This window comes from Cydia amplana, chromosome 26 (assembly GCF_948474715.1).
Source record: "Cydia amplana chromosome 26, ilCydAmpl1.1, whole genome shotgun sequence".
Classification (NCBI taxonomy): Eukaryota; Metazoa; Arthropoda; class Insecta; order Lepidoptera; family Tortricidae; genus Cydia; species Cydia amplana.
In genome coordinates, this window is record NC_086094.1 from 4,366,211 (window position 1) to 4,654,568 (window position 288,358).

The 288,358-nt window shown below is 39.2% G+C and overlaps 8 protein-coding genes across 10 annotated transcripts; 5 read left to right on the forward strand and 3 right to left on the reverse strand.

Annotated features, from left to right (window-relative positions):
• Nucleotides 1–6,477: 6,477 nt before the first annotated feature.
• LOC134660230 (translational regulator orb2) lies at nt 6,478–116,127 on the reverse strand. 3 transcript variants are annotated; one of them, XM_063515970.1, is made up of 10 exons: nt 115,867–116,127; nt 78,214–78,298; nt 20,297–20,416; nt 19,238–19,366; nt 12,043–12,155; nt 10,413–10,623; nt 9,874–9,959; nt 9,187–9,288; nt 7,816–7,920; nt 6,478–6,647 (listed from the first exon to the last, which is right to left on the reverse strand). In XM_063515970.1, the coding sequence occupies exons 1-10, from the start codon at nt 116,074–116,076 to the stop codon at nt 6,531–6,533; spliced, it is 1,278 nt and encodes a 425-aa protein (XP_063372040.1). In that variant the 5' UTR covers nt 116,077–116,127; the 3' UTR covers nt 6,478–6,530. The 3 variants fall into 3 exon arrangements, with proteins under 3 accessions (XP_063372040.1, XP_063372042.1, XP_063372041.1); XM_063515972.1 differs by lacking the exons at nt 78,214–78,298; nt 115,867–116,127 and adding exons at nt 66,845–66,944; nt 74,610–74,744; XM_063515971.1 differs by lacking the exons at nt 78,214–78,298; nt 115,867–116,127 and adding an exon at nt 25,640–25,822.
• Nucleotides 116,128–120,696: 4,569 nt separating this feature from the next.
• LOC134660232 (probable galactose-1-phosphate uridylyltransferase) lies at nt 120,697–129,797 on the forward strand. Its single transcript, XM_063515975.1, has 9 exons — nt 120,697–120,816; nt 124,100–124,260; nt 125,834–125,961; nt 126,303–126,380; nt 126,873–127,025; nt 127,265–127,340; nt 128,281–128,409; nt 128,736–128,826; nt 129,571–129,797. Exons 1-9 carry the CDS (start codon nt 120,798–120,800, stop codon nt 129,783–129,785), a joined length of 1,050 nt encoding a protein of 349 aa, XP_063372045.1. The 5' UTR covers nt 120,697–120,797; the 3' UTR covers nt 129,786–129,797.
• Nucleotides 129,798–136,856: 7,059 nt separating this feature from the next.
• LOC134660245 (zinc finger protein 616-like) lies at nt 136,857–160,715 on the forward strand. The gene is made up of 15 exons (XM_063515991.1): nt 136,857–137,077; nt 137,792–137,911; nt 138,483–138,633; nt 139,410–139,600; nt 141,392–141,496; nt 142,895–143,017; nt 147,417–147,622; nt 150,224–150,334; nt 150,813–150,917; nt 152,831–152,923; nt 153,948–154,067; nt 155,481–155,592; nt 156,765–156,878; nt 158,607–158,756; nt 159,659–160,715. Exons 1-15 carry the CDS (start codon nt 136,946–136,948, stop codon nt 159,785–159,787), a joined length of 1,962 nt encoding a protein of 653 aa, XP_063372061.1. The 5' UTR covers nt 136,857–136,945; the 3' UTR covers nt 159,788–160,715.
• Nucleotides 160,716–183,465: 22,750 nt separating this feature from the next.
• On the forward strand, nt 183,466–187,396 carry LOC134660051 (cytochrome P450 4C1-like). Its single transcript, XM_063515752.1, has 5 exons — nt 183,466–183,549; nt 184,665–184,836; nt 186,232–186,321; nt 186,782–186,895; nt 187,170–187,396. Exons 1-5 carry the CDS (start codon nt 183,466–183,468, stop codon nt 187,394–187,396), a joined length of 687 nt encoding a protein of 228 aa, XP_063371822.1.
• Nucleotides 187,397–202,798: 15,402 nt separating this feature from the next.
• Nucleotides 202,799–208,408, forward strand: LOC134660052 (probable cytochrome P450 313a1). Its single transcript, XM_063515753.1, has 5 exons — nt 202,799–202,821; nt 203,303–203,454; nt 203,963–204,142; nt 204,404–204,526; nt 208,204–208,408. Exons 1-5 carry the CDS (start codon nt 202,799–202,801, stop codon nt 208,401–208,403), a joined length of 678 nt encoding a protein of 225 aa, XP_063371823.1. The 3' UTR covers nt 208,404–208,408.
• Nucleotides 208,409–211,716: 3,308 nt separating this feature from the next.
• Nucleotides 211,717–225,011, reverse strand: LOC134660053 (cytochrome P450 4C1-like). The gene is made up of 10 exons (XM_063515754.1): nt 224,846–225,011; nt 223,388–223,477; nt 222,722–222,835; nt 221,289–221,474; nt 219,326–219,525; nt 218,867–218,918; nt 218,256–218,457; nt 217,480–217,631; nt 216,341–216,520; nt 211,717–211,916 (listed from the first exon to the last, which is right to left on the reverse strand). The coding sequence occupies exons 1-10, from the start codon at nt 225,000–225,002 to the stop codon at nt 211,717–211,719; spliced, it is 1,533 nt and encodes a 510-aa protein (XP_063371824.1). The 5' UTR covers nt 225,003–225,011.
• Nucleotides 225,012–226,178: 1,167 nt separating this feature from the next.
• Nucleotides 226,179–230,145, forward strand: LOC134660224 (uncharacterized). The gene is made up of 2 exons (XM_063515949.1): nt 226,179–227,270; nt 229,085–230,145. Exon 2 carries the CDS (start codon nt 229,148–229,150, stop codon nt 230,081–230,083), a length of 936 nt encoding a protein of 311 aa, XP_063372019.1. The 5' UTR covers nt 226,179–227,270; nt 229,085–229,147; the 3' UTR covers nt 230,084–230,145.
• Nucleotides 230,146–248,389: 18,244 nt separating this feature from the next.
• On the reverse strand, nt 248,390–257,145 carry LOC134660054 (cytochrome P450 4C1-like). The gene is made up of 9 exons (XM_063515755.1): nt 257,073–257,145; nt 255,030–255,143; nt 254,713–254,898; nt 253,501–253,700; nt 250,947–250,998; nt 250,365–250,569; nt 249,636–249,787; nt 248,932–249,111; nt 248,390–248,643 (listed from the first exon to the last, which is right to left on the reverse strand). The coding sequence occupies exons 2-9, from the start codon at nt 255,139–255,141 to the stop codon at nt 248,390–248,392; spliced, it is 1,341 nt and encodes a 446-aa protein (XP_063371825.1). The 5' UTR covers nt 255,142–255,143; nt 257,073–257,145.
• Nucleotides 257,146–288,358: the final 31,213 nt, after the last annotated feature.

Here is a 288,358-nt window from a genome sequence, read left to right on the forward strand (position 1 = left end):
GTGACCTAACGAGAACCCCATAACAAAAATGGCGATATGGTAAATCCAAACACTTTATCAAAACTACCAAGAGCATGATTCCGTTGTTGATGATTGTGATTCACGTGTCTATTTCCCGTGTTTCAATAAAACTGCCAGAATTTACCCAAAACTACAAGACAAAACGAGTGAAAAAGTTTCAAATTCATTTTAATAGTTTTCACAATACTCTAGAACAGAAGCGTGAAGATCGTCGTCACAGTGGACCTGAACAATTGAACTGTACAGTGTAAACGAGTCAAAACCTGTCCACTTCCGTTTGGCTCAACGTCAAACATTGGCAAAAGGAATATGTTGCATCTACAAGATCCTATCACTGGCCTGCGTAAATCAATATAACAATATGTGCATTGGGGTAAATGCGAAGGCGGGGTAATTTTGACACTGGCAATTATCAACTAAACTAGAAACACTTTCTACTGTAGCAACGGTACGCAAGATGCTATGTTTAAGGGCCACCCCACATCTAGCGTCTTTCGAGCTTCGGCGTCTGGTCAGCGCTATGGGAAATGACGTCGCTGCGCAGTTGCGTCGACGTTGCGTCGAGCAACGGCCATAGAGTTGTAGACGCCGACGCTCGAAAAACGCTAGATGTGGGGTGGCCCTAAGCGTTGCAGTGGCGTAAGTGTTGCTAAAGTATGAAGTGTTTCTAGTTTAGTAGATATTTGCCAGTTTCAAAATTACCCCGCCTTCGCATTTATCCCAATGCACCCTCCTACCTACCTAAGTATTTTGACAAAAAAACGTCCTGAAGTCATAGTTTCAACAGCAGCAAAAAAGTGACCAAGGGATATTACTTTATATGACATACACCACGACCATGTCTGTATATCTATTGTTATAGGGGTCATCAAAATAAATAAACATTGACGGACGCAAAGGCCAAACTTAACGTGTCAATTAACATCTGACACTGACAATTTCATGTAGATTTCTGGGTCGGTAAGTAACGCAGGTACTTGTTGGACCAGTAATGGGTATCGTCTTGGGTCGTCCCATTAGTTTTTCGTCAAGTTCTTAAATTAGTCCTAATATCTGGGAGACCGAGCTTTGCTCGGAAAACATATAAAATCTCAAAAATTAGCGTTTTCCCAGAGATAAGACCTAGCTAGATCGATTTTTCGCCCTCGAAAACCCCCATATGCCAAATTTCATCGAAATCGTTAGAGCCGTTTCCGAGATCCCCGAAATATAGTTATATATATATAAATAAATAAATAAATATGCAAGAATTGCTCGTTTAAAGGTATTAGATTTTGCTTTCGTCACCCATTCTACATTCGTCACAATCGTCAGTGGCTTTCAATGTAGAATGAGTGACGAAAGCAGAATAGGACTAATTTAAGAACTTGACGAAAAACGAATGGGACGACCCAAGACGATACCCAGTAATGTAGGTACTTTAAATTGTCAATATCGTAAAACAGGACCAGATATTTTTTAATAGCAACGCACCTAATGCCAGTAAGTTAGCAAACAACGACCAATACTTATTACTAGAAGGAAATCTTAAAAATAACCTTAAATATTTCTCACTAGGTGTGTCTATTCACTACAACCGTTGAGCCAAACGAATATGGACAGACAATATTAATAGCAAATCAATCTAATCGAAACGAGACTTCAATTTTCAACAAAATTGATTCTATTTAACAACCGTCTATAAAAATATCAGTATATATAAATCTTATTTCAAATTAATTTAATACAGTGGGGGGCGGCCCCTTTTTGAACCTTAGTTTTGAAAACACCGATATTACCAATCCGATCCGAAACTTGATAGTTGTACAATTTCAAGATTATCTATCTAGTTTTAGATCTTTATAGAAATAATGAAATTATTCTAGATCGGTAATATGCCCGGTTGCGTCTTCAAGTGAATATGTTGACGATACTAAATTAAACACAGCGGGAGTGTTTTTGTTTTTTTGTCACGCACGCGAACTAATGACAGATCTATATTAGTCGTGTTAATGACTCTTGGATTCCGTTCTATCCGAGTTTTAATTTAATACAATCAACATTAAATAGCACATTAGCATTAGAGGGCCGTCCAATTTCAAAATTTGTTAAAAAAATAATTTCATCGCACCATCCGTGCAACCAGCTTGCTATACCGAAATCCAAAGTGGTTGAAACCAACACTTGACGGTGCAAGAAATTTCATACAAACTTAATATTGTCTAGCTTCCGGTGTGGGTAATACCGCACCGTATACGATATACTTCAACTAGGTAGGTATTTCATGAATTGCGCTACTTTCGCTATTATTTTAATTAATAATTTCGCTAAAACCTCGAGGTCTATGGTGCGCGGCGCGCCCACCCCGTTCCTGAGGCGTCGATAAAAAAATCTTTTTTTGCGCTTTTTTATTTTTTTCCTTAAGAATCCAACGTACTGATTCACTATATACATGCAGTGAAAAATAGTGCGAAGAAACTCACTCAGAGATAAACGACGAGGGCACGAAACACCGACTTCGAAACAACAACAACTCTTTACATTTTAAAGATAGCTACGATATTTTAAAAAAGTACAAATGTCAAATCGGTCGGAGCCTTGTCCCGACTTTAGGGTCACCGTCGACAATTATATTTGCGTTTCTGCGATTATTCTAAAGTCTGGACCGAGCCGTGACCATAACGACCTAAGCCGCTGCGCCCGAACTTTAGAAGTTCGAAGTTATTCAACAAAACTAGTGCTCATTTCACTATCAACTTCCATAATAGGTAACGAACTAAGCACTAAATTATGCTGCACTGAAATCAATCTCTGAAATCAGTAGCATTTAACTTCTGTAGTCTGCAGTACATCGCCGCGGCTCCCAAATCAAAAAAACTTCAATGAACACCCGTCAGCTAGTTATATTAATAGAAAAACAGACAACGTATAAACAACGAGAACAAGCCGTAGCGGCAATAAACGAGGAACCAAGCAAACAAACAACCTACAAACTAACTAACTAAAAACGTCACCTCGCAGCTACAAACTAAAGGGCACTCCAAATCAACTAAAAAACTATTTCGCACGTGAAAAGCGCTACAAATCCCTCAAAATCAGACCTTTTCATAGAAATTAAATAGATCTAAACTAAATGCTGCGAGGCGAAATCGAAGGATCGACAATCGATCGAAAATTCTTAACAAGATAAAGGAAACTCGACTACTAAATGAATGAGCATGAAGTGAGCATCGAAACGATTGCTACAGTGACATGCGATTGATCGAATGAGAAACGCTAACTTCACACTATTTCTTTTAGTTTGACGATTAAACTATAAAGAAGAAACGAGGCAAAAAATAGGAGAAATGTAAACCTCCCTAAACCAGAAACGATACAAATCCTCCGTGTAGAAGACCAACCGCACTAGCAGACACAGCCGCTCGCAACAGACCACATATCCCAAACTCACCTCGGTTGTATTAATCTAACACCAATTATATATTTTTATAAGTAAAGACGCCGCCGACTAAGGTCGGCTTTGCGTCGGCGCGGAGTCGGAACGCATCAAGTTATACAAAAATGGTTCCCGTCCAGCGTGTTGAAGTCTAACGTTGCGCGTAAATTAAAAGACCACGTCCGAATTCACAATTTCGTTTTTTATAAAAATATAAAAATACAAAAATGGGACAGTGCTACCACACGACACGTATCAAGCATCCAGTATCAAGTCACAGTCACGCGTCCCACCGCTAGGAGGGGAGGGCACTTCCAAACAATTACAAAAAACATTGAGCAATTTCATACAAAAGAACCACCAATAACGGGAAATGCACACATCACGAGTGAAATCATACAAAAAAACGGATAAAAAATCGAATTTCCTACGAATAAAAATGAAAAGTAAATAGAGACGTTTGAAAATGCAGTCGAAATTTGTCTGGTGAAGGATTCATGAAGTAACTTAGGTGCGGAGTGAAAAATGTATGGGGAGTCCGTTCCGTGAGGAACTCTATAGATTCGGTATTGCAATTATTTTATTTCCTACAAACACACGTAGTGTGCATCCGCCTCATACGACTTTTTATATCGCGAAATATATATCAATATATAGCTAAGTTTTCTAAAGACTAAGAAAATATATATTATTTCATATTTCAAATATTTTGTCCTAAATTTTACAGGGGCCACAGAGCGGCTCGCGATAATATAATATGAATATAAAAAGTCCCACAATGCGTCTTGTATTATGGCAAATAATTTTACTAAAATGCATCTACTAACAATACGAATTGTACCTACTTAACTTTTAGAGAATTGATTATTAACTATATATTTTTAAAGTAATGGGATGGCGGTGATCCCGGGCGCTGCCATCGAGCTTGACTGTTGACAGCTGTCAAAAGTGGTAGAATAATTCTACTACGCGCGTCAGTGTTACCAGCTGCCATAAACGGTAGTTTTAGAGAAACCCAGACGCGTGTCAAACAATAATATAAAGTGCAAACGTTCAAGACCAGACGAACCCAACGAACGCCCGTATGGGAGTTGAACACACCGGCGGGCACACACACCAAGGCACTTCATAGCCTCACCTTTTAAAATTTTGAAAAAACACGACACGAAAAAACAGCTTCCAAACGAAAAAAATTGTTCAAAAAATTCGCGCAAGTCTTTTTCTACAGTCTATATGCGTCCGTGGTCGTCGGGATACGATGTCAGCCGACCGTCAGTATCCGTCGCCTCGTTAAGTACACACTGAGCCCTCCGATTACAAAACTCATCAAATTCAACTCCAATATATAACCTCAAACAAACGCGAGTGACAAGCAAAGGGTAAAAACGTGAACCACCGCATATTTACACTAGTTTAATAATTGGTTAATATATTTTTATAGTATACTAAACTACGGTCTATTGCACTATCCCGGCGAATCCAAAAAATATTTTTATTATCATACTTTTTAACGCTAAAATATAAGAAAAGAGATATACTCGCGTCGAGCGACTACAGCCAAAATTGGTAACGTATTTTATTTTTCGTTTGTACTAAAACCAGTCCCTACCGCCTCCCAGTGAAACGAGACTAACAAAACCTCGAGGACAAACGCACAAACTCTTAGCAGCCGGTAGAGACTGATTCTCTATCTCTCTCCTAGCTTTAAGAGAAAGAGACATTCTTCAATCATAATCGCCCGAAATGTCAAATGTTGGCAACACTGGCTGCTATAGTCTGTGGCGCTGTCAAGTCAACGCCCTCTATAATCATCGGCCATATATTTAGTTCAGTAAAATTGTCTAACCGTAAGAACGGGACGCCGAAGTGAAAAAATAGCAACAATATCCAAGTCGAAAATCTATACGAGGAAACTCTTATGAAATTGTTTCTAGCTACACAGGTACAATTATCTTGAGAAATCAGACATTCCACTTATGTCTTACATTAATCTTAGGATAAGGCGCGAGTGATCGCGCCGAGTAGAGCTTACCCACAAAAGACGAACGGACAACTATCTACCATTATGGATACACATCTTTGCTTAAATCGAAAATCGTTCGTTAATTTTCTCAACGGCCACACTGAATGCAAATGGCGGCCGCTAGAGAAAATTTAGCAAGTGTTTTCTTATTTGATCCTATTTGCTTAATATTAAACGTTGGATAAAGTTGCTTTTTATTTTAGTTACATTGTCGTATCCATTGCCATCTTACGAGGCATTTCAATAACGTCTTCTCCGAATAATGTCAATGTTAAATAAACAAATGTCCTTAAAATTTTACTAATAAAACAATTTCGACTAAAAGAGAAGTTTATACAGAAATCATTCGGACGAAGCGTTATCCATCCTTTACCTCCGATGTGGTTTGGGTTAGGCTTAGTTGAAATACGTCTTAGTCGGCCATTGGCCTATTCGAGATGTAAACAGCCATATTTTTGGTCACTTCGAGTGTAAAGCGGGAGTAAGGAGAGCACGTAGCGTAACCACCAGTGTCAGCGTAACCACTAGTGTCAGTGTAACCACTATTATAATCGTAACCACAAGTGTAACATTTTTAGTAAAGTAGCACTAGTGGTTACCTTGCTTACACGACCTCCTGTTTATCTTATCTAACCGTCCGAAATCGTGACAAAATTCAGAACAGTCACAATTCTGTGGACATTGGTTACATAAGGTCAATTGATCACTATACTTCGTTTTTTTTAGCATTAGAAATAAGGTTTACAATCTTGATGTGTCTTTTAATTGAAAAACACATTTTAAAAATAAGTTACGGTAAATATGTAACAATTATGAATCTAATACGATCTTTTATAGTCTTCTGCTTTCATAAGTAATAGTTATTGATTTAAAAAAAAGTGTTTTTCAATTAAAAGACATGTCAAAATCGCTTACCTTCTTTCAAGTTCTTTCTAATGCTAAAAAAACGAACTATAGTGGTTACTCCACCACTAGTGGTTACCTCTCGTCAATAATGGTCGCGGCCTGGCGAGGTCGGGTGCGGGAGGGGTGTGGGAGCGGTGCGGGTGTGTGTGCGGGAGAGAGACGGCACTAACACCAGCGGAAGGGCACGGCGCGCGGGCGGTCGGCGCCCTCCTTCACGAGCGGCTTGTGGAACTCGCGCCCCGGCCGCGAGTGGATGGTCGCCCAGCAGTGCTCGCAGTAGTACTGGAATACAGAAAACACAACTGAAGAACAGTTCACTGTTGTCATTTAGTACTTAGTAGTATTACTGAAAAACTAGCTGGAAGAAATCCCTTAAAGGGATAAGTTCGCCTATCCTGTGCCATATATTTGTGATCTGTGTTTTGTACAATAAAGAGTTTATACATACATACCTACACATATACTAGTCCGCGTCAGTCATGTTTTTAAAATTCTTTTCAGACCACGGTCCAAGGAACTAGTGCGTATGCTAACAAGACAACACAGAGTATCATCTGCTTATTAAAGTCAGTATAAGTCAACTCTACATGAACTTGGCAAGCGACCGAATCCACAGTCCTATGAAAAAATGACGTTTATCACCCGTGTGAGCCTCTTCCACCGTTGGTTTCTTAGTTGGTACCACACGCCAAGGTCCCGGGCGCAAGAGAGCTAATGTAAACCTTATTTGAAAGTGTGAAGGTTACTTTTACTTTGTGGTGTGATTACCTGGTAATGTGGTGAGATAGGTGACATAGGCGCAGCCGAGTCCCAGACCTCCTACCTATGAGTATATATCTTCTCGGCGCTGTCTGTAGGTAACTGTAACTATCTGTCTGGTGTAGTGTGTGGTTACCTGGAGGCGGGTGACGTTGGCGCAGCTGAGCCCGGGTCTCCTACCTACATCTTCTCGGCGCTGTCTGTAGGTAACTGTAACTATCTGTCTAATGTTGTGTGTAGTTACCTGGAGACACGCGACATAGGCGCAGCTGAGTCCCAGACCTCCTACCTACGAGTATATCTTTTCGGCGCTGTCTGTATGTATCTGTCTAATGTAGTGTGTAGTTACCTGGAGACAGGTGACATAGGCGCAGCTGAGTCCCAGACCTCCTACCTACGAGTATATCTTTTCGGCGCTGTCTGTATGTATCTGTCTAATGTAGTGTGTAGTTACCTGGAGACAGGTGACATAGGCGCAGCTGAGTTCCGGACCCCCCACACACATCTCTGTGCTGTGCCTGTAACTATCATGACTATCTGTCTGTAAATGTAGTGTGTGGTTACCTGGAGGCGGGTGACGCTGGCGCAGCTGAGCCCGGGTCTCTTACCTACATCTTCTCGGCGCTGTGTCTACAGACACAGGTAACCTACAGGTAACTGTAACTATCTGTGTAATGTAGTGTGTGGTTACCTGGAGGCAGGTGACGTTGGCGCAGAAGAAGGGCGCGAACTTGGAGCCGCAGCGTGCGCCGGCGCACTCGTCGCACATCTGGTCGTCCAGCACGTACGGCTTCACCTGCACACAACGGCTAATTAATGGCTAGTTCACTACGAACAACTACTGAAACTTGACACCTGACAACGGCTAATTAATGGCTAGTTCACGACGAACAACTACTGAAACTTGACACCAGACAACGGCTAATTAATGGCTAGTTCACGACGAACAACTACTGAAACTAGACACCTGACAACGGCTAATTAATGGCTAGTTCGCGACGAACAACTACTGAAATTTAACACTTTCACTGGACAGTGAAGGTGTATGGGGAAGGTTGTATGGGGACCCATACAAAATGATATGTCAAAGTCACAAGTCCAAGTGTCAAAGTCATTTGAAGTTGTGAATGTGAATCCATAGTGGAAAACCGGACTTCTGAATAAATAGCTTCATGATCCCACATTGAGGGCACCTGGACAGGGAACGTGTTAACCCTCAGCTGCCCTCAGGTAAGAGTAGGAACTGAAGACTGTCCCCTTTATTACTAGTCTCAAAGTCCGAAGGTGACAGGAAATCTCCATAAACTAAATGCCATCAGCATTATTTTAGACACGGTGAGAGAACTACAGCACTGCTAGAATTTAAGTAGTAAGGTTATATGTGATTAGTATTGTAGTGAAGGTTTAGACTTCTACAGAAGTAGGTACCTTAAAGCTTGAGAAACGTTGTGCAACAGTCTCAATTGCTTCAAGCACAACAGTTGGAATACTAGTGACTTAGGTTTTAGTTAATAAAGGACGTTGCGTACAGCGTCACAGTCTATTATGAATATTGCTATCTTATCATACTTATCATTATCAACATCACTGGAGACTGGAACTGGAGAATGGTACTGGATACTAGAACTGGATACTGGAACTGGATACTGGAACTGGATACTTGAACTGGAGACTGAAACTGGAGACTGAAATTGGAGACTGAAACTGGAGACTCGAACTGGAACTGGAGACTGGAACTGGAAACTGGAACTGGAGACTGGAACTGGAGACTGGAACTGGAAACGGAAACTGGAAACGGAAACTGGAAACGGAAACTGGAAACGGAAACTGGAAACGGAAACTAGAAACGGAAACTGGAAACGGAAACTGGAAACGGACTCTGGAAACGGACTCTGGAAACGGACTCTGGAAACGGAAACGGAAACGTAATCGGAAACTGGAGACGGAAACTGGAAACGGAAACTGATAACGAAAACTGGAAACGGAAACTGGACACTGGAACTGGAGACTGGAACTAAAGACGGACTGGAGACTGGAACTGGGGACTGGAGTGGGTACATACCTCGACCCGCTTGTCGATGTCTCCGTGTTGCAGCTGCACGAAGCGCGCAGAGATGGCCGCGATGTACGACTGCTGGTTGGAGAACGCCACGCGGCCCGCACCCTATAACAACACAGTTTTATACATGTACCTACCTAAATCGTATAGACTATAGGTACTCGTGTATATAGATGGCAGCACCAACGCTATATCGTGTAATTCGTAAAGGAGATCAGCACCCCTAGCACAGCATGATTGGCGCGACAGTATCTCACGGCGAGTTAGACTATCCGTCTTTATCCATGTTAATAAAAAAGGGACGGGTAGTCTATCTCGCCGCGAGATACTGTCGCGTCAACCATGTGCAAGCACGTACTGCTCTCCCTTAGAGTTGGTCAAACACGCCTAGTCTTAACAATATGGCATATAGTCGCGAAATTGGGCTCCGTTCCGTCGTGGCGAAGTGGCCTAGGGGTTCATAGCGTTAAGGGGCCCACTGATTAACAGTCCGCCGGACGATATCGGCCTGTCAGTTAGAACAAAAGTTGACAGTTCCTAACAACTGACAGGCCGATATCGTCCGGCGGACTGGTAATCAGTGGGCACCTTTAGGCGCGACAGCTGAAGACGGCGCTCGAATCCAGCCTTCACCACCAGAGGAATATATCCTGTGTTTCTAATCTTCTACATTATCTACTGTAGACGTACCTTCGGGTATTTGAGTTCAGGGTCGGTGTCGATGCCGGCGTAGCAGACGCCGCCGTACAGCCGGTCCATAATCATGGCCAGTTCGGCTGCAATAAACAAGTCAGCGTTTATAAAATGGTCATTCATAACCAAAGGTAACATTTCCCCTAGACTACCTACCCAGAATTGCATTTCAAAGTTACAAGTTTTAAGGTCTTGGGAATGCAATTAATTGCACTGAGGCTAGCATGCACTGGTCTCAATACAGAACGGCTTGGAAAGCACTGGTGAAGTGTGTTCACATTCGTCACGTCCGTCAGCCATGAGGATACGACAAGCAAGAGAGGGAAAAGCAATTCCAGAAAAAATCCAGAAGACAGAAGGTGTAGAAAATCAAAATCGTGATTAAGGTAGGCAGTGCCATGGAGGCGCCCAGCAATAAGCCTGCGTCACGGGCGGATTAGGACCGGTTTGTCGCAGATGATGGACGATGACACGAAATAATACACTTTGTGATTCAAGGCTATAAGATCATCGAAGACAAAGACAGACAGACTTACCGGCTTTAAGCGGGCGAGGCACGCCTCCAACAAAGACTGTCTTCCTAGGATCCAGCGGCATAGAGGCATCCAGAACGAAGTCTGCGTCGGCGAGCCGCCACGGGCGGATTTGGACTGGCTTGTCGCGGATGGTGGGCGACGACACGCAGAGGTACAGCTTGTCGTCGTCTGTGATGCAAGCCTCCATCAGCGCTGCGACCGAGCTCTCGTCCTGGAAACGATAAATAGAATCATTGAAGGCGGAATATATGGTTAACACGTTCGCTACACGTTCGTGAAGGTATTAACAACTTTGATGAGGCACTGAGTGGGAATGAGAACTATGCATAGTACCTACTCCTACCTCTCACAGCTAAACTGTGGAATGAGCCGCGCCCGCGGTATTTCCGGACCGATACGACCTTAAATAAAAGTACGTACTGCCATAGTAGGCCGGCAATGCATTCCAAACCCCCATCTCCACTGAAACGTTTTTAGGGTTCCGTAGCCAAATGGCAAAAAACGGAACCCTTATAGATTCGTCATGTCTGTCTGTCTGTCCGTCTGTCTGTCCGTCCGTATGTCACAGCCACTTTTCTCCGAAACTATAAGAACTATACTGTTGAAACTTGGTAAGTAGATGTATTCTGTGAACCGCATTAAGATTTTCACACAAAAATAGAAAAAAAACAATAAATTTTCGGGGTTCCCCATACTTTGAACTGAAACTCAAAAATTTTTTTTTCATCATGTCCATACGTGTGGGGTATCTATGGATAGGTCTTCAAAAATGATATTGAGGTTTCTAATATCATTTTTTTCTAAACTGAATAGTTTGCGCGAGAGACACTTCCAAAGTGGTAAAATGTGTGTCCCCCCCCTGTAACTTCTAAAATAAGAGAATGATAAAACTAAAAAAAATATATGATGTACATTACTATGTAAACTTCCACCGAAAATTGGTTTGAACGAGATCTAGTAAGTAGTTTTTTTTAATACGTCATAAATCGCCTAAATACGGAACCCTTCATGGGCGAGTCCGACTCGCACTTGGCCGCTTTTTTTGCACTCTCAGAATCTACGATCTCTGGAATCTTATAAGACACACGGAGAACACCATCTATTTTTCAGGGTGTCCGCTAGCTGGCGCGGGTGCCATTGTAAAAGTACGTACTGCCATAGTAGGCCGCCAATGCATTGCAAACCCCCATCTGCACTGTCACGTTTTTTGCACTGTCATAATTTCGAGGATCTACGAACTCTGGAAGTTCTACTGAGGTCTTCGCTCACAGATAGAGCTTATGACCTTATAAAACATGGAGGACACATCTATTTTTCAGGATGTCCGCTAGCTGGCGCGGGAGCCATTGTAGGTAAAATCCGCCGCACACGTCCGCGTCGTCCGCGTCAGTTACGCTGCGTCTTACGCGGCGCGGCGCGGCGGGCCCAAGGCGTTCGCGTTCGCAACGAGATCGCCAACGTAGGGACACTTCTTTCATACCTATATGAAAGGATTGATTTACCCTGCGCCGCATCACTTCGCTTCGCGTTCGCGTGTTGTTCGCCTACGTAGTACGCTGCGTTAGCGTTGCTCCGTGCCCCCACGCCAGCTAGCAGACGCCCTCATAAGGGCTACATAGTAAAAACTAACCTGGAACAGTAGAAACGCGTAGCCCTTTGGTGGGAAGTAGCTCTTGCTCTCGGCCTTGTGCGGCCAGTCCACCACCAGCGGTCCGAACCGCCGGAATGAGGAGGTGATCTCATCTGGAACACGAAGATGGCAGGTCAGGTACGTGCAGTATAAAGTCGTTGACCGAGCGTTAGACAAGGTCTCCGTTGACCCCCTCTGTACAGAAACTTGTTTGCAGAGGGGCATCTTTACAAGCCATACGTTCCAAAAACATATTTATATGACCTTAGAATCAGTGTCTTAAGGGCGTGTAAATATATTTTTGGAACGTTGTTATTGTTAGGTATGCCTTATTGAACATATAGGCCCTCTTACTAAGTCATTTTTTTTTATTCTAAAATTTTATGAAGTAGAATTACATTCAGCGTCTACGCTAAGCATTTGATGATTACAAATATACGTTGATTGACGTTGATAATTTGACTTATAATATCGGTCAATTATCTAAAATCTAAATGTACCGGTTTAATCGTCGAGGCGTTTTATAATTGACGCGCTTAGTTTTATCGAATATTACAAACTCTATATGCCGGGTATCAGTGATTGTTATTTTGGGGACCAATCAATGGGCGTTCTACCCTATTACTACACCATTAGTAGGTACCCCAAGATTCGGCCGCGGTTGCAGTTCGGTTGCCTGGCAACGCTGGTGCAAACAAATCAAAACCTAGCAAGTACCTAGCAATCGGCTGTGAAACGCGCAAATACTTGTTTACAAATTTATAGGCTGACTAAGCATTAGCATGCATTTTCAAAGCAGCAGAGAAAAAAAGTTACCTTGGTTTATACGAGGGGCGTTCAAAATATTCTCGGTATTGATATCTTACAACCTCTTCTAAAATTTCTTTCGTTACTGGCCGCTAAGGTTTATTCATTGACATTAAAAAAAAGTATAATTCGAACCGAGATGTTCTTTTGTTTTTCTGCAATTGCTGAACAAACATGAACATCATGTGGGAATTGACAATGTTAACTAAATTAGAACATCGATGCGTGATAAAATTCTTGACAAAACAGGGTACAAATCAAAAAACCATAAAAGAGGAAATGGATTGTGTTTACCGTGAGTCTGCTCCTTCTTTATCTACCATTCAAAAGTGGTCAAGCGAGTTTAAACGTGGAAGGGAGAGTGTTGAAGACGACCCTAGACCTGGCCGGCCTGTAGTAGCTACTTCACAAGAAAATATTGATAAAGTGGAAAAACTTATATTGGAAGATGGTCGAGTGAAGGTAAAATCTATAGCACAAGTAACCAATCTCTCTATTGGTACCATACATGATATTATATTGACCTGTGCGGTGAAAATCCTGATGAGGTGCTGCAAAGAATAGTTACTGGAGATGAAACCTGGGTTCATCATTATGACCCAGAGAGTAAACAAGAGTCCATACAGTGGCACATTAAGGGTTCAGCTTATCCCAAGAAGTTCAAGGTCATCCCTTCAGCTGGCAAGGTCATGGCCACGATATTTTGGGATTGTGAAGGAGTATTACTGATCGATTATAAAGAAAAAGGTGTAAATATCACAGGACAGTACTACGCTAACATTCTACGTCAATTAAAGGATGCAATCAAAGAAAAGAGGCGAGGAAAGTTAACCAAAGGTGTTATGCTTCTGCATGACAACGCCCCCGTCCATACTGCTCATATTGCCAAGGCAGCTATTGTTGAATGTGGGTTTGAAACTGTTACTCACCCACCGTATAGTCCGGACTTAGCCCCCAGCGACTTCTTTTTGTTCCCCAATCTTAAAAAGGATCTGCGTGGAAATAAATTTTCCGATGATGAAGCATTGAAGGCGGCAGTGGAGGAGCATTTTTACACCAAAGATAAAAAATATTTTTATGCAGGATTAAAAAAAATAATTGATCGATCTTTTAAGTGTATGAACATAGGGGGGGAGTATATTGAAAAATAAAAATATCAAACTTTTCGTACTTGTTTGTTTTCATTCTCATACCGAGAATATTTTGAACACCCCTCGTAGTTCGTTTTTTTAGCATTAGAAACAAGGTATTGTGTGTGTAAGGTTGATTGTGTCTTAATTGAAAAACACATTTTAAAAATAAGTTACGGTAAATATGTAACAATTATGAATCTAATACGATCTTTTATAGTCTTCTGCTTTCAATTAAAAGACATGTCAAAATCGCTTACCTTCTTCCAAGTTCTTTCTAATGCTAAAAAAAACGAACTATTAAAAAATTAACAGGATTTTTGTCCAAAACATACAAATTAGGTACTATTATGTTTTAGTAGGTACAGCCAGAGTACAGCCACCTGCAATAATACGTTACTCTTTGAAGGCCGCAAAAATATGTGACACCAACTTCTAGAAATATGATCGTGGCAGATATTTTTGCGGCCTTCGTTGTGTGGCAGATATTTTTGCGGCCTTCGTTGTGTAACATATTATTGCAGGTGACTGTACCTGAGATCGTGTAGGTATCTGTCTCAGAATTTTAAGAATGTCGTAAGTACCTAACATAACAAAGATAATAAACAAGATAATCTAATTTTCTGCAGTTTGCGTGAAATAAAGGTATAATACCTAGGTACTCGCCCTATTTTACTCAGGTACCTTCTTATTTAGGACTCCTTAACCTACTTCGCTCTAACAAGTCAATAATGTCATTAACTCGGATCATGTTTTACTTAAGTAGGTAATCGTCTCAGGCTAAGTACCTACGGAGTAGAATGAGCTTTTTAAAGGGTGAATTGGGCTCCTAAGTGTAAGGCCTGAGCAGGCCTGAGTGGACGCTCGAATTGGGAGTGCAGCGAGGCGGGGCGTGCGGCGTGCATGTTAAACAAATGCAAGCGTATAGGAGCGGCCTTAGTGCACGCTTCTCAAATTACTTGTGAGCCCGACGCCACGCTACACGCCCCGCCGAATGCTCCGCTTCGAGCGTCCACTCAGGCCTTACACTAAAGGGGTATGTCACACAGATATAACTGCTACCCTACCGTTAATAAGTGGCACGGTGCTAACAATTGTGTTATCAGATAAATACAGCCTCACTTATCAGACTTGACCCTTGACCCACTTTCTATTGTCGATAAAAATTAACACTACTCATTGAAACAACCTCAAAATATCAGTTTTAACAAACGAAAATACGTACATTGAAGTGATTGAAGCATTTAAGGCCTGTGCACACTGGCTGAGTGTGCGTGACGTGCACTGTTGGATGTTGGAGCCGCACACGTCACGCAAGCGGTATGCCGTCTCTCATAAGGATCTGTATACTACAACGCCGCACGTGCACGTCACGCACACGCAGCCGGTGTGCACAGGCCTTTAATAGGTAATATTTTTTGAGGTCTTGAGAGTATTGGTAACATGACAAAATGAGGCAAAAGTACCATTTGTTAACCGACATAAGAAAAGAGGTTCCACCAATTCTCCGAGTCTTTTATTTATAATACACCCTCCATCCTGATGCTCATAAAACTACAAAGTATCCTTGAACAAGCTTGACCGAATCGAGCAAAAACATCAAGCTTCGTCGAGTAAAAAAACCGGCCAAGTGCGAGTCGGACTCGCGCACGGAGGGTTCCGCACCATCAACAAAAAAATAGAGCAAAACAAGCAAAAAACGGTCACCCATCCAAGTACTGACCCCGCCCGACGTTGCTTAACTTCGGTCAAAAATCACGTTTGTTGTATGGGAGCCCCACTTAAATCTTTATTTTATTCTGTTTTTAGTATTTGTTGTTATAGCGGCAACAGATATACATCATCTGTGAAAATTTCAACTGTCTATCACGGTTCGTGAGATACAGCCTGGTGACAGACGGACGGGCGGACGGACAGCGGAGTCTTAGTAATAGGGTCCCGTTTTTACCCTTTGGGTACGGAACCCTAAAAACATGGCATTACTTGCAGATGTAACATTACGCGCAGAAAGTTACAACTTGGAATAAGTGTTGGTCAAGACTCGAGTCGCCGAGTCCTCTGTTTTAAGACTTGACTCAGTTTTTTCTAACTCTAGTCGAAACTTGAGTTCATGCGTCAGAACAGTTAGAGATCCTGAGACTTTTGTAGAAACTTAAATCCTTTTTAGAGAGCTCTCAAATGTCTTCACATATAATTTTGGGCCTTGCAATAACGCCCCTATCTTTACTGCATGTTAATTTAGATAAAACCTTCAAAATCATTGACAGAGTTTTTAAATTCAAAGGCTCGAGTAAAGGACTCGACTCGGAAGTTTCTTCAGCGTTAAACGAGTAGTCTTCAAGTTTCGACTCAACTCAAAAGATTCCAGTTTACCAACACTACAATTTAAGTTTCCTGCTTTCCCCGCGATCGTCACAGTATCGATTACGCCCAGCGCTGGACTGACCCCATTCGGCACAATGGCACAATGCCGCGGCGGACAATGCTGTGACTCTACAAAGCGGGTGTCAAAATGTCTTCTGGGGTAAAGGGTAGGTATCGATTGACTGGAGGGCCCTGGGTTCGTGTGGGATGTTTTTGAACTATTTAAACCTTTGACGGATTTCAGGATTTAGATTCATTTCAGTTGTGGACGTGAAGATCTATGGGAACGCAGAATTTCTCTCCTCTAATACCAATTTTTAGTGTTCCGCAGGTACAAAACTTTGTTCACGGAACACTAATCGGATCACTTTGGTCTTGCAAATCGGTTAAATGTGTTTTTATTAACACGCTTTTATTAGGTCGACCTGTATGTAACCACTCAGTTGCTTTTGGATTTCAGAAATGGTAGCGTAAATTGCTTCCCCGTTTTATGCAAATGTCCGCGCGATGCAGTGTTTTATTGAAAAATTAATTACTTGGCGTCTAATGAACCATTTGCTATGATTTTTTTACACAGAATAGTTAATAAAACAATGAATCTGATTCCGTTGCTTAATGTATGGGTAATTATAATAAAAATAATTATAAAAAATGCGTAAACTTGACACACTAAAAAAGTCGAAACCTTCAAGCAGACATGTATTTTTAAAAAAAAAACTAAAGCGATAACACCTATTTTTTAGCATCGTAAAAAAAAGTAGATCCGTTCTTCTTTTATTTAGTACCAAATACCATATAAGTGTTTATTAAAAATCCTTAAATAAACATCATTTCATTTTTCGACACGTCACGCAAGAAATACGCAGGACGGATCGAAATGTTTCGTTGATTCGTGATGTATTTTTGAATGGTTAAAGAGACTCAAGTACGGAAATATAGTTCTAATAAGAACAAGTAACTAATAATCTTTAATTAGAATAGTCACATTTTGCAATTATCGCATTCATTACGATTTTACAAGTGTAAATAACAAGAAAGTATTACGTACCACCGTAGTTTCGGGTTCTTTTGCCGATAAAAACAACACAATACCACATTTTCACTATAAATTTTTCACATCATTAATCACAGAATGTTAGAACAAAACCATATTACACAAAAGAAAACTGCTAAATACGGAATTACACTAATTTAAACGTAAATAAACAAAGCCGGTATAAAAACACGTGATCGAGCGCCGGTAGGACTGGCCGCCATGTTGAAATAATGGCCGCCGCTGGTGACTAGGGTCGGGGCACACACAGCGCGTTCGGCACAGGTAGGTTCAGCATTCGAAAAAGTATGCAGACATTATTTTCACTCACCGTCATATTCTTATCTACGTTATTTAAGGTACTTTTCCTTCATGTGACATAGTCTGGGGACACCCTGTATATGACCATGCACTAATAAAAGATATACCAATAACCATGTGCAAATAATGTCAGGTTTCCCCAAAACACAATCTTAGTAGTTGAAACATTAGTAGGAACACATAACAAGAATGTACCACACGGGCACGCAAAGCGTCTAGTGTGCCTCATGCCTTACGACGTCCGAGCGAGACGTTCGCTAAATTGCTTTTGGTAGCTAGAGTTACCAGCCGCCCGGCACATACTTACAATTGTTTCTTTCGCTAATCCTGTATAACATATCACAGGTTTAAATGATTTTATGATTATAAATGAAACTTAATATTTAGACTATTTAAATAACAATATTTTATTTGAAAAATATGACTTATTCTTCAAAATCTTATCTTATTTCAATCGCAAGTAACCGAAAAAAATCACCGTTTAACTACTTTGAAGTGAGATAGTAATTCATAATTCTACATTAGAACTGAAATATACATTCTATCTGTTAGTTAGATAAATACATAATCGTTTGGTATAACATTTAGATAGTAAAAGAGTAATTAAAAATACTTACGGCATTTTTAAAACACTGACCACTTTTCCGCAACTTCACTTTCGCACAACTTTGAAACCGACAGCTGTTTTAAATATTTTTATTTTATCATGTTGGCCATATGTTGGCAATTTTTTTTTTCTGTATTGCGATGTTACTTGTCTATGCTCGGAACATAGTTTAAACCGCTTCCAAGCCGCCAGTTACAGATAAAAAATCAAAAATCGTACAATGGTCGTCTGGTAGCTCTGGCTACCAGAAGCAATTTGTAGGTGTTCAAAGTTGGTAGCTCTAGTTACCAGAAGCAACTGAGTGGGTAACTAACATGTAATGGAATCTTGCAAGTTAAATTTGATTCACTTCCCGGTTTCCGATTGAGCTGAAATTTTGCATACATATGTAAGTCGGGTGACAATGCAATATTATGGTACCATCGAGCTGATCTGATGATGGAGACAGGAGGTGGCCATAGGAACTCTGTGATGAAACAACGCAACCTAATTGTGTTAGGGGTTTTTAGAATTGTCTCGATGAGTATTAGTTGTCTGTCGTAAGAAAAGTACAGTCAGCGATAAAAGCGTGTACCAAAAATTCAATTTTTGCCAAAAACTTATTTTAAAACTTCTTCAACTTCTTCGCCAGGAAAGTTACGCGATCATGTTATCGACGAATGCAATAGTAAATAAATAAGCAATGTATAAATTTCCTGAAATTCCAATAGGAACAGCAAAAATATTTTGTTCTTCAATCTATCTTCGAGCGCCACGCCTATCGTGCGCGGCGCGTCATCCTGAACCTCGTCGGTATGCAGGAAGGTTGATATTGGGTTGTAGCCGCGCGCGTCAGTTGACGTCTTTGACGGCCTTAAAAGGCCCTGTATTTGCGAGCCCTGCGCCTGACACCGACAGTAAGGAAAGGACAGTACGACACTACTCTTCACTCACCCTCATCGATGTCGGGCGGCAGGCCGCCGACGAACACCTTGCGGCTGAAGCGCTCGCCGTGCTCGGAGCCCGCCGACACCGGCGACGAGCGCGCCGGAGACCCCAACGCCGACACGCACATCGAAAGACCTGGAACAAATGGTCAAGTCATTAGTAAAAAGTGAAACAAGGTTTATCGGCCTGCCATGTACAGTGAAAGTCATAAACGTTCATGCTAAAGGCTAAAGCAAACACGATCTTAATGTGACATTGATTGCCAGGCAAAAGAGCAGTATGGCGCTAGGCCGCACGGTCCGATTGCAGAAAACAGAGCACCACTTTCTCTAGCTGCAGTGGCTAGGGCTAGATTAGATATCACTGGCGGCGCTGAGTCGCGACACGACATCCTGTGCCTAGTCGGAGGGCATGGTGGGCCTCCTGAACTCGCTACGGGGGCTAATACACACTCACCGGCAGCGCTGAGTCGCGACACGACGTCCTGCGCCTGGTTGGAGGGAGCTTCGCACTCGCTGCGGGGGCTAGGGCTAGTACACTCACCGGCGGCGCTGAGTCGCGACACGACGTCCTGCGCCTGGTCGGAGGGAGCTTCGCACTCGCTGCGGGGGCCAGGGCTAGTACACTCACCGGCGGCGCTGAGTCGCGACACGACGTCCTGCGCCTGGTCGGAGGGAGCTTCGCACTCGCTGCGGGGGCCAGGGCTAGTACACTCACCGGCGGCGCTGAGTCGCGACACGACGTCCTGCGCCTGGTCGGAGGGAGCTTCGCACTCGCTGCGGGGGCCAGGGCTAGTACACTCACCGGCGGCGCTGAGTCGCGACACGACGTCCTGCGCCTGGTCGGAGGGAGCTTCGCACTCGCTGCGGGGGCCAGGGCTAGTACACTCACCGGCGGCGCTGAGTCGCGACACGACGTCCTGCGCCTGGTCGGAGGGAGCTTCGCACTCGCTGCGGGGGCTAGGGCTAGTACACTCACCGGCGGCGCTGAGTCGCGACACGACGTCCTGCGCCTGGTCGGAGGGAGCTTCGCACTCGCTGCGGGGGCCAGGGCTAGTACACTCACCGGCGGCGCTGAGTCGCGACACGACGTCCTGCGCCTGGTCGGAGGGCACCGAGGGCGAGCCAGCGGCCCCGCCGCTCGCTAGCGCCGCGTCCTCCACGCCGGGGAAAAACGGCGACTTGCCTGGAACAACAGAAAAGTTACGTTTCTACGTTTTCGACATCATGATTGTCTAAAAAAAGCTTTATGCTGTAAAAAATGGGAATACACAAGCCTTGATAGATTTTAACTTGGCCTCGAATGTATATCTATCGTCACCATGGCATCACAAAGACCGAGTGACGTGGAAAGATGGGGGCGTATCTATCTATTCCAGTCTAAAGACGGCTAAACAATGTTCACAGTTGTCAAGACTCAAGACGTACCTACTTGACACATACAAATTTACTGTTTCCTATGAGTACGGTAAGAAAATTATTTCTACATTTTCTCTCTGCCCATACAACAGAGCGATGTAATTTCGTTAAATTTTAAGCTGTAAACTTCTAGCATATTTAAGCAGTACCTATTCTCGTGGCGTGAGAATCGAAAACAACTTGGATCATTCTGGTTCTCAATAATAGATTTAAAGTGCCAATACGTAACACAAAAGTTACACGTTTTGCGTAGTAACGCAGTCATGTGAATGGGTGGGTGAGATTGGACTTAAAATACTACTTGCAGAGCCAGAGAGTCTGCCCCAAAACGTAATTTTAGCAACAATTGAAAGATTCCGACAAATCTTTCAAGCGATTTGTTTAAACAAAAATAAATCCAACGTAAATGGATGACATAAGACTCATCAGCGCGCGAGTCAATGACTTTGGACTGAAAAATAGTAAACTATTTGGCTCCAGGCCAAGACAGGAGCGTCTAGTTGACAGACTTCAAAGAAGCAAACACAATGAAGTTTGGAGTCGAGCGAGCTATTTTTCGTAAAGCGAAGAGTAGAATATCCATATTTTTCTTCCAATCAAATCAACAATAGGTACCACCTGCAATAATATGTTACACAACGATGGCCACAAAAATATCTGACATGATCTTATTTGTGGCTCTACTATATTAAGAGCGTGTCAAATATTTTTGCGGCCTTCGAAGAGTAACATTATTTATTGCAGGTGACCGTACTATATTAAAGTGATAATCGATAGGTAATTTGACGATTTCTAGGAGACTGACATTATTCGATTTCTAGGAGACTGACATTATTTGAGGAGTGTTTTTAAAAAGGGCTTTTTTTTGTATGGTGTTGCCCTTTTGAATAGACACTCCTCATTTCAAATAGGTACGTGCGTTCTGGAAGTATTTCTTAGGGATTACAATGATACTAGTAGAATAGGTTGATTTCCGAAAGGTTGGAAATCAGCTTCCGAAGCTTCCGAAGGTGCGTTTAATAGGAGATGAGAATTGTTTGACAGTTCAGTTAAAATCCCGCGCCATCTCTATACGTAAATTCATTACCGTTTAACACTTACATATATTTCGAAGTTTAGTGTCAAATGAGATTCCAATAGACTATTGCTACTAAATAAATAGCCAAGATAATTTGAATGGACTCAAATAAATACCTAGGCTTGTTTTGCTGAACAAATCATGTGAACGCGGCGGCCTCCGCGGCCGCTAACAGCGCTAATCAGTAGGTATGGACCAAGGTCGGCCATTGCAAACGTGGTGACACGGATTGCGCGCAGCGCAGGTGTGTGCGCAAACGTTTTGCAGTGCTGCTATATAGGTAAATTACGTTGCGCTACGGTATTTTGCGAAAATGCGTGTTCTGACTCAAAGAATTGCTCAAATGTTAACTGGAAGAGATCCTCGAAAGGGATAAGTTCGCCTTTGGACAAATGATGTGTGTGTTTTCATGTTTTATGTTTCTTTCTGTACAATAAAGTGTTTTACTACTACTACCTACTAGTACTACTGCTATGACTAGTGTAGTAGTTTTGAGGGTTATGAAGACTAAATATGTATTACGTTTCAGTTTTCAAAGACTGCTCTAAGAATTTAAAGTATAGATGGCGCTAGCATAGTTTTCTCCTGTGAATCCTACCAATAGTGTCAAATCTTTTTTTTTAATTTTAGGACATGGACGCAAATTTCATTGAAACCGGGGAACCAATGCAAGGCTAGCGCCATCTATAAAACCCCACTGTACTGTAAACAAACCTTGAAATAAAACAATAAAGAATACTTTAGTTTCTCTGACGTTTGACCAGGGAAAGTCTAGTACATGCAGTCAGCACCAAAAGTTGCTAAGCGGGCAAGGTGTTCAAGCGGCAAGATCATTTTGAACACCTGGTCCGCTTAGCAACTTCTGCTGCTGACTGTACCTAGTAACCAGTAACAAAATTTCACTATTATAGTATAAAACAAAGTCGCTTGCCGCTGTCTGTCTGTCCCTATGTACCTATAGAGAGCTTAGATCTTTAAAACTACGCAACGGATTTTGATGCGGTTTTTTATAATAGATAGAGTGATTCAAAAGAAAGGTTTATGTATAATTTGTTAACCCGTGCGAAGCCGGGGCGGGTCGCTATTAGTATTTGAATATATTTAAAAGTTTTGATCCCGGAAGCGCAGAGTTCACTCCGCCATTCGAACCCGTGACCCCGCGGTTATCGCCCCCCGAATCCAGAGGGCTCCGGTTTTATGGGTGCTTTCCTGTCAGCGGTGCCTAGACCCCAACTACATTCTAGACGATTATGTTCCGGATTGGCTGCATTCCTCACTGTCAATATATCTACGAAATAACAATGCATATGCCACCTATAAAATTAACCTAAGCTCTATAAAGTACCTACTCAATGTAGATACGCACGAGTAAAAATACTAATGCGGCCTTTCCACTGAGGCGGAGATGTGGGGTCATGAGAGGAAACGTGCGATGAGAGGAAAATTAATGATAATCTATTGTTTGTTCTCCACACGTCTCGGAGCATCTTCGCTCAAATCTTCCTCAGTGGAAAGGCAGCCTTATGCTAAAGGTGTATTCGGGGTAGCTACAAAATATCTGAATCATGGAATCAATCATTATTGTCAGATTAATTCCGAAATCACCCAAAATTTCATCTCTTCACGCTTAAACCGCTTGACAGATTAAATTAAATCTGATATAGAGATACCTAATTTGAGTCTCACCAAGGAAATAATCTTTTAAAGGGGAGGGGCGAAAGGGGGTTATAATTCACTATGAAAGTACTACCTAATTCTACGCAGACGCAGTCGCGGGCAGAAGATAGTAAGGAATAAGAATACCTATTTACAAAGTTTAACCCATAAAATCGCGACATTACGGTGTGCTATCGATCCCCGTGAGATCGGACACGTGCCGAGGCATTTCCATCCTTGAAATGGCACAATTCTAGTTATTTATGTAGACCAAAACACGTGCTCATTGTTTACTTAGTAATGTCATTGAGAGCGTATGTAGGTTTCCCGTATTTCAGTGGCTTTGTCATACTCACGCTTCGTTACTACATAGTATAAAACAAAGTCGCTTCCCGCTGTCTGTCCCTATGTATGCTTAGATCTTTAAAACTACACAACGGATTATGATGCGGTTTTTTTTAATAGATAGAGTGACTCAAGAGGAAGGTTTATGTATAATTTGTTAACATAAGTTTCGAATAACTCATTGGTGCGAGCCGGGGTTTGAACCCGCGACCTCCGGATTGCAAGTCGCACGCTCTTACCGCTAGGCCACCAGTAATTTTAGTATTTCAGATACTTATAAAGACAAGGTTTCGGCCACCGAATAGGCTAGGAGGCCGCTACTGGTTTAAACAATAAGATTCAACAGAATTAAGGCCCGTTTTTTGTCACTTGAACGCATGGCCGCCTAGACCGTCAAGGTTCGATGACTTAACCATGGATCACTGGGGCCGAGTTTCGCTTAACTGACATAGTTTGGGCCGTTTTTGTGGAACCTATAAAGGTAATTATGGTTATATTGAGATTTATACGGCCTAATTGGATAAAACTGGCTTAGATAGGCACTAAGGTTTGAAACTTACGGTCTGACTTGCGGAACGCAGCTGTTTACTAATAAATAAAGTAATATAATGATTACTATTTTGTACAGTCACCATCAGATATATCGGAGCGGTCAAGGCGCTCACAAATATCTGAACACGCCTCTATTGTCAGGGCGTTAGAGTGAGTGTTCAGATATTGTGAACACCTTGTCCGCTCTGATATATCTGATGGCGACTGTACTATGTACTTAGTTGACGACTAGTTCCTGCTCTTACTTATGTTAAAGGTAGTTAAAAGTATTTTAAATTGATACCAATATTAATTAGCATAGGTAATTATAGGTAGTTAGAGCTAGGCTCAAATAAGTCTGATTAGTGAAAAAGGTGAGATTTTTCGATGGCAAATGTATGAGAATTGTAAGGGGAAAATTCAAAGGGCTGATGGGGTAATCGATTAATAAATAAAAAAGCGTCTAAAATAAACTGCCAGATAAGAGCTGGCGCCGAAATATGTATGAAAAAATTTACAGACAGGAAACGTGGCGTAAACGAAAATTGCTACTAAGTACCTAGTACATGTGAAAATAAGCTATACCAGGCGGTCTAGCATGAGTTGCGTTCTGGCGCGCGACTCTATTTCAAGTCGCGCAAGATGTAAGTAAGGAGTCGCGCGCGAGAACGCAACTCATGCTAGTCCGCCAGAAAGTTATACAACACCGTGTTACTTTTAACTACAAAATATACCTATAAATATACCTACACAAAACGAACCAGATTGTGTGCCGTGGCTACTGATGTGCCTGTGTTCCAAAATTGCGGAACTTTCCACATGGGAAAGTTTCAGAAACTTCTGACATTTTTGTATGGAGATTGAAAGTTGCCGAAATATAAAATTGAAATTTCTCACGTTAGTGAAGGCTAGAAATTTCCGAGAACTTTTTTGAAACTTTCCGCAATTGACACACCCGTGCCAACGTCAAACACACTACCTACGGGAAAATAAATTACTTACAAAATTGACAATCAACCTAGACATTTAATTAAAACTGTCAAAATTTTATTGGAAAATTTTTAATTTTATAAGTAAGAAAAATAAGTTCATTCGCAAAGCGTTTTTGTACATGATCATGTTCCAAAAGGATCCCTCACAAATTTACCTACCTACCTACAGTAAATATCAACGTACCTAACTAATATGAGTAGTTTTAAAATATATTTGAAATAAACGGTTAAAAAACTATATATTTTACACCTTAACCTCTCGAATGCCGAAACGCGGATCCACGATAGTAGGTATTGAATTCTAATTATTAATTAATTAGAATTCAATACTTACTGCGCGGATCCACGTTCCGGCATTCAAGAGGTTAAGTAAACAAAAATTACTCACTTTTTCTGTATGGAAATCTCGGTCCTCTAATAAATGGTGTGACCAATGCTGGGATAGTATGCAGCGACATAATATTCCAATTACACACACAAACTGTTCCTCTAATTCAATTTATCGCCGAATTTCCCTTTGGTTTTATTTTTATTTGAAAGAAACGAGTGTCTTCCACCGCGACCCCGAACGAATGAAAAAAAACGACGATCGTTCCTTATTCGAAAAATAATAAGAAAAAATAAACTGCCAGAGATAATAAAAATGTAAATGTTTTTTAAAGTAAAAACTTTAAAGTCGATTTCAAAAGTTTAGGGTTGTATTTTTTATTCGGTATGGGTAGGGTTGTAAAAAAGTTTTTTATTAACAGTTATATAATACTTTTTAATTTTAACTATAGTCTGTCAAGTCATTTCCGTCAGTAGAAAAAAGCGGGAAATTTAAAAAATGTAGGCGCGAAGGGTTATCGACTTATCGCGCCTTTTTCTACTGACAAAGTTGTTTAACAACCTATAGGTAATTAAAAATGATTTCGAATGAAAGTACCTTTACCTGTTCTTATTAAATTGTAAGAAGGAAAGGGATGATAATTTGATAAAAATACCTTATTAGTTTTTTTCAGGTGAGAGAGATGAGAGATATATGTGGGGTATCTCGTTTTGTTTGAGAACAGTGTCTCTTTCAGCAAGTCAGAAATAGGTATGTCGCTAAGTCCCTATAGTCTGGCATACACAATTTGTCAGTAAATAAGAACAACCACTCACCCCTTTCTTTTGGGTGCTAGTACTATAGAGTAAGACAAAGACAGTATGATTCTCTTTGTCTAAGATGTTTGAATTTTGAAATGAGTCAGTCCCTGGCCAAACTAAGTATAAAAAAAATATCTGTATTGTTTACATTTTGAATAAAAAAATACGATTTATAAAATATATATTACGGAAAATACCTAATAGGTATAAGTTACCTACTTGGGGCTGTTCATAAATAGATGAGGGTCAGTACCCCCCCCGCCCCCTAAAATCATCCAAAAATCATGCTTCGAATGACCCCATTTCCTCCTACGTCATGCTACCATCATCCGATGTCCAGACCCTTACCCCCTTACCTACTTTCTGTCATTAACTTATATTTCGTTAAATAATTTAGGTATAGCTGCATGGTCAACCAAATCTTGTCAGTAAAAAAAGGCGCGAAATTCAAATTTTCTATGGGACGATATCCCTTCGCGCCTACATTTTTCAAATTTGCCGCCTTTTTCTACTGTCAAGATCTGGTTGACCAAGTATATCTAAATTGTAAAGTGTACGTAATTCATTCAGTTGACCAATGTATAATGTAGGTATTATAAAATCGCTAAGAACGCAAAACTCGTTCAATGATCGGCATGTTCAGATATTTGTGAGCGCCCAGTCCGCTCGGATATATCTGACGGCCAGCAGCGCCAGCGCAATGCAAGCAGGCCAATGCCGTAGCGATGCGCCAAAAGTGATGCAATGTAGGTTATTGAGGCAATGTTTACCTACAGAGCTTGTGTAGACAATATAGCTGGTCAACCAAATCTTGTCAGTAAAAAAAGGCGCGATATTCAAATTTTCTATGAGACGATATCCCTTCGCGCCTACATTTTTCAAATTTGCCGCCTTTCTCTACTGTCAACATCTGGTTGACCAAGTATACTTTATACTGTAGTGAATTTAAAAAGTTTGAGAAACTATAGCCGGTCAAACAAGTTTGTCAGTAGAAAAAGGCGCGAAATTAAAATTTTCTATGGGACAATAACCCTACGCTACTTTGTCAGTCAGTAAGAACCAGGAAAACTATACTCATCCTTTTCTTTTGGGTGCTATTTAGTACTAGTGTAAGACAAAGATAATGATTATCTCTGTTTATATTTGAAATGAGACAGTCCTTTGACAAACTATAGCTGGTCAAGCAGATCTTGTCAGTAGAAAAAGGCGGCAAATTTGAAAAATGTATGCGCGAAGGGATATCGTCCCATAGAAAATTTTAATTTCGCGCCTTTTTTTACTGATAAGATTTGCTTGACCAGCTATATATATATATATATGTGTGTATGTATGCAGTATATCTACTATAAATCTTATAATACATTAATGTAATGTTTGTTGTCGTGTCCCCGATAACGTCAAAACTACTGAGCCGATTTTGGTGAATGACGTTTCAATTGATTTATTTAATGACGCGATAAGACATAGGTAATAAAATCATAAAGCGTAGGTAATATTTTACCCCAAATGGTAAAAAGAACGGGCCAAAATGATGGTTATTGAGGTCACAGTTGTCAGCTGTGGCCATTGGGTCCAACGAGCCATTTCCGGTCATAGCTGACCTAGAGTTGCGAGTAGTCAGTAGGGGCTATTGGTAGTGGACTCTCTGGTCCTATCAATAACAAAATAATTTACCTACCTACCTAATAGCCGACCGAAGCAGGAGGTCCCGGGTTCAAATCCCGGTCAGGGCATTTATTTAAAAATAAAAAATAAAAATGTATGTTTATCATGAATAATTTGTTTCGGGTCAGCAACGTGCATGTCCTCTGGAGTTGCAGGCGTCCATAGGCTACGGTGACTGCTTAGCTGAGGCGGGACTTGGTATATAAAATGCATAGGAAAATCTTCATTTTATTTCCCTTCCTACTTGACAACTCAATTATACTTACGTATATCAAGTTTGTTTATGGTTTTCACCCCCAAGTCATGATACACCCCCACACATTAACCAAATCTCTGTAAACCTAGCTTTTAAATAATTGAAATAAAAACCGGCCAAGTGCGAGTCGGACTCGCGCACGGAGGGTTCCGCACCATCAACAAAAAATAGAGCAAAACAAGCAAAAAAACGGTCACCCATCCAAGTACTGACCCCTCCCGACGTTGCTTAACTTCGGTCAAAAATCACGTTTGTTGTATGGGAGCCACACTTAAATCTTTATTTTATTCTGTTTTTAGTATTTGTTGTTATAGCGGCAACAGAAATACATCATCTGTGAAAATTTCAACTGTCTAGCTATCACGGTTCGTGAGATACAGCCTGGTGACAGACGGACGGACGGACGGACGGACGGACAGCGGAGTCTTAGTAATAGGGTCCCGTTTTTATCCTTTGGGTACGGAACCCTAAAAAGCTTAGGTAAGTACGCCATTTTCTTAAAGTGGGGATCTAAGTCTTGTTCAAGTTTATTCAATGCTTTGTTTAAATACACTCGCCATCAGATATATCGGAGCGGCCAAGGTGCTCAAAAATATCTGAAAATGCACTTTAGCGTCTTCATAATAGAGGCTTAGTTCAGATATTTGTGAATAACTCGGCAGCTCCGATATATCTAATGGCGACTGTACAAAATTATATGACAAGTTTTATTTGGCTTTCGCCATGTTGCGGATTTTCAGTGGTACCATAGAGAAATATAATAAGACAAGAGTGTTCACTCCATACATCAGTTCAGACTATTAATATCAGTGTCTACATCTAGCATCGAGTAGCGGAACTATCAGTACTGCTACTTGACAATAGATGTAGCACCGACCGGAAAGTCTTATCTCAACAGCATAAGACTTTCCGGTCGGTGCTACATCTATTGTCAAGTAGCAGTACTGATAGTTCCGCTACTCGATGCCAGATGCTAATAGTCTTTTTGGTACTAAAACTGATGTATGGAGTGAGCACTCTATGTATTTTTTACTCTATGGTGGTACCTACTAATATTTAACTGTACCCGTAGTGTAAATTTCATTCGATAGCGTGACGTGACGTATGCGTTTGCGTTAAGTGTCATCTTGTATGGGATTTTGAGTTTCCAAAACGACCCGCTTGGCGCGTTGTTTTAAATCCAAAAAATAGACAAGGCAAAGGCGAATCGTCAATTCGTCACGCTATGGAATTTACACTAGGGGCCCGATTCGGATTTTGAAATAGACATCTGTTAGATATCTTTTAGACATCGCCAAGATACGATAACGATATGTTTAAGATCTAACCTGTCAAATTTGGCAATTGCGTGATTCTGGAGATACTCTTGAACGATTTCCACAAGATATGGCTTAGAGATCCAATTCACATCTAATAGATATCTAACTCTATCTAACGTAAAAGTAACATAGGTTGCCCGAATTGCGCTGCAAAAGAGAACTAGTTGAAATCTAAACTATAACGTATCTAGAATGGATCTAGTACGTGTCGTCTCTTGTGAATATCTTGAAGTTCGAATACGGCAGTAGGGGTTGGTCCAAAGTTTATGTTAGTTTTTGTCAGTAATTTTTCATAGGAACGGCATCGTATGTGGGTCAGCGAGGAAATCAATACATTGACGCCCGGGGAACGAGCCCTTGCCGAGAAAGGTTTGATTACAAAGGGCAACGCGCAGGTGACACCTAGAGAATATACGAACAGCTCTACTACACCTTTACAAAAAATCTTATACCTTTAAACGAGGAATTCTTGTATATTTATTTATTTATTTATTTATATGTTTATATATTTTGAGGATCTCGGAAACGGCTCTAACCATTCCGATGAAATTAGCTATTGGGGGGGTTTTCGGTGGCGAAAAATCGATCTAGCTAGTCTAGGTCTTATCTCTGAGAAAACGCGCTTTTTTGAGTTTTAATTTGGTTTCCAAGCAAAGCTCGGTCTCTCAGATATTGTCCATTAAACAAAAGCATAGTTATTTAAAAATCTGTTTTTATATTATGAGGTCAGGAGGTCATTCCTACTTCCCTACTACCTATTATAAATGTGAACTCTGTCCGTCTGACTGTCTGTCGCCTCTTCGCGCTTAAACCGCTGAAACGATAAAGATAAAATTTGTTATGGAGATAGTTTGAGCGGGGAAAGAAGTAGAACATAGGACAACTGTCAATGATGAACTGTCAACTGTGAAAGATGATGATGAATGATGTTGCTAAAAACTTTTAGCAATCATCATCATCATCATAGTACCACGTAGACGAAGGTGTATGTGTAGAAGCTAATATAGTTGGTCAAACCAATATGTCAGTCAGTAAGAACCAATAAAACTATACTTATCCTTTTCCTTTGGGTGCTAGTACTAGTGTAAGACTAAGATAGTATGATTCTCTCTGTCTATGTTTGAAATGAGACAGTCCTTTGACAAACTATATAAATAATAATATCAAAGAAAAAATCTATAGCTGTTGCTTCATCGAAGGGACATTTTCATGGCGTCAGTTTTCTTACGTAAAAAAGTACTGCGAAGTCTTATAAACTTAAGTTTCTTTCGTGTGTTTTTTTACGTCAGTGTAATCTATATTTAGGTACAGATTTGTGATAAAAATACACCGTTTCAAAATTATAAATTAAACGAAACAACGCTAAATACTTTTGTTTGTAAGTAGCTAACTCTTAGTTAAGTAATTCTTTCTCTAGATGTAACAATGTCACAGGATCAAAAATAATTTGCGTTTATATGTGTGACGGCACGTCTGTACACGCGTCATTGTGTATGTGTGGGTAAGTCGCTTTAAAAATAAAAAACCGGCCAAGTGCGAGTCGGACTCGCGCACGGAGGGTTCCGCACCATCAACAAAAAATAGAGCAATACAAGCAAAAAACACAAGCAAAAAAACGGTCACCCATCCAAGTACTGACCCCGCCCGACGTTGCTTAACTTCGGTCAAAAATCACGTTTGTTGTATGGGAGCCCCACTTAAATCTTTATTTTATTCTGTTTTTAGTATTTGTTGTTATAGCGGCAACAGAAATACATCATCTGTGAAAATTTCAACTGTCTAGCTATCACGGTTCGTGAGATACAGCCTGGTGACAGACGGACGGACGGACGGACGGACGGACGGACGGACGGACGGACGGACGGACGGACGGACGGACGAACGGACGGACAGCGGAGTCTTAGTAATAGGGTCCCGTTTTTACCCTTTGGGTACGGAACCCTAAAAAGTACCTACTGCGAATGCGAAGTCTTATAAGTTATAAACAAAGTTTCTTTCGTGTATTTTTTTACGTCAGTGTAATCTATATTTAGGTACAGATTTGTGATAAAAATACACCGTTTCAAAATTATAAATTAAACGAAACAACGCTAAATACTTTTGTTTGTAAGTAGCTAACTCTTAGTTAAGTAATTCTTTCTCTAGATGTAACAATGTCACAGGATCAAAAATAATTTGCGTTTATATGTGTGACGGCACGTCTGTACACGCGTCATTGTGTATGTGTGGGTAAGTCGCTTTAAAAATAAAAAACCGGCCAAGTGCGAGTCGGACTCGCGCACGGAGGGTTCCGCACCATCAACAAAAAATAGAGCAAAACAAGCAAAAAACACAAGCAAAAAAACGGTCACCCATCCAAGTACTGACCCCGCCCGACGTTGCTTAACTTCGGTCAAAAATCACGTTTGTTGTATGGGAGCCCCACTTAAATCTTTATTTTATTCTGTTTTTAGTATTTGTTGTTATAGCGGCAACAGAAATACATCATCTGTGAAAATTTCAACTGTCTAGCTATCACGGTTCGTGAGATACAGCCTGGTGACAGACGGACGGACGGACGGACGGACGGACGGACGGACGGACGGACGGACGGACGGACGGACGAACGGACGGACAGCGGAGTCTTAGTAATAGGGTCCCGTTTTTACCCTTTGGGTACGGAACCCTAAAAAGTACCTACTGCGAATGCGAAGTCTTATAAGTTATAAACAAAGTTTCTTTCGTGTATTTTTTTACGTCAGTGTAATCTATATTTAGGTACAGATTTGTGATAAAAATACACCGTTTCAAAATTATAAATTAAACGAAACAACGCTAAATACTTTTGTTTGTAAGTAGCTAACTCTTAGTTAAGTAATTCTTTCTCTAGATGTAACAATGTCACAGGATCAAAAATAATTTGCGTTTATATGTGTGACGGCACGTCTGTACACGCGTCATTGTGTATGTGTGGGTAAGTCGCTTTAAAAATAAAAAACCGGCCAAGTGCGAGTCGGACTCGCGCAAGGAGGGTTCCGCACCATCAACAAAAAATAGAGCAAAACAAGCAAAAAAACGGTCACCCATCCAAGTACTGACCCCGCCCGACGTTGCTTAACTTCGGTCAAAAATCACGTTTGTTGTATGGGAGCCCCACTTAAATCTTTATTTTATTCTGTTTTTATTTAGTATTTGTTGTTATAGCGGCAACAGAAATACATCATCTGTAAAAATTTCAACTGTCTAGCTATCACGGTTCGTGAGATACAGCCTGGTGACAGACGGACGGACGGACGGACGGACGGACGGACGGACGGACGGACGGACGGACGGACGAACGGACGGACAGCGGAGTCTTAGTAATAGGGTCCCGTTTTTACCCTTTGGGTACGGAACCCTAAAAAGTACCTACTGCGAATGCGAAGTCTTATAAGTTATAAACAAAGTTTCTTTCGTGTATTTTTTTACGTCAGTGTAATCTATATTTAGGTACAGATTTGTGATAAAAATACACCGTTTCAAAATTATAAATTAAACGAAACAACGCTAAATACTTTTGTTTGTAAGTAGCTAACTCTTAGTTAAGTAATTCTTTCTCTAGATGTAACAATGTCACAGGATCAAAAATAATTTGCGTTTATATGTGTGACGGCACGTCTGTACACGCGTCATTGTGTATGTGTGGGTAAGTCGCTTTAAAAATAAAAAACCGGCCAAGTGCGAGTCGGACTCGCGCACGGAGGGTTCCGCACCATCAACAAAAAATAGAGCAAAACAAGCAAAAAACACAAGCAAAAAAACGGTCACCCATCCAAGTACTGACCCCGCCCGACGTTGCTTAACTTCGGTCAAAAATCACGTTTGTTGTATGGGAGCCCCACTTAAATCTTTATTTTATTCTGTTTTTAGTATTTGTTGTTATAGCGGCAACAGAAATATGTACATCATCTGTGAAAATTTCAACTGTCTAGCTAGCTATCACGGTTCGTGAGATACAGCCTGGTGACAGACGGACGGACGGACGGACGGACGGACAGCGGAGTCTTAGTAATAGGGTCCCGTTTTTACCCTTTGGGTACGGAACCCTAAAAAGTACCTACTGCGAATGCGAAGTCTTATAAGTTATAAACAAAGTTTCTTTCGTGTATTTTTTAAGTCAGTGTAATCTATATTTAGGTACAGATTTGTGATATAAACACACCGTTTAAAAATTATAAATTAAACGAAACAACGCTAAATACTTTTGTTTGTAAAGTAGCTAACTCTTAGTTAAGTAATTCTTTCTCTAGATGTAACAATGTAAAGTAAATGTAACTTTGATGTCAAAATAAAAATTCAAAATACAGTGGAATGGATGTCGTTTTATAGGCCTTGTGTTTTAACTACAGTTAAGTAACTACTTTTAAATAGAATTGAACTATTGAAGTTATACGGTCGGGCCTAGTGGGTAGTGAACCTGCCTGTAAAGCCATTGGTCCTGGGTTCGAGTCCCGGTAAGGGCATTTGTGTGATGAGCACAGATATTTGTTCCTGAGTCATGGGTGTTTTCTATGTATATACGTATGTATTTATCTATATAAGTATGTATATCGTCGCCTATAGCATCCATAGTACAAGCTTTGCTTAGTTTGGGGCTAGGTTGATCTGTGTAAGATGTCCCCTGATATTTATTTATTTATTTATACCTACAGCCTAAAAAGATTCTACTTGGCCGTGAGATAGTGTCACTACAAACAGCTTATATGGCAATAAATAACGAACATACGACCAATATAATGTCAGGGTGCCTAGCCAAGATGCCAATGCATCGTAACGAACGAAACCCTAATGTCTCTCTGTCGCACTAATATGGAAGAGTGATAGAGATTACCGTTTCGTTCGCTACGGTGCAAACGATTGGCATCTTGGCTAGGCCCTGAATACTAATTATTTGTTTATTTAGAATACTACGCAATCCTACGTCGTTTATTTGACGTAAATATTTTATTGTATTTGGAATACATTTCTTGCGACTTTAGGAATATGTACTTTTTTATATAATCGTCTATCTATACTTAGTTGCGTCTTCTTCTTTATTTACATCGGTGATGATTTTCAATGCGTGTTAAAAAGTACCTCCTACTCCTTTTGAGTAAAATAAATTAGGTATCTAGTAGTAAGTAGTACCTACTTACCTACCTACAGCCATAGAGAAAAAAATACATAGATTGCTCACTCCATACATCAATTTTAGTACCAAAAAGACTATTAGCATCTAGCATCGAGTAGCGGAACTAATATCAGTACTGCTACTTGACAATAGATGTAGAACCGACCGGAAACTCTTATGCTGTTGAGATTAGACTTTCCGGTCGGTGCTACATCTATTGTCAAGTAGCAGTACTGATAGTTATGCTACTCGATGCTAGAGGTAGACACTGAAATTAATAGTCTAATTGATGTATGGAGTGAGCACTCTTGTCTTATTATATTTCTCTATGCTACTACAGCCTACCTACCACTGAAAAACCCGGAACATGGCGGTCAAATAGAATTTTCTCAGGCTTTAGAATGCTATTTGTGAGTTTTGTGACAGTACAGTCAAAGAATTTAATTTCCGACCCATTTCGTACCTTGTCACAGTGACAATCAATATGAAAGTCGCTAGAGACCTCATACTATATGTCAGTGTGACAAAGTACAAAAGTATAGTGTTTATGACTAAGGTGCGTTCCCAATGCAGGTAATCCATTTTGTGATGCTCCTATTCTTAGATAAGCCTGTTTGCACACGCCTAACCTTGTTACTGCATACACTCGCCAGATATATCTGAGCGGCAAAGGTGTTCATAAATATCTGAACATGCACTAACGAATGAAAAGTCAGAATTGCTCAATTTGCTATTTTACTAGATTTTGTTATAAAATTCAACATCTCTACCTGCTCAAGTGAAAGACCTATATGGGCAGCAATAGTGTTTAGACACGCTAGTTTACCTAGGAACCAGGCTAGAACCTAACGCGACACTGTAACGGGCATTTTCAATGATAACTTTATATAACGATTCATATTTGTCCGCTACTTTGTTACCTAATATAGGCGGGGGAAGAAAAAATTTTGCTTGCATTAATTCGTACAGTCTCGAAAGCTTTTCCTAATCAATATTTAGGGTTTACAGATGCCCACGATACGATTATCTCGAGTACCGTAATTGAGCTCTTCATGAAATTAATGACCCTAGGGTCAATATCTAGAACACTATACAGACTAAGTCATACAGTCGGGATAATGTATCAATTATATGTCTTAAGTTAGTTCATGATTAATAACAAAGAAATCCCGAGAGTTTCCTGTGAGCTGTGTACAGTAAGCTCAATCTATAGTTATTTTTTAAATAATCGATATAAATGTAACTTAAAAATTCCTACACAATTCGAAAATTTGATGATTAGGTCATAATATTAATCTCAATTGATATGGAAATTTGCACCACTCGGATACCGTGAGATCTATTTATTATGATTTTTTATTTTTTATTTTATGCTTAAAAAATATTCTTATTCATCCTACACTCGAAAATTTTATATTTCTACAATTATCTGTTTATTTAACACGTGTTATCAAAAAAATATTGGAATAATAACAAGTGCTTTGCGAGAAATCAAAATAAATAACAAATAACTTGAGACCAATACTTTTAAAATTGCTACGCTTAAAATAGCTACGTTCAAAAAGCCTAATGACAATACTTTGAAAGTCAATATCAAAAAAAAAAGTCACCTTTCTCACTTGTTTGACCCTGACATATCCCATCCATACAAGTGTCAAGAGTGACGTTCCTTCAAAAACGTCACTTTTGTCACTTGTTTGACACTGCCATAGCCCATCCATACATGTCAAAAGTGACGTTTCTTCAAAAACGTCACTTTTGTCACTTGTTTGACACTGACATAGCCCATCCATACAAGTGTCGAGAGTGACGTTTCTAAAAAACGTCACTTTTGTGACTTGTTTGACACTGCCATAGCCCATCCATACATGTCAAAAGTGACGTTTCTTCAAAAACGTCACTTTTGTCACTTGTTTGACACTGACATAGCCCATCCATACAAGTGTCAAGAGTAACGTTTCTAAAAAAAGAAGACATTCAAAGGTGTATGTGAAGTCCCCAATCCGCACTGGGCTAGCGTGGGAACTACCGTACGAAACTGATAATTTTATTTAATATCACGATTTTTGGTCGTTCATGAACTATCAAAAGTGACGTTTCTTCAAACAAAAACGTCACTTTTGACACTTGTACGGATGGGATATGTCAGTGTCAAATAAGTAACTAAAGTGACGTTTCTTCAAAAACGTTACTTTTGACATGTATGGATGGGCTATGTCAGTGTCAAACAAGTGACAAAAGTGACGTTTTTGAAGAAACGTCACTCTTGACACTTGTATGGATGGGATATGTCAGGGTCAAACAAGTGAAAATGTGACGTTTTTTTAAAAAACGTCACTTTTGTCACTTGTTTGACACCGACAATCCCATCCATACAAGTGTATTAGTGACGTTTCTTAAAAAACTTTCAGCTTTCTCACTTGTTTGACCCTGACATATCCCATCCATACAAGTGTCAAGAGTGACGTTTCTTAAAAAAACGTCACATTTTCACTTGTTTGACCCTGACATATCCCATCCATACAAGTGTCAAGAGTGACGTTTCTTCAAAAACGTCACTTTTGTCACTTGTTTGACACTGACATAGCCCATCCATACATGTCAAAAGTAACGTTTTTGAAGAAACGTCACTTTAGTTACTTATTTGACACTGACATATCCCATCCGTACAAGTGTCAAAAGTGACGTTTTTGTTTGAAGAAACGTCACTTTTGATAGTTCATGAACGACCAAAAATCGTGATATTAAATAAAATTATCAGTTTCGTACGGTAGTTCCCACGCTAGCCCAGTGCGGATTGGGGACTTCACATACACCTTTGAATGTCTTCGCGGTACACTAGACTTTTTAAACTTAGGTTAGCTAAACGTGGGACACATGTCGTTAGAAATTTCGCAATTTATACATTTTAAACTTAGGTCAGTTGAGATACGTCAAATGTTAGTTATAGAAACGATATGGATCGGATATATCAGTGTCAACAAGTGTCAAAAGTGACGATTCTTAAAAAAAACGTCACTTTTGCCACTTGTTTGACACTGACATAGCCCATCCATACATGTCAAAAGTGACGTTTCTTTAAATAGAAAAGTCACTTTTGTCACTTGTGTGACACTGACATATCCCATCCATACATGTCAAAAGTGACGTTTCTTTAAAAAAAAGTCACTTTTGTCACTTGTTTGACACCGACATATCCCATCCATACAAGTGTCAAAAGTGACGTTTCTTAAAAACAAACGTCACTTTTCTCACTTGTTTGACCCTGACATATCCCATCCATACAAGTGTCAAGAGTGACGTTTCTTCAAAAACGTCACTTTTGTCACTTGTTTGACACTGACATAGCCCATCCATACATGTCAAAAGTGACGTTTCTTTAAATAAAAAAGTCACTTTTGTCACTTGTTTGACACTGACATATCCCATCCATACATGTCAAAAGTGACGTTTCTTTAAAAAAAAGTCACTTTTGTCACTTGTTTGACACCGACATATCCCATCCATACAAGTGTCAAAAGTGACGTTTCTTAAAAACAAACGTCACTTTTCTCACTTGTTTGACACTGACATATCCCATCCATACAAGTGTCAAGAGTGACGTTTCTTCAAAAACGCCACTTTTGTCACTTGTTTGACACTGACATAGCCCATCCATACTTGTCAAAAGTGACGTTTCTTTAAAAAAAGTCACTTTTGTCACTTGTTTGACACTGACATATCCCATCCATACAAGTGTCAAGAGTGACGTTTCTTAAAAACACGTCACCTTTCTCACTTGTTTGACCCTGACATATCCCATCCATACAAGTGTCAAGTGACGTTTCTAAAAAAAACGTCACTTTAGTCACTTGTTTGACACTGACATATCCCATCCATACAAGTGTCAAAAGTGACGTTTTTATTTGAAGAAACGTCACTTTTGACAGTTCATGAACGACCAAAAATCGTGATGTTAAATACAATTATCAGTTTCGTACGGTAGTCCCCACGCTAGCCCAATGCGGTTGGGGACTTCACATACACCTTTGTATTTCTTCGCGGTACGGTAGACTTTTTAAACTTAGGTAAGCTAAACGTGGGACACATGTCGTTACAAGTTTCGCAATTTATACATTTTAAACTTAGGTCAACTGGACGTAGGAAAAAAGGTCGTTAGTATTTTCGTGTGACAAAAGTGACGTTTTTTATGAAACGCCACTATTGACACTTGTATGGATGGGATATATCAGTGTCAACAAGTGTCAAAAGTGACGATTCTTAAAAAAAAACGTCACTTTTGTCACTTGTTTGACACTGACATAGCCCATCCATACATGTCAAAAGTGACGTTTCTTTAAATAAAAAAGTCACTTTTGTCACTTGTTTGACACTGACATATCCCATCCTTACATGTCAAAAGTGACGTTTCTTTAAAAAAAGTCACTTTTGTCACTTGTTTGACACCGACATATCCCATCCATACAAGTGACGTTTCTTAAAAACAAACGTCACTTTTCTTACTTGTTTGACCCTGACATATCCCATCCATACAAGTGTCAAGAGTGACGTTTCTTCAAAAACGTCACTTTTGTCACTTGTTTGACACTGACATAGCCCATCCATACATGTCAAAAGTGACGTTTCTTTAAATAAAAAAGTCACTTTTGTCACTTGTTTGACACTGACATATCCCATCCATACAAGTGTCAAAAGTGACGTTTCTTAAAAACAAACGTCACTTTTCTCACTTGTTTGACCCTGACATATCCCATCCATACAAGTGTCAAGAGTGACGTTTCTTCAAAAACGTCACTTTTGTCACTTGTTTGACACTGACATAGCCCACCATACATGTCAAAAGTGACGTTTCTTTAAATAAAAAAGTCACTTTTGTCACTTGTTTGACACTGACATATCCCATCCATACATGTCAAAAGTGACGTTTCTTTAAAAAAAAGTCACTTTTGTCACTTGTTTGACACCGACATATCCCATCCATACAAGTGTCAAAAGTGACGTTTCTTAAAAACAAACGTCACTTTTCTCACTTGTTTGACACTGACATATCCCATCCATACAAGTGTCAAGAGTGACGTTTCTTCAAAAACGCCACTTTTGTCACTTGTTTGACACTGACATAGCCCATCCATACTTGTCAAAAGTGACGTTTCTTTAAAAAAAGTCACTTTTGTCACTTGTTTGACACTGACATATCCCATCCATACAAGTGTCAAGAGTGACGTTTCTTAAAAACACGTCACCTTTCTCACTTGTTTGACCCTGACATATCCCATCCATACAAGTGTCAAGTGACGTTTCTAAAAAAAAACGTCACTTTAGTCACTTGTTTGACACTGACATATCCCATCCATACAAGTGTCAAAAGTGACGTTTTTATTTGAAGAAACGTCACTTTTGACAGTTCATGAAGGACCAAAAATCGTGATGTTAAATAAAATTATCAGTTTCGTACGGCAGTCCCCACGCTAGCCCAATGCGGATTAGGGACTTCACATACACCTTTGAATTTCTTCGCGGTACGGTAGACTTTTTAAACTTAGGTCAGCTAAACGTGGGACACATGTCGTTACAAGTTTCGCAATTTATACATTTTAAACTTAGGTCAACTGGACGTAGGAAAAAAGGTCGTTAGTATTTTCGTGCACTAGCAGACATTTAATTGCTGGTGACTGTACGCGTACGCTCGTATAAAACGCTACTCTGTAACCGCCCTAAGATACCTTCATCCTATCCAATCCGTTGCTTTGCGGCCGTGCGGCCTTGAGGTATCGCCATCGCTTCCCCTCCCGCCCCGCGCCGATCATTTAAATAATTTAACAATAGCCATTTTTACAATTGTGACAAAAGCTCATTGTATTAATAGGAGATTCTTTGACGTTGTGATAACATTAATTACAGGCTGTATGGTGCATTAAAAAAATATACTGTAGAATTAATGCGCGTGGGGTAAAATACGTTATAATTGTTTAAAAAATAGTAAAAATAAAATCCCCTGGTTTTTGATTTTATTAGATTGAGTAGAATAATTGGCGTAACAATATAGTGGAAAATCACCAAGTGTTTAATTAATGTTGTATTGTAATTATTTATTTCAAACATTTTTATTGCTCGTGACGTATGCACCACTAAAAAAGTGGTGCATATTTTACTTACAGTGTAAAATATTTAGTTATGCCTTTTGAACAAAAAATCGCTACTGTAGAATTTTATGTTTACATCTTTTTAAAAACTAAATTTTTAAAATTTTTTTTTCCAAAAATCTCAATATATTTTTTAGAGATTACTTTACACATACATTCACAAAATAGTGTTCTATTATATTCCAAACACAAATATACTGTAGGATATAATGTGATGCTCTCGAACAATTTAAAGTTTAGTAACCGGCCTAATAGCACCTAATGCTTAACCTTTGGTATGCTTAGGAGTAGATCTGCTCCATATCTATTCAACTTAAACATGTATTTATTACTAGCTGTTGCCCGCGACTTCGTACGCGTGGATTTGTATATTGGTGGTTATAAATTCTACATTAGCTTGGAACATTATGCAGCAAAAGATAGCAGTAGGGATGGTTAATCATTTGTTAATTATTATAGGGTCGACTACAAAGAGATGTATCCACTTTTTCACCTTATTACAAGGCAGTAAGGTGAAAAAGTGGATATATCTCTTTGTAGTCGACTGTACAACGCATGAGATTAGTCTTTCACAACCTGGCTACGAAGTTTCAAGCCCCTAACTGAATAAAATAATGTTCTCGATATAATCTCTCTCAACCCCCAGAAGATTTTCAAGTCCACTATTTAATAAAACCTAAAACCTTTAGTTTAGTGTTTAAACCTTTAGTTAGGGGATGAATTTTTAAAAACGCTAAAATTACTTTTCTTGTATTCTAATAATATGCCTTTATACAACGATTCAAGTCACGCACTCAAATAAATATTTGGGTTCCATACAAATTTTCAACCCCCTTTTCACCGCCTTGGGGGATGAATTATCAAAGACTCTGAAATTAGTTTTCTTTTCTCTTAATAAAATACCTTTTTATGAAGCTTCAAGTTCCTAGCTTTAAATAATAAATTATAGGTAACCTAAACAAACTTTCAACCCCTTTTTAACCCTGTTATGCGATGATTTTTTAAAAACGCTGAAATTAGTTTTCTTGTGTTCTAATAATATGGCTTAATACAAAAATTTAAGTCCCGCATTCTCAAAAATATTTGATCTCCATACAAACTTTCAACCCCTTTTTCACCTCCTCGGGGGATGAATTTTTTAAAACGCTGAATAGGTTTTCTTGTTTTTTAATAAAATACCTTTTCACGAAGTTTCAAGTTCCTAGCTTTAAATAAAATTTGAACCCTATACAAACTTTCAACCCCTTTTGGACCCTTATAGGGAATGAATTTTTAAAAAATCTGAAATTACTTTTCTCGTATTCTAATAATATGTCATTATACAAAGATTCAAGTCCCGCACTTAAAAAAATTTTTGACCTCCATACAAATTTTCAACGCCTTTTTCACCACCTTAAATGTTGAATTTTGAAAAACGCTGACATGAGTTTTCTTTTCTTTGAATGAAATAACTTTTTACGAAGTTACAAATTCGTAGCTTAAAATAAAATTTAAACCCTATACATACTTCAACCCCTTTTAACCCTTTTAAGCGATGAATTTTTTTAAACGCTGAAATTACTTTTCTTCATATCTAATATTATGCCTTTATACAAAGATTCAAGTCCCGCACTCTCAAAAATATTTGATCTCCGTACAAACTTTCAACCCCTTTTTCACCACCTCGGGGGATGAATTTTTAAAAACGCTGAAATTAGTTTTGTTGTTTTTTAATTTAATACCTTTTTGCGAAGTTTCAAGGTCCTAGCTTAAAATAAAATTTGCACCCCAAGACAAAGTTTCATCCCCTTTTTTACCCCCTTAGGGGTTGAATTTCCTAAAACGTCGCAATTACTTTTTTTTGTAATCGGCTATTATGCCTTTCTAAGAAGTTTCAAAGCACTTGTAATGGATTCAAACTTTCAACCCCTTTTTAACCCTGTTAAGGGATGAATTTTTAAAAACGCTGATATTACTTTTCCTGTCTTATAATAATATACCCATATACAAAGTTTCAAGTCCCACACTCACAAAAATATTTGATCTCCATACAAACTTTCAACCCCTTTTTCACCACCTTGGGGGATGAATTTTCGAAAACGCTGAAATTACATTTCTTATTTTTTAATATAATACATTTTCACAAAGTTTCAAATTCCTAGCTTAAAATAAAACTTGAACCCCATACAAACTCTCATCCCCTTTTTAACCCTTTTAAGAGATGAATTTTTAAAAACGCTGAAATTACTTTTCTTCATTTCTAATACTATGCCTTTATACAAAGATTCAAGTCCCGCACTCTCAAAAATATTTGATCTCCGTACAAACTTTCAACCCCTTTTTCACCACCTCGGGGGATGAATGTTTAAAAACGCTGAAATTAGTTTTGTTGTTTTTTAATTTAATACCTTTTTGCGAAGTTTCAAGGTCCTAGCTTAAAATAAAATTTGCACCCCAAGACAAAGTTTCATCCCCTTTTTTACCTCCTTAGGGGTTGAATTTCCTAAAACGTCGCAATTACTTTTTTTTGTAATCGGCTATTATGCCTTTCTAAGAAGTTTCAAAGCATTTGTAATGGATTCAAACTTTCAACCCCTTTTTAACCCTGTTAAGGGATGAATTATTAAAAACGCTGAAATTACTTTTCCTGTCTTATAATAATATACCCATATACAATGTTTCAAGTCCCACACTCACAAAAATATTTGATCTCCATACAAACTTTCAACCCCTTTTTCACCACCTTGGGGGATGAATTTTCGAAAACGCTGAAATTACTTTTCTTGTTTTTTAATATAATACATTTTTACAAAGTTTCAAATTCCTAGCTTCAAATAAAACTTGAACCCCATACAACCTTTCATCCCCTTTTTAACCCCCTTAGGGGTTGAATTTTTCAAAATCGCTTCTTATCTCTTGTACACTTTATAAATGCAATCTAGTGTGCAAATTTCAACTTTCTAGCTTTTGTAGTTTCGGCTCTGCGTTGATGAATCAGTCAGTCAGTCAGTCAGTCAGTCAGTCAGGACACTTGCATTTATATATATAGATAGATGATACCACTGTATATATCTTGTTTGTAAATAAATGATTTCAAATTTATTATGATTGATATAAAAATGGCAATTTTTTGACAGGAGCATACGAAAGGTTAAACTGCCCTGCCCAAAATTCGCTAGGGGCTGTTCATAAATTACGTCATCTATTTTTGACGATTTCGAATGAACCCGTTTTCTCCTTCGTCATGCTACCATCATCCGATGTTCAGACACCGCCGCTCCCCCCCCCCATTTGAAATGACGTAATTTATGAATAGACCCCTATCAGCAAATTCTGCTGCTAACACTCTGCACAACTACCGTCTGAGTTAAGCGACAAGCGAGTTTAAAAAATAAAACTTATCTTGAATAAATTATAGAAAGGTAAAATAAACAGTAGCATCGGGTGGAAGGGAAAGTGACCATTTTCCGTCCGATTGAGCACTTAATCGGTTTCCTTTCCGAGTTTAGCTTGGTAACTTTTATTTTTAGACGCAACTTGGTTGCTTGGTTGGTTTTAACGGTTATTATACCTATAACACATCCCTAGCTAGACCAAGATAAGTCTGCAACGATTTTGATAGCACACGCAGTGCAAGTGTTATTTTAAACGTTAAACTTCTATTAAATTATGACGTATAAATAACAAAATTTGCACTGCGTATGCTATCGAAATCGTTGCAGACTTTCCTTGGTCTAGAGGTTAGAAGTTGAAATAAAATATGTATTTTTTGGCAATGTAACTAAAAGTATTTTTTTAATCAAGGCCGGACACACCGCACATCATTCGACAGATCTTTAATAAAAACTGTAAGGTTACTAAAAAAAGCTTCTTAAAAAATTACATTGCCCTACTTGATTCATATTTTCTTTTACCAAAAAAGCTGTATATATGGCAAGTGAATATTATGTATTTCAAAACCTAAAACTATAAATGCTGTTATAGTTGGTGAAACCAATTTGTCAGTAAATAGGAACAAAAAAAACTATAGGTACTCATCCTTTTTTTTTGAGTGCCAATGCTAGTGTAAGACAAAGATAGTATGATTCTCTCTGCTTATATTTGAAATGAGACAGTCCTTTGACAAACTATACCAGTTTGTACCGTACGAGTTGTACGAAGAGCATAATATAATAACCACCCTTTTCGCAATCGGCTAAATACGCCCAGCCGGATGATTGACAGCGATGGGGCGCGTGCGCGACCACGTGCTCGTTCAATGACCTTCACACCGCTCACGCTTGACTGTACAGTCAGCAGCAGCTACGTACAGATTTGACCACCAGATCTGTCTGATAGATCTGTCAATATATGTCGGGATTGGTGGGAATGAAGCACAGATGTGTCCGGTTGAGAGCTGGCCGCAGACACTTTTCCAGAAGATCTGTCAGGCACATCTGTACAGTTAGCATAACAAATTACTAAAATGTATTGCCAACCTGGAACACTTTTCATGCGTAGTCTGACCCGTTACTTTTGATGTTGATTGTACGTAAGCAGGTGTGTCTCACTCCGCGATTTCGTCGCTTTGCTACAGGTAGCTAAAAGTACACCCGTTCCACACCAATTTTGGGGAAAGCCATAAGCTACGCGTGGCGCTGTCGCCACCTAGCGGCCATATCTGTGCTGATCGTAACAGACGCGTTTTGTTAGAGAGTGAGTCTTCTGTACTTAGCATAGAATGTACCTATATGTATATGTGACGTTATCTATGAAAAGGGACCTTATTAACGATGCTCCGATATAAATACAATGCCGCGCGACGTTGTGTGGTCCCTTTTCATAGATAATGCCCCATATGTAAAAAACACCCTGGATTTGTTCTCTTTACAAGATAAATATTAACGGAGAAATTATATTATATGCAGGTGACACGACAATTATTATTGTAAATGATGAACGTGATGAAAAATTAACTAAGTACTAAAATAAGCATGACCCTACAGAAACTGGAGTGGTGGTGGCAAATATCAACACTTTCCGTCGCAAAGTTAAACAAGACAAAACTTGACAAAACAATTTATAGCGTCAAAGAATACCTACTTAAATAATAACTATTAATGTATCCATTTGTACCAATACTACTGTGAATTTATTAATTATTATTGAAATTTTATAATGTGTAATTGAAATTGAAGTATATTTTTAATGTTTTTATTTCTATTTTCTATATCTGTAAAATAATGTAAATTTTAGTTCAAAATGTGTACTTTTTTGTAAAATATCAGATATTTGACAAAAATCAATTCGCCTTCAGGAAACGACATTCAACAACCCTTGCGATCTACAATTACATCCAGGAAATACTTAACTACCTAAACTCAAAAAAATATGCTGTAGGGCTACTCCTAGACATGTCCAAAGCCTATGATCGTGTCTCCCATAACATTCTACTCCGGAAACTATACGACATGGGCATCCGCGGTATCGCCCATAATTGGCTTAAGTCATATTTACAAAACCGCAAACAATGCGTACAAATTGATTGGTTCTATAAAAACACGGGTGTAGTAAAGGCTATAACCTCACCAATGCGAACCACTACCTGCTCAATTCCTCAAGGAAGTGTGATCGGATGTGTCCTATTCTTGGCGTACATCAACGATTTGCCTAAAACTATGGAATGCAAATGTGTGATGTTTGCGGATGACGTCTCCTTGCTGTTAAATTGCGCGGATAGTACCGAGTGTAACGAGCGCCTCCCACAAATTACAGAAACCATAACGGAGTGGCTTTCAGATCACAATCTTGAAATTAATTTAAAGAAAACTAAAATCATCCAATTTAGGCCTTTTCAAAAAAAACCATTGCAAATGTCATTGTTTGCGCCACGTATTAAATACTTAACCTATGAATTCTGACCTCCTTGTCGGGTTTTCAATATAGACGGCAAGGCGATAATAAAAAGAAAAAAAAATGTCACATGTCACATCAATACATGTAAAATAAAACTCGATTCGATATATTGTGTGTTGAAGAAAATGAAACCAAAGGGATCCCTATAATTAAGTATACATACAACAAAATAAAGTGCCGCCGAATCAGTGGAGACTGGAGACTCTATAAGGAGGAAAACGCAGAACCAGTGCATGTAAGTTTTTCCGCATCCCCATTTTTTGGTCCTTCGAACCGGATTCCAAATTTACCTTTAAAAATATTACATAATAACCTTGTTGCTCACTGAATCGCGTAGGTACAAAATATAATTTCGGATTTCCTTTCGGTTTCTTAATTTTCAAAAAAATGTTCCCGTCATAATTCTATTTCAAAGTACGGTCAGTAAACTAATTTATTTTTATTGTCTGTTATTTTTATTTCATATTTCATTTACGCGTAGCGTGTGGGATTATTCATCACGCTACCTTATAAATGCGTTACAAATAATTTTCGTATTTTGTAACTGTCATATTGTGACATAATTTTCACGGAACATTTTTGCACACCATATTCGTTAAGTATATAATTTCAGTGTATTTTAAGTTACTAAATACACTCTACTAAACTGAAAGCTACGGGTAAATTATTTCTAAAAGCCTCAGTTTTTCATAAACTGTAATTAACCTATTGCGAAGGTTACACTTGTATTAAGGTATTATACAAGCGTAACGTTCGTATTTACTTCATTTTCCTTCGACTTGCATTAAGGTATTATACAAGTTGAATATAATTTATAATTATTTGTGCATCTTAGCACAAATTGTTCATATTTTTTCGTGCTGTCATAGTAATAACTAGGTAACCATGGCAACGCGACTTAAGCTCGCGGAAGCAAAACGTGCTCAATGTTTCATGCGTTTACAAAATATTTATGACATGATTCCAAAGTTAAGCAGTGACAAGAAGGCTTTCTCGCAGTTCATCGCGCAAGCTCGATTGGTCGATCAACTGAGAAAAGAATTTATAGAGTTGATGGATGAAGTCAATCTTCTGAACTTGGAGTTGGACCCGGAGTACATCGTCAACTACAACGCAATGAATGCGTTTGAAGATCTCTACTGCGTAATCAAATGTCAAATTTCAAAAATTGATGCACCTGCTCCGAGCCCTTCGACATCCAGGGATTCGAGCCATTCATGTAAGGACGACTCCATTAAAATCCCTCGGATTGAACTTCCTTCTTTCGATGGAGATATTCAAAACTTCCCATTCTTCTATGAAACATTTAAGCGTGTCATACATGAGAATAAAAAACTTACGGATTCTGAGCGTGTTCATTATTTGTTTAGTCATTTGACAGGAAAGGCAAAGTCGATCTGTGCGGGAGTTATACCTGCCGCAGAAAATTACAACACAGTTTGGGAAGCATTGATCGCGAAATATGATGATAAACGCGCATTAGCTACGTCATATTTAAACCAGCTGTTTTCGATGAAACCTGTCAACATCAACGGTCCTTCGGCATTTAATTTAGAAAAAATAATTGATTCGTTTGCTGCTACTATTTCAGCAATAAGACAACTCAAGCTCGAAAACTTAAGTGACTTTATTTTCATTCACCTGGGTCTTAAGTTATTAGATTCAGATACCACAAAGAATTTCGAGATGTCTATTCGGAATTCTTCTACAATGCCTACATATGGCGAATTCATTTGTTTCGTTAGGGAACAAGTGAAGATTTTATATCGGACATCGCAACGAACGCCAACTAAGGCTGAAACTGCCAACACTAGCAGCGTGCGAGCTCCCCTCCCTCGCACGCCCCAAGCGTATGTTAGCACGCAAGGGCATGACAACGGAAGTTCATGTGCTATGTGCAAGAGTAATGATCACTCGCAACTTTATAATTGCAATAATTTCATGAAACTCACGCCTAACGAAAAATTTAATTTCGTTAAGGAAACTCACGCGTGCACTAATTGTCTGAACACGCATCATACTGCATCGAAATGTTCCTCGAAGAAAACTTGTCGTAAATGTAAAGGCAAACATCATACAACGTTACACTTCGAAAACTCAAAACCTGCAATGAATAATAACGAGTCCAAGTCTTCATCTAAGGATGATAGTGAAGCTAGCACAAGTTCATCCGTAAAGGACAACGGTGCCTCGGTATGTACTCATTCGGCATCGGGACAGACTACTTCACCCTTGACGGAAATTCTCGCCACTGCTCAGGTACTCGCTAGTGGGCGTAACGGCAAGGACAAGGTTTTGAGATGTCTACTGGATCCAGGATCACAGAAACATTACGTTACATTGAAGTGCTGCAAGAATTTAGGTCTTCCTGTACACAGCAGCCCAGTGACGTCAATAAATGGATTAGGTGGAACAACGATAACACAACCCATCCGAGGAACTGTCAACTTGACATTTAGGTCAAGATATGATCCTAAACATCAATATACTATCGAAGCGCTTGTTTTAGATGAGATCACGCCTGATTTACCGACCTGTCATATTGATCAATCTGCAACTGATCTGTTTGATAATTTACATCTAGCAGATGACTCTTGGGCGATTCCAGGTGAAATTGATGTACTTCTTGGTGTTAAGTTATTCACCAAATTGTTAATGTCAGATAAAATTGAAAACGAGCCTGGTTTGCCTGACGCTTTAGAAACTACACTGGGGTACATCATACTAGGCGATGCTCCCGCAGTTAACGCTTCCTACTCAGCAGCTGGGTATTTTACTTCGGTTGATGTCGGAAATTTAATGCAAAAATTCTGGGAAATTGAAGATTTGGATGGAGGAGTGATTCATAGTCCAGACGAGAAAAAAGCTGAAGATATTTTCAAGAATACAATCAATCGTTTGGAAGACGGACGTTATGAAGTAGCACTTCCGTTTAAATTGGACCCAAGCAATTTAGGCGATTCTTACAAGACTGCTGAACGCAGATTTTTAGCGCTTGAAAGAAAATTCGTCAAGCAACCTGAATTAAAACCAACTTATGATGAAGTTATCCGTGAACATATTGATAAAAAATATTTATCTGAGGTTCCAAATGATAAGTCAAATGATGCTTATCACATACCCCACCACGCAATTGTCAAAATTGACAGAATAACCACAAAGGTTAGAATTGTGCTGGACGCTAGTGCACAGACCACAAGCGGTTTATCGTTAAATGACATACTTCACGCAGGACCAAGTCTTCAAGCTGACTTGTTCTGCATTCTCCTAAACTTACGATTGTTTGGTATTGCTATCACGTCTGATGTACGTCAAATGTATCTGTGTATTGACGTACGGGGGGAGGATCGTCCTTATCAGCGTATACTTTATAGGTTTAATCCTGAAGAAACTATAAAGGTATTTCAGTATAATAGGGTAGCCTTCGGTCTACGTAGCAGTCCTTTTCTGGCACTGCGAACTGTTAAACAGTTAGTAGCTGATGAAGGTGATAAATACCCACTCGCAAAGGAAATTGCATCTCGTGATATTTATATGGATGATGTAGCCAGTTCCGTTATTGATGAAGACCAAGCTATGCAAGCGACTAAACAACTGCTGGATTTGTTCTTGAAAGGTGGATTCCAACTGGCAAAGTGGTCGTCAAATTCTGCAGCTGTTCTGAAAGAAATACCGAAAGGACTACATTTATCCCAAAGTGTCACCTTCGACGATGATACAACGTTGAAGATTTTAGGTCTGCGTTGGTATCCTGGTGAAGATGTATTCAAGTTCCAGGTTAGTCCCGACGATCGACCGTGTAGTAAAAGAAACATTCTTTCATCGGTAGCTCGACTATTCGATGTTCTGGGCCTAGTTGCCCCTGTAATTGTGTTCGCTAAGCTTCTAATAAAGGAGTTATGGCTTTTGAAAATTGATTGGGACGAATTGCCGCCTGATCATATTGTACGCCAATGGCAACAGTTCCAAGGTGAACTACCGCTACTATCTAACATTAGCATTCCCAGACATATTGGTGTCATTGAAAACTGTTCATTAACTATAGTCGGCTTTTCAGATGCTAGTGAAAGAGCTTATGGTGGAGTGGTTTATGCCTACGTCACTTTTCCTAATGATGACCGAGGTGTCATTAATTTAATTTGCGCTAAATCTAAGATAGCGCCCGTGAAGGTTGTCAGCCTAGCAAGACTGGAATTATGCGCAGCATTGCTATTGTCACAACTTATAAAAAGGGTGGTTGATACCTACTCAACCAGATACCCAATCGACTCTGTGTTGGCCTTCTCCGATTCAACAGTGACACTTTGTTGGATTCATTCGTCGCCTCATCGATGGCAAACTTTTGTGGCCAATCGAATTACCAAGATCCAAGATAACTTATCAAGCGATCATTTTTATCATATTAAGGGAACAGAAAATCCAAGCGACTGCCTGTCTAGAGGCTTAACTCCAGCTCAACTGGTGATCCATCCTCTATGGCTATCAGGCCCTCCATGGATGAAACTCCCGAAAAACGAATGGCCGATTCAGGCGTTTATACCAGACGAAGTCAACGTTCCTGAAGAAAAAACGGTTTCTTTAGTGACTTGTGACAATTCGAACGACAACTTAATTTATGATTTGTCTAAACGGTTCTCGTCATGGGTTAAATATGTACGCACAGTTGCCTATATCTTAAAATTTATAAAACGATTACCTAAAGGCCCTATTAGTGCTGATGACTTAACAGCAGCCGAATTAGAAATCGTACGAGCTCTACAAAGAGTTTATTTCAGTCAACATATTTTAGATATGACCCTGAAAAAAGGGTTTACAAAAGCTTTAGCAAGCCTGAAGCCATTTATTCAAGATGGAATCCTTCGCATCGGAGGACGTCTCAGTAATTCTGATGAAGATTACGATTATAAACATCCTTTGTTATTGCCACGTCGTGATCACATCATTAACCTACTGATCGATTATTATCATCGACACCATTTACATGCAGGACCTGAAACTCTTATATCTATTATACGACATCGATTCTGGATCATAGCAGCTCGATGTATTATTCGTCATCGCATTCATTTATGCAATTACTGCTTCCGGACCAAGCCAAAGGCTAACTCCCCAATGATGGCAGATTTACCAGCGTGCAGGGTAAATCAAGTTGAGAAAGCCTTTATACATACTGGCTGTGATTACGCTGGTCCGTTGTATTGTACACCTGTTCGACGAAGAGGCGTGAAGAGTCAAAAGGTTTATTTGTGCTTATTCACATGTCTCACAACGCGAGCAATTCATTTAGAACTTGCAACTGACTTAAGTACAGCAAGCTTTATGTCAGCATTTAAGCGGTTTTTATCCAGACGTGGTCCTGTAAAATATATGTACAGCGATAACGGAACCAACTTCCAGGGAGCCAATACATATTTGCAAGAACTTCATAATTTCCTTGCGAATGAGTATCGAGACGCTTGGGAAACTGAACTATCAGCCAATAAAATAATTTGGCGATTTATTCCCCCCAGTGCTCCACATTTTGGAGGATGTTGGGAAAGTAACGTTAAATGCGTCAAATCACATTTGTTTCGTACGATAGGTAAACAAATCTTGTCATTTCAGGAATTAATGACAATTCTATGTGAAATTGAGGCTTTATTAAATTCTAGACCGCTATCCGTGTTAAGCTCTGATCCAGCTGAACCTTCCGCATTGACGCCAGCTCATTTTCTTAATGTTACTCCATTGAAATATCTTCCAGCTGCGTCTGTTGCGGAGGTAACATCTGATCATCTTTTGCAAAGATATCAATTATTAGATCGCTTAACGCAATCATTTTGGAAGAGGTGGCGCGATGAGTATTTGCACACGTTGCAAACCAGACAAAAATGGAATACTCCTTCTCAGCCTATTAAGGAAGGAACTGTTGTAGTCATCCTTCAAGATAATGTTATGCCTCTACATTGGCCGTTAGGTCTTATAACTCAACTCTTTCCAGGCAAGGACGGTATTGCCAGAGTTGCTTTGGTTAAAACAAAATCAGGCACACTTAAAAGACCTTTGGTCAAATTATGTCCTTTGCCTTCTCAATAATATAATTTCATATTTCTATTAGTATTTAGTTATCTCTCTCAAGTTATGGAGGCTTCATATGTTTATGTCAATTTAGTTTTCTCTGAGCAATAAGGATGCTATTATGTAGTAAATGATTTATTTTAAATAACTTTTTGAAAGCTATTCCTTTCAAGGCCGGGGGAATGTTTGCGCCACGTATTAAATACTTAACCTATGAATTCTGACCTCCTTGTCGGGTTTTCAATATAGACGGCAAGGCGATAATAAAAAGAAAAAAAAATGTCACATGTCACATCAATACATGTAAAATAAAACTCGATTCGATATATTGTGTGTTGAAGAAAATGAAACCAAAGGGATCCCTATAATTAAGTATACATACAACAAAATAAAGTGCCGCCGAATCAGTGGAGACTGGAGACTCTATAAGGAGGAAAACGCAGAACCAGTGCATGTAAGTTTTTCCGCATCCCCAGTCATTACAAACAAAAAACGAAAATATAGAGGAAGTAAATGAATTTAAATTACTAGGAATTAAAATAGATACAAATTTAAACTGGAAATCACATATTCAAAATATAAAATCAAAGTTATCGAGCTTTATATACGCGTTAAGTGTGCTAAAGGTCAACACTGACTTGGAAACCGCGATGTCAGCATATTTCGCTTTTGCGCACGCAAGGCTCCAGTACGGAGTGATTCTGTGGGGAGCCAGCACTGATGCCAATCAACTATTCCTGATGCAGAAGAAATGTATTCGCATACTTACCAACACGCAGGTACCAGACAGTTGTCGACCGCACTTCGCTGCATTAAACATTCTCACGCTGCCCTCTATATATATCATGGAAGCGGCACTCTTTGTTAGGAACAATCCGCATCTTTTCACTAAAAAAGTAGTTAACTCGCAAAGAAGGCAAAATTATAAAATTGAAATACAACTACCCCCAACAAAATTAGAAATGTTTAAAAAAGGCCCCTACTATCGATGCATACTCGTAGCAAACAAACTACCCGAAAAAATAATAACCGAAATTGAAGACAACGTGTTCAAAAGGGAACTGAAAAATTTATTGCTAAAAAAATGCTATTATTCCATAGACGAGTACCTGAATGATGAATCATTGCCTAAATAAAATAAAATAATAATAAATAAACAATTACATAATAATAACTTATAATGATAATTTAAATTAAATATACCTACCTATAATATTATATAATGAATGAATAATAAATCGATGAATTGAATATATTTAATGCTAATTTGTTAATGAATGATAAATTGAATAAATATTCTTAATGCTAATTTATTAATGAATGATGAATTGAATTAAACATTCTTAATGCTAATTTATTAATGATACTATGGAAGTGTATTTAGAAACAAATTAATAATAATAAATCAATGGTACCTATCAAAAATCATACCCAGATAAGTAATTAATGTAATAACATAAGTATAAAATAATAAATATTAGCTTTTAATCTTATGCCTTGAACATAAGTACCAAAATGCATTTATTTTAAATTATGTACCTACACATGTGCCTGCACTGCACCTCCTAGTTATAGTTTAGTTTTAAGAAACATTTGCTGTGCCCTAACAGGGTTCATGTGTGAACTTACCCTGATGTAATATCTGTCCTGTACTCGTACCACATGATTATTATGCAATAAATTATGAATTATGAATTATGAATTATGAATTACCTAGCGTACCTACCTTGACGATCTCACTGTGTGTGCATATTTTTGTTTGTATTAATGAAATTTTTGTATCGCTATTGAGAAATAAATAAATCTGAATGTGAATTTGACCTTCCTGCTTTAAGTATATATAATATTAAGTTAAAGCATAGAGAAATATAGTAAGACAAGAGTGCTCACTCCATTCATCAGTTCAGACTATTAATTTCAGTGTCTACATCTAGCATCGAGTAGCGGAACTATCAGTACTGCTACTTGACAATAGATGTAGCAGTACTGATAGTTCCGCTACTCGATGCTAGATGCTAATAGTCTTTTTGGTACTAAAACTGATGTATGGAGTGAGCACTCTATCTATTTTTTTCTCTATGGTTAAAGTAAGTAAAAGTACAAATCGATACCTTTCAGAATTAAAAAGAAAGCAACAGAAAGTGAAAGAGAAAACGCCATTGTCAAGGAAAGCATCCCCAGACGAAAATTACTAGTTTTACGATAGCCCAGTCGACGGGGCGGTTGACCTCTACGTTATTTCCCCCGTCGCGTCTGCATGGTTCATATCAGGGATGTTGCGAACATCCGCATCCGCATCCGCAACCGCGGAACTTCCGCATTATTTTCAACATCCGCATCCGCATAAAATCGATGCGGAGCTTATGCGGATGCGGATGTCGAACAAGTCGGTACAGGTACGTCTTAGCGGCGGCGTAAGTGCTAGGTAATTTCGTCATTACCTATAACGAAATCGTCTAGATCCAGAAAAGTCGGCCAAGTTACTGTTTATTTAGTATAACCATAGAGAAAAAAATACATAGAGTGCTCACTCCATACATCAGTTTTAGTACCAAAAAGACTATTAGCATCTAGCATCGAGTAGCGGAACTATCAGTACTGCTACTTGACAATAGATGTAGCAGTTGTAGCACCGACCGGAAAGTCTTATACTGTTGAGATAAGACTTTCCGGTCGGTGCTACATCTATTGTCAAGTAGCAGTACTGATAGTTCCGCTACTCGATGCTAGATGTAGACACTGAAATGAATAGTCTGAAGTGATGTATGGAGTGAGCACTCTTGTCTTACTATATTTCTCTATGGTATAACGCACCTATATTCTTGCTCAAATACTAAACGTTTCGTTTTTTTTTAAATAAAAAAATACTAAAAATTTAATATTTGACGTTTTCTAAGTACCTAATCTTGACATTCGCGTCCGCATCCGCGGATGTCAAAAAATCTGCATCCGCAACATCCCTGGTTCATATGTAGATTACATGTTACAGACGCCGCATTGTGAAGCTAAGAGGCACTTGCACCATTCACTAACCCGGGGTTAACCGGTTAAATCATGGTGGTACAATTTGACACTGGGTTAACGGTTTAACCGTGTTAGTGGGATGGTGCAAGTGGCGGTAAATGTTATAAGACTTATTACTCTTATTAGTTACTCTGTAAAGGGGCCCACTGATTAACAGTCCGCCGGACGATATCGGCCTGTCAGTTAGAACAAAAAGTTGACAGTTCCGAACAACTGACAGGCCGATATCGTCCGGCGGACTGTTAGTGGGCCCCTTAACCGTAGTTTCGGTTTCGATTTTAGTAGGTTTCGCCATAAAAGTCATGTTTTAACGACCGTTGTCAAAATTGACGACCCTTTCGGCCGCGCCGGAACTATAAAAAAAATAAAAAAAACTACTAAACTACTATATTTTCGTTAGGTTGTGTTTGACCGAAGTTTCGGTTTCGGTTAATTTAGGCATAAAAATCTTGTTTCGGCCGAAGGTTCGGCTTCGGCACCGAACCTATATATGGGCATTCTGACCGGTATGTGATCTGTGGGTTAATATAGGTAGTCCAATCGACAGGGAGGTGGATGTCTACAATATTGTTCCCGTCGCGTCAGATTCGCTAAATACTAGGGAACATAGTCCAGTCGAAAAGGCGGTTGCCCTCTGGAATATTTATCCCGTGGGTACTTATAGGTAGACGAGCACTGTTTGGACGTTTAGAAGTATATAATTACGTACTATCCGGGGTATACTGTCTCTATCCGTTTATATCTCCGAATGAGCTGTTATATGAATTTGAACCATATAAATAAGATGGTAAAATTGCTTTTTAAAGGGCTTGTTCCCGTTCAGATACTATTTGCATAAAAAAAACAATACCTTCAGGGGTTTAAGCAAAAAAAAAATAGAAAATTCCAAATACAAAAGGTTTTTGTTTCATCCACAATATACAAAAAAATAAATAGAAGGAAGAAACTTAGCACTATAGCACATATTAGTTATTCCATGACTTGTTTACAAACACTTTGTATCACTTGTATGAAAAGAGGTATGTCAGGAATGTCAGGATCGTAGCAAGTGGAAATCCGTGGTCTCTGCCTACCCCTCCGGGAAATAGGCGTGATTATGTGTATGTATGTATGTATGTATCACTTGTTTATTATGTACTGTGTGTATTTTCACTATTTTCACTGAAACATTGTTGTCCGAAGTTATTTTTAGATTTTTTATCGATTGTGATAATTTTTACCACATAGGCAATAATATAAAACTGTTCTACGTAGGTACCTATTGATAAATTATACTTACCTATACTCTCATATTCTGACTTGACTCTGACTTGGCCATCGCACGGCTGTATAATGACAAAAGGATCATCGTCACCTATTAAAAATAATTCTAATTGAACATAACGCTAGCGCTAATTGCAGTTTGACCATTACACATATTTACGACTACGGTACGAGCAGGGCCGGATTAAGCATGTCGGGGCCCCTAGGCAGTGCAATGCTCGGGGCCCCCGTACAGTTAATTCTGCATACATAAGTTCAGTTGTAAGCATGTTGCAAGTAAGTTTGCGGTTTTAATTTCAACCTTCACGTGTCGGTTGAGCCGATCCGAACATGCCGAATGTTTTTTTCGCTCTTGCGTGGACATAAAGGTTTTTTATGTTAGTTTTTGCCGATTCCTCCTTGCGTCTAGTGTGGGGAGAGCTCTTTTTTCTCAATAAGTAGTTAAATATTTTGCGAGGCTGAACAGCGATTGTCCGACCATATGAGCCACATGATTAAAATTAACCTAATACTATAAATTTTACATGTGTTTAAATGATTATTCATTAACCAGTCAAACTAGCATGTAAGTACAGGGTAAATCGGAAAAGCAATAAAAATCGCGAGCGTAGCGAGCGCGAAATTTTTTGTGAAAAAATTGTGAAAGCGTGTTAAAAATGCCTAAAAATCCGAAGTTACCCAGTGAGGTGAGCTTTCATGCGAGGTCAAAGGCGTGCTTCAGGATAAGCTCAGCTAGATCACAGACGACAACCAATGTCCATTGTATTTGTTGGCGACGCACCTTTTTATACGTTTATTTTTATACTTTTATTGTAATTTGAATTTCTTTGTTTTTATATATTTTGATGTTCCTTTTGATACCATTTTTTGGCAGTGTACTCTTAGGTTTCATGAAATAAACATACTATCAGAACCAGTGCGCCTTTACCATTAACATTTTGGTCCATTCCTGGATTTAAAAGTGATAGTATATAGTGAATTAAGTATGAGTCAAAATTAAGAAATAAAAAAGCAGTATTAATTGTGGTAAATATGGTCGTCACACGATCGGTGAAAGCGGGTAAGAATGGTAACGAAGGTAAGACCGTTGCGGAGAGTGAGGCTGGGCCGTCGAACGTGCCCTCAGCCCCTCTTGTCGACCCGACAACCGCACCACCGGCGCCTTCACGATCCCGTCCCGTAAGTACGTCATCTCGCTCTTCGTCTACGGTAGTGGCCAGGCGATTAGCGGCTGAAGCGCAGCACGCGCGTCGCCTCGCCGAGCTAGAAGCGAAACAACTACGCCGCCGCCGTGAGGCCGCTGAAGCTGCAGAGTTAGATGCACGCCGGCTGGCTGATCTTGAAAAACTGACCGCAGAGCTAGAATTAAAAGCAGAGATCGCCGCCATCGACGCGAGTCACCATAGCTCTAGGAGCAGCCAAATTAATATAGACCAATGGCTCAGTAAGTCTGAAGCTGCTTTTAACCATGAGGAAACATTTACGAACAATGTTTTTTTCAGGGATCTGGAAGCTAAAGCCCCTCGCGCGCATGTCGTGTCCCCTGTGCGGACAGTGACTGTGCGCCGCGACTGTGGTGCCGCGATAACGGCGGCTCCTCTCGAACGCCGCGACTGTGGTGTCGCGATGTCAGCGGTCATTCCTGAACGTCGCGACTATGGTGCTGCGATGACTGCGGCCCATCCCGAGCGGCCCGAGAGAGAAGAAGTTCCACAGTTGGTTAAAAGTCTGGGTGTTTTAGTTGACAGTGTAAATAAAGGCATTGGCCACGCCATTAATCGTGTTCCTTTACCCCGTTTCGATGGCAAGTCGCATTTAGATTGGCTTGGCTTGAAAAAAGCCTTTGAAAACACACAAGGTTCCTACACAGCTGCGAATAATCTGGCAAGACTGAATACTGCGCTGACGGGCGCGGCGCGCGAGGCAGTCGCCGCGCTGCTTGTGTCTGCGCGCGAGCCCAGCGTCGTGGTGCGCGCGCTCGACGCGCGCTTCGGCCGCCCCGAGATGGTGGTGGCGCACGAAGTAGCTGCGGTGCGCGCATTGCCGCGCGTGAGCGCTGAAGGTAAGGATTTAGCTGTGTTTGCCAGTCGAGTTCGCAACTGTGTCGAAATAATACGTTTATTGGGTCATACGGAATATCTGGCCTCGCCTGAACTATTTCAGGCTTTAATTACTAAAATATCTCCGCTGTTGCGAGCTAAATGGCTAGACTATGCCGTTCGTTATGAGGCTGCCGGTCTGTCAAAGTTAGAAAATCTAGCTGATTTCCTCGCTAACGAAGTCGACCTGCAGTCTCGGTTCGGCATAATCCCTGAGCCGACTACTGCGTCACAAGCGGTAGATAGTAGGCGGGCCAGGGATAATGTGCACGTTGCCGCTGAAAATAATTCTGTGAATTCAAATTCAACATCGCGAAATAACGCTAAATTGAATTCATCGGCGACTGCACCTAAAATTAAATCATGCGTCGTGTGTGAAAAACCGCATGATTTAATTCAATGTGACAAATTTAAGTCGATGTCAATCGATGACAGATGGAGTTTGATCAAAAAGAAAAGAGTCTGTCATCGATGTCTCAAAATAGGTTGGCATAGGTTTAATTTTTGTAAGGCGAAGAAAGTTTGTGACATTGACGGATGTACGTTCCGTCACCACGTTTTACTGCACAACCCGAATTACGAGCGTTCCGCAGCTGCGCACGTTGAAGTAGATGATGATGAGCCGGTAGCGGGAACTTCTGGCACTACACCGCGAGCTCCTGCTGACCACGCCGCACCACCTACTGTCGTGAGCGACTCCGCTTCATACGATGTCGAATCAAAGGAGATTCTGACCCATACATCGACATCGGTTGCCTCGGGATCTCCAGCTCAGACGTTGCCTGAGTTTTGTTACGGCAACATACAGCCATCGATTATAGTCGGTCTCGATAACTGGGACCTCACTATTCCTAGGGCTATACGCGAGGGCACTAGGGCAGAACCAGTCGCGATTAAAACCGCGTTAGGTTGGGTCCTATTCGCCTTTGGTTGCAGTAAAACCGCTCCCGCCGAAACTGTCAACCACGCTATAGTGAGCGAGCCCGCGGTCGCGGATGTCGGCGATCGCGCAGTTTTAGAGCAGTTGATTCGCGAGCAGTATAGTTTAGACTCAATCGGCATTTCGAAACACGAAGCGCGCAGCGCTGACGATGATCGCGCTATTCAAATTCTCGAACGTACTGCGTGTCGCCTGCCTAACGGGCATTTTGAAGTCGGTTTACTTTGGAAGTCGGACAATTTATCTGTGCCAGATAGTCGCAAGCTTGCCTTATCTAGGTTTCTTAGTCTCGAGAAAAAGATGGCCCGTGATTTTCAGTATGCAGAGCGTTACCGTGAAAACATACACGACATGTTTCGGAAAGGTTATATGCTGAACTGTGCACGGAAGAGCCTAGCGCCAAGGCGCCCGTTTGGTTTTTACCACATTTCGGCGTAACCAATCCAAACAAACCGAACAAATTAAGAATTGTTCACGATGCTGCTGCTAAAAATCACGGTGTTTCGCTAAATTCACTTCTATTAACCGGTCCAGATTTGTTGCAGCCCCTGCTCGGAATCTTATTGCGGTTTAGAGAGGGAAAAATTGCCCTAACTGGTGATATTCGCGAGATGTTTCCTCAAGTCAAGATCCGAGCAGAGGATCGCGACGCTCAGAGGTTTTTGTGGCGCGACTCGCCTAAAGACCCTATCATGACATACCGTATGTCATCTATGATTTTCGGTGCCGCTTCCAGCCCTTTCACTGCCATTTACATAAAGAACAAAAACGCAGTGGAATGGCAGGAGCGCTTTCCAGACGCGGCTCGAGCCATCATAGTTGACCACTATATGGATGACTGTATAGTGAGCTTAGATTGTGTTGACGAGGCCGCAAAACTTGCCGCCGAGATCACCAACATCCATAAACATGCTGGCTTCGAGATGCGTTCTTGGACCTCAAACAATCCCTCTGCGCTGCGTCTACTGCCCAAAGAGAGCTTGGCTGAAGTCCCTGTAGCTAGAAATAACGTAGATGTTGATCTTGGACGCCTCACTGCTCCTGTACGTACACTGGGACTTATTTGGCAACCAGTTTCCGATAAAATAGGTTTTAATATCGGAATTAAAAGAGAACGCGCGCTGCCAAATAAGTTCACAAAGCGTGAGGTATTGGCTCACGTTATGCGGGTTTTCGACCCACTCGGTATCCTGGCGCCAGTAGTGATAACGGGTCGCATCATGTTCCAAAATGCGTGGCGTAAGGGTATCGATTGGGACGAGGAGCTGTCGCCAAGTGACAGTGCAGCATGGAGACTCTGGTTTGAGGATTTATTTGCAATTTCTGGTTTACAGATTCCACGCTGCTACTTACTTGGCGAATTAAAGATTGATAAGTGCGAGCTTCACTTGTTTTGTGACGCGAGCGAGTCGGCTTTCGCTGCGGTTGCATATTGGCGATTCGTCTTAGAAAATGGTGAAGTGAAGCTGGCGCTTATATGCAGCAAAGTCCGCGTAGCTCCTTTAAAACAAATCTCCATCAATCGCTTAGAGCTCCAAGGAGCGTTAATCGCAGCCCGTCTCGCTTCAACAATTTGCGAAGCACACAGATTCAAGCCTATAAATCGTGTATTCTGGTGCGATTCTATGACCGTTTTGGGGTGGCTACGAAGCGAGGCGCGCTTATTTAAACCATTTGTTTCTCACAGAGTAGCCGAGATTATGGAAATAACCGACGTAAAAGAATGGCGATGGGTGCCAAGTCAACTCAACGTTGCTGATGATGCTACCCGCATCAAGCGAGTGACGTTATCTCCAGAATCGCGATGGATTTCGGGTCCTGAATTTTTGCTCTCTACGGAGTGGCCCAGTGAGCCCAGTTCACCAGAATATCCAGGCATGGAAGAAGAGAGCAAACGTGCAGCGCGTCCTGATTTAGTTCATCTCATTAGTGACGTTGAAAAGCTCGAGCCAGTCTCAGCCGATCCTAAACGGTTCAGTTCTTGGGTGAGGCTGGTGCGCGCAACAGCCATAGCTCACAAGTATTTGACGTTACTTAGAATCCGTTGCCTAGCTAAAAGGGGTCTATGTGTAGACAATTTAGTCCGCTTAGAGGGGGGCTTGTGCAGTTTTGTGTTTCAGCCATCCAACCAATGGCAACAGTTCGCCGCCCCGCGCTCTGTGCGCGAATCTGCCGCGGGCCTGACCGCCGCAGATCTACGTCTAGCCGAACTTCACGTTCTACGCCAGTCCCAGTTGAACACATTTCCTGTCGAGATGGCCAGTCTAGATAGCCATCCCGCCCAGCTTTTGCCACGCACCAGCCGTTTATCCAAGCTATCAGTGACCATCGGAGACGACGAACTTATGCGTTTGTCTGGCCGAATAAGGGCAGCGTCGCAGGTACGGGACGAGATGAAAAACCCCATTGTGCTTGATGGCAAAGATCCAGCTGTGCGCCTGATTGTCGAGCACCACCATCGCAGGGCTGCCCACGGCAACACAGAGACCGTTGTGAATGAGCTACGACAAGATTATCACCTTTTGTCACTGAGAAGTACCGTCCGCAATATCACCCACAACTGCTTATTTTGCCGAATACGCCGGGCCAAACAGTTTCAACCCGTGACGGGAGACTTACCAGAAGCACGCCTTGGACACCACAAACGACCGTTTACATTCACAGGGCTGGATTACTTTGGTCCAGTACAAGTTTCCGTTGGCCGAAGACGCGAAAAGAGATACGTCGCCCTTTACACCTGCCTCGTAGTACGTGCAGTCCACTTAGAAATTGTAGACAGTCTGTCAACCGATTCTGCGATTATGAGCCTGCGCCGATTCATCGCTCGAAGAGGTACCCCATCAGAGCTGTGGTCAGACAATGGAACTGCATTCGTGGGTGCCAGCCGAGAGCTTCGACGTTTATACGACGACGCTACGTCCCAGTTCGCTGCTGCGCAGAGAATCAACTGGCGTTTCATCCCACCGGCGGCGCCGTTTATGGGTGGCTGCTGGGAGAGGCTTGTGAAGAGCGTGAAAACTGCACTCAAGGTGACTCTCACTGAACGAGCTCCAACTGACGAGGTGCTACGTACACTTTTGGCTGAGGCGGAGGCCTTGGTAAATTCCCGGCCACTTACTCACGTTTCCGTGGACCCTCTGAGTGAGGAATCTCTAACGCCCATGCATTTTCTGTTGGGTTCGTCTTCAGGTCGCCCAATTCCAGTCACTTCAGCAGAAACGGACCTCCTATCACGAAGCGGCTGGCGTAAGGCTGTCCGATTATCAGAGCATTTTTGGCGCCGCTGGGTAAAAGAATATCTCCCAACGTTAACACCCAGATTTGGTCGAGGCGAGGTCCCCCAACTAGCAGTCGGAGACTTGGTGCTTATTGCGGACGGCAACTCTTCGAGAGGTTCCTGACCCCGTGGGCGAATTACTGCTGTCTTCCCGGGTCCTGATGGCGTCGTGCGAGTTGCGGATGTGCACACCCTTGGAGGCCTTTTGCGGCGGCCCCTGAGGAAGCTCATTAAGCTCCCCCTTTAATAAAAAAGGGGGGAATGTTGGCGACGCACCTTTTTATACGTTTATTTTTATACTTTTATTGTAATTTGAATTTCTTTGTTTTTATATATTTTGATGTTCCTTTTGATACCATTTTTTGGCAGTGTACTCTTAGGTTTCATGAAATAAACATACTATCAGAACCAGTGCGCCTTTACCATTAACAGTATTAATAAGCTAGACCGCAGGCCGAGCTTGGCGCAGCGAGGCCAAAGGCTAAGCTGAAGGAGAGATTTGGTAGGCGAACCAAAAATTGAGGTAAAAAGTGAGGCTGAAGGTCGAGCTCAGCAATCGCCCGAAGCGTACTTAACCAGCGAGGTGAGCTGTCATGCGAGGCAAAAGGCTAAGCTTCTGAAATCAATGAATCAAAGCAGCGCTCTGATACGAACCAATCGTCAAACGTTACTCAACAATAATATATGTGTCATTACAAGAGTTACTCGGAGGGCCGAAGTTTCATTAGGGAGGTTTTTGGCCCTCGGGAGCCTGAGATTCGAGCTCGATTTACAGACTTTAAAAGCTATAAAATAACATAATTTACATAATCATTTGATGATTGTGTGTCTGAGAAACTGATATTGGACATTAGGTATAAGTAGGTAACATAAAAAAATATTTATGAATTTTGGCCATATGCCAAACTTGGCAAACACATTTTTTTTGGCGCGCGCGGGGCCGCCGGGGCCCCCTAGCCGAGGCGGGGCCCCCTAGCTGAGGCGGGGCCCATAGGCAGTTGCCTACTCTGCCTTAGGGTTAATCCGGCCCTGGGTACGAGTAACGCATTATGTGCGATTGCTAAGTCATTATATGTATTACAAATTAATGATATCTTATTGATACGGTTTTAACACCCCCTGGCACTAATTAAAATAACCGACTTGGTTTCACATTACATCTCAAAACTTTTTTGTAGTAAAAGCGTTGCGAGACTTGCACCTTTTTACATGTAATGTTTTTGATGGGATCTCATCTCTTTTTGTAGGCAGTCCTTCTTTTCGGGTACTCATACCCATACTATGTATACACATATCATAACTAAACATATCTTCATTCATACTCATATCGTACATCGTAGTGTACCTTTACTTTACCTACTATTTGTAGGAACTGCAACAGTAACTTTGTAATATAATACATTTATATGGGATTACAAACTTACTTATGCAGTTCTTAGATCTTTAAAACGTGACTGATATTGCAATATTTTTAGGTTTACCCTTTATGTGGCCATTAAACAGAATACCTCCGCTAAACGTATGTATCGTGTTACCGGGCATCGGTAACATAGTGAGGTGAGTTTTCACTTCTATCGGCACTCCCGGACTGCAATCCGTTGTTTTGTTTTATAAATTTATACTTTTTAAAATTTAACTTATTATTTGCAATAGTTCCCTGCACTTTGTGTCAAAATATTTTCAAGAGAGGAAAATGAGGACTAAATTTGTATGGAAAGGCGATTTGGCACGGTCGTCCACTTTCATCATAAGCTATATTATAAAACTGGGGAACACAATAGGAAAGTTTCCCTAATTTATGTCCAAAGTTTCCAAAATGGCTAACTGGGTCAAACGCCGATTGAAAAACGTAAAATATCCCTCTTGGGACGCTGTTTAACCTCGTTTGACAGTTCTTCATGACATAACATGAGGGTCATACACCATACACATTTTTATCTTATCTTATTTATTAATTTATTATCTAATACCTTTAAACGAGCAATTCTTTTTATACCTTTACACGAGCAATTCTTGTATATAATATATTTATAATCTCTGAAACCGCTCTAACGATTTCGATGAAACTTACTATATGGGGGTTTTCGGGGGCGAAAAATCGATCTAGCTAGGTCTTATCTCTGGGAAAACGCGCATTTTTGAGTTTTTATACTTTTTATGTTTTCCGTGCAAAGCTCGGTCTCTCAGATATTAGCATACTATCAGGCGTGTCTCACTCCACGATTTCGTCGCTTTGCTACAGGTAGTTAATAGTACATCCGTTCGGCCCCAATTTTGGGGAAAGCCATAGGCCGCGCGTGGCGCTGTCGCCACCTAGCGGCCATATCTGTGCTGATCGTAACAGACGCGTTTTGTTAGAGAGTGAGTCTTCTGTACTTAGTAGGTACCTACTATTATTTATTCTGTGATACTATACTCGATCGCGTCTTTCCTGTAGACATCGCAAAGTTAAGGGATTCTAAACTACAGCAAATTTTTACGTTGCACTGCACCTCTCGATCCTGCCTACGAAGCTGTAGGTCCTGGGTTCGAATCTCGGTTTGGAAATTTGCATGTTTATTGCAAACTTTTATTGAGTCACTAACTAAAGGTTCCAAATTCATAAACAAGACATCTAGTTTTCAGGATAGGGATAGCTAGGTAATTAATTACAATTTTCAACATGACACGACGGGCCAGGCCTCTCAAAATAGGTCAGGATAGCCTACGCATTAACAATTCGAAGTTTTCAGGGCATATCCAGGGCGGTTAGGTCAGCCTGTCATATGTAGGTCGCCCAGGGCGCTCCAGATACCGCCGCCATATTGGTTACCATGGCTACGCGCATGCGTACCACGCACTGCGTCGCCCGGCTCGCGGTTTTCAAAATGGCGGAACTTGATTGTAGGTTATTGGAAATTAGACCTTGAAAGTGGGAGGTAAGGTTTGTTTTTAAGAAATGGGAAAAGGACTTGTGTTCTTTTTAAGCGCGAATGTAGTTGGAGTGTTCTGAATAAGAACTTAATTTTGTTAAAACATAGTTCGTTTTGGATTTAGGTTGTTAAAAAGCCTGAATGAACAGATTAGTTTTACAGTTTTTATTTTGGATTTTTAGAAAAAACGCAAGATTTAGGAAAAAAGTTAAAAATAATTGGGAAAAATAGGAAGTTCATTCATACATAGAGTCGGCAGTCTAGCCAATTTAACTCTGCATAGCGTTTGCAATTTAATGTCAAATTTCTAGGAAAATATGAGGTTTAAATTGACAATACCCCACTTTGTTCTATTCAAGTCGCTGCAACTGCAAAGTTAGCTTATACATTAGACGAACTTTACACATAGGTGATAGATACATGTTAAATAAGTTGTGTAACTCTTGTGTAAGTATGTAACTCAAAAACTAGCATTTAACTAAGTAAAATAAAAAAATACAAATCTTACCGTAATACGCCATGTTGCTCACCAAATGTTGGTTGATCATTTTACACAAAAACAAAACGCCACAATCTGATTCAGTATAACATGATTTTCACTTATCACACTGAAATATAACACTAATTGAGAAAAGTGGAAATATTTCTAACATTGAGACTTTTTTTAGCACTTTAGTTAGGATAATAAAAAAATCTTATTTACATAAAATGTAATTGCTTTGATATTTATAGCCGCAACATCATTATTCTGTATTTCTCTAAGATTGCCACGAAGTAGAATTTCTGTATTTCTTGAAATAAATATATTTAGAATTTTTTGAAGTTACTAATCTTGTAATTAGCCATTTCTACATATTTAAAGTTAATTCCCCAACTTTTGATAGATGTGAATTTTTATATTATTTCTACTCAGAATCAAGAGCTCTTTCCATCTTACCCACCACTTTCCCCACTTATTTTGGTAAATTTGGTTACGTTTTCAATACCTACACTTTATATTGCCGTAAAAAAAACACAAAACAAGTAGGTACTTATGAAATTTTGGGGACTCTTTTATTCTCGTATTGGGATTGAAAAAGCTCGTGATTTTGAGTGGAAATAATATGGAAATTCCAAAATATTAAACGCAAGTTACTGGTACATAAAATTAAATACCTACCTACTTGTAATTTTTTTTTAAATATTAAATGAACACGACAGATCCGTACTCTGCTATTAAGAAAACTGCATGGTCGATGGAAAAAGTATTCCGTAAAATTGGTTCCGAAATGATCACGTAACACAAAATTAATAAGAAAAACTTGTGAAAGGTTTACTATCTATTTTATCTTGAAATGCCAAATTTTGGTAGTTATTTACGTCCATACATGGTATGGTACAGTCACGGACTTTATTTGTTGAGCAATTTAGGGTTTACTTTAGGGTACATTGGACATTTCATACCGTCAGTATTGAAAACCAAATTAGATTGAACGGTCGGAAACAAAATATAATCCAATTCAATTATATCATATTCAATTCAATTATTTTCATACAATTTTCGTCGGGTAGTTGCACAAATCTCTGTTTTGACATTTTGCTGGGACATCGTTAGCCGTGACCACGACCAGTGAAACCTGTGTCGTTAATACGTCGGTAAATAAAGGTAATAATGGTTATTTACGAAGTGCCGAAAAGAGGTAATTCGAAACGAGTGGAGATAAATGAAAACACGACCGAAGGGAGTGTTTATAAATTGACACAAGTTGCGAATTACCTATTCGCACGTGTATCGTACAACGTTTTACAGTACATAGGCACTTAAAACTTTCCACATACGCACGGAAAGTGCTCTTTCCCGCACTAGTTCGGGGAAAGTAGCACCATATGTACTGTAAAATAAATTTTGCGATAGACCCGTCTAATATATAAATGTGAGTTAATAAATTATAATCCGACTCACTCTTGGCAGCGAATGATCACAATATGTCACACAATCACGTATAGATAACGCTTTATCTTATCTTACTTATCAAATCGGACACACTGTATTGCCGTAAGATAACCGATGTGGGAAATCAGCCGAGTCAGATGTGAAGTAATAATTTATAAGTTTTTGGTAATTCTCTTAACAGTCACACGAACCGACAAAAAGGCGCTCTCATGCAATCGAGTTGGAGTTGCAGGCGTCCATAGGCTACGGTGACTGCTTACCATCAGGCGGCCCGTATGCTTGTTTGCCACCGATGTGGTATTTAAAAAAATCGAAGTTACACTCTCATTTATTGTATGGTGGCGTCTCATATATGTATTAAAAACTAGCGACCCGCCCCGGCTTCGCACGGGTTAACAAATTATACATAAACCGTCCTCTTGAATCACTCTGTCTATTAAAAAAAACCGTATCAAAATCCGTTTCGTACTTTTAAAGATCTAAGCATATATACAGACAGACAGACAGCGGGAAGCGACTTTGTTTTATACTATGCAGTGATAGTGATGCCATCGATACCTACATTGTAATAAGATATAACAAAAACTTGTAATGCTGACTGTACAAAGTTTACCTTGAACTTGACCTGAATGCGGTACATTTGTAAACTGATCTTGCATTTATTTTGCGCGCAGTGCACTTGCGATCACTATAGGTAACACAATTTGCAGTTTAGGAGGATATGATGTACATATAAATAATATCTTAAATGTTAATTGTTTTGTTTCTGATAACATGCTAATTTAATTGTTAGAATTTATTAATATATACCATAGTAACCATAGTTCTTAAGTTTTATAACATTTGTACGCCAATAGGCAAAACACAGAGCTCTGTAATCACCTATTTTTACTTAAGACCTGTATCACCTGTGTTCTACAAATAAAATTTACTTTACTTTACTTTACTTTACTTCACGTTTAATATGATTTCCTCATAGAAAAAATGCTCTATCAGTCGATCTATATGTGAATCTTTTATTGACTCTACCTTCCACTATTTTCCTTACTTTATAAAGATCTAGGGGTATAGCCAAGATGGCAATCGTTAATGCAAAACTCCAATGGAAACTTAAATAATGTATGGAAATAGTCACGTGACTTTTCATGGCATCTGTCATCCCGAAACATTTTTTCCTTTCGTTTTGCGTTTGTCATCTTGGGTAGCCCCCCTGCCCTGGTATGTAGGCCTACATTCTATTCAGTTGGTATTTATGTCAATTCAATATGCAGATACCCATATTACAAGCAAAAACACTAGAAAAACACACTTCTCAATGCTAATACGTTATAGTATTCAAATACATACTAAACTATGAAAGAGCGTGGGACAAATTTACATAAGCTACTCCTCAAGCCATTATGCACTCTAGTGATATGATAATAAGGATGACGGCGGTCGCACGAAAACAGAGGTAATTGTGGTAATGGACAGGTTAGCCATTTTCTGGAAATTACAATAGGCTAGTGATGTGAGCGTGGTAATATCGATATCGATGTTTTGTACTTAATGTTCTGTAAGTAAAACCTAAAAAATGTGTCCAATAGTGTATTGTTTGACATTGACAAAGAATATAAGTACATACTCATTAAAATCAAAGTTAAGAATAATATACTTAAAAGGTTTGCTTGATTGGCCGAATTGTTGTGTTTTAGTTTCGATTTATTTTCCTGGTTTTAAATCCAGGTAATTTTCCTCATTTCTCTTAATTACATGTATTACCTACCTACTATATTACACGAGCTAATTGTTTTAGTTACATACACACTGTTAAGCCAGCTATATAAGCCAGCAATTAATACAAATCCCTATAAAGCATTTCACCAGAAAATGTCACAACTTCACACTAAATGTCTGTCATTTACGCCCTTCTTGTCTTTGGCTCTTTCATCCCTTAATCCAGCGAAGATTACGGACCAACTATAACGTAATTTTAACTTTAAACATAACGAGCTAAGGTTCAGAATGGCAGAAATTTCCATTGTGTAGACATTTCTATTGATATTGTCGTGAAAGTTTCTAGGTTACGTTGAATTTTGGACTTGGATTTGCAACGAAAATAGGTTAATTATACAATGAAATTTCGTAGGAGTTCGGAGTTTCGGCTCCAGCGTCTCATAGTAAGATATTATTTTACAGTTACTTAGTCAAAGCTGAATGAGCTTGTCGTTTGTAATTATTAATTAATCTAAGTACCCCGTGGATTCGTTATCGAATTTTGGATTCGGATCGTAGTCCGAATCCGTTTATCAATTTTGAGCCGTTTATCAATTTTGGGTTTAAATTATGGGTAAATTTGGGTATCGTAATAGGTACAGGGTGGCAGTGGCCAGGATTGAAATTTATAAGCTAACTCTGTTCAGGTTTTGCACTGTCAGATTGTGGAAGTGCCACAATAAAATATGATGTATATAATGACTGTTTTACATAAAAGGCTGTAGCTTTAGGTTATCACTTTAAAGGCTGTATCAACTGACCTCGGCTGGAAGGAGCTTGAGGAGGGGTAGAATCGTGACTAATGAAAATCTCTTCTTAATGAGAGCCTTATGTTCCTAATGAGGGATGTAATGACTTTATGACATCATCACCATGGATCTAAAATATAATAATATGAGAAGCTTGTGAAGTAAGCGGCGCTCTGATTTGTGCTTTCGTAAGTGAATATGTATTATATGTCTAACGAAATGTATGTATATGTATCGCTTCATATAAAAGGGAATCCCTTTTCGACGACAATCGTCGATGACATAGCGAAACGCCGGGTTTGTAAACGATGAACACCGTAATATAGTAATGATTGACGAGCGTTTAACACTTTAACCTCCAGCGACCCGCCTTACAAGGAAAAATAGCAATCGAATTTGAATCAATGGTATTAGAAAATAGAGTTGAATTTGTTTTGTTTTTAAAATCGAACGATACGAAACAAACGCAACTCTGTTCCATTTAAATAAGATTTAAATTTCATTGGAGGTGATTTGTACTAGTATTAGGACATGGAACCCCAAGTTAAGGTTAAGGTTACTTTTTATGACACTAAGTGTAAGGCCTGAGTGGACGCTCGAAGCGGAGCGTTCGGCGGGGCGTGCAGCGTGTCGAGCTCCCAAGAGATTTGAGCAGCGTTCACTAAGGCCGCTCCTATACGCTTGCATTTGTTTAACATGCACGCCGCACGCCCCGCCCCGCTGCACACGCCCAACTCTAGCGTCAACACTAACCGTTTCCTGTAAGGGATGTCATGAAACATACGTTCTAGTATGTATATTCTATTCCAGAATGTTAACAATATGGGATCTTGACATGTTATACAAATAAATAGAGATGCAGAGTCGTTAATATAATTTCTGTATAAACCTTCTCTAAACAATATTAATTATATAAACAATTTTGTTTACAGGATAAATGGTAGTGAGACTAGTGAGTGATTCTGACTCAGTGAAGACGTATACGAAAAGTATTATATGTACATTAGGTCCCTACTCATATTTAAATACCTAATTTAAAAACAGTTGTATTTGGATATACTCCGAAGCCCAAAATTGCTTTATCTCGGATATGAGCGCTTTTTCGGTTGCATTGTAAGTTATATATATATACCTAAGGAAATTTACAAGGAAATTAGGTAGGCACATAAAAACATTAAAAAAGACGCATCTGCATACATGTGATGTGTTAAGTATATTTACTTACAAATGTATTTGTGTAATGGCTAGAATTATGCGCAGATATGTCTGTCAGGAGTCTGGCTGCAGACACATCCGTACCTATCATACATCATACAATTGTGTGCCAGACAAATCTGCCAGACAGATCTGGACGAAACATATGTACACATCTCCCTAGCTATCATTGACACCCCTAGATAAGATGACCTATAAATCGATAGTTGCCCAACTGACGTGTCATAGGTGACTAATTATCGATGTCGAGCGACCTCGCGCATCTCTAGCGTGGCGCAACGCAAGGTCGCGCGCAATTGTCACCGGGGCCGCGCGCGCGCAGCCTAACTCAGAACTAGAATGGCGTACGTGTAAAGGGGATTGTGGGCGGATTAGACGTTATAGTTGCAACAGTTTTTGGCCATTTTAGTGCGTCAAGTGCGATTTGTGTGAAAAAAATATTTGAAAATTTAGATCTTTAGCTTAACTCAGGTTTAGGATGAATTGAGGATTAGATAATATATAAAAGTAACAGAATATACTATTTTGCGTATTTGTTTCATAGCCATAGGCAGCCACAGCCACCAGCTTTTATGAATAAATATGTAGGTACTAATAATTCAAAGTAAGATATTGTATATTCATCAAAATGGGTATAGCGGTTTTCGAGAAGCTATTCACAAATGTACCAATTGACATATGAATAGAAATATTGCCCCTTCATTAGTACAGGATACGTAAATATATGCTATTATGAAAACTAACATAGGTACCTACTCGTACCTACATAAATTATAACGTAAGTAGTGAAGCTTCCTGGCAGCTCTTAAATTAGATAAACTGTTTGCAGCTAACACATCAGTCTTTAAAACAATGACATAAGGTTGCGTTTCGCCTGGCCAGTTCAAATGTTTATCAGCCTATAATTTTAGTGTATGGTAGTTTTGTCACAGCAGTGACAAATACGTAGCACTTGCCCAACAGCATTTGGCCTATTTGTTCAGCCAACACTCATACAAGCCATACAAACGAAATACAAACACAAATATTCATATTGTATGAGGTAGCCGCAGTACCCGATTAGCAGGAGAACGTTTTCAAACATTTTTGTACAAAAATTGTTTTTGAAAGTGATTTTTAGATTGTTCTTATTCTTACTTTGAAATTGTATTATTGTCAATATCTTACAACTAACAATTTTTGAAGTGAAAACTTCTTTAGCGGCGCTGTGCACTTTTTGTGATGGGGAAAAAAATGTTAAACTCGTAACAGGTGTCACGTGACCGTAAGACGTAAGACGGACACGTGACCTGATAAAAAAACTGTTACTTCAATGTCATTGAGTTTTTCTTTATTGATTTAAATGCCATTTAGTGAGTTTCGCTCTAACTGGTATTAATATAACTCCAGTACTAACAGTGATGTGCTTAGGGGTTTCAAGTAATGCGACGAAATAACGCTAGATGGCGTTAACCTCAATTATACATAGTGCATTTTGCACTAGTCATTGAGTTTTCACTTCTGCCGGCACTCCCTGAGTGCAACCCGTTGTTTTTTTTATAATGACCGTTGCGGATCACCGCTTGATTTAGTGCATCTAATTCTTAATTTTTTGCTTGTTTACCTATGTGTGCGTGACGAATTAGTACCTAATTACGAACCGATGCAGTAAATTTTTCTGTTTTTTTTTCTCAAAACTTAATCAAAAATATTCGAGTTTCGGATTTTGAAACATCGGTAGACTTACACAAATATTACACTGAATAAATAATATCATTTTGTTTATAGTGTGTCAAAGGACTCTCATTTCAAACATAGACAGAGAGAATCATACCATCTTTGTCTTACTCTAGTACTAGCACCCAAAATAAAAAGATGAGTATCTGACAAATTGGTTTGACCAACTATAATTGTTTAATACAAAACATAGAGTGTAAGCTTAGTTTAAGTATTTTTTTTAAATATAGCAACATATTTTGCAGTAGCCTTATATTATGGTCATGAAAAAAAAAATAGCCTGACATTGGCATGTGGCAACTATCTCTCTTCTTTCTCGATCCGAACCAACGACACGTCCCGCAAACACATTTGTAATTTTATCACTACATAGTATAAAACAAAGTCGCTTCCCTGTCTGTCTGTCTGTATGTATCTTTAAAACTTCGCAACGGATTTTGATGCGGTTTGTTTTATAGATAGAGTGATTCAAGAGGAAGGTTTATGTATAATTTGATAACCCGTGCGAAGCCGGGGCGGGTCGCTAGTTTAATACATACTTCAATAAAAGTGCATTTAAACTTAAAAGCGGTCCTTCGAGCCGGATTGCAGAATAATTTAAATTTTATTGAACCTATTAGAAGTAATTTCGCAAAAGATATTTTTTTAAATATTTATATAAGGCATTGCTTGTTTGCTTAAGTATATGTATTATAGGTAATCGATAAAATACTTGCGCTTAATTTTATCGATAACAAAATGGGTACATAATCGACAACCCTATTTATTTAATTCCAACCTGGGCATCACTCCGAGGCCATAGGTAATGCAGCTATCAATCTTTTTATCTTTATCTCCCACGATATAAACAAATCTCTGAACTAATTAAAATCATAATTACATAAATTACCCGATATTTAAATTACCATAAAAACGCCTAAAAATATTTCCACTTTTCACAAAACGCACTGCACTCCAAATCACAAGAAAAACGCTTCTAATTTAGAAGAAAAATAAAAAAATTACGCATGCGCCGCGCACGCCCGCGATTTTCCAACTGACAGCGGCGCTCGGACAAACTTAGAGCACATTATTCGGATAAATTCAAAAGGACAAACTTCAAAACTAAACGTGTGACGCGTTCGACATTTGAATTTAGTAGTTTTATTTCGAAGATTTTATACTGGAAAATTAAATATGTCGCTGTCAGTTTTAGCGTTGTATTTATTTAGGTCATTTTAAAGTTAGCAAGGTTATATGAAAAGTTATAGAGTCACGAGTTAGATGTATTTTGGGGACTGTTTTAGACGAGGGTTATTTTCAGTTGGTCTAGCAGCCAAACTGAAAATGTCATGAGTTGTTTTGCATTGGTTAGAATGTTTGTTGTTGTTTTAACTGTTTTTATTTATCGTTGTGCTTTAGGCTGAATATACAGGATGATTTTTGAGTTGGGATCAAAACCATATTTTTAGATAAATCTTCCTAAGCTAACACGACGGAGCACTGGTTCCAACAATGAATCGTTTCTTAATAAATGCATAAAAGACTTATGATTATAATTTAAAACGCAGACGAAGTTGCGGGCAGGACATATGTACACTTTCTGTAAAATATGTACACTAATGAGGAGTGTCTTTTCAAAAGGGTTTATTTTTTCTGGGAATCTATTTCTAAATTGGACCTTAAGTTTTCTTGAGCAAGGTTCTCTCTAGAAGTACCGCTAAGAAAAAAATAAACCCTTTTGAAAAGACACTCCTCACTTTATTACACGTAAATCAAAATTTCGTTATACCTATGGCTCTCTATCGCTCGAATATGCAAGAGCGGTAGAGACGCAGATAACGAAATTTAGATTTTCGCTTTTTGCGATAGGACCTCTTAAATATCTAACAGTATTAGATTTATTAAATGTGTAGATATAATAGATAGATGGGCTCATTCAGGGGCTATTATTTTAGGGCTACACTCGGGCCGCATATTAAATAGTCTGTTATTAATGAGGTACCTACCTCATAGACTTTATATACCTATATAAAGACTAACAGCGCCTAGAGGCCTGGCTCCCAATTACAGTCGAGTTTATAAATATGTATACATTTCTTTGCCATCCATTGCAATACAGTGAAAAACGGGTTTTCAGGCAAAAGGAACTACCCATACCCAGGAAGGTTGTCTGTAAGGGTGATTTCTATTTTTTTATTATCTATAATTTTAATTTAACTCTTGTGATTCATATTATATTAATACCACTACCCTGAAATAGATTATTGTAATCATTGATAAAAGTAGGTGAAATTATTATAATATTTGTATAAGATGGCTGAATATAAATATAGTTTGTCAAAGGACTGTCTCATGTAATCATACTATCTTTGTCTATTACATTAGTACTAGCAGCCAAAAGAAAAGGATGAGTTTTTTTTGTTCTTATTTACTGACTGACTGAATTTGGTTTAACCAATTATATGTAATGTAATAGTAACTTTAACCCTTCTTGGCTTCGAAAGGGTTAGAAATTATTAAAATATATTTGCTAGATTTGTGTTTTAATATATATACTAAGTTAAATAAATAATACAGAGTATAAAAAACGATTAAGCGTCCTTCGTATATTTCATTTATTAAAAACATTTGGCGTGTTATCTAAACGAGCAATATAATTAACATTTGAAATAATCGCATGACCGATAACGCTACACATGGCCAAATCACGAATGTTATCTGTGTAAATAAACAACGTTTTTGTGATTTAATTATTGATAACATTATAAATTATTTGTTTACGACTTTATACCGAGATAGAAACTTTTAGAACGCTTAAAACCCAATATATACAGGTTGTTTTAGATGATGGAACCGAAATAATCGGACGTACTGTAAAATGTGCCTACTTTACTCCAAAATTCGAAAGTTATTTAAATTTTAAAATTATACATTGTGGTAGGTATGTTGATATATATATATATATATACCGATTTAAAATAAACCACTATCTACTATCATGAGTATCATATTGCAACACTTAAATGAGGTTGTGATACTTGTGACATAGTTGTCATTTATAAAAACTGTTGAAGCACAAGTTTCGGTTGTCACCCGACGAATCACCCTATTTTATTCTGTTGTCAATCGGTTGGAAAAATTGAGGCAGTCGAACTGTCATTAATTTAATTATCTAGGATACAAAAGTTTAGTTCCCACACACTTCGCGCAGCCAATAAGGCATCATCATTGAACTGCTCATAAAATCGTTGCGCACGAGTCATTTTTTAGTCGTAATTACAAAACAAAGCGCAAGGCCGCTTGCGCAAGCGACGCGAGCGCACGTATCACCGGCAGGCTCCTTTTTTGAAGTCGCTAAAACAGTAGCTGGATTTTTATATTTTTAACCCTTTATATGGCACACTTAGATAGGTATCATGCGGCAAGAATTACCACCCTATCAAACCCAAACTTCATCGTTCACAAGCATTCAAGAATACTAGCTGTTCATATACATTCCCACCAAATAATTTTATATTTTATCTCAACCTGCTACCTATTTCACAAAATATTTTGGTAACTAGTGTTACCTGACCTTGCGTCTTATACCAACTATGCTTTATCATAGCTCAAACTTATAATGGACTTCCTAATGCTCTAGGTATGCGTTGTGAAAAGCCCTGTCCTTAGATTCACCAACTTATTCATGCGGGTGGAGAAAATTGTAACTAATCAAATTATGTACAAACTTAACGCTAATGTTTGACAGTGGCGCCACTCTTAATAGCATTGGTAACTTTGTTGTAACTGCTAAAAAGGAAGTAGCGACCAATATATTAACAATTCTATGATAGTTTGGATCGTGAAATCTTGCTAGAAAAAATGGACCGTGTAAAGATGACGTAAGGTCAGTTTTTCAGTGTCAGATAAATAAAAAATGTGGACTTGTACCTATGTTTGTTGGGTAATGTTAAATTCAATTGTTATTATGTGTATTTTTCCAAATATTTCAAGTTAACCTGATAATCAATATGACAAACAGTGTGTCAGTACAGTGACCATGTAATTGTATATTTTTTTTTTCACTAATCGCGTTTTTGTCAAAATAATAACTCATGTTAAAATGTTCGCGTATAAAGCTTAATACAACTGTAGCTTTAAGAACAATTCACACTTTACTTATATTCACTAAGACAATTTTGACACAACTATTTTATAGTTTCGGAATTTTCTACATATTGTCCCAGTTACAAAAATACCCTGTATTGTGATTTTTTTAGTAGTAATTTACCAACATCGCGTCATAGACGAATTTAGCTAAATATTCAACAATATTTGATGTAGGTATCATCTCTCTTTCAATAAACGTATAAGAAGTGTAAACCATTTCAATGCTACTGACATCTACTCAGTTTATCAAGTCAAGTTTATTATGAAAAATAAATGATTTGATCTGATTACAGACGTGTGTATTCGTCCTCTTACTTTTCAGGAGATTTTGTCAAATATTAACCGGTACAATGCTACTGACGTGTATATCCGTCTTACCTTTCATGGGGTCTGACGTGTCTGCCCGCATGATGTCTGTCAGATAGTGCTCTAAGGTCCTCATGTTGTCTAGCCCTGTGCGTTCCTGAAACAATAAAAAAAAATTACAAAATTATTCTATTTTTAAAACTATAACACCTAAAATTTGCGTTTCTTGGAAGGGTTTCCACGGAAGACCAGCGTCGAGGTATTCATAAGATACCTTGACACCAACGAGCGCTTTTTCAACGCGCGTTAAAAAAGCACTTGAATCTGTCTGCACGCTAAATTCAGTTTAATGACCAAGGATTAAATATTATTTACCTAAATCATATATTATGATTTATGATATATCACTGCACCTTATAAAACTAAGTTCCCCGCCGCGTCTGTTTGTGTGTTTGTATGTCCACGATAAACTCAAAAACTACACGGATTTTCATGCGGTTTTCACCTATCGATAGTGATTCTTGAGGAAGGTTTCTGTACTTTGTGTTTATTTGTTAACCCGTGCGAAGCCGGGGCGGGTCGCTAGTATTATATAGGGTTAGGTCTTAGGTGTATAGTGCTAGCCCGCTTTGAACGCTATTGATTTATTAACTTACTACTAACGTACTACTTAAACCTTCCTCTTGAATCACTCTATCCATTAAAAACCGGCCAAGTGCGAGTCGGACTCGCGCATGGAGGGTTCCGCACCATCAACAAAAAATAGAGCAAAACAAGCAAAAAAACGGTCACCCATCCAAGTACTAACCCCGCCCGACGTTGCTTAACTTCGGTCAAAAATCACGTTTGTTGTATGGGAGCTCCACTTAAGGTGGTTCGATTTTCATACAAAATTCAATCGACTTTCATTAAGTAACTACACACTATTACTACATAAATATTTCCGCATTTATCTTCTTTCGAATATTCATTTTCGCTAAATGAATAGGAACACCATGTTTCATACAGAAATCATGCAAAAATCATAGTTAACTTTTCATCAATTTTACGTATGTGTGCGTCACAAATGTCGTGTACGGATACATTTGCGACGTTGCCATACCATTTCCGACGTTGCCGGGCTGACCACGGCGTGAATTTGAAGTGCCGTCAGGTTTAGTGCAATTTTGTTGACCTACCCGATTCTGTTGAATAAGTACCCGAAGTTCGTCAGCTTAGCTAAGAACTATCATGGTGTGTTTTGTAAACAGTCGCTTTTGTATGGGAGCCCCACTTAAATCTTTATTTTATTCTGTTGTTAGTATTTGTTGTTATAGCGGCAACAGAAATACATCATCTGTGAAAATTTCAACTGTCTAGCTATCATGGTTCGTGAGATACAGCCTGGTGACAGACGGACGGACGGACGGACGGACGGACGGACAGCGGAGTCTTAGTAATAGGGTCCCATTTTTACCCTTTGGGTACGGAACCCTAAAAAACTGCATCAAAATCCGTTGCGCAGTTTTAAAGATCTAAGCATACATAGGGGCAAATAGCGGAAAGCGACTTTGTTTTATACTATGTAGTGATAGGTGAGGGTTTTCGGTAGGTAGGTAGGTAGGTTGTATAACAACCATCAGGAAGGCATTTTCGCTAATGAAAACATAAAACAATTTAATATTTTTAAAAGCTTCCTGTACGGATATGATGGTCGTTCTTGTCTACGTGACAGCGTGATAAAACGGTGTCCGTCACTTTCTTTCCCACGGTGTTAAACAGTGACAGTTATTTTATCACGTGGATAAAGATGGATAAAGCTATCCATAATAGGCTGGCTGATGTCCAAATACTGCACTATCATCGAAATTAAGCCCACCTTACGCTGACTAGGCTGTATTAAAGTTTGGCATCCTCAAAAACACTTAGCCCCATTTAGACAATTCAAATAAAATAAAAAAATAAAAAAAAAATATATATAGAGTCTGTTCGGAAAGAGAAGAGTCGTGGAATGTATTGGGCCCCATACATTCCACGACTCTTCTTTTTCCGCACAGACTCTAGTAACTTCAAGAAATTAACTTTCCAAGAGAAGCAATACCCTTAGCGCCCAAGGTCCTACCTATAGTACTTATTCAGTTCGATGAAATCTAAACCATATTTAATTGTAACAGGGTTGCACTTCTTTTGTTCCGTTAAATTTTCAAACAAATAAAAATCAACTCTATTCTCTGCACTATAGGTTCAAATTTCAGTGGGTTTTTCATTTGTATGGAGGATAGACTATTAGGCACAGCCTGTATAACGTGGGAATCTGGATAGTTCAAAAACTTGCATGCGATTTTCATTACATTGCGGTATTGGTCGATCTGTCGGCGGCCGATCGTAAGATCAGGCATATCGTGAAATTCCTAGGCATATCGTGAAACGTGAAAATCTTTGACCTGTTCCCTGTCACGTTCTAACAAGTATGTAAGTGCGAAAGTGACGGGCATAGTGATAGTCGATAAAAATGGAACCGTGTTGAGCCCGCTGGTCTATATGCTGTATGTATGTTTAATAATAATTCAGGAGGGAAAAGGTAACAGACATGACTGACAGACATCGACAGATAAATAGACAGCTACTTTCGCATAAATTCTACCTTTTCGTATTTCGCAATATTTGACAGTAAGTAATTTCGTATTGTATGATGTCGATTAGGATTTGTTTTTTGTTTACCAAACACGCCTCTTTCCCACTAAACATCACGTTTTTGCGGAAACGGTTTTCTGCAGGGTCCCGTTTTAGTAGTATAGGTGTTAATTAGGGTTCCGTACCCAAAGGGTAAAAACGGGACCCTATTACTAAGACTCCGCTGTCCGTCCGTCCGTCCGTCCGTCTGTCACCAGGCTGTATCTCACAAACCGTGATAGCTAGACAGTTGAAATTTTCACAGATGATGTATTTCTGTTGCCGCTATAACAACAAATACTAAAAACAGAATAAAATAAAGATTTAAGTGGGGCTCCCATACAACAAACGTGATTTTTGACCGAAGTTTAGCAACGTCGGGCGGGGTCAGTACTTGGATGGGTGACCGTTTTTTTGCTTGTTTTGCTCTATTTTGTTGATGGTGCGGAACCCTCCGTGCGCGAGTCCGACTCGCACTTGGCCGGTTTTTTATAGTAACGTTCACACGAGCATTCTGTTTGCGGAAAAGAGCCCTTACGCAGCCAGCGAAGAGTACCTATGGAAATATTGTATACAGTTCGCGCGAGATCTTAATTCCCCTACTATTTTATCTAGAGACAAAACAGGCAAAATCTCCACCATAAAACACCTAAATAAATCAAAGCGGACATTATAAAAGAGCTAGCTAAGCGGTCGATTTCAGGAGCCCATTCTGTCACACATTATGTATTGACCTAAGTGCCCCCGCGCTTGGCCGCCTACCCAGTGACCCACTTACAGCTTACACTACGCAGTGACGTCACAACAGCATTGCGACTCGCCCGTAAACCGGGTTAACATATTTTCAACCTTATAAAATGTGTATAGAGTTGGTATTTGAATGGAGGTTTTTGTTGACAAAATACGCGTCCTAATGCCTTAAATTTAGGTAGTGAAGCGCAATTTTGAATGGGAAACTTTGTTGTAAGTTGTTTGAAAATGGAATTTATTTTAAGTTAGATAAGGTTTAATTTAAATTTAAAGTGAAGTGGGGTGTTAATTTATTTTAGATTTTAGGCTTTTGTGGTTTCAGATTAGTGGTTACATACATTTTTGGGGTAAAATATTAACTTTGGGACCTTTTGTTACCTTTGCTTATGTAAATAAGTAAGTATTTCTCCCTTGATGTTATTTTAGTATGTAATTTAAACAGAAATTTATATGATTACTTTATCATTTTTATCAGGTACTATTAGGCTTAAAATTTAAAGACATGATTTTATAATATCTCAGCTTAGCGTACTATTTTAAAGTAAAATTATTATTCCCTAATAATAATAAGTTTAAGTCCATAATAATAAGTTTCTTATGATCGTCATAAAAAGTCAAAATCTCACTCCATATAAAAATCCGTCTGACGTCTATAGACGTCGAAACCACCCGACGTGTATACCCGTCGGTTTACGAAGATGGCAATCTTATTGGATACAACAATGGTGAATCGCACAAAAGGGCTTGTATCAGACATAACAAAAGATAATATTGACCTAGTAAAAAGCTTGTAATAGTTTTATTTAATTTGTTATATTAATAAAAATAACTATTTTTGCCATATAATTTGTTGGAAAAATTAGAGTAGAGGCGTTATTCATATGTCTGTCATATTTACGAAACCGTCGATAATGAATTTTGTTTGTTAGTAAAAAAAAAACTATCGACGCAGAGCGGGTTAAAAAAGGTAGTCGTCTATATGTATGTGGCAGAGTAGGACTAAAATCTGCATGGCAAAGTGTGGCCATGTCATCATTAATGACAAAGTTCTATGTTAATATGACGTTTATAATGACATGAATGATGACATTATTACCAGAGCCCGTACCTACCATGAGTCACTGACAGTGTCAAAACTGACATTTACGCTATCGAGAACGTAATTTACTTTCTATACATCTCGTTTGCACTAATATGCGAGTACGAGCGAGATGTATAGAAAGTAAATTACGTTCTCGACGGCGTTTATGTCAATGCCAAACTAATGGTAGCCGTACAGAGCTCGGCGGGGGTGAGCTATTTACCTTATAATTTGACAAGTCTTACGTCATATTATAAGGAAACCAGCCGAGCTCTGATTATTACTTTAGAAACTAAGATAATTAAACTTTAGAAATTCTAAACCTACTTATAACCGAATACTTTTCTCATGAAATGTCAAGATTCTAAGTAGATGCTCGTCATGCTAAATATTTTTATACTGGTGCCATTAATATATCATTTATCATTTTATCGCAGACTTGACATGTAGTACGATATAATATTATACTTTTATAGGCAATCTATTTCATTGTGAAACACTGTGGTGAAACTCATATTTTACAAAACAATTTATATTCTAAATTGTTGAGTAAAATATGACTTTTTTAATTAATTTGCACTTAACATGCTTATTTTATTTAATAATAGAAAGCGCCTATTACAAAACCTTAACAAATGATATACATCTAAACCAAGAATCACTCAATTGATAGGTGAAAACCGCGTGAAAATCCGTTCAGAAGTTTTTGAGTTTATAGCGAACATACATACCTACAGACAGACGCGGCGGAGGACTTTGTTTTATAAGGTGTAATGATGATTTTAAAACTAACCCTTGTGTGTACAACCCTTTCAATGTGTTTTGTCCAAATGTTCTGACGCGAACCCTACGTCATACCGTGTGGGTTGGTGATTCTGATTAATTATTTATGCATATGAATTAGTGAGACGACACCCATAGGGAAAGCGTACCGTTTCTAGTTAAAATATCTAATAAACTACAAGATTAACTTGACTGCAGGTAAATTGTAGTTTATGATTGACAGAACGTTTTGGTCTGTTTTATTTTCTACCTTAATACGAATGAGATAAAGTCTTTTATGAAAAGATATCTGATGGCGACTGTAGGTACTTATAAATAAACTCGTTAACAAATGTAGTTTGTAGTGAGGATGTGTTGTTAACGGACATGTTCTTTAATTAACATTGTGATCTTTTGAGTATTCCTTTTGGTGCTACAAATAGTACATTTACCTATCTGAAGTCAGAGGGAAATACCCAATACAGTCGTATCTCACTACATAGTATAAAACAAAGTCGCTTCCCGCTGTCTGTCCCTATGTATGCTTAGATCTTTAATACTACGCAACGGATTATGTTGCGGTTTTTTAAATAGATAGAGTGATTCAAGGAGAAGGTTTATGTATAGGTAATTTGTTAACCCGTGCGAAGCCGGGGCGGGTCGCTAGTAGACAGTAAAATTTCGATTCCTATTTTGACGTACAGCCGCTGTAACACGTTTCCAGTTTGTGCGTCGCAAGAATCGTAAAGTTGATGCCCGGTGCTATTAAAAGATAGCCTCAATATTGGGCGCCATTCCCTTTTTAGATTTAACTATAAACTTACCGAAAAAAAAGAAGAAAAGAGTTCATAACAACAGAGAATGGGTAGAGGCCGTTCAGTTTACAAAACCACCATGTACTTAATAAAGTATTATCAATGGTCGTTTTGTGTACAGTCAGCAGCAATAGTTGCTAAGCGGGCGAGGTGTTGAAAATGATCTTGACGCGACTTTGTTGTTAAGAGAATAAGAGCGCGTAAAGGTAATTTTGAATACTTCGCCCGCTTAGCAACTAGGTACTGCTGCTGACTGTACACTACTTCCTCAATAATTCAAAACCCGAAAAAAAATCAATGAATAATTCTTGAAATATATTCATATTTCGTGCCATTATTTTAAACTGCGCCCGCGACTTATTCTGCGTATTAGTTCTTTTGATGAAGACGAAGATGATTAATAATAACTAGGTACCCTATGTCCTTCCCCGGACCTCAAACTATCTCCATACCAAATTTCACCTAATCGGTTCAGCGGTTTAAGCGTGAAAAGGTAACAGACAGGCAGAATTACTTTCGGAATTATGATACTATATTAAACTAGCGACCCGCCGCCGCTTCGCACGGGTTAACAAATTATACATAAACCTTCCCCTTGAATCACTCTATCTATTAAAAACAACCGCATCAAAATCCGTTGCATAGTTTTAAAGATCTAAGCATACATAGGGACAGACATACTGTGTAGTGATTAGTAGGGATGTAAAACGATATGGCTAAGCACAGACACCGACGATTCTATCTGGGTTATTGATAACATACGATCTGTCAAACACCTGTCACGGCTGATGATAAGATAGGTACGCTTGAAGAATCCTGTCAACACAGTTTAAAAGTATCACATGAAAATAGAGTTAGAGATGAGTTACTCTTTTTAAAAAGAATCAAGTCATGTTTAACATTAACAGCCATTTGCAACGTACGAGTTTCTCGCAAAGAAAATAGCAAGAACCAAAAAGAAAACATTATTTGACTATTGGAAACTATGAATTAACATGATAAGAATATAAGTTTCTGGAAAAATGCCGGGACAACGCGATCGATAAGTTAAATAAATAAATAAAAAATATCTAAATAAATAAATATCTGTAACAACATATGTACCATGGTTGGCAATAAACGATTATGATTATGATTATGAAGTTCCTGGCAAAAAAAATCTCATTTTCGGTCATTTTTTAGTCATAATTTTTTTTATCGATATAATCCCTCTCAACCCCCTAGAAGAAGAATTTTACAAATCGCTGTAATTGTTTTTCTTGTATTCGAATAAGTTTTCAAAAACTGTAATATGTATATTTTCTTGCTTTATTATATTACGATTTTCTAAAAAGTTTTTAAGTTTCACGCTCAAAAAAGTATTAGTATCCGATAGGGTCCTACACACTTTCAACTCCTTTTTTAACCCCTCTGCGGAATGTGTTATCAAAATTATCATAAACACTAAAATTGCTTTCCTTGTTTTTAAAGTGGCCCACTGAATAAGTTTGGCAAAAATTTAATTTTTGGTACAAGCTTTTATCGCTGACTGTACTTTCCTTACGACAGACAACTAATACTCATCGAGACAATTCTAAAAACCCCTAACACAATTAGGTCGCGTTGTTTCATCACAGAGTTCCTATGGCCATCTCCTGTCTCCATCGTTAGATCAGTTCGACAGTACCATATTATTGTATTGTCATCAGAACTACATACAGCTGCCAATTTTCATGACGCTACGATCCTTGGAAGATGGTTAAATTAGTTACCTTAGATTCCATTACATAGTTACATACAGGTCGACCTAATAAAAGTTTGTTAAAAAGTTGACAGTTCCGAACAACTGACAGGCTGATATCGACCGGCGGACTGATAATCAGGGGGCCCCTTAATACTACGTACACAGTAAAATAGTTTCAGAACCGGTTTAACCAGAAGTGTAGATTAGATGTAGGCGATCATCTGATACTGATAAGATCGTGATAACGCCTGATAACGTTGTTGGTGCGCACACGCACCTCTACTCTACGAGTACCGCAAGTTACAAATTACCTCTACTCTCTTATCGTAGCGTTTATCCCAGTTGCGTAGAGTTGACCAAGAAAAATCTGCAACGATTTTGATAGCATACGCAGTGCAAGTGTTATTTATTACGTTTGACGTATAAAATAACACTTGCACTGCGTGTGCTACCAAAATCGTTACAGACTTCTTTCTTTCCCATGAAATGTTCTCGGTATTTTTTTCTGCACGTTAATTTCCAAACCATCCTACAGCTAGTTTCGATGACTATGACATAATTATGTGTATGAAATATACACCAATGAGTGACATATATATTAAACAAGCGACCCGACCCGGCTTTGCACGGGTTAACAAATTATACATAACCCTTCCTCTTGAACTACTCTATCTACAAGTATTAAAAAAAACCGCATTTAAATCCGTTGCGTAGTTTTAAAGATCTAAGCATACATAGGGTTTGCACGACGGATCCGAAATGTATGGGAATATCCGCGGATTCGGATCCAGATCCGGATAATACCACACATTTTGGATCCGGATTGCAAACCCTAATAGGGACAGACAGCGGGAAGCGACTTTGTTTTATACCATGTAGTGATGATGCTGTCGTCAACAGTTAAGAACATTTAGTAATAAAATAAGCCCTAATCTGAACGGGAGCTTTCTGAACGGCCGACATTAGTAGGTAGGTATATTAATAGTTTTCCTTACTTCCGAAACATTTCAGTAATTTGCATGCTTATCGGTTTAATGAACGATAACCCGCTTTTCGACTCAAAAAACCTACGTACCTGGTTTACGTCTTTACTTTTTTCTGTAACCCAAAAGTTAGTATTTAATATTTTGTAGAAGTAAAACAAATGGCCACAATTTAGACTTAAGACTACGTCCTAGCCGAAGCTAGTCAAAACTAGAGAACTAAAAATGTATTTTCACCTCAGCAGCTCGAACAAGGGTACTTTGATTCTTAAAAACAGTGAGCAAAATGCGATTTTGCCACTGAGTGAGACAAAATGACATTCAAGTGACCTTTATAGTCAAATGTCATTTCAACATGCGGGGTCTAATAAAAGTTCGAAATACTTGGGTTCTATTATCTCTGTCCCTTTCACACTGTTAGCAAAAAGAAACGGACAAAAAAAGTTAAAACGACATTCAACGATATATTCACGGTTTATAATAGACCCCCGAAAAACTTCAGACCGCATCGTTCCAAACCACGTACGAGTATGAATTCTTAATAATTAATTAATAAAAATAAAGTTTAAGATTTGATAAAAACTGATAAAATACTATATTTTAGGTATTTTATTGTACAATTAAAATAATGAACTCAAAAAATACACAGATCATCACGCAAAATTAATTATTTTACTTTTAAGAATTTCTACCATAGTTGACAAATATGTAGTACGTATCCGCAATTCGGACCGTATCTTACAAATATTTTTTTTACAAAAAAAAGTTGTCGATTGAAGTGTCAGTTAATGTTTGTTATTTCTATATTATTTTACTGGAATTTATTATTACGTTTTGTTTTTCTGTTCCATTGCGGTAATTAAACTTAATTGTTTGTATATCTTAAGAAAACATGAGTGCAGGTATTAAGTGATGAAGAAGGATTACATTTTTCAAGTTGTCTAATCTAATAGGTATGTTCTCACTGCTCAGGTGAAAAATGTTGTGTACTACACGAGATCAAAGTTATTTACATCTCGTGCGCTTTTGAGTCCCTTACTACGCTCAAGATTCTAAATTAGATTCACTCGCTACGCTCGTGAATCTATTATAGAATCTTTCGCTTGCACGGGACTCAAAATAAGCACTCGAAGAAATATCAAACTTTGATCACTTGTTGTACAAATAACTATTGTCATGCTACTTCAGTCAACCTCAGTACTTTTCTGTACCGAGACTGACTGAAATAGCAAGACACGTTCGTACGTTTCCGTGGTTTCCGCGAAAATACGATGGGAAAAATAATTATGCACTGTTAGCGCTGTTGGCAGCACCGCCACCTTCGAGCCAACCAATGATGTGTTAGAACGCAGCCCTGCATCTCCAGGATGCCAACATGCACGGCGAGGTCAGCGGCCAACCAGAAAGCGCGATGCTGGCGCCAGAGTTTCGCCTATGCAACGCATCTCCAGGCAGCGCGCCGCAAGCACACTCTCTTGCATTCTAACCACCGTACCCATCGCGCGTGTCCTAGACAAAGAACCTTATATATTGTACTCATTGAATACCATTAAAAATGGTAATTTAATTTAACATTTGTTTTATTTAAATAGCGCCAAAAGGGCGCAAACATAAATTGGCGACCGTGACAGGACACGCGCGGAATATTTTGAGCCTTTTTACAGTGCCTGAGCAAAGGCCGCCATCTTGGGACGCTGTGGGCCTGGAGCCGGCGTCGACGCAAGCTACCAACCAACAACACCGCGTGCCATCGCCGCCAGCTCAAGATAAACCCGAAGACACAAGAGGGAAGGCAGCGGCGACTGGGTCCGGTTCAAAACTACGAGGAGCGTCGGCGCATAGCAACAAGGCGGCAGCGCGTGGCGGCTGGCGAATCGAGGAAAGTGCCGTGAGGGGTGCCCAACATAACCCGTTTTTTACCTTACCCCTTACCACCTAACCACTTACCTTACCTTTGCCATTCTTACCTTAAATACCTTTTGCCTTAACTTTAAACTTAAAATCCTTTTGGTAATTAAAACTCAACTTAAATTTCTTTGCGTAAATTGTAACGTAAATTCAACATTCCCAATAATAATTTAGTACCTACATTGACTTTGACCTTTACTTAACCTCACTTGACAACTTACTTTAAACTCAAATACCATTGAATTCCCTTACAACCTAACCTTAAAAGAGTGCTTATTGTGTAATTATTGCCTTCATTTGTGTTTTACTTTCAGAATAGTTCTTCAAAGTGTGATAATCGTGTGCGGGCTCGCTTTCTGCCACGTTGGCATATACCTACTGTTAACAGTGTTAAGCATCTGTTAAACTTTATTTCTGCTTAAATGCCTATCGGGGCTTTCTTAATTTCATTTAAACTATAGTGAAGTGCTATTATTCATTCCATTTAAAATTTAAAGACGTACTTTTCTAAAAACCAGTGAAATTGCATGAGCCTTTTTTTATTTCGTGACGAAACCTTTTTAATCACGCATTCACGCTTAATTCATTTGCACTTAAAGGCCCAAACGTGTGTTCTCTTAAAATTTGACTTTCTTAATTGTATTCCGAGTACCTACGCTGACCTAATCAGATTCTTTTTAACTTCACCGCTGCTTGCATCTTGGTTTGTGTTCGCATATGCACATATTCGTTTGCACAATTTCAGTGGGCAACCTGTCGAAGTGCGTGCCGCGTGCCACGAATACATCGTGCCACGCCCACATCTATCACCACGTGGCAAGTTGTCCAGTGTGAAGCCGCAAGCTGCTGCGACACACCAAGGGCACCTCTGCGTAGCTGTTGAAGTCACTAAGGGGCGTAAGCTGTTTTGCCAATTTTTATTTTCTTACGTGGATAACTTTAAACTCGCATTTAAATTAAAATTTTGTTGTTAAGACTTGCTAGCTCAGCTAAAAACATAATTCAACATGACTGAAGCAGCAAAAAGGGAAGCTCTTTTGGCAGAACTACGTGTTAAACGTGGCTCCATAAAGGGCCAGGTTTCTAAATTCCGTGGCTACTTAAAAACAATTACAGAGGATGAAGTGCTAACCGGTGTTAAATTCAACGAGCTGACCTTAAGATTAAATAAAGTTATAGAGTTATCCACGCGCCTTGACGAGCTGCAAACTTCGATAGAAGTAGCTAACTCTGACAATCTTGACAGTGAACTTTTAGAACGGGACACTAATGAGACTCATATTAACACTGCTATAGCTACAGCTCAGAGTATACTTGAACGCTCTCAGGCTCAAAAAATGTCACCGGAGACTTCTGTTAAAACCTGTTCTTCAGGAGGCTGTCACTCGGAGCATCTCGGCTTCAAGCTCCCTCAAATTAAAATCTCTAAATTTGACGGATCTTATTATAAATGGATGGAATTCAAAGACCTTTATGAATCTTTAATTCATAATAATGAACACATTAAGCCTATCCATAAGTTTCATTATCTGAGTTCCTATCTTGAGGGAGAGGCTTCGAGAGTCATAGCAAATTTAGAAGTTTCCGCTGCCAACTACACTGAAGCCTGGAAACTTTTATGTGACAGGTTCAGTAACAAAAGGCAACTGATTACTAACCACTTAAATGCTTTATTTAATTTAGAGCCCATACAGCGAGAATCTGATAAATCATTAAGATTTTTAAGCGACCATGTTACTAAAAACCTCCGTGCCCTTAAAACATTGGGGCAACCAACGGAGCACTGGGATACAATGTTAGTACATTTGTTAGCGGCTAAATTGGACACTAATACTAATTCAAAATGGGAAGAGCATAGAAACACTCTTAAGGAGTGGCCCACACTTGAAGATTTTAGGGAATTTTTAAAGAATCGTGCAGATATTTTAGAAAACCTATACCGCTCAAAGCGGGACAAACAAGCTAACCACAAGCCAGAGCCTGTGGCTAATAAAACTTCATTTAAACATGATAAAAACATAAAAACCTTCATGATTTCAGAGAAACAAAGTGACAACAAGGGTCGGCCGTGCGTCGTGTGCCATGGCGATCACAGGGTGTACGACTGCCCAGTCTTTAGAAAAATGTCAGTCGACGAGCGCTGGGCGCGGGCGTCCACCCTGAAGCTGTGCCATGTCTGCCTCCGACCGGACCACGAGACCCGCGCTTGCAAGTTAAACGGCTGTCGCGTATGTAAGAGACGACACAATACATACCTACACACCTCACCAACTAACACTTCTAATAGTGGAGCTAACATGGAACAGACAGTTCAGTCTACCGATAGTGCTAGGGTTAATGTAGCCTGCGCCTCCACTATGCTAACTTCTGACAGTGCAGAGGTGCATCACACCTTCACTGCTAATACTTTGCTTACCAATAGCGAAGCATTGCTCTCAACTGCTCTAATTGAAATAGTTAACCCTTTCAACAATAAAAAAGAAACTGTGAAGTGTCTGTTAGATAGCTGCTCACAGTCTAATTATCTTACTGAAGCATTAAGACAACGCTTGCAACTTGATCTTCAGCCTCTAACTGCCTCAAATGTTACAGGAATAGGAAATACGCCTCTGACCTATAAGCCTGTACGTTGTGCAGCTCATATTAAATCTAAATTAAGCGATTTCAATGCCAATCTTGACTTTCTAGTTTTAGACCAAATAACTGATCGCTTCCCACTAAAATATGTTGACGTTAGTCAACTTAATTTACCTGCTACTATGCAGCTTGCAGACCCAACCTTTAATGTGCCATCCCAAATTGATATGCTGTTGGGAGTGGAAATGTTTTGGTCAATTGTAACAGGTGCTGCAAAAACAATGCCAACGAGCAAGCGCACCTTCCTAATCCCATCTAAACTTGGGTGGCTAGTAGCTGGCCCGGTAGAGGGAGCCACTACACATGTAAATTCGGTAACCACACGTAGCCATCTTTGCTTAGCTGATCTGTCGGCCCAAATGACAAAGTTTTGGGAGACAGAGGAGCTGCCGTCAGAGGCGGACTCCATCAAAAATGGGAGTGAGTTCGACTCTCACCCCATAGAAAAACACTTTGTTGAAAATACCTATCGCCAATCTGACGGCAGGTTTGTAGTGCGTTTACCTTTAAAAGATACACCAGACTGCCTAGGCAACACATTCAACATAGCTAAAAAGCGCTTATTTAACTTAGAAAAGCGTTTTAGTAAACAGCCTGAGCTTAAATCAATGTATGTTGATTTCATAAATGAATATAGGGATTTAGGGCATCTGTCGGAGTCTAAGCAATGTTATACAGCCAACCACCTCCCTCATCACCCTGTGATGAAGGAGAGTGAATCTACTCGCTTAAGAACTGTGTTCAACGCTAGTTGCCCAACCTCCTCTGGTTATTCTATCAATGATATCCAGTTGGTAGGACCAAATATCCAAAACTCACTGTTTGAAATATTGCTTAGATTCCGTCAGTACAGGTATGTGCTCTCGGGTGACATAGAAAAACAATACAGGCAAATTTTAATGAATGAAATGGACAGAAACCTACAAGTGATTCTATGGCGCGAAGACGAGCACCTACCTATACGCTCTCTCACTTTAAATACAGTAACGTATGGCTTTGCGTCGGCGAGCTGGCTAGCGGCTCGCTGTTTGTGGCAGTTAGGGGCTGAGAGCAAGGATCCTTTGGTTAGGACCATTATACAAAATGATTTTTACTGTGATGACTTATTAACAGGCGCAGACTCTGAATCAGAGCTGCTTCATATACAGGCCGGCGTCTCACAGTCTTTAGCCTCTGGTTGTTTCAATTTGCGTAAATACCGTTCGAATTCAAACGCGTTACTAAAGTCAGATTTCATTAATCAAGATGATCATCTAGCTTTGAGTCAAGCTTGTCAAACACTTGGACTGGGGTGGCAACCCAGCCAAGATATATTAAACTTTTCAATTAAAAATGATCACTCTGATGAAACAATTACAAAACGAACAATTTTGTCTAAAACGTTCCAAGTATTTGATCCCTTAGGTCTTTTAAGCCTGTGCACAGTCAAACCTAAGATATTAATACAAACTTTGTGGAAAGAAGGCAAATCTTGGGACGAGCCAGTTTCGCCTGAAATACAGCGAATCTGGTCGCGATTTATAAAAAAATTGCATCACATTAAAGGACTCAGTATACCTAGATATGTATTGTGCGAGGCGCCCTCCACAATAGAACTACATTGCTTTTCTGACGCTGCAGAGACTGCATATGCAGCCTGCATTTATGTAAAAACTATTTCTGACTCGGGTGAACAACAAGTCCACCTGCTGTGTGCGAAAGACAGAATAGCTCCAATCCGGCGCACAACTATACCACGATTAGAATTAGCTGGGTGCTTGTTAGCAGCACAAACATATGCAGCCGTAGTAGGAGCCTGGAGACGTCCTGTCTCTCGCACAATATTCTGGACTGACTCTAGCTGCTGCCTGGCTTGGCTAAAGACAGACAGATCCAAACTTAAAACTTTTGTAGCAAACAGAGTAGCCGCTATAGCCAGTCTCACTCCCGGAGCCACCTGGAGACATGTACCTACAAAAGAAAATCCAAGTGATCTTGCAACGCGTGGTGTTGATCCACAGCATGTCTCTGGAAACGCTCTGTGGTGGAAGGGCCCCGAGTTTCTATTAAAGCCTGAAAATGAATGGCCAGAGCTAAATTCTGTCGAGCCGGAGGTCTTGCCAGAAATCAAAGTAATGTCTATGCTTACAAGCACAGACGATGGACCATCTGTCATTGATTTTAATAGATTTTCTAAATATAAAAGGCTACAACATACTATGGCTTATGTGCGCCGTTTCATAAATAACTGTAAGCCCAGCCTGCCTAAATTAACTGGCTCGCTATCGCCACAAGAGCTTACAGACTCTTTGCATACTTTAGTTAAAATTGCACAACAGCAGTCATTTGCTTCTGAACTTGAAACGATGCGCAAAGGTCATAGGTTGAGTCCTAGATCACACATTATAACTCTGAACCCATTTTTGGACTCACAAGGTCTCTTGAGAGTCGGGGGAAGGCTAGATGCTTCAGATTGTAGTTACGAACAGAAGCATCCCATGTTATTACGTGCTAAACACACACTAACCAAACTCATTTTTACACATGAACACATACGTCTCTTACATGCAGGACCACAGCTATTGCTATGCTCAGTACGGGACTTGATATGGCCAGTCGGGGGCAGAAACGTCGCAAGGAGCACGGCCCACAATTGTGTCACTTGTAAAAGAATCGCTGGCCAAACTTTAAAAAATATAATGGGCAATTTACCAGCGCAGCGCATAAATGCTGATTTTCCATTCACGTCAACAGCTGTTGACTTTGCAGGTCCTTATTTAATAACAGATCGCCGTGGACGTGGATGTAAAATCACTAAATGTTATCTGTGTCTATTTATATGCTTAAGATATAAATGTGTTCATTTAGAAGCTGTTAGCGACCTGTCTAAAGATGCATTTGTGCTGGCACTCCGCAGATTTATCGCCAGGCGCGGCAGACCTGCGGAGCTGTTTTGTGATAATGGTAGAAACTTTGTAGCTGCAGCCAAAGAGATAAATGATTTTTTTAAGTTATATGAAAACGATATATCTGATTTTGCAGCTGGTCAAGGTATAAAATTTAAATTTGCGCCAGCTTATGCTCCTAACTTTAATGGCTACGCGGAGGCCGGCATTAAAAGCGCCAAATTTCACCTCAAACGAGTTTTGGGCAATACACACCTTACCTTTGAGGAACTTTCGTCTCTTTTTAGCCAAGTGGAGGCAATTTTGAACAGTAGGCCTCTCTGCCCACTCTCCTCCTCCCCTAATGACTTTTACCCCCTTACTCCCGGGCACTTTCTCATTTTTAGGCCGCTCACGTCGCTGCCGGCTCCGCCACTGCAAGACCGGAACCCGAACCGCCTGGACCGCTTCCTGAGGCTAGAACAGCTGCGGCAACACTTCTGGAAACGCTGGTCGACCGAGTTCGTGTCCCTACTGCAACAACGCTACAAGTGGCGCGAGAGGCAACGCGATCTACAGCTCGGAGAGCTCGTACTCATTAAGGAGGAAGGCTTGCCGCCTTTGCTATGGCGCATGGGCAGAGTCGTCAAACTATATAACGGAAAGGATGGCGTGCCGCGCGTAGCTGACATCAATACCGCTAGAGGGATAGTCAAGCGAGCACTCAACCGAATATGTCCGCTGCCTGTACAACAGAGAGAGTCCTGAAAGACCCTCGGCTTTCAGCGTCCCGGAGTATGTTAGCGCTGTTGGCAGCACCGCCACCTTCGAGCCAACCAATGATGTGTTAGAACGCAGCCCTGCATCTCCAGGATGCCAACATGCACGGCGAGGTCAGCGGCCAACCAGAAAGCGCGATGCTGGCGCCAGAGTTTCGCCTATGCAACGCATCTCCAGGCAGCGCGCCGCAAGCACACTCTCTTGCATTCTAACCACCGTACCCATCGCGCGTGTCCTAGACAAAGAACCTTATATATTGTACTCATTGAATACCATTAAAAATGGTAATTTAATTTAACATTTGTTTTATTTAAATAGCGCCAAAAGGGCGCAAACATGCACTAAAGTCTATTTTTTTATTCGGTAGACTGAAATGACAGTTCATAATATGAACATAAAATGTCATTTCATACTATGAACTGTCATTTCAGTCTACCGAATAAAAAAATAGACTTTACATCTGTAGATCACATCGGTTGGCGACCGACGACCGACCGATCTTAAACCATCTAACTGACCGACCGACCATTGTGGAATATTTTAAAATACTAGCGACCCGCCCCGGCTTCGCACGGGTTAAAAAATTATACATAAACCTTCCTCTTAAATCACTCTATCTATTAAAAAAACCGAATCAAAATCCGTTGCGTAGTTTTAAAGGTCTAAGCATACATAGGGACAGACAGACCGCGGGAAGCGACTTTGTTTTATACTATGTAGTGATGACGTCTCACGAAAGTAAAACGAATAAAAGAGATTTAACGTAACTCCAGCTTCCCTACGTATATATTTGTGGTGTGTGTGTGTTTGTGTGTGTGTGTGTGTGTTTGAAGGGAGACATGTCCCAGTTAGCGTTATCAACCTGTCGAGTCAACAAGCTTATCAGTAGGTCTGTTTTGGTGCCGCTATCTCCGAAACTGGATACCAGCGATGTTGTTCAGACTTTTTTACTGAAATTGTGAGTAATGCTGGCTACAAAATAGGTATAACAAATTGGAAAACTCACAGGAATCTAGCCGCCGATACAATCTAAGGTTTAACCTCTAATTTTAAAATAACTTGCTGAAATTACATGAAACTTGGCATGGACATTCAAGTTGTTACATAGATCTATGTTTGGTACCTACTACGAGTAGATTTCGTTGCTCGGAATTGTAATACAAAGAAAATAGAGCGGGTAAACGGTTTACATTGTAGGTAACTAATATTTTGTGTTAAAAAAAATACCTTAAAGTGTATGTTTTGTCATTTGTCACTGCCAAGTCGGTGCAAATGCAATCTTAGCTTGGTCGGACTATAAAACGTTACCGGTATGATTAAAAATAACATCAACACGTATATTCCATACATTTATGAATAAAATAAACGTGCTCATGAAACAAACATAAAAAATAACGAGCCGCGGTGATAATTAAAAGTTATGTAGCGGCCATTTTGAATTTCCTCCATCAACATTAACAGTCATAACTAAACTTTTTTTATCCGACTCCCAAATGAGGAAAAATTAGGAGGTTTCAAGCGTGCATCTACATATTTCTAGGTATCGTATGTATAGTGTGTAGATATGTATAAACACTTTATTGTACACTAGCGACCCGCTCCGGCTTCTCACGGGTTAACAAATTATACACAAGCCTAGCTGCCTCTTGAATCACTCTATCTATTAAAAAAACCGCATCAAAATCCGTTGCGTACTTTTAAAGATCTAAGCATACATAGGGACAGACAGACACTTTGTTTTATACTAATAGTGATAAGACAGATTACCAACACAATAAACAACCAAATAAGAGTTATACCGACCGGGATATGGACCGTGATTACCTTTTGTATTGCTTTCGAGCTTCCGATATTTCGACACAGTTACATGCATCTTGTTGTATATTATTATACCATGGGGAGCTCGAAAACAAAACAAAAGGTAATCACGGCCCTTATCCCGGTCGATATAAGTCTAGTGGAAGTGGAACCAAATAAGAGATCTCTATAAGGGGGGGTCTCTATTATTTCCCAAAAAGGTTTAAGTCATATTGTATTGTTTGCTCGCATTTTCGTAAGTCATAATCCATTTGGTTCATAAACGCGTCACTTTTCAGGATTGCCATAAAACAAACCTAACCTAACCTATCTATAGGATAACCTTACGATAATCCTGAAAAGTTAACGGTTTCAGTGTTTCTAATGATAATATGACAAACGATACATTATGACTTAAAACTTTATGGGAACAACGGGACCCCCTATAAGGGATCTCTTCCAGCCAACCTTTGAACAATTTAGAGCAAAAATGAACACAACGTACAGAAAGCAAATTATGGTTCAATATAATACTATATGGTTGGTTACCTATTAATCGATATTCGCTGCATTTGCACATGTACCGTAAAATGGGGTGAGTAGGGTCAAAACTGAAATTCAAACCTCGATAACATTTTATTTTTACATATGAAAACTGAATGGTGTATATAATAAGTGTTCCGGACGTTTGTATTTTAGTTTTTATTTTATTTTGGGTAGTTCCATTTCATAACTTTGACGATAAAGAGGAAAACCCACCTCACCCCGTAGTGCCTCGTATTTGGGGTGAGAGGGATTTTCATACAAAGGTGATTTTGGAAGATTGTTGGATCGATTTTTTTTTTGCGTATTACTATAGCTCCATTTTAAATTGGAATACATTATTTTTGTAGCAGTAGCCTTAAAATCCCTTCTCACCCCCCTCTCACACCTTCTCTCCCCATTCATAACCCACCTCTGCCCGCGAAACCTACTCACCCCGTTTTACGGTAACTTAAATGCCCAAACGTAAACGCCTTCAAATCTAACAATACTCACGTGGTCGTAATCTGCAATGCACTGCATTTTGCAATGGAAAGAATACGCCGCATAATACAATAGCTTATACAATGACGTTATGTAAAAGTACTTACCTACTTACAAATCCTAATCTTGCAATTTTTCCTTCGTTATTTTGGATGTTGTGATTTTATAAACATACTTAACTGATATATAAGGGTAATGCTATTCGATCGAGTATACCTAAATAAAGCATTGTGAGGCAAAGTATACCTAAATAAAGGTTTTAAAATATTAAAACTAGATAGCGGCTGAGAATATGCCTATGCTTTTACATATTATGTTTTAATTATACTTTTGTGCCAGGAAAATCTAATTTTAAATTAATTTAATTACACAGATGTCAACCACAATGACGAAATTAACTGTGATCAACTCTGACCAACGTGGGTGTCGACATCTTTGGATTTTAAAACGTATTGATTTATTAATATTAAGTTATTAAGTCGTATTAATTAGTTATAAACGCCGTAGGTGACAGAGATTTTATACGTAGGTACCTATAAAGCTATATTTTTATGGAAAAATAGTACAAAGGCACGCGAAGTATGCGGTATTGTATGGAGGTTGTTCGTCTTGAATATTTACTAGTTTCTATGACATATCGTGTACAGTTAAGTAGTAGCCATCGCTATAAAAGACGGAATATACGAAGCATGCGTGTAATTTCCATATAGCCTTTTCATTCGAGTTATGTAAGTAGCCTTGAAATCGCTGATAACAACATGGTTTCAGTCGGATACAGCGCAGTTTTCACGGCGTATTCGTTTGTTTTCGCAGTTTGAATGTAGATGGCGTTTTAGCTATAGGATCGTTTATTAAAACGCGCTGGAGTAAATTAGATATTAGATTGTTTTACAATGTTAGCCAAGGGATGAAAGGGACCCATTTCTGACGAGATATTTTGGCACTTAAATGGACTCAAATAGTCGAAACCAGGGATGTTGCGAATATCCGCATCCGCAACCGCGGAACTTCCGCATTATTTTCAACATCCGCATCCGCATCCGCATAAAATCGATGCGGATTTAATGCGGATGCGGATGTGGAACAGTTCGGTACAGGAACGTCTTAGCATCGGCGTAAGTGCTAGACTGCTAGGTAATTTAGTCATTAGCCAAAAAACTATTATAAATTAGCAGTCAAGCGTGAGTAGGACTTAATGTACTCGTACGGAACTCTTGGAACGCGAGTCCGACTCGCACTTGGCCGGTTGTTTTAAATAAAAATTACTAAAATGTAATATTTGACGTTTTTTATGTACCTATCTTGACATCCGTATCCGCATCCGCATCCGCGGATGTCAAAAAATCGGCATCCGCAACATCCCTGGTCGAAACGTCACTTTTGCGGTCACATCGGATCAAAAAACCCGCATATATTGCTGCCTCGCCCAATGACACTGGCGGTCAATGCCACTGGGCAAGCGGGACAGCAATATAATTAAGCGCGTGCGATAGCGATAGGAACACGTGGATCAATGTACGAGATTCTTTGTGCTCACCGTCCTGACTTTAACCGTACGCATTGAAAGTGAATATTACAACACACGTGTATTTTTTCCTAGCCGGTTAACACGTGCATCTCTTATCAGCCAATTACGTCTTACGCATTGATTAGTTTTCAATAGCAATTGGTTCAAGTCGGCATCTGTTCGGCCATGACATGTTTTCACGTATATTTATTTATTTTTAAACTTTATTGCACAAAAAAAGTACAAATGGCGGACTTAATGCCTCATGGCGTTCTCTACCAGTCAACTATATAAACAGAAATATATCAAGGTGGGTGCAGACTGCAGTGAGAAGCGTTATATTAAACCGAACGAGCGCGAAGATCTCTGTCACAACTTAAGAAAAAAACCGGCCAAGTGCGAGTCGGACTCGCGCACGAAGGGTTCCGAACCATTACATTACATTATTATGTTTAGTTTTAAGTTTATAAAATACATATGTATGTTAGTCTGTAAGGTATTTGTAATATGGGCCTTGTTGCCTGAATTAAATTTCTAAATAAATAAAAAATAAATAAAAATAAATTACGCAGAAAACGGCAAAAAAATCACGTTTATTGTATGGGAGCCCCACTTAAATATTTATTTTATTTTGTTTTTAGTATTTGTTGTTATAGCGGCAACAGAAATACATCATCTGTGAAATTTTTAACTGCCTTGCTATCACGGTTCATGAGATACAGCCTGGTGACAGACAGACGGACAGACAGACGAACAGACAGACAGGCAGAGAGCGGAGTCTTAGTAATAGGGTCCCGTTTTTACCCTTTGGGTACGGAACCCTAAAAAAGCTTTCCAGTTCCTGGTAAAAGTGACATTGGTTGCCCGAATTGAGCTGCAAAAGATATCTAGTTGAAATCTAAACTATCTCTAGTACATATCGTATCGTTCTCTTCTCAAGAATGGATCTTGTTTTCCGAATACCGCGGTTTGAGTGAAGTGGCGTACCTACTATATTGACCTTACTTGGCTAAGTGCTACGTCGTAGCGGCTACGAGCTACGGCCTCGTAGAGGGCCTTGGGTCATCTGAACAATTATTATGATATATTATGGTTATAGAGATTATGGGCCCGATTCGGATTTTGTAATAGACATCTGTTAGATGTCTTTTAGACATCGCCAAGATACGATAACGATATGTTTAAGATCTAACCTGTCAAATTTGACATTTCCGCGATTCTGGAGATAGTCTTGAACGATTTCCACAAGATATTACTTGGAGATCTAATTCACATCTAATAGATATCTAACACGATCTATCGTAAAAGTGACATTGGTTGCCCGAATTGCGCTGTAAAAGAGAACTAGTTGAAATCTAAACTATAACGTATCTAGAATGGATCTAGTACGTGTCGTCTCTTGTGAATATCTTGAAGTTCGAATACGGCAGTATGGTGGCCGATTTTGCTTTAAATTTGACTAGCGACCCGTCCCGGCTGCGCACGGGTTAACAAATTATACATAAACCTTGCTCTTGAATCACTATCTATTTAAAAAAGCCGCATCAAAATCCGTTGCGTAGTTTTAAAGATCTAAGCATACATAGGGACAGACAGACAGCGGGAAGCGACTTTGTTTTATATTATGTAGTGATTTAGATATCATATTATTTTCTTACGACCTTGACCGTGAGTACAGTCAAGTGTAAAAATATGGGAGTTGGAGACAAATTACTCATATGGGCCATAGTTCTTATTTATTTATTTAAGAACTCTGCATGCCAAAAAACCGGCCAAGTGCGAGTCAGACTGGCGCACGGAGGGTTCCGCACCATCAACAAAAAAACGATCACCCATCCAAGTACTGACCCCGCCCGACGTTGCTTAACTTCGGTCAAAAATCCCGTTTGTTGTATGGGAGCCCCACTTAAATCTTTATTTTATTCTGTTTTTAGTATTTGTTGTTATAGCGATTAGCGGCAACAGAAATACATCATCTGTGAAAATTTCAACTGTCTAGCTATCACGGTTCGTGAGATACAGCCTGGTGACAGACGGACGGACGGACGGACGGACGGACAGCGGAGTCTTAGTAATAGGGTCCCGTTTTTACCCTTTGGGTACGGAACCCTAAAAATAATGTTAACCCAAAAAAGGCTGCCTTAATGCCACAGGGCCACTCTCTAACGTCTGTCTTTCATAAATTGATAAAATGCAACTTTGTCATCAGTTTTTGAAAAATAAAGAGAGCCATTTCAAACCTCTCCTAAACCTTTATTGTAAACTATGTGTGTGTGCAGTAAAGAGTATTCACTAGACTTATACCTATATTGGCCCAGGACCGGGATAAGTGGCGTCGAAGAGAGGCCTATGCTCACCAGTGGGCGATAAAAGGCTGATATGATGATGATGATGAGACTTCGACCGGTATATGAACCGTGATTACCTTTTGTATTGTTTTAGAGCTCCCGATTGAAGAGAAGAAGTATTTTGTAGTGTATTGTATTGTAAACCTACACAAAAAAGCCTTGACACCTCTTCTCTGAAGTCTGTTAATGCGGAAGCCTGCCAGCTGCATTGTGCAGTCGATGTCAAATATGTTTACATTTTTCGCCTTATTACAAAGGAGTAAGGTGCAAAATTGTAAACATATCTTTGACGTCGACCGTGCATACTTATTCATGCTCTAGTTCTCAAGCTGAGCGAGTCGGGTGCCAAATGGGGAGGCAGTAGGCACTGCAGTGACCTTGGGAAATCGATAAAAACATAACTAGACATAAATAGGTAGCTAAGCATACAACATATAGTGTCTCAAAGGTTTGTTTGATTTCAAACATAGAGAGAATCATACTATCTTTGTCTTACACTAGTACTAGCACCCAAAAGAAAAGGATGAGTATAGTTTTTTTGTTCCTATTTAGGTACTGACAAGATTTGGTTGGCCCAGTATACATATATCCATAGTTAATCCATACTAATATTATAAATGTGAAAGTGTGTCTGTCTGTCTGTATGTCTGTCTGTGACCTCTTCACGCTTAAACTGCTGAACCGATTTAGTTCATTGTTATTTGGTATGGAGATAGTTTGAATCCCGGGGATGGACATAGGGTAGTTTTTAATTTTTTATCCCAGAAATCACCATTTAAGGGGGTGAAAAGGGGGGGTGGAAATTTGTACGGGAAATCGATAAAAAGCAGATTTGGTAAAAATAAGCTGCCCAAATTACTAACTCCACGCAGACAAAGTCGCGGGCAAAGGATAGTAATATTATAAATTGGGGAGTGTGCCTGTCTATCTGTCTGTCTGTTACCTCTACACGCTTAAACCGCTGAACCGATTTAGTTGAAATTTGGTATAGAGATAGTTTGAGTCCCGGGGAAGGACATAGGGTAGTTTTTATCCCAAAAATCACCCTTTAAGGGGTTGAAAAGGGGGTTGGAAGTTTGTATGGGGAATCGTTAAAAAGCAGATTGGGTAAAAATAAGCTACCCAAGTAGGTATACATAATAAGGGTCAAAATTATTTTCGTTGTCTTGTTTTTTTTTCAAAAAATGTGTCGGAGTGGAGCCTTCTTTTTTAAATCTTTATTTAGGAAAAGAGCCCTTCGTCGCTGAGCGATGATGCCGGCCTCATAATATTTACACATAATTAATGACTACAATTTGTATTGGGTGAAATTTAATTTTAAATTTTTCTTAAGAGATTTATAATCTACAGATAGGAAAACATGCAATAGCACTTAACTTTATTTATTTATTTGATAGAAGACAAAAATAGAAGCGTGACGCGTGACAGAGTGGTCAGAATCAAGACAAGGAAAATAATTTTGACCAATAAAATAATTCTGTTACTTAAATTAGCACCAACCACTTACAGCCTAAACCATTTAAGAAGGAACTTCGAGAAACATTGTATAGGTAATTGAAATGGCCCCATACTATATAAAAATGACTGAGGAAAAGAAATGGCAGGATCAGGATCTTTAATTAAAATTCATGGGGTTAAAAAAATAACAACTTAAGAGCCCATCAACGTGCACACTAGCGCCACTGCTAAATAATCGTGATTATTTCAATTTAACGAAATATATTTAAAAAAGGGGCCGCTACGTACTGTATCTAGTATTAAAGTTCCTACCTTTTGAATACATCAAACTAGTTTCTATGTTGCTGGATTCGTCAATCTATGCGTCCAAAGAAAAAACGGCCGTTTTTATTATGAGTTTATAGATTGACGAATCCAGCAACATAGAAACTAGTTTGATATATTCAAAAGGTACTTTAATACTAGATACAGTACGTAGCGGCCCCCTTTTTTTAAATATCTTTCGTTAAAATGAAAAATTCACGATTATTTAGCAGTGGCGCTAGTGTGCACGTTGATGGGCTCTTAAGTTGTTATTTTTTTAACCCCACACTAGCGCGTGCACGTTGATGGGCTCTTAAACGAGAACTGTGTGTTAGTACTTGATAACCGCTGAATAAATTCCCACAACATATATCGAATACATCGTTTTAAACATTCATAAGCTTGAATTCACAATGAACGCAATTTAAATTATCATAATATTCAAGTGCGCGAAAGGTGTATTCGCGAAGTTTTATCTACAAAGGTATATAGAGTTAAGGGGTCCACTGATTAACAGTCCGCCGGACGATATCGGCCTGTCAGTTGTTCGGAACTATCAACTTTTTGTTCTAACTGACAGGACGATATCGTCCGGCGGACTGTTAATCAGTGGGCCCCTTTAGATCAAGAAAAGTCTGCAGCAAGGACCCAACGTGTCTGTTCTCTTTGACGGCGCAGGAACTAGTATCACTTCTCTCTCCTCCCTCTTGTGAAAATGCCACTTGTCAAAAAAGGACAACTATACTGTTGACAAGACGAACTTCAAATCCAGTTGTTGCCGTTTTGGTGGTTACAAAGCTGTGTATGTGTATATTTTTAGGGACGTGAAAAGTCGATTTTAATCATGTTATATATCGATAAACGCTACACAGCGGAACGGAAAGCGATTAATTAAAGCTTCAATTTGTTCGTTAAAAATAAACAAAATTGAAATGCTAATGGATTATAAATATATTATAATATAATAAAATGATTCAATTATTGCGGAACACATATTTTAGTACGTATTTATGTATTGTAATTAAAAATCTGAACTTTCCCTTCGTTCCCTGCTGTGGCGTGACGATAAAATCGTGATCTGATAACCACGATAAAGAGTAAAAGCGTTTTTTGTTCATTTTAGGTATCGGTAAACTTTTAAAGTAAAATTCAAATTGCAAGAAATGTCGATAGTTTATCGATATGACTTTATCGACATGGCCACAGCAAGGTGGTTACATATTGTTAATCGTACATAAAAACAAAGTGGCAACAGTGACAGCTCGCTTAGGGTCCATCTTTACAAGTATTATATCTATGGTCTGCAGAGATTTTGACAGCACACGCAGTGCCATTTAAAATCACACCTGCACTGCGTGTGCTGTCAAAATCTCTGCAGACTTTTCTTGGTCTAACTCTACAGTGACTCATTGTCACAAATCAATCCAAAACTTAACTAAAACACGGCACGGCACCACGCCTCTTACACTTCGCATTCAAAAATTATTTGAATTTTAATTAGAAATCTGCACTTTGCGTTCGAAAATAATTTGAATTTGAAATCAGATATCTCAACTTTGCGTTCGAAAATTATTTGAATCTGAAATCGGAAATCTGCCGCTTGACATCCTGTATTTGTTTACATACTAGTCCTTATTACGTTTAATGTAATATATAGACGGTCAACCAAATCTTGTCAGTAAAAAAAGGCGCGAAATTCAAATTTTCTATGGGATGATATCCCTTCGCGCTTACATTTTTCAAATTTGCCGCCTTTTTCTACTGACAAGATTTGGTTGACCGTCTATATATTCCAGTTAATCTGCGTTATGGCAACACTGGCGCAGCCAATCAGAGTGGCGCATTGCGGCCGGAACTGGGTCAGCGGCACACGTGGCCTTATGTAACAGCTGATTTACAGAATACGAGACTAGGCTGTAAAATAGTACATTACGATACAAGTGCGAAAAGCAGTAACACCCTAACGAGTGGCGATAAATTAAAAAACACGACCGGAGTGTTTTAAATCGACACGAATTGCGAATTACCTTTCCGCACGTGTATTGTATACTTTACAGTAGGTACATACTCGTATGGCCCTTTTAAATTTTCGACATACGCACTTATAGTACCAGTTACCGCACTAGGGCGGTAATTACCACAGTACTTGCGTATGTCGAAAATTTAGAGGCCACATGTACTGTAAAACGTTGTACAATACACGTGCGAATTTCCTACTTTTCGCACTTGTATCGTAATGTACTGTATTACATCATCTATTCGGAAAATCCTTTTTCTTCCCTGCTAAAGTGTGTAGAGTAAATTATGCCGTATATAAACACTTGCACTGCGTATGCTATCAAAATCGTTGCAGACTTTTCTTGGTCTAGTTCTAGGTATGACCCATATAAGTCTTTTGACTCAAATTGTACATCGAAAGTTATGTTGTTTGCCAGGTTATTCAATCCAACGGTGAAGGATACATCTAGAAACTCGACAGTACATAAGAATTGTTTTTATTTACGTATTTTGCGGAATGCATTGTCCGAAGCGGCGGCGGCGACGAAAACAAACCGTTTTTAAAACAACGCGGTTCGTGTTACTGGCAACATTTGCGGCTGTGTCTGCCGTCCGAGGCGGTTGGCAAAAAGTTGATAGAGTTAGACCAAGAAAAGTCTGCAACGACTTTGATAACATACGCATTGCACGTGTTATTTTTCTAAATATTTAAATTTGTATTATTATTATTTAAATCGATAATCTGTCCGTGATCTGGGTTCTAGCAGAATTATCAGTGCTTCACCCGAAAGAGTGGAGCGTATTACTGAGCCAGAACCCTTTTGTTTTGCTGCAACAACACACACAGCACATTTACTTACTCGTATTATTGATACCTACATCTTGTTCCTGATTTTAGTTTTAGTTTGAAATTGTTACTTATTGTTTATGTTTTGTCTGTCAATGTGTGTATTGTGGCAAGCTAATAAATGGTTTATCTATATATCAAACTTAAATGAAATTATGACGTATAAATAACACTTGCACCGCGTGTGCTATCAAAATCGTTGCAGACTTGTCTTGGTCTAACTCTAGTCAGCTACGGACTGGTTGAAGCCGTTGAAGGCTGTATGAAGCTGATTGACCGAGCGTTAGAAAAGGTCTCCGTTTCAGCGGGCAAAAATGCTTTCGTATGTCCGGATGTTTTCTACAGGTCGCGATTTCTCAACCGATTCTCGTGAAATTTTGTGAGCAGGTTCGATGATTATATATAATTTTTTTGGCGATTCAGCTTTCGGAAATTTTGATTGTGACGAAGAAGAAATGATGGAGCTAAAGCTGGTCAAGCAGATCTTGTCAGTAGAAAAAGGCGGCAAATTTGAAAAATGTAGGCGCGAAGGGATATCGTCCCATAGAAAATTTGAATTTCGCGCCTTTTCTACTGACAAGTTTTGCTTGACCATCTATATATCATAAGCGTGGAACTAAGACTAAAACTCTGAATATCTATAAAGGTAACATTCGGATTCATACTTCACCGACGTTACTGCCGAGCTAGAATAAGAATAAGAAACCATTTATTGCAACACAAAAAGCATACAGGTTACAAAACATAAGGATTGAAAAAATTAAGAATAATTGTGCGGCAAAAGAAACGGGCCCAGCATACGCTGCGTCAGTCATTTCATTACAAATTGCCTGCGCTGCGCTGATTTTCAGTCCGTCCCCTTCACTGAACCACATTGACATTTTGACGCGAGCTAGCACATGATTGACGCGACAATATCTCGCGGCGAGGTAGACTACCTACCCATCTCTCTAACCTCTCTATTATTAACATAGTTAGAAAAGACGTGTAGTCTATCTCTCCGCGAGATACTGTCGCGCCAACCACGTGCTAGGCGTGCTGCTGCATTGCCGCAACAAATGTCAAAAATCTATACCTATTTTACCCACTCCAAAACTCGCACCTGACACTTAATTTCCTATACATTTCTAGGTCAGTCAGTAACGACGGTACGTAAATATTATGTTTACCTGTCGGTCCAGCGGTGTACGGTGAATTGTCAATGTCAGACAATTGTCAGCGTGGCAACTGGGGCCGGGGAAGGGGTTAATTGTGACATTTCCTGCGGGAGTACTGTCGGCCGCGTATTGTTCCTTCTGCTAAATAATCGTACTGTATCTTATATTAAAGTACCTTTTGAATACATCAAACTAGTTCTATGTTGCTGGATTCGTTAATATATGCATCCAAAGTTAAAACGGCCGTTTTTATTCTGAGTTCATAGATTGACGAATCCAGCAACATAGAAACTAGTTTGATGTATTCAAAAGGTACTTTAATACAAGGTACCTATACCTACAGTACGTAGTGGCTTCCTGTTTTTAAGTATCTTTCGTTAAATATAAAAATAATCACGATTATTTAGCAGTGGCGCTAGTGTGCACGTTGATGGGCTCTTAAATTAAATTTGTAGAATTTGATAGAAGACATCTTATTTGCACGAGGTTTTACGTTAAAAATCAAAAAGATCCTAGCTCCATTCTGCGTATGTTGACGTACCTACTGAAATGTTTTTGGTACCTACCTAACATTTGCAAATTGCCGGGGTTGGGCCCATAGTAAAAGTTGCTCAGTATGACCTATATATTCAATCCGTAAATTACTGCAGGCACAGAATAAATAATAGTACTAAGTACAGAAGACTCACTCTCTAACAAAACGCGTCTGTTACGATCAGCACAGATATGGCCCCTAGGTGGCGATTATTATGAGATTATGGCTTTCCCCAAAATTGGGGCCGAACAGATGTACTTTTAGCTACCTGTAGCAAAGCGAAGCGTGAGACACGCCTGCTAACGGTCCAAATATAACCCTGTATATATACTATGTCTTGTAGGTACCTACTATTTTTCATTGCTTAAAATAGTTAGGTATACAAATGAAATACAGCGAGTAAAAGTTTTGTATGTATTAAAAGTTCTACTTGTTAAACATGTTTTTAATTGCGTCTCATTGCGTTTCTGTCCCTCACAGGCACGCGCATGTGGCGACTCTATTGTTGATGGCGCTTACGCCATTATTAATGATGCTCCGATATAAATACAATGCCGCGCGACGCTGTGCGGCGTTAGCGCCATCGACAATAAGGTCCCTTTTCATAGATAATGCCCCATATGATCATGGCTACGTAGATTTGACTGGTTACTACTACCCTACGATGACCTATAGGTAGCCGATAAGGGTCACAAGGCGCGTAGGGAGTCTCGCGCCGCGTGACCTAGTTTACGCGCTGGTCGATACTATTAGCCCAGTCAAGGAGGCGGCCGGGATCGACAGTGATCTCACCCGTCAGATTACAAAAAAGTTACATACAATACAATAACCAGTAAGGGTCAAGAAGCGCGTAGGTCCAGCTCCCTCACGTGCCTGATCGCTAGGTACGAGTACTTGCCCAGTCAACGAGGCAGCCGAGATCGACAGTAATCCGTCTGATTTGATAAGAGTTACACGCATATGGCTAATAGGGGTCACGATATCGGAAACAATAGTACTTAATCTCATCCATCATATATCAAAAGTATTACGCAGAAATGCAGGAAATAAAAGTCACATTATAGAGTTTTAGGTGTACCTAGTTTTCTTACGCTTCTGATGAATACGCGCCCCAGCCAACAAGTCTCGCCCGTCAGATTTTAAAAGTGCTACATGTAATAGATACAGCAAATAAGGGTCACGATATAGAGCTTGGGATGTCAGCGCGTGACCTAGTTTTCTTACGAGTTACGAGATATGCTACCCCAGCCAATGGGGCCGCCAAGATAAACTATAATCTCGGTCGTCATTTCTCAAAAAGTTCACTTACTAGATACAAACGGTCATGACATAGCTCTTGAGGTGTCTTTTTTAAGGAGCTGATTGATGTGCTAATCAATGAAGCTGTCGGGACTGAAAATAGTCTCAATAATCTCTGTGGTCAGAAAAGACTACCTAAAAGAAAAACGTTATCCTTTTTTTGCAGACGGTGAATCTAGTTTATTTTTACGGAGTGTGGAAATGTCGTACTCGCTCTATAAGAAGAGGCCACGCCTTGTGTTAGCTTTATAAACTTGAAACTGATGATATTGTCACCACAATTTTATAAACATAAAAGATTTATCTGTAAGGGCCACTTCTTGACAACCGGTCTGGCCTAGTGGGTAGTGACCCTGCCTGTAAAGCCGCGGTCCTGGGTTCGAATCCCAGTAAGGGCATTTATTTGTGTGATGAGCACATATATTTGTTCCTGAGTCATGGTTGTTTTCTATGTATTTAAGTATTTGTATATAATATACATCGTTGTCTGAGTACCCACAACACAAGCTTTCTTGAGCTTACCGTGGGGCTTAGTCAATTTGTGTAATAATGTCCTATAATATTTATTTATTTACTTTCTTGTTAACAGTATTAAACTGTACTCAGTAATGTATAAACTGTTAACTCCGAGTTAGTTAGCTCACCCGCACAAATTTATAACAATTATAACCGACATTAACAGATTTTATTAATTAATACGATAAAGAGTGACCCAAGAGACCGTAACCATGGCAACGAGTCAGAAGAAAAAGTTGTTTCACCCTATGTACCTTATGTCTTTTTCTTTGCCGCGCCCTACAGCTAGTCGTTTGTAAGATTTCAAAGTTTGAGATACCTGTTTTGGGAGTGATAGGTACTGGAAACGTGAAAAAAAAATCATTTAAAAATACGTAAAAAAGGTTTGACATTGCCGCAAAATGAATGTTTTAATTACGTTTTTCCCTAATCGCAATTAGGCATTCGTGTTTTGTCGCATATCTACTTGTACATACGTGTGACAATATTTTCCCATGAGTAATTTACGTAAATAGCATGGTTTCACTTGCCTTTGAATTTTTATACCACAATGGTTGCAAACAAACATACAGTCCGACCCGTCTAATGATAGATAGTGACCGAGTCAAAATTGGCTTTGGCGCGTATTTCAATAAATATAATCTCTACAGAGACAGATACACGGATTAATAAAACTTTTGTCTCTTAAATTTCAGAACGAAGTCTCATTAAGACTCATTTTGGGTGATGTCACTCCTGACTAGAAAATAGGCTTTTCTTAGGGATTAATAAAATTCCCGAATAAATCAATCGTTTTTTCCAGGTTTCATTGAAATGTTTGTTTTTGAAGTTAAAACTTCTTTAGCGGCGCTGTGCATTTTGAGGTGGGGGGAAAGTGTTAAACTCGCGACAGGTCACGTGACCCTAAGACGGACACGTGACCTGATCGAAAAACTGTTACAATGTCATTGAGTTTTCACTTCTGCCGGCACTCCCGGAGTGCAACCCGTTGCTTTTTTTTGAGAAACATTACGAATAAATCACATAAGTATCTTCGGGGCTTAGTCAATTTGTGTAACGAATGTAAGAATATACCTATGAAATCAAAACATCTCGAGGGATAAAATATTCCTTATGAGGACTGTTTCCCCTCTTTTAACTTTCAGGTACAATAGAGACATATTTTTCTCATATTTCACTGACTATTGTATGACTATTGTATGCGTAGACAACTGTTCAAATAATGGCCCGTTAATCAAAGTAAACTCTGTATTGGCGTCTTTCGTATACAAGTATAGATATTAGTACTTATATTTTGATGGTGGCAAACATACATACAGTCTGGTGATAGACTCTACGCAGCACATTTAAGTACCTAATATTAAGTGTTAGGTGGGTGAATCAACTTTTAGAACACTGATTTCGTGTCCCTAGACTTCCTAGCAAAAAAAAACGTTTTTTCAAAAACCATGTTGATTTTTTTACATTTTTGTTTACGCGGGCATTATTAGATACGTAAATATTTAATTAACACAATAAATTAACAACTTGATCAGATAAAAGTTACATTTTGTACGGTAACGCAGTAGAAACAGGCAATAATGGTGTGTCCCTGATTTTTGTATGGGAGATAACTTTTACCGTACAAAATGTAACTTTTTAATATCTTATCTTATCTTATCTTTATCTGATCAAGTACATTGTACATTGAGTTAGACCAAGATATGTCTGCAACGATTTTGATAGCACACACAGTGCAAGTGTTATTTTAAACGTCAAACTTGCATGAATTTATGACGTATAAATAACACGGGCACTGCGTACATGCTAATCCCTATCAAAAATGTTGCAGACTTATCTTGGTCTAACCCTAATACTTCTACTTATGTCTACGCTGCCTCTAATGTCCACTCTGTACAATCCTACACCAAACTGTCTCTGTATGTTTTTTTTAAGTGAAAACTTCTTTAGCGGCGCTGTACACTTTTTGTGATGGGGAAAAAATGTTAAACTCGCGAGAGCGTAAGACGTAAGACGTAAGATTTCATTGAGTTTTCACTTCTATCGGCACTCCCGGAGTGCAACCCGTTGTTTTTTTTATGATATAGGAGGCAACCGAGCATACTAACCGTCTGATGGTAAGCGATTACCGTCTCCCATGGATATTGGATACCCGCAACACCAAAGAGGTTGTAAATGCGGTGCCGGCTTCAAGAGTAGGCTCTTTTCTTAAAGGTTTGAAGATCGTATCGGTCCGGAAATACCGCAGGCGACAGTTCATTCCACAGATTCGGAAGTTTCTGAAGAAACGCACAGTTGAGGACTGCCAACCATCTAAGTGGTAGAGAATGCCTTAAAGCGTTAAGTCCACCATTTGAACACTTTGTTCGTATAATGCAATAAAGTCTAAATAAATAAATAATAGGTTAATATATGATAACGAGGGAGGCTAATCTCTTGGAGTGTATGAAGTATATTCGTGTTCTATTAAAATGTCTTGCAGCCCATGCGACTTTACTAATTTTAACATATGTGATATGATGTTTATAATATTAGATTTGCCAGTTTTAATAGTGAGTAGGTATAACTATGTTTGGCAGATACTCACAATCAGAAGACGGAATAACATTATATGATGTGTTTTAAGTATATTGAACTTGTTGTACACTAGAGTAAATAATTCTTAACCTTACGTTTGTAAACAAGGTATGTTTATTTATAGGTTATTCCATTTTTAAAACACACACACACATCATAGATAACACTCACGCAGTTTTTAATAAACAATGCATCTGCAGCAGCAGGGTGACCTAAGCCTCGAAAGGCTATAATGGTTAAAATCACCAGTAGGTACAGGTATTAGTTATTACCTATTTCTCAGGAATTCATTAATATTTATTAATATTAATACTTTTTAATGTGATTAAAAGGAAAAAAATATAAATTACTATAACTCGACCGGAGAGTTAGCGAAGGTCTCCGTTTCAGCGGCGGTACGGTGAATTGTTCCCAGTTCTACAGATTTCTTTTACAGAATTCCATGTCTACAGATTTCTATTTGTACACATTCCTAAGTGTACAGATTCCCAATTTTACAGATTTCTATGTGTACATAATTCCAACTCTACAGATTTCTATGTCTACATATTCCCAATTCTACAGATTTTCATGTCAACACATTCTAGATTTCCATGTCTACACATTTCTAAAACTACAGACTTTCATGTCTACAGATTCCTAATCATATTTCAACTAATTTCCAATTTTATTAAAAATTATTTTATATAATTATTTAGATCGTTGTCTACAGAATCCCAAATTTACAGACTCATTATCGTACTGCCTGGAATGCCCACTGTTTCTTTTCAAAAAACGTTTACTTCACAACTTAATTAGACGGAGCCCCGCTTCGCGGGCCTTATATTTCTACCTACCTTCGCTTTTTTCCCCAAAGTGTAATGTTTTCACGGATATCACACTAAATCAATAGGTAGGTTAGGTTCGTTAGGTAGATTCAGATGCCCGAAGGGCAAACCGCCCAGAAATAGGAGCCCCGCGAAGCGGGGCTCCGTCTAGTTGAGTTGTGAAGGAAATATTTTTTTAAAAGAAACAGTGGGCATTCCAGGCAGTACGATAAAGAGTCTGTAAAATTGGGATTCTGTTGAATTGGGAATCTGTAGTGTTGGGAAGCTATAGAATTGGGAATCTGTAGCATTGGGAAGCTATAGAATTGGGAATCTGTAGTGTTGGGAAGCTATAGAATTGGGAATCTGTAGTATTGGGAAGCTATAGAATTGGGAATCTGTAGTGTTGGGAAGCTATATAATTAGGAATCTGTAGATTTGGAATTCTGTAGTATTGGGAATCTGTTGACATGTTCATAATTCAGCACGGGTCGCACTTGTCACCATAAAGTCTGTGTGACGACGGACTCTAGGTCCTACTTCTCAGGGATACATTAATATTTATTAATATTAATACTTTTTAATGAAACATGTATAAGAATAAAATATAAATTACTCTGACTTGTTTGTAGTGGTATACTTAAATGATGTTATTTAATCGTATGGCATTATACAGTAGGTAACAGATACAGAGATATCATCTGGATATCATAAATCTAACTCAAGATATTTAATTAATTTGAGCGCTTCATCTCTATTAATTAAATTAAATAAATATCTGGGAGACAGAGATTTGCTCAGAAAACATATGAACACAAAAATGCGCGTTTTCCCACAGATCTAGCTAAATCGATTCGCCCCCGAAAGCCCCCATATACAAACAGACAGATTACTTTTGCATTTAAAATACTAGTAGGGATTACGAATTATAACTATGCTGGAATTTTTCTCATAGGCGTTTTAGGGCCCGATTCGGATTTTGCAATAGATATCTGTTAGATATCTTTTAGACATCGCCAAGATACGATAACGATATGTTTAAGATCTAACCTGTCAAATTTGACATTTGCGCGATTCTGGAGATACTATCTTGAACAATTTTCACAAGATATATGGCTTAGAGATCCAATTCACATCTAATAGATATCTAATTCTATCTAACGTAAAAGTGACATTGGTTGCCAATTCACATCTAATAGATGTAACATGTGTTGGTTGCCCGAATTGAGCTGCAAAAGAGAACTACATAGTAGAAATCTAAACTATAAGGTATTTAGAATATCTAGTACGTGTCGTCTCTTGTGAATATCTTGAAGTTCGAATACGGCAGTAAGTCTTATCCTCCGCGCTACATGTCATCAAGACTAATATTATGCTTTATAGATACTGAATTTAGGAATTAGGACGTAGTGCTAAAAGATATGATTGAGTGCAAAGTACCCGAAAGCGACGTCGAGGATAGGGCGAAGTGGAAGCGAGAGACACGGAAAGCTGACCCCATTACCATGTGGGGTATATAGCTTGGAAGAGAGAGAGAGAGAGAGAGAGAGACTGAATTTCAGACTGAATTTCAGGAGTAGCAGGCTACTTTTATGTTGAACAGCCTTCGCGTCTCGCATTTTACATTACCTACTTGCTAGAAAGGAATTGGGTGGGTCTAAGGAAGGCCCTACTTGGTCGATACTTGAACAGGTAACTATGACATGGCTGTATAAAAGGTCGAAAATAGTTTATTCACGGAATTATCTGACTCAAAAACCCTAATTTATTTTTGTAACAGGTGATTTTCATTTATGTTTATTGATAAGGGTCCGTCTAAAAGTCAACTTTGCATCGATTTGAAGAGAACTAAAGTGAGGTATATAGTGTTATAATAAACGTCGTATTTTCATAGAAATTTGACTTTATAATGACATGTCCACACTTTTTCATTGCAAATATCATGCAGACTTAACTAGGTCCAACTCTATCATTGCTTGATTTTTCATCAATATGTCAGGTAACATTAGGTACCTACAATCTCAAAAAAGAGAGTTCTAGTCATTGATATAGAATATTTATATTAAGTCAGTGGTTCTAGTAGAATCTTTAGGTACGTAGATAAGGTATCTCATAATTGTTTTAACGAATTTTCCCATTTTCACACTGACATTTCCAGATATGTATGTGTACTACGTAGTTTTACCAAGTCAATACTTTCATTTGGTTTTTCACGTTTTATAGCGAAAGCAATTTTATTTACTATCAATAAAAACAAAGTTAGACTGGTACCTTCAGAACCTAATCGATTTATCAATAGTTTTGACGTAGCAAAACAAGTCGTGACACAGCTGAAATTACTGAAATTCACGCTTAGAACAATACTACGTGTAAATCCTGTAATTCTTACAATGGAAGTGCGTTTTAAAGAATCAGTAAAGAATGGAAAGAGCCTTTTTTCTTTTACAAGAGCCGTGGTACAGATTATAAAACATTTGTCGTGTCAGTTGAAAACAATTTGACGTGTACCGAACGTGGCATTTCGATTTTCGAATCGTTTTAACGTTTTTTCCTACTGCTTTTGGGTGTGATAAGGTTAAAACTGTTAAAAGCCTACCTGGTAGGGTTCATCAGGTTTGCCTGGGTAGCTGGCACTGCGGCGGTAGTCCGGAGGCCGCGGCGGGGCCGGCGCCCGACGCCACGGCGCGAAGGCTGAGGGCTGCGGCGGTTGCGAAGGCCACCTGTACTGCGGGGTGCGCCTAAAGGGCGCCCTGTACTGTCTCTCGTCGTCCACACTAGGAGCCCCCGGATACTGTAGCTCCCCCATTGCACGTTGTATCGACGCGCAGGCCGCGCGTCAACTGACGTTCTTATCGTTGGTCGATATTGCGTGCGCATACTGCTGTAACGCCCCTTACACAGAACACCATAAGTGTTCCATTTATTCGCTTGGATAAGCCATTTTGATGCGGGCGGTAAGTTAGCTTCTCTCTAGTAAACATATGAGGTATCTCCATTGAAAATGACCTGTGCTTACGCCTTTTTGAATGTGTATAGGTGGGTCCAAGAATGATAAGGCGTATGTACGGGAAATGTGTTATGGGGGGGAGGTATTTTGGAGCTGGCGAGGGTAGAGCAAGTTGGTGCAGTCCGCACTGCGAAGATTATGTCAAACCCTGGGCTTTGGTGCTGTCAGTCGTTTTTTATCTGAAATAGGTCGCGTTTGGACCTTGAAGGCTAGCTTTAGCTAGTTGCCTGAAAGTCTGTTCTAAGTTGAGGAAACTGTTAAGCTTAACAGCGCCTGAATCGACTGATTTAATATTTTTGACTTATCAAGAATAATCAAGGCTAATTCGACTTCTGAGTACCAGGAGAAGCGTGCTCCGTAGAGCTAATTAGTAATTACCAATTATCAAAAATTACCTTTATGGTTCTTATTTCAATTACTATATTTTATACTAGCGACCCGCCCCGGCTTCGCACGGATTAACAAATTATACATAAACCTTCCTCTTGAATCACTCTATCTATTTAAAAACCGCATCAAAATCCGTTGCGTAGTTTTAAAGATCTAAGCATACATAGGGACAGACATACGGCGGGAAGCTACTTTGTTTTATACTATATGTATATAGTGACAAGCTTCTGAAATGCATGCATGAAATGATGATGATGATGATTGAATTGATTGATAATAAACTATAATATATCTGTCGTAGTCAGATCGTATAATCCGCCGTATTACATTACGGCTAGCCGTTTTACAAAACAGGGGCGTTTTGAAATGCGGCGGTTCGACGATTAGCCGGATTGTCATTGCGATACGTTCTTCAATAAGGCGGCCTACGTTTAGCCGCATCGTATCTACTATTTAGATTGTAGAGTGACCAGTTCTTTCGGTCGTCTACGTAACCGGAGTTTGACAATGTTTGCAATTTAATTTATTTTTACCATGGTCCCACCGCAGTGACATGTGTTTCTTTTCCAAAACATTTCCTTCACAACTTAAATAGACGGAGCCCCGCAAGCGGGGCTCCTATTTCTGGGCGGTTTGCCCTTCGGGCATCTGAAGCTACCTAACGAACCTAACCTACTTACCCACCTACGCTTTTTTCCCCAAAGTGTAATGTTTTCACGGACGTCTCACTAAATCAATAGGTAGGGAGGTTAGGTTCGTTAGGTAGCTTCAGATGCCCGAAGGGCAAACCGCGAAGCGGGGCTCCGTCTAGTTAAGTTGCGAAGGAAATGTTTTTTAAAAAGAAACAGTCCGACGAACTCCAGATTTGATGGACACCCCAGAGTTTGTTGTTGTTATGTCAGGCAGCGCCACGAGTGTTAAAAATGGGAACTAAAAACTGTCAAAGCGGCGGCTAATGACTCGCTGTATTACATTACGGCTAGCCGTGTTGAAGAACGTATGGCGCCGAATACATTCCGGCGGATTTTCATTCAGCCGCATTCAATCCGGCTAATCGTCGAACCGCCGCATTTCAAAACGCCCCTGTTTTGTAAAACGGCTAGCCGTAATGTAATACGGCGGATTATACAATCCGACTGCGACATATCCATCGCCAAGCCTCAAACTATCTTCGTAGAGTTAGACCAAGTTAAGTTGGTAGCGATTTTGATTGGTAGCCCAGATTGTGCAAGTGTTATTTAAACGTCATAATTTCATCGAATTTTGACATTCAACTCTACCACATTTCATCTGAAATCGGTTCTGCGGTTTAAGCGTGAAGAGCTAGAGACAAACAGACATAGGTACAGAGTTGTTACCTTCGCATTTATAATAATATCTGGGAGACATACTTATATTAAAAACTCAAAAATGCGCGTTTTCCCAGAGATAAAACCTAATAGCTACTCGTAGATCGATGTTTCGCCCCCGAAAACCCCCATAGCTAATTCCATCGAAATCGTTAGAGCCGTTTCAGAGATCCCCGAAATATATATAGGTACATATAAATAAATAAATAAATATACAAGAATTGCTCGTTTAAAGGTACCTATTAGATAGATAGATTAACTAGTACTAGTAGGAATTATGCGTAGGTTAACCGGTTAAACCGTTAACCCAGTTTCAATTTGTACTGGTAACCATGGTAACTGCAGGTTTAACCGGTTAACCCGGGTTAGTGCAAATGGCGCTTAGAAGTGTAAAAAAACGAATATTTTTCGTAATCGCCAAATATAGGTCAGTGCGCTAGCTAGCGCTAATACGAAACCAAATGCTGCCCTTTCGTGGCTTCGGCTAAACAGATTTTCGTAAAATTATTCACACGGATAAACGGGAGGGAGTTATCATATTTGCGCAATTTTATATCATGCTCATCCATAACTGTTACAAATATGCAAATAGTATAATAATTCTATACTTACCTACCTGTTCATTTATACAAATTTATAAATACCTTGATAATATACCTATGTCACCTATGTGTAAAGTAAAAGTCCAAATACATACCTATATTCCTTTAATTTTGAGTGCCTTGAAATTATTGCGTGTATTTTTTTTAATATACTTTTTTAGATAACCTAGGTATGTCAAATATGATATATTGGGGTTAAAAATGTATCTACATATTTGCATAACTGTCAAGATAGATATACCATCACAGACAATAAGACATCCTCTAGACTGAGCAGTGAGCATAGTAACGCTACCCCCTCTGCCACTTATACGGTAGTTTTACTCCATCTTCGAGTCAATCCCGTGCCGTGATTGGCCCGTGTCTTTGAACGGACCAATCACGGCACGGGATTCGCTCACCTCGTCCCCCCGCACCCCCGTATTTTTGGCAGCATCGGTTTCATGAAATAATTGCTCTAAACTCAGTCTAGAGGATTCCTAGTCTATGTATACCATAAACGCGATGGTCAAACTGGTCAAATATTTAGGTACCTACAGTCAAGTGTAAAAGTATGGGTGTAGACAACTTACTCAAAAATATGTCCCATAGCTCTTATGTCCGTGAATTAAGAACAATGGGACATATTTTTGAGTACGATGTGTGCACCCATATTATATACATAGGTACAGTCAGCAGCAGAAGTTGCTAAGCGGGCGAGGTGTTCAAAATTACCTTGACGCGGTCTTCGCGTCAAGATCATTTTGAACACCTCGCCCGCTTAGCAACTTCTGCTGCTGACTGTACCTATGTATGTAACTGTACGGGTCAAATCTTGCAAGTTAAATTTGACCTACTTCCCGGTTTCCGATGAAGCTGAAAATTTGCATACGTGTGTATTAAGTCGGGTGAGAATGCATTATTATGGTACCATGGAGCTGATCTGATGATGGAGACAGGAGCTGGCCATAGGAACTCTGTGATAAAACAACGCAACAGTTGTATTTGGGGTTTTTAGAGTTGTCTCGAGTACCAAAAATGAAATTTTTGCTAAAAACTTATTACACTTGACTACCTAATCATTTACCAACCATACATTATATTTCCATATTCAAAATTACAATAGGTTTATAGGTAGGTACGCACGTTATCAGCATTGCGCTAACATCACAACATACTACATTATAGAATTACTCCAAACGAGCGCCAATGTAAGTCAGTGTGTCAATGCTATGTCGCCCTAAAAAGGTAGTAACTGACAAAACAATAGGCTGAAATCGATAACTTTTCCCTGAAAAACTGCAGTTGTTAGTACTTGATGGTTCCGGAAAAATCCTTTAGACGGCGCTTACAATAAACATACTTTTAATTTTAGCGCCACCTAGTGTGTTATGAATGAACTAGTGAACGTGATAACCAGTTGCTAAGCTAACGTGGTTTAGCCGGTCGGTTATTTTAAAAGTTCCGGAAAATTCAAACAGGTGGCGCTTCTAATCAGATATAATTTTGTGTTTAACGCCATCTGCTGACTTGTAGCCAAACTACTGAAAACAGATAGCTAGCTAGTGAAGGTCATCAGGATATATTTTAAGGTAACCCCATGTCGCTGTAGTTGGCTATATTTATTATAGATGGCGCTAATTTCAGTGTTTGAAGTGGTGGAGTGCCAATAAGATGGTCTGCAAAAAACTGAATTAAAGCTCAATATAATAATTATTTTATTATATTATATTATATTACATAACGCTTTCTAAAGAGTCCTATTATTTAAAAATGTATTAGTACTTACAAATTTTACGTGAACAGAAGCCGATCACATGATAAAATCCCACCTTTTTTAGATAAGAGAGACAGGTAGGTACCCTTTTATTTTATTATATTAACGGATTTTTTTAAAACCCTCTTACTTTTTAATGCCACATATGCGTATTAAAACGGGTCCACCAACGCGAGCTTCCGATGATCCTCCTTGATACATAATTACATACTATTCACTCATATCATAATCATATCTGAAAATATAAAGACAGTGTTTTAAATCCCCCAGCGTTATTGTCTGACCATACTACCATTCATTGAACCAATCGCCTATAATATTATGTTTACCGACTCTTATCACTTCAATCCACATTTATTTATAACCGCCACTTGACAGTTCGCGTCTGCCGCTCGCGCCGCGTGGACGTGCCACAGATACAACATGGAGTTCGACCCGATAGGTATTTTATTCATAAATAAAGATATTGTCATTCTTTTTCTTTTACAGTGCGTGTATTGTTATCAATGAAAATGTGTGTTATTTTATTAGCTTCTGTTTCTCTTTAAAAACATGTCGTTCTAGGTAACTAAGGATGTTTATTCAAAGAAGATTAAGGCAGTGATAGTGATATATAGCAGAAAACAATTTATGTCATTGACATAGATATTTAGGGACTGGCTTTACGGGCAATAATAATGAGGCATGACAGGAGCCAGTAGAGCGGTGTGAAATCGCTACAACGCGATTGGTTGATGAGTTCGCATTACGCGCGCGATTGGTTGACGAGTTTGCATTACGCGCGCTATTGGTCGCAAGTGTCGCAACTAGTCGCGTTAGACTGCACGATTGGCTGGAATTCGTGGGTAGCACCGCTGAACTAGTACGATGTTTAGTGCCCCATTAGCCCGTCCTTAGATATTATACGTCAGTGGTTTATGTCATAGAGAAATAAAGACAAGAGTGCTCACTCCATACATCAGTTCAGACTATTAATTTCAGTGTCTACATCTAGCATCGAGTAGCGGAACTATCAGTACTGCTACTTGACAATAGATGTAGCACCGACCGGAAAGTCTTATCTCAACAGCATAAGACTTTCCTGTCGGTGCTACATCTATTGTCAAGTAGCAGTACTGATAGTTCCGCTACTCGATGCTAGATGCTAATAGTCTTTTTGGTACTAAAACTGATGTATGGAGTGAGCACTCTATGTATTTTTTCTCTATGTTTATGTTAACCAATGTAAACTGTTTCAATTGACTAATCCAAATGCAATTTTACAGTAAAACCAGATAGATTGAGTAGATTTGCAACCGAGCTCTCATTTTAACATCTAAGGGGCACTTAACCCCGAAGTTCGCAAACGAGCATCTTTCGCTTGTACTCCAATGAAGGCGTAATTAGAGTGACAGATATAGTTGCTCGTAATTTGGGAACTTCGATTTTTGCGCTTATAGCCCTAGTTCATATCATAACTTAGAATCTACCGCGAATAACTAAAACTCCCATTCGAATACCTAAGCAAGAGTGATAGAAATTAAGATTTTCGTGTTTAGGTATAGAAAAAACATGTCAAACCTTCAAGAAAAGAGCGTACTCCCATCTTAAAAGCCGGCAACGCACTTACAATACCCCTCTGGCGTTGCGGATGTCTATGGGCGACGGTAATTGCTTACCATCAGGCGATTAGTCTAGTAATAGTTTGCCTCCTAAAACAATATTATGTAACAACGCGCAATTTAGCCAAGATTTTTTCCTAATTATCTATACTTTATTAAAAGCGCTGGTGGCCTAGCGGTAAGAGCGTGCGACTTGCAATCCGGAGATCGCGGGTTCGAACCCCAGCTCGTACCAATGAGTTTTTCGGAACTTATGTACGAAATAACATTTAATATTTACCAGTCGCTTTTCGGTGAAGGAAAACATCGTGAGGAAACCGGACTAATCCCAATACGGGCCTAGTCTACCCTCTGGGTTGGAAGGTCAGATGGCAGTCGCTTTCGTAAAAACTAGCGCCCACGCCAATTACTGGGATTAGGTGCCAAGCGGACCCCAGTAGGCTCCCATGAGCCGTGGCAAAATGCCGGGACAACGCGAGAAAGATGACGATTACCTATAATTTATTATGATTACGATTTTTGCAATATGAGCCTGTTATATCTGATGATATTTGACCGTGATACTAATAAGAAATCACATGGTTGGTCTATATAAGTAGATAAAATAAAGCGTGCAAATACATTAGATATCAACAAATATCGTTAATTTTCATAAGTATAAATAAAGCATGAAAACACAAATTAGAAATTAACTGCTTTGTTAATTTTCTTAAGAACAATAGAATAGAGCATGCAAATTCTTTAGATACGAACAAGTGTGTCAAAATGTAAATCTGCTTTCACCTGATTAAATGCCTTTTTGCTGACTGTATTAACTTAAGATAGGGTTCCGTACCCAAAGGGTAAAAACGGGACCCTATTGCTAAGTATTTACTAATAAGACTCCTCTGTCTGTCTGTCATCAGGTTGTATCTCATGAACCGTGATAGCTAGACAGTTGAAATTTTCACAGATGATTTATTTCTGTTGCCGCTACTACCTACAACAAATACTAAAAACAAAATAAAATACATCTTATTCTTTTAAAGTAGGTACTCATATACCTATTTCGTTTACCTTACTAAGGGTCGGTTGCACCAAACTGTTTGTCATCGTCATTTGGGGCATTATCTATGAAAATGAACCTTATGGTCGATGGCGCTTACGCCGCACCGCGTCGCGCGCCATTTATTTATATCGGAGCATTGGTAATAATGACATAAGCGCCATCGACAATAAGGTCCCTTTTCATTGATAACGTCACATTTAATCTCGAATATCTTACAACTTTTGCATTATAATAAGCAGACTCAATGTCAAGTTTATCAACAGGTCAGCTTAGTTTAGATATCCCTTAGATATGCATTAATAACTGGCAGTCGACATGTAAGCGGATAATAATAAAATACTTACTGTACCTATATAAAGGGGCCCACTGATTAACAGTCCGCCGGACGATATCGGCCTGTCAGTTAGAACAAAAAGTTGACAGTTCCGAACAACTGACAGGGCGATATCGTCCGGCGGACTGGTAATCAGTGGGCCCCATAATGAATGCGATGTCGTAATTTCAATAAATCTATTAGGTAGTGGATTTTAATATTTTTAATTAATTAGTTTCACACGCATGCTTGTGACTGGGAGGTACTCGTCATCAACATCACATTCTCAGTGGCCAAGGTGTTCACAAATATCCGAACAAAACCCCTTTCAAGCCGTTTTTAATGTTCAGGGCGCGTAGCCAATGTGCCAAACGCGCCGTAGCGTATCGTAGTCATCTCTCTTTATCACTCTTCCACACTAGTGCGACAGTGACAGTTGGGAGCGTTAACGATTGCACCCAGGCCCCGTAGACAACATACCAATCGCTAACGCTAGGTACAGTAGGTTAGAAGCGCAACTGTCACTATCGCACTAATATGGATGAGTCATAGAGAGACACAAAGCGATTCGATGGCGAAGTGCAAGCGATCATCACCTTGGCTAGGCCGCCAGATATTTATGAGCACCTTGGACTACGATGATCCCATCTCATCTTAATTTTTACAATACAAATGGTACTACTTTAAGTACCTCACTACACACTCGTTGCAAATTTCCTACTTTTCGCACTTGTATCGTAATGTACTATTATTCCATCCCCAGAGCACCAGCACGTCCGCTACAACCCTCTCAAGGACGAATGGGTGCTGGTGTCCCCTCACCGCTGCAAGCGGCCCTGGAGCGGCCAGACCGAGGAAGCCCCTGACGAGATACCCGATCCTAATAATCCGTTGAAAGCTGGTGCCGTGAGGGCAAATGGACAGGTAAATCATGTCACTAAGGGCTGTTCAACGGCCAAGATCCTATTGAAGTGTTCGACAATGCTTTTGACCAAATACGAGGGGCCTTTTGACCAGGAGTTCCTACTTTATTTCTGTAAAATTATACCTAACTATACTTCGTTTCGCACAGCATCGCGCGGCATTGTATTTATATCGGAGCATCGTTAATAATGGCGTAAGCGCCATCGACAATAAGGTCCCTTTTCATAGATAACGTCACATTTATGTATAACGTCACATTTATGTATAATGTGTATTTATTCGAGAAAGTGTTTCTGGTATTTTTTCCAATGAACATAACTTCCAGCGTGTAATCATATACAAGGCGGAACCAAAATGGTGGGGATCCGTTTAAGGGCATATTCGGAGGAAAAAGTTGAAGAAATATTTTTTTGACAGGATTTTTTTTTCTAAGGGGCAGGCCGTCTAAGACCCAAGTCAGCCAACTCTCTATACAAAGGCCAAAAAATGTTCGCGTAAAATATTATATATTTTCGACTTTTTACTAATCAGTACACGATACATATTATGTCCTTAAATGGATCCCCACAATTTTTATTAAGTACACCTTGTATATGACTACAAACTGGAGGGTATGTTATGTCAAATGAAAAAATAAACTGTAACACTTACTCGTATAAATACCAATAGTTTCATTCATATTTATATTAACACCACCATTGCGTTCTGAAATCCAACACGAGGGGCGTCTCGGCTGGCCAATAGTTGTTTTTTACACATAGGTACATTAAGTACCTAATACTTAACTCATAATGCCGCCTGTTGTGTTACATAGTAAAAGTAGGTACTAAATGGGTATATTTACATTTATTTCACAGTGTTGCACCCTTGCTAAGCGGATGAATTTTGGATATGACGTAGATAAGACGTTAGTACATATTTAAAAAAAATATGGTTATTGTGCCAAGACTGGAAGTCATTATACAAGGTGTTACAATTTTTTTTTTATTTTTTTTTATAACGGAATGAGATAGAGAGCTGTAATTTTTTCCAACAATGGCCTTTAGTTCCAATAATATTTGAGAAAAATTGGGGATCCGTCCGTCTCATAGATTTGGAGGAAAAAAATAAAATAGTTTTGGGGTTTATCGGGTATTGTGGACCCCCAGGGGGTCGGAGGGGGTTGAAACTTTGTGCAGAGTATTATCTTCTTAAAGGCATCGTTTGGTTATAGTTTAGAACCAAAAGCGCTGGGGGCAATTTTTCAAAGGCTATCCTGCTACATCCTTTACTGCCATCTATCGACACACGATTAAAACTCAAAATGAAAATGTATAAAACTATCAAAAAATGTATATACTTATATGGATAAATGATTTCCCATGTTCTTTCACTGATGCCTATGTGTTAAAATTGTTAAATATGAAACTGTGTCAACGCCATCTCGCCGAGCATAGGCCAAGTGTGTGCGCCATCTATCGGAGAATGTCTTTTTCTTAATTTCCGATGCACGTTTTTTCCTTAAGACTTTTCATCTTATACGGTGTTACATTTATGTCTTTGATCTGGATGTTAAGTATTATCTGTGTTCCAGAAAAACCCATTATACACGTCAACGTACGTGTTCCCGAACGACTTCCCGGCGCTGCTGGAGCGCGTGCCGGAGCCCCCGCCACCGGAGCACCCGCTGTTCCAAGCCAAGCAGGCCAAAGGCACCTGCAGGTACCCTCCATTTATTTATTTAACCTTTTAAACGCCAAGAACATTATTTTTAAGCGACTTCATATAGTCGTCGTTACTAGTCGTGCCCACCGCGCCAAGGACAGCCATAAGTAAGTAGGTGTTTTTGCGGACGCTGTCAAAGTTTTTCTTCTTGTGATTGTGAATAAACGATTTCATTCATTCATTCATTCTCCACTTCTCATGTCTACGGCATCCTCCTTTTCTATTTTTTTTTTCTTTTCTTTTTTTAAATTTAATCAATATCCACATCACCCATTTATGCCTCAAAAACATTCTCCATCCATACGGTGATTAAAGATAATATTTTTACGATTTTTCAGAGTGATGTGTTTCCACCCGGACTCCACCACGACTATCCCGCTGATGAGCGTCGAAGAAATCATGGCAGTAATCCAAGAGTGAGCAATATCCACTCATAACACTATTTATACATAATAACAAACCTTTTTTCATCATAATTACCATTTACAATGGGGCCATGCGCGTTGGATGCTTTGCCATCTTGTGTGCTATATTGGAAGCTTAAACTATGCTTTGCTGCCCCCAACACTTCATGCAGGGAAATCATTCAAAATGCCTTCAAATATAAGTGACAGTTGAGTGACAGATTTCAGATTGAAATTAAGAACTGAATCTCTATGGTTACGTTACGAACTAAATTCTGTTCGCAAATTACAGGCATATTTCTCTTTTACTCCAATTAAGGCATAATTAGAGTGACAGAAAGATGCCCGCAAATTGCGAAACTTTTCGCGGTAACTTCACATGGGTCGAGGATCCACAAATCTCTTGCGCATTGTGTTGCTCTCAAAGTTCACGTCACTTCACGTATCACCATAAAGTAATTATTGTCTGTGTTATCACTAAGAATATATTCTACCGTATTGCAGATGGAAGAACCAGACAACAGAGCTCGGCCGCAAGTATACCTGGGTCCAGATCTTCGAGAATAAGGGCGCCATCATGGGGTGCTCCAACCCGCACCCCCACTGCCAGATATGGGCGTCCAGCTTCCTGCCCAACGAGGCTCGTGTCAAAGACAGGTAAGGAAAAAAGTTCTCGTTCAACCGTAATAGAACCGATTCTGAACCCAGCGACGAAAGAGCTTGTAGACGGTCTACATCTGGTCTACCCTTATAGACGGTCTTCGCCACATTGCAATGCCCTTACTGCTTACTGAATATTCACTTACTTAAATCTGACGCAACTGGCTCCTTATTTGATGCGAACAATTGTGATTGAAGGCCAATTCGTTAATTCATTCTTGACGATTTGTTTACAGGTGTCAAAAGGAATACTTTACCAAGTCCAACAGACCATTGCTGGTAGACTACCTGGAGCAGGAAGTGCAGAAACAGGTATAAATACAAATATATACAATATACAGGAAGATTCATCAAATCAAACCTCAGTACAGTAGTCAGTAAATTAAAAAAGCGGCCAAGTGCGAGTCGGACTCGCCCATGAAGGGTTCCGTATTTAGGCGATTTATGACGTATAAAAAAAAACTACTTACTAGATCTCGTTCAAACCAATTTTCGGTGGAAGTTTACATGGTAATGTACATCATATATTTTTTTAGTTTTATCATTCTCTTATTTTAGAAGTTACAGGGGGGGGGGGACACACATTTTACCACTTTGGAAGTGTCTCTCGCGCAAACTATATTCAGTTTAGAAAAAAATGATATTAGAAACCTCAATATCATTTTTGAAGACCTATCCATAGATACCCCACACGTATGGGTTTGATGAAAAAAAAATTTTTGAGTTTCAGTTCGAAGTATGGGGAACCCCAAAAATTTATTGTTTTTTTTTTTATTTTTGTGTGAAAATCTTAATGCGGTTCACAGAATACATCTACTTACCAAGTTTCAACAGTATAGTTCTTATAGTTTCGGAGAAAAGTGGCTGTGACATACGGACGGACAGACAGACGGACAGACAGACAGACAGACATGACGAATCTATAAGGGTTCCGTTTTTTGCCATTTGGCTACGGAACCCTAAAAACCGGCCAAGTGCGAGTCGGACTCGCGTTCCAAGGGTTCCGTACATTAAGTCCGACTCAGGCTTGACTGCACATTTCTAATAGGTTTTCCTGCCATCTATAGGTATTTAAAGAACTATTTTGTGTATTTTTTTTAATATTTAGACCCAGTAGTTTCGGAGATAAAGGGAGGGGAATGGGCGGACAGACAGACAGACGCACGAGTGATCCTATAAGGGTTCCATTTTTTCCTCTTGAGGTACGGAACCCTAAAAACAAGCACTTTCGAATCTTATCTGTGTTTTGCAGGAGCGTATAGTCGTCATGAACGAGGAATGGGTGGTGCTGGTCCCGTACTGGGCTGCCTGGCCGTATGAGACGATGGTGCTGCCGCGGCGCGGGCGCCCGCAACGACTTACCGACCTCAACGATATCCAGGTAACAAGAAAAATATGACAAACAAGATGAGAAGTGGTTAAAATTCTCAATTTATTTTAGCGCTATCAAAGACAAATCCTCCAAGTCAAAGATATAGTATGTCAAGCCATTATCGTCAGTAGAAAAAAGGGGCAAATTTAGAAAATTAGGATCTCGGGCCTTTTGCTACTGACATACTTGTTTGACCGACTATATTTGAATTAAGTCAATTAAGACTATTAAGAGCCGGATTGTCTATGGTCACGTAATTCCGTAAGTTAAAGCTTTTTAAGCTTTGGATTGGAGCCATTTTACTTTTTAGCTTTAACTTTTGCCTAATTCAACAGGTACGGGCGCTCGCAGAAATCATGAAGGCGCTCAACACCAAATACGACAACCTGTTCCAATGTAGCTTCCCCTACAGTATGGGCTGGCACGGTAAGATTTCTCGTAAGAAATAAGTGAAATCCGAACAGCATTAGTCAAAAGAAAAAGTAGGTTGGCGAAAGGTATTGCCATTAGTCAAACAAGGTTGAACGCGTCATAGTAGCAGACTTAAAGTTTTAAATGAGATAAAAACTAGGTATAATACAAATATTTGGCGGCTAAAGTGGTCGGCGTTGTACCGTAAAGTACCAGACGTTTAGCTGTGACTGAATATTTTGCCGCCAGAGTGCAGCACTAGCGCCTTTAGTAAACCATAGAGTAACTTATACATACTGTACCTTAAACTGTTTGTTGTCTGACAAGTTTCCACAGACAATCAAATATGACATTGATACATCAAGGCCGTTTGTTTACAAAGGGCCCACCGGGAAACGCGAAAACGAAACTCGGCTAACTGCCTCTTTATCACTCGAATATGCAAGAGTGATAGAGAGGATAGATAACAAAATTTCGACTCTCTCGTTTGCGGTAGACCCTTAGATTGTGACTTGTTGTGGGAGTGGCGCCCCCTACGCAGACTTTTGCGTAATATTCCCTATTGACATACATAACGTTCTACGATACACAACGCCATCTACTTCCATGCCTTCCATTGACATGTTTGCGGAAAAAATACTTTGCCCTACGTGAGTTACGTAACGCATATTTTTTGTTTAGACAAGTTAGCTTAGATGGACTCAAGGTATATAAAGCTATATCAAAAAGGCACATTGTCTAAAATCCTTTCTACTTCAGGCGCTCCAACCGGCCCATCGAAGACCCCAATGGACTCCCCCCATTGGCTGCTCCACGCCCTCTATCTGCCGCCATTGCTGCGCTCAGCTAGCATCAAAAAACACATGGTAGGATACGAGCTGCTGGCGCAAGTGCAAAGGGACCTTACGCCGGAACAAGCTGCCGCTAAACTGCGGGAGTGCGACCACGAAGTGCATTATAAAAATAAGAAATAAATCTTGATACGTTTTGTGCTTGTTGACTTAAAGAGTTTTATTACAAATCCGAACCTTGCCAAAAAATAATCAGAAACGAAAAATAATTTGTCTATGATTCAATAACTTTTTTTGCTACTCATTACTTTTTCAAAATGGGCGCTTTGGTTTTGTGGTTTTGGTAGCACTGTCCAATATGTTGCCATTGCTTAAAGAGAAAAATCCCGAAATACAAAAAATGCTTATACAAATTTACTAATTTTAACTGATATAAGTTATTGAACATTTTATTTAAAATAAAAATGGAGTCAAAAGTCATAACTTAAATGAACTTACCGTTTAGCGATGGTAACGGCCGTACGTAAAACGGGACTATAAAGCCGTACCTACCTGTCAAAAGAATTCAAACTTTTAGGGTATGCGCGCACGGGCAACTTAGTCGCCAGGCGACTTATTTGTCTCTGACGACAAATTAATCGCCTCCTCGCCGTGATGCGCGCACGAGAGCGACAGCAACACGACTTTTTTCTACGCAGTCATCAACATGGATTGCGAAGAGACGGCTGTGGTCGTTGCACTCGTATTAAAAAAAACCGATGAAAACGTCGAAAAAATCAATATTGGGTCACATTGGGTGCATCCAATTATGACTATGTTGTTTAAGTTAAATAAAGGATTCTACTTAATAAATAATTATTACAAAAGATATAGAGGTCTCCATTCCACTTCTTCAATTAGCCTACTATTATCGATAATCATCTTCTACGACCGGCATTTTACTTCGTATTGAATGCGGGCGCGTATCCGTACATGTACACATACAAGCTCTCGCCGCGGCGGTCGAGTGGCATCTGAGGGCCTACCGCGATCCACGTTCGAAGTATTGCCTCCCTGTCACACTTGCGTACGAATTTACAAGTGCGACAGAGAGGCAACAAGTCGAACGTGGTTCGCGGTAGGCCCTCTGGCCGGCCGGCGACTTATTTGTCGCCCGTGCGCGCACTAGCATTTAAACCAATAGGGAAGGAGACAGTTGCGTCGTGGCGTGGGCTTGTCTCCGAACCCGCGGACAAAAAAGTCTCCCGCGAGTCGCGTCGCTACGTGTGCGCACTTCCATACTATCCCATAGACTTGACGTGAGAGACAAAATAGTCCCAGTGACAAAAGTTGCCCGTGCGCGCATACCCTTAGCAGTCACTGTTTATACCGACAGCGCAAGTTTTATAAACATAACGATCTTTTTTACGACATTTTATTTTATTTTAAAACGTAAAACATTATTACCTAACATTAACAGATTTCCCGTGAACACATTCAATAGTTATTACAATTTTGGGATATAGTTTTATGATGGTCATACTTTCCCAGTAATGCCAACTGCAGACGCCGACTTGTCAAAAAAGGCAAAATGGCCGAAAGAAAGGAATAAAGACGATATTTAGAGAAAAGTGGGGTTGTCAGTTGAGTGTCGATCGCGGTTGATTTGAATTTTAAAATATTTTAAATCTCTGGCGTTATCTTTATACCCAGCTGGTGAAATAAGTGCTAAATTTAACTAATTATATGTTGCTATTCCAATTCTTGTGGTAAGACGTATTAGTTAGTGCATAAAAAGCGATATAATTTTCTTTTTTATCTTGTAGGGTGGTTGCCCATGGCAACCATAGTAACACCTCATGAACGAGGACGTTACTTTAAACCGTCCGAGAGATGGAGAACCCAATCGTTCTTTATCTTTTAGCTTAGCTCATCATGAGAATTTCGAGAATTCACATCTGTCTGAGTCTTCTACTCCCGTTTTGGAACGAATTCATAGGCGCGAAAGGGAGAAGCGTAAGGAGCTTCATGAAAGGGATCGTAACGACAAAATGTCAAATAAAGATAAAGGGGCCCGCTCCAGGTCCGGCAGCCCCCCTGATAGATGGTCGGATGTTTCGAGTATGGATTTTAATCAGCCCCACTGCAGCTCAGAGGAGAGTCAAATCCCGCCAGGACAACTATCGATGGCGCAGTCTTCAGTGTTTACTCCGCCGGCTCATTTAATAGACTCGCAAGAAAATAAAACTCCCTCTCAGTCCCCTTCCTCCCCTCTTACCCCAATTGGACGCACTAAATACACAACCAATGATCAAGGTCCTTTTTTGATATACGTTCAAAAAATAGAAGCGGCTTTAGATTCGGGAACTACTCTACACCCAGTGACCTTTGGGCGTTTCCTGCAAACGCGAAAAAGGGAATTTCCCAATATTGTTGAGGGGTCGGTTAAAAGAATTGGGCGAAATCGGGTATCAATCTGCTTCCACTCCGCTGAAGATGCCAATCACTTCCTAGAATCTTCCACTTTAACACACAGTCACTACAAGGCTTTTGTGCCATCTTTTAATGTCTCAAGACTGGGACTGGTGCGAGGAATTCCTGCTGACTGGTCCCCTGAGGAGGTGCTCGAAAATCTTAAGGTCCCCTTAAACTCGGGAGGCCCCGTCCCCATTAAAATTAGACGCCTCAATTTTAAAAAAACCAAACAAGACGGCACTTACTCGTGGCTTCCATCCGAAACTGTTATTGTCACTTTTGACGGCCAAACTCTCCCTAAGAGGGTATTTTTATGTCTGAACTCTCTAGTGGTCGAACAATATCAACTCCCTACTATCCAATGCTACAAATGCTGCCGGTATGGTCATTCGAAAGATAAATGTAGGTCTCTCCCTAGATGCTTCCGCTGCGGAGGTGCTCATCAGGGGGACAATTGTAACGGCGATGGTGAACCTCAACCATTCTGTTGTATCTGCCCTCAGGGGTTGGGGGCAGGTCACACAGCCAACAGCAAATCTTGCCCGGAATTTGTTAGACAAGCAAACATTAAAAAAACCATGGGGGAGGAGAATATCTCCTACATTGAAGCCTCAAATCGTCATGCTAAAGTCTCTCACAAATCTTACGCCAATGTTGCGGCCTCTTGCTCTTCTTCTCCCCAACCGCAGTCTTATAGAAAAACTATTTTCCGTCAACCCCGCACGCCTCCTCACCTCGAAAAAGGGTATGATAAAAGAGCTCATGATGCTTTGACAAGGGCCCCGGTTGTCGAATCCAGACCGGTCTTCCCTAATCAACCACCCCCTAAGGAACAATTCATAGTTTCAGAAATTATAAAGTTGATTTCTTCCTTCGTAAAAATTTTTTCTCCCGCCAGCCCTTTGGCTAACCCTTCTTTGATTTCCCACGTAGCGCCTTTTATTTCATCTCTGTTAAAGCATAATGGATCAAGTAATACTTCAGTGGAACAGTCGCAGTATCAACAATAAAAAACAAGAGTTACTTTACCTTATCAATAAATACAATCCAGCTATCTTGGCCATATCAGAAATATGGCTAAAGCAAAACTCCAATTTCAAAATCCCCAGTTACTGTTCTCTAATGGATTGCCGGGCTGATGGCTGTGCTGGAAGTGCCCTTTTCATTAGAGACCATATTTCCTACTTACCTATTTCACTGCCTAATAATAGTCCTAATTTCCACGCAGCTTGTGCTCGTGTGGAAGGCATTACATTTTTATCCCTTTATATTCCTGATCCTTCTTCTAACATCCTAAAGTCTCTTAGGAAGTTAATAGAACCCCTCCCCCAACCTATTATTGTTCTTGGGGATTTTAATATCCACCATGCTTTATGGGGTTGTGAGAAAAAAGATGACGCTCTAGGAGAACAGTTTCTACTAGATATATTGGACAAATGCAACTTATGCCTACTAAACTCGGGTTCACCCACCCGACGCTCTCTGCCTAATCAATCAGCTAGTGCAGTTGACTTATCCCTTTGCTCTCCTTCTCTTGCATCTCGAATTTCCTGGGAAGTCCTGGACAGCACTTATGGAAGCGATCATTTCCCTATTTTACTGTGTCTTCCTTTTGGTTCCTCTAAAAGACCCTCAATAACCTATCCCCTTCTAATATATAATATCAACAACGCCGACTGGGATAGTTACAAAAAACGTCTAGAGTATGAGACGTTACATCTTCCTCCCATCACTCCACACTCTATAGAGCTTTGTTCCGACGCCTTAATTGCAGCCATTAAGTCGTCTGCGGATGTCTTTCCCCTTAAAAACACAGTTGTTGGCAAACTGGCTTCTCCCCCGTGGTGGGACAGTGACTGCTCTAAGGCTATCAGGGCTAGAAAAAGAGCAGAGCGGGAGTATGCTGTAAATATGTCAAATGAGAATTTTGATTCACTGAAAAAAACCATGTCGGATACCAAAATCTTGCTTAAGAATAAGAAGTCTGAAGGGTGGAAATTATTCTGTTCCTCTTTAAGTCCCTCTACCCCGGATACAATTGTTTGGAATAATATCAGAAAATTTAGAAGATCATATAACCCTTGTAAATGCCCTTACCCAAATTCTTTACAATGGGCTGAATCTTTTCTAACCAAAATAGCTCCTCCATATGTTCCTGGGGTTCTTGACTCCACTATAGGTTTGCTGAATAACCATTCATCTGACCCCCTAGATCAGTTGTTCTCACTTGTGGAGCTCAGGAATGTGTTGGGAGCGGTAAAAGACTCTGCCCCAGGACATGATGGTATTCCCTATTCGTTTATTGCTAAAGCTGGTGACCGATTCCTTAATTACTTCCTTGGCCTAATTAACTCTATTTTGCTTTCGGGCCGGCCCCCTCGGTCCTGGAAATCTCAACTGATAATGCCCATGCTTAAACCAGGTAAGGACCCAAATGACCCACAATCATACCGACCTATAGCCTTATCGTCCGTTCTAACTAAGATTTTAGAGCATCTTATCAAGAACAGATTGGAATGGTTTCTTGAAAACCACGAATTGTTAGGAAAATCTCAATATGGCTTTAGAAAAGGTAATAGTACAATTGATAGCTTGGCTATTTTCACAACGGATATAAGACTAGCTTTTTCAAAACAAGCTTCGGTTCTTGCGGTATTCTTGGACGTCGAGGCTGCCTACGACAATGTTCAACTTTCCATTCTCCGAGAAAAGCTCCGTAATTTGAGAATACCTGCGAGACTGTCCTGTCTTGTGGGTAACCTACTTTCCGAAAGGCAAGTTACATTCCGGGGCAAAGACCCTCACATCAACCCTTCTAGACTGGTTTGGCGCGGATTACCACAGGGATCTGTCCTGAGCCCCCTACTGTACAATTTTTACACTCATGACCTGGAGCGGTCTATTTCTGACTGCCAAGTACTCCAATATGCAGATGATCTTTTAATTTACTCTTCAAATAAAAACCTAGTTTCTGCCAGTGACTCTATCAACATGTCACTTCAGTCTTTAAATAACTGGCTCTCTATTAATGGTCTGTCCCTGTCTCCTTCTAAATGCTGTGCAGTCGTTTTTTCTCGTAAAAGAGCCCTGCCTAATTTGAATGTTTCGATCAACGATTCTAATATTCCCTTCCGTCCCTCCTACAAATTTTTAGGAATTAATTTAGATTCTAAACTAACCGGGGACCTACACTTTGAATATTTAGTTAAAAAATGTGAACGTGGACTTAACACTCTCAGATGCCTAGCGGGAGTTTGGTGGGGTTCTCATCCTACTTCCCTGAAACTAATTTATAATGCTACTGTTCGAAGCATATTAGATTATGGCTCCCATCTCTTGGTACCAGGGAATAAAGCTGGATTGAAAAAACTTGATCTAATCCAATCGAAAGCCCTAAGAATTATTTTGGGTGCAATGAGGTCTAGCCCAATCAAGGCTATGCAGGTAGAGTGTGTTGAGCCTCCCCTCGCTTTGCGCCGTCAATTCTTAGCGGATAGTTATTTTTTCCGATTGCTACAATTCTCGTATCATCCTATCATTCACCGTTTATATGACCTTAAAGCAGTGTCTGCCCCTAATCGTCTTGACCTACCCTGTCTTGTGAATAGCCTAAGAAAGTTTCAAACTCTCAAAGATCCAGTTTACCATACCCGCCGTCTACCTTTGTATGAATTTAACTACGCGATTATCATTTACCAGCCCCGCGTTATTCTAAACTTCGACATTTGTCATAATGATCCTCATGCAGATGAGTACCTCCGCCAGATCCTTACGCGCGAATGGCATGACTGGAACACTATATTCTGTGATGCATCTAAATTATCACCAACTGGCTGTGTGGGAGTAGGAGTTTTCCACTCTCAATATAACATAGTACAAAAAATTAAATGCCCTCCTGAAACGTCTGTATATACTGGAGAATGTATTGGCATTTTGGAGAGTGTGAAGTTTATTATTCTTTTCAAACTTAAGAAAGCTATCATCTTTTCAGATTCCCGTAGTTGTCTGCAAGCACTACTATCTAACCCGTTTTCGTCCAAATTCCACAACCCAATTATCCTCCAAATTAAGGAGAATCTTCTAATTTGTAAAAAAAGGGGGTTTGAGGTTGCCTTGATCTGGGTTCCGGGCCACTCAGGGGTCTCAGGGAATGAACGAGCTGATCGGGTAGCTAAGGAAGCCGTGGTTTGCGGTGACAAAACGCCTTTCAGGAACTACTGTTATGATTTAGTCCCTCTGGCCTCTAGTTGGCTTTTCCAAGCCTGGTCGGCCAAGTGGACTGCCGCTAATCGATCCCGAACCAAATCTTATTACCTTGTACAACCTGATGTTCCAAGAAAACCTTGGTTCTCAAGGATTTTTATCCCAAAACAGTTCTGTTCCATAATTATTCGAATGAGACTGGGCCATTGCTGTTCTCCTGTCCATCTGAAAAAAATCCATAGTCGAGACTCCTCGCTGTGCGAATGTGGGCAGGAGGAAGGTGACTTAAATCACATTTTTCTTGCATGCCCTTTATATAATCATGATTATCTTTATGCGGATCTTTTTCACCTTAAAGTTTCCTTACCTACTTCTATTATACAATTGATTAAATCCAAAGACAAATTTATATTTTTAGCTCTAGCTTCTTTCTGTGAACTTAATAAATTGAAACTTTGATATATACCATTTTTGAAATCAGCAACTATTATTAATTATCTCATTATAATTCCTAAATTTTCGATTTATATACATATCGACATGACACTGGCTACTGTAATAAACGCCATTTAAAAAAAAAAAAAAAAAAAAAAAAAAAGGAATAAAGACTCCTTCGATTTATAAAGTTATTTTAATTATATTTTAATTTACATTGTGCGATAGAGTGAAATAAAGTAGCGTCCAAAATGAGGGAAATAAATATCAATATAGAAGGATACAATGTGAACGGCATATGTGTCGGTTGTTTGAACTATAATCGTAAAATGTTTTATTGTAATCAAATAAAGGAGTGCTTTAAATTACTGGGAGAAATCGATGTAAGTAGTGTTTATTACTTATTTTGGTGCTGAAATTAAAATATATATTTAAAAGCTACGTACTTACAAGTTTGTAGCAATGATTTGAGTTATGTTTTCATAGTTTGCAATGTAAACAAAGTGTAGAACAGAAATCCTAGGATCGGCCATCTTATAAATTTATTGTTGATTGTTGCGTAGCTAAAACTTTAATAATTCGCTTCATACGCACATTTACGTTATATCCATAGTGAATTCAGTTGTAGTATTATTACATTGTGATTATAAAGATATCAAACCTTACCTGATAAATATTACCTATTAACTACCTACTACTGTGTTACTACACAAGAATAAATTTATTCCATATGGGTTTTGACCTTTTGTCTTGCCAACTAAATAAGATTGTTGAAAAAAGGCCTAGTTTGTTTCTATCGGCAAAAGAAAACCGTTCTGAATAGTTCTTTGGTGTATTTTGTGACTACCTCAACTGTAGCTTCCTTGAAAATATCCAGTGGCGGAGTTCGCAGTGTTGGCCGCCCCAGGCCCCAGGCCCTGTAGTAACTACTTTCCCCTTTCCTCAACACCCATCATATAGACTGCTGCCCCTAATGTCTTTCCGCCCTACCTACTGGGCTTAGAGGAAAATCCGCGGAAAATTGTACTATATAAGAAGATATTCCATGAAATCAAGTCAAACATTGAGATATTTAACTATATTTCTAACATTTGTAGGTGCCTGATGGTCTCCAAGTCCAAGTTTGCTGGGAGTGCCTCGCCGCTGTCCAAGCGTCGCTTCGGTTTAGGAACCTCATTGTTGATTCCTACAATGTCCTCATTGATTACTCCCGAAAGGTAAAATTAATTTATATTGTCTCTTATTAATTTTTTGTTTTTTTTTTTAATGTCACTAACCTTAATTAATTTTAAGATTTGTTTGTTGTAAGTACTAACATTTATGGGTCTTATGGATTCGAAATAAATAATTAATTAAATCAAAAAATACAGAACTGAGATATACAATATTACTGGAATAGTTGCTTGCAATAATCTTACATAACGAAGGCCGCAAAAGTATTTGACACAATCTTATTAGAGTGACAAGAGTGTGTCACAGTATATTTTTGCGGCCTTCGAAGAGTAACATATTATTGCAGGTGACTACTCGCAATGAAACTGAGATATTATATGTGTTTAGGATAAAAAGCTGTTGTATGTTTGTGCAACCAACTGAATGTTACACCCTTCATATGATTTAGTTGTAGTTTACTATATATTCTTTCATAATTTACACCGGCCATGTTACTTTAAATAGTTTTTAGAGCTTACAAATTATTTTAATCCATGCCCTAAACCTATAAGTACTCATAACAGAAACTGATTCCTATGCTAGTACAGCAGTACCATTAAACGTCTTTTTCTACAGCACACATTCCTCAACGCTCCAACAGACCTGTCCGTCCACGCCCGGCAGAGGCTCAGTGTCACCCAGCTGGAGCTCTCCGAGCTACAGGACCTGGTGCAAATAGAGGTGGATGTCAGCGTAGTTAAAGAGGAAACTAAGGAAGAGCTAGTCGGTACGTTCATCTTACAGGAACCCGGGGCTACACCACATTCCTCAACCCTCCATCGGACTTTGGCTTAGAGGATATAACCAAACGGAGTAGCCATTAACAGGCGTTCCCCTCTGTCAGGCGTGTCTCACTCCGCGATTTCGTCGCTTTGCTACAGGTAGCTAAAAGTACATCCGTTCGGCCCCAATTTTGGGGAAAGCCATAAGCCGCGCGTGGCGCTGTCGCCACCTAGCGGCCATATCTGTGCTGATCGTAACAGACGCGTTTTGTTAGAGAGTGAGCCTTCTGTACTTAGTACTATTATTTATTCTGTGCCTCTGTCGAAAATAGGCGACCAATGGTCATACACAATGTATGGACTGACGTTTCTGACATGGCTATTTTTACGTATACTTTGACCTCCACCGCAAAAATCGGCAGACTGTTTTGTACAGAAAATTACAGAGAGGCGTCTCTGTTTGGTTATATCCTTCAAGAACTTGGTTGTCGTGTTTCGGAGGCAAACTGCCGAAACCGACACAAGACCAGACGATTCAATGGAGCCACGCCGTTTTGTCACCTAAATAGAGTTTAGTTATCACTACATAGTCTGTCCCTATGTATTCTTAGATCTTTAAAACTACGCAACGGATTTTGATGCGGTTTTTTTTAATACATAGAGAGATTCAAGAGGAAGGTTTATCTATAATTTGTTAACCCGTGCGAAGCCGGGGCGGGTCGCTAGTATTATCTATTCTATGATTAAGATACCAATACTAATATTTAATTATTCATTATAGAAGAGTCAGAACCGGTGAAATCCGAGACAGATTACTTCGACACGGACTTCCCAGACGCTCCCCACCCAGAATCCTCAGAGGATGACGTGCAACTGTCCAAGCTGAAGAGGAAAAAGGACAGAAAGACCAAGAAGGTGAAGAAGAAGAGAGAGGAACGACAGAGGGCGCAGAAGGTGAAGATTAAGACTGCTGTGAGTATTACCATAGAGAAATATAGTAAGACAAGAGTGCTCACTCCATACATCAGTTAGACTATTAATTTCAGTGTCTACATCTAGCATCGAGTAGCAGAACTATCAGTACTGCTACTTGACAGTAGATGTAGCACCGACCGGAAAGTCTTATCTCAACAACACAAGACTTTCCGGTCGGTGCTACATCTATTGTCAAGTAGCAGTACTGATAGTTCCGCTACTCGATGCTAGATGCTAATAGTCTTTTTGGTACTAAAACTGACGTATGGAGTGAGCAATCTATGTATTTTTTCTCTATGGTATTACAGTAGCTTTCAATAGGTGGTTGTCAACACTGTTGTCAACAATAACTATGTCACATGTTACGTTATCTATGAAAAGGGATGTCGATGGCGCTTACGTCATTATTAACGATGCTCCGATATAAATACAATGCCGCGCGACGCTGTGCGGCGTAAGCGCCATCGACAATAAGGTCCCATTTCATAGATAATGCCCCATATGTATTTTAATAAATTAATAAAATTAATGGTAACCTTTCATATGTGTGTGGTGGTTTAAAATCGTCGGTTCAAACCTCGGCTATGTTGTAAAAAAAAATGCTACATTTATGATTTTATATAACCAACCAAAGAGTATTAAATCACTACGTTTTAAGAGTCGGCACTCTCGAACAAGCCTTAAACTGAATTAAGAACGTACATTGTGCCAACACACCAAATACATGTCAATAGTGCCAACACAAAAAAAACAACGCTAGGGCTCGACACTTCCGGTACCTACTGTTTATCGAAATCGATAAATGTGCGATACGTGCTGTTGTACTGTACTACTGTAAAAGTAAATATTGAGAATCAGGTGGATTAATAAAATAAATGCAAAATATAAAAATAATTTTATTTTAATAAGATACAGATAGTTTTATATTTACGTAGGCATATTACAATACACTTATGAACGTAACTAAAGCTACAATCTACTTTTAGAGCACTCCTGCAAACACTGAGTCTTGCCTGTGAAGGCTGTGAACTCCAACTTCCCACAAAGAGAAAAAGCTGTCAGGCTTATTTACATTCACTTGTAGATATTCAGAGGTTGGAGTTTCATTCAGCCTTTGTATAGGTAAATATTCCAAATCCTCATTACCTGTTACCTTTACCCATAGTCGATATCTGAAATAAAGGGATTATCGATAAGTTGTTCGCACACTATTCGTGTCTTAGGTTACCTAGTTTTTTACAAGAAGAATCCATTCACAGAATGTTTTCGTTTTAATCAAGGATTGTAAACGATAAAAACTACTCCAAACTAATTAAATTAGTATCTGGTAACGAAAATATCGCACAAAAACATCAGTTTACCGACCTGTTCGAATCAAGGGGAAATCTTGCCAAAAATATATCTGAAGTAAGTTTCCTTACACGCCTGACCCCACAAGCTTCACATTTTCTTAAAGATTTGCCCCCCATTTAAATAAAAGCTAAAGTTATTTAGCCTAAACACAAAAATAAACACGTAACATAACCGCTTTCACGACAATTTAGAATGACGGTAGACGTTTTACCGATCATACCAACCTATAGAAAAGTAGGTATAATACGTCTATGTTTGAAAGCAAGTATGGTATGTGCTACCAAAATGCAACAGCAGTCATTTTAATTCGATAAGATTATTTACTATGCCTCAACGTTGGTAACAAGTACGTTCCTAAGTTATCATAGTATGGGGTGTCGATGGGCTGTAACCAACTTTGAAAGCATAGATGGTTATTATATCCTTTACCTGCAGGGAATAAAAAGTGAAAAGGACCAGCAACGCAGCCTCCGAAAGCTGAAGAATCTGCCGACAGATCTAGTGGAGTTGTACACCATGACTGAGGAAGAAATGTGGGAGGTAGGCACAACGTATGGGGTCAAGAGCGTATTATACTGCATTTAAAATAAATTATTTCACACCATCATAGAGAAAAAAAAATACATAGATTGCTCACTCCATACATCAGTTTTAGTACCAAAAAGACTATTAGCATCTAGCATCGAGTAGCGGAACTATCAGTACTGCTACTTGACAATAGATGTCGCACCGACCGGAAAGTCTTATGCTGTTGAGATAAGACTTTCCGGTCGGTGCTACATCTATTGACAAGTAGCAGTACTGATAGTTCCGCTACTCGTTGCTAGATGTAGACACTGAAATTAATAGTCTAACTGATGTATGGAGTGAGCACTCTTGTCTTACTATATTTCTCTATGACACCATGCATGAAATAAAGCACCAGATAATTATTAGGAAAACATAGATCGCAGTTATTTTTAAACACGAGTTATATTTAATAAATCGGATAGAAATATAAAAAGTAGGTGAGTTGACCGTGACGTCACGATGTAATGTTTCATATAAATTCCAATATCTGGGTGACCCGAGCGAAAATAACTCGGAAATGCGCGTTTTCCCAGAGATAAGCCCTAGCTAGATCGATTTTTCGCCCCCGAAAACCCCTATATACCAAATTTCATCGAAATCGTTAGAGGCGTTTGCGAGATCCCCGAAATATATAAATATATATAAATAAATAAATAAACAAGAATTGCTCGTTTAAAGGTATTAGATAGATTAGATAGATATAGATATTAGCAAATCGTTTTGACAGTTCTAAAAAAGAAACTGATTTGACTAGTAGAAAAATACCCGATTTGTCTGTAATCTTGTAATCTCGTAAATATGAACCTCGTTTTATACCTTCACACAGAATAAGTATTACTATTAAAGATAATTTGAAATAGGGCGTATTGTCAAAGTAAGTTTTGTAGTCACAGTAAATTTACTGCCATCTTTCGACACATGATTACATTTTTTAGAACGCCATTTGATTTTGATCCTTATTCTTTCACTGATATGTGTTACATTTGTTAAATATCAAAAAGTGGCGTCGCTTAGCGTCGTCAAGCGTTAAAGTTTAGTCGTCCAGTCACCAATAAACTTATGACGCAGTACAGCGATCTCATTCAGTTGTCTTTACAATGAGGATAACATTTTACACTATTTTACGCGACTACATGTCTTACACTAAGGCCTGAGTGGACGCTCGCTCGGCACGGCGTGCAGCGTGGCTGTGGGCTCACGCGTGATGTGAGCAGCGTGCACTAAGGCCGCTCCTATACGTGCGCATTTGTTTAACATGCACGCCGCACGCCCCGCCCCGCGGCACGCACAACAAGAGCGTCCACTCAGGCCTTACACTTATTGCGTTGTCTATGCAATCTATGGTATTAATTAAATTGATGTTTACAGGTGAGGGCGGAAGACGTGAGCAGCGCAGAGTTCTGCGCGCTCAAGTACAAGTGTGCGGACTGCGTGATCGGGTTCAACTCGGAGAGGCTCATGCAGGACCACATGCAGGGGAAACACGTACCGGTAATATACCATATTTAGCAGGGTATTTGAATATTTAAAAGAAATTATTTTATATCATGCAAGAAATAAAGTACCAGAAGATTAATAGCTAAACGTAGACAGCAGTTATTTTCAGACACGATGTACGGAACCCTTGGAACGCGAGTCCGACTCGCACTTGACCGGAATTTTTAGGGTTCCGTACCTCAACAGGAAAAAACGGAACCCTATAGTTCGTTTTTTTAGCATTAGAAAGAACTCACAGAAGCAAGCGTGCAGTTTTTATCAGGCTCTTTAATTGTTAATAATTATTGAATTATCTAATGTAGCATGGTCAATACATATAATTTATTTCAAATTATTACCGCTAAAAGTGCCGGATTTGGAACCACAAGCTTACTTCTGCGAAGTTCTTTCTAATGCTAAAAAAACGAACTATAATAGGATCACTCTTGTGTGTGTCCGTCCGTCTGTCACAGCCTATTTTCTCCGAAACTACTGGAAATTTGGCACACATATGTAAGTTTGTGACCCAAAGATGGACGTGTAACGTAAATAAATGAATTTTAAATATGGAGACCATTTTTGGGGGGTAAATGAGAAAATTAAAAAAAAAAGTTTTTCAAACTATATTGTGTTATATATCAAATGAAAGAGCTCATTGTAAGAATCTCAAATTTTTTTTTTATAATTTTGGGATAAATAGTTTAGCAGTTATTCAAATTTAAATCTAAAATTTTGAAAAAAATACTCAAAATAGTTCTTTACCTATAGATGACAGGAAAACCCATGGTCTAATAAAACATGGTCTTCTCTTCCCAGAGTGTCACTTGCCTACGTCATAATAACATTGCCACTTTATTTCAACATAACATGTTACATGGGTACATTATATCTATGGTTAATAAGTTAAAATATTTCTTTATAATTTTATAATTTTCATTTATATGTATTTTATCTTAAATTTTACAATAACACGTCCTTTTTAATTATTCGTTAGCAATATCTTCCGAAATTTCAGACGTTCGGGTAATTCTGTTTACACTACTGGCAACACAGGATAGCGCTGTCACATTTGACAATCCGCCATTTTGTCCCTGACCGTCATCCTTGTCGAACGCGTGTTAATTGTTATTTCCTTCTCGCTCAGTGTCAGCAGTCGCAGTGTTTTCCAAACTTTTCACGTCGTAAGCTTGGTAATTAATGTTTTGTTACGAAAATGGTTGGCTGCTCTATTCGGAACTGTAAGAGTAGGAGTGAAAAGTGCAGTATAGATTTGTTTTATTTTACTATGTTTCTACATGAATAACTTAAAATTAATGCCGTTAAATAATTTTCACCGTTGGTTCAAATTCTCCCACATTTTAAAGTTTGAGAACCTGTAAACAGCATGATGACGTAGGCAAGTGACAGTTAGGTCATTCGCGAATCTCGGAAGAGAGTACCAGGCGGAGTATATTATTATACCATGGGAAAACCTATAAGAAATGTGCAGTCAAGCGTGAGTCGGACTTAGTGTACGGAATCCGTGATATGTCAAAAGCGTTCGATTGTGTTGTACATGACATAATGCTACAACAGCTAGAACATATTGGCATTAGGGGAAATGCCCTAAAATTGCTCCGGAGTTACTTGTGTGGTAGAAAGCAGGCTCTACAATTGGATAGATACAACAAGCAAAATAAAACTATAGAACAATTGTTGTCATGCTATGAGGAAGTAGTTGTCGGCGTACCGCAAGGAAGCGTACTTGGGCCGCTTTTATTCCTTATATATTTAAATGACTTTCCCACTATAGCGAACCAAGAGTGTGTCCTGTTTGCCGACGACGCCACCATATTTTTCTCTTGTGATCGTTCGAATATTACTTTTCAAAGGGATATAAATGCAGCTCTTACGAAAATTATAAATTGGCTCAACCAATTAAATCTCAAATTAAATCTAAATAAGACCAAGCTTATTCAGTTTAGGAACTATGGGACCTCTCCTGCCTCTCTAAGTATATCGGAATCAGGAACCACTATAGAAGAAGTAGACAGTATAAAATTTCTAGGTGTACACGTTGATTCTCATTTAAATTGGAAGACTCACATCGAACAAATAAACAAAAAAAATATCTAAAAACTGTTACGCTATCCATACTATCAGAGAATTGCTCTGAAAACATAGTAATTAGTGCCTACTATGGAAACGTGTATCCTCTATTAACCTACGGAGTTATTTTCTGGGGTAATTCTGTGGATGTGAATAAAACATTCATACTGCAAAAAAGATGTCTAAAAATAATTTATCGCATGAATTTTAGAGACTCACTTCGAGAAGTTTTTCGAGAAAAACGCTTTCTTACACTGACCGGAATCTACATTCTAGAAGTAAGCTTATTTGTAAAAAAACAGCCTAATTATTTTACAGCTCGCTCTTCAACTAAGTGCAATGCTAGGACTCAATATAAATATAACATTGTACTACCAAAAACGAACACATCTATACAGGGTGGATTCTCTTTTTGGGTCAGTGAGGGCAGCTACCAGATCCCGTGCTGCTACGAGAAAACGGTCTAAGAAGACCTTCCCTCGATTTCAAATTAATGAAGATTGGCTTTTACAGATTTTGGAAAAAACATACAGGGTGCGAGAAAAAGGTCATTTTTGACAAACTTTTTTTTTTTGATGCCAATCGATCCCATTCCTATTAAGGATCAAAAGCTTGTATGGAACCAAAAAAAAATTCCGGCTAGAAAAGCCATAAATCGAGGAAAACTTTTATTTTTCACATGCTATTTTTGTATGCCAATCGATTCCATTCCTATCCAGTATCAATAGTTTCTTTGGGGTCAACTTACGGTAATGTACTAAAAAGCCACAAATTAAAGAAAACTTTTTCCATACATTTACTATGGAGAACATGTGAAATTTAATTCACATTTTTCTATCTGGCCAATCAGTCCTGTTACATTTAAGGACCATAATACTGTATGAAGACATTGCTGTAGGACTGATGGGCGAGATAGAAAATTGAGAATAACATTTCACATTTTCCCCATAGTAAATGTATGGAAAAAGTTTTTATTAATTTGTGGCTTTTTAGTACATTACCGTAAGTTGACCCCTAGGAAACTATTGATACTGGATAGGAATGGAATCGATTGGCATACAAAAACAGCATGTGAAAAATAAAAGTTTTCATTTTCATACAAATTGTATGGGAAAAGTTTTCCTCGATTAGTGGCTTTTCTAGCCGGAAATTTTTTTTTGGTTCCATACAAGCTTTTGATCCTTAATAGGAATGGGATCGATTGGCATCAAAAAAAAAGTTTGTCAAAAATGACCTTTTTCTCGCACCCTGTATGTTTTTTCCAAAATCTGTAAAAGCCAATCTTCATTAATTTGAAATCGAGGGAAGGTCTTCTTAGACCGTTTTCTCGTAGCAGCACGGGATCTGGTAGCTGCCCTCACTGACCCAAAAAGAAAATCCACCCTGTATACAAAAAGAGCACGTTTGTAACAGCTATTCGAGTATTTAATCACCTTCCAGCTGATATTAAGGCACTTGAAGGTAACCGATTCAGGGTAAGGTTGAAAAACTGGCTACTAGATAAAACATTTTATAGTCTGAAAGAATATTTTGAACATTAATTGGTACCTATGTAAATCTTTGCATGTTATTTGAGTCTAGTTCATAAGTATTGCATACCCGAAATGGGTAACTGTTGAAACAAATTGTATACCATGATTACCATCTACAAATGTACACAGTACCGCAATAAATCATTCTTATTCTTATTCTATTCTTATTCCTTGGAACGCGAGTCCGACTCGCACTTGGCCGGTTTTTTTACATTATAGGTTCCAATTTCACGGGCAAATTTTGGGCTTTTCACTTGCGTATGTGCCTTAGGAGGCTATATAATGTACTAGCGACCCGCCCCGGCTTCGCACGGGTTAACAAATTATACATAAACCTTCCCCTTGACGTCTCTCTAAACGTACATAGAGACAGACAGACAGCGGGAAGCGACTTTGTTTTATACTATGTAGTGATGAACGTTGTTTTTAGGGTAAAAACCCAAAGGGTAAAAACAGGACCCTATTACTAAGACTCCGCTGTCCGTCCGTCCGTCCGTCTGTCACCAGGCTGTATCTCACGAACCGTGATAGCTAGACAGTTGACATTTTCACAAATGATGTATCTCTGTTGCCGCTATAACAACAAATATTAAAAACAGAATAAAACAAAGATTTAAGTGGGGCTCCCATACAACAAACGTGATTTTTGACCGAAGTTAAGCAACGTCGGGCGGGGTCAGTACTTGGATGGGTGACCGTTTTTTTGCTTGTTTTGCTCTATTTTTTGTTGATGGTGCGGAACCTTCCGTGCGCGAGTCCGACTCTCACTTGGTCGGTTTTTTTATTTTTTACAGAAAAGCCCGTCCTGCCACCAGTGCGACGTGTGCCTCGCGTATTTCCTGACGCGCGACAACGTGGCGTCGCACCGCGCGCTGCACCTCACGGCGTACCGCTGCGGCGCGTGCGGCGCGCGCACCGCGCTCAAGCGGCGCGTGGCGGCGCACGCGCGCACGCACCGCGACCCGAACGTCACGTGCCACACGTGCGGGGAACAGTTCAGGTGGGCTAGACTAGTGTATACTGCACTAAGACGCGCGACAACGTGGCGTCGCACCGCGCGCTGCACCTCACGGCATACCGCTGCGGCGCGTGCGGCGCGCGCACCGCGCTCAAGCGGCGCGTGGCGGCGCACGCGCGCACGCACCGCGACCCGAACGTCACGTGCCACACGTGCGGGGAACAGTTCAGGTGGGCTAGACTAGTGTATACTGCACTAAGACGCGCGACAACGTGGCGTCGCACCGCGCGCTGCACCTCACGGCGTACCGCTGCGGCGCGTGCGGCGCGCGCACCGCGCTCAAGCGGCGCGTGGCGGCGCACGCGCGCACGCACCGCGACCCGAACGTCACGTGCCACACGTGCGGGGAACAGTTCAGGTGGGCTAGACTAGTGTATACTGCACTAAGACGCGCGACAACGTGGCGTCGCACCGCGCGCTGCACCTCACGGCGTACCGCTGCGGCGCGTGCGGCGCGCGCACCGCGCTCAAGCGGCGCGTGGCGGCGCACGCGCGCACGCACCGCGACCCGAACGTCACGTGCCACACGTGCGGGGAACAGTTCAGGTGGGCTAGACTAGTGTATACTGCACTAAGACGCGCGACAACGTGGCGTCGCACCGCGCGCTGCACCTCACGGCGTACCGCTGCGGCGCGTGCGGCGCGCGCACCGCGCTCAAGCGGCGCGTGGCGGCGCACGCGCGCACGCACCGCGACCCGAACGTCACGTGCCACACGTGCGGGGAACAGTTCAGGTGGGCTAGACTAGTGTATACTGCACTAAGACGCGCGACAACGTGGCGTCGCACCGCGCGCTGCACCTCACGGCGTACCGCTGCGGCGCGTGCGGCGCGCGCACCGCGCTCAAGCGGCGCGTGGCGGCGCACGCGCGCACGCACCGCGACCCGAACGTCACGTGCCACACGTGCGGGGAACAGTTCAGGTGGGCTAGACTAGTGTATACTGCACTAAGACGCGCGACAACGTGGCGTCGCACCGCGCGCTGCACCTCACGGCGTACCGCTGCGGCGCGTGCGGCGCGCGCACCGCGCTCAAGCGGCGCGTGGCGGCGCACGCGCGCACGCACCGCGACCCGAACGTCACGTGCCACACGTGCGGGGAACAGTTCAGGTGGGCTAGACTAGTGTATACTGCACTAAGACGCGCGACAACGTGGCGTCGCACCGCGCGCTGCACCTCACGGCGTACCGCTGCGGCGCGTGCGGCGCGCGCACCGCGCTCAAGCGGCGCGTGGCGGCGCACGCGCGCACGCACCGCGACCCGAACGTCACGTGCCACACGTGCGGGGAACAGTTCAGGTGGGCTAGACTAGTGTATACTGCACTAAGACGCGCGACAACGTGGCGTCGCACCGCGCGCTGCACCTCACGGCGTACCGCTGCGGCGCGTGCGGCGCGCGCACCGCGCTCAAGCGGCGCGTGGCGGCGCACGCGCGCACGCACCGCGACCCGAACGTCACGTGCCACACGTGCGGGGAACAGTTCAGGTGGGCTAGACTAGTGTATACTGCACTAAGACGCGCGACAACGTGGCGTCGCACCGCGCGCTGCACCTCACGGCGTACCGCTGCGGCGCGTGCGGCGCGCGCACCGCGCTCAAGCGGCGCGTGGCGGCGCACGCGCGCACGCACCGCGACCCGCAGGTGGGCTAGCGACTATACCTTCGAGAGGGGGAGCTTCGGCTCCAGGGCCTTGGGGTCCAAGGAGGGGACAGCTTCGGCTGTCGGCAGCAAGCGGTGTTCGCGGTGGAATGCTCCTCGATCCCGTGTTCACCGCCACCATTGCTGCGAGACGGGCATACCGTGGAGGGTTTAGTCGGTATTTGGCCTCTTGGCCACGAGTCCGACATATCCGTCCTAGTTCCCCGGCTAGGCGGAATGCCTAAATACATTTCCACGTAAAAAAAAGGCTATCGACTATAATTTTTTTTTGCATTAGTTGACAAATATGTTAGAATTATAAATATAGATGGTCAAGCAAATCTTGTCAGTAGAAAAAGGCGCGAAATTCAAATTTTCTATGGGACGATATCCCTTCGCGCCTACATTTTTCAAATTTGCCGCCTTTTTCTACTGACAAGATCTGCTTGACCATCTATAATATACAATCTTTTAGATTCTTTTGCTTTCATAAGTAATATAAACTAATTATTTAAAGCGTTTTTCAATATTTTTTTATTTGGCTTTCTATGGCATGGGACTTCTATGGGACAGCCAAATTTTTATTCGCAATTTCGGCCTTGGTCCCTTAATAAAAGTTGTTCAGTATGACCTATAAAGTCACTACGCACAACGTGCGCGCTGGTGGTTAAAATTTTACCCTGTGTTGTGTGTTTTTTTTATGTGTGTGTTTCCATTTATAGGCGTGGCATTCAACGGATTAAGTAACGCCCACAGGCCTCGTAGACAACATGCCAATCGCTAACGCTCCGTAGCGAACGAAACGCAACTGTCTCTGTCGCACTAATATGCAGGCTGATAGAGAGACACAAAGCTATTCGATGGCGAAGCGATAGCGATTGTCACCTTGGCTAGGCCGCCTGTACTCTTGTCAAACTTTTTGACTATGTAATTTGCCTTTACAGTACAAAATCGAAGTTATCCTACCACCGAGGGGTATGCAACCAGGCGAGACCGCAGTGCGACTGCTGCGGCAAAGTGTTCGCCAACAAGATGACCCTCAAGTACCATCTCAAGTGAGTGACACCATAGACTATCTTACCCTGCGTACAAATTTTTGTACATATTCCAAAAAATATTTCGAGATTTCATTGAGTAACTAAGGGGTCGTCCAGAAATCATGTGATCATATTTGGCAAATGTTTGACGCAAGCGCGAGCAGGCGTCTGCTCTGTAGCTAGACACCAAAATTGGTGTGGGCCGGATGTATTATCATGCCGCGATCAGAAAGGGATTAGAAATAACAGATTTCCATACACTTACGTCAAAATCAATATGGATTGACAGCTATCTCAATCCCTTTCTAATCGCGATTCAGTAATACTTGTAGCGACGCGACGAAATCGCGGAGTGAGCCACGCCTGACCCAGATCAGATTTATAATTTCACACCGTGTGGGATGTACCATGAATGAGTTTTAGTTGAATTTAAATTCACTGTTTTTTTTTTTTCATTATACTTTTGTGTATATAATTGTTTGTGAATATTTCCCAGGATCCTGCCTCAGAATAAAGAAGATAAACCCAAAGAGAAGCTATACATAACGTGCAAGGGCTGCGATAAGGTCTTCCACTCGAAGAAGAGTTACCGAGCGCATGTGTAAGTGCTTTTAGGTTTTTAGGGTTCCGTACCCAAAGGGTAAAAACGGGACCCTATTACTAAGACTCCGCTGTCCGTCCGTCCGTCTGTCACCAGGCTGTATCTCACGAACCGTGATAGCTAGACAGTTGAAATTTTCACAGATGATGTATTTCTGTTGCCGCTATAACAACAAATACTAAAAACAGAATAAAATAAAGATAGAAGGGGGGCTCCCATACAACAAACGTGATTTTTGACCGAAGTTAAGCAACGTCGGGCGGGGTCAGTACTTGGATGGGTGACCGTTTTTTTGCTTGTTTTGCTCTATTTTTTGTTGATGGTGCGGAACCCTCCGTGCGCGAGTCCGGTTCGCACTTGGCCGGTTTTTAAAACAGGTGTGTTATATTTATATGTTTGACGCTAATGTATATCAGTGGCATCGTAGCTCTCAAACGGATGAACCGAATTCGATGCGGTTTGTTACGTGAAAGCGAGTTTCCTTGCGGTGTGCTTAGCTATGTTTGGTAGAAACCGATCCAGCAATTTGAAGACTCAGCACTTTTCCAAAATAATTTTAAATAAATTGTTTTTTTTTTGTTATAAAGCAGTGATCGTTAATTTTCCAGCAATGTTGGTGCAGCATTGTTGGATAAAAGCATCTGTTGCCCTACAGTAATAGAATAGATAATTAGGGTTAATAACAGTAATATTAACCTTAACCAATCCTCTCCCTAGAAAAAAAATTAAGAATCCTTTATTTTTACTATGCTGCACCAAAATTGCTGGAAAATTAACGATCACTGGTTATAACTAAGGCATAGGTTTTTAAAAATCTTTAATTTAATAGTTAAAACACATCACAATAGTTGGACCCCATCCATCCAACATGTTGGATTCCGAAACTGTCATCATTTTCGAATTCTGCACTCCCTGAAACCTATAAAACGACACCCATGACGACATTTATGTCAAAGTGCACGGCAGACATGTTGTATTCCAAAATGGTCATCATTTTCGAATTCTGCACTCCCTGTAACCTATAAAACCACATCCATGACGACTTTTATGTCAAAGTGCACGGCAGACATGTCGGTTTCCAAAACTGTCATCATTTTCGAATTCTGCACTCCCTGAAACCTATAAAACGACACCCATGACGACTTTTATGTCAAAGTGCACGGCAGACATGTTGGATTCCAAAACTGTCATCATTGTCGAATTCTGTACTCCCTGAAACCTATAAAACGACACCCATGACGACTTTTATGTCAAAGTGCACGGCAGACATGTTGGATTCCGAAACTGTCATTTTCGAATTCTGCACTCCCTGAAACCTATAAAACGACACCCATGACGACTTTTATGTCAAAGTGCACGGCAGACATGTTGGATTCCGAAACTGTCATCATTTTCGAATTCTGCACTCCCTGAAACCTATAAAACGACACCCATGACGACTTTTATGTCAAAGTGCACGGCAGACATGTTGGATTCCAAAACTGTCATCATTTTCGAATTCTGCACTCCCTGAAACCTATAAAACCACACCCATGACGACTTTTATGTCAAAGTGCACGGCAGACATGTTGGATTCCAACACTGTCCTCATTCTCGAAACCGGCACTCCCTAAAACCGATAAATCTACACCCATCTCGACTTTTATGACAAAGTGTTTGGCTGCCGTCTGCACTGCACGCAAGGCTTTTTTTTTTACGTACAATAATGACCCACTGTTAACTTTCAATCGAGATTTAATCGAAAATGTATTCGATTAATATGCAGATTAATTCAATTTCAATCGTATGTTATGTCGACTAAATTAATCGCGATTAAATTAATCGCGATTAAAATTTGACGATTAACTTTTTTATTCGAATAAAAAGTTAATCGATTAATGCCCAACTCTGATAATATGTCTGTCTGTTTTTAGCGTGATACACGACGGCCTAACATACCCGTGTCCCATTTGCGGAAAGCTGTTCCAGTGGAAACGGAACCTGGCGCGACATACTAGAAATCACAGGTAATCAAATATTGTACACCGAGCGAAGCGAAGTTTTTCGGTCAACTTACAAGTTTACGTGTTTCACATAGTCTCCTTTTAGTATTTAGTGTATGAAAACACTGCTTACGTGTGCTCATATTGTTGTAGTGTTATAGTTATTTACGATACAAGTGCGGGAAATAGGAAATTCGAAACGAGTGGCGATAAATTAAAACACGACCGAAGGGAGTGTTTTAAATCGACACGAGTTGCGAATTACCTATTCGCACGTGTATCGAACAACGTTTTACAGTACATATGGCCCTTTAAACTTTTGACATCGCACGAAAAGTGCTATTTTACGCACTAGTGCGTGAAAATAGGGCCATATGTACTGTAATAGTACATTACGATACAAGTGGGAAAAGTAGGAAATTCGCAACGAGTGCGACCATTTACGTAATCTGCTAATTATCGCACTTGTGCGGTAAAGTAGCACCTTAATTATGTACTGTAATAGTAGATTGTTAACCAAGAGGAGGAGTTATTACTTTTAATTAACAATTTAGGTAAAAGAATCGTTATTTATGGAATGTGGAGTTAAAAGTCAGAATGGAAATTGTATAACAAATCCATTTATAACCAAATTAAAATAGTTAATCTTTAAAAAAAAAGAAAAAAAAAGTACTTTGAAAGTTAAATGCTTTAGTGCAGAAACGTATCACTTTCTGCACACCTTTTAGAACAACAATGACCCTCTTTCAGAGCATGAGAAATAAAAAAAATATTTGTATTGTATGGTCATAGAGAAATATAGTAAGACAAGAGTGCTCACTCCATACATCAGTTAGACTATTAATTTCAGTGTCTACATCTAGCATCGAGTAGCGGAACTATCAGTACTGCTACTTGACAATAGATGTAGCAGTACTGATAGTTCCGCTACTCGATGCTAGATGCTAATAGTCTGTTTGGTACTAAAACTGATGTATGGAGTGAGCAATCTGTTTTTTTTTCTCTGTGGTAATGGTATATTCGGTTGAATGAATGCACTATATTCCAGAGACCGCGACGCGGGCGCCACGCACGAGTGTCGCGACTGCGGCAAAACGTTCAGCTCCCGCGACTGCTATAATAACCACATGAAACTGAGCAAACGGCACGTCCAAGAGGACGCTTATGTGTGAGTGTATTATTTACTTTTTTAGGGTTCCGTACCCAAAGGGTAAAAACGGGTCCGTCCGTCCGTCCATCTGTCACCAGGCTGTATCTCACGAACCGTGATAGCTAGACAGTTGAAATTTATAGAATAAAAAATAGCCACAGAATAAATAATAGTACTAAGTACAGAAGACTCACTCTCTAACAAAACGCGTCTGTTACGATCAGCACAGATATGGCCGCTAGGTGGCGACAGCGCCACGCGCGGCTTATGGCTAGCGACCAAAATTGGGGCCGAACGGATGTACTTTTAGCTACCTGTAGCAAAGCGACGAAATCGCAGAGTGAGCCACGCCTGCCTTTGTCGAAAATAGGCGGCAAATGGTCATACACATTGTATGGACTGACGTTTATCTGACATGGCTATTTTTACGTTCCGTATACATTTGACGAGCCCCTCCCCCGCAAAAATTGGCGGACTGTTTTGTACTGAAAATTACAGACAAGGCGTCTCTGATTGGTTATATCCTCCAAGCCAGAGAGTATTAAGAAGACATAGAGTGCCCACTCCATACATCAGTTTGTTACCAAAACGACTATTATTTTCGTAGTCGGCATCTAGCGTCAAGTAGCGGAACTATTAGTACTGCTACTCGACACTAGATTTTGCGGCGAACGGAAAGTCTAATGCTCAACGATTTTCAGCTAATATTATAACCGGATTAACAGGAACTCTATTTTAAACTCCTTCTGCTTATTATTTTAAACTCCTTCTGCTTATAATATTAGTTATAAATTGTTGACACGCGACACATGTGACATCTAGTGTCGAGTAGCAGTACTGATAGTTCCGCTGCTTGACGCTAGATGCCGACTACGAAAATAATGGTCGTTTTGGTAACAAAACTGATGTATGGAGTGAGCACTCTATGTCTTGTTGAAATGCCCGTGCGAAATCGCCTTTTCATACTAACATAGTCCTCATCAAAAAACCGAAAAAAGACAAACGTAGGGCATAGCTTTGATTATTAATATTTTCATAGAGAAAAAAATACATAGATTGCTCACTCCATACATCAGTTTTGGTACCACAAAGACTATTAGCATCTAGCATCGAGTAGCGGAACTATCAGTACTGCTACTTGACAATAGATGTCGCCACCGACCGGAAAGTCGTATGCTGTTGAGATAAGACTTTCCGGTCGGTGCTACATCTATTGTCAAGTCAGTACTGATAGTTCCGCTACTCGATGCTCGATGTAGACACTGAAATTAATAGTCTTACTATATTTCTCTATGATATTATTATACAACAAATCATGTTAAAATATTTTCCATAATGTCAATATCCAGAGAGGAAAACGGGGACTGAGTTTGTATGCAGAACCGACCGTCCCCTTTCCTCTAAAGTCAGTCTCGTACGTATATTTTACAGACACGAGTGCTCCTATTGCGGCAAAAAATTCGCAACAAAGTGGTGCATGGTCGACCACATAGACTGGGACCATCTCAAGCGGATCAAGTACCAGTGTAGCGTCTGCTTCAAAGTAAGTTCTTATCACATTTTACGGTTATATCCAGAGATCGGACAAATTTGCGACATTGCTCGCAATAATGTGGACATGACTCCAAAATTGATTAAATAATTAATCATTTAATTAATTTCTTAGCTGAGGTTTAATTTTGATTCCTAATCAATAAAAAACACAAAGATTTCTTATAATGTAAATTTATTAAAGAAATTAATCAGTATGTTTTCCAAATTTTCTGTAGGTACTCATTTTTTTATATCAATAATATATTTAAGTGCTATTTATTGACGAGGGAACAAAATTAAATCTCAAGTAAAAAATTAATTAAAATAATTAAATGATTAATTATTTAATCAATTTCGGAGTCTTGTCCACATTATTGCGAGCAATGTCGCAAATTTGTCCGATCTCTGGTTATATCACATGTTTTAAGTCACTCGCGTCAAAGAGAATTAAGAAGACATAGAGTGCTCACTCCATACATCAGTTTTGTTACCAAAACGACTATTATTGAAGTGAAAACTTCTTTAGCGGCGCTGTGGACTTTTTGTGATGGGGAAAAAATGTTAAACTCGCGACAGGTCTCGTGACCGTAAGATTCGTAAGACGTAAGACGGACACGTGATCTGATCGAAAAACTGTTACAATGTCATTGAGTTTTCACTTCTGCCGGCACTCCCGGAGTGGAACCCGTTGTTTTTTTTTTGTAGTCGGCATCTAGCATCGAGTAGCGGAATTAGCAGTACTGCTACTCGACAATAGATTTTAATATTTCAATTATTTCGCTCCTATTGAGCATACAAATCGGTCAGCTACGCGCATGTGACACTAATAAAGTTGTACGCGTCAATAGGCCATTTATACAGCAGCCGTTTACCATCAGGCGGACCGTATCCTTGTTTGCCACCTATGTATAAAAACAAATAAATAAACCCTCCGGGAAATAGGCGTGATTACATATGTACATATATGTATATGTATAAAAACAACTCTTGTCTTATATTATTTTATTAACTCACGTTTATAGACCCGTCTATAAATGTGAGTTAATACGAGTATGTGTTCAAAACGCGAAAGTTTTAAATATTGCAAACCGCTACGGGCAGGATCGTGTATATTAGCAATTTACAGTTAAATGAGATATCAGCAATCTGTGTATGTTTCTAATAGTATCATGTATTTTACAGGCATTCAAAACGGCGAAGATAATGGTGGCACACATGAACAATATACACGAGGGAAAGAAAAACCGCGAGCCGGATGGCGAACATCTGTGCGAGATCTGTGGCAAGTCTTACAAGGTAGGAAACCTGATTTAAATAAACTATACACTATAGCTGGCTTGGAGGATGTAATCAAACGGAGACGCCATGTCTGTAATTTTCTGTACAAAACTGTCTGCCGATTTTTGCGGGGGAGGGGAACGTCAAATGTATGCGTAACGTAAAAATAGCCATGTCAGATAAACGTCAGTCCATACATTGTGTATGACCGTTGGCCGCCTATTTTCGACAGAGGGGAAAGCCTGTTAATCGCTACTCCGTTTAGTTGTATCCTCCAAGATAGCTGGTCAACCAAATCTTGCCAGTAAAAAAAGGCGCGAAATTCAAATTTTCTATGGGACGATATCCCACCGCGCCTACATTTTTCAAACTTGCCGCCTTTTTCTACTGTCAAGATCTGGTTGACCAAGTATATACAGATAGATACTAGCATACTAGCCCAAATTGACAGTAAATAAGAACAAAAAAAACTATACTCATCCTTTTCTTTTGGGTGCTAGTACTAGTGTAAGACAAAGATAGTTTAATTTGTTCTAGTATGTATTCATTGGCAGCGCCATCTCTCTCGCTAAATCGGTATCACCTGAGATGATCCAGTTAGAAGGTAGAACCATACTGTTCTACCTTAAGCTTTGGATTCCTCCGAAAACGGTGCCGTCATATGACGGCCGCTATATAACGTTGACTGACGTCACTAGAACGTTGTCTATGTGAACAAGATGGCGCGGTTTCCTAGACGGCGTTACGTTACGTTGATTGTCAACGTAACGTAAGATGACGGCCGTCATGACCTTGTCGATAGTTTCGTGAACGTTTTATTAGATAGCGGTGACGCCATTTTGAATAAATGACACGAGATATGAATAAATGATTCCGTACTACGATTATTTTCCTCTTCTGATAATATTTCATCCTCCAAGTAAATTATAGATGATCAAGCAAATCTTGTCAGTAGGAAAAGGCGCGAAATTCAAATTTTCTATGGGAAGTTATCCCATCGCGCCTACATTTTTCAAATTTGCCGCTTTGACCTTGGTGGATGACGGTGTGTTATGACGCCGTGGTACTTTCCACATGTCGCCACCGTAAAGACGGCCGTCTTTTGCTGCCGCTATATGACGGCCGTCATATGACGGCACCGTTTTCGGAGGAATCCAAAGCTTTAGAGGTGGCCAGGGGGCGCCATAAGCCTTCAGGATGAAGTGCATATACTTGGAAAAATTCGACCTATGCCGCTGTCCCCCGGTGGCCGAGAGGCATCAGGCACCTGCCGCGATAGCAGAGGACGCTGGTTCGATTCCAGCCTGGGGCACTAGAGGCTTGGGTCACTTTCTGAGTATATGACATTTATTTCAGTTGACAAAGATAGTATGATTAGAAGCGCTGGGGGCCTAGCAGTAAGAACGTGCGACTTGCAATCCGGAGGTCGCGGGTTCGTACCCCGGCTCGTACCAATGAGTTTTTCGGAACTTATGTACGAAATATCATTTGATATTTATTTATATTCGCTTTTCGGTGAAGGAAAACATCGTGAGGAAACCGGACTAATTACCCTCTGGGTTGGAAGGTCAGATGGCAATGGCAGTCGCTTTCGTAAAAACTAGTGCCCACGCCAATTACTGGGATTAGTTGCCAAGCGGACCCCAGGCTCCCATGAGCCGTGGCAAAATGCCGGGACAACGCGAGGAAGATGATGACAAAGATAGGAAATGAAGACAGTCCTTTGACAAACATTATATTTTCTAGACGGTGAAGCGACTGAAAGGCCACGTGTGGGCGATGCATACAAACCGCTCAACGACAAAAAGCTTCAAATGCAAGCTCTGCCCCGCGACCTTCACCTGGCAGACCTCCATCTACAAGCACGTCAAGATGATGCACGACAAACGACCCAAGGTATACAAACATAGATTAAATTTAAATGCGACGTCCCACGGCAAAAGGTACCTTATGGCGGTTGGCGCTTACGCTATTATTAACGCCGCTCCAATATTATTGCGGCGCTATGCGACGTAAGCGCCAGCCGCCATAAGGTACCTTTTGCCGTTGGACGTCACAAATTTAAATTCAATATAATTTATTGTCAGGTAACTAAGCGCCACTTGCACCATCTCACTAACCTGGGGTTAACGCGTTAAACCGTTAACCCAGTGTCAAATTGTACTGGTAACCATGGTAACTCTAGGTTTAACCGGTTAACCCCGGGTTAGTGAATGGTGCAACTGGTGCAAGTGGCCCTAAGACCCATAGATACTAACATACATACAATAATAAAAATCTTACAAGCTAAAAATGATTTCGGCTGATTTTTTGTGAACCGGCCAAGTGCGAGTCGGTCTCGCGCACGAAGGGTTCCGTACCATTGCGCAATAAACGTCAAAAAAATCACGTTTGTTGTATGGGTGCCCCACTTAAATATTTATTTTATTCTGTTTTTAGTATTTGTGGTTATAGCGGCAACAGAAATACATCATATGTGAAAATGTCAACTGTCAGCCTGTCAGACGAGACGGATAGCGGTGTTATAGGATCCCGTTTTTACCGGGTACGGAACCCTAATTAATGAATATCTATATATATATATATATATATATACATATACAATATTTTCTAACCCCCTTATTCTTATGAATAAGTGGGCAGACGTTTATACGTCTGCTAAGTTAATCAGCTGATGATCGTCGTTTCTCCCTCTCTATGGCATTACGACAGATAGGGACAAACGGCGATCATCAGCTGATTAAGTTAGCAGCCGTTTATGACTAACGCCATTAATTTACACCTTCGTTTTGTTACAGCAAATCCGTCCCCTGCCGGCCAAGAAACTAGAGTTTCCCGGCGCCGAGCTCATCGCCCGCGAGTACTTCCAGCAACCCAGCGGCCTCGCGCACATACCCCTACACAACATAGTCCAGAACATAGTATAGGACGTCCTATAGGCCACGCTACACTAGTCCTATAGCGAGTACTTCCAGCAACCCGCCAGCCTCGCGCACATACCCCTACACAACATAGTCCAGAACATAGTATAGGACGTCCTATAGGCCACGCTACACTAGTCCTATAGCGAGTACTTCCAGCAACCCGCCAGCCTCGCGCACATACCCCTACACAACATAGTCCAGAACATAGTATAGAACGTCCTATATGACACGCTACACTAGTCCTATAGCGAGTACTTCCAGCAACCCGCCCGCCTCGCGCACATGCCCCTACACAACATAGTCCAGAACATCGTGTAGAACGTCCTATAGGACACGCTACACTAGTCCTATAGCGAGTACTTTCAGCAACCCGCCGGCCTGGCGCACATACCCCTACACAACATAGTCCAGAACATCGTATAGCACGTCGTATAGGACACGCTACACTAGTCCTATAGCGAGTACTTCCAGCAACCCGCCAGCCTCGCACACATACCCCTACACAACATAGTCCAGAACATCGTATAGCACGTCGTATAGGACACGCTACACTAGTCCTATAGCGAGTACTTCCAGCAACCCGCCAGCCTCGCACACATACCCCTACACAACATAGTCCAGAACATCGTATAGAACGTCGTATAGGACACGCTACACTAGTCCTATAGCGAGTACTTCCAGCAACCCGCCAGCCTCGCACACATACCCCTACACAACATAGTCCAGAACATCGTATAGAACGTCGTATAGGACACGCTACACTAGTCCTATAGCGAGTACTTCCAGCAACCCGCCAGCCTCGCACACATACCCCTACACAACATAGTCCAGAACATCGTATAGAACGTCGTATAGGACACGCTACACTAGTCCTATAGCGAGTACTTCCAGCAACCCGGGCCTCGCACACATACCCCTACACAACATAGTCCAGAACAGGGATGTTGCGGATGCCGATTTTTTGACATCCGCGGATGCGGATGCGGATTTTTAAAGGCTCACATCCGTGGATGCGGATGCGGATGCGGATGTCAAGATAGGTACATAAAAAACGTTAAATATTACATTTTAGTAATTTAATTTCAAAAAACCGGCCAAGTGCGAGTCGGACTCGCGTTCCAAGGGTTCCGTACATTAAGTCCCACTCACGCTTGACTGCTAATTTCTAATAGGTTTTTTAAGCTAATGACTAAATTACCTAGCAGTCTAGCACTTACGCCGATGCTAAGACGTTCCTGTACCGACCTGTTCCGCATCCGCATTAAATCCGCATCGATTTTATGCGGATGCGGATGCAGATGCGGATGTTGAAAATAATGCGGAAGTTCTGCGGTTGCAGATGCGGATGGGGATATTCGCAACATCCCTGGTCCAGAACATCGTATAACACGACCCATAGACTAGTGGCCTTTCACTTTCCCCACGATCAGTTACTAAGCTTTCATCACCTCTACGCGGAAGGCGAAATGTTGAATAGACAATAGTTATTTGTACAACAAGAGATCAAAGTTTGATATTTCTTGGAGTGCTTATTTTGAGTCCCGTGCAAGCGAAAGATTCTGAAGATGAATCTTGAGCGTAGTAACTAGTAAGGGTTCTCAAAAGCGCACGAGATGTAAATAACTATGATCTCGTGTAGTTCACAAAACTTTTCACCTCAGCAGTGAGAACATATTAGAGAACCCGAAAAATGTATTCCTTCTTCATCACTTACCTCTGTTCACTCATGTTTTCTTAAGATATACCAACAATTAAGTTTTCACCTCAGCAGCTCCAACAAGGGTACTTTGCTACTTAAAAACAGTGAGCAAAATATCATCATCTTCCTCGCGTTGTCCCGGCATTTTGCCACGGCTCATGGGAGCCTGGGGTCCGCTTGGCAACTAATCCCAGTAATTGGCGTGGGCACTAGTTTTTACGAAAGCGACTGCCATCTGACCTTCCAACCCAGAGGGTAAACTAGGCCCGTATTGGGATTAGTCCGGTTTCCTCACGATGTTTTCCTTCACCGAAAAGCAAAAAATATATATGTATTTATTACGAAATTTCACGAGAATCGGTTGGGAAATGTAGCCTATAGCCTCGTCTTGCGCAGTGTGATTTTTAAAGGACTTAATCCACCATTAGTAAGTTATGAATAAAAAGCCTGGATAAGTTTAGATTATACTGTTTTTTTTTATAAATTGTATAATACAGATGTAAATCACAATGAAACAAATTACTTGGGGCATTATCTATGAAAAGGGACCTTATTGTCGATGGCGCTTACGCCGCACAGCGTCGCGCGGCATTGTATTTATATCGGAGCATCGTTAATAATGGCGTAACCGCCATCGACAATTAGGTCCCTTTTCATAGATAACGTCACATTTGATTTTATCTATCTAATACCTTTAAATTCGCATTTCTTGTTTATTTATTTATATACACTACAATAATATAGCTTTACATTAGGTATACAGTATTTTATTGAATAATGTATTTTTCTCAAAAATGAACGGCAAAGTCGACGTTGCCGGTTAAAAAATAGGTCGCGAAGTGCGTAGTTTATGGTCATTCAAAAAATTAAAAAGTTAAAAACATTGCAGTCTCGATTTCGGGACTGCAATGTCGCATACAAATTCCATTATTTAACGAGTTCCAAACTTTTTAAAACTTTAAATGGCCATATCAAATGAAGGCATAGGTCCCTTAAACAGCCAAACAGATGAAATGAAATGAAATGAAATAGTTTATTTCAGGCAACTAGTGGCCCATACATAAATACCTTAAAACTAGCATACATATTATAAAAATACATACACACAAAAATACATATTATATATATAGATGATCAGCACTTATTATAAAGCCTATAACAGACTATCGCACCGCACCGCGACCTTGGAGCGTCGCACCCATAAGTGAGAGCGAGAAAGAGATATCTGTTTCACCCATAAGTGAGAGCGAGAAAGAGATATCTGTTTCACCCATAAGTGAGAGGGAGAAAGATATCTGTTTCTCGCTCTCACTTATGGGTGCGACGCTCCAAGGTCGCGGTGCGGTGCGATCGTCTGTTACAGGCTAAATGTTGGTACCGCGACTATTTAGGTGTCTCAAATAGGTTGGCGTATTTTCAGCAGAAAAATACACTTCTTTTTTTTTTTTAAAGGCGGCAAGCAAATTTTTTTAATGGTTGTATTTTTCTGTGAAAATTAGAACGTTGCTTCTGTAAGTTCTGTAAAATATTTCTATTTCTTGCACCATTTTTGAGAAAAGCACTATATATGACTCGGCTGGAAGGCTACTTGCTGGCTTCGGATTCAATTAAACGGACTCCCAAGGTCGTCCGTTTAAAACGAATCCTCAGCCAGCAAGTAGCTACTTCCGAACCTCGACAATAATGTACTATAACTTTAAGGATTAATTATAGTTTTTATACAAATTAAAAGCAATACTGAAAAAATTGTGTATTTTTATTTCAATAGATGTCCTATAAATCGCTTCATTAAACTTATATCGTAAAAGTACAATATAATTCCATCAGAGGATTTTATGTGCTATAAGGACCATAGGGATTGCAATCCGGTCCGGCGGATCCGGTAATCCGGCCGGATCCGGCACATTTTACAAGCTACCGGATCCGGCAAAATTCACCGGATCCGGTAAAATGAATCAAAGATATAAAATAACGCTAAAATTTAAAAGTCCTCGCCAATATTCGAACGTCGCTCGACGCGCGCGATATATGCGGTGCGGCTGCGACGTTGCCGTTCTATTTTCTCGCTCGCAAACAGCAAAATAGAAAAATGTGAATAAAATTTCACGTTTTCTCCATAGTAAATGTATGGAAAAAGTTTTTATTAATTTGTGGCTTTTTAGTACATTATCGAAAGTTGACCCCTAGGAAACTATTGATACTGGATAGGAATGGAATCGATTGGCATAAAAAATAGCATGTGAAAAATAAAAGTTTTCATTTTCATACAAATTGTATGGGAAAAGTTTTCCTCGATTTGTGGCTTTTCTAGCCGGAATTTTTTTTTGGTTCTATACAAGCTTTTGATCCTCAATAGGAATGGGATCGATTGGCATCAAAAAAAAAAGTTTGTCATAAATGACCTTTTTCTCGCACCCTGTATGTTTTTTCCAAAATCTGTAAAAGCCAATCTTCATTAATTTGAAATCGAGGGAAGGTCTTCTAAGACCGTTTTCTCGTAGCAGCACGGGATCTGGTAGCTGCCCTCACTGACCCAAAAAGAAAATCCACCCTGTATACCTACGTGTCCAGTCCCTATCCCGTCGTAAAGCAAATTTCTGCCAAAAAGTAATGAATGCCAAATGTTAAGAAAATTAATAATCATCCGGGTAATTACTTAGTTTTTGAAGGCGGTGCCAAACCAACAAAAAATTCTTTGCTGCGAATTAGAAAAAAAATACGAGTATGTAGTACCTACAAGAACTAAATTAATGAGTACCTAAACAAGTATGTCTTTACGAGTATAATATGGTATAATGCAAGTAAGTGCAGCGTTCTTCGTTGTCTAAAATATCGGTTCTCTAAAATTTTGGTTTGGTTGGCACCGACTAAGTTATTTTGTTGTGGTTTTCTTTTTGTTTATTTTTTTATTCTTTTTTATTTTTTATACGGTGTAGTAATTTAGTCAAGGAAAATATCAGCATTCTAGAGTCTGTGCGGAAAGAGAAGAGTCGTGGAAAGTATGGGGCCCAATACATAATAATAATAATAATAACGCCCACCACCCCCGCCCGCCTCGTCCAGTTCCTCGTCCACACCGTCGTCAGTTCAGTCCACGAGTTCGCAACGGCGCCTGACACAGACGGGTCCAGTGACGAGAGCGGGCCGCCGCCGCCGCCGCCACGACCACCTGCGCGACGAGGGCGGCCACCGCTGCCGGCACGCTTGGGGCCTGCGGGACATCCTGCCCCGCCCACGGCTCCCGCTGCCGGTGGTATAGTGCGACGCATGCGATGGACTCGACAAATGAACGAGAACGTCATGCGCGCCTATTATGGGGCTACAGAGGGGGGAACACAACTATCCGCCTATCGTTCAAGAATACTGCCTCTGTTTCAGGTTCTTGAACCCACCATCACCGTGTCGGAGCAGCGATTATCGGATCAGGTGCGCGTCATTCAGCGGCTAAAGCGGTTGGATGACTCGACACTTGATCGGCTTCGCCTGGAGGCTCTCTCTGCTTGCGCGGCCTCCACCTTGGCGCAGGACCCGCCCGCGACGTCGCCGAATCCGGTGCCGACACCCGACCAGGCACCGGGGGCACCGCGGGTGGATCTCAGCGCCGACGAGGAGGAGATCGCGCAGTGTGTGAGTAGTACAGCCAATGAGCAATTGAGGAGGACTCTGGATGAGGCGATTACGCAGTATCGCTCCACTCCCAACACTAGGCCACGATTACCACGTTTGCCTATGAATAGACGCAATCTAGCGCTAATGGGAGCCCTAAACGCTTTACTAGAGCCATATCTACGGACTAGTAAAGATTTAGATGATACGCACGCGATCATGTATTGCGGAGCCATCGCGGCGTGCCGTGTTGCACGAGTCAAGCTTCCGGACTCTGAACGTGCACCTAGGACCGCCGGAGGTGCCCCCGCATGGCAAATACGGATCGAGCGACGTATCAGCTCTTTTAGGACTCTGATTGCAAAGCTGATCTGCTTTAGGGGGGGCAACAACCGCCCCCGAGTAATGCGCTTTGTGAATCAGGCGTTCGTGGGGACGGGTATTGAGCCCCGCGACTATATTGCCAATATCACGGAGCGCATCGACTTTCTTAAGCAGAAAGTCTATGCATGGGCAAACCGTATTCGCCGCTACAGAGAGCGTGTGGATCGATTCCAGCAGAATCGTCTTTTCCAGAGTGACCAAAGGAAGGTGTACCGAAAGTGGGAGGAAACTAACCTTCGTGAGTCCGACACGCAGCCGCCGGATCCTACTGTCATGACTGACTTTTGGCGTAGCATCTGGTCGGTGCCTGTCGGACACACCGAGGGGAGTTGGATGAATGTTGTCGAGCGTGAATGCGAGTCCATCGAACCTATGGGGGTAGTCACTATCACCCCCGATGACGTAAGTTGTGCCATCCGCACGGCCCAGAACTGGAAAAGTCCTGGGCCGGATGGATTGCACAACTTCTGGCTAAAATGGTTCCGATGCTCGCACTCGTGCTTGGCAGCACAATTTCAACAAGCCCTTGAGCTTGGTTCTCTCCCACCTTCCTTAACAACTGGTGTCACCTTCCTGCTCTATAAGTCCGGTAGTACCACGGAAGCGAAGAATTACAGACCCATCACGTGCTTACCTACACTCTATAAGCTCCTTACATCCATTTTGAGGACAAAAATCAACGCGCACATTGTCGCTAACAATATTTTGGCCCCCGCTCAAAATGGATGTAGGGTTGGGTCCCGTGGTACTAAAGAGCTCCTCCTCATAGACATGACCATTTGCCAACAAATCCGGCGGAACAAGGAGGCCCTCTCGGCCGCTTGGATTGACTATAAGAAGGCCTATGATTCGGTGCCTCATTCATGGCTGGGGAGGGTCTTAGAGTTGTATAAAGTTGATGCAGCTTTGAGAGCCTTTCTAAGCGCATGTATGAGGCAGTGGACCACAGTCCTTCGTCAACCAGGAGGCGGGGATGACCGCCCTGGCCCGCAGGATTTCATAAGGATTGAGCGAGGAATATTTCAGGGTGATAGTCTGAGTCCCCTATGGTTCTGCCTAGCTCTGAATCCCCTCAGCACCCTGCTGAAGGATTTGGGTCTAGGTTGCCGGCTTCGGAGAGAGGGTGAAGTCATTTCTCACCTTCTGTACATGGATGACCTCAAATTATTTGCACCAAATAACCAAGACTTGAAGGAGCTACTGAACACCACCGAAGTCTTCAGTAGTGCCATCAACATGGAGTTTGGTGTCGATAAATGTGCGGTTATGCATGTACAGCGGGGGAGGGTTGTAAATTCAACAAATTTACAACCTTCTGAGACAATGTCTTTCAGATCTATCTCTGAATCAGAAACCTACAAATACCTTGGTATGTCACAGTCGTTGGGTATTGAGGACGAGGGTATTAGACGGTCGGTGAAGGAGCGCTTTTTCAGTCGGCTCACAAAAGTCCTTAACAGTCTTTTGTCAGGAGGCAACAAAGTGCGCGCCTTCAACGCCTGGGTAATGCCCCTACTCACATACTCCTTTGGCATACTAAGGTGGACTCAGACCGAGCTGGACGCCCTGGATCGGAGGGTCCGATCACTGCTCACCGCACATCGCATGCTACACCCACGCTCGTCGGTTATGAGATTGTACATCCCACGGAAATGTGGAGGCCGAGGCTTCCTAAACGCCAAGGATCTCCACAACCGCGAGGTGTACAATCTCAGGAATTATTTCCTTAACAACGAGTGTGGGATGCATCGTGATGTGGTGGCAGTAGACAGGAACCTCACGCCGCTCTCCTTGGCAAACGAGAACTGGCGCAAACCTGTGGTACTAAGTACTGCGGATCGCAAGGCGGCATGGGAGAGTAAGGTGCTACACGGGCGGTTCTACAAGGCCCTCACGGGACCCGATGTGGACCTGCTCGCGTCGGTGAACTGGTTACGATTCGGGGACCTCTTCGGAGAAACCGAGGGTTTTGCCTGTGCAATTGCGGACGAAGTAATGACGACGAACAACTATCGGAAATATATCCTGAGGGACGGTACGGTCGACATTTGTCGGGCATGCCGCCGTCCCGGAGAGTCACTCAGGCATATCATTTCCGGTTGTTCTCATCTTGCTAACGGCGAGTACTTGCACAGACATAATCTCGTAGCCAGGATTATTCACCAGCAGCTTGCTCTTCTATACGGTCTTGTGGACCGCGAAGTACCGTACTACAAGTATTCACCTGTGCCGGTTCTCGAGAATGGCCGTGCCACGCTCTATTGGGATCGATCTATTATCACTGACAGGACTATTGTAGCCAATAAGCCTGACATTGTGATAATAGATCGAGCGCAACGCCGGGCCGTGCTCGTTGACATCACCATCCCCCATGATGAGAATCTCGTGAAAGCCGAGAAGGACAAGTCCAGTAAGTACCTAGACTTGGCTCACGAGATAACCGCCATGTGGGATGTTGATTCGACGATCATTGTCCCGATAGTTGTATCAGCGAACGGTCTAATAGCGAAGAGTCTCGACCAACATCTTGAGAGACTCTCGCTAGGTGGTTGGATCAAGGGTCAGATGCAGAAGGCGGTGATCTTGGACACGGCGCGGATAGTCCGTCGGTTCCTCTCTCTGCAGCCCTGACCACCGGCAGCTTGGGCCTTGCCCCGCTGCTGGCGGCACCCTAGGTTAGGTTTTTTTTATAATATGTTTATAAGTATTTTGTATTGTTTTTGTAAGTGTTTTTGTATTTTATTTTTATATCCATATTATAAATTAACCTAACTTAAGATGATAAATAAATAAAGAGAATAATAATAATAATAATTATTTCCTTAACAACGAGTGTGGGATGCATCGTGATGTGGTGGCAGTAGACAGGAACCTCACGCCGCTCTCCTTGGCAAACGAGAACTGGCGCAAACCTGTGGTACTAAGTACTGCGGATCGCAAGGCGGCATGGGAGAGTAAGGTGCTACACGGGCGGTTCTACAAGGCCCTCACGGGACCCGATGTGGACCTGCTCGCGTCGGTGAACTGGTTACGATTCGGGGACCTCTTCGGAGAAACCGAGGGTTTTGCCTGTGCAATTGCGGACGAAGTAATGATGACGAACAACTATCGGAAATATATCCTGAAGGACGGTACGGTCGACATTTGTCGGGCATGCCGCCGTCCCGGAGAGTCACTCAGGCATATCATTTCCGGTTGTTCTCATCTTGCTAACGGCGAGTACTTGCACAGACATAATCTCGTAGCCAGGATTATTCACCAGCAGCTTGCTCTTCTATACGGCCTTGTGGACCGCGAAGTACCGTACTACAAGTATTCACCTGCGCAAGTTCTCGAGAATGGTCGTGCCACGCTCTATTGGGATCGATCTATCATCACTGACAGGACTATTGTAGCCAATAAGCCTGACATTGTGATAATAGATCGATCGCAGCGCCGGGCCGTGCCCGTTGACATCACCATCCCCCATGATGAGAATCTCGTGAAAGCCGAGAAGGACAAGTCTAGTAAGTACCTAGACTTGGCTCACGAGATAACCGCCATGTGGGATGTTGATTCGACGATCATTGTCCCGATAGTTGTTTCAGCGAACGGTCTAATAGCGAAGAGTCTCGACCAACATCTTGAGAGACTCTCGCTAGGTGGTTGGATCAAGGGTCAGATGCAGAAGGCGGTGATCTTGGACACGGCGCGGATAGTCCGCCGGTTCCTCTCTCTGCAGCCCTGACCACCGGCAGCTTGGGCCTTGCCCCGCTGCTGGCGGCGCCCTAGGTTAGGTTTTTTATAATATGTTTATAAGTTTTTGTATTGTTTTTGTAAATGCTTTTGTATTTTATTTTTATATCCATATTATAAACAACCTGAAAAATAAATAGAGTGAATAATAATAATAATAATAATCTTTATTTCCAAAAATACAAATTACAGAGTGTGGCGGGGTCTCCGCACTAGGCTTCGCCTGTGTCGCGGTGTACCAGGAATACATTTTAACCAACAGAATGATAGTTACTAACATAAAGTCCAGCTTTTGGCAAAATAAACTTATAACTTTCCACGACTCTTCTCTTTCCGCACAGTGTCTAGCACCACAGACGATTTTGCTCGCTGTTTTTAAGTAGCAAAGTACCCTTGTTCGAGCTGCTGAGGTGAAAAAAACATTGCTCTAGCTTCAAAACCCACGGAGGAAACAGTCGAGTACGTTTGTATGGAGAAATGACCACTCCTGTTGGCTCATGCACCCGACTTGTGAAGGCCGCGTCACTCGTACTCGTCACACGTCATCCAATACGGTACATGCAACGCGTGCTATGTCATCTCAAATTTCGAGTAGGTACTTACATAGAAAGATGAAAAATAAATTAATAACCATAAACAGTTCATACATTTGACGCATTATTAGAGTTTTAAACTAGAAATTATTCATATCACGTAATGTGAAGATTAAGGCATCATTTAGGTACTACACGAGTAGCTATAAAACAATTCAAAGGACGAGCTGTGAGTACCATCCCTTACCTTTCTCTCACCCCTACACATTGTCACAATTGGTGGAGGTTGCGAAACCCCGAATTAGGTCTAATATTTTCTTGTTTGGCAATTTAGTACGTATCGGTAACAATTGTCCGACACAGAAGTAAAAACTGAAAAAACCGTTACTCGAGTGTCGGACATGTTTAAATATTTTAAGTCGTTAAATTTGGAAAATTTTAATCCGGCTATCAGACAACTACATTAATACGATTGAAACAGAAAAAATTTCGCCTACCTACTCCATCGACGTGCCTTAACGGTCAAAAGGTCGGTCAAACGTGAACAAAATCGAGTCGATAAAAATAAGTTAAAAGTGTTGCAAAAAATGCTCGCGGAGTTACCAATTTGTGATGGCAAGGTGGCCAAACAAATCATTAAATTTATTATCAGCGTGGATAAAAATCCTCAACTCCAGCTAGTTCCCCAGTCAGAGTATGTGACCTGGATAATGACCAGGACAACTGGGTTTCTGGCGGATTGGTGATTCCGTCGGGCAGCCGCGTTACATAATTGGCAAGATATTAAAATACTGATTTTAAGCGAGTAATTTAACACACTGTAATTTGGACAATTCAAAGGACGAGCTGTGAGTACCATCCCTTACCTATCTCTCACCCCTACACATTGTCACAATGCTTTAAGTTTTCAAAATTATGATGATTTCCTTTCAAAACTGGGTAGCTCGTGGAAATAAATAATGTAAGCAAGGTACACCAGGATACAGCCAGGCAATAACCCTTGAAACCAAAACAATTCGAGCGAGCTCTCAATTGCAGCGGTTCTTGGGCACACGGAAAGCCCGGAAAGGTTTTTTGTTGTTCCGATGTGTGAAAACAACTGTCTGATAATACATAATAATATGTATTAGCGCGCTATAATAAATAATACATTTTATATCCTTAATAAATATGTTGTATGTAAAAAAAGGTTGGCCGACCAGAGCGCTATTAAAAGGCGCTGTGTACTTTTTAAAAGACAGGTGACAAGTATCACGAAGTCAGCTTACATTATTACTTAGGTCACAATGCAGACGTTACAAAATGGCTCATTGGCGATCGATTCTTACAATAATAAACAATTTTCCACAAATCACGAGCAAGAATTATGATGAAAAAAAAAGAAAAAACCCAGGTAAATAATAGACACTATAACAAATAACACTATTAGACATCCTTGAGACGTCATGATACGGTCGAGTTACCTTGCACGAAGGTCCTTGGACACATAGTATGTTTATCTATATATATAAATGCAAGTGTCCTGACTGACTGACTGACTGACTGACTGACTGACTGATTCATCAACGTAGAGCCGAAACTACAAAAGCTAGAAAGTTGAAATTTGCACACTAGGTTGCATTTGTAAAGTGTACAAGAGATAAGAAACGATTTTGAAAAATTCAACCCCTAAGGGGGTTAAAAAGGGGATGAAAGGTTGTATGGGGTTCAAGTTTTAGTTTAAGCTAGGAATTTGAAACTTGGTGAAAATGTATTATATTAAAAAACAAGAAAACGAATTTCCGCGTTTTAGAAAATTCATCCCCCAAGGTGGTGAAAAAGGGGTTGAAAGTTTGTATGGAGATCAAATATTTTTGTGAGTGTGGGAGTTGAAACTTTGTATATGGGTATATTATTATAAGACAGGAAAAGTAATTTCAGCGTTTTTGAAAATTAATCCCCTAACAGGGTTAAAAAGGGGTTGAAAGTTTGAATCCATTACAAATGCTTTGAAACTTCTTAGAAAGGCATAATAGCCGATTATAAAAAAAAGTAATTGCGACGTTTTAGGAAATTCAACCCCTAAGGGGGTAAAAAAGGGGATGAAACTTTGTCTTGGGGTGCAAATTTTATTTTAAGCTAGGACCTTGAAACTTTGCAAAAAGGTATTAAATTAAAAAACAAGAAAACGAATTTCAGCGTTTTTAAAAATTCATCCCCCGAGGTGGTGAAAAAGGGGTTGAAAGTTTGTACGGAGATCAAATATTATTGAGAGTGCGGGGCTTGAGTCTTTGTATAAAGCCATATTATTAAAACTTAAGAAAAGTAATTTCAGCGTTTTTAAAAATTCATCCCTTAAAAGGGTTAAAAAGGGGACGAAAGGTCGTATGGGGTTCAAGATTTATTTTAAGCTAGGAATTTGAAACTTTGTGAAAATGTATTATATTAAAAAATAAGAAAACCAATTTCAGCGTTTCCGAAAATTCATCCCCCAAGGTGGTGAAAAAGGGGTTTAAAGTTTGTATGGAGATCAAATATTTTTGTGAGTGTGTGACTTTAAACTTTGTATATGGGTATATTATTATAAGACAGGAAAAGTAATTTCAGCGTTTTTAAAAATTCATCCCCTAACAGGGTTAAAAAGGGGTTGAAAGTTTGAATCCATTACAAATGCTTTGAAACTTTTTAGAAAGGCATAATAGCCGATTGCAAAAAAAAGGAATTGGGACGTTTTAGGCAATTCAACCCCTAAGGGGGTAAAAAAGGGGATGAAACTATGTCTTGGGGTGCAAATTTTATTTTAAGCTAGGACCTTGAAACTTCGCAAATAGGTATTAAATTAAAAAACAACAAAACAAAGTTCAGTGTTTTTAAAAATTCATCCCCCGAGGTGGTAAAAAAGGGGTTGAAAGTTTGTACGGAGATCAAATATTTTTTAGAGTGCGGGACTTGAATCTTTGTATAACGCCATATTATTAATTCTCAAGAAAAGTAATTTCAGCGTTTTCAAAAATTCATCCCTTAAAAGGGTTAAAAAGGGGTTGAAAGATTGTATAGGGTTTAAATTTTATTTTAACCTACGAATTTGTAACTTCGTAAAAAGTTATTTCATTAAAAGAGAAGAAAACTAATGTTAGCGTTTTTCAAAATTCAACGTTTAAGGTGGTGAAAAAGGGGTTGAAAATTTGTATGGAGGTCAATATTTTTTGTAAGTACGGGACTTGAATCTTTGTATAATGACATATTATTAGAATACGAGAAAAGTAATTTCAGCGTTTTTAAAAATTCATAGCCTATAAGGGTCCAAAAGGGGTTGAAAGTTTGTATAGGGTTCAAATTGTATTTAAAGCTAGGAACTTGAAACTTCGTAAAAGGTATTTTATTAAAAAACAAAAAAACCTATTCAGCGTTTTTAAAAATTCATCTCCCGAGGAGGTGAAAAAGGGGTTGAAAGTTTGTATGGAGATCAAATATTTTTGAGAGTGCGAGACTTAAATCTTTGTATAAAGCTATAGTATTAGAACACAAGAAAACTTATTTCAGCGTTTTTAAAAATTCATCCCATAACAGGGTTAAAAAGGGATTGAAAGATTGTATAGGTTATAATTTTATTTAAAGCTAGGAACTTGAAGCTTCGTAAAAAGGTATTTTATTAAGAGAAGAGAAAACTAATTTCAGAGTCTTTGATAATTCATCCCCCAAGGTGGTGAAGGGGGTCGAAAATTTGTATGGAACCCAAATATTTATTGGAGTGCGGGACTTGAATCGTTGTATAAAGGCATATTATTACAATACAAGAAAAGTAATTTCAGCGTTTTTAAAAATTCATCCCCTAAAAGTTTAAACAGGGGTTGAGACTAGGTAGAGGGTTCAAATTTTATTTAAAGCTAGGAACTTCAAACTTCGTAAATAGGTAGTTAGGTAGTAGATTTTATTAAATAGTGGACTTGAAAATCTTCTGGGGGTTATCGAGATTATCGAGAACAATTTTATTCAGTTAGGGGCTTGAAACTTCGTAGCCAGGTTGTGAAAGACAAATCTCATGCGTTGTATAATAATTAACAAATGATTAACCGTCCCTACTGCTATCTTTTGCTGCATAATGTTCTAAGCTAATGTAGAATTTATAACCACCAATATACAAATCCACGCGTACGAAGTCGCGGGCAACAGCTAGTTAATATATATAAATGCAAGTGTCCTGACTGACTGACTGACTGACTGACTGACTGACTGATTCATCAACGCAGAGCCGAAACTACAAAAGCTAGAAAGTTGAAATTTGCACACTAGGTTGAATTTATAAAGTGTACAAGAGATAAGAAGCGATTTTGAAAAATTCAACCCCTAAGGGGGTTGAAAAGGGGATGAAAGGTTGTATGGGGTGCAAGTTTTATTTTAAGCTAGGAATTTGAAACTTTGTAAAATTGTACTATATTAAAAAACAAGAAAACTAATTTCTGCGTTTTCGAAAATTCATCCCCCAGGGTGGTGAAAAAGGGGTTGAAAGTTTGTATGGAGATCAAATATTTTTGTGAGTGTTGGACTTGAAACTTTGTATATGGGGATATTATTATAAGACAGGAAAAGTAATTTCAGCGTTTTTCAAAATTCATCCCCTAACAGGGTTAAAAAGGGGTTGAAAGTTTGAATCCATTACAAATGCTTTGAAACTTCTTAGAAAGACATAATAGCCGATGACAAAAAAAAGGAATTGCGACATTTTAGGTAATTCAACCCCTAAGGGGGTAAAAAAGGGGATGAAACTTTGTCCTGGGGTGCAAATTTTATTTTAAGCTGGGACCTTGAAACTTCGTAAAAAGGTATTAAATTAAAAAACAAGAAAACTAATTTCAGCGTTTTTAAAACTTCATCCCCCGAGGTGGTAAAAAAGGGGTTGAAAGTTTGTACGGCGATCAAATATTTTTGAGAGTGCGGGACTTGAATCTTTGTATTTGGGGATATTATTAGAAGACAGAAAAAGTTATTTCAGCGTTTTGTAAAATTCATCCCCTAACAGGGTTAAAAAGGGGTTGAAAGTTTGTATGGAGTTTAAATTTTATTTTAAGTTAGGAACTTGAAACTTCGTAAAAATATATGTTATTAAAATACAAGAAAACTAATTTCAGCGTTTTTGAATTATCATCCCCTAAGGTGGTGAAAAAGGGGTTGAAAGTTTGTATGGATATCAAACATTTTTTCGAACGCGGGACTTGAATCTTTGTATTTCGGGATATTATTAAAATACAGGAAAAATAATTACAGCGTTTTGTAAAATTCATCCCTCAACAGGTTTAAAAAGGGGTTATAAGTTTTAATCCATTACAAATGCTTTGAAACTTCTTAGAAAGGCATAATAGCCGATTACAAAAAAAGTAATTGCTACGTTTTTGGAAATTCAACCCCTAAGGGGGATAAAAAGAGGATGAAAGTTCGTCTTAGGGTGCAAATTTATTTTAAGCTAGGTACTTGAAACTTTGCAAAAAGGTATTAAATAAAGATACAAGAAAACTAATTTCAGCGTTTTTGATAATTCATCCCCTAAGGTGGTGAAAAAGGGGTTGGAAGTTTGTATGGATATCAAACATTTTTTCGAACGCGCGACTTGAATCTTTCTATTTGGGGATATTATTAGAAGACAGGAAAAGTTATTTTAGCGTTTTGTTAAATTCATCCCCTAACAGGGTTAAAAAGGGGGTTGAAAGTTTGTATAGGGTTCAAATTTTATTTAAAGCTACAAACTTGATACTTCGTAAAAATGTATTTTATCAAAAGAGAAGAAAACTAATGTCAGAGATTTTGAAAAAGGGAAAAAGGGGTTGAAAATTTGTATGGAGGCCAAACATTTTTTTGAGGGCGGGACTTGAATCGTTGTATAAAGGCATATTATTAGAATACAAGAAAAATAATTTCAGCTTTTAAAAAAATCATCCCCTAAAATGGTTAAAAAGGGGTTGAAAGTTTGTATAGGGTTCAAATTTTATTTAAAGCTAGGAACTTCAAACTTCGTAAATAGGTAGTTAGGTAGTAGGTTTTATTAAATAGAGGACATGAAAATCTTCTAAGGGGGTTTGAGGGATTATATCGAGGACAATTTTATTCAGTTAGGGGCTTGAAACTTCGTAGCTTGTGAAAGACAAAGTCTCATGCGTTGTATAATATTAGTAATTAATAAATGATTAACCGTCCTACCGCAATCTCTTGCTGCATAATGTTCTAAGCTAATGTAGAATATACAACCACCAATATACAAATCCACGCGTACGAAGTCGCAGGCATCAGCTAGTTAATAATAAACATGTGTTAAAAAACAGGCTGTAAAAAAAATATACATACCTATCCACTCACATGATTCCGATTTTAAAAAAAGGTGCTCTGAATTGCTCTACCATTTCGCAGATACGACGGCACAGTGTCATGATATTTTCAAAAATCGATAACTTTACTTCTGCTAAAGCATTTGCAACGATTCTTTCGGTTTTTTAATGTTAAGGAAACAAAGAATTTATTTTACTAGAGCATTGTGCTGTTATACTAAAAATAATTATTAAAAATTCACAAAGTTTACCCAATGAAATAATGTTCGCGTTATAGTAGAAAACTATTTTTAATTAAAAATCTAAATCGATAACGATTTTTGTATTCAATTTAAAGAAGACTTAATAAGCTTTCAATTGGTACTAAACACCTTGATAGCTCACCTATGAAATCAGTGCTTAAACACAGAACAATAGTACAAGTGTCTAAATGCGAAGGCCGAAGGCCGAGCTCCGCGTAGGGCCGAAGGCCCGAAGCGTCCAGGCTGTCAGTGCTTAAACACAGAACAATAGTATAAGTGTCTAAATGCGAAGGCCGAAGGCCGAGCTCCGCGTAGGGCCGAAGGCCGGAAGCGTCCAAGCTGTCAGTGCTTAAAAACAGAACAGTAGTATAAGTGTCTAAATGCGAAGGCCGAAGGCCGAGCTCCGCGTAGGGCCGAAGGCCCGAAGCATCCAGGCTGTCAGTGCTTAAACACAGAACAATTGTTTAAGTGTCTCAATGCGAAGGCCGAAGGCCGAGCTCTGCGTAGGGCCGAAGGCCCGAAGCGTCCAGCCTGTCAATGCTTAAACACAGAACAATAGTATAAGTGTCTAAATGCGAAGGCGGAAGACCGAGCTCCGCGTAGGGCCAAAGGCCCGAAGCGTCCAGGATGTCAGTGGTTCAACACAGAACAATAGTACAAGTGTCTAAATGCGAAGGCCGAAGGCCGAGCTCCGCGTAGGGCCGAAGGCCCGAAGCGTCCAGGATGTCAGTGCTTAAACACAGAACAATAATATAAGTGTCTAATTGCGAAGGCCGAAGGCCGAGCTCCGCGTAGGGCCGAAGGCCCGAAGCGTCCAGGCTGTCAGTGCTTAAACACAGAACAATAGTATAAGTGTCTAAATGCGAAGGCCGAAGGCAGAGCTCCGCGTAGGGCCGAAGGCCCGAAGCGTCCAGGATGTCAGTGGTTCAACACAGAATAATAGTACAAGTGTCTAAATGCGAAGGCCGAAGGCCGAGCTCCTCGTAGGGCCGAAGGCCCGAAGCGTCCAGGCTGTCAGTGCTTAAAAACAGAACAGTAGTATAATTGTCTAAATGCGAAGGCCAAAGGCCGAGCTCCGCGTAGGTAAGCGCGTAAGTACTTAATCACAGAATAATAGTACAGGTGTCTAAATGCAAAGGCCGAAGGCCGAGCTCCGCGTAGGGCCGAAGGCCCGAAGCGTCCAGGCTGTCAGTGCTTAAACACAGAACAATTGTGTAAGTGTCTCAATGCGAAGGCCGAAGGCCGAGCTCCGCGTAGGGCCGAAGGCCCGAAGCGTCCAGCCTGTCAATGCTTAAACACAGAACAATAGTACAAGTGTTTAAATGCGAAGGCCGAAGGCCGAGCTCCGCGTAGGGCCGAAGGCCCGAAGCGTCCAGGATGTCAGTGCTTAAACACAGAACAATAGTATAAGTGTCTAAATGCGAAGGCCGAAGGATGTCAGTACTTAAACACTGGACGCTCCGGGCCTTCTGCCCTACGCGGAGCTGGGCCTTCGGCCTTCGCATTTACACACTTGTACTATTGTTCTGTGTTTAGAACTGACCTCCTGGATGCTTCGGGCCTTCGGCCCTATGCGACTTCAGCCTTTGGATCTTGCGATTTAGACACTTGTACTAAAATACTTGGAAAAGTTACGGGAGGCGCGCGTCTGTCGGACGCTTCGGACCTTCGAATCGGTCGTACGCAGAGCTCAGCCTTCGGCCTTTGCATTTAGTTAGACACTGTACTATTGCTTTGTGTTTGAATATCGAAGTCGCCATATACCATCTCGCGGATGCTTGATGTATTATAATAATTTTGAGTAATATCTTAAATTTTATCTGTAAAGATTATTTGGGGTCATAATTATTCACTGTATCTAAATGAACTGGAATACAGCATTTGATGGGAAATTTTAAAATAATCAATTACAGCGTCACACCTATTTAATTATATGATCAATTCATTTTGGAGTCAGGAATGTAACGATTAGGTACTATTTTTTTGTAAATAACACATCAATATTACGAGAATACATATTTTATACGGGTAATACACGTTTTATAGCAAACTCATTCGTGTCTTTTCTGTAGCCATCGCAAATTTAAGGGAATCTAAAAGCATTTTTTTACGCAGCACCTTTACAGGCGGAATAACTTTTTTCAGTACTTGAGACTCAAATGAGAAAAACGGGATATATATGTACCTACCAGAGTCGTTACCTTTTATAGTATTGTCCACAGAAGTGACCTTTTCTAAAATGTGTTTTACCCATACATCACAAAATACCCAACTAAGATAGTAATTAGCAATAGGAACTCAAGATTGTCAAGCAGCCGCCATACGTTTGTTCTACGTGTTCTAACTCGCGCCGCCGCGCCGCCATAGATTCTAAATGCTTTATTTGAGGAGATTAGCATGTTTAAATAGGGTAAAGGGTATGTAAAGAATCGTTTTTGCTTTATCTTACTATTTAAAGTATTTTCCGTCAGTCTTGTGCCTTAATTTTTGCACACGGTGGCCTCAAACAAGAGCAGTGATAAAAATTCTGTAAAAACTGTCACATTTTTATTTTTTTGCAGCTTATTATAATTCCACTTACTTCATTTAACTCATATTTCATTAAAATGAAATAAGATCTATCTAATGACACCAATTTTACCGAAATCGGTTAATGGGCTGATGAGTCATTACTAAATGAACACTGAAAATAGGGGTCATTTTAGCTCCGAATGCGTCGTTTCTAGCGCAGAATTAGCGCCATCTATGTCAGCGGCACATACTGTTCCGAGTAATGGCTACTTTCCTCTATATATCTATATCAAAACTAAGTTTATAGGTGTTATAGTTTCGGAGATATAAGCCGCCGCGCCATAACACTTTTACGTTACATCGGTTTTTGATCCGAGCTCCTCTACGGGTTTTTAAAGACGTTCACCTACGTTTCACGTCAATAACAAGCAAAACAACGGTCACCCATCCAAGTACTGACCCCGCCCGACATTGCTTAACTTCGGTCAAAAATCACGTTTGTTGTATGTGAGCTCCACTTAAATCTTTATTTTATTCTGTTTTTAGTATTTGTTGTTATAGCGGCAACAGAAATACATCATCTGTGAAAATTTCAACTGATACAGCCTGGTGACAGACGGACGGACGGACGGACAGCGGAGTCTTAGTAATAGGGTCCCGTTTTTACCCTTTGGGTACGGAGCCCTAAAAAGGATCTCCATCTTCCTTATCTAATCTAATCTAATACCCTTAAACGAGCAATTCTTGTTTATTTATTCTTTATTTATATATATATTTCGGGGATCTCGGAAACGGCTCTAACGATTTCGATGAAATTTGCTATACGGGGGTTTTCGGGGGCGAAAAATCGATCTAGCTAGGTCTTATCTCTGGGAAAACTCGCATTTTTGAGTTTTTATATGTTTTCCGAGCGACGCTCGGTCACCCAGATATTTAGAACATAAGAAAGCAAGCGACGCATTGTTTACAGTGTTATATCTAACGTTACATAGGAATAATTACAACTGACACTTTTAGCTATAAGATAAATATAATAGTCACGTTACAAATATTAGACCCAATAAGCCATGTCACCTTTATGATATTTATAATAGCAGAATAATAAGCAAAATAACAAACAACGACACCAAGATGTTTATGGTAATTTAATAACACAGTAAAATACGTAACATGTAGGTAGTCAAAACCAAGTATTGTAATTACACCTAGAATATAGAGTAGAATAATTTTAAGTACCTAATAATCTATCATATATTAACCACTGTTATTTTTTATGTTTAGTGAAATATTTTCAAGATTGTTTAAACTGTACTTACGACAAAAATATATGGTAACCTATTTTTGTCTCAAAAAAAAAAAACGGGGAAGATCTACTGTGGATAGGCACATGACGTGATGAGTGTTTACAGTCAACGCGTCATGTGATATTTAGAAATAGAAAATATATTTAAACAATTATAATTACATTTATGTGGTGATTCTTAAATTGTGGCCAGAAATATTTTTTTTTCATAAAAGTTTTTATTTTTCACATATTGTTACATATATCAAAAGAACATACAAAAAAGCAATTTTTGATGTATATGGTCAAGCTTAATACCCTCAGGATAGGTAAATAAAATTAGTACATAAACACGGTTGTGACAAAGTGTCCCTCAGTCGTGACATTTCGGCATTTTGGCGGCCAACTCCACTATTTTGATTTATATAATTATTTTAACATAGCCTAAGTTACTACCATGACTACGACAAACCTAATGACAGCTTATACGTTGAAATATGTCAAACTATAAATGCTGTAGAGCGTGACAAAGAAGTGGATACACATCATACATACATACACGCGAAAAACATTTTTCTGCTTTGGTAGTGGGGCAATAATTCAATTCAATTCAATATATTTATTTCAGACTGCATAGGTCCATAAAATTGTTAATAAATAATAGCAAATGATCTATAGCTAATAAAATACCATTTCTAAAGAGTATATATGCCTCTAAATTAATCAAACGAATTAATAATTTCACGACCACGTGTCTATATGTCCCAAACGAGGACTCAAAAGTCCGTGGCGGCATATAACTAGCTTAATCTTCAATGTATGACGTATATCTTATGTTACAAACAATAACGTGAAACTGGTAATTATTTTTAAATTTCAAACACGGCGGTGACGCGTTAATGTTGACCATTTTTACAAATTAACACAAATATTCTCCCATATAAATTCTCCCATCAGCCATTTGCAAATCTGACAACAACACAGTGTTGTCGTTCTTAAAAAACTTTTTTCTACTTCCGTACTTTTTTTTGTCATTTAAAGGGTCCTGCACACACCTTTAAAACCCTACCTTATAATTGTCAAGCCAAGTCTTTAGTCTATTCCCAAAAAAATAATTTGTGCATACACGCAGTATCTTTTTGGCGATTTTACGATACTTCGTGTAATGACCACTTAAAACATTGAATGCAATACAGTGTTGCCAACCTTATTTTAAATGTCATCACTGATAAATAAGTGAACCATAGACATGTTTTTTTTTATTTCATTCATTCATTCACTCTTTTCTCGCCCGTACCCTACATTTTTGCTACTTCTTGAATTAAAAAGATTTGTTAAATATATTAGAAACGGGTCACTCACGTATTTTAAGTCGAAAAACGCTCGACATGTTTCACTTCGTACCGAGAAGTGTCATCAGGAGCTTGCGTTTACGGCGGCGGACCGGCAGTTTCTAATATATTTAATATGTCTTTGTCTCACGGAAGTTTTGTTATTAAAAAGATTTGTTAAATTTTCAATTTTATTTCAAAGTCGTCGCTTGGTCGTAGAAAAAGTATTGTATGCAACGTTGTTTAACTGAGTCAAAAAATATTCGTGGCGTCTTTAATAACAATTTTCCGCTTCGCCTCAAATTGTTACTCACGCCATTCGCCTTTTTTGACCTCTCTTAAGCAACGGTTGCATAAAATACTATAAAAAGGCTGCCAGTAGTAAAGATAATTTTCACCTCAGCAGCTCGAACAAGGGTACTTTGATTCTTAAAAACAGTGAGCAAAATCGCATTTTGCTCACTGAGTGAGACAAAATGACATTCAAGTGGCCTTTATAGTCAAATGTCATTTCAACATGCGGGGTCTAATAAAAGTTCGACATACTTGGGTTCTATTATCTCTGTCCCTTTCACACTGTTAGCATAAAGACACAGACAAAAAAAGTTAAAACTACATTCAACGGTATATTCACGGTTTATCCACCGAAAAACTTCAGACCGCATCGTTCCAAACCACGTACGAGTATGAATTCTTAATAATCAGTTAATAAAATTAAAGTTTAAGATTTGATAAAAACTGATAAAATACTATATTTTAGGTATTTTATTGTACAATTAATATAATGAACTCAAAAAATACACAGATCATCACGCAAAATTAATTATTTTACTTTTAAGAATTTCTACCATAGTTGTACAATAGTATGTATCCGCAATTCGGACCGTATCTTACAAAGATTTTTTTTACAAAAAAAGTTGTCGATTACTTAGTTTATTATTACGTTTTGTTTTTGTGTTCTATTACGGTAATTAAACTTAATTGTTTGTAGGTATATCTTAAGAAAACACGAGTGCAGGTATTGATGAAGATGGATTACATTTTTCAAGTTGTCTAATATTTCTAGGTATGTTCTCACTGCTCAGGTGAAAACTGTTGAGTACTACACGAGATCAAAGTTATTTACATCTCGTGCGCTTTTGAGTCCCTTACTACGCTCAAGATTCTAAATTAGATTCACTCGCTACGCTCGTGAATCTATTATAGAATCTTTCGCTTGCACGGGACTCAAATAAGCACTCGAAGAAATATCAAACTTTGATCACTTGTTGTACAAATAACTATTTCTACCGAGTACTGCATGGTTATATTACCACGCGCGGCGGTGACACGAAAACTGATCACAAAATGTATGTTTTTTAAAATTGTATAAAGTCATTATATATCCATACAATTATTAAACCGTGTTGTAGAACAGAGATTAGTGTTTTATGTTTGATATAAATTCTTGCAAAATCACTACATTTTTCTTCAAAAAAAATTAAATTATCACTAAATCCGGGGAAGTCACACTACACGGTCCGTGACATTTCGAACTTGTAATTTTTTTAAATATGTTTTTAATACTCTTAGGACAATCAATTTAGGTTGACCTTAAACTAGAGGTAAATTGCTAAGTATATTGATATAGAGTTTACTTATTTTCTTAAAAATATAATTATGCTACTCTTACGTGTTACACAAAAAAGACATAAGAATAAGAACTACCCATGTAAAGGTCACCTAAATGCCACTCACGTAGATCCCATAGTATATAAGCCCGTTCTTACTAAATAAGTCATTCAGTACTCAACAGACTTTATTGTATTAATTACTACCCCGAACGCCAAACACTTCAGAAGATTGAGTTGCGGGAGGTTAGCACTTAACTACAGAACAATAGTTTATATATCAAAACGCTAAGGCCGCAGGCCGAGCTGGGCGTAGGGCCGAAGGCCCGGAGCGTCCGTCAGGAGCTAGCTTCCTGCAACATCCACAAGTGTCCTAATTGCGAAGGCTCGAAGCGTGCGGGAGAGGATCGCCTTGCTGGAGGTTAGTGCTTAAACTCAGAACATAATTACCTATGGTACAAGTGTTTAATTGCGAAAGCTCGAAGCGTGCGGGAGAGAAGCGCCTTCCCGCGAGGCCGAAGGCCGAGCTGCTGGAGGTTAGTGCTTAAATACAGAACATACCCATGGTACAAGTCTTTAATTGCGAAGGGCGAAGCCGAGCTCCGCGTAGGGCAGCGTCCAACAGGTGCATGTTTATTGCAACTTCCACAAGTAACTTAACTGCGAGGGCCGAAGGCCGAGCTCCGTGTAGGAGCCCGTTTTTGCGAAGGAACGTGAGACTCTTAATGAATTAATGATGAGATAGCAAATAGGTTTTAACCGTGCAGAATTAGCTTTTTGAGTTAGGTCAAGGATAAACTGTTTATATTTATATATTTTTAAGCGATTCATATCCAATACCGGGATCCCGGGATCCCGGTATTGATGAAGACAGTTTCGGTATTAATACCGGTATTGTGAGAAGTCCGGTATTTGGAAGCCCTACTCTCGGCTCTGGCTTGCCTTAATTGGCCGTCCAGAGAGGAGTCGTCAGAGCTATATGCTCCAGGGGTGGAAGTGAAAGATGCATAAGACGCGAGTTGGCACAGTGGCTGTTAACAGCCACTGGGTAGAAAGTGGCGCACACCTTTCGACACCCCTGAGCCGCTCACACCGATGTTGCTCCTGGTCGTCTTCGCCACGGCAGGCCCATTTAGTGCGCGGCAAGTCACCACCTGCCTCGATAACTTGTGAACACATTGTTATGGCAGGTGTCCGTACATCTTTGTAATAACCCAGTCTCATACTCCACCCAAACTTCAATCCATAGACCAGTATACTGTTCTCTTTTTCAACAATAGTCCCAATGCCTGCTGAGACCGGTTCATGGGTGTTTATTGTTGCACCTGGGAACGGGTTCCAGCAGGCGTTCTACATGACATAAAAGCTCTCCAAGGGGCCTCTACGTGTTGGATCTGTGTCCCCATGCAAGCCTATCAAAAAACCGGGATTATAGGCCCGTGATATCCAAGGAGATACAAATAATAATAATAATTTGAGCCTAGATACGTCCCACTGCTGGGCACAGGCGTCCTCTCATGCGCGAGAGATATAGTCCCCACGCTAGCCCAATGCAGATTGGAGACTTCACAATTAATCCAGGGTAATATAATTTAACCGAGTTAATTTAATCCGGTATTTTGACCCAAATTTACATCCGATTTAACCAAAGGTCAAGTACAGGAGGATGATCTGGCAGCTGTTATTGATGGCGTGTGCGCTGGGCGCGGCGTACTACCGGTGGTCGCGCAGGCGACTCTACAAGCTCGCGGCTGAGATACCGGGCTTACCTGACAGCTACCCCGTCATCGGACACGCCCACATCTTCGCTGGCAGCAACGAAGGTAAATTCATAACAAATTCATCTTTGGGAGGTCTGGAAACATTACTGACCACCGAGTAACACGGAACACAAGTGTGAAGCGCTCGGCCCGCTCGCCTTATAGAACGAAAGCATATTAGCATCTCCCGCCGAATATCCCTCTGCTTGATAGAAGTTTCTGGCATAGATGGTGGGCGGTAGGGTGCTACCGTCGTCTTTCAAGGTCGAGTTCGAGGCAAAAAGAGTACCTAAAAGATCGGCTTTCTCTAGTTACGCCACTGCCGCATTCACACAATACAATTGACTCGTCCGACACGGCGGGAACAATCAATGTTTTTGAAAATGAATTTATTGTTTTCGCCCGTTTTGGCGCCCCCCCTTGGACGGCGCCCGGCGCCCGGGGCCGGGCAGGCACGGGGTTCGTCCGTATGTCACAGCCACTTTTCTCCGAAACTATAAGAACTATACTATTGAAACTTGGTAAGTAGATGTATTCTGTGAACCGCATTAAGATTTTCACATAAAAATAGAAAAAAAACAAAAAAAGTATGGGGATACTTAGAACTGAAACTCAAAAATTTTTTTTTCTTCAAACCTATACGTGTGGGGTATCTATGGATAGGTCTTCAAAAATGATATTGAGGTTTCTAATATCATTTTTTTCTAAACTGAATAGTTTGCGCGAGAGACACTTCCAAAGTGGTAAAATGTGTGTCCCCCCCCTGTAACTTCTAAAATAAGAGAATAATAAAACTAAAAAAAATATATGATGTACATTACCATGTAAACTTCCACCGAAAATTAGTTTGAACGAGATCTAGTAAGTAGTTTTTTTTTTAATACGTCATAAATCGCCTAAATACGGAACCCTTCATGGGCGAGTCCGACTCGCACTTGGCAGCTTTTTTTTATTATGAGTATTACTATAGCTCCATTTTAAATTGGAATACATTATTTTTGTAGCCTTAAAATCCCATCTCACCCCCCTTTCATCCCTTCTCTCCCATTCATAACCCAACTCTCCCCGCGAACCCTACTCACCCCATTTTACGGTACCAAGGCAAACGGGAAACTATAAACCAAATTAAAATACATACAAAGAAAACTTATTTAGATAGGTGCCAATATCTTAGATGCGGGTTATAAGGGCTCAGTTTTCTTTACAGTACCTACATCTAATCTACACAGATACCCTGTGCAGTAATAAGCACATTACGTAACTATTATTAGGTACCTACGTCGAAAATTTAAATGGCCATATGTACTGTAGAACGTTGTACGATACACGTGCGAACAGGTAATTAGCAACTCGTGTCGATTGAAAACACCCCCCTCGGTCGTGTTTTAAAATTCGTCACTCGTTGCGAATTTCCTATTTTTCGCAATTGTATCGTAACAAATAACTATTTTCTTTCAGATATTATGCAAGCGTTACAAAAAATAGGTCGAATATCAAATCAGCACGATGGTCTTACAAGTTTTTGGCTGGCCAATAGGCTGTGTGTTGGTAAGAATACTGAGAATAATAAAATATTATTTCATGCAAAAAAATCGTTCATTCATAATTCATTTATTTATTACGTTCTTATAAATACGAGAATTTCGCATACGTACTAAATATTATTGTTTTACATCACAGGTGCGGTGGGGGCCGAGTGGATATGACTGCCGACTTTCAATCCGGAGGTCGCGGGTTCAAATCCTGGCTCGTACCAATGAGTTTTTCGGAACTTATGTACGAAATATCATTTGATATTTACCACTAGCTTTTCGGTAAAGGAAAACATCGTGAGGAGACCTGCATACATCTGCGAAGAAATTCAAAGGTGTATGTGAAGTCCCCAATCCGCATTGGGCTAGCGTGGGGACTATAGCCCAATCCCTGTCGCGCATGAGAGGAGGCCTGTGCCCAGCAGTGGGACGTATATAGGGTCAAATTATTTATTATTACATGAATTACATCACAGGTATGACGGACCCTGCGGCCATCGAGGTGGTTTCCAAATCGTGCCTGGACAAAGACGAATACATAATGAAGATATTGCAAACCGTCACAGGAAACGGTTCCGTATTTGCTCCAGGTAATTAGCAGGCGAGTCCGAGTCCGAGTCCGATTCGCACTAGTCCGGTTTTTTGACAGATTTTGATAACATTTGGTAACTTTAAAGAGCTCTTCATTCTGGGCGGAATAAACAAAACCCCAATCTGGGCCCAAAATAATTGTATGTAATTTTCCGTCGAATTACGAAAAATTCATAAGTTTTCGTAACTCAGTTAAACACCCTAAATTTGTTTTGTTAAAGTCTGCCAAGTTAGCTCATATAGACTCTATTCATGTTATTCTAACTGTTGCAGTAAATATTTGGCACCCTCGTCGCAAAATCAACGCCGCCTTCTTCAGCCGGAAGAATCTGAACCAGCTGGTGCCGGTGTTCGACGCGAAGAGTTCCATCATGGCCGACCTGCTGCGGGCCGAGGCGGGGGGCGGCGACTTCCCCATCTGGAGATATATCACCACGTTCACGGCCGATACAGTTTGCGGTAAAGAAAGTTTCGTACATTCCTTCAAGATTCCGATTTAAGCCACAATGTGGCAGAACCTACAACGTGCGGCGAGCCAATATGTGAGCACTGGCCGAGTATCCGAGTAAACACGAGCGCCTTTGAAGACTGACAGCGCGGTGCGCGGCAAGTCGGAAGTGCGGTGCGCGGCGGGTTCGTGAATCTTATCGGAATGCACAGAGGCACAGAATAAATAATAGTACTAAGTACAGAAGATTCACTCTATAACAAAAAGCGTCTATTACGACAAGCCCAAGCAGGCGTCCCCGTTCCGTAGCGGTGCGCGGCAACTTCTATGGCTGGCCACCAAAATTGGTGTGGACCGCAGCAGGCAGGCATAAGCAGGCAGGCAGTTGTGACAACTGATATTGACTGTATCATTGGGTGTACCCTTGTTTTGTCGACAAACTTTTCATCGACAACGATTCATCGAAACATAGTACCTACTCGTAATATTATTACTTATTCTGTGATATTGTTTGGCGTTATTTTGTTTCATATACTATTTATTTCAATTTTTCTTACTGCGTAGAAATACTATTCAATGAATATTACTTGATCGCTGATTCGTTTCAAATTATTTTAATTGACACAACTACTAAACATTGGAATTCATTTGTTCGACGAATTACTTTAACACATTTTTATATGTACTACACATTTATAGATTTTTCTGTTGTAAGAATTTTAAAATTATGTATACACCGTGTTTTTTTTTGATTTCCGTTAATTTCAAGGGTGCATTCCTGAGCTTAAATCAAGTAACTTTCTCAAAGACACCGATATTCTAATTAACTCCATTTCGGAGATAATCAATAATTTTTACATATTTATTAGTGTTTAGAATGAGTTCATATATTTGCTACTAAATTAAGTACAATCTCGGTCGATCGATGTTCGAAATGATATTGATATGTCACAGATTTCAATTGTTTGGTTGAGTTAAATGTAAAGCCCGTGTTACAACAACGCTATATGATACATTTAATTAGTTTTTAACGTATTTTTTTTTGTAAAAAAAGCAAAATAATTTTTTTTAAATTAACTATGCCGTTTAGTTCTCTTAAACGTACTTAACCATACCCCGAAGTTAACGGAATTCAATAAAAACACGGTGTATAATTATGTCATACAAATATTTAATATGTATAATAAAACTAAGTAGGTTTCGGTTAGGTTAGGTTAGAACTGCGAACCCACACAGAAACGAACGGCTTTCAAAGTAGGTTTAGGTTAGGTTAGAACTGCGACCCCAGGACCCCACACAGAGACGAACGGCTTTCAAAGTAGGTTTAGGTTAGGTTAGAACTGCGACCCCACACCGAAACGAACGGCTACCAAAGTAGGTTTAAGTTAGGTTAGATCTGCCACCCCACACAGAAACGAACGGATTTCAAAGTAGGTTTAGGTTAGGTTAGAACTGCGACCCCACACAGAAACGAACGGCTTTCAAAGTAGGTTTAGGTTAGTGTGCGCGACGCAATTAGATTTAAGTTTTTAAATACCAGTTTTACGTTTGTCAAAGCTAGGGGACGCACGGGGAAGGCGGGGTGCGCGGGAGCGGCCCTGATAGTTTACCTCACTAGAGCAAAATTAAACCAGTCGATACAAGCTGTTGCACTCTCCGCACGTCCCTTAACGCTAGTATTTTGTGGATGTACCTCCCTCTTAAAATATAAGTAGTTTCCATAATTTTGGCTATTTTTTCACCGTGAAAAGAACCTACAAACCTTACAAAGTGGTCTTCGAGCCAGATCTTGATGTTCTTCACGCCGCCGTCTAAAATAATGGTCAAAACTAGTGGAACTGTAAGAAGAGAACAGGAGAGAAAAGAAGCTTATGAACAAGGACCGGAAAACCCCTCTTTACGCTTAATCCTATCCATTCGGTAACCCAATCAATTCGGTTACCGTATCATTCGGTAACCCTATCATACTGTTACCTGATTGTAACGGTAAGCTTATTGAAACGGTAACCTTAACCTTTAACCGAGTTAATCTCAAAACCCCATCGCGTTAGGGTTTTTGTTAGGGGTTTTTAACCGGTTTTTATTCAGTTATGGTAACCTTTATTATCGGTTGCTTATTGGTTTGCTACATTCGTATTTAGTGATGTGCCGTCAGTCAAATACCTACTAAAAGAAAAAGTTAATTTATTAATAGAACTAATAGTTTATTTTGTTATTTTTTTTTTAATTTTGCTTATTTTAATGTTTTTGTTTATTTTAATGTTTTTGTTTATTTTACTTATTTTGTCTATTTTTTTATTTTGTTTATTTTACTTATTTCATTTATTTTATTTGTTATTAATTTTGTTAATTTTATTTATATAATTTATTTTGATTATTTTATTTATTTTGTTTATTTTTTATTTTCTTAAATAGTTTATATATTTTATATATTTTATATATTTTATATATTTTACATATTATATATATTTTATTTATTTTATTTATTTTACTTATTTTATTTATTTTATTTATTTTATTTATTTTATTTATTTTATTTATTTTATTTATTTTATTTATTTTATTTATTTTATTTATTTTATTTATTTTATTTATTTTATTTATTTTATTTATTTTATTTATTTTATTTATTTTATTTATTTTATTTATTTTATTTATGTTATTTATGTTATTTATGTTATTTATGTTATTTATTTTATTTATTTTATTTATTTTATTTATTTTATTTTATTTATTTTATTTATTTTATTTATTTTATTTATTTTATTTATTTTATTTATTTTATTTATTTTATTTATTTTATTTATTTTATTTATTTTATTTATTTTATTTATTTTATTTATTTTATTTATTTTATTTATTTTATTTATTTTATTTATTTTATTTATTTTATTTATTTTATTTATTTTATTTATTTTATTTATTTTATTTATTTTATTTATTTTATTTATTTTATTTATTTTATTTATTTTATTTATTTTATTTATTTTATTTATTTTATTTATTTTATTTATTTTATTTATTTTATTTATTTTATTTATTTTATTTATTTTATTTATTTTATTTATTTTATTTATTTTATTTATTTTATTTATTTTATTTATTTTATTTATTTTATTTATTTTATTTATTTTATTTATTTTATTTATTTTATTTATTTTATTTATTTTATTTATTTTATTTATTTTATTTATTTTATTTATTTTATTTATTTTATTTATTTTATTTATTTTATTTATTTTATTTATTTTATTTATTTTATTTATTTTATTTATTTTATTTATTTTATTTATTTTATTTATTTTATTTATTTTATTTATTTTATTTATTTTATTTATTTTATTTATTTTATTTATTTTATTTATTTTATTTATTTTATTTATTTTATTTATTTTATTTATTTTATTTATTTTATTTATTTTATTTATTTTATTTATTTTATTTATTTTATTTATTTTATTTATTTTATTTATTTTATTTATTTTATTTATTTTATTTATTTTATTTATTTTATTTATTTTATTTATTTTGTTTATTTTATTTATCTTATTTATTTTATTTATCTTATTTATTTTATTTATCTTATTTATTTTATTAGGATAAAGTTCATTTATTTAACTTAAAAGGTAATAATAAAAAACATTACAACTATGAATAAAAAATATAAAACCTAAACTAAAATTAAAATAAACCTACTTAAAAATTAAACTAATACTTATAATATTATATAAAAACTAAAATGCAATACTAATAAAATAGATGTAAATAATATAATTTATTTTATTTGTTTTATTTATTTCATTTATATTATTTGTTTTATCTATTTTATTTGTTTTATTTATTTTAGAAACTTACAAAATTAAAAGTAGTAGTATGTAACTACAAAAGTTAAATTAATTCAGAATAACATTCTAATTGAATAAAACGTTATTTAGTATAATCCTACATCTGGAATAAATATTCCGTTTTGTCGTTTTCATTTAAAATAAAAGTTGTCATGATTTATTCACTTTCATTTTATTCTAAAATAACGAGTGCAAGAATTATTCTTATTCAAATCGATTGGAATAAGAATGAAATTTCTGTTTTTATTCTTATTCTTATTTAAGTTATTTTTTGCCCAACTCTGCTCTAGATTACTCTCGTGTTGTTGAAGGTGACTATTGAACAAAATCTGCAAAATATCTTTCATGTATGAAGTCAATTATTTGCACATCCTAGTACCTAATAACATGAAGATAATAAATATACCTACACAGGCGAAGCAACATGCGTATTTAAATCGAAACGCTGCGCTCCGCTCGCACGCGCTACAACGCAAGTGCACCGAATGTTTAAAAGTCGTGGTATTTTCTATTGTATTAGGATATTTAGGATTAAGCAGAATGCGGTGAGAGTCATAGTGACAACAATAAAGCCTTATTATTGTACTACACTACAGTATTGTTATCAGTGCTCTGCCGTGTCATGACTAATTGATGTAATTGTAGATACATGAGTTAGTGGTAACAAGGTTAAATGGCATTTATTTGGTCATATTATATGTAGTACAATGTATATAGATAGTAAAATGAATTTCACCCCTCTTTTCAATGGTCGGATTGATTTGAATTTTTTGAAGCCTTCGAAACGGTGATGATAATTTTATAATGAAGCTACATAGAAAGTAAACTGCGAAATTATAATTATGATGGTTCAATGTATATTTCTTTGCGTATTAAGTATGTATTTTGTTTATTATTCCTACCAGCCTTGAGGTCTTACGTATGCTATCTCTTTCACACCTACGGAAAGTGAATGAGATAGTAAATTACTGCAGGTAAGAAAAGAGTCCTACGCTTATCATTATAATTAAATAGATTTGCAGAAAGTTGCAGGCGTGTTTCCACTTGAGACCGTCTTTTATTACTCATTGGCAATAACAATAGGATTAAGTCGTGGCGTGGTGAATTCTTTGTCAGCATTTGCTAAACACGTGCGGCAAGCGTTGTGTCAAACGATATTAATACCTGTTAATTTCCGTCTAAATAATAAATGCAAATTTTAAATATCAGAAGAGCTTTTAAAAACACCATAAGTCTTGGTAGTAACTCGGATACTGAAACCACATACTATAGTTCATTTTTTTTAGCATTAGAAATAAGGTAAACAATCTTGATGTCTCTTTTAATTGAAAAGCACATTTTAAAAATAAGTTACGGTAAATATGTAACAATTATGAATCTAATACGATATTTTATAGTCTTCTGCTTTCATAAGTAATAGTTATGGTTTTAAAAAAGTGTTTTTCAATTAAAAGACATGTCAAAATCGCTTACCTTCCTTCAAGTTCTTTCTAATGCTAAAAAAACGAACTATAAACATAATTCGAAAATATAAAAAAATCATGAGTATTTTCCCCATTTGTTCCTGCCCAACGTGATCGCCGCGATACATGAGGCGGGGACATATGGGAATGATTTAAATGAAGCGCCTATTCCCATCTGTGCCCGGCGGGGAGAAATAGGAATACACCATATCGAGCCATTCCTTATTCTACCTTTAAAAACATCTTTTTTAGGGTTCCGTACCCAAAGGGTATAAACGGGACCCTATTACTAAGACTCCTCTGTCCGTCTGTCTGTCACCAGGCTGTATCTCATGAACCGTGATAGCTAGGCAGTTGAAATTTTCACAAATAATTAATTTCTGTTGCTGCTATTACAACAAATACTAAAAACAGCATATAATAAATATCTAAGGGGGGCTCCCATACAACAAACGTGATTTATTTGCTGGTTTTTGCGTAATGGTGCGGAACCCTTCCTGCGCGAGTCAGACTCGCACTTGGCCGGTTTTTTTATTTTTTACATTAATTTAGGCACAGTGAGCCATTGAAGAGTTTCGCTATCCACCATCCATTCAGAGCAGCTGAATTGTACCTGATTATTTAGTTATCACATTAAAATAAATACGGGTATCGTCCAATACCAAGACTATGCGGCAGTAAATTAAATTTGTAAGATTTTATTGCATAAAATCAGGTATAAATTAGTCAAGAAACATAATAGTTACTTGTCTAATTTACTTCTAGAATTCGTAACGCCTATACGGCACGCAGACTACATGTTTAATCCAGGAATATTATTTAGAATATAAAATCATGATTATATTTATTTGATTAACAATGAGATTATTCTTATTCAATTTTTTCACATACGAATTATTTCCGATCAATACTATTTGAATAATTTTGACGGGAATAAAATCAACATGATTTTATTCTTAGGAATTCTTATTTAAATAATGATTTTATTCTTGAATGCCCAACACTGCTTACTAAGTATGTATGTATCTATTTAATTTAATCAAAACTATTTCACCTACCAATGTTATAGATACCCAATGAATATGTATAATGAATTCTGCCCTAGTAGCACGGTCGCATTTTTATCGTTTATCACCATGCCTGTCACGTTCTAACAAGTATGTAAGTGCGAAAGTGACGGGCATAGTGATAGTCGATAAAAATGGAACCGTGCTGAGCCCCCTGGTATTAATGAAAGATTTGTAGTATTAAAATAAGTTTATAACTGCTATAGATATATATTTTCTGATCGCTGCATTAAGCGGTACAAGGTAAATTACGACTTAGCTCATACAACTCACCGCATCTGAAAACATTTTAAACTAAAGTCTATTTTTTATTCGGTAGATGAACATCATGTGTCATTTCATTTCATACTATGAAATGTCATTTTAGTCTACCGAATAAAAAAATAGTCTTAAATTGCTTATTATAAAATAAGCTCATAATAACTAGTACATATGGCATTTGTTAACAATGGTAAAATATCTACCACAATCCGCTAGCGCATGTATCTTTATCACAAAGTGTTTTTTTTTTTAATCACTTAAGATAAATTATACCTAACCTAACTAGGTACCAGTAAAATTACTAGTTAGGTGAAAATTTTTCTTTAAATCAGTCTTTAATCTGTAGGTACCAAGTGTGAACCCGAAAATAAAAATAATAATCTAAGTAGCATAAAATATAACTAAATAATAGCAGATATTACTAGGATATGATGTTGTTTACTTGCAACCCCTTTTCTAAAAATTTCTAAACTAGAATTGCTCCGAAATTAACAAAAACAATAGGAACACACAGGTATAAAGATAAACAAAGGAATGGCCGCGCTGCGGCTGACGCTCTAAAATAATACTGTAATCGCTCACTTATGTTTTCAATTTTAGCTTAAGGACTCAAAGTACAATATTGTTTGAATTGACAATAAGCGAAGTTACCGGCAAAAAAACTTGTTTGTGCTGGAGGCTTCATAGACCGCCCATGCCAACCACGGTTATTCAATAATAAGTCGAATTTAAGTCTGCGTAAAGATTACAATCGTTTGAACTGGTTGAAAACCTTATTATGAGGTAACAGAATAGACTGGGTTTTTATTTCGGTTACCGGTAACAGGGGTTAACTCGATCTGATACGGTTACCGAATCAAAGTGTTACCTTATCAGACGGTTACCGTTATGGTAGGGGTTTTTATAACCACTTCTAAAATAACCCTATAAAAAACCCCGGTTAAGGTAACCGGTTCCGGTCCCTGCTTATGAAGCCGTTCAAAGTGAGCCGAGTACGAGTGCAGCTAAAAATGAGGAAGCTAAAGTACAACCGGACAAATTATTGGAAGTACGAAGTGTGAAATCCGAGATGTTTAAAGTTGAAGTGATGCCCAGCTGCTCCCATAAACCTGTGTCTGAGAAATCTTTTACAACTTCTATGGAGGCTCGCAGAAAGCTAGAATTGGAGTCAGTCGAGAAGAAATCACAAACAGTGCAACCTGACAAAACAATAGTGGTAAAAGCCCGAAGTACAAAGTCCGAAATGCCCGGCTCCCATAAGTCTTTGTCTCGGAAATCGTCTTCATCTACCATCGAGGCTCGTAGAAAGAAGTTAAAACTGGAAGCGGCCGAGAAGAAAGCACGAATAGAAATGCAGCTTATCGATAAACGCTTAGAAGCGGAACTTGCCGAATTAGAAGAAGAATACAGTCCCCCGTCGGAAACCGATAATCGAAGTGAAGTTGCTAAGTGGGTAGAACGCAGTAATTTAGAGTTGGAATCGCAGCACGCCGCTAATCAAGGTCAATCTTCAGGCTTGCTGCACCCGCCGGCCGTCATGGATTCCGGCACCGAAGGTCCAATTCAACAGTTAGCCTGTGTACTTAAGGATATGATGTCCACTTCTGTTTGCAACCAAAACAACAATTCTAATTTGCTAAGCCCAAAGCCGCATCAGCACACCTAAAGAGTTACCAATATTTTCTGGAGACCCTATGGAGTGGCTTCAATTTAAATCTGCATTCGACGAGTCTACCCGAGTCTGCAAATTTAGCGATAGCGAGAACCTATGGCGCCTAAGGAAATGCCTTCGTGGACCCGCCAAGGACGCAGTGAATGCCCTACTTATCAGTACCACATCTCCAGAAATACTGATGTCAACCTTAGAGTTACAATTCGGGAACCCTGACGTCATATTATCCCGAATCGTCTACGAGATCAAACGATTAGGCACAATGACCCCTGATTACCACAAAGAAATCATTGTGTTTTCGAATAAAATAAGAAATTACGTCGCTGCCGTACGTGCCCTAAAACGTGAAGAATACCTACAAGGAATGAGTCTTGTCACTATTGTGTTGTCAAAGCTGCCTACCATATTGTTATCAAAATGGGCCGACTATAGTTATCAACGCATCACCGAAGGAACTACTTCTAGATTCGACTTATTAGCTAATTTTCTTCACGAAGAAGCGCTCAAAGTGTCTACATGCAGTGCTACATTACTAAACACACGTCCGGACAATTTTAAACGTAATAAATATCACGATAAGAATGACTTTAACGCGCATCAGACTGTATTAGTGCAAAGTGGACATAATGAACTTAATAATATGTGCCGTTACTGTAAAATAGCTACACATGACTTGCCGCAGTGTAAAAAGTTTAAAAAATCTTTACGCAAAGATCGCTGGCAATACGTTAAACGCCGCGGTTTATGTTACAAGTGTTTGTTATCGCATCACGACCGAAATACTTGTCCCGCAGCCGCCTGCGATGTAAACAACTGTGGATTAGCGCATCATCGGTTATTGCATTTTGTACCTAATGAGAAACAAAATGAGGTCAATAATAGTACAGTGCAAGTAACCGAGATTGAAGCGGAGCCTAAAACGGAAATAGTGTCGCACGTGTACTCCTCTTCTACTCCAAAGGGCTTAATAAAAGCAGTGCCTATAACTATCCATGGACCCTGCGGTGTGATCAGAACCAGCTGTTTGCTTGACGACTGCAGCTCGGTCAGTACGATAAGCGCAAACCTTGCCAAACGGGTGGGGGCGCGCGGCCGTCGCGAGTGCATGCGTGTGCGTGGCGCGTGGAAGGACTCGGAGCTAGTGTGCGAATCTTATCTCGTGGATATAACTATATCTAACAAAAATGGACAAAAGTTTACGCTTACCGCGCAAAGTGTTAATGACCTTGACCTACCGAACTATAATAACATGAACTTAGTGAACTGTGATGAATTTACTCATTTACAAGGACTCAAAAATAATTTCTGTGATGAAAACTTAAAACCAGAAATACTGATAGGCCAAGACAACTACCACCTGCAGTTACCATTGGAAATCGTTGTTGGTAGTCCTGACGAGCCCTGCGCCACTCGCACACCTCTTGGTTGGTGCATACACGGAAGAGCTCCCGCTCGTACGTCGTCAGCTGTGCAGCACTCAACTCTGTTTATCTCCAATAATAACGTCACCGAAGACGCGACTGAGAACAAACGACTGCTGCAAGACCTACATGAAGAAGTACGTCGTTCTTTCACGTATGACTCACTGGGCGTAACTAGTAAACCCCGTGAGAACTATAACGACATATGCGCCGTAGAAAAACTGGACAATACTTCTAAACTTGTTGATGGGCGGTGGCACGTTGGACTCCCCTGGAAGAATGAACAGTGTGAGTTACCTGACTCTTTCCCTCACGCGATGTCGCGCCTTAAGGGAGTGGAACGCAAGATGGAAAAATGTGATGGCTATAGAGAGAGATACAACGAGCGCGTCCAACACCTGTTTGACAATGACTACGCACAAGAGTTAAAGGATACCACAGTAACTAGCAAGACATGGTACCTACCACATTTTGGAGTGGATAATAAAAATAAAAAGCGCCTCCGGCTTGTTTTTGACTGCGCCGCTGAAACGAAAGGATTGTCGCTAAACCATTACCTACTTAAGGGCCCCGACCTACTGAGGTCACTGTTTGGAATAATGTTGCGGTTCCGAGAGCAAAGGATTGGTGTAACTGCCGACATAAAAGATATGTTCTTACGCGTCAAAATCAGAGAAGAGGACCAAAATGCACTACGGTTTTTATACCGAAGCGACCCCAAGGGACCAGTGAATACCTATGTCATGACTTCGCTAATATTCGGTGCTAACTGTAGCCCGTTCGTAGCTCAATATATAAAAAACAAGAACGCTCAGCGTTTCGAGCCGACGATGTTACCTGCCTGCGAAGCTATATACAACCAACACTACGTGGACGATTATATAGACAGCCTACCAGATGAGAAAACCGCTATTGAGTTGATAAGAGATATAAAATCCATTCATCAGCAAGGTGGCTTCGAATTACGTAACTGGACGTCTAATAGTAAACAAGTTCTCGAGTCCATGCCAAAATCAACTCTCGGCGAAGCGGCTGTAAAGTTTAAAACCGGAGAACAATATGAAAGCGAACGAACTCTCGGCTTAATTTGGTTTCCACATGAAGATGTACTGGGTTTTGACGTTTCATTTAAGAAGATTCCTGAAAATATTATTAACGGAACACAAAGACCGACAAAACGGGACATTTTACGAGTTGTGATGTCCATATTTGACGTCTATGGATTTTTATCGCCGTTTACTGTTAATGGAAAAATGATTCTACAATTATGTTGGCAAGAAAACATAGATTGGGATACGGAAATACCTAACAAAATATATGAAAAATGGTGCAATTGGATAAGTTGTTTACAGTCGTTACGTAACATACGGCTACCGAGATTTTACCATAACGCAGCGCATATGGGAGCTACGGGAGTGAAGGAGACAGACTCGATCGCGGCGGCGGCCGGCACAGCTAGTGAGCGAGACAAGGATGGCGCGCCCGCGCCGGTGCAACCGCTACTGAACTTAGCACCATCGCCCGGTGCATGCTATACGAATTTACAATTGCACTTGTTTTGCGATGCGTCTGGCAAAGCTATGTGTGCCGTCGCGTACTGGCGCTGGGAAAGCGACGCTCATGTGTACATGGCATTTGTGGCAAGTAAATGCCGAATTTCGCCAAATAAAACAACGTCAATCCCGCGACTTGAACTGAATTCTGCTGTCCTAGCTGCTAGACTGGCTGAAACTATAATAAAGGAGCATAAAATAAAACCTAATCGCAAAATATTCTGGAGTGACTCGTCTACGACTTTACACTGGATCAGAAACAATTGTCGCACCTATAAGCCGTACATAGCTAATCGCTTAGGCGAAATAGACGAACTTACCTGCAGTGACGAGTGGAGGTACGTCCCTACGCACCTGAATGTAGCGGACGTAGGCACAAGAGAGGCGTATGATGTATCTATTCTGCAAAATCAATGGCTACACGGACCGGTTTACTTATACGACAATGAGCGCACTTGGCCGACGGATTGTTTACAACCTGCAATAAATGACAATGAATTAGAGTGTGTTAACATTGTACAAATGGTAAATAATGAGTATAAGGACTTACCTGTACCTGAGCCTACGCGATTTTCATCTTGGTTGCGCCTGCTTCGAAGTACTCACGCTGTTTTGAAGTTTATAAAAATATGTCGAAAACTTACCGATAATAATAATTACGAAGCAATGGAGGAAACCGAGCGCCTGCTGATTAGACAATCACAGGCCCAATCGTTTAGCGACGAAATTAAAATCCTGAAACAAGGAACATACATAGAAAAAAGTAGTAAACTACTTACCTTATCTCCTTACCTTGATGAGCACGGAGTCCTGCGCGTCGGGGGCCGAATTGATGCTGCTGCCGATGTGTCACCTGAAACAAAAAGACCAATAATCCTAGATGGAAAAGATTACATAACTAGATTGATTGTGAAGTCTTACCATGTTAGCGCCGCTCATCAGAATCAAGAGACTGTGGTGAATAACCTTAAACAAAAATATTGGGTTATTAAACTTCGCCCGACGGTTAAAAATATTGCATCTAAATGTATGGTCTGCAGAATAAAGAAAAGCCGACCTGAGATCCCCAGAATGGGTAACTTACCTGAAGCACGGATGGCTCATCACCAGCGACCGTTCACCTTCTGCGGAATAGACCTGTTCGGTCCACAAGAAGTGGCCATTGGGAGAAGACGAGAGAAGAGATACGGGGTGATTTTCACATGCCTGACCGTTAGGGCTATTCATTTGGAAACCGTTGCTTCCTTGACGACTGATGCCTTAATTATGGCCCTCCGCCGTATGGCCGCGAGGAGGGGATGGCCTCAACAAATATTTTCTGACAACGGTACGAATCTTCGTGGCGCCGACGTCGAGCTGAAAAGGGCACTTCAGGAACTGAAAAATAATGACGAGATTCGCAACGCTGCCATAAATAATGGGACCAAATGGACGTTCATTCCCGCCGCTAGCCCACACTGGGGTGGGGCATGGGAGCGCCTTATAAAAAGCGTAAAGAGCTCGCTGAAAATCGTCCTGAAAGAACGTGCACCCAGAGAAGAGACATATAACACGTTACTCGCTGAGGTGGAAAATATGGTTAATAGTCGACCTCTTACACACGTCTCTGTAGAAGCCGGAAGTGAAGTGACCTTGACACCAAACCATTTTCTTTTGGGCTCATCGTCAAACTTACCTCAAATGGGCTATTTCGATAACTCTGAGTTTTTCCTTAGAAAACAATGGCGAATTGCACAGAGGCTTGCCGATCTATATTGGAAACGTTGGGTCAGAGAAGTGTTACCCGATTTGTTGCCGCGACCAAAATGGAATAAGGAGCAGAGGCCCTTGCAAGTGGGAGACCTAGTCCTTATTGTCGACCCTGATGGGCCTCGTAACATCTGGCCACGAGGCATTATCGAACAGACTTTACCTGGACGAGACGGACGAACCAGAATGGTTCGAATAAGGACGAAGACGGGTGTCTTAACCCGTTCCGCCGCACGCGTCGCTCGAATACCTATAGGAGAAGAGTGCTGCTAGGGCAGCACTGGGGTGGGGCATGTGCGCGTCGCAATTAGATTTAAGTTTTTAAATACCAGTTTTACGTTTGTCAAAGCTAGGGGACGCACGGGGAAGGCGGGGTGCGCGGGAGCGGCCCTGATAGTTTACCTCACTAGAGCAAAATTAAACCAGTCGATACAAGCTGTTGCACTCTCCGCACGTCCCTTAACGCTAGTATTTTGTGGATGTACCGCCCTCTTAAAATATAAGTAGTTTCCATAATTTTGGCTATTTTTTCACCGTGAAAAGAACCTACAAACCTTACAGTTAGGTTAGAACTGCGACCCCACACAGAAACGAACGGCTATCAAAGTAGGTTTAGGTTAGGTTAGAACTGCGACCCCATACAGAAGCGAACGGCTTTCAAAGTATTACAAATATTAAATAAATATGAAATATTACAAATTGAAATAATATTATGCGTAATCAATTTTATTAAATGCAATCCAAAATGAAATAAGAAAACCCGTAAAGAAATACCACGATATAAACTATATACAAAATAACTCAAGTACCTACCAATTAAAAGTCCCAGATTTAAATTAACTAGTATCGATTCTTCGACGCAATGACTTGTCGATGAAATGAAAATACTTGAAACGTTGTCTTCGAAATAACATTCGATGAAATGTATGTCAGCAATTCAAGGGTAAACCGTATCACTGCCTGTATCCAGTAATCATTGTCAGTTGTCATTTGTAGGTACTTTTAGCGACGCGACGAAATAGCAGAGTGAGCCACGCCTGACAGAGGTTGATATTGGGGTGAAGCCGCGCGCGTCAATTAACGTCGTTGGCGGTCAAATCGTTAATAACATAAAATTCATCTGTTTCATGTTTAAAAGAAATACCTTCACTATCATCTTGTTTTAGAAACTGCTCTGAACACTGACATTAATACGCAAAAGTCTTCAGACTATCATTATCTTCTGCACGCAATAGAGGAAGCCACGCAATCGCTGGGAAAGCGCATGTTCCAGCCGTGGCTGCACCCGGACGCCATCTACAAGAGGCTACCCGTGTACAAACTGTTTCAATACCACTTGCAACGGGCATATACCTTCTTAGAGGAGGTATTGTTCATCTTTTTATGTAAACAAATGTATTCAAATGTAAAGTCCCATCATGTATCGAACCACGAGGAATTCTAAAATTTCACTTAGTTCGACCATCGGACCATGAGGAATTTTAAAATTACACTTAGTTCGATCGATCGACGATCAAACTAGGCTGAACTCTATGACGCTACAAGACGCCCAAAGAGTATAATAATTCCATTATAATCATTTACCTACTCATTACTATATTTAATTCATACTTTTTCTATTACTTACTATTTACAGAATATACAAAAGAAAAAGGAAAAAATAACTGAATCTGGACTTAATCATTTTAGTAAGTATGTAGGTGCTTATGTACTTATAATACCTTAATACTATTAATATATTAAAATTAAAACCCAAGCATTTACAAATCTAGGACAATGATTAAATAGGTACGTGGAAAAAGTCGCGACCACTAGTCCGGACTCCGGAGACACCGGAGCATAGGTACCTGTTAGATGTCACATACTCGTATCGCTTGCCGTACTAGGCGGGGAAAAATACTTTGAAATGTCCAAGAACATCACATTATGTCCGTCATTATTTAACCATTTTGTCGGTCAGCATGATTGATTTATATATCCATGCCAAATTGCAGCTTCGTAGCCAACTAGCACCTCGGACGGACAGACAGGCAAACGAAAACCTAAAAAAAATACCGAAGAAGACAGAAACAACATTTGGTGGTTGATTAAATGTAAAATTAATTCTAGAAAGCAACAATGAACTGTCAAATTTCATCGACGTGATAATCCATTCTTCTGGAGGACTAGAGAAGGGCTACTCGGACTTGGAGCTGCGAGAGGAGCTGCTGGTGTTCATGGTTGCCGGGAGCGACACGTCGGCCACCGCGGTCAGCTTCACCACCGTGCTGCTGTCCCGGTACCCGGATGTGCAGGATAAGGTGTACCAGGAGTAAGTATACCTGGAGCTGCGGGAGGAGCTGCTGGTGTTCCTGGTTGCCGGGAGCGACACGTCGGCAACCGCGGTCAGCTACACCACCGTGCTGCTATCCCGGTACCCGGACATGCAGGATAAGGTGTACCAGGAGTAAGTATACCTGGAGCTGCGGGAGGAGCTGCTGGTGTTCCTGGTTGCCGGGAGCGACACGTCGACCACTGCGGTTAGCTACACCACCGTGCTGCTGTCTCGGTACCCAGACGTGCAGGATAAGGTGTACCAGGAGTAAGTATACCTGAATAAGCAGAATAAGGGATTTATTTTGGGTGTCGAGAACTTTTGTTATCTTGGATCGACTACCACCAGCAAGTTGTGCAATGATCGAGAGATTGATACACGGATAGGTATAGCTGCGGCCAACTTTGGAAAGCTTCAAGCTCGAGTCTGGAATAATAACAAGCTGAAACTCTCTATCAAGATCCTAGAGTATACAAAACATGCGTCCTAAGTATCCTCCTGTACGCATCTGAAACATGGACAACCTACTCCAAACATGAGCGACGCTTAAATGCTTTCCACATGCGCTGCCTCCGCACGATTCATAAATTGAGTAGTATATTTTCTTTATCAGAATACAAGCAGTGTTCGGTGAGACGGACCGCGCCGTGACCGCGGAGGATCTGCCGAAGCTGACGTATCTGGAGGCCGTCATCAAGGAGAGCCTGCGACTCTACCCGCCGGTGCCGATAGTGACGCGAGAGGTCCACGGGGATACACCTCTACGTAAGTTTTCCGAATCGTCACACTTCTTTAGACGCACCGCATCCCACTAGTCACACGACGCACACCATTTATTTCTAACAGACTTCTGCACTGTGGAGCCACGCTATACTCGTTGGATATGCCAAAGTTTCTATATTTTGAAGTACTCACATAGATCTCGCCATTCAAAAAAATATTATTTGTTTTTATAATTTTTATGTTATTTTGCAAGCAATACAAGCAGATATAGTCCTAGAATTTCCATATGTATCAGTTAGGCTCATGCTAGAACGGTCGGGTCTGGGCCGAGGCGTCTGATACTTCAATTTCTATACTTAGAAAATATCACGTGATCACCGATGACCCCGTCATAGAAAGCGAAGTGTTGAGCTCATTGGCCCGGAGCCGGGCCGTTTTAGTATAAACAGAACCTGAAACGAGGGTTACAAGGAGTGGTAGAGTTTCACGATGACGCTCCGCACACGATAGGGGTGGCGCTCAAAAGGTTGTGCTAATACAAGTATTTTAGCGTCAGGTATAACGCTGGTGGACGACACGACGGTGATGTTCAACATCTGGGGCACGCACCGTAACCCCGCGTACTGGGGGCCCGACGCGGAGGAGTTTCGCCCCGAGCGGTTCCTGCAGGGCCCGCTGCCGCACCCCGCCATGTTCGTGCCCTTCAGCCACTCCGTCAGGAACTGCCTCGGTTAGTATACAATCCCGCGTACTGGGGGCCCGACGCGGAGGAGTTCCGCCCCAAGCGGTTCCTGCAGGGCCCGCTGCCGCACCCCGCCATGTTCGTGCCCTTCAGCCACTCCGTCAGGAACTGCCTCGGTTAGTGTACAACCCCGCGTACTGGGGGCCCGACGCGGAGGAGTTCCGCCCCAAGCGGTTCCTGCAGGGCCCGCTGCCGCACCCCGCCATGTTCGTGCCCTTCAGCCACTCCGTCAGGAACTGCCTCGGTTAGTATACAATCCCGCGTACTGGGGGCCCGACGCGGAGGAGTTCCGCCCCAAGCGGTTCCTGCAGGGCCCGCTGCCGCACCCCGCCATGTTCGTGCCCTTCAGCCACTCCGTCAGGAACTGCCTCGGTTAGTATACAACCCCGCGTACTAATAGTCGGTAGTGAACACTAGTAAGAGTGTAAGTGTCTCGGCAAAAAGCCGGCCCAATCGGAGAAGGGCGAGGCGACAAGGGAACAGGCGGCCTAGCCAAGGTGACAATCGCTATCGAATCGCTTTGTGTCTCTCTATCACTCTTCCATATTAGTGTGACAGTGACAGTTGCGTTTCGTTCGCACGGAGCGTTAGCGATTGGCATGTTGTCTACGGGGCCTGTATGTTCACAATCGTTTTTGGCCTATCAGTCGATGAGCGTGTGGTACAGTCGTTAAAAAGGGTTGTTTTATAAAGAGTCGGACACTTTCTAGTCCAGTGGTTCCTAACCTGGGGGTAATTACCCCCGTGGGGGTAAAACTAGTATTTTACGGGGGTAATAAGCTAACCTAATATAACAATACAACAAACGTACACGTTTTATTTTTTTTATTGCCATTGGGAGGAGGGGTAAAATCAGGTTCTCTAGTTAGTCATAGGGGTGACCGGACTGAAAAGGTTAGGAACCACTGTTCTAGTCCCTCGATTTAGAAAGTTGTATGTAGAGATGGGCCGCGGGTAAATACCCGGGGTAGATATCGGGTATTTATCGGGTATTTACCCAATCTACCCGGTATTTATAAAAACACTAGGTATATAATAAAATTACGGGTAATAAATATTCGACTTAAACCATCATATAACTGTTCACAATAATCATGTACCATTCATTAACTGTGCAATAAAATACACATACAATTATAAAACTACTCAACTTACTAGTTAATTTAACTCGGCAAATGCAATGTACGTACGCACTTGTAAAGACACTTCCAAACTCCTTATATCCGTGTAAAACTTATCTACTAAGTACGCTCGCATGACGCATCACACAGTTCAGAGCGCTGCGCGCTCCAAGTAGACAGCGATCGTGTTTACTTGTTTTGTATGCTTTTATAACACTACCGGCAAATTTTAACTTTTATGGTTTTGTGATTGCCTTAATGTTTACGCTCTAACCTAGCGCTAGCCTAGATTAAGCATAGATTAAGAATCATAGCTAAATTATGCATGTTGTTTTCATTTCTCAAGTAAGTGAATTATTGTTATTCTTTTGAGAAAATAAAGATCTTTAAACCGATTTACCTTTTCTACCCAAATGAGTGGGTATAAATAAAAGTTGGAAACGGAGTAATAAATTGAATTGAGATAATGTAAATAACAGTTTTTTTGATACTCATGTAGTTCTATAAAATGTATAATATTTGTATTGACTAAGGAATTTGTCAAATGTTTAATATCCTAATACATACATTCTACAATACGTGTGTTTGTCACTCTACTCCTCTTAAACGGCTGGAACGATTGGGATGAAATTTTGTGTGTATATTTCAATGGGCTCCTGAAGGGTTGGGAAAAACAAATGAACCCGGTAGGTGGCGCTGCTATCGGTATATAGCCAAATTCGATTTACTGAAACCGATTGAGTGAAATTTTGTGTATATCTATATTTCAACGAATACCTGGATTGTTTGAAAAAACTATTGGACCCGGTAGGTGGCGCTGCTGTCGGTATATCACCTAATTTTATTTAATGAAACCGATTTGGATGAAATTTTGTGCATATATTTCAACCGGTACCTGGATTGTTTGAAAACACTATTGGCTACAGATATGAGCGCCGCGCCGGCGCGCCGCCGCCGCCGACAAAACTTTCGCGCCGCCGCGGCCGACAAAATTTTGTCGGCGGCGGCGGCGCCGTCAATCATTTACATTTACCGCAAATTTAACCATTGCAAGCATGGTTAAACGTCTTTAAAAGTATGCTTACCTGCAGCTCATCCTCTGGCCTCGCATTGGGAGGCGTCGAAATCAAGTCTTCGGTGTTACATGGAGCTCGGCGTTGGGCCTCACTTTTTGACATAAATCGGTTTTGTTGAATCGATATTGGTTAATGACGGATCTCGATTTTCTTTGGACTGTCGACAAGACGTTTCCTTGATACAGTCAATCCGCAATTTTTAACTAGCACACTGCACAAAAGATAAGGGCCTCGCTAAGATCTTCCGGAGAGCCTCGCCAAGATTAAGACCGCCTCTGATGCCGCGCGATACCGCTTATCCACAGTTTATACGATATAATTTTTTAGGGTTCCGTAGCCAAATGGCAAAAAACGGAACCCTTATAGATTCGTCATGTCTGTCTGTCTGTCTGTCTGTCTGTCCGTCTGTCCGTCTGTCCGTCTGTCCGTCTGTCTGTCCGTCCGTATGTCACAGCCACTTTTCTCCGAAACTATAAGAACTATACTGTTGAAACTTGGTAAGTAGATGTATTCTGTGAACCGCATTAAGATTTTCACACAAAAATAGAAAAAAAAACAATAAATTTTTGGGGTTCCCCATACTTCGAACTGAAACTCAAAAATTTTTTTTTCATCAAACCCATACGTGTGGGGTATCTATGGATAGGTCTTCAAAAATGATATTGAGGTTTCTAATATCATTTTTTTTTTAAACTGAATAGTTTGCGCGAGAGACACTTCCAAAGTGGTAAAATGTGTGTCCCCCCCCTGTAACTTCTAAAATAAGAGAATGATAAAACTAAAAAAAATATATGATGTACATTACCATGTAAACTTCCACCGAAAATTGGTTTGAACGAGATCTAGTAAGTAGTTTTTTTATACGTCATAAATCGCCTAAATACGGAACCCTTCATGAGCGAGTCCGACTCGCACTTGGCCGCTTTTTTCGTACCATTATTCAATAAATTATCCTTGAAAATAAAAGATGCATTTATTTCATGACTTTCTTACAGCAAAGACATGTTTATTCGGTAAAATTTTGGTTTGAATTCTTTTTTCATTATTCGAAGGTGTTTCAAGGCCACGCCGCCATTTCGCCGCCGCCGCCGATCAATTTTGACCGGCGCGCCGCCGCCGGCTAAATGCCTATCGGCGCTCATATCTAATTGGCTATATACCTATAGCAGTGCCACCTACTGGATCATATTGTTTTCAAACAATCTAGATACAGACAAAATTTCATCCAAACCGGTTTCAGTAAATCAAATTTGGCCATATACCTAACGATAAAATTACTGTATTAAACAATAAATAAAATAAAATGTAGAAATATCAAAACCAAATTATGAAAATAATTTAAAAATGGTAGGTAAAATAAAAATAAATGAAAAAAAAAGGAAAAATATAAATACATAAAATAATAATAGGTACACAAATTAACAAAGAAATGTAAATAATACGGTATACAATAGCTTAATTAAATTAACATTCCTACAACACAAATTACACAAATCTGTGAACAAAATGCACTCGTCGAAAAAAAATTACATTAATTGTGTACAAAAAAGTTGTGTGATTGTGATTTGTGTACTTTATTTTAACTTATTTTCATATTTATACGATAATAATGTTGATATATCTTATTTATATAATGAATTTCTTCAATTATACGAACACATTTTAAATACCCAACAATTTGGGTAGATACGGGTAAATATCGGGTAGATTGGGTAGTTTTGGGTATTTTCCCGGTATTTACCCGCCGGCGCCCATCTCTAGTTGTATGTAATCTCTCGGCAACAAGCAACAAGATATCTAATCTGTATTCTCCAAAATCGTCGATATAAATCCTTTTAACACGTCTTCTCAGGCGCAACATACGCAATGATGTCGGCGAAGACGGCGCTGGCCAACGTGATCCGGCGCCACCGGCTGCTGCCGCCGGCCGGCGTGCGCGCCGCCGACCTGCAGCGCCCTCTACCGGTCAAGTACGACATCATGATGAAGGCTGTCGACAACTTCACCCTTAGAATAGAAGAGAGAAACCAAAACAAAACCCTTAATGTATAAACATATTTAAGAAAATAATTGTGTGTTTGTAATCAACTGTTAATATTAATTAAATTTAGTGATAATGAGCTTATTATTCTAACTAGTTTTAGATATGTTTGTAACCCATAATTTGCATAAGTATTTGGTTTATCTGTAGGTAATGTGAGTCGGTTGATAAATAAAATAAAAATTAAGAAACCTTACGAGTATCGACATCATGATTACACCCTTAGAATAGTTCATTGAGTATTATTGAATGCAAAAGCATAACGGTGCTTTTGCATTCAATAATACTTTTTTTGCCTGTGAACTTGAAACCTGTCTATGATTCCCCCGTTTGACGGTAACTACCCAACAAACAATTAGGCGACACTTAGCACTTATTTTATCACCTAAAGACATAAAACGGCTGTAGAACAGCTACCTACATATTCTAAACTTACAGGCTCTGATGACATCAAGGTCTTTAAGAGGTCCATGTATAGCTTTAAGATCCACAGTGGCCGTTTTGGCCGCTATAATGCATCTTAAGCTCTAGTGTTATAGCTCAAAGTGAATTCTACCACCTTAACATCTATATGAGTAATAAGCAGCTGCAAATTTCACTTAAGGTTCTAAAACAGGCGATAAAAAGTCTTTTATATCTGCGTTTATCGCAATCGCTACTTAACTCTCTTTTATCACTTACAGTCGAAAAGAGAAGTTATGAGTCACTATTATAGATCATGTAGTCGCAGACGAGCGTTATTCAATATCTTAGTACATCTTATACTGTTATTAGAATCTTACTTAGTTTAGATTAGATTCGATATATTTATTTCTTAAAGAAAAAGACACAGTCTTTTACACACCAGGATAAAACAAAGGCTTTCATTAAAAGATCGTCAATTTAACATTAAAAACAGAAAGAAAAAAATAAAAGAATATAAAATTTACAAATAAAACAATGTCATAATAAAAAGAAATGTTAATGTATATGACACCGTAAGATTGTGAACCCGTTAGTTTATAATCTAACGTAGGTTAGGTTAGGTTATAGATTATAATCTCCCTACCGTCAGTTTATAATGTAACTTGCGAGATTATAATATGACAAGTGTTTACAATTTTACGGTGACATATACATAGCTAGGGCCAACCTAGTATTGTCGAATGTCAGGAACAAGAACAAAAAACAAAAAACAACCTAAGCCTAGCGCCATGTTAAGATGACTGATGAATCAATAAGCAAAACAAAAACTATTGATTAGAACGTAAATACTGAATAAAAATCGATACTTTTACTTAATGTTAGTATTTAGCGCTTTTCTACCTCTTATTTCTCTATTGTAGCGCCGTTTTACAACCCAAGGTGATAAAAATATGTGCCCAATCCGGGGATATTAGGGAGTTATAGCCGGCTATAACTCTTATTTTTAGAACATCAATAGAGCCTCTGGAGTAAACAAATGCTTATGTAGATCTCTTTTAACCCTTATATTTAGCGCCTAATGTTAGTTGGGTATTAAGACAATAGACATCGACATAGACATAGAAAAACTTTATTTAACATCACATTAATGGTACATTTGAACATACTTAGATCTAATAATGTGTATTTAGTCTAAGCATTTGAACATAAAATCTTAAAAACACTTTAAAAACAAATTAAATTTATGTTTACAATATAAACAAAACAACGTGATGTTAAAAAGGGGCTCGACTCAGGATAATGTTTCAGTAAAATTAACTGCAACGCTGGTTTTCAGTCGGACCCTAATAAAATAATAAAGAACCTAGTCCGCCGGTTCCTCTCTCTGCAGCCCTGACCACCGGCAGCTTGGGCCTTGCCCCGCTGCTGGCGGCACCCTAGGTTAGGTTTTCTATAATATGTTTATATGTATTTTGTATTGTTTTTGTAAGTGTTTTTGTATTTTATTTTTATATCCATATTATAAAATAACCTAGCCTAAGAGTTCAAGTAAATAAAGAAGAACCTAAAGTAAAGAAGGAAAATAAAATATGCGACGGAACGGAGCGCGTAGTGGAAGTTATAAAAAATATATGTGTTTCTACTGTGTATTTTATGTGTGTTCTTTAGTTTGTGTACAGTATCATATTAAAATATATATATTAAAAAAGTAACATTTTGTGTATATGTATAGATTAGGGTATATATATATATATATATATATATATTGAGTGTGAAGTGCATATGTATTTGTTAAGAATATAGTTTAATGTATTGTTTGACTGGGCTATTATCAGAGATAAGAAGGTAGGTAAGAGGGTATTGCTCTACCGCCAAGAGGTAGTTCTTTTTGAATCTGAATAAGGTGTCGCTTAAGTCGGGTTTGGAAACTATGAAGACCATTTAATATCTGTAGTGGTGGAGGTATATTAGTCCAGCACTTCGTTGCTGTGTATTTAAAACTACCTCGAAAAGCGGTGGTGCAGTGATGTGAAGCTACTAATTTGCTTTAATTAAGGCGTTTATAAGGCAATAATTATAAGGCAAGTTTCGTCAGATAATTTGGTTGAAACTAGTATTTATAAACACTACATATAATAAAGTGAGAACGAGTGTGTACATCATTCTGCTCCCTTCTCGTCTTGATCTTTATGGTCTCGTTTCGCGGTTCTCCGATTGGATCAGAGCGGTGCCGAGACTCTCGACGAGTGTGTACAGCCGGCATAAAGTATGACTCACGTTAGACCGGGCCGTGTCCGGGCCGGAGCTTCCGGCGCTTTGTTTTCTATGGAAAGCATCACGTGATCATCTGTCATCTGTCGTAGAAAAGTATGCGCCGGAAGCTCCGGCCCGGACACGGCCCGGTCGGCGCCGGTCTAACGTGAGTCATCCTTAACAGTTAAACTGTGTGGCTTTCGTAAATATATCAACACTTTTTGGGTTTTAGGGCCACGCCACACTAGCGCCTTTTAAGCGCCGGCGTCTAACCAGCGCTATGGAAAATGACGTCGCTACGCAGTTGCGCTAACGTTGCGTCAAGTCGAGCAGCAGCTATATGTAGAGTTGACTAGACGCCGACGCTCGGGAGACGCTAGTGTGGGGTCTCTTTTAGTTTGTTTTCTCTTTTCTATTCTAAGGGTGCTATTTTAAGGGTGTAATTAATGAACTATTCTAAGGGTGTAATCATGATGTCGATAATCGTAGGGTTTCTTAATTTTTATTTTATTTACTAACCGACTCACATTTACCTACAGATAAACCAGATAAACCAAATATGCAAGTTATGGGTTACAAACCTATCTAAAACTAGTTACAATAATAACTAAATTTAATTAATATTAACAGTTGTTTACAAACACAAAATTATTTTCTTAAATATATTTATACATTAAGGGTTTTATTTTGGTTCCTCTCTTCTATTCTAAGCATGAAGTTGTCGACAGCCTTCATCATGATGTCGTACTTGACCGGTAGAGGGCGCTGCAGGTCGGCGGCGCGCACGCCGGCCGGCGGCAGCAGCCGGTGGCGCCGGACCACGTTGGCCAGCGCCGTCTTCGCCGACATCATTGCGTATGTTGCACCTGAGAACACAATGTGTTAAAGGTTTATATCGACGATTTGGAGAATACAGATTAGATTTCTTGTTGCTGAGAGATTACATACTTATATCTTTCTTAATCGAGGGTGTCCGGACTCTTTTTATAATGTACCACACGCTCGTCGACTAAGACAGGCCAAAAACGAGTGTGTAGTGTGTACATATAAATGTTTCCTTCTCGTCTCGGCTTTTTGCCGAGATTCTCGCACTCACACTCTTACTAGTGTTCAGTACCGACTACTAGTACGCAGGGTTGTATATACTAAGGGCCCGGCCACATGTCAGCGGTGCGACGCCGCCGCCGCCGCGCGGCGCGGCACCGCAGAAATCTGCGGCGCCGCAAACCGCTCTGCGGCGACGCCCGCCGCAACGCAAAATTTTGCGGTGCCGCGCTGCGGCGCCGCAAAGCGGTGCGCGGCGCCGCGCGCGGTGCCGCAAAGCGGTGAGTTTCGCCGCGCGCGGTGCCGCCGAGCGGCGTGCGGCGCCGCAGATTTCTGCGGTGCCGCGCCGGTATTTTCTTTTGAAATGATTTGCATCTTTATTCATTATACGAAGACATGGGTTCACCCAAAATTTTCTTTTCAATTGTTTTTTTATTTCTGCGCCTTCTTAATAGCGCTGGCAGTACACCGAGAAATTCAGTAAAATGCTGCAAATGATGTTAAAGTTATGAAAATCGGTACGATTGATCTTTAGGACATTTGAAACAATTTGACCCAAAGCACCATTAAATAAAAAAAAACGAGATGAGTTATCTTTTTTTGTATGGAATTTAAAAAAACTGTTTTGAAACCTATCGTGTGTGGTATTAAACGAAAGGGCTTTCTGAGCCGATTCCAAAAATATCATATCATTACATTTCAGTCATTTTTTTTAATTATAATAAAAATAATTTTCAAAACATACCAAGTTTGGGCTTCTCCAGATACAATACCGTGCAATATTTTTTTGTAAAATATACCTCAGATTATACCTACTTAATATCCTCATATCTAATCCTAAGAAAGCAATTTTGAAAATAATTACATGAAATATGTTTTTTTTTAATTTTCAATTTTACAAAGTGTGATCTATGAATCTCTCAATTAAATATTTAAATAGAAAGCATAAAATTAATATAAGTATAAAGGTCTTTCCAGAAAGTCGCTTATATCTCGGAATCTATAAGTCGCAGTAAAAATTATCTATGTAAGAATTAACTGAAAAAACTCACCTTTAACTAAGTGCATTGCTGCCAATTTTGTAAATTGGCAGCAATGCACTTAGTACTCATCTGTCAGAGATGACAATTAAAATTAGGTTGGCAACAATGTATTTCATACAATATTTTTTAAGTGTTGATTACACGAAGTACCGTAAAAGTACCAAAAAGATACTGCGTGTATGCACAAATACTTTTTTGGGGAATAGACTAAAGACTTGTCTTGACAACTATAACATAGGGGTTTAAAGGTGTGTGTACGACCTTTTAAATGACAATAAAGGTACGGGAATAGAAAAAATTAAAACAAATATACTAAATGTAAATATTTTCAAAATTGCTTTATTAGAATTAGGTATGAGGATATTAGGTATAATTTGAGGTATATTTAACAAAAATAGTAGTTTATGTGACTGCTACATAATGAGAGGCATCAAAATACGAGTGTGGGTTTAAGTTTCTTAATAGGATCACACGAGTTTTAATGCCTAATTATGTACAGTTACATACACTACTTTATCTAAACACATACTTAAAACTAATTAAAAGATAAACTGTACGCCAAATGACGGTGAATGAAAACTTTTTTCACGCATGTCACGCATCCATAGTTTTTTTTAATTCCTAGACAAAAGAATAAAGTTCCTATTCTCATGTCACTCGAGATCAAATATCCTGCGGTTAATATTAAAAAACATACTAAACTGACGTTTCATATCGATAACTGTTTTAATATCTATGGATACTAGAATAGAGACCCACTTGAGTTTTGACTGCTGTTCCAAATTTAAACTCATAACGATACTAAATTGTATTTTATGCAACCGTTATTTAAGAGGGGACAAAAAAGGCGAGTGGCATGAGTAACAATTTGAGGCGAAGCCGAAAATTGTTAATAAAGACGCCACGAGTATTTTTTGACTCGGTTAAACAACGTTGCATACAATACTTTTTCTACGACCAAGCACTTACTTTGAAAAAAAAATTGTAAATTTAACAAATATTTTTCATTCAACAAAAATAATACTTTAACCCTTAAATGCATGATTTTTTCTGTTTGCCCGAAATTAATATATGTGTTACTTAATTGTTTGCTGATTATGGGAAAAATGGTAAAAAAAATATAACATCGATTTTCACTGCGAAATCAGTGTTAGAAGTTGCATAGGCTAAATCATATTTATGTAAATATATAATTTTCAGTAAGAGATATATGATAAATACTACTATCATCAGAAAGGTACACTATTTGTGATACACCTATGATAGAGTTTTTAAATATAAAATAATTACTAAACCCAAAAAAACATACAATATCACATACTAAAAATCATCAAATTATGAATTTTTTCAAATTTTCTGACATATCGTCTTAAAACGAATGTAATTTTTATAAATTAAAATATTGCGTAAATTTATATAAAAAATCGGAAACCGGTTTAGTTTTTCTTATGATATCACTCATTGTCATTTATTTTGGATAGCTGCATATTGAGCCACGGACCATCAAATATACGATGCATATATACATCATTATGCATTTAAGGGTTAAACAAGTGGAATCATATAGGACATATATGTAGGTAAACATACCAAAAGTATACAGCTAAGATACGCGATCCGGCCACCGCGCCCCGCGCCCCACGGCCGGTTGGTCAGCGACACCTTCTTGTAACTCACGAGGCCCTGGTACTTGCTCTTAGTTAAATTACAATTTGGATAGTTTTTTTTCTCGATTTTGGCCACAGTAGCCTATGGAGACTAACAAGCAACGCTAAGCGGTGTTCGTAGTCTATGGATCTTGCTATATTACGGGTGTCACATGCGCGTTTCTGACTTCTGAAGCAATTTTATTGTTTCTACTATAATAGAACCTAATGAATATTTTGTAAATTGGCAGCAATGCACTTAGTATTCATCTGTCAGAGATGACAATTAAAATTAGGTTGGCAACAATGCATTTCATACAATAATTTTTAAGTGGTAATTACACGAAGTATCGTAAAAGTACCAAAAAGATACTGCGTGTATGCACAAATACTCTTTTGGGGAATAGACTAAAGATTTGTCTTGACAACTATAACATAGGGGTTTAAAGGTGTGTGTACGACCTTTTAAATGACAAATAAAGGTATGGGAGTAGAAAAAATTTGTAACGTTATAACTACTTATAACATTACAGTACAAATTTTCCTACTACCACAGATACGAAAGTTCTCATAGTAAAATTGGTTGTAATAAAGCTGGTCATTTCCTACGGTTTCTGAGCGCATTATAGAGCACTAATGACATGTGTGTAGATACAAATTTTAACGGTATTGTATCTGGAGAAACCCAAACTTAGTATGTTTTGAAAAATATTTTTATTATAATTGAAAAAAAAAATGACTCAAATGTAATGATGTGATCTATTTTTGGAATCGGCTCAGAAAGCCCTTTCGTTTAATACTACACACGATAGGTTTCTAAACAATTTTTTTTTTAATTTCATACAAAAAAAATATGACGTCATAACTCCTCTCGTTTTTTTTTATTTGTTGGTGCTTCGGGTCAAATTGATTCAAATGTCCTAAAGATCAATCGTACCGATTTTCATACCTTTAACACCATTTGCAGCGTTTTTTGGCAAACCGCTAACGCTATAACAACAGCATTAAACAACTGGTAGTCGAATTTTATTCTTTACTATGCAGCGTGGCATCGGCATCGCACGCGGCGCCGCACGCCGCTTGGCGGCACCGCGCGCGGCGAAACTCACCGCTTTGCGGCACCGCGCGCGGCGAAACGCACCGCTTTGCGGCACCGCGCGCGGCGCCGCGCACCGCTTTGCGGCGCCGCAGCGCGGCACCGCAGAATTTTGCGTTGCGGCGGGCGTCGCCGCAGATTTCTGCGGTGCCGCGCCGCGCGGCGGCGGCGGCGCCGCACCGCTGACATGTGGCCGGGCCCTAATTGAGGCAGTTCCTGACGGAGTGGCTGAAGGGCACGAACATGGCGGGGTGCGGCAGCGGGCCCTGCAGGAACCGCTCGGGGCGGAACTCCTCCGCGTCGGGCCCCCAGTACGCGGGGTTGTACACTAACCGAGGCAGTTCCTGACGGAGTGGCTGAAGGGCACGAACATGGCGGGGTGCGGCAGCGGGCCCTGCAGGAACCGCTCGGGGCGGAACTCCTCCGCGTCGGGCCCCCAGTACGCGGGGTTGTACACTAACCGAGGCAGTTCCTGACGGAGTGACTGAAGGGCACGAACATGGCGGGGTGCGGCAGCGGGCCCTGCAGGAACCGCTCGGGGCGGAACTCCTCCGCGTCGGGCCCCCAGTACGCGGGGTTGCGGTGCGTGCCCCAGATGTTGAACATCAACGCCGTCTCGTCCACCAGCGTTATGCCTGACGCTACAATTAATAAATATTTTTGAAGTGAAAACTTCTTTAGCGGCGCTGGGCACTTTTTGAAGTGGGGAAAAAATGATAAACTCGAGACAACGTAAGGCGATCACGTGACCGTAAGGGGCGTAAGGTGATCACGTGGCCGTAAGCTCCGTTAGGTGGCCACTCATAATTTAAATGGCATTTAAATCAATAAAGAAAAACCATAGAAAAACTCAATGTTATTTGACATTTATGTTGCGGCAAGACTCTTTACCTATGTTCAAATAATTTGACGTTGTCATGGCAGTATGTAAATAAACATGTCACTGAAAAAGTGTGATCTTATTTGACAATAATAATAATATATAATACATAAATAGAATAACAATAATAACAATAACAATAACAATATTTTTATTCATAATTTAAAGTTTAGCAGGAACGTTACATTGAACCCCGCACTAGGCATGGCCTGTATCGCGGGGGTCATGATCATCACGAGTTACCAGAAATAAAATTACCTCCGCTAAACGTATATGTATCGTGTTACCGGGCGTCGGTAACATAGTGGGGTGAGTGCAACCGTTGTTGCTTGTTTTTATTTAACAAACGCATGTAGAATCTACATAATATAGTCTGCTGGCAAAGACAGTTGGAAAAGGCGTGATTGTCAAAATTACTATGATAACCAGTAACTTCGTGTCGACTTTTTTGAATTTGCTACCGTATCATCTTTCTACTGATAGGAACAGGGTAATGCCATAATATATAGGCACAAAATATTACGATATCGTCCACCACATACATCTATTCTGTTACCGTCGACAATAATAAAAAAGCGACTGCAAACCATCTACATAGACTGCTTTATCGCGGCGATAAATCGTGTCGTTGCAACGTATGTAACATATCAGGAATTGAAATAAATGGTGTGCGTCGTGTGTGATGCGGTGCATCTAAGTGTGAGGATTTGGAAAACTTACGCAGAAGTGTATCCTCGTGGACCTCTCGCACCACTATCGGCACCGGTGGGTAGAGTCGCAGGCTCTCCTTGATGACGGCCTCCAGATACGTCAGCTTCGGCAGATCCTCGACGGTCACGGCGCGGTCCGACTCACCGAACACTTCTTGTAGTCTGATAAAGAAAATATACTACTCAATTTAATCAGTTATTAGATGAGCAAAGGGTAAAACCTGTCAGTAAGGGTTGCCATATTAAAATATGGAATATCGTAACAAAAGTCCATACATCACCCTAAAAATCCTGACATTGAAGGAATGAGCTGCCTGTTTCGCTCAGGCAGGCACAATCGGTTGCGTCGTTCAAGGAGAGGTTAAAGAAGCTATGGCTATCTGATCTGACTGATTAATTTGTCTATATTTCTATTGTATAGTTGCTTTATATCTTTCTAATTCTTTCCAATTTTTAGTGTATTTTCCCCATTCCTTTTTGTGTAATATATGTATGTTTATCCTATACATTTTGTATGTATTTATATCCTTTATCTTTCTGGTACCTTGTTGTACATTTTGCTGCATTTGTCAACCTCTTTTCACTTTCTCCTCTCATCTACTCAAAGGTTAACTGGAAGAGATCCCTCAAAGGGATAAGTTCGCCTTTGTACTTCTTACTAATTGTATGTTATTTTTAATATGTCTTTTTGTACAACAAAGAGTTTACTACTACTACTACTACTACTACTACATTTCCTGGACAGTCATTACACCCAAAATAAATCCCGTATTCAGGTATGCTTACTCCTGGTACACCTTATCCTGCACGTCCGGGTACCGGGACAGCAGCACGGCGGTGAAGCTGATCGCGGTTGCCGACGTGTCGCTCCCGGCAACCATGAACACCAGCAGCTCCTCTCGCAGCTCCAAGTCCGAGTAGCCCTTCTCTAGTCCTCCAGAAGACTGGATTATCACGTCGATGAAATTTGACAGTTCATTGTTGTTTTCTAGAATTAATTTTACATTCAATCGACCACTACACTCGTTGTTTCTGTCTTCATCGGTAATTTTTTTAGGTTTTCGTCTGTCTGTCTGTCCGTCCTAGGTGCTAGTTGGCTAGGAAGCTGCAATTTGGCTGATGGATATATAAATCAATCATGCTGACGGACATAATGTGATATGTTCTTGGACATTTAAAAGTATCTTTCCCCGTCTAATACGGCAAGCGATATGTGATATCTTGTAGCAGGTATATAAGTACCTATCTACCTATGCTCCGGTGTCTCCGGAGTTTTTCCACGTGACTATTTAATCGTTGTCCTAGATTTGTAATTGCTTGGGTTTTAATTTTAATATATTAATAGTATGAAGGTATTATAAGTAGGTACATAAGTACCTACCTACCTACATACTTACTAAAATTATTAAGTCCAGATTCAGTTACTTTTTCCTTTTTCTTTTGTATATTCTGTAAATAAGTAATAGAAAAGGTATGAATTAAATATAGTAATGAAAATGAGTAGGTAAATGATTATAATGGAATTATTATACTCTTTGGGCGTCTTGTAGCGTCATAGTTCAGCCTAGTTTGATCGTCGATCGATCGAACTAAGTGTAATTTTAGAATTCCTCGTGGTTCGATGGTCGAACTAAGTTAAATTTTAGAATTCCTCGTTGTTCGATGGTCGTACTAAGTGAAATTTAAAGGTTTCGTCACACAGACGCGTTTTCCGGGCGGCGCGTGAGCGGGGCGCGCCGCTTTTACATATAAAGCGCTCACGCGCCGCCTTTAGAATTCCTCGTTTCTCGTGGTGGTGGTACATTATGGCACTTTACATTTTAATACATTTGTTTACATAAAAAGATGAATAATACCTCCTCTAAAAATGTATATGCCCGTTGCAAGTGGTATTGATACCGTTTGTACACGGGTAGCCTCTTGTAGATGGCGTCCGGGTGCAGCCACGGCTGCAATATGCGCTTGCCCTGCAATTGCATGAATTCCTCCATTGCGTGCAGAAGATAATGATAGTCTGAAGACTTTTGCGTATTAACGTCAGTGTCCAGGGCAGTTTCTAAAACAAGATAGGATAGTGAAGGTATTTCTTGTAAACATAAAACTGATCAATTTATATTATTAACGCTTTGACCGCCAACGACGTCAATTGGCGCGCGCGGCTACCCCCCAATATCAACCTCTGTCAGGCGTGGCTCACTCCGCGATTTCGTCGCGTCGCTACAAGTACATTTGATGAAGTCGAACTGCTGATGATGATCAGAACGGAACTCTTCAACGACGCATATACATATAGTACACGTTTGACGATTTGTCCTCTTCGTTACCTATGTGTGTTAAGCAAGTTAAGTTTTTAAGCCACATTTTTGTCAAGCTTGAGTTCTGATGATGGGGTCCATGAGGAATCGAGGGAACTCCTCAAATCTGGAAGGCATGCGTAGGTATAGAGATTTTTGTATTTTCATCAAAATATTAAGCATTTTCATTAAAAACTGTCGCATTTGATGCAGTGGAACTGCTGATGATGATGATCAGAACAGAACTCTTCAACGACGCATAGTACACGTTTGGCGATTTTGACTTGGACTGGAACTGGGACCCGGACCCAGACTAGGGCCCGGACTTGGACTCGGTCTCGGTCCCGGCCCGGTTCAGACCTGGACCTAGACTCAAACCCGGAGCCGGACCTGGACCAAGACCTGGACCTGGATCCGGGCTTGGACTTATGTAATATTTATAAGACCTATGTACCTACACAGCCTTGACAGTCCCGTTTTTGTCAAAACCCAGTTCTGATGATGGGATCCATGAGGAATCGAGGGAACTCCTCAAACCTTAAAGGCATACATACAGGGTGCCATTTGAAAGTAAAAGTAAAATAAATGACAAAAAATAAACAAAAAAATAAACAAAATCTTGTCTGATTTTAGTAAGAGTAGGGGCATTCAATTGCTCGTTGTTTATGGAGTTAGAAAAACATATTACTGATCACGACTCAAATGTCACCCTGTATAGTGATTTTTGTGTTTTTATCAACAAATCAAGCATATACATTAAAAAAGTGACATTTGATGAAGTGGAACTGCTGATGATGTTCAGAAAGGAACTCTTCAACGACGCATAGCTCGTGTTTAGCGATTTGTCCTTTTCGTTATGTTTGTTAAGCAAGTTAGGTTTTAGGCACATTTATGTCAATCTCAAATCTCAAGTTCTGAACATGGAATCCATGAGGAATCGAGGGAACTCCTCAAATTTTAAGGAACGTATAAAATTGTTTGTATTTTCATCAGCAAATAAAGCATTTACATTAAAAACTGTCGCATCTGATGAAGTGGAACTGTTGATGATGATCAGAACAGAACTCTTTAACGACGCATAGTACATGTTTTGTGATTTTGCTTTTCGATTTTGACTTGGACTGGGGCCCGGACTCCGGACCCGGACCCGGACCGGGACTCGGACCCCAACCCGGTCCTTGACCCGGAAAACCACTATGATATATAAACTAAATAAACCACTATGATTACCATAAAGGTTAGGTTAGTAGTTAGAGAAGTCGGTTTTTTTATATTTAAGATTATGTTATAGAGTGATCTTCTGTACTTAGTACTTTTCTGTGCGTCGCATTCAGATAAGATTCACGATGACGCGCCGCGCACTTCCGACCGCTGTCATCAGTCTTCAAAGGCGCTCGTGTTTACTCGTATACTCGGCCAATGCCCACATATTGGCTCGCCAACTATAGGAACCGTGGAAGTTGTAGGTTCTGCCATATTCTGGCTTAAATCGGAAACTTGAAGGAATGTACGAAACTTTCTTTACCGCAAACTGTATCGACCGTGAACCTGGTGATATATCTCCAGATGGGAAAGTCGCCGCCCCCCGCCTCGGTCCGCAGCAGGTCGGCCATGATGGAACTCTGCGCGTCGAACACCGGCACCAGCTGGTTCAAGTTCTTCCGGCTGAAGAAAGCGGCGTTGATTTTGCGACGAGGGTGCCAAATGTTTACTGCAACAGTTGGAATAACATTAATAGAGTCTATATGAGCTAACTTGGCAGACTTTAACAGAACAAATTTAGGGTGTTTAACTGAGTTACGAAAACTTATGAATTTTTCGTAATTCGACAGTAAATTACATACCTACATTACCTACATTTATTTTTGACCCAAATTGGGCTTTTGTTTATTCCGCCTAGAATATGGAGAGAGAAGAGCTCTTTAAAATTACCAAATGTTATCAAAATCTGTCAAAAAACCGGACTAGTGCGAGTCGGAACTACTAAGGATCCCGTACAAATTTAACTTAATTTTTGTTATTAGTGTTCCGCACAAAACTTTGTTCGCGGAACATTTATGGGATCACTTCGGTCTTGTTTATTTAAGTATTAATTAATTACATCGTTTTCAGATTTTTCCCTGGATTTGTGGTGTAAGACGATACTACTTGTCAAATTTCATAGTTCTAGATCAACGGGAAGTACCCTATAAATTTTGATTCCCTTGAGAGTGTCGAAATACACGTTTATTGCGGCACTAACGGCCGTATCCGCTTTTTATGATAACTTAGAAGTTTGATTTTTTTCACTGCTTCAAGGGACCGTAGACTTGAGTGTATGGTTTTAATTTCGACTTGATATCTCCACGCGTTCCCGAGATAAACTGCTGTATTCGAACTTCAAGATATTCACAAGAGACGACACGTACTAGCTTAGATCCATTCTAGATACGTTATAGTTTAGATTTCAACTAGTTCTCTTTTGCAGCGCAATTCGGGCAACCAATGTCACTTTTACGTTAGATAGAGTTAGATATCTATTAGATGTGAATTGGATCTCTAAGTCATATCTTGTGGAAATCGTTCAAGAGTAAGGTGTCTCCAGAATCGCGCAAATGTCAAATTTGACAGGTTAGATCTTAAATATATCGTTATCGTATCTTGGTGATGTCTAAAAGATATCTAATAAATGTCTATTTCAAAATCTGAATCGGGCCAAAAGGGTCTTGACAGACGGACGGACAACAAAGTGATCCTATAAGGCCCACTTGGGATGGTCCCACAAATCCGGGGTTAAGCGATTAAACCGTTAACCAAGTGCCAAATTGTACTGGTCACCATGGTAACGCCAGGTTTAACCGGTTAACCCCGGGTTAGTGAAATGGTGGAAGGGGGCCTAAGGGTTCTGTTGTTTTGCTTTTGAGGTACCTACGGAACCCTAACAATCGACAACAAAATAAAAAATGGGCCATATATTACCTGGAGCAAATATAGAACCGTTTCCTGTGGCAGTTTGCAATATCTTCATTATGTATTCGTCTTTGTCCAGGCACGATTTAGAAACCACCTCGATGGCCGCAGGGTCCGTCATACCTGTGATGTGAAACAAGAATAAAGTAGGGGCCCGATTCGGATTTTGTAATAGACATCTATTAGATATCTTTTAGACATCGCCAAGATACGATAACGATATGTTTAAGATCTAACCTGTCAAATTTGACATTTCCGCGATTCTGGAGATACTCTTGAACGATTTCCACAAGATATTACTTAGAGATCTAATTCACATGTAATAGATATCTAACACGATCTATGGTAAAAGTGACATTGGTTGCCCGAATTGCGCTGAAAAAGAGAACTAGTTGAAATCTAAACTATAACGTATCTAGAATGGATCTAGTACGTGTCGTCTCTTGTGAATATCTTGAAGTTCGAATACGGCAGTAGGTATAATAAGTTGTTGTAATTATAAGAAGATTTTTTTGCATAGGTAAGTAACGTACTTTACGCAGTTTCTACCTGTGGAAACTTATAATTGAATCACTGCTTTTATGTTATTACCTAACTTGTTATTTACTTTAACTGTAAGTTTTCCAAACAAATAAAATATAATAAATAATATTTTATTATTCTCAGTATTCTTACCAACAAACAGCCTATTGGCCAGCCAAAAACTTGTAAGACCATCGTGCTGATTTGATATTCGACCTATTTTTTGTAACGCTTGCATAATATCTGAAAGAAAATAGTTATTTGTTACGATACAAGTGCGAAAAATAGGAAATTCGCAACGAGTGGCAAATTTTAAAACACGACCGAAGCAAGACCGAAGGGAGTGTTTTCAATCGACACGAGTTGCTAATTACCTGTTCGCACGTGTATCGTACAACGTTTTACAGTACATACATTTTAAATTTTACGGCCTTTTAAATTTTCGACGTAGTTAAAAACGTAAAGTGCTTAAATATTACAGCACAGGGTATCGTAATGGGGCACCAGATCAAACACCAACGCTTGCATAATATCTGAAAGAAAATAGTTATTTGTTACGATACAAGTGCGAAAAATAGGAAATTCGCAACGAGTGGCAAATTTTAAAACACGACCGAAGCAAGACCGAAGGGAGTTTTTTCAATCGACACGAGTTGCTAATTACCTGTTCGCACGTGTATCGTACAACGTTTTACAGTACATACATTTTAAATTTTACGGCCTTTTAAATTTTCGACGTAGTTAAAAACGTAAAGTGCTTAAATATTACAGCACAGGGTATCGTAATGGGGCACCAGATCAAACACCAGATGTACTGTAAAGAAAAATAAGTGCTTATAACCCGCATCTAAAATATTATAAATATTGTTCCCTCGGGAGTAATGGATTCTGAAAAAACGGGAACAGCGCCGTCCTCGAAACGTCGGAGGTAAATTCAAAACTTAATTATACGCGATTAAGTCCCGTTATGCTAAATTATTAATGAGTAAAAATCGTGAAAGTTTAAATCAGGTCTACGCTGTTACATCTGGTCACCCAAAATCTGATCAGTTTTTAATTTGTGTTTTGTTTAATATTTGTACCTATTGTTTAAGTTTGTTTCTTTGTATTTTCATTTGGTTTATAGTTTCTCGTTTGCCTTGGTAACTATTAAAACACTGTAATGCTGTGTAACTTACATACTCTGTAAGTAGTTATTGTGTTCCCGATGATCAGTAATATTTCCAGATCTCCCACGGATGAATCCTTGTAAACTCGTAGAACCATGTAGAACATACATATATAATAACGCCTATGTCCCGGAGGGGTAGGCAGAGACCACGGAGTTCCACTTGCTACGATCCTGACATACCTCTTTCGCTTCCTCCACTTTCATAACATTCCTCATAGGTACACGCTCGCCGCGGTTTTGGGTGCTCTTGACCTGGCCTTTCTTAAGGATTTCCCCGATCTGATCGGAGGAAGTCCGCCGAGGTCTATTCCTTCCAACTCCCTCTTCTACTTCTCCCTTATACACTATCTTTGGCAGCCTTCTTTCAGTTCTTTCACTAATGCTCGTAGGTAGCACATCACATATTATAAGGAATTCGCGTTAATTTGTTATGAATTTACCTTCGTTGCTGCCAGCGAAGATGTGGCCGTGTCCGATGACGGGGTAGCTGTCAGGTAAGCCCGGTATCTCAGCCGCGAGCTTGTAGAGTCGCCTGCGCGACCACCGGTAGTACGCCGTGCCCAGCGCACACGCCACCAATAACAGCTGCCAGATCATCCTCCTGTACTTGACCTTTGGTTAAATCGCATAAAATAAGTGAAAAGCAATTTTTTATATTTTGATTAATCCCGCTTCAGTAAATTTGGGTCAAAATACCAGATTTTTAACTCGGTTAAATTGAAATCGCCCTGAATTAATTTTGAAGTCCCTAATCCGCATTGAGCTAGCGTGGGGACTATAACCCAAGCCCTCTCGCGCATGAGAGGAAGCCTGTGCCCAGCAGTGGGACGTATATAGGCTCAAATTATTATTACTATTACGCTGCACAAATTTCTTCAATGATGTATTAATAACTAGGTAGTACGCGTTACACGAAGCCTTCAGCCATGAGTTCAGAGTTAAAAGTTAAAAAACTTCAACGAGAACTATATCAGATTTCCGAACGCAACGTCTGCGCTCGCGCGCATGACGCTACTATGAAGCTCATTGTCGTTTTCATGCAGCCGACGGCCATTACGCGAATCCGTATTTTAAGAATATTAAGTGGTTTTTTGGTTTATAAAGGGAACGGAAATACGTTAAATATGCGAAGAAGAAAAGAAAATACTGACTCCATTGAAAAATTGGGAGCAAAAATTAGAAAACTAGAGGAAAAGATACGTTCACGGTCAAGATCGAGTGCGGCGTCCTCTCATCGATATGGCCGGTATGACCGGGCGCGTTATGTGTCGAGATCGAGATCACGATCTTGGACCTATTCTAGGTCCGCATCAAGATCCTTATCTCCGCCAGCGGCGTCGAGAACTAGATCTCGCTCGGCATCGAAAAGTAGATCTCAAACTCCCATAATTGTTATTGAAACTGAGGACGATCTCCCTCGTGAACCAGAGAAAGCAGCGCCAGAGAAGAAAAATACCGGAAAGGAAGAAGATACGCAAGGTAAGAAATAATAAGTCTTTTAATATTCTAACAAACTTTTGCATAGGTACGTTACTTTTTACTTAAAACAAGGTGATAGTGGTGTGTGTTTTATTAAGCTCATTCTGACTGCTAGCAAGATATTGGAAAATTGTGTATGTTATTTGATGTTTGTAATAAGCATTTTGCAACGGCGCACTACGCATCTTTGTTTGCTGCAATACCTGCATAGGATGGCTCTGTTGAACATATTGGAGTGCTATATTAGGTATCTCTATTGCTAATCGTATATAAAGGCTGTGCTGAGCTAATTGGAGTGCTATACTAGGCATCTCTGTAGCTAACTGCATTTGGCAATCTGGCGTACTATACTAGGTGCGTTCACTGCCAACAGTCATCGGCATTGTGGTGCTGTCATACTAGACACATTCCTTGCCAACAGCACTGAGTTATTACTCATGCCCGCTACCACTGGGTGGTGGATGTTAAGCCTATTGCTAGATATACCTACTGGGTTTTGTGGCGTGTTCAGCTAGGCACAGCTCTACCCCTTGAGTTGTCAAAGTGGTATGCCATCTTGGGCCGTCTCTTTGTATTTACTCATCTTCAAGTAGGTGCATTCAAGTGCTTTATTCATTTTTCAGCAATTGAAGAAATAAGTGAAAACATCTTAGCCTTGCTCGGAGATGCACCAGAAGAGGTTGCATTTGGTCCAAACCTTCTTGGACAGCTTGCTTCTCGTTGGCAAGATCTAATTAAGAAAGGTATGAACAAAGATGATAGAGACAAGACTATGAAAAAATATCCCGCTCCAGAAAATTGCAAAGTTATTGGAGCCCCGAGAATGAATCTAGAAGCTCAAGTTGCAGCGGGTGAGACTCTTGTTCACAGGGACAAAGCAATCGAAATGAAACAAAATGAAGTTTCTTGTGCTCTGACCGCAATCGGTTTAGCCCTTAACAAGTTGTGCCTTGTAGCTGGTAATGAGGAGGTAATTACATTCCTAAGTGACTCTGCCCGTCTCTTGTGTGATTATCAACACAGGGAATCCCAGCTGAGGAAGATGTTTATAATATCGGGTATTGAAAACAAAATGGCACGTGAGACTTTAAGAGATTGTGAGGTAGACCAGTGGCTTTTTGGAGAAAACTTAGCTGAAAAATTAAAGGCTTCTAAAGCCATTGAACAATCCAGCAAAGACCTTAAAAGCACAAAAAGACCTAGGAAGATACAGGCCAGTAATTTAAACTACAAGGGCCCAACCAACAACACACACAAACCCAGAGCCCGAGGTCACCAGAAGCAATACCACCGACAGAAACCGAGCAACACTTCTTCTGCCAAGCCACACCATCAGCAGAAGCGTCGCATTCACCGACATCACAACAGCCGCCGTTAAATGACCAGGTTGGTAACAGTTATTGTGGTCAACTTAAATATTTTTTGGAGCAATGGCAAAATGTCACCAATGACCAAAGGGTCTTGTCCTGGATATCGGGATACAAAATCCCCTTTTTATCTAGGCCAACACAATCAGTTACTCCAAAAAATGATCATTTTCCTGATTTTGACACTGAAATACTCGATAAACTTGTTTCTGAGCTGTTAACTAAAGGCGCTATTAAAAAATGTTCACCTTGCCAAGGTCAATATCTGTCTAAAATATTTTGTGTGCCAAAACCTAATGGTGAATACAGGTTTATTTTAAATTTAAAAAATCTAAATGAATTTATTGCAACTGAACACTTTAAATTAGAAGATGTTAGAACCGCAATAAAGCTAATGACACCAAATTGTTTTATGAGCACTTTAGATCTCCAAGATGCTTTTTTCTTGATACCCATACACCCTGAATGTAGGAAATACCTACGTTTTATGTGGAAAACGGAGATATTTCAGTTTCAGGTCTTACCATTTGGATTAAATGTTTCTCCTTATGTATATACTAAGCTACTCAGACCTGTCATGAAGCATCTAAGATCCAAAGGTCACATACTGAGTAATTATTTAGATGACATATTTATTGTAGGAAGTACTTATAATGAATGTTTAAATAGTATACAAGCTACACTTAATACCATTAAATATCTGGGGCTCAAAGTAAACTATGAAAAAAGCTCCCTGGTACCACAAAAAGCGGTCCAATATCTAGGTTTCATATTAGACTCAAAAAAGTGGCAACTGTCATTACCTGATAAGAAAAAGTCCAAAGTTGAACAAGAAATTAAGTCATTTATACGCTTGTCAAATTGTTATATAAGAGACCTCGCACATTTAACTGGTTTACTTGTCTCTATTTGTCCTGCTACTGAATATGGTTATATGTATACTAAAGAACTGGAAAGACAAAAATATATATATTTAAAGAAACATAATGACAACTATGATTGCAATATGCCTATATCACTTAGTGTGAAAAGTGATTTAAAATGGTGGTTGAAAACAATAAATGAGGCCAAATGTAAAATAAAGAGCAACAATTTTATCAGAGAAATTTATAGTGATAGTTCATTGACAGGCTGGGGCGGTTCATGTGGAGAAGAGACAGCTGCTGGGTTATGGAATGATGTTGAGAGGAAACATCACATAAATTATCTGGAGCTTAAAGCGGCATTTTTATGTTTAAAGATTTTTTGTTCTGAATTAACTGACTGTGAGATACTTTTAAGAATAGACAACACCACAGCTATCTCATACATTAACCGCCTAGGAGGAACACGGTTTTTACACCTTAATTCAATTGCTAGGCAAATTTGGCAATGGTGTGAAAAGAGACATATCACAATATTTGCCTCATATATTCAATCAGAACTCAATGTCATAGCTGACAGGGAATCAAGGAAGGCTCATTCGGAAATTGAATGTGAACTAAATGATGAATATTTTCAAACTGTTCTGCAGTATTTTGGAAATCCAGATATAGACTTGTTTGCGAGTCGCGCAAATGCAAAATGTGAGCGCTATGTATCGTGGACAAGGGATCCTGATGCTTTCCAAATAGATGCTTTCACATTTTCATGGACACCCTATTTTTTCTATGCTTTCCCCCCATTTGCGCTGATACCTAAGGTATTGCAAAAAATTATTTTAGAAAAATCAGAAGGCATTGTTATTGTACCTATGTGGCAAGCTCAGGTGTGGTACCCCATTTTTACAAAACTGGTCAAAACGAAATATATAGAATTAGGCCCTAGCTCTCATTTATTTAAATATTATTCCAGCAACCAGCGGTTTCAACGGCGTCTTATCCTGGTTGCCGCGGTGCTATCCGGGGAGCGCTATCAATGAGAGGAGTGTCGTCTGGTGCGGCCGAAATTATGTTGGAATCCCTCGCGCCTAACACCGTCAAGCAGTATGACACGTACTTGAAACGCTGGTATATGTTTTGTGGGAAAAATAATATTGATTATTTTAAGGCAACTATTCCAGAAGTGCTTACCTTCTTAACAGAATTGTGTAGCGAGGGAGCTGGGTATGGAAGTGTAAATTGTTGTAAATCCGCTCTGGTGCTTTTATTGGGAAATAAGATCTCATCAGATGATAGGGTAAAACGCTTCATGAAGGGCGTTTTTCGGTTACACCCACCACAACCTAAATATAATACAACCTGGGACCCTCAATTAGTCTTAAATCATTTGTCAAAACTGTCACCTAATAAAAATCTTTCATTGGAAAATTTAAGTAAAAAATTAGTAACTCTATTAGCTATCGTTACTGCACACCGAGTGCAAACCTTGTCCCTGATAAAATTATCGAACATTTACCATTATTCTGATAAAGTTCTTATAAAAATATCAGACTTGATCAAAACTTCCAGACCAGGTTCGCATCAACCTGTGTTATCTTTACCATTTTTCAAAGAAAAACCTGATATTTGCCCAGGTCAAGCATTGTTAGACTATATAAATATGACAAAGGACATTCGTGGTGGTTGTGAGCGATTATTTATCGCCTTCAAAAAACCGCATAAAGAGATCACTTCCCAAACAATTAGCAGATGGATTAAGACTACACTAAAAGATAGTGGTATTGATACCTCCATTTTCACCTCCCACTCAACTCGCCATGCATCGGTGTCAGCCGCAAATCGCTTGGGAGTGAACATTGATGTAATCAGAAAAACAGCTGGTTGGAGTGGCACTTCCAAAGTTTTCGCAAAATTTTATAATAGGCCCATAGTGCCAACTAATGATTTTGCAAGATCCTTAGTATCTCATTAATTAGAAATAAGTGTTCTTAAATTGTTTTAAGCAGAAACACACCATCATGTGTTGCTATAATTGTTGATTTTGCTAGAGCAGCTTATGCTGTCTGTGTTAAATAATTGTTATAGTTCTAAAAAGAAAAATTAAGTTTTTGAAATAGTCCTAATTGAGTATTAATAAGGAACAAATCATCTTTTGTTTCATATAGCCAACTATTATTACGACTATTTTAGTAAATGATGATCTCACTAGATCTTATAAGTATGTTGTAAGAGTTACCTCTTTATTTAAAATGCATAGTTAATGATACCTTAGAAGGACATTTTTCTTTTTAAATTAAGCAATGGTTTGCTAATCATTGATTGTAATACAAAGCCAGAAATAAACTTTGTATATCTCTAAACATCTACCTAGTTATTAATACATCATTGAAGAAATTTGTGCAGCGTAATAGTAATTGGTAATTAAACGAACTTACCTGTAAGTGAAGTTCGATTCCAATTATATTAGCTGCACAAATTTCGAAATGATGATCCCTCCCGCCCAGTACCCGCGTTGTCTTGAGACAACCAGGGATTCTAATAGTGCATCCCTTCCAAAGTTTAAGGTAATACTGGCTTTGCTGAGTCGGGGGCCGGACTGTTCCATCTATTGGTATATTCACTGCAAGCGCAAGTTACAAACATAGCGGATACCATGTTTTTTTTTTGTGCCTAATGATAGAGTACCCTAGCGGGTTAGTGGCAGTGAAAGTGTTGTCTTGGCTTGTTACTCTAAACTAAATGAGCTTCATAGTAGCGTCATGCGCGCGAGCGCAGACGTTGCGTTCGGAAATCTGATATAGTTCTCGTTGAAGTTTTTTAACTTTTAACTCTGAACTCATGGCTGAAGGCTTCGTGTAACGCGTACTACCTAGTTATTAATACATCATTTCGAAATTTGTGCAGCTAATATAATTGGAATCGAACTTCACTTACAGGTAAGTTCGTTTAATTACCAATTATTCACTTTATTTTTCGTCTTACGTTAGGTTCTTTATAATATGAATATAAAAGTAAAATATAAAAACACTTACAAAACAATAAAAAATACATATAAACACATTATAAAAAACCTAACCTAGGGTGCCGCCAGCAACGGGGCAAGGCCCAAGCTGCCGGTGGTCAGGGCCGCAGAGAAAGGAACCGGCGGACTATCCGCGCCGTGTCCAAGATCACCGCCTTCTGCATCTGGCCCTTGATCCAACCATCTAGCGAGAGTCTCTCAAGATGTTGGTCGAGACTCTTCGCTGTTAGACCGTTCGCTGTAACAACTATCGGGACAATGATCGTCGAATCAACATCCCACATGGCGGTTATCTCGTGAGTCGTGAGCTAAGTCTAGGTACTTACTTATTATTATTATTAATTAAATTTAGTTAACGCAGTGTTTATAACAGTGGGATTTTATAAAAATGCATAGTTACCTATGTATTGAATAATAAATGTACACTTCTGCTTTCTATGCCGGGTACACTGAAAATGAGAAATATCAAAAACTATTTACCTACCTATTGTCTTGAAACTTGGATATGACGCAGAACATGAGGTCAAAGTGGTTAAGTTTTTCCTATATACGTAGAGTATAAAATAATAAACTACCTAACCAACTTCTTAATTATACTTGACCTAACTCAAAAGCTAATTCTGCATGGTACCTACCTATTTGCTATCTCATCATTAATTCATTAAGAGTCTCACGTTCTTCGCAAAAACGGACTCCTCCAGCGCTACACGGAGCTCGGCCTTCGGCCCTCGCAGTAAGTTCTGTTACTTGTGGAAGTTGCAATAAACATGCACCTGTTGGACGCTGCCCTACGCGGAGCTCGGCTCCGCCCTTCGCAATTAAACACTTGTACCATAGGTATGTTCTGTGCTTAAGCACTAACCTCCAGCAAGGCGATCCTCTCCCGCACGCTTCGCAATTAGGATACCTATGGATGTTGAAGGAATCTAGCTCCTGACGGACTCGGCTTGCGGCCTTTGCGTTTTGATAAATAAACTATTGTTTTGTAGTTAAGTGCTAACCTCCCGCAACTCAATCTTCGCCTCTCCCGGGCGCTTCGGGCCTTCCGCTTTACGCGGAGCTCGTGGGCCCTGCGTGGATTTATGGTTCTGTGTTTGAGCACTAACCTTCCGCAGCTCGGCCTTAGGCCTCGCGTATAGGCACGCCTCTCCCGGACATTTCGGGCGTTCGGCCCCACGCGAAAACCGAGGGCTTTACCCGCCCATACCACGTTTCACGTTGTTGCTGAGTCCCTGATACAGCCAACCCGCTGCATCACTGCTTCAAGTGCTCTAACGCCTCTAACCAGCCTACTTCGTATCAAGAAGAAGAAGCAACTTGTCCCACCATCCGACAACGCTATTTCAACAGTTTAGAAAGCTTTAAGACTAAACAGGAGCTGAGATTTAAATATTTTAGGTAAATATACCTGCTGGGGCCTTATTCGACATGCCAATTTTGACGTCGCATGTTGAAGTTCATTTGAATCTGAACTATCGTGGGTTGTCGAATAGGTAAAGATCATTATCTGTCAGTGAATCTCATGTAAACAAATCATTTCATCGCTAGACTTGATTGTCTATTGGTATGGCCGCCATGTTTGGATTTATGACATTTAAAAGGGGATTCTATGGCATAGAGTAAACTGCATTTCTATTTTCTATAGTTTTTTGATTCCTCTACTCGACGCAAGATGGAGTTAACAGTCAAATTTTGATCTTGGCGTTATAAAAATAAACCGCAAGAACATGACATGCAGTTGCGTTGGTGTAGATCTATCATGAAAACGAATATATGACAATTGTCCAGAATTAAAAAAAACTTGACAATAAACATACATCAATACATATACCACTAAATGTCAAAAAGAAAACAGATTTATTATAATTACTAGGTAACAAATTATACATAAAGTTTAAATTTTAAACCAATCGTCGTGGTTCTTAGCAATGAACTTCTTGTAACTTGTGCGAAAAATATCATTTGATATTACACCAATTACTTTATGGTGAAGTAAAATATCATGAGTCATGAGGAAGACGGAGTAGCCACAATAAGCTATATTTTTGTCCTCTGGGTTAGATGGCAGTGAAACAGGGAGAGATAGTGAAGAATGCGGCAAAATAAGCATTTATTGTGTTGTTAGTAGTTAGTAGACTAGTTTTTTTTTCTAAAAATGAAAATTGATGCAACGGCGAGCTCATAGCCCCCTATGAGCCAGTCTGTTAGGTGCAGGCTTAAGGGCTAATCCCGGGGGAAGCGGAGCGTCGGCGACTAGCTGGTTGCATCTGCATATCAACCTCTTCTCACTTTTACCTCAGGTCCTTTGATTAATAAATTAAGGTAAAATTCGTAAGAACTAGTGCCTGTGCCATATTCTAAATTGGACGCTATGCCTAATTAGTCGATATAAATTAAATAATAAAATAATTATTTATTTAATTAAATTTATAACAACGCAACGTGGGGTTATTCATGTTGATATTTAATGGCTTATATAAGACAGCGGTCGTATATTGCCTCAGAAATTTGGATTTTGTCAGTTTGAATGAACAGCAAACTGGAGACATTGAGATTAATTTTAAACTTATTATTTTAGGTGTTCGTAAGAAATAAGGTATTGAACATTGACGGAAAATCGCGAAAACCCGGCCAGGTGCGTCGGACCACGCAAAATGGAGGAGGATTCCATACACTTACTTCTTCTACCATGTATCCATATGCCAAAATAGCAACAAAAAAGCCGAACAAAAATACCGTTTCTTCGCAGCACTAGATTTCAGTCCTTTTTTTTAGAAAAGTAATATGTTTAGGTACATAATATATATGTAAGTAATTTTTGTTATAATGTGAAACTTATATGTTGTGTTACGAGACTTACGAGTAGCTAACTTTAAACTTTAACAGCCTAACAGATCCCAATAAGGCCTAGTTTACCCTCTGGGTTGGAAGGTCAGATGGCAGTTGCTTTCGGAAAAACTAGTGCCTACGCCAATTCTTGGGATTAATTGTCAAGCGAACCATAGGTTCTCATGATCCGTGGCAAAATCGGGATAACGCGAGGAAGAATAACTTTGTCACAATAAAGAATATTTGGCCAAATATAAATCCGTATTTTATTACTCTTATTTGACCTACCTACTCGTATTGAGTCGTATTTTGCCGCCTAGTAGCCTCGAATTGGTTGTTGTATGTGGCTTTCCATAAATTAAGGGTCCTTATGCTTCAATAAGGACGTTTTCATCTGAAGTTGCAATAGAAATTGGAAAGCCACATTTTTACAAGCTTTTAGTTAGTTTCATCTGTCCCGGTTCCAATCAAATTATGCAAATTAAATTTGACCCACTTCCCGGGTGTTCAATGAAGCTGAAAATTTACATAAGTACATAATATGTAATATGGGCATAGAAGGTATCATCCTATAGAAGTGGTCTACGCGTGCCTCCGTGAGGGACAAAACATACGCAATGCGACGCTATGATAGGTAGAATTTATTTGTTATAGTGGGCAACAAATAAATTCGACCAATCATCCATGCTAATTTACGGTGAGGAATAAAAAAAAATGTGAGACTGTGACAAGGACAAACAATAATAGCGCTTTCGCTGCTACTCCTGCTGAAAGATACATAAGTCTATCCCGTTCTGTCAGTTATCCCCACCACTCATGCCCAATCCAGTTTAATACTAGATTCATGAATATGGGTGACAATACAATATTTTTATGGTACCATCGAGCTGATCTGATGGTGATGATACAGACAGTAGTCTTTTAAGTCTTTTTAACTTTGTGATAAAACAACGCAACTTAATTGTTTGAAAATATTTAAAGAAAAATACAGTCAGAAATTCGAAATTTTGTTATCTAACCTCTCAATCACTCTTGCATATTCGAGCGATAAAGAGGCAAATAGCTGAGTTTCGATTTTCGCACTTCCCGGTAGGCCCCTTTGTAAACAAACCGCCTTGATGTATCAATGTCAAATTTTTAATTGTCTGTGAAAACTTGTCAAAAAAAAGTTTAAAGAAAAGGCAAAGAGTAGTATAATATATATAGCGCTGGCGGTACACCGAGAAATTCAGTAAAATGCTGCAAATGATGTTAAAGGTATGAAAATCGGTACGAACATTTGAAACAATTTGACCTGAAGCACCAACAAATAAAAAAAACGAGAGGAGTTATGACGTCATCTTTTTTTTTTATGGAATTTACCTTGTACCTATCGTGTGTGGTATTAAACGAAAGGGCTTTCTGAGCCGATTCCAAAAATATATCACATCATTACATTTCAGTATTTTTTTTAAATAATACAATAAATAATTTTCAAAACATACCAAGTTTGGGTTTCTCCAGATACAATACCGTTAAAAAATGTTTTGTAAAATATACCTCAAATTTTATACTTAATATCCTCATATCTAATACTAATAAAGCAATTTTGAAATTATTTACATTTAGGTTTATTTTTTATTTTTCAGTTTTACAAAGTGTGATTATGAATCTCTCAATTAAATATTTAAAAAGAAAGCATAAAATTAATATATAACGTTTTTTTCAGAAAGTCGCTTATATCTCGGAATCTATAAGTCGTAGTAAAAATTGTCTATGTAAGAATTAAGAAAGAATTAACTGAAAAAACTCACCTTTAACGCCCCCCCTCTCCCGAGTTCTCCACCCCCACTCATTAGAACTTTTTCTTACTTAAAGCTTAGATATTACCAAAGGTTGCAGTAGTATTTTATGCAACCGTTGTTTAAGAGAGGTCAAAAAAGGCGAGTGGCGTGAGTAAGTAAATTTAATAAAGACGCCACGAGTATTTTTTGAAAGTTAAACAACGTTGCATACGACCGAGCGCTTACTTTGAAATGCAATGAAATAATAATAAAAATGGATGATGATGATTGTTTCATGTCCTAATGTGATAGGTTGTTCAGTGGGTGGGACTTTTAAGGGGAACGAAAATTTTATTACTTTTGCGCTACGACGCACGGTTTAGGAGATACAGCCCTGTAAATATTTCTCTTCCTTTTTTTCTTTTTTTGTTTTTTAAATCTTACTTAGGGATTTCTTAAAGGGGAACGAAAATTTGATTATTTTTGCTCTACGACGCACGGTTTAGGAGATACAGCCCTATAAAGATGAAAAAAAAAATCGTACCAGTAACCAAAACATGTCTATGGTTCACTCGTCTGTCAGAAATGACAATTAAAATTAGGTTGGCAACAATGTATTCCATACAATATTTTTTAAGTGGTGATTACACGAAGTATCGTAAAAGTGCCAAAAAGATACTGCTAACTATAAGATAAGAACTATAGGGGGTTTAAAGGTGTGTGCACGACCCTTTAAATGACAAATAAAAGTACGGGAGTAGAAAAACCAAGTTTCAATACTCTTATTTTACCCGAATGACATTATTACTCGTATTTATTCATTCGGACATTATATTCGGCAGGGCTATTATTACACTTTGTAAAATTGAAAAATTAAAAAAAAAAAATTAAATGTAAATAATTTCAAAATTGCTTTATTAGGGTTAGATATGAGGATATTACAGATAATTTGAGGTATATTTTACCAAAAAAAAATTAACGGTATTGTATCTGGAGAAGCCCAAACTTGGTATGTTTTGAAAACTATTTTTATTATAATTTAAACAAAATGACTGAAATGTAACGATGTGATATATTTTTAGCATTGGCTCAGAAAGCCCTTTCGTTGAATACCACACACGATAGGTTTCTAATTTTTTTTTTCATACAAAAGAAACATGACGTCATAACTCCTCTCGTTTTTTTTTATTTGTTGGCGCTTCGGGTCAAATTGTTTCAAATGTCCTAAAGATCAATCGTACCGATTTTCAGACCTTTAACACCATTTGCAGCATTTTACTGATTTTCGCGGTGTACCGCCAGCGCTAGAAGTCGGCAGCAAAGAGTAGTGTAATATATAGGACGGCAGTCAACGTTTGTTCCTAATAAATATAACATTGATGAATAAAGACGGTTTCCTTCCGCGAAACCAATTTCGTTATGTGCCACCATTAAATTTCGCTCGGATATGCAAGAGTGATAGAGAAGCAAATACCTATCGCAATTTCCCCCATTCCCCTTTGGATGGTTCTTGTTTGAGTTATAATAATGTCATTGTATGGTGGACTCAACCTTTCCGTTGCATTTTTAAAGTGTTTTTATATCGACATGACACTGGCTAAATGCCAAAAAAAAACCGCTGTCATAGTAACGAAAATAATAAACACGTCAATCGAAATAAACAACGTAATATACAAGAAAAATTGGAAAAATAGTATATGATAAATATGTAAAACATCATTAATTATCGAATTAAAATTACATACAACATTGTGTAAAAAAATTGAGGCAAATTATACAGCCCGATTATACGGGTTACATCTTGAAAAAAAAATGATTATCTTGGAAAGAAGAGTAAATATACATAGGTGAACACAATGGTGAACAAAGGTATAGTAAAATAGGTAGGTAAATAATTCAGGGTTTGCTTGTCTGGTCCACGCATGCTGTACCTACCACGACCACGGCACGGCCGTCTCCTGCTAACTTTTCGCTATAATATTAAAATCATAGGTATTAGACCTATGATTTTACTATTATAGCGAACAAATATTTCATGTTCATGATCTCGAATTTAAGACTTTAGCTTAGATTTATGGCGTGCGGCCTAGCGCGCGTTGCCTCTATGAGGAGCTGTCAAAGCGCTTTATATCTGTATGCTTCTGATGATGCGGATCAGCATTGTTATCCAGCGGGGCAAGCGGTCAGCCTGCAGCCTTTCTGGGCACCCTACCGCACTTGGTATGTCACTACCACGATTTAGGGCAAATAATTTATTTATAAGTTTTTAATAATATATATCTTATACCTTTAAACGAGCAATTCTTGTATATTTATTTATTTATTTATATGTATATATATTTCGGGGATCTCGGGAACGACTCTAACGATTTAGATGAAATTTGCTATATGGGGGTTTTCGGGGGCGCAAAATCGATCTAGCTAGGTTTTATATCTGGGAAAACGCGCATTTTTGAGTTTTTATATGTTTTCGAGCAAAGCTGGGAAGACATTAAGTTTTTAATTTAAGTGTTTTTATCATGTTTCATATTTAAACTTACAGATGTGGACCACCAGCGTGGTTTTCTTATTTCCTGTTACCAACCTGAAACACCATACCTACTTGAATATCAGAAAATAATCTATAGTGAAGAAAATTAAATAAAGTTTAATGCTTAAAAACTTTAATGTTTTATTAAAATTAAACGAAAAAAAATGTGTAAACTGAAATATAGCTGGTCAACCAAATCTTGTCAGTCAAAAAAGGCGCGAAATTCAAATTTTCTATGGGACGATATCCCTTCGCGCCTACAACTACATTTTTCAAATTTGCCGCCTTTTTCTACTGTCAAGTTCTGGTTGACCAAGTATAGATCTAATTTTTTTATTTGTAGTTGAATAACATATATGTATTTAATTTCCTTTAATTAAAAATCATCTCTGTGTAGATACATATTAAACAATAGGTACTTTTAGGTCTTGGTAAGTAATATAGCCAAATACAGTAGGTCTTATGACTATATTACTTACCAGTATTTGGCTACATTACTTACCAAGACCGGAGCCTGACCTGTCAGTCACCAACTATTTTGATGCTCTTTGTAGGTAGCATCAAAATAGTTGGTGACACAAAGTTACCAAGTTACTAAGGTAGGTACCTATATAGTAGGTAGTAGTAGTGCAATATTTAGTCAAAATATTTTGACTAATTTAGATTATTTTTATGCCAAAAAGGTAATACAAGCTATAGCTGGTCAAGCAGATCTTGTCAGTAGAAAAGGCGGCAAATTTGAAAAATGTAGGCGCGAAGGGATATCGTCCCATAGAAAATTTGAATTTCGCGCCTTTTTTACTGTCAAGATCTGCTTGACCAGCTATATTCATGTTCCACTTAGAAATAAAATACGGACTTTTCTGAATATATGGTTTACGAAATGTGTTAAGGTACAACTTGTGGTTTGTTAACGTGGATTAGAAATAGGCAGCTTGAGTTGAGAGAGGTGATGAGTAAATTCTTTAATTTTTTTTACAATTTTGAGCGTTTATAAGAGAATGTGTGGAGCAAGCATTATTTGACGTGTAGGTGTGGGTTCAACAAAAAGATCGCTTGTCAATAAGGCATTCTTGCTGTTAAAATTCAATTATTAATAGCCTTTATCGACCATCAGCAATGTAGTCCCTTTTTGATTGATGGAAATTGTCACGTAAGTTCCACTACTCGCCGCCGCATCGCCTACAGCGCATTCGTTGGTCTATCGCTCACAAGATGTCATTAATTCATGTAAACTTACGTACTGAAAAAAAAAAGTTTTACTCTTTGCTATAAATTACCCTTTCGCACGTCAAAAACTCCAAGATGGTGCCGAAGGTCATAGAGAACCAAGTCTACCTTTGGAATCATTACTTGTCAAAATTTGACATTAGCAATCCACAGTTAGGTGACAACCAAACCAAACCATTATAAACCTTAAAGTAATAATAAAACAAAGTTGTTTTTTGTTAAATTATTGTTTGTACCAAATGAACTTCAGCACTTGATGAACTTCAAATGAACTTCAGCAGTTGAATTTCAAATGACGCGAAATCTGACAGTTGTACATGTCGAATAAGGGCCCTGTCTCGCTAACGGAAGCGGCTCCTAAAACTAGTGCGATAAGGACAAGGCGAAAAATCCTGCGTAAAAATCTCAAAAATCGAGGTTTCGTACTCGACTGTTTCCTCCTCCAAAACTTAACCAATCGTAACCAATATTGGAAATCTAAATGATTATGAAATTATCTGTGTCGGACCGTTTTGCTTTTTTGGCTAATTGATATCAGTTTTGAATACCACACCTCTCATTGCGGCATAGTCAATTAGGCCATTTTGGCAATATTTGAGGGGCTCTAGCGCCTTAAAAAACATAAAATATAAAAAAAAAGCAAAACGGTCCAACACAGATATTGACAATATTAATCTGTGTTGAAAAATTTATACAATCAATAAAAAAAGGAAATGAGATATTAACAGACCAAGTCCATATCGCTGCAGCGTTTAATAACCACTTTATTGAAAGAAGCTTTCCAAGTACGTCACAAAATAACAGAAATGGCAATAAAATACGTAGCACTTCACATTCCATTTTCCTAGCGCCCACAACACCACAAGAAATAAAATCAACAATAAGTTCCCTCAAAAATACAAACAGCGTGGGTTATGATGATATATCTACGGTTGTTATTAAATTTGCCAGTAGTATCATAGACACACATCTGTGTCATATAATTAATCTCACTTTATCTACAGGAATATATCCCGATGGTTTAAAAAAAACTGTTATAAAGCCGTTACATAAAAAAGGAGATAAGGAAAGCCTAAACAACTATCGGCCAATTGCTCTTATCCCTATATTTTCAAAAATTTTTGAAAAAATTATTTATCAACGTCTGTACTCTTACTTAACAAATTTTAACATACTATGTTACGAGCAGAAAGGCTTTAGAAAAAATGTTTCTATTAATTTGGCAATACATAACATGCTTAGGGTTGTGATGGAGAGTATTGACAGAAGAAACCCGATTTGTGCGATTTATACCGACATGTCTAAGACTTTCGATTATGTTTGCCATGATCGACTCTTACACAAACTTAGTATGTATGGTGTAAGGGGCATCGCATCGAATCTTATATCGTCTTATTTAAAAGATAGGACACAATATACCGAGATATCCAGAATATGTAATACAACCAAGAAACAATGTAGATATACTTCTGGAGAACACATTACACAATATGGGGTTCCTCAGGGAAGTGTACTTGGTCCATTATTGTTTTTAGTCTATATCAATGATTTGCCGAAGAATGTCAATTATCCAATTGTTTTATTTGCGGACGATAGTACATCAATTATACGCTGTAATGATTTAAGAAACTATGAACATGACATAAATACAGAATTGACCAATATAATAACATGGCTTAACAATAATAATTTAATAATTAATTTGAATAAGACAAACGTAATGCATTTTCATCAGCGGACATCAACACAATCAAATAATAGTAATATCAATGTTAACTACGAAGGTACAACAATAGAGAATGTAGCTGTTACTAAATTTCTAGGCTTATCAATAGATTATCAGTTAACTTGGAAAAATCACATAGATGACTTATGTAAATACTTGAGCAAATCGGCCTACGCTATTAATAGACTGTCTAAAATAGCCAATCGTGATACAGTTCTAGTAGCATATCACGGACTAGTAATATCAAAAATTAGATACGGCATCATCTTTTGGGGAAACTCTGTAAATCGCGAGGCCGCTTTTATAGCCCAAAAGAGATGCATAAGAGCCATCTGCGGTGTAGATATAAGAGATAGTTGTATTCCCTTATTCAAATCACTAAAACTTCTAATACTGCCTTCATTATATATAAAGTCCGTCAACCAAATCTTGTCAGTAGTAAAAGGCGGCAAATTTGAAAAATCGCGGGTTAGCAACACTGTGTTCGAATAATTCCAAAATGCGTGTCATCTGTGTTTTATCTGTGGAATGTGGATCGTGAATCGTGAATGACAGCCGTCACCTTATTTGTTTTCATTTTGAATCGTTTCTGTTTCAAGAGATATTTCTGCTGTCACCATTAAATACCAATACATTAAATAAGAATAAGCAAAGCTAAGGGGCCTACAATGTACAATCATGCTCGTTGATGGTAAACATTACTAAAAATTGAGATTATGAAAAGTACATACTGGAAGAACTCTTTCGAACTTTTAAGATTATGTTCAGTTTTTTTGTTTTAGGGTTAAAAGGCATAAATAAAATTAAAACGTATGCCTAAATCTATCCAAACAAGACCATAAATTGTGTCCTGGAAACCGTCCATGACATGTCTAATATTTTCAGCAATCAGTTGTGACTATTTACAAAGATGCAATAGAATACTACAGAGTATTATGCTTGGTTGAAGTGACCCGGTAACATTGGTAACTTCATTATATTTTTTCAATTAATGACCTGAATTATAGTGTAAGCTAAAGTGACCCTTATCTTATTTACCTTTAAATTAAATAAACACCCAAATATCAGTTGTTTTATTTTTAATATGTAATCCTATTGTACAATATATACCAATCAAAAAAATTACACAGGTATGTCATATTCATTCAGAAGAGTACACTAATTTTCATTAACAAGTGGCATATTATATTGTAAATAACAAATATATGCACTATCTAATTATCTGCATTTTCGCTGCATCTGAATATAAGCACTACGATAGGGAGTTGTTTTTTGATATCTTCAAATTTGTTCATCATTTTGATTAACATTGTTTTAACATCGCTTTTAAATTGTCCGTCCATGTTTCAAATTTTTTCAATAAACCGCGAGTGACAATTTGAATTGACGTACGCAGGGCGCGCTCAGCGGAAAAAAATATATTTTGGTTCGATGTACATTGCTGCTTTTCTTAGCGCAATAGTGCTCTTTGAGTGTTGCCCTACTTTAGTTTGCTTTACATTGCTACTGACAAGATTTGGTTGACGGACTAGAAGTAGCTCTATTCGTAAAACGAAATCCAGATTTGTTTACAAGTGTATCAGAGAGACGTAATCAGCCAATACGCCCTCAATATGAGGGACAGTTATACATTCAGCCTATGAAAACGGCATTAATGCGAAATAGCTTCTTCGGAATGGCATCAAGAATATTTAACAAAAAACCGATACATATGAGAAATCTCCCGGTTCATCGATTTAAGAAGCTGTTCACTACCTATTTGACCGATGAATGTTTTTACTCAATAAAAGAGTTCCTAGAAGCTCCTTAACAATTTAAACTAGGCTTGAATATTATTATTATTTGACGTAGAACTAATTATTTGACAACCTGAATTATTAACAATTTGTATACTTTTATTGAATGTAATTATTGTTTACTTGTGACTCTTATGACTAATATTTTTGATGTTACTTATAATTTAATGTAAAATTTAATGTACATAATCATTACTTGCATGCAGTTTAGGTAAAACTCACTATTTCTATGCCTGTTCTGGCAGGATGTGCTGAACAAAATTGTGTTATTACATCTTTACTAATGTACCACATTCAAAGAAATAAATAAATGATTGATTGATTGAAAAAATCATTGCTGTAGCTTCAAAGCCCACGGTGGAAACAGTCGAGTACGTTTGTATGGAGAAATTACCACTCCTGTTGGCTCTTAAAGGTTGACTCACGCTAGACCGGCCCGGAGCTTCGTTTTCTATGGAAAGCACCAAGTGATCACCGATCAGCCGTCATAGAAGACAGGTCGGATGCCTCGGCCCGGTACCGGACGTCTAGCGTGAGTCATCCTTAACTGGCAACCTGACGATCTAGATTTATCCCCAGTGGATTTTATTATCGGGGATATGTTAAAAGTAGGTATATATACTTGGTCAAGCAGATCTTGTCAGTAGAAAAAGGCGGCAAATTTGAAAAATGTGCCTACATTTTTCAAATTCAAAAAAAGGGATATCGTCCCATAGAAAATTTGAATTTCGCACCTTTTTCTACTGACAAGATTTGCTTGACCATCTATAGGTACCTAATTTTTTTTTGTCAGGAATAAGTATATGCGAGGAAATCCCATTTTCTCTAGTGTTAAGATTTGAGATGTGTTTTTTTTATGTACCTAAACGTTTACATTTTTACAAGATGTTTTTTAGGATTCGGTTCCGTAGTCAACAGTATAGTTTGGTCTAAAAAAAATATTAATAAATTCGTTTTCCTTTTGACAGAAAGTTAGCTCAAAGTTACCTCTAAAATACTGTTTATTGCACACATTAATAATAAAGTTTACAAACAAAACTCTTAATCTATCTTTATTTAGATTTTAATATTTTTAATTGAGTTGAGTCCAAGTAGATCTCATACATTAATTACATTTACATTTTTTTTATATTCTGTATAGATAGCTGTTGGATCTCCAAAATATAAATAAATAAATAAATATAAATATAAATATATTTATGCTAAATCTATTAATTAATTACGTCCATTGGAAGACTTGGATAAATTATTCAGTAACATTCTTTTATATGACTTTACTATTTGCTTATCCGATCTATTTTCTATTATTGATGCATATGGAAATCTATTCAAGGTGCGTGGTAGAGCACTTGTCCAAACTCTTCTATGTCTGTCTTTTCTCTGTCTGACCGTCTGTCTATCCGCCTGCGGCATACCTCACTGATCGTTACTGCTAGAATTTAGAAACCTGATATTTTCTATGACTAAATCACTACACCTTATAAAACAAAGTCCCTGTGCCGCGTCAGTCTGTTTGTGTGTATGTATGCTCGCGATAAACTCAAAAACTACTGAACGGATTTTCATGCAGTTTTCACCTATCAATAGAGTGATTCTTGAGGAAGGTTTAGGTGTAGGTATAAGTTGTTAAGGTTTCGTGTAAATTGGTTGCACTACCCGTGCGAAGCCGGGACGGGTCGCTAGTATCAACTAATAGATAATTACGGGTTTTAAAATAGAAATGGTGTCTGAAAACAACTGCTGTCTACGTGCTTTAATATTTCTTGCATGCTGTAAAATAATTTCTTTTAAATATGTACAGTCAAATACCCTATTGTGACGGACGGGTAACTACGGAACCCTACATTGAGCATGACCCAACATATCTACGCTTAACCGTTTTTTTATTGCATAATAATAATTATGGTAAGTTCAAAGTTCGGATTGAACTTTTTGTTGAGTTAATATTTTAGTAAGTAGGTATTATAATTAATTATTTTTAGTTTTGCGGGCAAAGTTGTTGTTTGACCCCTCATGCTAATATTCATACCCGAGCAAGGAAAACATTGAAATAGGAATGTAGCGAGTTGTTAGAAAAGTGGAACTTGAGCGTTGCACGAGGATTAAACTTTGCTCCGGAGAGAAACACAAAATCTTTCACCACCCGGTATCTCCGATATGGTTTTTAATTTTTTGTAAGTTTTAACAAAATAAATCGATGGATTCGGATAAATCCAATCTTCCCTCTTAGGAAATATCTACCCTATTAAAGACGGACCAGGAATATATGATCACGCGCCATGTTGCGGAATTTCACTGGAAAGTTTTTCATGACTATACTGAACTGTCACCCTACATGTATCATGCTAATAACAGCGCCCTCTTGACAATGATCATATATTTCTGGTCAGGTTTTACCTTTTTCCACCTTTTCCTAATACCAAAATCGCAAAAATCTGATACTTGGATTTGCAATGAGGTCAACACAATAGGTATTATTGTCGGGGGAAATTCTGATCGTGTAGTCGTGTAAGCTTCATAGTCCATTCTACAAAAAAATCTCCAATGTGAAATTACTGTTTAGGTAGTCGAACGAGCGAGCGAAGCGAAGCGAAGTTCTTACATTCGACTTTGAACACGCGGCTGGCTAGCGGCACGTCTCGGCATTTCGATGTTTTTAAGCTGAACTGTCAGAAGATAGTTTGATACTCAATAACTTAAAAAAAAAAAAAAAAAAAAAAAAAAAAAAAAAAAAAAAAAATAACTTAAGTAAATTTGTTCTAATTTAAATGAAATTGGGTAAACGTGTAGTCGAGGGCATTCTATTTTAGTCATTAAATTATGAGCAGGCCCGATCAAGAGGTTATTGAGCTAGAAGAGCTTAGAAGGCCAAAAAGCTGTTTGTGAGAGGTCTTGCTATTCTGGTCATTTTTTTGCAAGAAACATGGTCGAGTTTAGTATCAAATGAAAGTGCTCGACTTACACTTTTATAATATCGTTTTTAAATTTACCATTTTGAAATAATTAGCAAGATAAAAATAAATTAGAATAAACATAACATATGTATTTGACATTTGACAGGAAATATTTCGGCTTAGCACAGATACAGTTTATTTTAATCTCTATGGTGGTGACTTAAATCCAGGGGAGGGACAGCCGTATACGAAGCCCTTTATTCGAAAAAATAGCGCCATCTATATTACTTAACGCTAAACTTGTAAATGGCGCTTCAAAATTGATGCAAAAAAGCAAATCTTGTCAGTAGAAAAAGGCGCGAAACTCAAATTTTCTATGCGACCATATCCCTTCGCGTCTACATTTTTTCTACTGACAAGATCTGCTTGGCCAACTATATTATACATACTACTCTTTGCTTAAATCAATCAGTTAAGGGCTCCACAGACCTTGCAATAAATCCACGCTATCTTTGATCCATTGCCGCCTATAGAGCGACATAAAATAGTTGAAATTAAATAAAATGGAACTCAAAAATTTCCATAGTAAATTGTTGCCATGTATAAGCATTTTACGTCAAAAATGTGACAGTTACGTAGAAAGTGGCGTCCTCATTTATTTTCTATTATTTTATGTCGCACTATACGAGTAGGTGCAACAAAGTCAATCGCTATATAATTTTTGGTTAACCGCGAGTTCTCAGTTCGGGGCGAACTACTAGTATAAAAGATTTAAAAATAATAAGTTAATTCTCAAAAACGGGAACAGATATCAAGTTGTTACTTCGCAGACGGGTATTCAATATGATATTAGAATTCACCCATGTAGAAACATTTGAGTGTGCAATTAATGTAACTTTAACTTTAACTATTGACCCCATCACTATTGTCAGAGTTTGGAAGTTAACCCTTTACCAGGCTGACATTTCAAAAATGACAATCGAATGTCAGCCTTACTCATCGAACATAGAATACATAAAATAAAATATAAATATAAAAAATATTAAGTATTCCTTGTTAAATATATATAGGGTCAGCAATTACACATGGAAAATAATGTCAGACAAATGTCCACCTCTAGCAGCATGGCAGATGCGAACCCTTTTCATCGCGTTTTTCATCACTTTTTCACACATTTCTGGCGTTATCTCAGCGACAGTGTTTCGAATATTTTGTTTTAATTGCTGAAGGTTCGTTGGCCTATTAGCATAGACACGTCCCTTTAGATAGTCCCACAGAAAAAAGTCAGGAGCTGTTAAATCAGGCGATCTTGGGGGCCAGTCAATGTCATCGTTTCTCGAAATTAATCGACCGGGAAACGTTATTTTTAATGTTTCTATTGTTTTTAATGATTAAAACACGTTGTTCCGTCGTAAAACGCTCCATAATAAATTTGCCGTATCTACACAAACTAATTTTCATGCAATAACTGTCATATTTACCGCCAAAATAAAATGGCGGCAAAAAAAAGTTGTATACCTCTAAGTTGGCCACCCTGTACATAGAACGCGCCTGTGTGACGAAGCCTTAAGATTTACCTCAAAATGGCCAAGGATATAATTAAATGAAACACAATAAAGAATTTTTTACTAAAAACTTATAATTCCTATAAATAAACAAGTAAAGGGGTTTTCATCCTTGTCTTACATACTAACAACGAAACTCATGTGTTTTGGTTACTCTTTTCGACACACTCTCGTTTTTAGGGTTCCGTACTCAATGGGTAAAAACGGAACCCTATTACTAAGACTCCGCTGTCCGTCTGCTGTGTGTACGCTGTGCGAGTGTGTGCACGTTTCCCCCCGCAAAAAATGGCAGAATGATTTGTACGGTAAGATATCGCTTGGGCTCCCCCCTTCTGACGTGTCGGAAGCCGGTGTTGCTCGAAGCTCATCATAGTCAAGCTTTCTTAATTTTTTCTTCGATTCTAATACTTAGCAAAATTGGCAACGGGTTTCGTAATGATTTCTATTCTTGGACGTTTTTCTTCCTCCCTTTGACTCTAACGATTAAATTGTCGACGGCTTCCGTCATGATTTCGATACTCATAGGAGTCATAGACTCCTAGGGTTGCTTGATTATTTTCCTTTTCTTTTCTTATTACTTTCCTTCATCAGCAAAATTTTCAACGCCTTCAACGGCTTACGTAATAATTTATATTCTTCGGCTTTTTGGTCCCTTCCCATGTTTGATATTCCTCCCTTCGACTCTTAACGATGAAATTGTTGACGGCTTTCACGATGACGTTAATACTCATAGGGTTTCAGCACAGACAACATATAAACGTTTCAGTTATGATTTATGATATCGTTATGATATTTATAATCTCTTCGACTAACAAGTAAATTATAGACGGCATATTATTATCATGTTGTCGATATTCATTGGGTTTTTGGTGCATTTCTTTAAATCTAACAGTAAATTGTGTAAGATCGTAATTATGCTATAATTATAGGGATTTGATTTCGTCCCTCTCTTCAACTCGGTCGATAAAATTGTCCACAGCTTTCATAATCATAGGTTTCTGGTCCCTCTCTTCTATTCTAAGCGTGAAGTTGTCGACAGCCTTCATCATGATGTCGTACTTGACCGGTAGAGGGCGCTGCAGGTCGGCGGCGCGCACGCCGGCCGGCGGCAGCAGCCGGTGGCGCCGGATCACGTTGGCCAGCGCCGTCTTTGCCGACATCATTGCGTATGTTGCACCTGAGAACACAATGTGTTAAATGTTTATATCGACGATTTGGAGAATACAGATTAGATTTGTTGTTGCTGAGAGATTACATATATCTTTCTTAATCGAGGGTGTCCGGACTCTTTTTATAATGTACCACACGCTCGTCGACTAAGACAGGCCAAAAACGAGTGTGTAGTGTGTACATATAAATGTTCCCTTCTCGTCTCGGCTTTTTGCCGAGACGTGCCGAGACTCTCGCACTCACACTCTCACTAGTGTTCACTACCGACTATTAGTACGCGGGGTTGTATACTAACCGAGGCAGTTCCTGACGGAGTGACTGAAGGGCACGAACATGGCGGGGTGCGGCAGCGGGCCCTGCAGGAACCGCTCGGGGCGGAACTCCTCCGCGTCGGGCCCCCAGTACGCGGGGTTGCGGTGCGTGCCCCAGATGTTGAACACCACCGTCGTCTCGTTTACCAGCGTTGTGCCTGACGCTACAATTAATAAAAAAAAAAATTAATTAACCAAACGCATGTAGAATCTGCAACGATTTTGATAGCACACGCAGTGCAAGTGTTTTTTATACGTCATTATTTCAAAGAAGCATGACGTTTAAAATAACACTTGCACTGCGTGTGCTGTCACAATCGTTACAGACTTCTCTTGGTCTGACTAATATAGTCTGCTGGCAAAGACATTTGAAAAATGCGCAATTGTCAAAATTAATATGGTTGGCAGTCTGAAACTTCGTGTCGACATTTTTAAATTTGCTACCGTAACATCATTCTACTGATAGGGATGGGGTAATGACATGCACAAAATATTACGACAAACAATAGACAAAGGATTAGCCGTTCCGGGCCAGTTACAAGTCGAAAGACTATATATACATATACATCTTGATATCACGATAGCGTGGTTCCAAAGTGCAGCCAGCAGACGATGGAGATCTGTTAGAAATAAATGGTGTGCGTCATGTGGTGCGGTGCGTCTAAGTGTGAGGATTCGGAAAACTTACGCAAAAGTGTATCTCCATGGACCTCTCGCACCACTATCGGTACTGGGGGGTAGAGTCGCAGGCTCTCCTTGATGACGGCCTCCAGATACGTCAGCTTCGGCAGATCCTCGACGGTCACGGCGCGGTCCGACTCACCGAACACTTCTTGCAGTCTGATAAAGAAAATAGACGACTCAATTTAATCAGTTATTAGATGAGCAAAGGGTAAATCCTTCAGTAAGGGTTGCCATATAAAAATATATCATCCTAACAAAAGTCCACACATCACCCTAAATTATTGACATTTCTTGGACAGTCATTAGCATTACACCCAAATAAATCCCTTATTCAGGTATACTTACTCCTGGTATAGAAATAGAAATTGTTTAAGTTTATGTATGTATAAATTTATTTTCAGATGTTTCGTTCTTAAATTTATCTGGGAGCTTGTTATATATCTTAATAGCCATCATGTTTACATCCATCCATTAGCCATCATGTACCTTATCCTGCACGTCCGGGTACCGGGACAGCAGCACGGTAGTGTAGCTGCCCGCGTTTGCCGACATGTCACTCCCGGCGGCCATGAACACCCGCAGCTCCAGGTATACTTACTCCTGGTACACCTTATCCTGCACGTCCGGGTACCGGGACAGCAGCACGGTGGTGTAGCTGACCGCGGTTGCCGACGTGTCGCTCCCGACAACCAAGAACACCAGCAGCTCCTCCCGCAGTTCCAGGTATACTTACTCCTGGTACACCTTATCCTGCACGTCCGGGTACCGGGACAGCAGCACGGTTGTGTAGCTGACCGCGGTTGCCGACGTGTCGCTCCCGGCAACCATGAACACCAGCAGCTCCTCCCGCAGCTCCATGTTGGAGTAGCCCTTCTCCACCCCTCCGGAGGACTGGATTACCACGTCGATGAAATATGACAGTTCGTTGTTATTGTTTTCTGTAAAACATTAAAAAAAAACTGGTTAAATGGCCATGTTAAGCGAGAACAGAATGGCCTAAAGGGCTCATTTAGACGGTGCGAGAACTCGCATGCGAGTTTCATTACATTGCGCGGCCGCTGCAGGACACCATCGGAAGCGCGGACTTCTGGCCGAAGGGTGTGGTGTTTCGGCGGTTCCGGGGCAACCTGCCGAACCCTACGCCGAGTCAGACGACGGCGACGACGCTACGAAGCCACTCTGTTAAGTCGTCGCCAAAATCTAATGTTTGTGGTTTGGTTAATTTCATTTTTACGTATATTGTTTTTCTTTGTATCTTTCTTTTGTTTTTGAAGTTTGAATAATAAGTAGGTGTTACACGTGGGTATTTACTTACTGAAATCCTTAAGTCCATATGCGGTCATTTTTTCCTTTTTGTTTTGTATAATCTGTAAGTGGTAATAAATTAAATTAGAAAACTAGAATACTTTTATTTACTTAATTATCGCGTTAATATTTCGCCGATGTTATTACATGTTTAATTTCACTGCAAAATATGAATTAAATATTATACCTAATCAGGTAAAAAACTATTTAAAGAATGGTTCTAAACTTTTAACGGTAATCGTAAAATAAATCTATAGTATGTAGGTATATGACGTCTATGTATTTTAGGGAGTGGCTCATGGCTTATCCAACAGGCCTGCAGTACTATTGATTTTATTTTATTCAAACTAGTTTGCGCGTTTGGGTGAATTATTTAATTTCAAGCGCCCAAATGTCACCATAAATCTAATATTTGTGTTATATACGTGTGGACGCAAGACGAGTTTGACATCAATTTTTTTTCTGATAAAATTGGTAAATTGGTCAATTGGATCATCCCGTCTGGACGGGCCTTTAGGTACGTTCATCGCATAAAACTTATGTCATCTTCCAACATATATTTCAACATATATCTTCAGTGCGGCAACGTTGCTTAGAAAAGGTGACAAAGAGAAGAGACAGACATAATAAATGATTTTACACCATGCATGAAATAAAGAAACGTAGACAGCAGTTATTTTTAGACACAATTTCTAAACAAGAGATCAAATTTTGATATTTCTTCGAGTGCTTATTTTGAGTCCCGTGCAAGCGAAAGATTCTATAGTAGATTCACGAGCGTAGCGAGTGAATCTAATTTAGAATCTTGAGCGAAGTAAGGGACTCAAAAGCGCACGAGATGTAAATAACTTTGATCTCGTGTAGTTCACAAAACTTTTCACCTCAGCAGTGAGAACTGAGAACATATGAGTTGTCTAAACCTGAAAAATGTAATCCTTCTTCATCACTTACCTATTCACTCATGATTTCTTAAGATTATACTAACAATTAAGTTGAATTAACACAATCAAACACAAAAACAAAACGTAGTAAATTTCAGTAATAGGTAATATATGGAAACAACGACCATCAATTCATTGACACTTCAATCGACAACTTTTTTTGTAAAAAAAAAGACATTGTAAGATACGGTCCGAATTGCGGATACTTACTGTTTGTAAACTATAGTAGAGATTCTTAAAACTATAATTATTTATTTTACTTGATATTCTGTGTGTTTTTTGAGTTCATTATTTTAATCGTACAATAAATAACGTAAAATATAGTGTTGAATATAGTGTCGAGTGTGTGTTGTTTGTTGTAGTGTGTTGTGTTGTTGTTGTACATTTATTCTGAGGTTGTGCAATAAAGAGGATTTGTATTGTATTGTGTTTTTATCAGTTTTTATGAAATCTTAAATTTAATTTTAATTAATAATTATTAAGAATCCATACTCGTATGTATTTTGGAACGATGCGTTCTGACGTTTTTCGGGGGTCTATTATAATATAAATCGTCAATGTACCGTTGAATGTAGTTTGAACTTTTTTTCGTCTCTTTCTTTTTGCTAAAGACGTGAAAGGGACAGAGATAATAGAATCCAAGTATTTCGAACTTGTATTAGACCCCGCATGTTGAAATGACATTTGAATATTAAGGTCACTTGAATGTCATTTTCAAAACAGTGAGCAAAATCGCATTTTGCTCACTGTTTTTAAGTAGCAAAGTACCCTTGTTCGAGCTGCTGAGGTGAAAAGTATATTTGATAAGAGTAGCTAAGTTGATTGTGACGTCACATGCCAGTGTTTCATATAAATTCCATAGCAGCAAAATCGTTTTGAGAGTTCGAATAAAGAAACTGATTTGACTAGTAGTCAAGATGTAGTAGATAAGTAAGATAAGTAATAACTTATGACCAAACTCAGAAGCACTAATCCCGTAAATTTGTCGAATTTTGTAACGTGGCTCTTCTGTGAAAATTATATATAACTTGCCCTAGTTGCTAAGAGCAGGAAGAAAGATTAGACCTGGGGATCCAACCCTTTCCCCTCCCTTTTTGGTGGGTAGGCACGGTACGATCTCGTAGCTACCAGGCCAAATCAGCTTTGTTTGACCTTAGGAACAATCGTGCCAAGCGGCATCGCCTGAGACAAAAGTGCATACTCACTGCACTCACTTAGCCTACGAATTCAATTTCAAAAAAATAAAAAAATTGAAAGGCTTTATCTCGGAAACTATTCGATCTACAGAGATAATTCTAGCGGCATAGTGTAGAAAATTTAGTCTTCTTTAAAAACGCCCTGAAAAGGTACTATCAAAAACTAGTCTGTTAGGGTTATAATCGCCCAAATCTAAAAGAAAACCGAAATTTACGCGGTTTCTTCGATTTTTGACATAGTTGCGTTCGGCGCTCGAGGTCACAAACTTGGAATATTAATTGGGCCAACATCATAATAAATAAGTCTGCAAAAAATCAGAACTAACGGATTTGACGCAAACGCTAAATGTATAAATTTACTGTATTATACGATCTTTTCTTCACATCTTACACAATCAATTAATTTAATAATGTAGATGAATAATACCTCCTCTATAAATGTATATGCGCGTTGCAAATGGTGTTGATACTGCTTGTAGACAGGCAGACTCTTGAAGACGAAGTCCGGGTGCAGCCACGGCTGCATCATGCGCTTCGCGAGCACCTGTGTGCATTCATCAATTGCATGCAGAATGTAGCAGTGGTCCGGGTTTTTTTGCGTATTAATTGGCGTGTTCAAGGCAGTCTCTAAAACAGGACGAGATAGAGGTTATTTGACAGAAACATTAAAAAGGAAGAATTTATATCATAACACTGATTTAAACTTTCACGATTTTTACACATTATTAAATTATACAACGGGACTTAATCGCGTATCTAAGTTTTAAGAAATCAAAAAACATAGTAATTTCAATCGGGACGAGGGTTTCAAGATCTCATCCACATGGAATCCAGTCATTAGTAAATGTAAGCGTAAACGAATATCGACATTCGATAAATCGAATATCGTTAGTGTTGTGTGTCGACAGAGTGACATCCCTAGTGCGCAAAACGTTCAAGCGGATAAACAAGACCAAGTGCGGGTAGTTCGAAAAACTCGTGCGGTTAGACGATGCTGATGTCAACTTAAGCCAGTCTTCTCCGAGACCACGGGGACAACGCCGTCCTCGAAACGTCGGAGGTAAATCTTAAAACTTAGATACGCGATTAAGTCCCGTTGTATAATTTAATAATTTATATCATTGTAACTAGCACTTGAACTATATCAATAAAAAGTGTAGGTACCTAAAGTAAGGCCCAGTCGAAAGTATTAATTTATAACCACTGACTTAATATAAAACTATATCAATGTTTATGACCCATCGCGTTTCGTACCTTGTCACAGTGGCAATAGTATGAGGTTTCTAGCGACTTTGTGACAAGGTACGAAATGGTACTTTGCTTTGGTATAAATTTTGGGATTCTAAACATTTCTATTGTAAGAAATCATAAATATTAACTGTCGCTGAACACATCTGTGAAACTGGAAAAATACTTTTTCACAAAATGTTGATATCATCTGTCTTAATCACTGTAAAGCTAGTAATACATAGGAGAGGATATCAAGAAGTGGGCCGCCAGTTTGTGAAAAACTTTATATTTATTCGGTAAGAACTCAGGAGGTAGTCATGCAGGAACTAGAATCTTTTGAGTCTCAGTCGCCCCTCAATCCTCGAGTATAATATTAGTGCCAAAAATAAATATATTTCAAGGATCTTACCGCAAACTGTATCGAATGTAAAAGTGGTGATATATCTCCAGATGGGGAAGTCGCCGCCCCCCGCCTCGGCCCGCAGCAGGTCGGCCATGATGGAACTCTTCGCGTCGAACACCGGAACCAGCTGATTCAGGTTCTTCCGGTTGAAGAAAGCAGCGTTGATTTTGCGACGAGGGTGCCAAATGTTTACTACAACGGTTTTTAGTCACATGAATCACTACACTTTATGAAACAAAGTCCCCTGCCGCGTCTGTCTGTTTGTGGTTTGTGTGTGTGTAAAAATCTAAAAACTACCTACTGAAATAAATACAAATTTTTACCTGGGGCAAATATAGATCCGTTGCCAATTGCGGCTCGTATATACTTTACTATGAATTCATCTTTGTCCAGGCACGCTTTGGACACCACCTCGATAGCCTTAGGGTCTGTCATACCTGTGAAACAATTCGTGTGAGAAACTATAACACACACACACAACAATTAACAACCTTAAAACGCAAAATTGGTTAGTATCTTTTTTCATTAAATAATGAAATACTTAAAAATATTTCAATTTATGTATTATTTTTATTATTTTATGCACATTTTAAATAAAAAATAGTCAAAATGTATCCGTTTTTTATTGAAAACTTATTTCACAAAGTACAGAAATGCAAAAAATCCTTAAAAGGAACATAAAAAGCTTTTGCTACAAATGAAATCTACACACATACAAATTATTAATAACCAAGTGTTAAGGATGTGGTTAAAATACCCTACTTTGAGAGAAATATCTATATACTGGCAACACGTTTTTGTATATATGTGTGTGTTGCTGAGCGTAAAACACGAGCCTCGCACGCACACATCGATCGAGTTTCGGCTTCACTTTTGACAGGTCAGCCGTATGGGGACTATCTGTCTATGCGTTATTCGTTTAAGGTCAATTATAATAAGATTAAATAAACGTTCCATCCAGACGACCAAACGACACAATCCAGTCCAGACGAGACAATATTTCGCCAATTTGAAGAAATTGTCCGATCGAATCAGGCCGTGCGGACACAAATATGACAATTTTCGTAGTTCTATGGAATGCAAATTGGTGATTAAATTGTGTACGTGTGGACGCTAGATGATATTGGCGCCAATTATTTTCCTGATCAAATCGGTCGATTTGCCTAGCTCGTCTAGATACGGCTTAATTTTCCCTCGGCCATGTCGGACTGTACCTAATTATGAAAAAGTCGGCGAAAATATAAAGTTAGATAGATTAGAGCAAAGAGTGATTAGAGTATTGAAAAAAGTCGGCTAAGTTCTAAATGTCAAAGTCCAACATTTGTAGAGACCAAGATAAGTCTGCAACGAATTTGATAGCATAATACACAGACATTAATTAATTTCACAGAAGTTTGACGTTTAAAATAAGACTTGCACTGCGTATGCTATCAAATAAGACTTGCACTGCGTATGCTATCAAATAAGACTTGCACTGCGTATGCTATCAAATTCGTTGCAGTTATCTTGGTCTAACACTAGAAGGTCGGCTAAATGCGAAGTAGAAATAATAAAAAAATCGGCAAAATTATAACTAAAACTTCAAAATTTAAATAGTCGGCCAGGAACGAAACTCGGCGGGACACATTTTTTCAAAACATTACATCCTAAAGTATACCGGCTATATGGAACTTGGTTACTATGTCATCATCTTCCTCGCGTTGTCCCGGCATTTTTGCCACGGCTCATGGGAGCCTGGGGTCCGCTTGGCAACTAATCCCAGCAATTGGCGTGGGCACTAGTTTTACGAAAGCGACTGCCAACTGACCTTCCAACCCAGAGGGTAAACTCGGCCCGTATTGGGATTAGCCCGGTTTCCTCACGATGTTTTCCTTCACCGAAAAGCGACTGGTAAATATCAAATGATATTTCGTACATAAGTTCCGAAAAAGTCATTGGTACGAGCCGGGGTTCGACCCGCGACCTCCGGATTGCAAGTCGCACGCTCTTACCGCTAGGTCACCAGCGCTTCCAGCGCGGGAACTTGCTTACTATGTATTATGAATGTATATAAACAAAAGTCACTAGTAAATTCATATTTTATGTCAGTTTCAATATGGCGGTTTATTTACATAAAGTCTATTTTTTTATTCGGTAGACTAAAATGACATTTCATAATATAAACATAAAATGACATTTCATATAAAAAATTGACTTTAGTTAGCAACTTCCATAGAATGACACTTGTTAATCTGTCAGCTCCCACGGCTCATATATGAGCCAGAACGCTTATGGTAACGTCATATCGTGGAATTCGACAGGTTTTAACATGCATAAATAAAAAAAAAATATGCCATGCAGTAAACAGTTAATTTTATTATACTTACTCACTAAGAGCCTATTGGCCACCCACAAACATGTAAGGCCATCGTGTTCATTTGATATTCGGCCCAGGTTTTGTAATGCTTGCATAATATCTGAAAAAAAAATAGGAAAATATGTTGCAGGTAGATTCGCCTAATCACTGGAAATTCATAATAAGTATTTGTGGAGACACTCCTCTCTCGTTGGTGATATTCTGCTTAGATGTGTAAGCCATGAAAGGCACAAAACTAATGAAAAATAATTTTTAAGAAAAAAAAACCGACTTCTATGCGGCCCGGTGAAAGATTATTAGATGGTGCGCTATGTAGAAAAGGAAGCATTTCGTTTCTGTAACGCTCGCAGTTCTAACCTAACCTAACCCACTTTTGTTCGGTTCTGTGAGGATAGCAGTTCAAACCTAACCTAACCCACTTAACGGCGCATGCGGTGCGGTGTACGGGGGTTTGAGCGGGTGGGGTTTGGCCTCATCATATTTTATACCTACATTTTATGGTAGGTAATCATAGTGGTTTATTTAGTTTAGGTATCATAGTGGTTTTCCGGGTCAAGGTCCGGGTCTGTGTCCGAGTCCGGGTCCGAGTCCGGGTCCGAGTCCGGGTCTAGTCCAGGTCCGAGTCCGAATCCGAGTCCAGGTCCGGGTCCGGGTCCGAACCGGATCCGGGTACGAGTCCGGATCTGGATCCGAGTCCGGGTCCCAGTCCAAGTCAAAGTCGAAATTCGAAATCACCAAACATGTGCGTCGTTGAAGAGTTCTGTTCTGATCATCATCAGCAGTTCCAGTTCATCAAATGCGACAGTTTTTAATGTTAATATACTTTATTTTATGATGAAAATAAAGAAAATTCTATACGTGTGCCTTTAAGATTTGAGGAGTTCCCTCGATTTCTCATGGATCCCATGTTCAGAACTTGAGCTTGACATAAATATGGCTTAAAAACCTAACTTGCTTAACAAACATAACGAAAAGAAAAAATCGCCAAACGCGAGCTATGTGTCGTTAAAGAGTTTCGTTCTGGTCATCATCAGCAGTTACACTTCCTCAAATGTTACTTTTTAAATGTATATGCTTGATTTGTTGATTAAATCACAACAATCACTATATGTATGCCTTTAAGATTTGAGGAGTTCCCTCGATTCCTTATGGATCTCATCATCAGAACTCGAGCTTCACAGAAATGTGGCTTAAAAACTAAACTTGCTTAACAAACATAACGAAGAGGACAAATCGCCAAACGTGAACTATGGGTCGTTGAAGAGTTCTGTTCTGATCATCATCAGCAGTTCCACTTCATCAAATGCGACGGTTTTTAATAAAAATGCTTGATTTTCTGATGAAAATACAAAAATCTCTATACGCACGCCTTTAAGATTTGAGGAGTTCCCTCGATTCCTCATGGATCCCATCATCAGAACTCGAGCTTGACAAAAATGTGGCTTAAAAACTTAACTTGCTTAACAAACATAACGAAGAGGACAAATCGCCAAACGTGAACTATGCGTCGTTGAAGAGTTCTGTTCTGATCATCATCAGCAGTTCCACTTCATCAAATGTCACGTTTCTGAATGTATATGCTTGATTTGTTGATAAAAACACAAAAATCACTATATGTATGCCTTTAAGATTTGAGGAGTTCCCTCGATTCCTCATGGATCCCATCATCAGAACTGGGTTTTGACAAAAACGGGACCAATCTGTATGCATATACATACAATCAAAAAAAGAATTTTCAAAATCGGTCCAGTAATGACGGAGATATGGAGTAACAAACATAAACAAAAAATAATAAAAAAAATAAAAAAAAATAAAAAAAACCATACAACCGAATTGATAACCTCCTTCTTTGAGATTTGGAAGTCGGTTAAAAACGGCCAAGTGCGATTCGGACTCGCGTTCCAAGGGTTCCGTACATTAAGTCCGACTCCCGCTTGACTGCACATTTCTAATAGGTTTCCTGTCATCTATAGGTAAATAACTATTTTGTGTATTTTTTTTTCAAAATTGTAGACCCAGTAGTTTCGGAGATAATGGGGGGGAATGGTAATTTTTTGCCTATTTTCTTGAATAACTGCTAAACTATTAATTATAGAAAAAAATTATAGAAAAATATATTTGAGATCCTTACAATGAGCTCTTTTATTTGATATATGTACCTATAACACGACATAGTTTGAAAAACTTTATTTTTTATTTTTTAATTTTTCCGTTTTTTCCTTTTGAGGTACGGAACCCTAAAAAATAGATTTTTGCAATCCACGTCAATACCATGACGTGGTACATACAATGACACGGTCATAGACGCATGACCTTATGAGACCAGTTATTAATTACCTACCACTTTATTTCGCTAGATTTATTGTAGGTAAATTAATGCTTTAGTCTATATCTAGGAAATCAATTTTGTTACGCGTACCATAAAACGATATATTAAATGATCGTTTTTAGGGTTCCGTACCCAAAGGGTAAAAAACGGGACCCTATTACTAAGACTTCGCTGTCCGTCCGTCCGTCCGTCCGTCCGTCCGTCTGTCACCAGGCTGTATCTCATGAACCGCGATAGACAGTTGAAATTTTCACAAATGATGTATCTCTGTTGCCGCTATAACAACAAATACTAAAAATAAAACAAAATAAATATTTAAGGGCGGCTCCCATACAACAAACACGATTTATTTGCTCTAATTTTTGTTGGTGGTGCGGAACCCTCCGTGCGCGAGTCCGACTCGCAATTGGCCGGTTTTTTTTAATTAAAAATATCAAGAATCAAGTTTTTTTACATATAATACTAGCATAAAAAGTACTATGATTCTCACTGCTTATGCTCCACCATAGAGAAATATAGGAAGCATAGAGTTCAAATGTTATTATAGAGTTGTTATAACAATAAAATACCTACCTATAATTTGCATAAGTGGTCCATGGGGTCCGGGGGCTCAAAATTTGTTTGCAGATTTGGCCAAACGGCTGGTTGAGGTCACTGTTAGTTTATACTTATGTTGTTGTTCAATAAAAGTCTTTCAAAAGGATTAAATTAGATTGATCTCTCGGAAAAAAAAGTGATGTTAATATTTTATAATTTGCTAAGACCTTGCCGGGATGCGTAAGGTGAGATACTCTGTCACTATATTTTTGAGAACTGTTTGAATACGATGGTTGCAATACAATGATATTATATAACCATAGATAGGTTATACTCATACTTGAGGAGCGCAAAAAATACTTCCATATTTATTTCTCTGCCTACGAAGAAATCTGTTATTTTTGATTAATTTCTCATTCCGTCCATCTTTGTCACACTCGTTGATAAACATAAGGTCATCTCTTTCTCTTTCGGTGTGCGGGAGCTCGTTAGCACGTGCGCATTTCTCGCTTGTCCAGCCACGACTAAAGGCAACTTGTCCAATTTGTCACAAGGTAAGCGCTTCAATTTTGGAACGCCTATAACCTATCTGAACCTATCTTGAGTTATAAATCATTGTTGCAATAAAGAATATTATTATTATATTATTTTAAGCCGCGGACGGACCTACGGGCATGGCGAAACTGCATAGTTAAAATAGGGGCTCCGTCTAGTTAACTGATGAACCCTAAAAAAACAGTCTTCCAATACGATTTAATTTAATTAATGCCGGTATTAATTCTTATTTTCTTGCGTATTGAATTCACGTTATGACTATTACGTGTATATCTATTTATTAATATTCACAATAAAACTAGTTTTAATGTAAATGTGAGTCAATCTTTTTTTTATTGAGCTAGGTTCATAATATGATGCAATAGTTAATAAAGGAATGTAGATGAAGGCATCAAAATATAGTTTGGACAAAGTAAAGTATCTAAATAGTCATAAAAAAATAAGCCAGAACATTTGGTCGGGTCTTTATATAACCTTGCTAGATTATCTATATGTCTATATACAGTGTGTAAGTCAAATACGGGCAATAAATTAAACCAGATATAGAATTTACCCGTCTTATCATTAATTAAGATGTTTTTTTAAGTTACACTTAATTATGACCCCGTGATTAATTTTTTCCACATGTACCGAGCAGCAATGTACTGTAAACATTAAGAAACAGATGATAATGACATTACGAGATACGAGCTTTTCATAGTAACTGCCAACAAGCGTTGACAGTTACTTTAAAAAGCTCGTATCCCGTAACGTGTGTGGTGTATTACATTGCGGGCCGAATTATTTTGTATGGTTAAAATTTTCAATGCATTTCTAAGTAAAATCTATCTCCATATACTTTTTAGGTCCTATGCTAACCACCGTTTAAATTCAAAATTGTGTGTGTGTGTGTGTGTGTGTGTGTCTGTTCATGCGTGTGTCTGAAGGATCACCGAATTACATTCTCTGTCTCATCGTATGTTTTTGTTTTTAGCCAGTTTATTATGAGCTTTTTACACTCTTGATGTGGTTTTGAGTGAATGTCTAGTAGTTTATTTATTTTATTATAGAGATGTGAGGCTTGTATCTGGTATTGTGAGCTAGCAAATTTAATTCTAATAGTTTTAGGTAGCATAGCTATGTTCGGTATTAGTCTTCTTTTTTTTTATAGTTCGGGTTATATGGCAGAATCTTGTGCTTTTTTAAGGTTGTTTGTAGTATATATAGTTTCCGAACCGACAAAAGTCCACTGATTTGGTACTAGGGTTGCCAGATGGAAAGGCGCTATTATCGGGAAAAAATATAACTTTTTCGGGATTTTGGAACATAAGTCGGGAAAAAAAATTATTCAAATTAAAGTAATTGGATTAAAAACAACGATATTTTACATTATTGGCACTACGTCAGCTGGTCTGCCTGAAGCGCTCAACGCGGGTCGCTCGCTCGCTCGACGACAGTTCAGAACTTGAAATAATTGTTTTATAATGTGAAGCTGTTTTTCGGGACAATTTTCACTTTGTCGGGAATCGGGAACACATGCTAAAAATCGGGAGAATCCCGCCAAATCCCGACCATCTGGCAACCCTATTTGGTACAGTAGTTCAGTAGGAAATGTGATCTATTTAAAATACATTACTTTAACTAATGCCCTTTGTGCTCGTTCTAAGTCTATAAAACGGCTTTTAGCTGCACCTCCCCAAACTGATATGCAGTACACTAAGACAGACTGTGCCAGAGATGTATATATTTCATTGAGTATATTACGAGACTTTGTTTGTGTTGTTGTTATTGTCCTTGGCACAACGTGTCTCAGTGTCCTAAATATCCAGAGCAGCTTTCGAATTCTACTGATGACCTGATCAATATGTGAGTACCAATTTAAATGCTCATATAGTTGAACTCCCAGGTACTTTATTTGGAAAGTTTTTTCAATAGATGGGCAGACACAATGAGTCATATCACAAGGTTGAGAATCGTGTATTTTTAAGTCCATATTCCCAGTGGGTCGAGTACAACTTGTGATACTAAAACACATAAATTTAGTTTTACTGGTGTTAAGCGTCAGTAGGTTCATTCTTAACCATTTCGAGATATCAGCCATTCCAACTTCGGCGCTATTTCTGGCATGCTCCCATGAACTACCTGTGAAGACAATCGCAGTATCATCAGCATAAGAGAACAGTTTTGCATTAGGGATAGTCATGTTACATAGGTCATTAATATAGACCAGGAATAACGTAGGACCCAAAACGTTTCCCTGCGGCACACCGTAAGAGACTTCCTCTTCCTGACTGGTGTGTTGTGTGAGTTTTACCCGCTGCATCCTTTCTGTTAGATAGTTTTTAAACAAAGAGAGTGGCGTTCCCCTAACACCGATTTTCTGAAGTTTGCATAAGAGGATAGGAATAGAGACGGTGTCGAAGGCTTTTTTCAGGTCCAAAAAGACGGCTAAGGATTTATTTTGCCTATCCACTAAGTTTTCAACTACAAGAGATGTGAGGGCAGTTATTGCGTCTTCCGTGGACATACCGCGCCTGAATCCGAATTGAGCACCTGCTAGTAGGTTATATTTATTTAAGAAGCCTAACAGTCGGGTATTAAGAATCTTTTCCATAATCTTTGAAATTGCTGGTAGGACTGAAATCGGCCTATAATTACTGATGTCTTCTTTGTCCCCACTCTTATACACTGGGGTGATTAGGGACTGCCTAAGAGATTTAGGGAAAATACCTTGGCTGAAGCAAAGGTTTACCAAATGCGTTATGATAGGTATTACTTCCTTAGATATATATTTTAAAAAACCGTTAGATATGTTATCCCAGCCAGGGGCGCTGCTAGTTTTAAGATTTGTCAGAGTATTATAAACTTCAATATTAAACATTCGCCCGTATTGGATTTACACACTGTATATAAATGCTAGTGTCCTGACTGACTGACTGACTGATTCATCAACGCAGAGCCGAAACTACAAATGCTAAGTAGTTGAAATTTGCACAGTAGGTTGCATTTATAAAGTGTACTTACAAGAGATAAGAAGCGATTTTGAAAAGTTTAACCCCTAAGGGGGTTAAAAAGGGGATGAAAGGGTGTATGGGGTACAAGTTTTATTTTAAGCTAGGAATTTGAAACTTTGTAAAAAGGTATAATATTAAAAACCAAGAAAACTAATTTCAGCGTTTTTGAAAATTCATCCCCCAAGGTGGTGAAAAAGGGGTTGAAATTTTGTATGGAGACCAAATATTTTTGTGAGTGTGGGACTTGAATCTTTTTATAATGGCATATTATTAGAATACAAGAAAAGTAATTTCAGTTTTTCAAAAATTCATCCCCTAAAAGGGATAAAAAAAGGTTGAAAGTTTGAATCCATTACAAATGCTTTGAAACTTCTTAGAAAGGCAAAATAGCCGATTACAAAAAAAGTGATTTCGACGTTTTTGGAAATTCAACCCCTAAGGGGGTTAAAAAGGGGATGAAAGTTCGTTTGGGGTGCAAATATTATTTTAAGCTAGGAACTTGAAACTTTGCATAAAGGTATTAAATTAAAATAAAAGAAAACGAATTTCAGCGTTTTTGAAAATTCATCCCCTAAGGTGGTAATAAAGGGGTTGAAAGTTTGTATGGAGATCAAACATTTTTTTCAGTGCGGGACTTGAATCTTTGTATAAAGGCATATTATTAGAATACAAGAAAAGTAATTTCAACTTTTTTGAAAATTCATCCCTCAAGTTGGTAAAAAAGGAGTTGAAAGTTTGTATGGAGATCAAACATTTTTTTGAGTGCGGGACTTGAATCTTTGTATAAAGGCATAAATAATATATACATACAATATACATATAGAATAATAGTATACAAGAAAAGTAATATCAGAATTTTTGTAAATGCATCCCCTAAGGTGGTGAAAAAGGGGTTGAAAGTTTGTATGGATATCAAATTTTTTTTCGAGCGCGGGACCTGTATCTTTGTATAAGGGCATATATTATAAGAATACAAGAAAAGTAATTTCAGCGTTTTTGAAAATTGATCCCTCAAGTTTGTAAAAAGCGGCCAAGTGCGAGTTGGACTCGCCCATGAAGGGTTCCGTATTTAGGCGATTTATGACGTATTAAAAAAAACTACTTACTAGATCTCGTTCAAACCAATTTTCGGTGGAAGTTTACACGGTAATGTACATCAAACATCATATATTTTTTTTAGTTTTATCATTCTGTTATTTTAGAAGTTACAGGGGGGGGACACACACATTTTACCACTTTGGAAGTGTCTCTCGCACAAACTATTCAGTTTAGAAAATAATTATATTAGAAATCTCAATATCATTTTTGAAGACCTATCCATAGATACCCCACACGTATAGGTTTGATGAAAAAAAAATTTTTGAGTTTCAGTTCTAAGTATAGGGAACCCCAAAAATTTATTGTTTTTTTTCTATTTTTGTGTGAAAATCTTAATGCGGTTCACAGAATACATCTACTTACCAAGTTTCAACAGTATAGTTCTTATAGTTTCGGAGAAAAGTGACTGTGATATACACGGACAGACGGACAGACAGACAGACAGACAGACATGACGGATCTATAAGGGTTCCGTTTTTTGCCATTTGGCTACGGAACCCTAAAAAGGGGTTGAAAATTTGTATGGAGATCAAACATTTTTTTGAGTGCGGGACTTGAATCTTTGTATGTATAAGGGCATATTATTAGCTATAGTAACTTAATTTATAATATTCTAAGCTAATGTATAATATATAATAATAACCACCAATATACTAATCCACGCGTACGAAGTCGCGGACAACAGCTAGTAATCAATATCTGCTGTTTTGCTCGGAAAACATATTATAAAAACTCAAAAATGCGCGTTTTCCCAGAGATAAGACCTAGCTAGATCGATTTTTCTCCTCGCCCCCGAAAACCCCCATATAACAAATTTCATCGAAATCGTTAGAGCCGTTTCCGAGATCCCCGAAATATATAATTAAATAAATATACAAGAATTGGTCGTTTAAAGGTATAAGATAACTATTTCTTATACTTCGGTTACTGGCAAAGTTGGTTTTACAGAAAACATTAAATTTTCCGAATTTTAAAATTTTCCGGCTCTTATTCTTAAAACAAATGTATTTTTTTAAAGTAAAATACTGCGTAAATTTGAACATCTTAAAATGTATTATTTATTATACAGGAACAAATCGATTTTATCTATATGCATAAAATTGATAAAATTAAATTTTTTGACGTGATAACGTTTTATAAATCGACTAGCTGTTGCCCGCGACTTCGTACCCGTGGATTAGTATATTTTCCCCATACAAACTATAGGGGATGAATTTTGAAAAATCCTTTAAGGAACCTACTTGCCAAATTTGGACTTTCTAGTCCCAGCGGTTTGGGCTGTGCGTTGATTTAAGTCAGTCAGGTCTTTCACATTTATATATATAGATGAACACCGGTAGGTAGCATGCACGAAAAAGTGTCACGTTGTGGACAGATCTCCATGGTACTGTGAGAGGATGGATGAATGAAACTTTTTGATTTAATTTCATTTCTTTTGTTTAATTTTATTGATTAACACGAAAATGTATATTACCTAGTTGTATATTTTAAATAACTTGACATATTTTTAATTTATATTATTTGCATGTATAAATTTGCCAGCGCTTTGGTGCGAACTGTAATGCTGTGTAAATATATTGTAATAAATAATAATAATAAGGGCCAGATGCAGAAGGCGGTGATCTTGGACACGGCGCGGATAGTCCGCCGGTTCCTCTCTCTGCAGCCCTGACCACCGGCAGCTTGGGCCTTGCCCCGCTGCGGGCGGCACCCTAGGTTAGGTTTTTTTGTAATATGTTTATATGTATTTTTTATTGTTTTGTAAGTGTTTTTTACTTTACTTTTATATTCATATTGTAAAAAAACCTAAACTAAGAAGACAAATAAATAAAGAGAATAATAATGGTAACGTTGTGGACAGATCTCCATGGTAACGTTACGGCCACGTTGTGAATGACGATTGACGATAATAATTCAATTCAATTCATAAATAAAAGTACCTATGCAATTTTTCATCAATGTTTTCTTTTGACGTAATCACGCAAAATTATCGTCCGTAAACCGACTTTACAGACAACCATATTTTTTTTGTTGTGTAGCCTGCATTCATCATTATGTACAACGGGTCATGTCGATTAGAGATTAAAAATGGTTTAAATTACACTGTTCTAGGTAATTAGTGTTATGTTGTAGCTAACTCTAGCGCTAATGAACGGGTTAAGGTAGATGTCAAGAGAGATCATGACGATTTGCGACTAAGAGGTGGCGTGATTTAGCACAACTTGGGGATTTTCACAATTTCATAAGATGTTTTGATATTATAAATAAATAAAATAAAAATAAAAAGCCTTTTATTTCCCGCTAAATTATTACAGATATGATTTCTTATTATGATGGTTAGTAGGTAAATCAATTTTTGTTTTATGCTTAAGTCTAGTATTTTAGAATTGTTATTTTGCTTATAAATATTTATTACCTAAATAATTTGTTCAAAACAGGAACCCCTCTCAGGTGAAGGCCTCTTCCAAAGTTTGCCATTTAGATCGGTCTAGTGCTGTTTGATGGCAGTTTGGTCCAGCTATTTTTATGATGTCCTCGTCCCAGCGTGAGTGTGGTCTTCCACTGCGTCGCTTGCCTGGAGGGCCTTTCCATAGAGTGACGATTTTCGTCCACCTGCGGTCTTTAAGTCGCGCCACATGTCCGGCCCATCGCCATTTCAACTTTTGAGCTTGGTTGAGAGCATCTATAGTTTGATATTAGCAAAACTAAAAAAAAGCGGCCAAGTGTGAGTCGGACTCGCCCATGAAGGGTTCCGTATTTAGGCGATTTATGACGTATTAAAAAAAAAAACTACTTACTAGATCTCGTTCAAACCAATTTTCGGTGGAAGTTTACATGGTAATGTACATCATATATTTTTTTTAGTTTTATCATTCTCTTATTTTAGAAGTTACAGGGGGGGGGGGGGACACACATTTTACCACTTTGGAAGTGTCTCTCGCGCAAACTATTCAGTTTAGAAAAAAATGATATTAGAAACCTCAATATCATTTTTGATGACCTATCCATAGATACCCCACACGTATGGGTTTGATGAAAAAAAAATTTTTGAGTTTCAGTTCTAAGTATGGGGAACCCCCAAAAAAATTTTTTTTTCTATTTTCGTGTGAAAATCTTAATGCGGTTCACAGAATACATCTACTTACCAAGTTTCAACAGTATAGTTCTTATAGTTTCGGAGAAAAGTGGCTGTGACATACGGACGGACAGACAGACAGATAGACAGACAGACAGACAGACAGACATGACGAATCTATAAGGGTTCCGTTTTTTGCCATTTGGCTAAAGAACCCTAAAAAATGGTTGTCTGTAAAGTCGGTTTACGGCAAGTTTAACTTGGTGATAACGTCATAAGAAAACATTGATGAAAAATTACTTACATACTTCTATACGTTACCATTAGGGCTTCCAAATACCGGACTTCTCACAATACCGGTATTAATACCGAAACTGTCTTCACCAATACCGGGATCCCGGGATCCCGGTATTGGATATGAATCGCTTAAAAATATATAGTTTTATTAAAAAGGGGAATTAGAAAGGCTCATTGGAATACCAGATATGTCCTTAAAGCTATTACAACAATAAACAATCAATGCCGCCATCTGCAATAATTTTATTTCACACTCCAGGTTGGCAATAATTTTATCCAATTTGTTGACTTCACCTCACCGGTCACATTTGTAGTCCAACTTAACCAACCAGACTACATTTTTTCAAATTTCCGTCAAAATTGGTTTGCCATTATTACAGTTATCAAGGGCTCTTTCTTTTTATTTTTTGATAAAATTATAAGAACTAATTATGTTAATGTTAATGTCACTATCATCATATTCATCACTCACATAACTTCAGGATTCATCCACCACCAACCACCAAATATTTATTTGACGCATTAGGCAACGATCTTGTTTCAATAATATAATGCGGGCTAGAGACCAGTTAGAGTTAGACCAAGTAAAGTCTGCAACGATTATAGTAGCATACGCAGTACGCAGTGCAAGTGTTATTTGTACGTCATAATTTCATAGAAGTTTGACCTTTAATATAAAATTTGCACTGCGCGTGCTATCAAAATCGTTGCAGACTTCTTAGTCTAACTCTAGATGCGTCTGACGTTTAGTAACCTTTTTGATACAGCCGAATATAATGGATTTAAAGGGTTTATACTGCGCATTTCCCTCATTTTATTAAAATACCGGGATCCCGGTATTGCCTTTAAAAATACCGGTATTGAAAAATGCGTTTAAAAAGACGGGATCCCGGTATTGGAAGCCCTAGTTACCATGGAGATCTGTACACGTTACCATGGAGATCTGTCCACAACGTCGTGACACTTTTTCGTACATGCTCCCGGAGTTCATCGATTTATAAGAAGTTATCACGTCAAAAACATTACGTTTAAAAAAATCGAAATATATTTACACTCCACAGTGTCTCATTTCAGTTTCAAATTCCTATGAATATATGACGTTATAATGATTAACGACACTTCCTCACTTTGTTCCATTCAAGTCGGTGCCAAGCTACCTTAGACCATATGTTGCGGTTGACGTTGCTTGTCACGCCTTAAACATAACAAAATTCGCAATACATTCTGTCGTAGAATAAACTTTAACCTTTTGGACGCCAATGACTGATATATACGCACCGCAGGTCCAACGCCAAAGACGTATTAATCGGTCATAGACCACAGAGCAACATAGACCTACGTGCATAATGCTGCATATGCATAAAGTTCAATGTCAGTTATGACACTTTGATGACGTGGCGTCTGCGAGACAGCTTTTGTGTTTGACACGGCGTCGAAAAGGTTAAACATAACAAAATTCGCAATATATTCCGTCGTAGAATAAACTTTAAAGTGTATTAAAAATCAAAAACATATTTTGTTTTTATGAACAAATGTTGGTCAGTCAGTATTGCTCGTATTACAGGCCTCACCTGGTACCTATACATATGTTATACAAATTATGTCAACAATTTTGAAATCCAATACTTACTTAGACCATAGAATTAGAATAGACAAGAACAACTGTCAATCTTCAAAAGTGCGACCAAAAATGAAATGCAAGTGTGTGCGTAAATTGTCTATGTGAGATCAAAAATAGTGATGTCATGTTACAACATATTAATAATCTGTCGGTGTTTGATTGCTTTATCGACTACTTTTTCAAATGTGTTATTTTAAACGTTAAAATTCTACGACATTATGATGTATAAAATAACACTTGCACTGCGTGTGCTATCAAAATCGTTACAGCCTTATCTTAGTCTAACTCAGCGGTTCTCAATCTTTTTTTTTTGACGGAACCCTTTTGGAAAGCGAAATACTTGATGGAACCATACAATATAACAATAGTTTTTAGAAGTGTATTTTTTTATTAATAAGCACAATAATTATGCTTATTTTATTATTCTAAATTCTTGCGGAACCCCTGCAGGGGTGTCGCGGAACCCTAGGGTTCCGCGGAACACACTTTGAGAATGGCTGGTCTAACTCTTACTGTGTTGGAAAGTGAAGTTTAAATTTACTGCTAAACATCTGCACCTTCAAAAAGGTATAACAATCGTTATTATTTGAAGTCGGTTATAAAGGTTAATATCTTAATTATGTCTTGTGAAGAAATGATTACATAGCTATTAATATACCGACAAGTTATCGATACTGTCATCTGAACATTTTGTCAAGCCCTAGCGTAAAGTAACAGTTTATGTTTTTACACAAAATATTTTAAATTATTGAGTAATATGATAAAATATTAGCACACAAAGGAAGAAAAACTTATAATCAACTGTATAAACCGGCTTCTTACACTTTTTATGCTGTTAATTTGACAAAATATCGTTAAGAAAATTTCGCTCGGAATATCATTATTCCTCTGAAATAAGTATTTGCTAGGTTTATTTGGCCCCGTGACACTGAAATCCGGTACACTACAAGACACTATGTTCATTGTATTACTTTATCAAATAGTTTTCTTCCGAATTTGTGTATATTTTTCAAATTGAAAATTACGGTGATACGCTCTTGGCCGTCCGCGGCCGTCGTCAAACTCAAAAATGGTCACGGTTTCTCATTTGTAGTCTGACTCTTTCGCACTCATGCGATGTTCATATACGTGATGGCTTCCCTTTCGCACACTTCAGCTGTCTGTCAAGCGCGAGCGCGAAAATGACAAGTCTGTGACTTAGACCATGCTAACTTTGTACAAATTGACGTAGCACTTGGCATGAAAACTTAGCGTGGTTCGACTCTACCCTTTACGTCAAGCAAGATGGCGCTTTGTAACACTATAATAGGTGGTACCCTAAAAAGAATTTCCACACCAGCTGGTAAAGGCTATCTTGATTGTTCAAAAACTGATAAGAAAGTTGCATTTTATTCACATGTGAGGCAAAGTAATCAAGTGCAAATTTTGAAATGTTTTCTTAAGTTTGCTGGTAGGGTTGACTTTGAAATGATCATTTTGAATTATAAAAATTAATACCATTAATTTTGAATCGATTTGCTTGAATTTTGTTTGATATTTTACAGTTAGTACTTATTTTCCTCTAGTTGCACACCAACTAAAGTTTATGTCTTATTGGATGTCAAAGTTTATTTAACCCTCGTGCCTTGAAACTCTCCCAGCGTTCAACATTCAATACAAGATTCAAGATTGCTTGGGTATCAATATTAGCACGAGCGGTTAAACAACGACTTTGCCCCCTTGTAAAACAAATAACTATTACTGGCAAGAAGACTCTTTGACACGAACGTTGAAAGTCAATGTAACCGACGTAAACAAGAAAAAAAAAATCGCAATATAAACGATTTTATCACAAATATGCCAAAAAAGATAGGTAGTCTAAGATACAAATTGAATCTGGGGGCACGGCCGTGCCCCCGCCAAGACGAGACAAAGTGCAAAAGGCAGTGCATATACAAAAAGACATTTACATTAATGAAGAACTGCGTAGCATTCTAATAAACAACGCTTTGAAATTAATTGTTGACATGACCGTTGACACTGCCATAAGGCCATAACTGCTTGTAGCGACACTATCTCAGGGCCAAATAGAGTCTTGTCAGGCTTTAAGTTAAAGTCTATTTATTCTTTCCGTAGACTAAAATGACATTTCATGTGTTGCTAGTTTTTTACGTCTTATAAATAGTGATGTGCTACAACCGGTACTAACCGAAAATCTGTTCCGAACAGACTCTACATACAAAACACCCATGACTCAGAAATAAATATTATCATCACACAAATAAATGTCCTTACCGGGATTCGAACCCAGGACCATCGGGTTCACAGGCAGGGTCACTACAAATTAGGCCAGACCGGTCGTCGAATTCGAGGCGAACTACAAGCTTACCTTCGTTGCTGCCAGCGAAGATGTGGGCGTGTCCGATGACAGGGTAGCTGTCAGGTAAGCTCGGTATCTCAGCCGCGAGCTTGTATAGCCGCCTGCGCGACCACCGGTAGTACGCCGCGCCCAGCGCACACGCCACCAATAACAGCTGCCAGAGCATCCTGGCTCAAGATGGGACCGCCTGTGGATATAAGTTAATTCGGGTAGTTAGTAAGGCATTCATAATCCTTTAAAGCAGCGGTCGACAACCTGCGGCCCGCGAACTTCCCTTGCTAATTTGTATGTAATATTGACAAACGACATTGTCTGATAAAAAGTCATAAATATTAACAAAGCGCGGCCCGCGTCAACTTCGTTGTTAACTACTGTGGCCCTTGGCTGCTAAAAGGTTGCCGACCGCTGCGAGTTTAAAGAACTGGGTTTTGAATATGATTGTAACTGTCCAGCAAGAAAATTAGGTTAGGAAATTGTAAATAAAGAAAAATAAACCGGCCAAGTGCGAGTCCTACTCGCGCACTGTTATATACACTCATAATTATTTTGCTTACCAGGTAAAACTAAAATGTAGGTGAAGCATTGACAGCAATATTACTGTATAAAAATTCGAATAATAGTAAAAACATTGTCATTCGTAATTTACTCTTTAACGTAGGTTAATAACCTTCTAATTCTAAATCTTTTAGTGTGTAAGTTTGTGCAGTGTATTTTGGTTGAATAAACTGTTTGGGTTGAATTCAAGAGTATTCTTCAAAACTCTAACGGAGGCTGCCCTATAACAGCACGAAGGGTTCCGTACAATTTCATAATTTCGAGCAAAAAACGGCATAAAGATCACGTTTGTTGTATTTAGCCCAAACTTAAATATTTATTTTATTCTGTTTTTTGTTATAGCGGCAACAGAAATACATCATCTGTGAAAATGTCAACTGTCTCTAGCTATCACGGTTCATGAGACACAGCCTGTTGAAAGACAGACGGGCAGAGGAGTCTTAGTAATAGGGTCCCGTTTTTAGGGTTCCGTATTCCGTAGTCAGCTAGGAAACCTTATAGTTTCGCCATGTCCGTCCGTCTGCCGTGATCGTTAGTGCTAGAAAGCTGCAATTTGGCATGGATGTGTAAATCAATAAATCCGCCACAGTCGTTCAATACACGTTAAAGTGGGGGTGTAATTTCAGATATTTTTAATTTAACAATAATAATATGTATATTTGAAGTTGTACAACATAAAAAATTATGTTTAATATTAAACTGTTTGTACTTTTAATTTTTCTTGCACCTATTACTGCTTGCTCTCTGTTTGGCCCGAGGGTTAACTGGTAGAGAATGCCTTCTGGCATTAAGTTCGCCTTTTGTACATTTTTTTACTGTGCAATAAAGTTTAAATAAATAAATAAATAAGGTCTCTTGTCACATCAATTTGGAAAAATAAATATTGTACATATGTATTTGTATTTCTAATGTTAATATTGAGGAAGGAAAATGAGGACTACGTTTGTATTTGTATTAAAAGGAGATTTCGCACGGGTCCTTAACTCTTGTCTTTAACCTTTTGGACGCCAATGACCGATATATCCGCACCGTAGGTTCAACGCCAAAGACCGATCGGTCACAGACCACAGAGCAACATCGGCCTACGTGCATAATGTGCATATACATAAAGTTCAACTTCAGTTTTGACACTTCAATGATGTGGCGTCTGAGTGACAGCTTTTGTGTTTGACACGGCGTGGAAAAGGTTGTTCGTGAGATCACAGACTACATATATACAGACGCTGCTATCCCATACATTCAAATGTGACCGCCTAAAAGCGCACCATTACCAGATGGCGTCACTGAAAAAGCACTGTTGCCTATCATGGATACAAGATGGCGCTGTGTCACATCCAAATCATAGAATTCCTAACGACATCTATACGTCTTCATTGAAAGTTAGTAGACATATGTCGTTGCCAACGATTAGAAGTAATCAACAGATGTCGCTTTATAGCGTATTGAATAAATCATGAATCTAGTTTAAAACTGGATCAAGCATGAGGGGTGGAAGGAAATGACCGAACAGGATAGTCTTATGTATCTTTCAGTATGAGTAAAGAGAGTTCGGGCACTTAAGGAGTACAGGGAGGGAAGGGAGAGGCAGGGTACAGAGAAATAGCGTAGCCAAACGGTATAACCATAAAGTAATTTCGGAAAACGATACTGTGGTGATGATAATATTTATATATTATAAGAATGCTACATAAGTCTTGCCGAAACTATTTAAACCGGCTGAAAATAAATACCTGTCATAATAATTTTGCGCATGCTACCATTGGTGCATGGCAAAAGGATTAGACATTACTACTGGCGTAAGTCCGTCTATATGCCACCATGCCACTGGTACTTGAGCGTTTCTTTATATTTTTTTAATCCAATTGCTCAAAAAGTTTAGTTTTTGTAGCTGCAAATCGTGCGTAAAGTTTGATTTTTTTACACTAGTGCTAAAAAGTAATCTGATTGATACATTTTAAATAAATGAGTATTATGCGAGACCCGCTTATAAATGACCCACCTGAACAACGCGCGATTGGGCATAAAGGAGTATTATTCGAGACCCAATAGTATTACTTGAACAACGCGCGACAGAATGAAGCTGACGTTCGTACAATACACTTTATACACTTAATATAAATGTAATTAATTAGATATATATCAATATAATGAAATAACAAAAGATTCATGTTTTTTTACATATAGCTGGTCAACCAAATCTTGTCAGTAAAATAAAGGCGCGAAATTCAAATTTTCTATGGGACGATATCCTTTCGCGCCTACATTTTTCAAATTTGCCGCCTTTTTCTACTGTCAAGATCTGGTTGACCATGTATAATTATATGTTCTGAAAATTAATTTTATTAATTTTAATAATACAATTTCTCTTCAATTGGCATAATGCTGACAACAGTGACAACAGAATCCACATTGAAAAAAATGGCAATTAAAAGTAAAACTTTTTTTATTCCCTTCCCGCCTTTTTTATTCAACATTTAAAGTGATTTATGTTTGTAAGTAATTGCCAAGAAAGCATAAGTTATTAAATAAAAATGAGTGATTCAGACGATTTTGGAGTTAATTTAACGCCACCAGATATCAAAGCAAAGGCATCCGTTGTAAGTGACAGGGCTATAACCGCGAAAATCGAATTTTGCAAATTGCGGGCATTTTTCTCTGTCACTCTAATTACGCCTGCATTGGAGTAAAAGAGAAAGATCCCCGCAATTTGCGAATTTCGGTTTTGGCGGTAGCCCCTCAGTATATTTCCGGAAAAATCGAAAGCTCGGTACTCGTGCAAAATGACATACTTCTCGCACTTATATCGAAAACTACTATTTTTTGCCATTTTTTATATTGTGATCTTTTTTGCCACTTTTGTGTTATTTGTACTCAAATTCACGAGCTCTTTCGATCCTAATGAGATAAAATACCTCAATTCATGCTCAATTCACTCTTATCGTGCCTTCTAAAAATTTACGATACAAGTTGCATTGCAATAACTATAAAAAAGTAACTGATTTGACTAGTACGAAAATACCCTATTGTAACAATACGATGCGACGTTGTCGAGTTAAACTGGACTCGCTTCGCAGTAACTCATAGCAGTTTGGCAACGTCGCGTCGTGCTTTTATTTTTAAGCAACAGATTTGTACATGATTTGTACCATCTTAGTACCTATACATACAAAGATATGTTTTCATAACGTTCCTTTTCAACTTCTCCCATGGCAAAACCCGTACCTATCAAACCTGAAATTATTATACAAAAGCATTTAATGTTTGTTTTAATAAACTTTTTCTGTTATAATTAGAATAAATATATCTAATTTTGCGTATATTGACCAGGCAGGTGTTTGTATCACTAATTATGTGACCTATAAGTATAGACAGACAACAGCGTGCACAGAAACGTCAAAAACGGTATCAAGTAATGATTATTGCTATTTTAAAATTAGTCCCCTACTTCAGGGTAATGTTATACGCCTGTTCCTTAAAAAAGCTGAGGGCCTACCGCGAACCACGTTCGACGTGTTGCCTCCCTGTCACACTTACGTACGAATTTACAAGTGCGACAGAGAGGCAACACGTCGAACGTGGTTCGCGGTAGGCCCTCAGAAATGGACACTGAGGCATAATTATCATTATTTTGGAATTTAAGTACTATATAATATTATTTGTAGTCTTTTGGAATATCATATTTTATTTGAACTAATAATATTGTATAATAATAAATCATAAAAGCTCTATTTAGGGACAAGAAAGAACTTTCAACGGCAACACTAAAAATAAACTGTCAAATAGTCAAGTCGCCACAAAGCGGCACCGCGTTTGTTGGTTGCCTTTGCTTTGTTTCTGTTTATACAAACTTATTAATTTCATATTATAGCTTCATTTGAACTATAGTACAAGTACGTGAATAGAATACCTAGACGTGTCTTGCTTGGTGCAGTTGCGTAGGTATGCTAAAAGGAAAGTTGGAAGACCGATGTGGCGCTTTAAAGACTGTGCTAAGCGTGACATGTGCCCAAAATGTGGGAGGTCGTGCCGCTCACGCATCGGCCTCCACAATCACCAAACCCGTTGTCTAAACAGCAATGCATAAATCGTCTGCAATAGACGAAAAGACCTGTGATGATGACGTGAATTGCCGATGTAGTAACGGAACACTACTAATGGTAAAACCTACATATTAATCTGACAGTGTCTACTGTTTGCCAATAAATGATAAAATTGATAAAAAATTAACACTTCAGGTAAGTTTGTTTTGAATACAAAGGTTAATTAAATAATTTATCACCACACCAACTGGTAAAGGCCCCCTTGATTGTTCAAATACTAATGAGAAAATTGCATTTATGATTTATCCCACATGTGGGGCAAAGTAATCAGATCTAAATTTTGAGTTTCCTTATGTTAGCTGGTAGAATTTACTTTTAAATGATGATTTTGAATTATAAATTCTTTATAATGTTCATGTGGATTTGATTTTTTTGGTATTTTATAGTTGGTATTTTCCCTGCATTGGCATGGTGATAAATTCTGTGTTTCATTAGGTGGCAATGTTTGTTTAACCCTCGTGCCTTGAATTCTCACAACGCTCAAGATTCCACTTCTCGAACCACTCGCTACGCTCATAGTTCAAATCTTCTGCTTGCCCTGGAATCAACATTAGCATGAGCGGTTAAACAACTGCTTTGCCCCCTTGCCCACTAATAACTATTGTCAAGTTTTATTTTAACCCCCCATGCTAATATTGATACCCGAGCAAGCAAAAGATTCCAAAGTATTTAGAGTTAGAGCAAGAAAGAAGAAAGGTACGTCATAATTTCAAAGATGTTTGACATTTAAAATAACACATGTACTGCGCAGGCGATCAATATCGCTGCATACTTTTCTTGGTCTAAATCTATACAATGGTTAGTGTTTGCAAACAGACTCCAATGTGAAGGCAATGTGTATTAAACTTTATTGTGATATTATTACATTTTATATATAAAAAATATGTTTCTGATTTCAGGACCCAGCCTCTAGCCACTAGAAGTTACAATGTATGCAACAAGAGAGTGAAGATGAAATAGTCAATGCATCTCTGTACAGTCGCCATCAGATATATCGGAACGGCCAAGGTGTTCACAATATCTGAACACGCACTCTAACGCCCTGACAATAGAGGCGTGTTCAGATATTTGTGAGCGCCTTGGCCGCTCCGATATATCTGATGGCGACTGTACCACAAGTAAAATATTTTGAGTGGAAGATGGTTGAGATTGATTCCTGTTTCAACGGACAGACACATGCTATGAAGATTCTCTTAAAAATAATAAAATACAATTAATAAATTCAATGTTTAACATGATAGTGACTTTATTTTGTCTACCCACTAACAACCAATTTGTTCAATGCTGGCGGGCAATGGCGGTAAACTTAAATATTTGATGTGGTATGAAGCTAAATGTTTTGAACATAATGGCAAGCCACTAAAAAGTTTTAATCCTAGATTAGCCATTAAACTGTGGCTGCCAGTCTGATTTGTTAATTGTTATATAAGTATAGTCAGCGTCATATAGTAGGTAGCATCCAAAGTATTCAAATAGTTCGGTACACCATATTATTTGTATGGCGTACTGAACTATTTGAATACTTTGGATGCGACCTACTATACGACGCTGACTGTACTTAATTTAAATATATATAAATTGTATATTATTTCTACGGCCTCCTAGCTAGTCAGTAGTGACAGTGACCCTGCTCTGCTATGTGCTATGAAGTAGGAGGTCCTGGGTTCAAATCCTCATAGGACATTTATTTGTTTTTTAATTGTGTGTGTATATATTAATGGTCTATATCTATTCCCATCTGTCCACACCTCTTGTATGGCGGCGGGGACAAATGGGCCACCACCATGGGACACCATATTAATACACTTTTAGGGGGATCCGAACCTAGGACTTCCAGCTTTGATATGATCATAAAATATAAGATATGTATGTATTTACATTTACACATTGTATTATTGCTCTCATACATATAGGGATATTTTTTTAAATGTCGGATGTCTCTTCTCTTTTGAGCATGAATAGAAGCAGGGGATAACTGACAGAACGGGATAGTCTTATGTATCTTTCAGTAGGAGTAGCAGCGAAAGCGCTATTATTGTTTGTCCTTGTCACAGTCTCACATCTTGTTTTATTCCCCACCGTAAATTGACCACCGTGATTGGTCGAATTCATTTGTTGCCCACCATAACAAATAAATTCGACCAATCATAGCGGCGCAATGCGACGCTATGATTGGTCGAATTTACATGTTTTGTCCCTCACGGAGGCACGCGTACACCACTTCTATAGGATGCTACCTTCTATGCTTTTGAGCAAGTTTTTGTCACCTGCCCTGCTATTCAAACTACTCAAGAATTTACAATGTTTTGTTACCAAGTAGGTCGATTAGTGTAAGACTGTCCTAAAATATATGTATAGCTATATGAGGACAATTTTGTAATGCGTAAGGTTAAGTAAATTAATATACAAACAGCAACACTCCTAACTGTACATCGGTACAGTTAACACTTAACAGTGTGGCTGATGATACCATGTAGGTTTAATATATTTTAATTATTATCACGTTTCTAAGAACAATAGTACATTATTGTCGAGGTTTGGAAGTAGCTACTTGCAAGCTGAGGATTCGTTTTAAACGGACGACCTTGGGAGTCCGTTTAATTGAATCCGAAGCCAGCAAGTAGCCTTCCAGCCGAGTCATATATAGTGCTTTTCTCAAAAATGGTGCAAGAGATATTTTACAGAAGCAACGTTCTAATTTTCACAGAGAAAAGTAAAACCATTAAAAAGATTTGCTTGCCGCCTTTAAAAAAAATAGAAGTGTATTTTTCTGCTGAAAATATGCCAACGTATTTGAGACACCTAAATAGTCGCGGTACCAACATTATATTAATAATAAGTGCTGATCATCTGTTCGGCTGTTTAATGGACCTATGCCTTCATTTGATATGGCCATTTAAAGTTTAAAAAAGTTTGGAACTCGTTTAATAATGGATATGGAATTTGTATGCAACATTGCAGTCCCGAAATCGAGACAGCAATGTTTTTAACTTTTTAATTTTTAGAATGACCATAAACTACACACTTCGCGACCTATTTTTTAACCGGCAACGTCGACTTTGCCGTCCATTTTTGAGAAAAATTATATTATTTATTACTTAATAATGTTGATATGTTGTCTGTGATATGATCATAAAGTATGAGGATTTACTACAGTGACATCTATTGATAGTCTTTCTCAAACAATCGAGCTATTTAGTGTGTTACAACGGCAAGAAACTAACTGTCTAGTAATGCGATAGATGGCGCTTAGAATAGTTCATGCCATTATTTATTTATTTTTTTCTGCGTCGATTTACTATGTGTAAATGGATGTTTTAAAAGGTTTTTGTTGTAATATGCTAAATAAATTAGAACTATACATGTTAATTTAAAAATTGGCAAGATTTGAAATAACACAAATATATATTTAGGCCCAATGGTGCTCTGAGTGACATCTCTTGGATTTTTGTGGAACTAAGCGAGGCTTGTATGGGCCGATTACTCTATACTATACTTACTTTATGGTGAGATACAGCCTGGTGACAGACGTTCGGACGGACAGCGGAGTCTTAGTAATAGGGTCCCGTTTTTACCCTTTGGGTACGGAACCCTAAAAATGGGGTCATGCTGCGCTCGCTGAGGGCCTACCACTACTTTGTTTGACTATTGATCGAATATGCAAAAGTTAGACAGAAGCCGATAGGTACCCAACGAAATTTCCCAGTTTATTCCGTTAACTAAGGTGAGTTCGACTAAGATCGGACACCGGGTAAGATCGTATGATTCAAATTTCTGCCTGTTGCGGGGCTTTTTTTTAATGCTGGCAAGGTGATGCAATGCCCGGGACAAAACAGCGCATTGCATCACCTTGCCAGCATTAAAAAAAAGCCCCGCAACAGGCAGAAATTTGAATCATACGATCTTACCCGGTGTCCGATCTTAGTCGAACTCACCTTAATTTGTGACGTTATCTATGAAAAGGGACCGTATTGTCGATGGCGGTTACGCCATTATTAACGATGCTCCGATATAAATACCTACAATGCCGCGCGACGCTGTGCGGCGTAAGCGCCATCGACAATAAGGTCCCTTTTCATAGATAATGCCCCATTTGATGTAATGGACATTTAGCTGTATCAGTGGAATCAGTGTTTTAATAGGGCTTTTGACAGGGCCGATTAATATTCGATTGACATGTCTTTTCATCACACTTGTTCGAAAAAGATATTTTTCACACCACCTATTCGGAAAAGAGCTTTTTCTTCCCGGCTAGGAGGGATCAAAGTGGCACTTTTCCTCCCTGCTAGGAGGGATCAAAGTAACACTTTTCTGTTCAAGCACACTATTTTTAATTTTTTTTTGACATTCTTTTTTATAGTTTAAATAATCTGTTTAAGCATCAGAATGTGTCAACACTAAGATTTTTTTATTTTCCTCATAGTTGATGTGAAAAGCAGTATGTGTCACACGGTATCAAAATTATTTCGTCTTGGGCGTTAACACTTGAATCACCTCACTACGTTCGGGATTCTATTGTAGAATCTATCGCTTAATTCAGGATTCAATGTACGCCCTCGACGGAAATATATAATTTTGATCCCTTGTAACATAAACTCATATTTTCATGCAGGATTGCGCGGGCTCAGCACGGTTTCATTTGTATCGACTATCACTATGCCCTTCACTTTCGCACTTACATACTTGTTAGAACATGACAGGCATGGCGATAAACGATAAAAATGCGACCGTGCTACTAGGGCTGGTTTACTGAAGGACAAAGGCTTATTATAGTTCCCGCTAAGTATAACTCCCTATTACATCCTGACAAGATGTCTGTGGGATCCACTGAAAAGTATAGGTAGCCTTTCAAACCCGACACTTCATTTTCTATGACGGGTGATCACGTGATGCTTTCCATAGAAAACTGAAGTGTCTGACGCCTCGGCCCGGACCCGGACCGTTGTAACGTGAGTCATCCTTTATTTGAACAAAATACTTTTTTACTTACCAAAACTGTTGACGCTAAGTATTTAATTTGCAGTACATAAGTACCTAAATATATCTGGAGATACACACTTGCTTTCTAAGCTCGGTAGACTGAATGATTAGTATCAAAAACTATGTTTTGTTTTAATACTCGTATATGACGCAGAACGTAAGGTCATATGTTAATTACCTGCCTACCTATTCTGTGTCATACCAAGCCATTTCATATAGCATACCTAGTTTGATGGCTTTTCTGAATAATTATAATTTATTTTACACTAGCGACCCGCCCCGGCTTCGGACGGGTTAACAAATTATACATAAACCTTCTTCTTGAATCACTCTATCTATTAAACCGCATCAAAATCCGTTGCGTAGTTTCAAAGATCTATATAAGCATAATACATAGGGACAGACAGACAGCGGGAAGCGATTTTGTTTTATACTATGTAGTGATTGCTTGTCCGTCTTTGCGTCACGTGTTAGTACCAAAAATTTCAACTCTGTCGGTAAATAGGCCTATAGTTTGTAGCTTTCTAGTAGACCCCGAAGGCTTATCCTATTGTCTATTGTTCAGTAAAACCGCACGTGCTACTTACCTGCAAAAAAGGGTCTTCATTATTCTATTTGGCACCTGAGCGCGGGCTAGTCCAACGCTCAAAAAACCAGTGTAGGTGCGCTCTCCGATAACGTGCCTTTGTTACGCATCTCGATGACACATTTTAGACTGGTTCTGTAGCGTCCGACTCGCCGGCACTCAGTAACCGAAGTACCGATTTTTTATGCAGGTGGTTGTGGCACGTGGCACGAGCGGTTTTTCTTAACAATAGACAATAGGATTAGCCTTCGGGGTCTGTTAGAAAGCTACAAACTATAGCACAGGAGTGCCGCGAAAGTATCTCGCCCGCGAGATAGACTACCCGTCTTGCTAGATTAGTATGTAAGTGCGTTGCCGGACTTTAAGATGGGAGAACGCTCTTTTTTTAGGGTTCCGTAGCCAAATGGCAAAAAACGGAACCCTTATGGATTCGTCATGTCTGTCTGTCCGTCTGTCTGTCCGTCCGTAATACCGTATGTCACAGCCACATTTTTCCGAAACTATAAGAACTATACTGTGGAAACTTGGTAAGTAGATGTATTCTGTGAACCGCATTAAGATTTTCACAAAATAAGACAATAAATTTTGGGGGTTCCCCATACTTAGAACTGAAGGTCGTTTCTCAAAAAGTTGGCACCGCCAGGTTAAAATTTATGTTTTTCAAAAATTATGCATTTTTGCATTTTTCTTTATTGAGATCGTTAAAAGGCAACTTAAACTACTTATTAGAAAATGTGGAAGGGAAGCAATTCCTTCAATTAGTTCAGAAGATATAGGCGTTTGAAAATTCAGGTGAATGACATCAAGGACAGGTGAAAGATATTTTGTCCCCAGGTTATCGATAGTAGAAGCAGGTTATCGAGAAATAAGTACAAATTCCACTGAAAATATTGACAGGTTATCGAGAGGCTCCATTAACCTGTGTCCGTTGACGTTAACCTGATTTCTTGTCATCATTCACCTGAACTGAGTGTCATTTACCTGTCCATCACATCATTTTCAATGCCTTCTAAAAATAATCGAAAAATGTGTCATTTTCTATATAAAGGGACCTTATTGTCCACTACGATGATTACAATAGTATGTTAAAATTTTGGATTCTGACCCACCTCACCTTCGATACGATTCCCAATTTAATAATAAGTTTCTGTGAATAAGTAAACATTCAAACTTGCTGGTGCAACGTAGGCACATGCTGTTTTGGTCATCCAACTCGTCTTGATGAGCACTTGGGAGAGCAGTACCCAAGATAGCGCTGATGCTGGACCATCGCAGTACCTAGTGGAACTCAGGTTTGGTGCAACTTAGGCACACGCTATTTTGGTCATCCAACACGTCTTGATGAGCACTTGGAAGAGCAGTACCCAAGATAGAGCTGATGCTGAACCCTCGCAGTACCTAGTGGAACTCAGGTTTGGTGCAACATAGACACACGCTGTTTTGGTCATCCAACACGTCTTGATGAGCACCTGGAAGAGCAGTACCCAAGATAGAGCTGATGATGAACCCTCGCAGTACCTAGTGGAACTCAGGTTTGGTGCAACATAGACACACGCTGTTTTGGTCATTCGACACGTCTTAATGAGGACTTGGGAGGGCAGTACCCAAGATAGAGCTGATGCTGAACCCTCGCAGTACCTAGTGGAACTCAGGTTTGGTGCAACATAGACACACGCTGTTTTGGTCATCCAACACGTCTTGATGAGCACTTGGAAAAGCGGTACCCAAGATAGAGCTGATGCTGAACCCTCGCTGTACCTAGTGGAACTCAGGTTTGATGCAACATAGACACACGCTGTCTTGGACATCCGACTCGTCATGATAAGCACTTGGGAGAGCAGTACCCAAGATAGAGCTGATGCTGAACCCTCACAGTACCTACTGGAACTTAGGTTTGATGCAACATAGACACACGCTGTTTTGGTCATTCGACACGTCTTGATGAGGACTTGGGAGGGCAGTACCCAAGATAGAGCTGATGCTGAACCCTCGCAGTACCTAGTGGAACTCAAGTTTGGTGCAACATAGACACAAGCTGTTTTGGTCATTCGACACGTCTTGATGAGCACTTGGGAGAGCAGTACCCAAGATAGAGCTGATGCTGAACCCTCACAGTACCTACTGAAACTTAGGTTTGATGCAACATAGACACACGCTGTTTTGGACATTCGACACGTCTTAATGAGGACTTGGGAGGGCAGTACCCAAGATAGAGCTGATGCTGAACCCTCGCAGTACCTAGTGGAACTCAGGTTTGGTGCAACATAGACACACGCTGTTTTGGTCATCCAACACATCTTGATGAGCACTTGGAAAAGCGATACCCAAGATAGAGCTGATGCTGAACCCTCGCAGTACCTAGTGGAACTCAGGTTTGGTGCAACATAGACACACGCTGTTTTGGTCATTCGACACGTCTTGATGAGCACTTGGGAGAGCAGTACCCAAGATAGAGCTGATGCTGAACCCTAGCAGTACCTAGTGGAACTCAGGTTTGGTGCAACATAGGCACACGCTGTTTTGGTCATCCGACACATCTTGATGAGCACTTGGGAGAGCAGAACCCAAGATAGAGCTGATGCTGAACCCTCGTAGTACAAGTGGAATAGACTTGGTGCATCATAGGCATACGCTGTTTTGGTCATCCAACACGTCCTTGGAGAGCAGTAGGTACCCTAAATAGAGAAATCATATTCTTGGGGATCGTGTAGTTTCTGATTTAATACAAAATTGAAGAAACTTGATCTTAAAATTCTTCCCGCCGTGTGCCAATATGTGTATGTGGGTCCGGGTTCCAGCCCCAGTCCCAGTCCAAGTCGAAATCGAAATCGCCAAACGTGTACTATGCGTCGTTAAAGAGTTTTGTTCTGATCATCATCAGCAGTTCCACTTCATCAAATGCGACAGTTTTTAATGAAAATGCTTGATTTTTTGATTAAAATCCAAAAGTCTCTATACGCATGCCTTTAATATTTGAGGAGTTCCCTCGATTCCTCATGGATCCCATCATCAGAACTCGAGCTTGACAAAAATGTGACTTAAAAATAAGTTTTTAAGTCACATTTTTGTTGTTGAGCAAGTTAAGACTTGCTCAACAAACATAACGAAGAGGATAAATCGCCAAACGTGAACTATGCGTCGTTGAAGAGTTACGTTCTGATCTTCATCAGCAGTTCCACTTTATCAAATGTCACTTTTCTGAATGTATGTACTTGATTTGTAAATAAAAACACAAAAATCACTATATGTATGCCTTTAAGATTTGAGGAGTTCCCTCGATTCTTCATGGATCCCATTATCAGAACTGACCTCTCTCTCTCTCTCTCTCTCTCTCTCTCATCTAATCACACAATAAAAGAATTGAGCATGTTTTCACCTTTGTACAAAATATTTTATTATATCTAAAACTAAAAACCCTCATAAGGTACCTTTTCCCATGGGACGTCACAAATCTACTTAATCACTGTTTGAGTATATGTAACGTGGTTTTAAAATAGTTATCGTTCACCTGTCATATGGCAAGTGAATGACGCTTCATTCACCTGCTATTGCATCATTCACCTGACTTTTTTGGACAGGTTAACGAGACGTAAGACAAAAGTACACAAATTTTAATAATATGCAGCTTTAACAGACAGGATAGTTTTTATTCCTAAATTAACACACAAAAGCGATATAACCGCTATACAATTATATAGTTACGAGTATTAGTTGTGGTATCAGTGACATTAACCTGCCGCAAAATCTCATCCACCTGGCAGTTTTAGCCAGGTGAACGATATGCAGGTGATGGGGAAAATGGCAGTTATATCGCGAATACACAAAATGTATTAGCTTGATGAACTCCATACTTAGGCATATAAAACTAAGCTATTGATTACTGTGGCTGGTCGTATACCTATTGCCTAATATTAACCTAAATTGTTCATTACAAAACCCGCAAACTAGAAAGAAATACCTTGAATACTAAGATCCCCTTCAGTCGCGTATTTCGTACATGATTCCAATGGATAGTGTAACAATTACAACTTGAAGCTTTTGCCACTTGTGGTCTCGTTAAATATATAACCCACTATAAATTTTTTGCTATTTAGATTAATAACTTACGTAAAATAACCATCACAAGTTGAAACTAACCCAAATATGTGAACTTTTGGCATTAGAATAACAGTGACATTGACAGCGTGACGTTCGGTCATATTGAAGTCTGAACTCCTAGTACAGCGTTAATACAAACAGTCCAAAAACTCCTAAGATTTTAAACTTCCCGCTATGTTTTGAGTATGTTTGCTACTGGTGAACATAGAATACTTCCACACGGGAGTGTTTTTCGGAAAGAGACTAAAAGTATCCCAAAGTAAAATAATGCTTGCAGGTTCGTGCGTGTAGAGGGGCCATAAAGCGTTCCTTTTTATTATAATTTAGTCTACTCAAACTGACTACCCGATTATTGCCTGTGAATGTGTGCGTAGACGTCATTGAGAATATCTCCGTCTTTCTCTAAGACGCAAGCGTGAAAGGGATAGATCTTGGTAGCATCGAACTTTACGACTTTTGACCTCTTCCTCGGTTATGGTAGCCTGGTACTTTTGGTAAACATTTGTCTTAATAAATCACTGGTCGTCGGTTGCATATCGCTAATAGGTACGGGGCAAATGACCTCTTCCTCAGTCATGGTATCCTGGTACTTTCTGATTAATGTTTGTCTCGTTATGTCGCCATTATGTCGCCAGTATGTCGCCATTATGTCGTCGTTATGTCGCCAGTATGTCGCCAGTATGTCGCCGTAATGTCGCCATTATGTCGCCGTTATGTCGCCAGTATGTCGCCGTTATGTCGCCGTTATGTCGCCATTATGTCGCCAGTATGTCGCCAGTATGTCGCCATTATGTCGCCATTATGTCGCCGTTGTGTCGCTATTATGTCGCCAGTATGTCGCCATTATGTCGCCATTGTGTCGCCGTTGTGTCGCCATTATGTCGCCAGTATGTCGCCATTATGTCGCCAGTATGTCGCCAGTCGCCATTATGTCGCCATTGTGTCGCCATTGTGTCGCCAGTATGTCGCCATTGTGTCGCCGTTATGTCGCCGTTATGTCGCCATTGTGTCGCCAGTATGTCGCCAGTATGTCGCCAGTATGTCGCCAGTATGTCGCCATTATGTCGCCATTATGTCGCCATTATGTCGCCATTATGTCGCCATTATGTCGCCATTATGTCGCCATTATGTCGCCATTATGTCGCCGTTATGTCGCCAGTATGTCGCCGTTATGTCGCCGTTGTGTCGCCAGTATGTCGCCATTATGTCGCCAGTATGTCGCCAGTCGCCATTATGTCGCCAGTATGTCGCCAGTCGCCATTATGTCGCCAGTATGTCGCCATTGTGTCGCCATTGTGTCGCCAGTATGTCGCCATTGTGTCGCCATTATGTCGCCGTTGTGTCGCCGTTATGTCGCCGTTATGTCGCCATTATGTCACCAGTATGTCGCCATTGTGTCACCGTTATGTCGCCATTATGTCGCCGTTATGTCGCCGTTATGTCGCCGTTATGTCGCCAGTATGTCGCCGTTATGTCGCCATTGTGTCGCCGTTATGTCGCCATTATGTCGCCAGTATGTCGCCAGTCGCCATTATGTCGCCAGTATGTCGCCAGTCGCCATTATGTCGCCAGTATGTCGCCGTTATGTCGCCAGTATGTCGCCATTGTGTCGCCAGTATTGTAACGGTTTGCTATCTTCTTCTTCTTTTCGTATCGAGGTTCCTTTTTTTATACAATGGATGCCCAGTAGGCAGCGGTGTTGACAGCCCTGGCTGTCGCGTCCCTCAGATCCAGCTCCGAGCAGTGATGCGGGCAAGCGGGGCACGCCAGTAGATGTGCCATGGTTTGCGTTGCTGTGTCACAGGTACACTGAGTCGAGGGGCTACGGAGCAGTCCCCATTTGGCCATGTTTTGCCTACAGCGACCAACTTGGGACCTGAGCCTGTTTAAGGACTTCCAAATTGGCCAAGGTTCTTTATGGCCAGGCGGTAGTTGCTCCAAAGCCTCCACGTACACGTCCGGTGGAGGGCACCGGGTCTGCCACAGCAAGCGGCGCACATCGGGCGGCTCACCCTGCAGGGGGCTGGTGCTCCGCATGAAACTCCTGCGACTTTTAAGACGAGCCGGTGGTGGGATATGACCATGCAAGGGGTGCCGCTGGTCGTTCTCCTG

Coding starts and splice junctions, on each gene's coding strand:
- LOC134660230 (XM_063515970.1), bottom strand. CDS start 116,076: ATGGGGGAGCTACAGTATCCGGGGGCTCCTAGTGTGGACGACGAGAGA. Junction 78,299..115,866: donor AACCTGATGAACCCTACCAG/GTAGGCTTTTAA, acceptor TTATTGTTTCAG/GAACGCACAGGGCTAGACAA. Junction 10,624..12,042: donor ACGCGTTTCTACTGTTCCAG/GTTAGTTTTTAC, acceptor TATCGTTTCCAG/GACGAGAGCTCGGTCGCAGC.
- LOC134660232 (XM_063515975.1), top strand. Junction 126,381..126,872: donor ATCATGGCAGTAATCCAAGA/GTGAGCAATATC, acceptor ACCGTATTGCAG/ATGGAAGAACCAGACAACAG. Junction 128,410..128,735: donor CCGACCTCAACGATATCCAG/GTAACAAGAAAA, acceptor CTAATTCAACAG/GTACGGGCGCTCGCAGAAAT.
- LOC134660245 (XM_063515991.1), top strand. CDS start 136,946: ATGAGGGAAATAAATATCAATATAGAAGGATACAATGTGAACGGCATA. Junction 154,068..155,480: donor GTCCAAGAGGACGCTTATGT/GTGAGTGTATTA, acceptor TATATTTTACAG/ACACGAGTGCTCCTATTGCG. Junction 158,757..159,658: donor TGCACGACAAACGACCCAAG/GTATACAAACAT, acceptor GTTTTGTTACAG/CAAATCCGTCCCCTGCCGGC.
- LOC134660051 (XM_063515752.1), top strand. CDS start 183,466: ATGGTACAAGTGTTTAATTGCGAAAGCTCGAAGCGTGCGGGAGAGAAG. Junction 184,837..186,231: donor CTTCGCTGGCAGCAACGAAG/GTAAATTCATAA, acceptor ATTTTCTTTCAG/ATATTATGCAAGCGTTACAA. Junction 186,322..186,781: donor GGCCAATAGGCTGTGTGTTG/GTAAGAATACTG, acceptor ATTACATCACAG/GTATGACGGACCCTGCGGCC.
- LOC134660052 (XM_063515753.1), top strand. CDS start 202,799: ATGCAGGATAAGGTGTACCAGGA. Junction 202,822..203,302: donor CAGGATAAGGTGTACCAGGA/GTAAGTATACCT, acceptor TTTCTTTATCAG/AATACAAGCAGTGTTCGGTG. Junction 203,455..203,962: donor CCACGGGGATACACCTCTAC/GTAAGTTTTCCG, acceptor CAAGTATTTTAG/CGTCAGGTATAACGCTGGTG.
- LOC134660053 (XM_063515754.1), bottom strand. CDS start 225,002: ATGATCTGGCAGCTGTTATTGGTGGCGTGTGCGCTGGGCACGGCGTAC. Junction 217,632..218,255: donor CAGGATAAGGTGTACCAGGA/GTAAGCATACCT, acceptor TTTCTTTATCAG/ACTACAAGAAGTGTTCGGTG. Junction 211,917..216,340: donor CTCCGTCAGGAACTGCCTCG/GTTAGTGTACAA, acceptor TTGTGTTCTCAG/GTGCAACATACGCAATGATG.
- LOC134660224 (XM_063515949.1), top strand. CDS start 229,148: ATGAGAGGAGTGTCGTCTGGTGCGGCCGAAATTATGTTGGAATCCCTC.
- LOC134660054 (XM_063515755.1), bottom strand. CDS start 255,141: ATGACAGACCCTAAGGCTATCGAGGTGGTGTCCAAAGCGTGCCTGGAC. Junction 249,788..250,364: donor CAGGATAAGGTGTACCAGGA/GTAAGTATACCT, acceptor TTTCTTTATCAG/ACTGCAAGAAGTGTTCGGTG. Junction 248,644..248,931: donor CTCCGTCAGGAACTGCCTCG/GTTAGTATACAA, acceptor TTGTGTTCTCAG/GTGCAACATACGCAATGATG.